The 258,341-nt window shown below is 42.0% G+C and overlaps 1 protein-coding gene across 2 annotated transcripts; it reads left to right on the forward strand.

The window, feature by feature from the left end:
- Nucleotides 1–262: 262 nt before the first annotated feature.
- LOC142198100 (glypican-5-like) lies at nt 263–185,826 on the forward strand. 2 transcript variants are annotated; one of them, XM_075268930.1, is made up of 9 exons: nt 263–754; nt 26,121–26,282; nt 53,216–53,910; nt 69,462–69,586; nt 69,930–69,989; nt 73,857–73,982; nt 103,814–103,934; nt 153,643–153,787; nt 183,194–185,826. In XM_075268930.1, the coding sequence occupies exons 1-9, from the start codon at nt 604–606 to the stop codon at nt 183,400–183,402; spliced, it is 1,794 nt and encodes a 597-aa protein (XP_075125031.1). In that variant the 5' UTR covers nt 263–603; the 3' UTR covers nt 183,403–185,826. The 2 variants fall into 2 exon arrangements, with proteins under 2 accessions (XP_075125031.1, XP_075125032.1); XM_075268931.1 differs by lacking the exon at nt 69,930–69,989.
- Nucleotides 185,827–258,341: the final 72,515 nt, after the last annotated feature.

Raw genomic sequence — 258,341 nt, forward strand, 5'->3', positions numbered from 1 at the left:
CCTTTGTAAACCGCTTGAATCACTTTCCCTGGATCCAGTGTTTTGGTCATGCTGTAATAAGCCGGCTGACATATGCGATGTATATCTTACAGCATGATGTGGACAGAGAGCCAAGATGTGAGCGGCAGTAATGTGAGGCTAGCTGATGGGTGACAGCGGAGAGGGCTGCTTGGAAAGTGGGGAGTTAAATGGCCAGGAGTGAATGGGGGATGAGGAGAGAGGGAGGTAGGGAGGGGCTGAGGATCAGCATGCTGGAGGGAGGCATGAAGTGAGACAGAAGTACAGAAGTGAGGGAGGGAGCTGTCCTGCAGGCTGAGACTCTACATAGACACAGAATGAAGCTGCCAGCCAAATAAATAGAAGATTGGACTACACACAGCCATTACAAAGGTGTCATCCACTGCACAGACACACAAGTCCTGACACTTGGGAGCCAAGACAGCTGTCATATTGTGTCCTGGCAAAATGTTATGCCTGGTACAATGAGGGCATGGGGCATTGCCTAGGTGTGTAGTCATTGGTCTTCCAAACCTTGGCAGATAGATGCGGTATATAGGTAAATAGAGGTTGGTGCACTCGCTGTGTACCCCTCTACTTGGTGAAATGCCCATGTTGCTTCTGCCCCTCCTCCTGCTCCTCAGTTTGGTGCCATCTATGCCAACCGAGCGCCCCCCAAGTTGTCATGAGGTGCGTGCAGCGTTCCAGCTTCAGCAGGTCGGGAGAGGTCGGCTGGTGCCAGAGGTACCAATTGAGGGTGAGTGAACATTATTCCTATTCATCGCCGGTTTATTGCGTTCTATATAAAGCCACCTTGCATATATAATGTCACTTAACTCAATAGGCTGCTGGCACTGGAGGAAGAGGAGTAATGTCGCGGAGAAGAATTGATGATAAATCATTGTAGTTACTGCAGTCCTACATGAAACCACAGGGTATAATGTGTGCTAAATGGCGCAGTCAGCTCTGCTGGACCCAACAAACACAGCACTGCTACATCTGTCATTATTTAGGTGTCAGTTCTGCAATATTATTACTGCTGTCTTTTCATTCCTTCCCATTTATATGTTGTGTGTCGATACATAGATACATGTGAAGACATATGGCTACATTGTATATAATGCCCTACAGGAAAAAAGCTAAAATTTGAGTCAGCTGTCATGTGATAAAATGAGGGGTTTGTACTCTGTACAGAAAGTTCATATGCATGTAATAGAGCACTTGAGATGTTCAGAACTGGTGCCATCCCATGTGGTTATCTTCAGTAATAGGATTACACGGGGATTTCTTGTGAGCAGTTTATGCCATCAGATTATATGGTGGCTGCAGAACAAGCATCTGTATATATGTGAGAATACACGCCAGGGGTCTGATGTAAAAGTATACACCACAAACTTGTTATATATATATATATATATATATATATATATATATATATATATATATATATATATATATGGGATCTGTTATCTGAGTATGTTGTGTATGGGATCTGGTATCGGGATCTGTTATGTATGTTATATATGGTTTATTGTACCTGTTATATATGGTATCTGGTATATGATACATATTGTGTCTGTTATCCTGGTATCATAATTTGTTATATATGGTATATGTTACATCTGCTATCTTTATCTGTAATATATTGTATGTGTTGTGTGGTACCTTAATCTGGTTGATATGGTATCTGTTACCTGGTTTAACCTATCTTAAAAAGTTAATTCCTACGTATAGGATAGGAGATAACTTGTAGATTGATGGGGGTCCAATTGCTCAGACCCCCACCAGTGAGAACAGGGGACTTTTGTTACCCATTGTGAATGAAGTTGTGTTTGGGCTGGTGAGCGTACCACTCCATTAACGTCAATGAGAATGCCAGGAATAGCCGAAGTACAGCGCTCAGCTATCTCCGGTATAGCCATTGTTTTGAAAGGAGCGAAGTACGCTCTGCCCAATCTTCACTCCATTCAGAGCAGGGACTGAAGTCCCCCATTCTCCTGATTGGTGAGGGCTGAGAGGTCGGACCCCATTGATCTGCAAGTTATCCCCTATCCATAGATTATTAAGATGGGAAGACCCCTTTTATATATTGTATATGGTGTTTGCTAATATGGTTTCTTAGGGTATGGCGGAAAGTGAAGAGGAATTTGAATCAGCCTGTTTTATATGTTATCTGATATCTGAATCTGTTCTATATGATATGTGTCATATTCTATTCTATTTTATGGGGATCTCTACCCCTTTTCTTAGTTATATCTCTTTCTGGAAAGGCCAGCTGAAAGCCAATATGTTTGCAATTTCAGCAAGCACCCCCATGGGAGCCTTTCTAGAATCACTAAAACAATTTTATAGACTTTTTAGGATGAATTCACACATAGCACCAATTTCTATCACTGTCCCATTAATCTAAATGGGGCTTGAAGAAACCCATGTGTTTGCCACCAAAACAACCCCTATGCAGTTGAATGAAACTGACTTTCAGCCACAGAAATGTCTGCAACAAATCTGCTGTGTGTAAATGTATCCTTATAAATTTGACAGATGAGGACCTATAGTTCCTCTTGGCAATAAATTCTTCCACCAATTTGCTTACTCCAAGAACATTCATGAAAAAGGTTAAACCCATCTCACAGATTTATGGGACTCGCTAGGTTATGCCATCATTTTGTGTAATGGAAATAATCCTTTAGGCTAAGTCCCCACATAGCGAGTCACAGCGAAAAAGTGCTGCGGGAAAAACACATTGTGGTTTTTCCTGCAGCGTTTTTTACATAAGGTCCGCAGAGATTTCTCCCATGCTTTCTGCTTCAATTATACCTATAGGGAAACCGTCAGCCTTTCTGTAGGTATAATTGACATGCTAAGATCTCAAAAAAAGTGACTGTTTTGGAAATCGCAGCATTTCTGCTACATGTATTTTTCTGCAATATGTGGATAGGATTTGCTACCTTTGCATTGATTGTAAAATTCCACAGTTTACGCCACGTGGGGCCCCAGTCTTAAGGAGGTCCTTTCAAGTTCTCTAACATTGGTTGTGTTATACATGGCTGGAAAGCTGGCTTGAAGAGATGTTGATGCTGTTGGTTTTGGTACCAATATCACTACACTGACTGAGGGGCCGGCCTTACAGCTCAGCGTCATCACTGGGTGGTGAGATGGCACTCACATTGTATAGCCTTGTACTGTCATGGGGGACATTCCATACTGTCCACTGGTGACACTGAGCTTTATGGCCGGCCCCTGTAAGGCTCCGTTATCATGGAGTAACGCGCCGCTCATTTAGACACGTATACACGTGTCAGAGTGCAGTGCTTCAAAACAGATCCCATTGATTTCAATGGGTGCCGGCTTAAGTGTGCTACACATTGAAATCAATGGGAGGCTTTGTAACCCATTGATTTCAATGTGTTACCTGTGTAAGCTGGCACCCATTGCAATCAATTGGATCTGTTTTGAAGCGCCACGCTCTGACACGTGTCTAAATGGCGGCGCGTTACTCCGTGGGAACGGAGCCTAATAGTGCAGTGATATCAGAGCCAAAACTAACAGTACCCATATCTCTGCAACTAGGACAGATACCGACAATGCAGACAGTTCGGCTTTCTAGGCATATATACATGAAAGATCCTCTTTGAATGAGTTTTGCAGTGTTTATTTGGGTGCAAGATATAAAAATGCCAAATTGTGCACTTTATATTCCACACCAGTTTAGCTATGACTTCCTTCCCTCCACTCGTCTGTCTTCGTATATGCTGAAGTGACATTTCTTGTGACATGTCAGATGATGTAAGTTGGCTGTTAGCCCAATTATAGTGACTTCACCTCTGTGACAAAATAGATGGTCACTGCAGTCACCTGACATGATGTCACCAAGGTAAAATGGGGCCGATTAGTTAGTGTGGTCTAAGTCCAAATCTTAATGCAAAGATATTAAAATTCCATAAAATCCCTTGAATAAAGTTCCTATCAATAATTAATAAATGTGTATATTCAACATACAGTATATATTTCAATCTTAGATTCCAGTTATTACGCTTCGTCCACACATGTAGATTTGCATAGGCTGAATCATTAGTGTATTTTTCATAGAATCCACAGCAGAAATCCCGGGCCGAAACCTCAAATTTCTGCCAAGGATGTGTCAGTTGATATTGTTTCAGTGGAGCTAATCTGTGGAATCCACCAAAATAATGCACATGCTGTGGGATTTTAAAATCTGTGTCACGTTCATTATTCTGTGGGTAGATTTTGCCTTGTCGTGCAAAATATACGAAAACTTATTTCTTTTTCATAAGTCAATAATGCAGGTGAAGGGGCAAACTTACTAATATACGTTACTGAAGAAAATGTATGCGGCTGTATTTAACTAATACTCCTGCCTTTACTTCTTATCTGAGTAATTCTGCTTCATATTTCATACTCAAGCAGTATCTGTTTACAATGCAGTCTATGGAGAAATACGGGAGGAGGCACGTCTGAATGGAACGAGCTCATTCCATTTAGGCGTGCTTCCTCCCTTATTTTTACATGGAAAGTTGAAATAAAGGTTGGATCGTTTTAACTGAACGCTTTTTGTGGTGAGTGCCCAGTTTTTCACTATTTTTCTATAGACTACATTTACATTTTTCATACTGTAGAGCACCACCAAAGGGCAGCATAAATGTAACCTACAGTCCAAGGATTACTTATATTCCTGTCTAAACCTATACAGTAGTGCCACCTCTTTTTTGTTATTTTCCCGTTATCTGTAAGAATTTAGGTTTGCCTAAAATCTTGACTGAATCCTTACTATGAGAACATGGCCTTAAGGGGAGGACAGTAAAGTAGCCATCCAATAAATATGGCCACAATTTAGTATGTACTTAGATCTCAGTGAATATGCCACCTACATACTGTAGATTGTTATCTGGATGTGTATATGTAAGCTCTCCAACTTCAGGGGAATGAATCAATTATGTCTGGAAGAAACCTTGCAGCTATGTTCTATGATAATAACTGTGGAGTCATAAATGATATCATATTCTCATCTAAACTGGACGGCTAAATGAAAATGGTTATAAGATGTGGGCTATATGTACAATGGTGAGAGAAAATTGTGTTTGGTTCTGTGAGATGAGATTGATGGAATGAAGAATGGTTATTACTGACATAAGAGTCGGGGGAAGACTGTGTCCAGTCCATGCGCTGGCTGTATTTTGTGGACTGACCAGGCGCATGTGAATGGACTTTCTGCATTAGGCTCCCTTCCCACGGAGCAACATACCGCTCATTTAGACACGTAAACACGTGTCAGAGCGAGGCGCTTCAAAACAGATCCCATTGACTTCAATGGGTGCCGGCTTACGCGCGCTACCCATTGAACTCAATGGGAGGCTTTATAACCCATTGATTTCAATGTGTAGTGAGCCTCGCTCTGAAACATGTTTCCGTGTCTAAATGAGCGGCGCGTTACTCCGTGGGAATGGAGTCTTATAGTGAGTTACGATACTGTGAGCTCCTGAATAGCTGGTGTGTTACTCGCATACAGACTATGTGTCACTGGTGGACACGCCTGTGTGAATAAGGCATTAGGAGTAAAGATGAGCGAGTACTGTTCGGATCAGCTGATCCGAACAGCACGCTCGCATAGAAATGAATGGATGTAGCCAGCACGCGGGGGGTTAAGCAGCCGGCCGCCGTCAAAGCGGAAGTACCAGGTGCATCCATTCATTTCTATGGAGCGTGCTGTTTGGATCGGCTGGTGGTAATCTGCATTACTGGCATAGCTGTGAGATACACTCGGGTTCATTGGCTGTTAGGGTGCATGCTCTGTATATCAACCAGTATATAGAAAATTATCAAATTAAAATATTTCACTCTGCATTCACTTAGTGGAATGTTAGCAGTCAATAAATTTGTTGATGCTCCTTAAAACTGAGCATAGTCACTGCACAAATGTACAATACTGTACTTAATATCTCTTGATATTCACTTGAATGGGACTGAGCTGCAGTCAGGCCATGTGACCAATGAACTGCTGCTTCAACAAGCGGATCCAGGGGGCCTGGGAAAAGCCATCAATGTAAAAGTCCTGGAAAATCCCTTTAGGCTGGGTCCCCACAGGCCGGAAACGCCACGATTTGCCCGTGGTGGAAACGCCACTGGAAAAATTGCGGCGTTTTACAGTATCTGCAAAGTGGATGGGATTCATGCAAATCTCATGCTTACTTTATGTTTCAAACCGCAGTGCGGACACGCTGTGATTTCCAAAACCGTTGCGGTTTAGGAAATCGCAGCATGTCAATTATATCTACGGAAATGCTTTCCCGTAGATATAATGGTAGCAGAAAGTCAGCGGAGGAAAATTCTGTGAACTTTCTGTTCAAAGCACTTCGGGAAGAACCATGATGCGTTCCCACCACGTTTTTTCCTGCAACGCTTTAGCGCCGCGTATCGTCCCGTGGGGCCTTAGCCCTTTAATTGCATCTGTATGACCCTATCAGATGACTACATGAGTACGATTTACGATTAATATAGATCTGTGCTTATTCATTAACATTACTGGATAAGACCATCCTTCAGAGCTGAACTCCACCAAAGCTGTTGGACCATGGCAGGGTGACATGGCAGTAGTTACTAGTATTCCTGTCTTTGTGCTCCTTTCATATTGAGCTTACAGTGGCTTTCCGTACCATGTAGGGGGTGACATGTCTTTCCCTTTTACACAGAACACATTAGTATTTTTCCATTTTATCCTATGACATTTATATACGAGAGAGGTTTTCATTTTCTACTTTACAAGTGGCTGTGGACATAAATGAATCTGGCAAACATTCAAAGTGACTTGTATTCACTAGGAGGTCTGAATCAGCAGGGTGGATGAACAATATAAAGACTTTGCATAGAATGCTTTGCACAGGTGGGAAACATTGTTTTAAGCTGCGTGATACATGGTTATCCTTGGCATAGCTGTGGACAAAGTTCTGTTTAGCATGCCCACACATACAGTTTACGAAGACATACACTCACACATACACACACAAATATATACAGACATACAAACATACAGTATACACAGACATACACACACACATATACACACACAAATATATACAGACACTAGCTGTTACCCGCGACTTCGTCTGCGGTGATTGTAGAAGTGGGTATATACAGGCGTGGGTAAGGTTTTCGTACTGTGTATAAGGGATGGGATATGAAATGTAACTTTGTATCTTGTTGTTGCTATAATTCAGAGAATACGTGAGACTTTTTTGTTGAAGTTAATTTGTATTTGAGCTGCTATACGGTGTTGTGAGAAACTTTACATAGTGACTTTGGGACAGAAGTATTTGAAGTTAACCCTTTCCCGCCAAGGGCATTTTTTGATTTTCGTTTTTGACTCCCCTCCTTCTAAACCCCATAACTTTTTTATTTCTCCGCTCCCAGAGCCATATGAGGTCTTAATTTTTCCTGGGACAAATATTTCTTCATGATGCCACCATTATTTATTCTATATAATGTACTGGGAAGCAGGGAAAAAATTCTGAATGGGGTGGATTTGAAGAAAAAATGCAGTTCTGCGACTTTCTTACGGGCTTTGGTTTTACAGCGTTCACTGTGCAACCAAAATGACATGTCCCCTGTATTCTGTGTTTCGTTACGACTCCGGGGATACCAAATTTATATGGTTTTATTTACATTTTGACCCCTTAAAAAAATCCAAAACTGTGTTAAAAAATTATTTTTTAAAAAGTCGCCATATTCTGACAGCCGTAACTTTTTTATATGTCCGTGTACGGGGATGTATAGGGCGTCTTTTTTTGCAGGACCGGGTGTACTTTGTAGTTCTACCATTTTTGGGAAATGTTATTGCTTTGATCACTTTTTATTCAATTTTTTATCAGAATCAAAACAGTGAAAAAATGGCGGTTTGGCACTTTTGACCATTTTTCCCGCTACGGCGTTTACCGAACAGGAAAAATATTTGTATAGCTTTGTAGAGCGGGCGATTTCGGACGTGGGGATACCTAACATGTATGTGTTTCACAGTATTTAACTACTTTTATATGTGTTCTAGGGAAACGGGGGTGATTTGAATTTTTAATCCTTTTTATTTATTTTTTTTATATTTTTTTTTTACTTTTTGTAAACTTTTTTTTTTGCATTTATTAGACCTCCTAGGGGTATTGACATGGGTGGGCGGTGTCGCGGATTGTCAGAGCGGTGGGGGTCGGCAAACATGGCTGCTCCGGAGCGTTAAAGAGAGCCTCCTGGAGTATCGTTAAGGTGAGGGGCAAAGTGGTAAAGTACACTCACCGGCCACTTTATTAGGTACACCTGTCCAACTGCTCGCTAACACTTAATTTCTAATCAGCCAATCACATGGCGGCAACTCCGTGCATTTAGGCATGTAGACATGGTCAAGACAATCTCCTGCAGTTCAAACCGAGCATCAGTATGGGGAAGAAAGGTGATTTGAGTGCCTTTGAACGTGGCATGGTTGTTGGTGCCAGAAGGGCTGGTCTGAGTATTTCAGAAACTGCTGATCTACTGGGATTTTCACGCACAACCATCTCTAGGGTTTACAGAGAATGGTCCGAAAAAGAAAAAACATCCAGTGAGCGGCAGTTCTGTGGGCGGAAATGCGTTGTTGATGCCAGAGGTCAGAGGAGAATGGCCAGACTGGTTCGAGCTGATAGAAAGGCAACAGTGACTCAAATAGCCACCCGTTACAACCAAGGTAGCCAGAAGAGCATCTCTGAACGCACAGTACGTTGAACTTTGAGGCTACAGATGGGCTACAGCAGCAGAAGACCACACCGGGTGCCACTCCTTTCAGCTAAGAACAGGAAACTGAGGCTACAATTTGCACAAGCTCATAGAAATTGGACAATTGAAGATTGGAAAAACGTTGCCTGGTCTGATGAGTCTCGATTTCTGCTGCGACATTCGGATGGTAGGGTCAGAATTTGGCATCAACAACATGAAAGCATGGATCCATCCTGCCTTGTATCGGTAACGGTTCAGGCTGGTGGTGGTGGTGTCATGGTGTGGGGAATATTTTCTTGGCACTCTTTGGGCCCCTTGGTACCAATTGAGCATCGTTGCAACGCCAAAGCCTACCTGAGTATTGTTGCTGACCATGTCCATCCCTTTATGACCACAATGTACCCAACATCTGATGGCTACTTTCAGCAGGATAATGCGCCATGTCATAAAGCTGGAATCATCTCAGACTGGTTTCTTGAACATGACAATGAGTTCACTGTACTCCAATGGCCTCCACAGTCACCAGATCTCAATCCAATACAGCATCTTTGGGATGTGGTGGAACGGGAGATTCGCATCATGGATGTGCAGCCGACAAATCTGCGGCAACTGTGTGATGCCATCATGTCAATATGGACCAAAATCTCTGAGGAATGCTTCCAGCACCTTGTTGAATCTATGCCACAAAGAATTGAGGCAGTTCTGAAGGCAAAAGGGGGTCCAACCCGTTACTAGCATGGTGTACCTAATAAAGTGGCCGGTGAGTGTATATGTATATGAGATTGTGTGGGGTTAGGGGCTAGGCTGTAGAGGGCAATAGGAATTTTGTGGCTTGCTATGGTCCAAAGTGTGTGAGATTGCAGAGATGGTGGTGTGAGTTTGGGTTTTGTGGGGTTCCTGGCACAAACGTATGTGTGCTATTGTGACAAAAAGTAGCCTATTGCGCAATCGGGTGTATTAACTATGTTTGTGGAAAATTTCAGCCAAATCGGTGGAGCGGTTTTTCCGTGATTGAGGAACAAACATCCGAACATCCAAACTCACAAACCCACAAACTTTCACATTTATAATATTAATAGGATACAGTATATGCAGATATACACAGAGATACGGTATACAAAAACATAAACACATATACAGCATACACACACACATACAGTATATACAGACGTACACAAACATACTCATACCTCCCAACTTTCAAAGAACAGAAAGAGAGACAAAATGTGTGGCACGCACACCAAACCATGGCAAATTTAGCTCCACTCACTTTACATTGACTCTGCCCATTCTCATTAATTTTTCTTGTGCCCTCACACAGTATAATCATCCTGCAGTTACCAGTAAATTATATGTCCCCCCTCCATTTCTCCCCTAGTTTCATATCCCCCTTCATCTGGCCCCAGTTTCATATCCCCTTTCACCTCCCCCAGTTTCATATCCCCCCTTCATGTGCTCCCAGTTTCATCTCCCCCTCATTCTCCCCCCCAGTTTCATGTCCCCCCTTCATCTGCCCCCAGTTTCATGTCCCCCCCTCCATCTCTACACCCAGTTTCATGTCCCTCCATCTCTGCTCCCAGTTTCATGATCCCCTCCAACTCTCCCCCAGTTTCATGCCCCCCCTCCATCTCTGCCCCTACTTTCACATCGTTCTCCCCCTTCATCTACCCCTAGGTCCCACTTCATTATGTTCCCCCTCAATTTGCCCTCAATGCTTAACATAAAAGAAAACACTGATACTCACCTTTCCTCGCTCCCCCGTATTTCTGTCTGCTCTCTCACTCACGGAGTTGTAGGCACAATGTGAATGATGTCATCACATCGCGCCTACATCTCCAGGAGCCGGAGCTCAGCGGTGAAGCAGGAGCTAAGCTGTGACAGCTCCTACTTCATTCACTTGTGTATTTAACTCACCTGCGTCCGGGACATACCTCACGCCGACCAGGACTGTGGGACAGGCCCCTAAATCTGGGAAAGTCTCGCAGAATTCAGGACTGTTTTGAGGTATGTATACTGTATACACAAACATATACCCACAAATATACAGACATATCCACACTAAACATCATACCTGTTTTGCTGCTATAATATATTTTAGTAGGTTGCAGGTTGCTTTGTGGAAATTGAATAAGCAGACTAGTTGCTGTTGATGGAAATTATGGGAACTTTCTTAAACATGAATATTGTCTCTATTTAGTAATCTGCGTGCACTAGGGTGCACTGTTCTAAATTTCCTCAATCGTAAAGAGGTTTTCTTGGATAAAAAAATATATAAATTAGGGCGGGAGGTGAATTTTCTGTGACTATTGCACAAGATAAAATTAGTTTGACAATTCAAACCTCAACTTGTCCTGTATTATTGTTCTCACCGGTTATTTATTTTAGGTAGACAGTGCCAAAACCATCCCAAGCAAATAGAAGCAAGCCAAGTAAATGGCAGCGATAATACAGCTGCAGGTTTACGAGACAGTAAACACGGTGCAGACGTTAGAAATGTGATTGTATTTAGTAAAGGTGCCAGTGTTTTGTGTGTTGTGTGTCCTTTACTTGCTGCGTGTTTTATCAGTACAGAATACAAGTGGGAACGACTGTTTATTTTGGCTGTTACACTAAAGTCTGCTCAGCATGTGGATCTGTAGGCGTAATACTGAGGTTGTAAATAAATACACAATGCGATCACATCACACTTACATTTTCTTGACAAAGGTTGCACAACTACTGCTTTCACTTGTGATTGTGTAACACACGGCTGAAGGCTAACTTTTAGTAAAAATATGTTTACAAAGCTTAACTAGAGTAAAGAGGATTTCAGGCGGCATACAAATAGCTGCAAATGTCTTAAAAGTCTTCAAAAATAATGAAAAAAGCTTATGTACCCAGATCCCAGCCCAAAAGGGGTCAAGTGGAGATAAGTTTAATTTTTAACGACATTTGAAGGCCATTGCTTACCATTTCTATGCCGGTGGAAAACTCCTTTAATTCACTAGTATTGTTAGGGATCTATTTTTATTACAATTTAGACACCTGAAAAACCCTACTACTTTTCTAACATTTTCTTTATATGTAAAGTGCAATGAACATCGGATGACAATAGTAAATTAGATCCTTAAAGAGGACCTTTCACCATTTTGGGCACATGCGGTTTAATACACTGCTAGAAAGCCGACAGTGCGCTGAATTCAGAATCGGCTTTCCCGTTCTGTGCCCCAGGTGAAGAGCTATCAGTGCCGTTACTGTAGCTCTTCACTGTCAGGAGGGTGTTTCTTACAGTCAGGCAGGAACGCCCTTCCTCACAGCAGCATCTATTGCGCTGTACAGTGAGAGGTAGCGTTGCTTACCGCCCAGCGATGACACTGAGCAGTGAGGAACGCCCCCCAGTACTCGTCTATGGACTCAGTTTTATAGTGACGGGCACCCAATGGAAACCATTATAGTCCATGGGGTCCACCAAGCTCTGTCTGTAATCAATGTTTTAGCAGTCTTCCTAGATTGAACCTTGCATATATAATATTCCCAGGAGGTCACCCCAAAACTAACTTTTCTATGTTTTATGCACTGACTGATAAAACTTTCCCGCACTGTATCCACATCAGTTGGAGCATGCACATTGTGGTGTTGAAGTTGAGGACAGTACACCTTTTTTCACTTTGTGTGCAAAATGAAGCAAAGTTTATTGTCCTCAGCTCAACGACACTATGAGCGTTCTCTGGGCAAATTAAAACTATTTAATAAAGGAAGAACAGACAGGAACGAGGTTACCATAAGGGTGAGCTTACATATAGGCAAGAAAACTGTCAGATTGGAAATGATATCTGAAGATCACACTTATACAATATGTAACATGTCCAACAGTAAGGAGCCATAAAGAGATGGATGAACCTCACAAGATTCGATCTATGTGAGGTACACCAACATCATGACACAGTGACACAAGCATCATGATATCAGCATGGCCCATGTGGCTACTGAATCCCAATCATGGGATTTAACGATCGCCTAACGCCTGTGAAGTCACTCAGAAGTTGGAAGACGACCAAAGATAACCATGATGGAGCCCTGAAACCTTGAGGGAGCCTAGAAGGGATGAGTATCAGTGTTTAATATTTTTCTACACCTCCCCTGTGCCTCTTCTTATTATACCATGGGGTGTAAAGAAACCCCAAAGTATAATGTTGAGTCATGGATGGCAAACTCAAAAAATCGCAGGTTTGTCAAACCCAAGATTTTTTGAAAACTTGTAACAAGTTAGGAACTGGTTTGCACACCTCTAATGCCATTTATGTCCCATTATAGTACCAATATATATGCAGTTTCTACCGATACCACCCATTTGCTCTAGGCCATTCTCTACATAGAGTAGTATTGAGAGGTGCTGATGAATGGTTGGTAATTACAGCTCAAAGATCCCAATATGGCCCTAATGTCTAATCTAGAGTCAATATGAAGCAAAGATAAATAAGAAGGCTGCCAGAAACTTCAGTTTATCAAGTCCATCTGCATATTCTTAGGCTTATTGAGGCTATGTAAATGTTTTTCTTACCCCTGGATTATGACATTAATATGTGTAAATATATTCTGTATTATATAAATAGATTTTTCATATGCAAAAGCTGAAGACATGCCAGCCTCCTTGATTTATCTTGTTTCCCTCCAGCCATATTCATAAGACTGGGCAAAGGCCCATTTGCTTATCAGCTAGATCAATAAATACTGGCCAGTCTAGGAGCCAAGAAAAGGGCATTAAAAGTGATCCTTCTTGTAGAAAAGTCTTAGGAGGTCCTTTGGACCTTAGTTCTTAAGGCCACTTTATAGAAAAACTGTCCAAACCTGTTGATTTTGGTAGGAACAGTCATCTTTCTTATATGTATGGGGGGAATCCTGACTTGACAGATCTTTTTGGAGAATAAAAAAACTTATGCAAGATGAATATTTTGTTCTCTCATAATATAATGCCATTATTTAGTTTAATACACATATTATAAAAAAATCTAAGTTTTTGTGTCTTTTTCTACAAGAACTTTTGTAATGTTACAGAATACCTGCTTCCTGATATCTTTTGCTCACTTGTCAGCTATTCAGAGTAGACTGGGACAGTGTCAGCAGAGTATGGAGGACTGAATCACAGCTCTATTGTACTGCTCGTAGCCCATATTTGTCTGCATGAAGCTCCACTGCTACACTGGTCTTTAGGGTTGTCATTAGTGTTAAGCGAATAGTATTCGAATACCTCCGCTCCCATAGGAATGAATGGGAGCGCACGATTGCGTAGGGGTTAAGCGCCGGCCGCCGGCGCCTGCAGCCCATTCATTCCTATGGAGCGAGGTATTCGAAACTAGAGTTTCAAATACTATTCGCTCATCTCTAGTTGTCACATATATTAGACAGAAGCAGGTTGGAAGTTTGATGAATATCAGTTGAACAAATGATCATCTGGTGGACAATTATTTCACAAAACATAAAGGTCAATACAAATGTTCAGATTGGCCATACATGTTCAGTGATACTAGTCAAAGGGTGAACTGTCTTTCTTCTTCTTTTAAGAAATTACATATGCACCCAACTTTTTTGCAGACAATGATATTAGTTGGCGGTTATACCTTAGTGCAGTGATGGCGAACCTTTTAGAGACCAAGTACTCAAACCTCAACCCCAAACCCACTAATTTATCACAAAGTGCCAACAATTTAACCTTAATAAGATAAGATAATTCTTTAATAGTCCCACAGTGGGGAAATTTCAGTATGTTACAGCAGCATAGTAATACAGATACAGGATAATACACAGTAATATATTACGGAAGCAGACACACATATGTTGAGAAGAGAAGATCTACTAAGAGTCCATAACAGCTAAGGAACAGAAGAAGAAAGAAGACTTCATAATTAGAGATGAGCGAGTAGTACTCGATCGAGTAGGTATTCGATCGAATACTACGGTATTCGAAATACTCATACTCGATCGAGTACCACTCACTGTTTGAATGTAAAAGTTCGATGCAGAACCAGCATTGATTGGGCGAATGTTATACAGTCGGCCAATCAATGCTGGTTCTTCTCCTACCTTTAGAAGTTTTTTCCGTGCAGCTTCCCCGCGGCGTCTTCCGGCTCTTCATTCACTCTGCCAGGCATCGGGCCTGGGCAGAGCCGACTGCGCATGTCCGCTTGTAGTGCTGGCATGCGCAGTCGGCTCTGCCCAGGCCTGATGCCTGGCAGAGTGAATGAAGAGCCGGAAGACGCCGCGGGGACACTGCAAGGAGAAGACTGCACGGAGGATCCAGCCCGACCCTCACTTGTGGACTTGGTAAGTATAATTTGATCGAATGTTGCCTACCCCTGAAACGAGCATTTTCCCCCCATAGACTATAATAGGGTTCGATATTCAATTCGAGTAGTCGAATATTGAGGGGCTACTCGAAACGAATATCGGACCTCAGACATTTTACTGTTCGTTCATCTCTATTCATAATCATTAGTTTTATGTGCGGAGTGATCTTCGCTTGGACTGATGTAGATTATACAGCCTGATCGCGGTTGGAAGGAAAGACTTGTGATAGCGCTCCTTCTCACACTTGGGGTGAAGCAGTTGGTCACTTACAGTGCTGCCAAGTCCCATCAAGGTCCCATACATGGGGTGGGATTTATTCTCCCGCATGGAGCTCACCACGGACAGTATCCTTCTGTCACCCACCACCTGTACTGGGTCCAGGGAGCTCACCAGGACAGAGCTGGCCCTCCTGATCAGCCTGTCAAGTCTGTTTCTGTCCCTGGTTAATATACTGCTCCCCCAGCAGGCCACACCGAAAAAGATGGCTGAAGTAACCACAGAGTTGAAAAAGGCCCTAAGAAGTGGCCCCTAGACTCCAAAGGCCCTCAGCCTCCTGAGCAGGTAGAGTCTGCTGTGGCCCTTTCTGTGCAGCGCCTCCAGGTGATCAGCCCAGTCTAGTTTATTATTGAGGAGCACACCCAGATACTTATAGTTCCTGACTATCTCAATGCATGTTCCTTGGATCTCCACCGGGGTCGGAGCACTTCTCCGTTTACTAAAGTTCACCACCATCTCCTTGGTCTTCCCAGCATTAATGTGTGAATCCACAATTATTAAGGACCTGCAAAATACAGTCGTGTGAATGGGGCATTACAATATTGCAAACAACTTTGTACTGCAACTGTACTGGAACTTTTGAACAATTAATGTTCACTATTTACATCACACAGATCTGTTTTATATTGACCACGTAATATTGTTGACCTGTAATAATATCATATGTCTGCTATAAAAATAGATACTGTGTGATATAAATAGTGAAGGACTCCCACACAGTATAATCTGCTCCACAGTGGCTCCCACACAGTCCAATCTGCTTCACAGTGTCCCTCACACAGTACAATCTGCTCCACAGTGGCTCTTACACAGTACAATCTGCTCCACAGTGGCTCTTACACAGTAGAATCTTTTCCACAGACGGGTGCCCACAGAGAGGGCTCTGAGTGCCACCTCTGGCACCCATGCCATAGCTTCGCCATCACGGCCTTAGAATATTTTACCTGACAAGATGTACTAGATGTATATTTCTGGTCCATTAGAGAAAGTGCTTAATATACATAGAAATAATTGTGATCTTCCTACCAGTGGCTGTATTTATGAGTTATCCTCTCCCGTCTGGCCCTCAGTTGTGTCATGTGACCAACAATAAGACCCTCAAATGGACACTGAGCCTCATATGTGCACAGGAAGTCTGTTTGTCTAGTCATTCCTATGAGACTCACATCATGTCTACCTTATGAGAAAATAGAGAAACTGATAAGCAGTAGTGTGAACCTACTCACCTACATCACCAGTAAGAAGACTACATGTGTATGGGCACCTTTAGGAGCCTGCACATCTGCCATAAAGCACACATCCCGCTGAACTGTAAATGCAGATAGCACAATGTGTGTTAAAAACTGAAGCCCTCCGGTGCAGTTCTACAAACTAAAAATGCAAAATTAGTGACCATATTTAATAAAAAGACAAAGAAGCACCCTGGGACAGATTTACTAATCCGGTGTAATATTCAAAACATTTATGAAATTTATGAAAGTGACTCGTGTTGGATGATAAATTTGGTGCATCTGTAAAAACTTTTGGTAAGTTTATACAACCTGTTACTTGGCTTACTTTGGGCTAGAATTTTAGAACAACTTTGAAGCAATGTTGGTGCACCTTTCACTGCGCTTTTCTCTTCACATTTTTTGCCCTTCTTTGGCGGAAACCCGGCAGTCCCCATTATAGTCTATGGAGCATGTGGGTTTCTGCAGGTAACCGCTTTTTTAAGTAGTTTAGGCTTCCATTAAGGGGGCCCCCAAATGGAAACCTGAGCACAGTTGTGAACCTTGTGGAAAACACATAATAAAATAGTCCAAATTATGTCAGTAGTAATATGTATAATTTTATAGACTCAATTTATGTTCAAATACATCTTCATTCTTTATAGAGATGGACTAGACATATAATCTGTACAGAGTATTCTTTCTCACTATCTCCCGCTCCCAGTAGAATTTGTGATATCATCACTATGGCCAATTTTCTGGGAAAGTAGCCTTGCATGTACTGTATACAAGGATAAGGCTTAGTTAGGAAATGGGAGCTTATGGAGGGAAGCCAAGCCTGATCCTGTGGCCTGGATTGACAGCTATATCATGTAGGGTATTTATTAGCTTTCTTCTGTATACATTACTTATTAACAAGCCTGACATATAAGAATGCCATAAACAAAGCGCAGTTTCCCAATATATCAGATTGCTATCCTGATACTATGGCTTGTCTTCATCTCCTAAAACAGCCATCCAGAAAATTTATCTTCACGTATAATGCTAACTCTCCAGCAATATTCCAGCAGTGTAATCTGTTTCATCCCAGCTCAGCGACATTTATGCATTTTCATTATAGGCAGCTACGTTATATGATTCTTGTCTGAGCATCAGTCTAGAGCTTATTTTTTATGTACTGTAAATAAGAAGTTTTTCCTTCCTCTGTGGCTGGCTACCTGTGAACTACAGGGTTAGATCAGCACCATTCTCTTGTTCCTGAATGAATAAAGTCCTGCATAAGGCATTTATACTGTATTTGACCTATATGAGAGCAGTAAGTGAAATGATTGTGTATATAGTAAATCAATATAATTGGCTTCAGAATTAGAAGACATCCCTGATTCATATTATCTATCTCTATCTGTGAGTGCTGTGTGCAGATTATTCTGTGTATTTTATGAGATGCAGCTTCACTCTACTCTCCCTGGCCGCTACTTGATATATTTGTCTTTGTGCACTCTCACAAGCATGAGAAAGAGGAGAACAATGTGAATTTGCATAACATAGGGACACACAGAAGATTGTATAAATCAGCACAGTTTTTAGACACAAAAAAATTTAAGTTTCGCATCACTGCCTTGTTTCACGTATGATAAGACAAGTGCATTGTGATGAAACAATCTGGTCCTGTGTCCTGCTACCCAGTTTGGTTTTGACACTGCCCGGGTTTTGGCTTCCCTTTCCTTCTGATGTCTTGTCACAGGAAGAGACACTAGAAAGGAAAGAGTAGAAGGAACCAGACTGGGTTTGGTAAGGGTATAATGTTAGGACCTCTATTGTTGGCATTTTTCAATGTACTTTTATTAAAGAGTTTCCCACGAACAAAACCTTATCTAAATTTGTAGGTGATTTGTACAAGTGAAACATTTTTGCAAATAATAATTACAATTTTTTACAACTTTTATTAAGACTTTCTCTAGCCATCATAGTGGTCATAGACAGTCTTTTGTCTTCATAGATTGACAATGAATATGACCATGAATGGAGGAATGTTCTATGATATGGACCGTGATTTCCTTATTGTGGCCGGGTTACCTTCTCATACATGTAGTATCCCTGCCTGATAACCCGACCACAATAAGGAAATCATGGCTGAGTTTCTGACAAGTCCCAGACCATAGAAAGTTCCTGCATTCTTGTTCTTATCCACTGGCAGCCTATAAAAACTAAAGACTAAAGTCACCACTAATATGGTCAGAGAAAAGCTTTAAAACTCTACAAAATGTTTAATTGATTATATTTCCAAAAAAGTTCCACTTTTAATTGTCTTCAAATTTAAATATTGTTATGTTCAAGGGAAAACGGCTTTAGGCTAAGGCCCCACGTGTCGGGCTGTAGGAAAAAGCGCTGCGGGAAAAACCACAGTGGCAACGCATGCCATTTTTTCCCGCAGCACTTTTCACAGAAAGTCCATAGAGGTTTCCCCTGTAGACTTTCTATTTTCATTATAGCTTTAGGGAAACATTTTGGAAAAGCTGCTTTTTTTGTTGCAGATTTTGTTGTGGTTTTTTGAGCTAAAGCTAGAAATGGATTAAGCAGAAAGGAGAAGTATAAGAGTTTCTTTTATATTTTCAATTCCTTCTGCAGCCACTACTAGATTTGGCTCAAAAAATGAAACAAAATCTGTAATTTGTTCTATACTTTGTTCTATACTTGCCCAATTTTAATAGAGGATTTTTTGTGTAGCGTGACAAGCCCTTAAAGGGATTCTATCATTAGAATCCCTTTTTCAGATAATATCACATTGGAATAGCCTTAAGAAAGGATATTCGTCTCCTACCTTTATATTTCTGCTCCACGCCGCTGTTCCATTGATATTCCTGTTCTTTCCTGGTATGCAAATGAGTCTCCAGACAGCAAAACAGCTGTCTGGAGACAAACAGCACAGTGGCGTCCCCAGTGCTGCCTGAAGACTTTCCAGCGACGCCCCCATCTTATACTGCCACGCCTCTCCACTATGTCTTTTGTGTAGTCTTCTTCCGGAGAGCCTGCGTTTGGAATCTAAATTCCACGCATGCGCAGTTGGCTCTGCCATCAGGCTGCATGTTCGGCCATTTTACTGTGGCCACTTACACGAGCGTACTTTTCTTGTAAGCGGCCACAGTAAAATGGCCAAATAGACATGTGCATTTGCGGAATTTAGATTCCAAACACAGGCTCGCCGGAAGAAGACTACACAAAGGACGCGGCGGAGAGGTGCGGCTGTAGAAGATGGAGGGCGTCGCTGGAGAGTCTTCAGGCAGCACAGAGGAAACGCAACTGTGCTGTTTGGAGACTCATTTGCATACTGGGAAAAACTGGTATATCAAGGGAACGGTGGCATGGAGCAGAAATATAAAGGTAGAGGACGAATAGCCTTTCTTAAGGCTATTTCAACGTGATATTATCTGAAAAAGGGATTGTAACTATAGAATCCCTTTAAAATAAAGGTGTCATAGACAATGCATGAATTACTTATACAGTATGTAAATTAGGCATTGCGCATATAAAGTAACACATGAAGAAATCGGCCCTGATCCACAGGTCTGTTCTGCAGTAGTAGTAATGGTGGCCACAAGGCAGATGAGAAAAATAGTCGGCGTCTAAGATGCAGTCATGTGGAGATGGACTTTCCTTCATAACATTTGTCTTGTATATAATCAGATGGAAGGTATGCAGAGCCACGGATGTGCGCTGTCTCCTGTAGATGGAAATGCTCACAGGCTCTTCTATCAGCACATTTCTGAGAGCCAAGACTACGGCTTCCTTCATTCTCAGTCTGTCAAAAATACAACAGAGAAGGAGACAAAGTGCACATAACATGAGCACAAAAAATCCAAATTACAAAGTCTTGCTGTGTTTAGGACAAAGTTGAGGGTCCCAGAAAATAACTTCCACCGATAAGTAAATGGAAACATCGTGGGGTTAATGCGCACTCTGATGCAACTGACACATGTTACATATTAGTTACAACACATTAGTGCTGTCACCCATACACCTATGTCCAATGGACAACATCAGGGGAAAATGACAGGGCTGTTTCCATTCACTGACAGGAAGTGGGGTCCTAGAAAGTGATGAAGATTTCAGAATGCAAGGTATTTAAGGTTTTACCTACAGTAGCATCAATAGGGCCACAAATACACCAATGGACCCCACCAATCCCACCGACCTGCAGTCAACTGCAATCTGACTATCTGATCCTCCAGGAGTCTCAGGTGTGTAGGGAAATCAAGAGGATTAAAGCAGACAAAGCTTGAGGACCTGATGGTATAAGCGCAAAAGTTCTTAAAATGTGCAGTGACCAGCTAGGTGGTATTATTATGCACATGTACAATATGAGTCTAAAGCTGGGAGTAGTACCTCAACTTTGGAAAACATCTTGTGTGGTACCAGTCCCAAAGAAACCCAACCCGATCGGCTACAATGACTACCGATCTGTAGCACTGACATCCCACCTGATGAACGTCCTAGAGAGACTGGTCCTGACACACCTACGCCCCCTAGTGAGCTCCACTCTGGACCCCCTCCAGTTTGCCTATCGGCTGGGCATTGGGGTAGATGACGCCATCATCCACCTTCTTCATAGAGCTCTCTCTCACCTAGAGAAACTCGGGAACACTGTGAGAATAGTGTTTTTTGACTTCTCCAGTGCTTTCAACACCATTCAGCCAGGGCTACTGAGGGAGAAGCTGAACCTTGGTGGTGTGGACCATCACCTATCCAACTGGATTCTAGACTACCTGACAAATCGCCCTCAGTATGTGTACAGTTCTTGCCCCATTTTTCTTCACACTGTACACTGCTGACTTTAGGTACCACTCATCTAGCTGTTACTTACAGAAGTACTCCGCTGACTCTGCTATAGTAGGCCTTATCACTGATGGCGACGATAGGGAATACAGAGACTTAAATCGGGATTTTGTTGAATGGTGCCAGCAGAACCACCTCAGGATTAATGCTGGGAAGACCAAGGAGATGGTGGTGGACTTTTGTAAACGGAGAGGTGCTTCGACCCCGGTGGAGATCCAAGGGACATGTATTGAGATAGTCAGGACCTATAAGTATCTGGGTGTGCTCCTCAACAATAAACTAGACTGGGCTGATCACCTGGAGGCCCTGCACAGAAAGGGCCACAGCAGACTCTACCTGCTTAGGAGGCTGAGGGCCTTCGGAGTCCAGGGGACACTTCTTAGGGCCTTCTTCAACTCTGTGGTTGCTTCAGCCATCTTTTTCGGTGTGGCCTGCTGGGGGAGCAGTATATTAACCAGGGACAGAAATAGACTTGACAGGCTGATCAGAAGGGCCAGCTCTGTCCTGGGGAGCCCCTGGTCCCAGTACAGGTGGTGGGTGACAGAAGGATACTGTCCGTGGTGACCTCCATGCGGGAGAACAAATCCCACCCCATGTATGAGACCTTGATGGGACTTGACAGCACTGTAAGTGACCATCTGCTTCACCCCAAGTGTGAGAAGGAGCGCTATCGCAAGTCCTTCCTTCCAACCGCAATAATGTCTTTTTCATTGACTTAGCCATCAAAGAGCTTATTTTTTGCAGGACAAGATGTATTTTTAGTGCACCGTTTGGCACCATTTTGGAGTACATGTATACAGGGTTTTTTGGTGGGGGATTGAAAAAAGACAAAATCATCCAATGTTTTTAGGTCTTGTTTGTTCAACGTCCACTGGTATAAATAATACAATAATTTTGTTCTTTGAGTCAGTACCATTACTTTGTAGACTTGTTTATTGCAGGATGAGATGTATTTTTTAATGGTACCATTTTGGGGTAAATAACGTTAGTACCATTCTATTGTATAATTTCTTTTTGCTCTTCAGTACAGGGTTTTTACCCCACATTATAATGTACAAACATTAGCAGTACATCAAATCTAGTGCTGGTGTTTCACATTAATATAAGGCACACAATAGCATAATATAATAACATGGGTGGAGGAATTTACTTTTTAGGATAGGACTTAAATATCTAATCGATAGGGGCTGACAGTCGGCCCCCATGAGGATCAGCTGTTCAAGGCTGCTTCTGATGCCTGTACTATACACAGCATGGAACCAGAAGCAGTTGGCTCTGGTCTCTGTATATTGGTTGGGCACTGGTACAGCAACTCAGTGGGAACTGAACGTTGGTATTAGCACCCCTTTAATACTTGTAAGGAATAGTACAGTGGTGTTTCAACACTCCTACAAGCTGTAGAGACACAGGTTGGGGGTCACTGATCTAACCCATGTAGCATATCAGGGAACTAGTAATGCTTGTTAACCTTTCCAGGACCGGTGACTTTGATACAATAAATCTCCCAATGAATTGGATATTTTGCTATACGCTTCTGTTGCTGCTGCTGTGCTTTGTCAGTCATTGGAGGACACAGCTCTTGATCCTCCATGTGTCCTGCATGTCACAGACACTGCTGCTCCGGTGTCACTTTTCTGGCTCCAGTCTGAAAATAAACACAAGTTGGTCCCAGACATTAACCTTCTGGGAATGTTTTAGAGATGGGGGTTAATCAGTATTGCTGATGATAATGTGAATATGGAAATCTTGTTCTTTGGATGACAACAATATATTATATTACCATATAACCTCGCAAAACTTCATAGTCAAGGTATGGGGTAGGGGGCATAAAGTCATGTGACTGCTCAAAACTAAAGCTACTATCTATTCATTGCAAAGGACAAGCAAATAATCAAAACGGCAGGTCAGAACGAGGAATCCACTGGACGGAGTAACCCTGCCAAGTGCATTCCCCATAGAATCCTATATTTAACAATTCCATTTGCAGACCGATTGCTCTATACATAGTCGGAATAATCCCCTTTTGGGATGGGAAGGCAAAAATAGTTATCTGTGGTATTTCATGTGCCATGGTCTTTTACAATGATGTGAAGTCCTGATGCAAAGTCCTCTGTCCAACTTTCCAGTAGAATACTTAGAATTTTTTCTCCAGTTTGATGACTATATATGCTCATTTGCTGTCTTACAGAATAGTTGGCCCTTCGCAGTAGTCATTTTTCTTAGTTTTTAGTGATGTAATGCTTTTTAGTATTTGCAGCTGCTTTCAGCTGTGTTGTAAATTCTCTATCAGAATATTTTCTTTTCAGCTGTAGATAGTGAAGTTATAAAATATATACATTAAAGAGGACCTGTCCCCTTTCCAGACATACATATTTTACTAAATACTTGTATTTTCCCATGATATAATAAATTCCGGAGATCCTTTTGTTAGTACTGTGTCGCTAGATTCACACCAGTGTTCGGGTTTCCGTCGTTTGGGTCCACATGGGGTCCATGTCTGCTTAAAAAGTGGTTACATTTGGAAACACAAAGAATGGGACCCAATTCGTTTTTTAGGGTCCGTGCACATAGAGTTAAGGCGAGTGTATTTTAGCATAATACACATGTATAGAATACATGTGTAAAAATAACACCCCCATTGACTTCAATGAAATCTTTTACACGTGTAAAAGATTTCATTGAAGTCAATGGGAGTGTTATTTTTACACGTGTATTCTATACACGTGTATTATGCTAGAATGCGCTCGCATTAACTCTTATCTTATACTAAAACCTTCTCCTTGCAGGACTTTTTGCTCCGCTGATTTTTTAGCGGATTTTGTGGTTGACTCTAATATTTAGCGTGAATGCAGCCTGTACTGTGCAGTTCATCCTAAAAATTTATGAATACTGACATCTGGGTGTCACTAGCTGGGGACATGTCCCTACACCCAATTGTCAGTTTATTCTTGTGTCTGCAAAAAAATCGGTTTCACAGTGGAGAGGCTGCATATGGACACTGGTGGTTTTCTTTATAAACCCATTGAAATTAATGGGTTTTTAAACTGACCACCGGCAAGCCGTCCCTGAGTAGTTTTGCCTGGCTTTTCGACGGACTCACAAAAGGCGAACAGCGGCGCTACTGTGAAGGCCCCCTTACAAAGGTACTAGAGAGTTTAGTACCCTTGAACACGCTTCACAATGTGTGGGTATGTAGCAGAGTGTAGGGACTTGTGTCCTGCTGTAAATGGTCCCTGCTCATGACTTTCCTATGTCCATAGACCTATACAGTGCTTTGTACATTTTCTGGAGCCCAATGGGATTGAGCATGATAACATTGCATAGCATTATCACTATCATAATAGGGCCCTTATTTTATATAAGTAACATCTATGGCGTTTCTTGTGATTTTTTTGCCCTCGTTTTTGCAAAGTGGTAGCAGTTTTTACTTTACTCCAAAAAAAGGGACAGAAACCGTAATATAATATAATATAGACAGGAATTGCAGTAATTTGACCGGTTGTACATAAAACTAGTGTAAATGCTAATGCTGTTTTAGACACCTATTACACCTTGTTAATTCCTTGTCAAAGTGTGACTTTGCTGAATTGTAATATATCAGTTTTTGACACAAAATACTGGTCAGGCATAAGAGGTGGAATAAAGAAGAGAAAGAGTCTAACATTCAAGTTGCAATATATCTATTAGTGTGCACTTAGTGATATACAGTATGTGGCACATCTTTAGCCTAACTCTTCTAGGTTTTGGCTACAGTATCTTTATTTATGATAATATTAGTCATTTGCTCCACTATCATATATTCTTTCTTCTTATGCTGTGATATAGGGATCAGAAACTTTTGGCACTTCAGCTGTTGTGAAACTACAGCTCCTAGTATAAGCATGCTCCATTCACTTCTATGGAAGATCCGAGAACATCCAAGCACATGTGCATGCTAGGAGTTATGGTTTTACAACAGCTGGAGTGCCAGAGGTTGCTGACCCCTGCTGTGATGTCACAGCGCACACAGTCATCTTGTTGTTTGTAAGTCGTATGATCTCATAGTGTGCATGATCCCTGTACTGTAATGTCATTGAGTGGATTATCCCAATAAAGTGACATGAATTTGTGTGTGTATTATCCCTGTACTGTGACATTATTGTGTGAAATATCTCTGTAATGTTACATTGCTATTTATTATCCCAATACTGTGACATCACTGTGTGCATTATCCTTGTACTGTGACATTATTGTTTGCATTATCTCTGTACTGTGACATCACTGTTTATTATCCCTGTACTGTGACATCACTGTGTATATTATCCCTGTACTGTGACATCACTGTGTATATTATCCCTGTACTGTGACGTCACTGTTTATTATCCTTGTACTGTGACGTCACTGTTTATTATCCCTGTACTGAGATGTGTGTACATTATCCCAAAACTGTAATATCACAATGTGCATTATCCTAATACTGTGACATCACAGTGTGTATTGTTGCTTTACAGTAACATCACTGTGTCTAATACCTGAACTGTAAACTTACTATCCGCACTATTCCTGTGTATAGGAGACAATAACTGTAGACTTTTCAATATCTGAATTTACTGCTTAAGCTGTTTGCGGTAAGGTGCGGCTTCATCCCAAGTTTTGCTATGGGGCCTAGGTTACTTTTTACGTCCCTGATTGTCGCTTTGGAACAACTCGCAGTACTGTTTGTGACACTGGTTTCTTTTGTCCTTGTATTTGCAGAGTCTGACCTACAGATCTGTGAACCGAAGGCTCCAACATGTTGTACCAGGAAAATGGAGGAAAGTTACCAGTATGCAGTGAGGAGAAAACTGTCTCATAATATTCAAGCCTTGAACTTCGAGCTCAAATTTATGATTATTGCACATACATCTGCCTTCCAAGGTGAGAGCTTAGCACACGATAATTTATCATTCTGAAGAAGAGATTCAGCCATGACACTAAACTGAGAATGGATTGTTTATGTGTTAGGTTGAAAATGCAGTGAAGTCTAGATAGCATGTTATAGAGACGGGGGAGGTAAGTACCAGTAGAACATGTCATTTACTTACTTACACCTCTGCTTGTAGAGTCAAGTAGAGTCAAGTAAGCAGTTCTTCTCAGGCTAGGTTCACACTTGCATCAGGCTCTCTGTCATTCGGGTGTGCCAAGGGACGCAAACTACAGAGAGCCCGTCTGCTAAAACAGCAGTTACACGTGGATACCTATGGACCCCATAGACTATAATGGGGTCCACCAGTTGTCCATTTGGTTTCTACCATTCAGGAATTTTCTCTCTGCCAATTTCTGACGGAATCTGTAGTGGGGTCTTCAGCACCGAAGAGAACCTAGCCTCAGTGACTGACAGCTCTTTGTACTTGACTCCTAAGCCCAGAATGAGCTGATATTAAAATGAATATATGACTGTGCTCCAAATGTCTCATATTTTTAAAGGGCAATCCCAGGAAATATTTGTAGCTTTATTTTCCTTTCTAATCGGCCACTACCTATTGGATTATTGCAATAGGTAAGAGATGATATTATACTCACCTCTCTATCTTACTCACCCTCAGGCCCTTCTTTGGCTCAGGCAATGCCACACATTATGTCCAGATGATTAACCGTGTCAAGACATCACATCCTGATACATATGATGTCCTGATCACATACAGTAGCAGGTGTAATATGAGTGCACAGTCCCGGTGCTGGTAATCAATTAGTATGTAGGGGAATTATACTATATGGCTGCACTGTACGGTATAGGAGTCACTATGAGGCATTATACTGTGTGGAGGTACTAAGGGGACATTATACTATGTGGAGGCACTAAGGGGACATAATACTCTTGGGGGCAAAGTGGGAACCACAAGATGGTATTATACTCTGTAGAATCACTAAGGTGGCAATATATTCTTTTTTTTTTTTTTCAATCTCATTTTATTAACATTTTCAAAAAGTTTTTTTTACAGAAAATAAAACATAAAAAGGAGGCTGCAGTGGTATGAACATTTTGAGCCTATAAGATCAAACAAGGTGGTAATATACTCTTTGGGGTACTAAAGGGGCATTATATTATGTGGAGGTACTGAGGGACCACAAGTGAGGTACAAGAGGGACCACAAGTGGACATTATAGTATGCCGGAACATTATTCTGTGTAGGGCACTAAGGAGGCTATATGCGGACCGCTAAGGGTAATGGGACCGCTAAGGGAGCATTATACTGTGTACAATTCTGTGTAAAATATAGAAGGGTGCAATATAGGGGACCTGGCATTTTACCAGGTTAAGTAGCACAGCATACTGCTCTGTTTTGTCTAAATTTTTTGACCTGCATATAGGAAGTGTTATCTGTTAATAGGGGCATGACTTGTAATTAGGGAACATGAGCTGAAAAATTCCAGATTGCTTGATGTGCCACTGGACATTTTCTCCCTAAAAATGTAGTATTCTGGGAAGCCCTGCCCACTGTAAGCCTCCCCCTTTTAAAATCACAACCACCACCCATGAAGACAATTTACTAATATTGGCAACTATGCCATATATCAATTTGCTCAACTTCTCCTGCTCTATAACATGTGCAGATTTACCGGGAAATGAGTGGGCAATTGGGTTTAGTTGTCTCATAGATAGATAGATAGATAGATAGATAGATAGATAGATAGATAGATGATAGATAGATAGATAGATAGATAGATAGATAGATAGATGATAGATAGATAGATAGATAGATAGATGATAGATAGATAGATAGATAGATGATAGATAGATAGATAGATAGATAGATAGATGATAGGTAGATAGATAGATAGATAGATAGATAGATAGAGTATGTATACATATCATTTATCCATTGAGGTTCATCTTTTTGGGGCAATATCATGATACCTTCAATCATTCCTTAATTCTATGTTGATGACTTTACTGTAGTACTTTATTACAGGCAGCTACATAATAAAAACCATACTGTAACAGCACATACTGGGGCAGAAAACAATTATTCTAACACTACGCTTTAGCTGATTTTTCATTTTGTCATAATTTTCCTTTAAATTAAAAAAAAAAAAAAGTCTAGAATCTTTTGTAAAACCACAGAAAACACATCATTATATCACAATGAATTATAATGTATACCAGACTAAGCCAGGAGCATTGCTAGTAAACCCATTAGAAGGCTTGGAGAGGGGCCCCAGTGTACCATAACCGCCTTCATCCGCAGGAACAGAACTGTATATAGAAAGCTCAGGATTCTTTCAGGCTCCCTTGTGTATTTTTCACTATTGTCTCAATTTCCCAGTGATCTGCCTTTAATTTTCCAGTGCTCCTTCCATTTACCCTTTCCATAATTCACTGAGATCAATAAAGGGATTGTCCCATCAGGAAGCACCCTGTCCATATGTCCTATTAGGACATATGGAATCATTTAGGATCCCCCTCCATGAACCAGGGCAGAGAGTCACTATAAAATTCTCAGATTATAGGACGACCTCTGTAACTGCACATCACCTTTGTATGGTAGTGGCCGCTGGTTCTCATATCAGCTACTCTTCTGCTCCCATGGACCTGGCTCGACTGCACCTGGATCTTACACTGTTACTGATGTCTGACGGAAACCCCATGACATTGATTTATTTCTAAGAAGTACTGTATAGTAACCAAAAGTCTGGATGTATTATTCATATCTACATATACCATACATTTTGGTGGGATTTCTATGTGGGTCACATCAGGCCATTTTTGTTTTCACAGTGGTTGTTCATCTCACCTCCATCTATAGAAATAACATGCATATACTGCTGTGTTTAACATGCGTTTTATAGCAGGTTGGGGGTCCCACAACTTAAATGCTATATGTTATTACTGTGGAGGGCGATGGGCTGAGTGGTAGGCAGACACGTCTTCGCTGCCTACTGTACATCTACCTCTATATTACCCATTGTTCACATTGACCTCACTCTTATAAGCATTTTTAAAAAGTTTGGATCCCTTTATATTCCTGGTCGTCCACATTTTCTGATCACCCCTTCCTCCAAATCACAATACACAAAGACTACTCTTCTTTGTGCTGGCCACTTCACTATAAATCCCATATCCATATCCCCTCTTCTGTCCCAGGCACTCCTCTCCTGTTATACAGAAATGTGCACATTTTTTGCAAAGAGGGACAGCAGGACTCCATTTCTAGTATCAATCTTGTGATGTGACTCCACCTGGAGCCTTAAAATAACTGAGTGCATGCTCTAGGCCCAGGCGGCATCTAAAGGGTTTATCTGATCAGACACAAGTAATAGAAATGTAGTGGGCTCCGGGATCCTTGCTAATTGTAGGTCTCCTGGTATCTAAACCTGATGCTAGGCTATCTCTTGTCTTGACCCCAATGCACGTCAAATGGGTTTTCTAGGAGTTAAAGGGGCTCTATCATCAGATTTACGGGTTATGAGCTGAATATATGCCTGAATAGCCTTTAAAAAGGCTATTCAGGTGCTGCTATTAGTTTGTAAAAAGACCCCCCGTTTTTGTTCATTACCTTGGTAATTGATATGTAAATTACCTTGATCGTGTACGGTGGGCATTTTGTGCACCCCTTAGCGTCATAGCTTCTGCACACCCCCTGCTGCCTCCAAGACCTCCTCCTCCTGCTTATTCACGGCGATTTCTATTGAAAGCACGCGCATGCGCTCCCTCTGGTGCACTACTGTGCGTGCTCCAGCACCATTTTCCCATAGAGAACATTGCAAGCTGAAGCATGCGCAATAGCACGCTGGAGGGAGTGCTATTGGGTATGTGCGTGCTTTCAATAGAAACCGCGGTGAATAAGCAGGAGGAGGAGGGCTTATCAAGCTCATTTACATATTGATTACCAAGGTAATTAACAAAAATGGGGGGGTCTTTTTACAAATTAATAGCAGCACCTGAATAGCCTTTTTAAAGTGATGATGCAGCAGCACTCAGTCTCTGCAAATAGCTGGCCACTGCGGGTCCTAGTAGTCACCCCCAGGATCTGATAATGATGACCCTATCCCTTTAAAACACCTTTCAAAGACATTTCAGTAGCAGAGGCAACTTTCAAGAACACCTGCAGTAACAACCATAATGTTGTTTTCATAGCTGAATTGTCCCAGCAAAACACTCATCATTTTTGGAATGTTGCACATTACTATGGCCTTGTCAGGAGATCCCCCGCATGTCTCAACCACATATAAGCTTCTTAGAAGTGTAGGAGGCGCCTCAGTCTTGTTAAGAATTTGTTTCACATATTTAATTTTCCCAAAAGCTTCCCCTCACTAAAAATTGCATTGAGCTTCTGGCATGTAACAACTGGATAGTTCTCTTGTCATCGCGTTTAGGCACAGAGCATGCACCAAATAAGTCAGGCTTGTTAAATTATTAATTTCAGCTTCAGTAAAGATATTTTCCACTTCGTTGCCCTCCCTGATACATTCTGCTCAGGGTCATAGCTAAATAGGGTTTAGTGGTAGGGATTCTATCATTGAGAAAACTCATTTTTAACTAAGCATATATTTGCATAGTCTTTAGAAAGGCTATTCCACACATACCTTTTGTTTGTAAATCCTCCCAGCCATTTTTTAATTAGCTCGCTTTTATTGATATGCTAATTAGCCTCCAGTGTGCACCCGGAAGTCTCAGTGAGCACTGTCTGCTGTGTGTACATAGTGTGAGATGAATGCAGGGAGGCTGATGAGTCAGAAGCAGCAGCCTCCCTCTGTGAATACAGATCACACAAGCAGTGCTCAGAGAGAATCACAGACACTTCTGGGTGCACGCTGGAGGATAATTAGCATATCAATAAAAGTAGCTGGGAGGATTAACAAATTAAAGGCATGTGTGGAATATCCTTTCTAAAGGCTATGCAAATATATGCTTAGTTAAAAATGTGTTTTCTCAGTGATAGAATCTAGAGATGAGCGAACAGTGTTCTATCGAACACATGTTCGATCGGATATCAGGGTGTTCGCCATGTTCGAATCGAATCGAACACCACGTGGTAAAGTGCGCCAAAATTCGATTCCCCTCCCACCTTCCCTGGCGCCTTTTTTGCACCAATAACAGCGCAGGGGAGGTGGGACAGGAACTACGACACTGGGGGCATTGAAAAAAATTGGAAAAAGTCATTGGCTGCCGAAATCAGGTGACCTCCATTTTAGACGAATAGTGGATTTCAAATCCGGGTCATATGAGAATGTGAACTTTGTGACTATGAGACAGGGATAGCTGTACAGGCAGGGATAGCTAGGGATAACCTTTATTTAGGGGGGAATGTTATTAAAAATAACTTTTTGGGGCTCTATCGGGTGTGTAATTGTGATTTTTGTGAGATAAACTTTTTCCCATAGGGATGCATTGGCCAGCGCTGATTGGCCGAATTCCGTACTCTGGCCAATCAGTGCTGGCCAATGCATTCTATTAGCTTGATGAAGCAGAGTGTGCACAAGGGTTCAAGCGCACCCTCGGCTCTGATGTAGCAGAGCCGAGGCTGCACAAGGGTTCAAGCGCACCCTCGGCTCTGATGTAGGAGAGCCGAGGGTGCACTTGAACCCTTGTGCACCCTCAGCTCTGCTACATCAGAGCCGAGGGTGCGCTTGAACCCTTGTGCACACTCTGCTTCATCAAGCTAATAGAATGCATTGGCCAGCGCTGATTGGCCAATGTATTCTATTAGCCTGATGAAGTAGAGCTGAATGTGTGTGCTAAGCACACACATTCAGCTCTACTTCATCGGGCTAATAGAATGCATTGGCCAGCGCTGATTGGCCAGAGTACGGAACTCGACCAATCAGCGCTGGCTCTGCTGGAGGAGGCGGAGTCTAAGATCGCTCCACACCAGTCTCCATTCAGGTCCGACCTTAGACTCCGCCTCCTCCGGCAGAGCCAGCGCTGATTGGCCGAAGGCTGGCCAATGCATTCCTATGCGAATGCAGAGACTTAGCAGTGCTGAGTCAGTTTTGCTCAACTACACATCTGATGCACACTCGGCACTGCTACATCAGATGTAGCAATCTGATGTAGCAGAGCCGAGGGTGCACTAGAACCCCTGTGCAAACTCAGTTCACGCTAATAGAATGCATTGGCCAGCGCTGATTGGCCAATGCATTCTATTAGCCCGATGAAGTAGAGCTGAATGTGTGTGCTAAGCACACACATTCAGCACTGCTTCATCACGCCAATACAATGCATTAGCCAGTGCTGATTGGCCAGAGTACGGAATTCGGCCAATCAGCGCTGGCTCTGCTGGAGGAGGCGGAGTCTAAGGTCGGACCTGAATGGAGACTGGTGTGGAGCGATCTTAGACTCCGCCTCCTCCAGCAGAGCCAGCGCTGATTGGTCGAGTTCCGTACTCTGGCCAATCAGCGCTGGCCAATGCATTCTATTAGCCCGATGAAGTAGAGCTGAATGTGTGTGCTTAGCACACACATTCAGCTCTACTTCATCAGGCTAATAGAATACATTGGCCAATCAGCGCTGGCCAATGCATTCTATTAGCTTGATGAAGCAGAGTGTGCACAAGGGTTCAAGCGCACCCTCGGCTCTGATGTAGCAGAGCCGAGGCTGCACAAGGGTTCAAGTGCACCCTCGGCTCTCCTACATCAGAGCCGAGGGTGCGCTTGAACCCTTGTGCAGCCTCGGCTCTGCTACATCAGAGCCGAGGGTGCGCTTGAACCCTTGTGCACACTCTGCTTCATCAAGCTAATAGAATGCATTGGCCAGCACTGATTGGCCAGAGTACGGAATTCGGCCAATCAGCGCTGGCCAATGCATTCTATTAGCCCGATGAAGTAGAGCTGAATGTGTGTGCTAAGCACACACATTCAGCACTGCTTCATCACGCCAATACAATGCATTAGCCAGTGCTGATTGGCCAGAGTACGGAATTCGGCCAATCAGCGCTGGCTCTGCTGGAGGAGGCGGAGTCTAAGATCGCTCCACACCAGTCTCCATTCAGGTCCGACCTTAGACTCCGCCTCCTCCAGCAGAGCCAGCGCTGATTGGCCGAATTCCGTACTCTGGTCAATCAGCACTGGCTAATGCATTGTATTGGCTTGATGAAGCAGTGCTGAATGTGTGTGCTTAGCACACACATTCAGCTCTACTTCATCGGGCTAATAGAATGCATTGGCCAGCGCTGATTGGCCGAATTCCGTACTCTGGCCAATCAGCACTGGCTAATGCATTGTATTGGCTTGATGAAGCAGTGCTGAATGTGTGTGCTTAGCACACACATTCAGCTCTACTTCATCGGGCTAATAGAATGCATTGGCCAATCAGCGCTGGCCAATGCATTCTATTAGCGTGAACTGAGTTTGCACAGGGGTTCTAGTGCACCCTCGGCTCTGCTACATCAGATTGCTACATCTGATGTAGCAGTGCCGAGTGTGCATCAGATGTGTAGTTGAGCAAAACTGACTCAGCACTGCTAAGTCTGCATTCGCATAGGAATGCATTGGCCAGCCTTCGGCCAATCAGCGCTGGCTCTGCCGGAGGAGGCGGAGTCTAAGGTCGGACCTGAATGGAGACTGGTGTGGAGCTATCTTAGACTCCGCCTCCTCCAGCAGAGCCAGCGCTGATTGGTCGAGTTCCGTACTCTGGCCAATCAGCACTGGCCAATGCATTTCTATGGGGAAAAGTTAGCTTGCGAAAATCGCAAACTGACAGGGATTTCCATGAAATAAAGTGACTTTTATGCCCCCAGACATGCTTCCCCTGCTGTCCCAGTGTCATTCCAGGGTGTTGGTATCATTTCCTGGGGTGTCATAGTGGACTTGGTGACCCTCCAGACACGAATTTGGGTTTCCCCCTTAACGAGTTTATGTTCCCCATAGACTATAATGGGGTTCGAAACCCATTCGAACACTCGAACAGTGAGCGGCTGTTCGAATCGAATTTCGAACCTCGAACATTTTAGTGTTCGCTCATCTCTAATAGAATCCCTTTGAAGAAACTCAAACTAGGTTTGGTTTATATGGACTCTGTACCCTGAGATTGGGATGTTGACAATATTGTCATTATTACGGTATAACACCCACTCACCTGTAAATCTTCTTCTCCAATGACTTTGGCATTGAGTTACAATGTAACAGCAAACAAAGAAGAGACTATAACAAATGAATAGGTTTTCTCTCTCCAATGTAGGGTCTTTCGGGTGGCTACAAAGGTGAACTAAGCAACTCCTTGCAGGATATCAATATAATAAATAACAATAATTAGACACTTCTAAACAGAGAACTAGAATGCCCCCCACCCATAATTGTATATGGAGCAGATTGATCCCAAAGTCACTGCTCCCCCAGGACTGTGCTGATTTCCCGGGGCACATGTCTTTCTCTCCAACATTCTATTTTCCCCTCAGGTTAAATATTTTGTATGACCAGGTTATTCCCATACCTTTCCTGCCCTCTCCCCTGTTGTGTTACTGTACATGGCAGAAATACTGTATATATTGTAATCATTATGTGACTGATGTGATTTAGATTTCTCTGTTCTTTTAATTAAGTTAATTGCCAAAACCAAATTATTTAGACTTCTATTACTGAAAGTATTCTCACTTTGCAGTATATTTTTCCACACTTGCCTAAAACGTTTTCAAAGTACTGTATACAACACCCTTAGGAATATGTCCTGATCTAAGTGTATTCAGGAAGCAAAGCTGATTTTATACCATAATTAATAAGGCCTTGTTCACATCTCTGATAGGATTTCCATTTATCTGATCCATTATAGGAACAGAAAAACAGAAATCCCAGTGAGGACAGATTAAGTTGGTGTACATTGATTATAATGGAGTCCATTGGGTATTCCTTCTGTGGTCCGTGTTTTTACCAGATAAGGAAGCCCGGCCTGCAGAACCCTTTTGGCTGCCATCTTAGAAGAAATATGTGATGGACGGTGCTAGCAAAACCTCCAAGGTGAATGTAGCCTAACCTAGAAACGCACTGGTATCTGAGCAGAATAACGGCTCGCAACCCTTGAGTAACCAATAATAATTAAGTAGGTATTAAAGGTGCAGTTAGATTTTAGGTTGGTTATTCTTCACCACCTTCCAAGAGCTACAGCATAGCTGTATGAGGGCAGGACGAGTTTTATTTTTTAATGGCACCCTTTAATGTACAACGTAATACTTTGCAAAACTTTTACAAAATAATTTGTGTGATGGAACGGAAAAAAACATGTCTATGGCTAAGGCCCCACTCAGCAGAAATGCAGCTTTTTTGTTGGAGATTTTGCTGCGGTTTTTTGAGCCAAAGCCAGAAGTGGATTGAGCAGAAGATAGAAGTATAAGAACTTCTTATATATGTCCCATTCCTTTTGTGACCATTGTTGGCTTTGACTCAAAAAACTGCAACAAAATCTGCAACAAAAAAAGCTGCGTGTCTGCAACGTGGGGCTTTAGCCTATCATTGTTTCTGGTACCAATTCACAGAGGTTGATCAAGGGATTATCTTCAGGTTATCATCAATCCCGGTTGCTGTCGAGTCAATTGTATAGCACAGGGCACTCATTGTCCACGGAGATGGCTCGACTCCTTATTCTGTGCCATATTTCTGCTGTTAGTGTAGAGCAGATGTCACCATGGGGTTAAATAACATCAGCCTAGGACTACAAGACATTGAATCGTGTGATCTTACATTACCATTACTACAGCTTTTATATCATAAAGGTAAAGAGAAGTTGTGGTCTCCTTTAATTCATAAGAGCCATGAACAGATGTTATCCAGAAAAAGTCAGCAAAAAGATAACTGTTGAGCAAAGTAATATATTTTAACCGTAAAACTTACGTAAAAGCGCTGAGGCTAATTTAGTGACTTGACATGTAGATAAAATAAACCAAGTGTCACCTAAATTCTCCTACATTTCCCTCCTTATCATTAATCTTAATAAAAATGTTTAGTAATAGACAAAAAGAAAAGCTTACTCAATAACATACAGTACCATATTTCCAGCAGCGTATAATGCCACCATACTTCTCTTACCTGATGTACACCTGTTTAGGGCTCATGTTGATAGCTACAGCCATACCTTTAAAGCCCCACTATGGAGGTACATATTGTTCTCTAGCTCTGTAGTTAAGGGCATACTAATGTCAAGTGAATGGTGCAGTCACTTACGGGATATATTACTCACATTAGTTTGCTGCTAAGTCCTTGGTTTATATGTAAGTCTAAAAGAGCATAACATCCAGACTCATAGACTTAGGGCCCCTTCACACAGAGGATACTCTGGCTGATTTTGAACATGTAAACGTTCCGAATAAGCAGCGTTTAAAGCAGGTCCCATTGCTTTCTATGGGAGCCGGCATACGCACGCTCCCCATAGAAATGAATGGGAAAAAGCAGCCCATTCATTTCTATGGTCAGCACACGTATGCCGGCTCCCATAGAAAGCAATGGGACCTGCTTTAAACGCTGCTGATTCGGAACGTTTACACGTTCAAAATCAGCCAGAGTATCCTCTGTGTGAAGGGGCCCTTAGGTCCATTTTGTGTGTGAATTTGCAACAAGTTTGGTAGCAAAATACAGTGAATACATCCACTGAGTAACTACACTGTTCACTTTACATTACTGGGGTTTTAACAATTACCTCTTCTTCCAAACCCTGTAAATCCAGTTAGCTGCATTCAACCAAGTGAACCATCCTAAAGTGTTTATATCCAGCGCTACAATGTTCTCCTTTACTTTTCTCAGACGTCTGTAGACAGCCTCCATGTCTTATATTATCCTCTATCCACTGGCTGCGCACTGCAGTCTTATGCTGGCTATACACATAAGACAGCTGTGTGTTGAATGACCATTTGGCCTACAGCTGACTCTTTGGATTCCCCCGTATACATGTATACATGATTCAGCCAGAAGTCCATGTATACTGAATGGGAGAGGGAAATGAGCTGCTTTTAGACATCTCTAGCAGTGCCCTATTTCACTAAGCACAAAAGGAGTGAAATCTACGCCATTTGGGGAGAATTGGGAGGACCCCATACACATGACATTTTTGTATAAATCTGTAGTTCATCTAATGTGTATGGCCACATATTTCAGATTGGTGGGATGTCATTGTGTCTCCAAAAAACATTTGTAAAAAGACCTTTCTTTTTCATTGTATCACACGGCAATCTTTTTGGGCCTACGCCTTTTCACCAGTGGCATCTGCCCTACTCAAGTGTTACACTGTGGGTTTACTGAGGCGCACTTGGAATGGTTGTACTTGACAACTCCTGAAGCTCACAAAAATAGAAGTGACTTCCTGGCCTCCTAGAAGAATGAGCAAATCTTGGGCACATTATGTGCTGGTAACAGCACACAAATGGGGTCTGGTCTGCACATTTGCATGCCCATACCACAAAATGGAGCATAAGCCAAAAGGGATGTTATACATTTGAAAGGGAGTCGTGGCCTCCACAAATTATCATGGTGCATGAGGCCTGATTTCTCCTGCGCAGGTATTCTAAAATGTTGATAAATCTGGATATGGTCGTTCTTGTTGGTATTTATAAAATCTTAACAACCATCACATAGTAACCAGAGTGTCTGGCATTGGTTGGAGATGGTTTTACAAATTTAATTGCCCGATTACAGAGATAATGGTGTTGGGGTAATAATTTTGATTTTTTTTTTTTCTTCAGAAAAGACTTCATAAGAACTAAGACCATGATCACCCCTAGATGTAGTGCATATGGACCACAAAAATCATTTTAGGCCCAATGCAAATGTCCATAGTTGTTTCTAGTATATTGTCCACAATTGCAGATAGTGTATGGACCCATTCATTTCTATGGTCCCATATATGTGTCCCTAATTTTTAGTTTCTACAGCCTGGGCACTGATCAATATCTTCCAATTATGGAGCAGGCCCAATTCTTGTCTATATTTATGGCACAGACTCATACATTTAAGAGGAGGGGATCATACAAGTCTTTTTGCAGATCTGTATTTGTGGATGACATACTGATACAATGCAGACAGCACAAACCACTATGGTCATGTGCATGTAGCTTTAGCCTGGAACATTGCCCATAGATTATAGCTAGTGACTGGGCATCTCAACAGTAGGAGATAATGTGATAAGTTTAAGGTCCATTTACACTGCCTGATGTTGGGATAATGGGCGCCAATCGGTGATATAACGTGTCGATCACCACTAGCTTTCTTCAACCATTTACATAGGCCAATACAAAGCACACTGGTCCTCCTTTTTGTTATATTGGTTACTGGCAGCATATTCATGTTTACAGACGACAAACACGCTTTGTTCTATTGTTGGAAGACAAACTAAACCAATCCGGATCTCTTCCTATGATCCCTATATTTCAGCTGCGTAAACTGGGATTTACTTTGGGATCCCTTCTAATAAATTAGAAGTGACCACAAAAAATATATATACTGTATGTATTACACCATGGGAAGCTGTCTAGTGTGTTCCACACTTATTAAAATCAGTAGCCCCCAGTTATGTATATAATGATTTTTGGCTTGTGCTCCAGACCCGGTAAGGATGTCTTTTGGCTTTAGAATCTAAATAATCAAGACTGGACATATCTGGAATGGAATAAAGATCTAGCTGGAGACGAGGCTAATGTAATCAGGGTATCTCAGCGGTGTCATCATCCGTGTATGCTTTGGCAGCCATGAAAAGCATGCTCTTAATTGATGGTCGCTCACCTTTGCCTCGCCATGTTTGCATGGGATTCTCCTGTGTCTATACGAGCAGATGTTGCATCCCACAGGGTAATAGAAGGTTTGGTTGTAGAAACATGTAGCCAGTTTCTAATTTCATCCAGTGGACTGCTTTTTATGATAGAACTGCCAAGAATTTCCCTGTGTAAGTGAGAAACTGCTGACAGGCCTCTGAAGAGCTCATTGTTGCAGGGGTGAGGTTTCAGGATCCATAATCATTACAAGATGTTGGAGGGAATAAGGCCAAGACTTGGAGAACAGAACAGCTCAGCCGTTCCTACATGTTCCCGAAATAGACTAATTATTGTAAAAGGTAACAATTAGTGTTTCCTTTAAACAGTTAATCAGAGGTTACTTGTTACATAGTAATGTCTGCAGGGCGGCCATATTGTACCGGGGAGATGCATGTAGCTGACTCAGCAGAAATCAGGCCTGGACATTTTGGATGTGGAGTAATAAAACTGGACCTAATTATTAATAGTTCAGATTGTGCATGAATTATTGTGAGCGTAAAGGGTTTTTTTGAGTTCATTCTATTGATGGTCTATCTTTAAATCAGTGCGGGTGTACTATATACTTCTGTATACATCTGACTAGTTGTTTGTGTTATTTCTGATGGGATATCAATCACAGACAGTAAAGTTTCCTTATCATGTTCAGATTTCTATTTAGCTGCATCATGCCCTGTATTTGTTGTGTTTTCCTCGTTTTTTTACAGTACAGTATATTACGTTCTTTTGTTTTTTTCCAGCAATTTGTTTGCTATGGTACAGTTATTCCTGACAGAAAGACATATACAGAAATGATTTAGTAGTAGTAATAAAGGATAAGGGGATTACTCCTTCTTATACATACCCCCTACATGTAAAATGTGTTGCAGCCATAATGGGGCTATCAGCAGAAAAACTGATAGGACACCATGTATGAAGGCTTAGGGGGTGTTCACACTACCGTCGGTGTCCGACAGGTAGTGTCCGCTGCTAATGTCCGTTCAAAATCTTGTGTGGACATTAGCAGTGGACACTAGCTGTGTCCGTTACATTTTGTATTGATTTAAATGGACATCAGGTGCGTTCTTTTACAGTCCATGCCTGTCCTTAACTGTCCGTTCCCAAAGATGTCCGACTTTTCAAGCGGACAGCAAAACCCGACATGTAGGTTTTTGCTGTCTGCTTGAAAAGTTGGACATTTTTGGGAATGGACAGTTAAGGACAGACACGGACTGTAAAAGAACACACCTGATGTCCATTTAAATCAATATAAAATGTCACGGACACAGCTAGTGTCCGCACAAGATTTTGAACGGACATTAGCGGCGGACACTACCTGTCGGACACTAGGTTCACGCTAGGGCAGGCTTTCTGTTATTTGGGTCCAGGGAACAGCTAACAGCTAAAAAAGTGATTACAAGTGGACACTGGTGGACCCTATTGACTACAATGGGGTCTGCAAGATGTCTTCTGTTTTCATACTGAAAGCAGTGAAAAGAAAAGTCCTCTGTGTAGGACGTTTTACTTCCCTGATTTTTGGCGTTTTTTGCGGCAAAATCTCCAATGGAGACTCCGGCACAGATGTGAACCCAGCCTTATAGACCCTACATACAGTCCTATGAAAAAGTTTGGGCACCCCTATTAATCTTAATCATTTTTAGTTCTAAATATTTTGGTGTTTGCAACAGCCATTTCAGTTTGATATATCTAATAACTGATGGACACAGTAATATTTCAGGATTGAAATGAGGTTTATTGTACTAACAGAAAATGTGCAATATGCATTAAACCAAAATTTGACCGGTGCAAAAGTATGGGCACCTCAACAGAAAAGTGACATTAATATTTAGTAGATCCTCCTTTTGCAAAGATAACAGCCTCTAGTCGCTTCCTGTAGCTTTTAATCAGTTCCTGGATCCTGGATAAAGGTATTTTGGACAAACAATTCAAGTTCAGTTAAGTTAGATGGTCGCCGAGCATGGACAGCCCGCTTCAAATCATCCCACAGATGTTCAATGATATTCAGGTCTGGGGACTGGGATGGCCATTCCAGAACATTGTAATTGTTCCTCTGCATGAATGCCTGAGGATTTGGAGCAGTGTTTTGGATCATTGTCTTGCTGAAATATCCATCCCCAGCGTAACTTCAACTTCGTCACTGATTCTTGAACATTATTCTCAAGAATCTGCTGATACTGAGTGGAATCCATGCGACTCTCAACTTTAACAAGATTCCCGATGCCGGCATTGGCCACACAGCCCCAAAGCATGATGGAACCTCCACCAAATTTTACAGTGGGTAGCATGTGTTTTTCTTGGAATGCTGTTTCTTTTTGGACGCCATGCATAACGCCTTTTTTTTATAACCAAACAACTCAATTTTTGTTTCCAAAATGAAGCTGCCTTGTCCAAATGTGCTTTTTCATACCTCAGGCAACTCTATTTGTGGCGTACGTGCAGAAACGGCTTCTTTCTCATCACTCTCCCATACAGCTTCTATTTGTGCAAAGTGCGCTGTATAGTTGACCGATGCACAGCGACACCATCTGCAGCAAGATGATGCTGCAGCTCTTTGGAGGTGGTCTGTGGATTGTCCTTGACTGTTCTCACCATTCTTCTTCTCTGTCTTTCTGATATTTTTCTTGGCCTGCCACTTCTGGGCTTAACAAGAACTGTCCCTGTGCTCTTCCATTTCCTTACTATGTTCCTCACAGTGGAAACTGACAGGTTAAATCTCTGAGACAACTTTTTGTATCCTTCCCCTGAACAACTATGTTGAACAATCTTTGTTTTCAGATCATTTGAGAGTTGTTTTGAGTAGCCCATGATGCCACTCTTCAGAGGAGATTCAAATAGGAGATCAACTTGCAATTGGCCACCTTAAATACCTTTTCTTATGATTGGATACATCTGGCTATGAAGTTCAAAGCTCACTGAGGTTACAAAACCAATTTTGTGCTTCAGTAAGTCAGTAAAAAGTAGTTAGGGGAATTCAAATCAATAAAATGATAAGGGTGCCCATACTTTTGCACCGGTCAAATTTTGGTTTAATGCATATTGCACATTTTCTGTTAGTACAATAAACCTCATTTCAATCCTGAAATATTACTGTGTCCATCAGTTATTAGATATATCAAACTGAAATGGCTGTTGCAAACACCAAAATATTTAGAACTAAAAATGATTAAGATTAATAGGGGTGCCCAAACTTTTTCATAGGACTGTATGTCTAAACTTTTCATGAAAGCTCAGGTACCCTATAAAGTGCACTTTCCCTTTCAAATAGAATTGCTAGAGATGCTAAAATGTAATTTTACCAGGCTACATGTCATAAGGGAAGTACAGTAACTATGAACACAACGATAAAGTAGAAACTATAGGACACTTTATTATAAGTATATTGCTGACTCACTCTTATTAAGGTACAGATCATACACATTAAATTCATATTGGGGCAATATACGGATCGATCAATGTAATGTCATATTGTTTGTATAACAATTGTTGGCAGATCGCTAACCTTATTATATAGACATAGTGTAAGAGGAAAAAATCCAGAATTAAACTTTTCAGGGCCCAGGACTTGAGGAACATTGGACAGAAGCCTATCTCCTCTGTGGATATATGAACATAACTCAAAACTAAAGAGTCCTTTTTTTGCTCAAGCAAAACAACTATTTTACAGACATTCATGTGAATAAAGGGGAATGCTGATAAAAATATACACAACAGAACTATTTTATGCAATACCTTGTTCCCTGGGTGGAAGTTCATCTAAAGGGATGTCTGTATGTTCTATTAGGATGTATGGGCATATCATATGTCACCAGGTTAGGGGTCCCTTCTTTATTCTAAGCTAAGAATCACTTTGTATGATCAGCTCCTTCTCTGCTAGACCCTGCATGACTATTCATTACGCAGATGTCACTGATGTCAATAACTGTGTAGTGCTACATTTACCTTGCAACAATCGGCTCTGCAGTGCACCGGCATCCAGTCGCGGCTAGCCATTTTTTGGACCGGATTCTGAGACCGCTTCCGCCTCAAATTCCGGTCCAAAAAAAAAACACTGTGTGAACCCAGCTATACATTATTTTGCACTTCTGAGTTTTCCTATCAGTAAATCTTCCAGTCTTCAGCATTCTAGAAATATCTGTCTATTCTGCAACTCGCCAGCAGTTTCACTCACTGTGGTTCTAGCCTGCTGAGATTATTTGTAACTACAATAGGAAACATATTAATGGACTCTTTCACTAGACTGAAAAATACTTGTACATGCCGTTTCAGCATAAGAAGAGATAACATGGACGAGGGTCTATGACCTGGGACCTCCCTGATCCCCTTTATTGAACATTGTAGTTTTTAGTAGCTCAGCATCTGTTATACAGGGATAATATAGAGAAGCCATTGATTGGATGACCCTCGGGATCAATCCCAGTTATAAAGACTCTATTCTGATCATGAATAGATGAAGTTAGTAGGAGCCTATTCTGTTAATAGCCGGTAATTTTACATCTTACTGTTGTGGAGGTAGTGTTAACTACACATAGTTATTACTGTTATATTTTACAGCTGCGGTATTATTTATTTTCTGTAATTGCAATTCTGCTTCTTTATTAGGCTGGGTTCACTCTAGCATCGGTGTCCGACAGCTAGTGTCCGCAGCTAATGTCCGTGCGAGATTTTAGCTGCGGATACTAGCTGTGTCCGTTTACAATTTGAATTATTTTAAATGGGATATCATGTAGTGTCCTTTACTGTCCGTGTGTGTCCTTAAGTGTCCGTTTACAAAAATGTCCGATTTTTCAAGCGAATGGCTAAATCCTACATGTACTACAGACATTAGCTGCGGACACTAGCTGTCGGACACCGACGATAGTGTGAACCCAGCCTTACCAATAATAATGAGGATTAAAGAGTAACTAAACTTTCAGACAACTTTTGATTTTCTAGCAGTATTTGTGTTATTAATACATTTTCTAATACACTTTATTAACTAATTTTGTCTCCTTTCTGTGAAATCCTGCATTTTTACCTCTTTTCCTTGATTCTTAATTGAGAGTTGTGCCCTGCTGCCTGAGATATAGCTAATTGAAGTGACCTTCCCCCACCCTCATTGAGGGGACAGTTCTCAATAGAGAAGCAAGGGAAAGTGAAAAAATGCAAGATTTCACAGAAAGGAGACAAAATATGTTAATAAAGTATATTATAAAATGTATTAATGACACAAATTCTGCCAAAAAAATCAAAAGTTGTTCGAAAGTTTAGTTAAGTTTTAAGTGGATCTCAAGGATCCCCTCTTAATACCATTTATGTATGTATTACCATTTCATATCATCATTCCACTTTTTCTTTACTGGACGGTGTCTAATGCAATTTAAAGTGACCTTGCACTTATGCTTAGCAGCCATTTTGAAAAAGTAGAACTGCAGTGAAAATAATTGAGGACAAACTAGCAACCAAAGCTTCTAGTGAGATTTCAGAGTTTTACAGGCAACAAACAGGCAATGGTGCTAATCTGTCACTTGTTATAGCTGTGTCTTAAGCAGCAGAGCTAAAAAGTGTACTTCGAATTATAAAACCACTTTTCATAAATGAATAGTACAGGTGACTATAAGAAACTTTATAATATATCTTACTAGCCTCTGCCTACGACTTTGTCTGCCTGTTGTTGGCGTCGATGATCCGCCTATATTTAGTAAATTGCTGCCGTCGATGGTTCGCCTGCTCCAGCGTTTTGCTGTCCTGCTGCTGAACTTGTTGCTCGCAGCATGCCTGTGATTGTTCCGGCACCTCAGCAGCTCGCTAGGATGCCATATAATGAGCGTGTTGTTGGCATCAATGATCTGCCTGCTCCAGCATTTTGGCAGCTCTCAAGCTGCCACTGAACTTTTTCCTCGCACTGTGCCTGTGATTGTTACGATATCTCAGCAGCTCATTGGGATGCCATATAATGAGTGTATTGTTGGTGTCGATGATCTGCCTGCTCCAGCATTTTGGCTGCTTTAAAAGTTGCTTGACACCTAGCTTGCTCAATCCTCCTCAACTCCACTTGAGAAGAACTCTGTTGACTTCTGGCTACCTTCATAGCTCTCGGTTTGTTTGTTTTTTTTTTTGTTTTTTTGTTTGTTTTTTTCCGATTTTGCAACAAATTAGATTTTCTTTTACCCAACATGTTTAAAATTGGCAAACTGCCGATTTGGATTAAAGGGGTTTTCTCATCTCAGTGTTCCAACACGCTGCCTAGAGGACACAGAACACTTATTCAGATCAGATAATATGTAGATGCTTGGAAAGAATGGACTCAGTGTTATCTGTGTGTTTTTCATAGAGAGATAACAGACCTGGCTTTATCAGCAAAACTGCAATTAGCTGAGATAAGCTGCTGGCAACAGCAGTTTAATATGGTATATAAAACTGAATTAAATATATATATATAATATGGTATATGAACATAAATTAAAAACATTCATGAAGCCATGTCATTTATCAGGATAAAAAGTAGCCTCTGTGTTAATCGAGGTTACAAACTATCTATTTGGCAAATTTCCTCCAAATCCGTTCAGCCGTTTTTGCGTGATCAAATAACAAACACACAAACAACCAAACTTTCACATTTATAATATTAGTAGGATTAAACACATATGTTTCCTTCTCTGTATATTAAGCTGCGCTACTTCTCTTTTCCTACTTTCAGGCTCATATCTACATAATATCTGTACCCGTCCTTGGCCTCAGATACAAAACAAGGGACAATGTACAATGAAACTTGGAATTCCTGTTCTTCTGGTCCATTAAACGAAAAAATGGCCCATTTACTTATACACAGTGATGGATCCCAAGAAACCCCATTGAATATAATAGTAATAATAATAATATAATGGAATATATAGTGTCCATTTTTTTTTACACGGCTGGAGAAAACAGTTGGCCTTGCAGGACTTTTTTATTTGGTTGGGATTTCTGGCGGACTCTGTGCTGAAGACTCTGCCAAAGTTGCGAATGTAGTCTCACCGACCTGAACTTATAATATTCAGCCTATAGCTATAGCAGCATATTATACTGACTGATCCACTTAGAATACACATAAAGTGACATGTTGTATATCGATCTCAGCTCTTTAGAAAAAGAATTCTCATATATTTTCTATGCAGAAAAATCAATGTTGTAAATTATTTTCTATGGAAGCATATACATTGTAATGAGATCCTCGATGTCTTCGTAGTGGGCCAATTGTTTCTTTATATGAGGAATAGTAATAGTAGTCACGGAGAAGGCATTTAATCATCTGTATCAAAGAAAAACATTCCATTAGTTTCTATGGATTTGTCTCTGTGTGATAAGTGCGCTGTTTCGTTTTTCCTTGTTTATGGTATTTTTACTGGAATGGACTCTTTACGCTCACATTGCTCTGTCTTGGCGGACGCCAGATTTTGTGTCGATTTTCTGTAATATTTGTAAACTACACCCCAGGGGGATCTTTCTCTCGTCTTGGTCACCACCTGTTTTGACATGAAGCCAGTAATAACCAAATTATTTTGGGATACCCGTAATGAGGTGAGGTACAGTTTTACGATACAATCTCATATCAATCCTACAGTGAAATAATTAGACTTGGGTATTGCAGACCCCTTCAGACTTGGCAATTGCAATAACTTGGTCTTGTTATCTCCTATACAGAACTCCGTTCAGCTGAATCTTGAGAATTATGAAATGGTTGACCTGTCTGAGAATACAAAACATACTTTAACCCATCATCTTTAAATTATGAGCAAAGGCCAAGCTGTCACACATGGCTGGAGATATACTGATGGCATGAAGTGAATGTTGAATAGTAGAAGGATTCAGAACAATACAGTGGTTATTATCCTAGCAGTCATTGAGGCTTGCATAGATTGCAATAACAGATGCAGCATTGCTTACTGACAAAAGACATGTTTTACGTAAAAATATTCACTCGGATTCATATTTTCAAATGTCTTTAAACAATTCTATGCAAAGTACCACTCCTCATATGAGTAGGATTAAGGGTTTATCCACACGATTGAGTAGGGCCGTAGGGTGCAGAGGGTGCAGTCACACCAGGGCCCAGGAGTCTTAGGGGGCCCATAAGCACTGGTATCAGTATTGAGATTACAGCTTCCATCTGGCCCATAAGCCAAGGAGACCCACACATTACCCTAACCACTCTAAGGTTAATTAAACTCCTTAGCACCCATAACCATCACTATCAAGAATTCGCTGTAGGGATGAAGTAGGGAGCCCCGGACAAAAGATTGCACCCAGGCCCACAAGACTAGTTACGTCACTACGACGAAGTGTGCATCTGAATTGGAGGCCTAGTTTATGTACCCCTGTATTTCAATATGCATTCATGTCTGTGAGCTTCCGGATCCATTCCATTTCAATAACAGGAGCAGAAAAGGACCTGCTCTACATTCATCTGTGGAACTGAATGGATCCAGAAGCCCCATAACTGTGAATGCATTACAGAATGCACTCAGATGTCATACAGCCACGTTCTATGATAAACTCGGCCTCCAAGTCTGATGCGCAATTGGTCGTGTGCATGGGCATAGTTATGTCCAATCCTGGTTCATGACTTTGTAGGAGTTAATGCAGAACTCACACCCTATAATTAATGATGTACCTTTAAGATGGTTTGTACAGTACTTGTTTTGCACTGTTATGCATATCTAAAGGAGTTTTCCTCAGACCACTTTTGCTTTCCAGGTCATATGACATCACATTCATTGGTCTCATGGCCTGATTGTAGCTCAGTCCCATTTAAGTGAATCGCTTGAGTTCGACCCAAATATTACAAATTGTTCGGTTTTTAACTAATCCGAACAAATGCAGATTTGTGTTAGACCACATGTTTGAGCAAGAAATACAGAAGGCATGTGTTACTCAGACTCTGATGTTCTAGCCAGACATCCGCCAGTAAACAGTGACAGGTGGACTCCTTACAGTGCTGCTGTCATATACAGTATATAAGATGTTGCATCATCACAAGCTAGTTGGAGATAGATAAGGCTCTGTGATTCATCGCACTGAATCAATAAGAGCACAGTTCTGAAATGATTGCAAGCAATAGTTAAAATATAAGAATTCAGTGAGATTCAATTACACAGGCAGATTAGTGATAGATATAAATAAATGCATAGGATTGAGGGCATAGCTGTGCTGCTGTTTGAGCTTGAGACATCTGAATTTCTGCTCTAATACAGAAATACAAACAGGAGGGGGTAACCATTTTATTGTTAATAATTTAATTATGTCTGTCTGTTGTGCAATAGAGCAGTTTCATCTGTATACACCATCTTTTAAGCATACCTTTTACTTTCAAAACAATACTGTTAAAGAGCGTCCACACTACCGTCGGTGTCCGACAGCTAGTGTCCGATGCTAATGTCCGCGCAAAATCTTGCATGGACATTAGCATCGGACACTAGCTGTGTCCGTGACATTTTGCATTGATTTAAATGGACATCAGGTGCGTTCTTCTACTTTTCGTGTCTGTCCTTTACTGTCCGTTCACAAAGATGTCCGATTTTTCAAGCGGACAGCAAAAACCTACATGTGTTCCTCCTCAACATGTAATTTGCCATGCTGTCTTTCCATACTGTCAACCATATCAACATCTCAGCAGCTTCTGAGAGAAACATTCATCATAGCTCAAGACTTCCTCTTCTTCCTGTTTTTGATGAGTTGGATGAGAATTGCCATTGGGTTTTTTTAATGTAGAGATGGAAGACAGGGGTGTTGGTGTAGATAGTAGTGGCAGGGGGTGTGCTACTAGTGGCAGTGCTGTTAGGAGAACTAGGGGGAAAATTGTTAGGAATTGTAAGCATACAGGGATCCCATTGTCATGATGAGTCAGAAAACAATGGGGAAGATGATGACATTACTGAATCCAATGATGATTCTATTATAGATAAGACCTAGGGGTCAGGGTGACATTATAGGAAGAGGGAGGTGGCAGTTCCAATAGTAAGAATTCCACCCAATGTGCAGCCTCAACATCCAAAAGACCTGCCTGGAGTAGATCTAAGGCAAGCTCAGGTGGTTGGGGCATGGGCAGACATATTTCCACTGCTGCTAGTTTTGGGAATTTTTTTGGTACATTACCAAATGACAAATCGACAACAAAGTGCAAGATCTGCAAACAAATAATTAGCCATGGGCCTGCAGGCACACTTGAAGGAATGAGATCTATCTGTACTCAAATGAAATGGCATCGCCAGCATATTTGGCAAAATGGTATTGCCAGTGCTACCAAGTGAGCAGACCATTCTATTCCTTCTCTCCATGATCATCTATGCAGGCAGGCGACATCATTCTGCACCTAGCACATGGCCATAGTCATTATCATTCATTATTATCCTTCTCTTCCTCCATGTCAAAGTCAGTCATCATCCATAAAGGAATGTGCGTCCAGTAAACAGGAATCTGCACCCAGTCATCTGATTGGTCTGCAACTTTAACTCCCTCATGGCCTAGTTATTGGCGGTGCAGTTGCAGGGTTATCAAGAGTCAGACCACCACCAAACTGATCGTAATGGCCTGTAATAAGAAAAGGCAAGCTAACTGGTTGCACATTTAATTAAAATGTTGCCCACTTATATGCAATCTCAGACTCCAGGAATCTCAATGCTTCCTTAACATGAAGTTTTCATCATTTTCTCATTTCAGTTCTTTGGCGCGGGGGGGTTGCACTCTACATTTTTGCATTAAAATTCCCCACTTTGCTGATTGTGACAAGTTGGGAGTATGAATTATTTTTGACAATGGCAGTAGCATCATAATATTCTTCTTAACTGAATTGATGGTCATTTCTTCTTTGTGAAAGAAATGTTGTATACTGAGCAGAATTAGAAGACACTGCACAGTGTTACAGACAGGGCTAGGCTATAATCTGGATGACTTTGTCCTGGAGAAGAGAAATATCAGCATTTCTTGCAAATGTCAATTATGTGTTTTGGTCTCTTTGATACTAGAGGTCATTTACTGACTCCCTAATATATGGTTATTCAATACAATTAGAGTTGCAAAACTGATGTAATGATCTGCCTGTTTAGGAAGGAGCAACGCTATCGAAAACATATATATGTCAAATCAGTTGAAGACAGGATTTCTGGAACTCTCACAGGTACAGCTTAGTACAGCTACAACCTTTGTACCCCCTATAGCTAATGCCAAACATCAATAGTGATCACAACCATGTTTCAGAAGTAATTGATCAATATTGTTGCTTGGGCTAGTAGCCATAACTCCCTTACGCTAAGTTCATAACTGCGTTCGGGTTTCCGTATTGACCACCACCAGTAGTTGGGACCCACATTTACCACCTGTGAATATGTTAAAAAGGGTTTGTTGTTTTGGACAATCGCTACTTGTTAAAAGGGTCAAATGGCAATAAACTGATAAGAAAGTGTCCTCATGCTGAAGCCCCTCCGTGATAATCTGTGATTTATGGAAAATCTGGCAGCAAGTGTTCGGTTTATGCAGCATCACCGCAGGGATAAAGGGTTATTGCCATCTTGGCAGCGATTTGCTCCCAGGAGGACCGAATGTTATTACAAACTAGATTATATGCAGTTTACATCACAATACAGATACAGTCTCCACAAACTGGTCAAGCCCTTTAGGCATTACATAGGACCTATTACATAATGACAGGACAGATCCTCCGGAGTGAAAGGCACATTTGCAACTGCTTTCCATTGGCCAAAAAATGAGAATCCTGAAAAGAGGAATTTCCTCTATTAACTCAGAATGCCCTAATGGGTCTATGAAAATAGATTTTTCTAAACTTGACAACTCCTTTAATATATAGGATTTAATAATGATCCAAAACCATATTTTTTTTGGATATCACAACTGAAATCAGAAATCCTATATTGCATCCTGCTCATACATCGTCCTCTCCCAGACCCCATCATTTCAGGATGCGATTGTAGCAGGAGGATTACGACTGTCAGACTATATAACAAGAAAATGATTTAGTACTGTAAGATCTGACATCATGTGACATGGTGTATCCGCAACTTCCAAAGGATCCTAGCAATTTCAGGGCTTAGAGCCAGCACACCATATAGCAATGGTAAATCCAAACATCTGTAGCCTCTGTTTGGCAATGAGAGTAAAGGATCTTCTGCCGGAATCCTGTAAGTGCTCATTGGGGAGATAGGGCTGCCAGCCGCCATTATAGTAATACCTCTCATCAGCATCTATTTCATGTCTAAATTCCACTCGTGGCTCTGGTGAAACATCTGATCTGTAATTCGGATGCAGAAGGTTTTGAAGATGTTTCTGTAAGGTCAGCAGACAAGGAATGTGTCTGACAAACCAATCTATAACATTGTCTTACGTCATCCATTTAGAGGGCACAGACATAAACGCGGACACTGTAACCATGCTCATTTACATCAGCAATGGATGGAGGTTTTACCAACATTTCTTGTGTTTTGAAGCCTAAAGGGATCGTCCAAGACTTTAACATTGCAAAGGGTAGGAAACTGTGTAAAATAAGAAATAGGTAAAAATGTGTTTTGTCAGTGTGCTGTGTTTTTCACAGCTAGCACACTAACCTGTTCATCTCTATGGCCCCATACCCTTGCCCTCATATTATCGCGGGCCCCATTATATGGCAGTGAGCCCAGGGCAGAACTCAGGACAGGTTTTGTACCTGTCCATTTTGTAGCTCACTAGATGAAGTGATTGGGTTTGTGGAGCCTTGTGCCATCCATGTAGTTTTATCACCGACTAGGCACATGCATGCAGTTGTGTGTATATAGCCTTAGCTTCAGTGCCCCCTCTCCTCTCCCCGCAGCCATGGTCCCTATTATAAATTTATGTGATAAAGTGATGACGTCACATGCTACCATTGCAGCCAGTCATTGCCCTCGATGGTCATGTGTGCATGTACAGCACTAGAGATGGGCGACTTGTACTGTGCCAGGTTCGATTTAAGTATTCCAAATTGTGCGCTTTTTACAAAAATGAACAAATGGAGGTTCGTCTTGGGAAACAAAAATAGCTGCCGAAGTATACTCTGGGGTCTCTTCAGAGTATCCAAAGTATAATAGGTGGAGATCCAGGGGAGATGACAAAATAATTAAAAAAAATCATGCTCACCTTCCATTACCTCTTTTGGGCCTCCTTGTGACATCTGGTGCTCTTCTGTGATGTCATGTGTCCTCCCCAGTTACAAGCCTCGATGGTGACCCCGAGTACATGATGTAGCAGGAGAGCGCCAGACACCACTGGGAAGACAGAGCACTGGAGGGCACTGGGAGGTCCAAAAGAGGTAACAGAAGTTGAATATGATATTATTATTTTTTTGCACCTCCCTTGGGCCTCCACCTGTTATACTCTGAGGTCTGAAGAGTAATGTCCATTTCACTTTGACATAACTTTGGCTGTGTTTGCCTTAGAAAGATAGAAATCGGATAGATAGCATTCACATAGGCCTGAGAGAGTTATACACTATTTTTTAAGCCATTTTAAGGTGATGTTTGTACAAAACGTGTTCAACCCAAATCAAATCTTGGGCCCGAACCCCAAACCAATCGTGAGAGGTTCACCCATCTCTATACAACACTTCACTGCTGTGGACAGTGCCTGGCTGGAGTAATGATGTGAAGAATTACAGTTACATCATTGCTGCCAGAACATTGGGGTCTGGAGTGGCGGCACTAGAGCAAAGTGTGAATATAGGCTATTTCTTTATTTTATACGATTTCCTACACTCAAACCCCCCTCAAAAATAGATTTGGACCATGCAAGGCGGGGGTTCCGATATTAGAAGACAGGTCCACTGTGGTTAGGCTTGCAAGATATACAGTAGGAGGTCAAATTGCCAATACAACTGGGTTTCTAGAATTTAGTTAAAAAAGGAGTTATAAATTCATGAAATCTGTTTGGTTTCCAGATTGGGTTGTTTGTTAGTATAAGTATACCATCAAGTTATAAGAAAAGATGCTCCAGAATTGTTATATTATATTATAGAGAATACAGCTGTCTATTGAATGGACATGTCAGAAAGGTGACAGGTCATCTTTAAGTCTCTTAAGATGTTTAATGAGACCTAATAATATGAGTAACAGTTTGTACCTGTATGGCTTCCATTTAATAACTCTTGCTTATGGCTTTCTCTTTCAGAGACATTCACTTATCTGATTGACTTGGCCACAAACAACACACTTTCTTTGTTTGACGGCAAGTATCGGCCAATGTCTCAAGAGGCACACGAGTCAGTAAAGGAGCTGTTTACTGACCTTTCACTTAATATTATGGGAGCCGACATGCCCTTGGAGGATGCATTCTCTCGTTTTTGGGATGCTCTATTTCCCCTGGTCTACAACCACCTTATTAACCCAGGGGTAGCGTCATTGTCAGGGGAGTACTTGGACTGCCTGCGTTTGACAAGACAGGATATGAATCCTTTTGGCAACTATTCAATTGAAATGCTTGCCCATTTTTCTGAATCTTTGTGGGCCAGCCGAATGATGAAACAAGCATTAAGCTTGGCTGAACAAGTTATCAACAGTACCGAGTATGCCGGCTTGACCCGGGAGTGCACACGTTCATTGGTGAGAATGCAGTACTGTCCTCACTGCCAGGGATTGACTCTTATCCGACCTTGTGTTGGCTACTGTCTGAATGTTATGAGAGGATGTTTGGCCAGCCTAGCAAGCCTAGATGGCCCCTGGAGAGAGTTCATTAACTTGGTGGAGCACCTTGCCGATCAAATGTCAGGATCACATGATCTGGAGCAGTCTTTATTAGGAATTCGGGAGGTGGTCGACAAGTCGATTCATTACGCTGTGTCACAAGGCTCCTACCTCTCAAGGATGGTAAGTCCGGAGCAATGAATTGTATTTGTGACAGCCTTATCAATATTATTTATATTGTATATATTTTGCATCCTCTTTATAAATATTAATAACATTAATACAAATAGATTTGGTCATAATTCAAGGGCATAGATAGGATCGAATATCAAAAGTTAAATCGCACCTAAACTTTCTAACAACATATGAATTTTCTGGCAGCATTTGTGACATTAATAAATGTTGTAATATTCTTTATTAACGGGTTTTGGCCTCTTTCCATGAAAGCCTTTGCTGAAATCCACTTCCTTCTGTCTGCTTTGTCTTGTTTGTCTCACTGGCTTCTCACTGGAGTATGGGTGTATGGGCTCTCATAAAGCGGGCAAACTGAAGGTCACTTCATATTTTGGCCATTATAAAATGTAGAACATTGCTTTGGTATCATATGAAAGATGAGATTGCAGTTTTATCAGAATTTTTTGCAGAGATATCATCAGTTAAAAACACAGTCAGGATTGACATATACAGCTGCAGGGCTGATCTAAAACCCAACTATGTTATGTAACGGGTGATATTTCTGGAAATAATACAGATAAAGCAGAGAATCTCCTCTTTCATATGGTCCCAAAAGCACTCTTCTTATTATTATTTATTGATTTGCTTACTTATATAGCACCATCATATTCTGCACCATTTTACAGATATTGTCAACACTGTCCTATATAGGGAATGTATATTGTGAGTCCTATCAGTATGTCTTTGTAGGGTGGGAGGAAATCCATGCAAACACGGGAGAACATACAAACTCCTTGTAGATATTGTCCTTGGCTGGATTTTAACCTAGGACTCCAGCACTGCAAGGCTGCAGTACTAACCACCAAGCCATTGGGCTGCCCATACTGTTCTATGTTTTATAACGCCCAAGATATAACTAAACAACAAGACTTAGGCTAGGTTCACGCCTTTCAGTAAACAAAAACAATGTAGGGTACATTAAAATATAACTTTTATTAAATATAATTTAAAAGTCAATAAAAAGCAACTTGGATTGCCAAGTGTGACTAATAAAGTAAGGGAGCTATAGAGTGGTTGCTAGAGAAAACAGTGTGGTGTAAGGTAAACTTTAGGTGTAGAGTAGACCCACCCGGGCTAATAGAATAAATGCACACTATAGCCTTGATATTTTGTGGATCAACCCTGTAAAGGGATATTAGAAATCCCAGACACAGCGTACCAACATACAGCCCAATTGTTAGGGCAAACACACACACATGAAACTAGCTGGGATAAGTAAAAGACCGATCAGGACCAACCAGGACCCTAGCTAACCACTGACTTGAGGGCCCACATTACTTCCCCAGCACTAAGTCTAACAACCACACGTAAAAATTCATACAAGTCACATTGGTGACTCAGTCGCACTCACAACAGTCCCAAAGGTTCGGGCTGTATGTTGGTACGGTGTGTCTGGGATTTATAATATCCATTTACAGGGTTGATCCACAAAATATCAAGGCTATAGTGTGCATTTATTCTATTAGCCCGGGTGGGTCTACTCTACACCTAAAGTTTACCTTACACCACACTGTTTTCTCTAGCAACCACTCTATAGCTCCCTTACTTTACTAGTCACACTTGACAATCCAAGTTGCTTTTTATTGACTTTTAAATTATATTTAAACTAAGTTATATTTTAATGTACCCTACATTATTTTTGTTTATTGATCACAATTAGGTACATTTACCTGTTCATATTCCCAGTTTGTTTTGTATAGGTTCACACCTTTGCCTGATCTCTACTCGAGAATTCTGTTCCCCATTCTGCTTTAAAAATTCAGAGAGAAAAGTCCTGCTAGGATTTTTCGGTTGTATACCCGACAGACCCCATTATAATCTATGGGGTCCACAGGTTTCTACTGGGATTTTTACGCAGATTAAGCTTCAATTTGTGGGAAAACCAAGCAGACTCCACAAATGGAAACCTAATTGCAGGTGTGAACCTAGCGTCAACATGCCACACTATTATTATTATTATTATTATTATTATTATTATTATTATTATTAATAGAGCACCATTAATTCCATGGTACTGGACATTATTATATTAATTCCATGGTGCTGTACATTATTACATTAAAGGGGTTGTCCCATAACAAGGATCCTATCTATACTGCTAGTTTATGTGGATGTAGGACTTTTTCTAAATACATTGCTTTATCAAAACATCTTTGTTTGGCTGCTATCTTAATTTATTCACTTCATTGTTTACATGCGTTTCTATGACCAGGGCCCTGACCACAGGCTTATCTGCTCAGTCCCCAAGTTATGTAGCGGCCTGCTGTCAGGGGGAAGGGAGGGGTTGAGTGCTGGGAGCAGCTCTGAGCTGTGTATGTCTCTGCCACAGACAAGTAACAGAGCTTCTCAGATAGGGGAGGGGGGAGGTGAGTGCTCTGGTATTTCTGAGCTGTTTTATCTCCTGCTCTTCCACTTATCAGTCAGTTTAATTGAATTTGGCTGATAAGGGCTGAGATAGGGAGTTCCACTGTATGTATTACAAACTGACTCAAATCCAGCTCTGCTACATCATCATCAGCTTAATACTGTGTTAATTCATTTACAACCAATCCCTCATTACTGACTGCAAACATAGCAGATAGTAGAGCAAGTGAAACCCCACCCACCAATGTACCGAGAAAACCAGGAAGTGAAGAGAGCACACAGCCTGCAGGTTGGTGAACAAGCGTGATGGGAATACACCTTTAATTCCAGGGTGCTGTATATTATTACATTAATTCCATGGTGCTGTACATTATTATATTAATTCCAGGGTGCTGTACATTATTACATTAATTCCATGGTTTCTGTATATTATTATATTAATTCCATGGTGCTGTATATAATTATATTAATATCCAGGGTGCTGTATATTATTGCATTAATTCCATGTTGCTGTACATTATATTAATTCCATGGTGCTGTAAGGCTATTCAGGCACCGTAAAAGTTATATTAAACTACCCCCCCCCCTGTTTTAAAATAATAACCTAAAAAAGAATGTGCTCTACTTACCGAACGTGCACGCTGGGCGGGCATTCAGGGTGTGTCTTCTTCTTCATCCACGCCTCTTCTTCCTCCGACGTCCTCCGGTCCCGTCCTCTGGCGCTCGCGAGCGGACACTGATATAATGGGCGCATGCGCAGTAGCAGTAATAGAAGCCGCATGCTACTGCGCATGTGCCCAGGCTATTTTTTTATATCAGTGTCCGTTTGCAAGCGCCGGAGGAGGACGGGACCCGAAGACATCGGAGGAAGAAGAGGCGTGGACGAAGATGAAGACACACCCTGAATGCCCGCACAGCGTGCACGATCCGTAAGTAGAGCACATTCTTTTTTAGGGTTTTATTTTAAAACGGGGGGGGGGGGAGTAGTTTAATATAACATTTACGGTGCCTGAATAGCCTTTTTAAAGGCTATTCACGCATATGTGGGGCTCATCAGCATGATTTTGCTGATAGAGCCCCTTTAATTCCAGGGTGCTGTATATTATTACATTAATTCCATGTTGCTGTACATTATATTAATTCCATGGTGCTGTACATTATATTAATTCCAGGATGCTGTATATTTGAGGTTCTACTTATGATACACAAAATAAGTACAATACTAACAATGACTAACTGGTACAGTGAGATAGAGGACCCTGCCCACAAGGGCTTACTTGCACCAAAAAATACACCAAATTTTGTTTGAAGTTATACTAAACTGTCTAAAAGTACCCCAGATTTATCAAGCAGTATCAGGAACATTCATAACTCCTAACTCAGCAGTACAATGCTATGTACTAACCAGGGCTAGAACCCCAAAACAGCTGTCTGCAGGAGTCTGATTTAGCTATTATGCTAAGTCATGTATCAAGGGTTGGACATTGATTTACAGGATATATACTTTTTCTTTTTGAAGGAGAGCTCATTTGCATACTGTCATTTTACCCAAGGCCAGTTGCATGGCATACATCAGTTGTATCTCCATAATAAAAACAAGTATCCCAAAAAATGTGGCACATTCCATCACATATCACAGGATGAAACTCCACGTGGCAGCACATGGAGTCCAATTCAGCTCCGTACTATGTACAACCTCATGCACGGGGCCTTAGGCTATGTTTTACATAATGTAGTTATACAGAGTCTGCTCATTTACACATAGGAATAGTAAATCTCATTATGGAAACAAGAGAAATAATTGATGATAATTACATGCGCCGGATCTGATCATCCTATTAAAGTAATTTACAATCTAATCACCTTATTAGCATGTAAACCGTGTTCACAGCAAGTGAGATTATAGCAGGCTTTTCTTACTTACCCTAGGAACAGTATTACATACACAATATTTGTCTTCTGAAGGTCACTGACTCCCCAGCCATGCATACCTTTCATTATCAATGTAGCGCAGCCCAAAATGTTTATGGGCTGTCTCTACTTTTTCTCCACTGTGTTGGACTTGTATATTTTCTTCCTTCGTTCTTTCTCGTGCTGTGATGTTTGAGATGTGTTGTGTGTTTCCTATCAATCAGATGTTTCTGACCTGCTGCCCCCATCAGACTCTGCAGCTGCATCCCCCTCCTTCTCCTCTTGTATTTACACTAGATGGATTTATTGGTAAAAGAAGATTTATGAACTAAAGAGTTTATGAACATCTAAAGGGAACATTTCTCCAGAAAATAACGTATTTTAATTTAAATTAAGTTGTAATATTAAGCATATTTTAAGAATTACACACACATATATATACAGTCCTATGAAAAAGTTTGGGCACCCCTATTAATCTTAATCATTTTTAGTTCTAAATATTTTGGTATTTGCAACAGCCATTTCAGTTTGATATATCTAATAACTGATGGACACAGTAATATTTCAGGATTGAAATGAGGTTTATTGTACTAACAGAAAATGTGCAATATGCATTAAACCAAAATTTGACCGGTGCAAAAGTATGGGCACCTCAACAGAAAAGTGACATTAATATTTAGTAGATCCTCCTTTTGCAAAGATAACAGCCTCTAGTCGCTTCCTGTAGATTTTAATCAGTTCCTGGATCCTGGATGAAGGGATTTTGGACAAACAATTCAAGTTCAGTTAAGTTAGATGGTCGCCGAGCATGGACAGCCCGCTTCAAATCATCCCACAGATGTTCAATGATATTCAGGTCTGGGGACTGGGATGGCCATTGCAGAACATTGTAATTGTTCCTCTGCATGAATGCCTGAGGATTTGGAGCGGTGTTTTGGATCATTGTCTTGCTGAAATATCCATCCCCGGCGTAACTTCAACTTCGTCACTGATTCTTGAACATTATTCTCAAGAATCTGCTGATACTGAGTGGAATCCATGCAACCCTCAACTTTAACAAGATTCCCGATGCCGGCATTGGCCACACAGCCCCAAAGCATGATGGAACCTCCACCAAATTTTACAGTGGGTAGCATGTGTTTTTCTTGGAATGCTGTTTCTTTTTGGACGCCATGCATAACGCCTTTTTTTATAACCAAACAACTCAATTTTTGTTTCCAAAATGAAGCTGCCTTGTCCAAATGTGCTTTTTCATACCTCAGGCAACTCTATTTGTGGCGTACGTGCAGAAACGGCTTCTTTCTCATCACTCTCCCATACAGCTTCTATTTGTGCAAAGTGCGCTGTATAGTTGACCGATGCACAGTGACACCATCTGCAGCAAGATGATGCTGCAGCTCTTTGGAGGTGGTCTGTGGATTGTCCTTGACTGTTCTCACCATTCTTCTTCTCTGCCTTTCTGATATTTTTCTTGGCCTGCCACTTCTGGGCTTAACAAGAACTGTCCCTGTGGTCTTCCATTTCCTTACTATGTTCCTCACAGTGGAAACTGACAGGTTAAATCTCTGAGACAACGTTTTGTATCCTTCCCCTGAACAACTATGTTGAACAATCTTTGTTTTCAGATCATTTGAGAGCGGGCTGTCCATGTTCGGCGACCATCAAACTTAACTGAACTTGAATTGTTTTGTAGAAAGAAATGGTCCAAAATACCTTCATCCAGGATCCAGGAACTGATTAAAAGCTACAGGAAGCGACTAGAGGCTGTTATCTTTGCAAAAGGAGGATGTACTAAATATTAATGTCACTTTTCTGTTGAGGTGCCCATATTTTTGCACCGGTCAAATTTTGGTTTAATGCATATTGCGCATTTTCTGTTAGTACAATAAACCTCATTTCAATCCTGAAATATTACTGTGTCCATCAGTTATTAGATATATCAAACTGAAATGGCTGTTGCAAACAGCAAAATATTTAGAACTAAAAATGATTAAGATTAATAGGGGTGCCCAAACTTTTTCATAGGACTGTATATATATATATATATATATATATATATATATATATATATATATATATATATATATGATAAATATAAAATTATGCCAGTATCTACTCTGTCTACTAGTAAGTATTTGGACATCGGTGATAGAATAGAAACACAACATTTCTTCCTATACAATAGTTGGTAGAACCCAGCAGATGCTTCCTTACGGATGGTATTGAGCGACACAATACTCTCGGATGCCTGGTGAAACTTCTGGTGTATGTGAGACATTGGTTGGGAGGTCAGTACTCGTCGGTCTCTATCTCCCAGTTTCGGGGGTCTGCCGACTCGGGGCACATTATGACAATCACCGTTTACCTTCCACTTTGTAATCACATAGGCCACTGTCGATTTTGGGTAATTCATTTCACTTGCTAGGTCCCTTAAGGATCGACCATATCTGTGGTACCCCACAATTACCCCTTTCTCGAAATTGGACAACTCTGCACTTCGTGGCATCTTGCATGTGACTAATGCCAATGCACTAATGCCAATACTGTTTCCTATTTAACGGCAGGAGGCGTGACGTACATCACGACCGCAGATATCTTCATTTACATGGGTGTCCAAATACTTATTGGTAGACAGTGGATAGTTTAAAAAGTATCCTGCCATAAGACAATAGATAACATCTCAATAGATAATCCATCCACTACTAAAAAAAGATGATGTCTAGAAAACTCTTCCATAGACCTCAATGAGTCGGCTCCAGTCTATTGCTGCCTGTGGCTATGACTGTGCTGTAAAACATATGACCAAAATGCAGTTAACAGAGCAAAGGATATGCTCAGACAAGATGGCCACCTCATTCATTAGATACAGAAAAGTGAACAAAATATCTGCATATGAGAAAAATACAGAGTGTATTTCAATGTATACAGTATAGATTGCTGTGGTTGGATAAACAATGTTTTCTGCTAATTTTAGGACCCCATTGATTTTATATTAAAAGGTGCTCAGAACTCTGATGCTGATGGTCTGTCTTTAGGATATGCCAACTAAATCAGATTAGCATGGATCTGTCTCCCACAGATAAGCTACCTAAGAGCCCAAGGAGATCTGGTGAGTCTCACATCCCCGTCTTTGTTTACCAGACACATGGTCATACATTTTCTCGGATGTGTCTGAATTGCATCTCAATCCCTGTAGTGCTCAAAGCTGCAGTACCAAGGAAAGATACATCCAAATGTACCACCTGAAGGGGATTCTATACCACTGCAGCTACTTCAGTGTACTGGTTAATGGGGGTGTCAGGAGGATTCGCACACGTCAGAAATAGATGGACTATTTTAAGAATAGGTCACCTACATCAAAATCCCCCCAAAACCATTTGGGCTGAAGCCACAGATTGCCAAAAAGCTGGGATTTTGTTGCTGTAGTTTTTTCATGGGAAATATAAAGGAAACTTTTATACTTCTTCCAAATCCAGTCCTATGGTTGGCTCAAAAAACTGCAGTAAAATCAGCAACAAAAACCTCTTTTTGCAATGTTTGGCCTCTAATGGTCTGTCCTAGGTATAAACCATCGAATAAATGCCCTGGACAACCCCTATAGAAGTATTTGACAGGCAGGTCAATTAAAAAAATAACTAAATTTGAAAGTCACCTCCATGAATCAATGTGAGCTCACTCATATCATTTATTATGCATTCATGCCATCTTGTCTCTCACTTCCATTGGCTAGCAGATATATCACTAACTGTACCAGTGGTGTAACTAGGAATGGCGGGGCCCCATGGCAAACTTTTGACATGCCCCCCCCCCCCCCCACTTCCCGACCAACGCCAAAGACCTCTACCAACCCCCCCCCCCCCCCCCCCGCATTGCTGCGCACACTATTATATCCCATAGTGGCCCCTGCACACAGCATTATGTCTCATAGTGGACCCTGCACACAGTATTATGCCCCATAGTGGCCCCTACACACACTATTATGCCCCATAGTGGCCCCTGCACACAGAATTACACTCCGTTGTGGACACCCATGAACAATTAGAGTATAATAATCAGAGACGCAGGGGGGATAAAAACATTTTTTTAAAAAACACTGTTACTTACCTATCCCTGCTCTCCCCTGCACTCCCCTTGCCATGTAAAAAAGGGAAGTGTCCTAAATTATTCATTCATCATAATCGAGATAAAATGTTCAATTGTTATTCTGATTTTGCTCATAATCGCCCTGCCGTGCCTCCTGTTTCAGTTTCTACACCAGTGAGACGATTCGCTTAGAAAAAATGAAGCGAAACCCCCGAACTATAACCTGTAACAAACTTTTTAGCACACTGTAACACGCGCCTTTTATTCTCATTCCTTTGCCTATACTGTAGACTGCTATACCTTAATGTTAGCTATTACTGCTTTGTGCGTTGTTTGCGGCCGCTTCTAAGAGATTTGAGATGATTTCAGCATTTCTTGGAATATTTGTCATATTCTTGACCTTCTTTCTCAGTAGTGATTTGTATTTTGGGTATGTTAACAAGCTTACCCCTTCCATTTTGTCACAAAGCATTTGGTTGTTTCGGAAACAAGGACACAAAGGCTACCATAATATTTGCGTTTATGAAAAGTCTTCATTCTTTGTATAGAAATGTCTCTGTGACACTCGTCACACTCTGTCTGGTAGAACAAATACATCTCCCATAGTCCATTGAGGAGTCAAGCTGACCTCAGCAACCGTGACAGCTTTTCTGAAGGCTGAGCTGGCCGGTTGGTGCCAATACTTCACTCATTTCCCAAACCTTGAAACATCTGCTGGCTTCAATGCTCAATCGCTTTATTATTCTGACTGCTAAGACTACTGGCGTCTGAGGGGAATGCTGGACACCCTCACTTGTGAAGTTGCCGATATGGGCACTTATCTGTATTTACTAAGAGAGAAGGAACCGTGGTAATACTTTAGCACAGTCTGTTCATCTTGGATAAGGTCCTGGAGTTGGATTATTACATTCTTATGTAAGCCTTGGTCTACAGCAGATACATGTCTCCAAGATTACTGGCCCAATGATAAGCTTATCAGTTGGGCAATGGATTCAATGAATAGAGATTTTGTCAGTGTATATAGGCTTGTGACAACATTCAATATACATATTCTGTGAGGTCTTTTCTGGATGTCTTGCTGACTAAATTTGCCCAAAATATTAATATATAATACACTAATACTGAGGTGTCTAACAATGGAGGAAACTGTCTAATATATCCCAGGCAAGTTGCGCCACGCTCACTATTCCACATATACTATTTTTTAATAAGTTTTCTTCAAAGGATGTTAGGAATTACATATATTTTCAGTATACTTAAGGTAAGTTCACACTGCGTTTTTTGGTCAGGATTTTGAGGCCGTATCTACATCAAAATCCTGACTAAAAAGACGGCTCCCATTGATTTCGGCTCCCAAAAAAAAGAAGCGACATGCTCATTCTTTCAGGCGGATTCGCCTCGCGACATCCACCTGAAGACACTCCCTCCCGACTAGGCGCATTCATTTGGGCCTAGTCTGGAACAGAGTGCATGACTGGATGCCAGTGCACTGCACCGACATCCAGGCACAGCTACCCGTATTTTGGACCGCCTCAGGTTCCGGTCCAAAAAACCCAGTGTGAACTTACCCTTACAGTGTAAAAAAAACTCTTTTCAGAGCATCAGACAACTCCCTAGTCCATGACCAGTCCTCTGGACAAATGATGTCACGTCCATTGACATCCAGTATAACAGAATGTGTTTTATGTATTTTTCCTATAGCATCCTGACCCATTTACTGACATCAAAGAGAGATCTTGTAAATGGTTAGGGATTAAAACAGAAGGGGCAAGAAATGTTGTAGTTGTGCCAAAAAAATGGAGTTCCTCTCACTCACATCCGTAGGCCTCAATTGGCTGTCTTCATCACATAACATAGTGACGCATCATCACATACAGCTAATAAACAAGGACTGGCATCACTAAGGAAGACATATTGCAATTTGCTGCATTTTACCGTTTTAGAATAAAACCTTATAAATATCTTCTAGAGTTCTTTGACATTTTATGCTGCAAATTGATTTTTGAGTGAACCCAAAAGCTCCTCTGCTGCTTAAAGGGAACCTGCCAGGTGTCTTCTCATCCTACGGCACTGACCTCCAGGGATAACTTCACCTGACATGTTTTTCGGTGTCTGAATGTGAAGCTTCACTTATATTTTATGTTGATGGTATAACTAGTAAAATTCTACACGTTCTTTTTAAGGAGGTTTTTGTTTCTTCCATTTCCCATTGCAGTAAGGAATATGATTTCTGTGGTTTTTGCAGGTGCTACTTTGATGTTACCGCAGGGACTCGTGACTAAGGCTCCCATAATGTTGAAACAGAAAACCATAAGACTCAAATGATATCTGCTGTATTCATTCCGAAAAAAATAACATTGCACTTTTTTCTTATGTCAGTGACAGAAATAACTTTATAAATCAGGTGAATTATATACCAAGGTCTAATTTCATCACTTTAGGAACACCCTGTACAATTTTGCTCCCACTCTTCTGCTCCATTTATGCTCAGTTACAGCAGGCTTTTAAGGTTTTTGGTCTAACTTCTAAGGTTATTTCTGCAGGGTATTATATAGGGAGAGAAGCTGAGCTCAGTGATATATAGGTTTATATGATATAGGGAGAGAAGCTGAGCTCTGTGATATATACAGTAGGTTTATATGATAAAGGAGAGAAGCTGAGCTCTGTGAGATATAGGGTTATATGATATAGGGAGAGAAGCTGAGCTCTTTGATATATATAGGTATATATGATATAGGGAGAAAAGCTGAGCTCTGTGATATATAGGTTTATATGATAGAGGAGAGAAGTTGAGCTCTGTGATATATAGGTTTATATGATATAGGGAGAAAAGCTGAGCTCTGTGATATATAGGTTTATATGATTGGCAAATGGTTTCTAAGTAAGGTAACTACTGACTTTTAGGAAAGTCCTGATTACTCCACCCCCACAAAGTGATCAACAGCCTTTTTTCACCTCCATGTCACAGCTAATGTAGGGTTTGCTAAGCAGTTCTCTAGAGAGATGGTACAACTAGCAGCCCAGATCTTAAGGGGGTATTCCAATCTCAAGAATCCTATCTATACTGCTGCTTATGTAAATTTAAGAATTTTCCTAAATACATTGTTTTAGCAATGCTGCTTTGTTTGCCTGCTATATGAAATAATTCCCCCCCCATTGTTTATACATCATGGAGCCAGTACTGTCTGATAAGACAGGACAGATGATGTCAGTCACTGCTCTCTGGGCTCGCTGAGTACTCTCACTGTTATCTACAGCGCTCCCTGCAGGACAATCAGGTCAGGTAATTGCAGTTTGCTGATAAAGGCTTGGACAGTGACCAATAGCAAGTATTTGAGGAGTTATAAAGCCGGTCAAGAAGAGACATTTTATTTCTTCTAAATCTCACCCCAAAATAAATCAGCTTGAGCACCTGCACATATTATTATTGTTTATTTATATAGCACCATTACCGTAATTCCTTGGTGCTTTACATAATATTAATTCCATGGTGCTTTACATTTGGGGGTACACAAAATATACAAGCAAATATAATACTAACAATGACCGACTGGCACAGTGGGATGGAGGGCCCTGCATGCAAGGGCTTGCAGTCTATGAGGGATAGTGACAGAAGGTGAGGGTAGAGACTGTTCAGATGGTGGTGTGGTGACACTAGTGTTATTGGAGGTTGTAGGCCTTCCTGAATAGGAGAGTCTTCAGGGCCTTCTTGAAGCCTGTGATTGTGAGGGTCAGTCTTATGTGTCTTGGTAATGAGTTCCAGAGTGTGGGGGATGCACAAGAGAAATCTTGTAGATGGTTGTGTGAAGAGCGGATAAGTAGGAGGAGGTCTTTGGAGGATCTGAGGTTACATGTGGGCAGGTGGCGTGAGATTAGGTCGGAGATATATGGAGGGGACAGGTTGTGGATGGCTTTGTATGTCAGCGTTAGCAACTTGAACTCTATTCGCTGGGCTATGGGCATGGGGGGAGAGGTGTATTAAGCAGCACAGTTTAAAGTGGACTGGAGGGGGAGTGAGATTTTTCACTGGGAGGCCATGGAGAAGGGTGTTGCAGTAATCTTAACGGGAGATTATGAGGGCATAGACTAGCATCTTTGTAGTTTTAGGGGTGAGAAAGGAACGGATACTTATACCGCTCTTGAGACACCTCTAAATATTCCAGGCAAATTTTAAACTATGTCTCTGCTAGGTCTCGTGTCCAAGGACCTCTGGTGTGCAAAGCAACAACATACAGAGGAACAGAGATTACATAGAATGTCTCCCTTTACAATCAGAGCAGTAGAAGAAGGTTGCTGATGCAGGAAGCTGCCTCCCATTTAGAGAGTATGAGTTCTGAGACATTATTTCAATAAATGGTCCAAGATCTACTGCCATAGAGTCCCAATAAGACCTCGGCATCAGATAGCCACTCTGATGTCCATACTTCATATCAGGGATGCACAAGATTTTTTGTTCAGAAGGCCACATTGTTGGTCACTTTTGGGACTTCAGGAGGTCCCCTGCTTCTCTATTTTATACTTCAGTTTTTCCATCAAACTCAGCACATTTTAAGACAGTGGGCAGAGTGGGGTGGGCTGGAGTAGGTACACTTCGGCCCTTCATTGATACTATAACTCAAACCCTCACCAGTCAGGTATTTATTCTCTATCCTATTTCATGACATAACCTCCATCATGACATAACCTCCACCGCAGCAAAATATGGATCAGGCCATATTCCTATCCGGTTTTGTGGCTGTTCCTCCACGCTCCTATTCATTGAATGTACATAACCTCCATCTTTTGGCAGCTACCAGGGATGTAGCTATAGGGTTTACAGAGGGGCCCTGGAGAGTGAAGGGGCCCCAAGGCCTTTCTTCAATGTAAGAAGACAGCAGTATTATAGCTAGCACATGGTAAGTGGAGGCCTGATTACAGGTTTTGCATTGGGTCCAGAAGTTCTAACTAAATATGTCTGTGTCCAAATGCATAGGTAGCCGCAGATTATGTACCAACCCTTTACCCTCTCGTACCAACCAGAGCATTTTTTTTAGTGCAAGTACATGGAATAAGATACCATGTGTGAAACTTACCCGAGTTTCCAACCTCTACAAATTCTATCAATTTAAGGATGTTATTAGATAATATATTCACCAACAATGTAGATGTGGCTACAGTTGTGTGATAATTCTGATACTGTGTTCATACCTAATATACACACTGTAAGATCTGGTTGGGATACATAATGGTGGAGTTCATTGTCCTTTGATTTCATTTTATTGGATAGTTAAACTAAAAATACTTTGGGATTTCAATGTAAAAACCCTAATAAAATTACCAGTCTGCAAAGCACATCTTTAATCTATTTTTGGCCATCCTAGAGAGATGTAAGACATTGAAAATACGGCATAGCAGGCATATAAAAGAACAAAGGCTTAGGCTATGTTCATATGGAGTCTCTGATGTAGACTTAGGGAACAGTCGTGCTCCATGCAGTAATATATTTTCTGTCAAAACAACCTAAACCTTGAATGAACTGAACAAACTCCTCATAGATTGTAAGCTCTTGTGCGCAGGGCCCTCAGTCCCATTGTGTGAAGTGACTATTTCTTTGTAATGTATTTTTTTGTCAGTGCTTGAACCCTACAAATTGTACAGTGCTGCGGAATATGTTGGTGCTATATAAATAAAAAAATTTATTATTATTGTTAATCGCCAATCTTGGTGACTGAAATATGACCGATCTGGCCCTGCATCACGGTTTCCTTTTAGGACAGGGGCCCACATAGTCTAAACATTGCAATTTTGCCACTGGCTATTCAGGAAATGCTGTGATCAAAAAAAGTTGCTTGTTTGTAAACTGTAGCATGTCAATTATACATATGGAAAAGCTGGTATTTTTCATGTAGGTATAATAGAGGGAAACTCTGTGAAAAGCGCTATGGAATAAAACGTCATGTGTTTCGGCTGCGTTTTTTCAGCAGTGGTTTTTGGCCTTAGCCTTAGGGAGCCTTCACACGGAGTTTACGCTCCGCTCATTCTGAACGTAAAACTCGTTCCGAATGAGCGGTGTTAAAACAGATACCATTGATTTCTATGGGTGCCGGCATACGCGCGTATCACATTGAAAGCAATAGGTAAAAAAGCCTCCCATTGATTTCAATGGGTAGCGCGCGCATGCCGGCACCCATAGAAGTCAATGGGATCTGAGTTTTACGAGTTTTACATTCAGAATGAGCAGAGCGTAAACTCCGTGTGAAGGCTCCCTCAAAGTGGAAACTACAATGCATATGTGAACAAATCCTTAGATTATAGTATTTACAATGTTAAGCGCCAAAGGATTCTGTTTATAGGAAAATGAAATATATTGATCTTTTGTATCAGACAAGGCTTTAGTATGTTCAGAATGGCATAAGACATAGTAGATTTCTGAGATTCTTAACAAAGTATACTGTAAATGCATTTTGGGTGAAATCACTCTTTTTTAAACACTGTCTACCAATAAGTATTTGGACACCTGTGGTCAGAGCGGCAATTACATCCTCAACCCTCCGGGGCTTTCCACAAGTCCTTGTATGGCGGCTAATAGTATTTTATTCCATTCGGCTTGGAGAGGACAGGTAAGTTCTTTCACCGATTTTGGCTACTGCACCCCTTAGTTCAGCCATCCAACTCATCCCAGAGGTACTCAATAGAGTTCAAGTCTGGGCTCTGGGCAGGCTAGTTAAGTCGGTTAATATGATTGTCACGGTACCAAGCCATGGTAGACCTCGCTACATGAAAGCTGGCATTGTCATCCTGGAAGTAACATTGGTCCAACCCATAGAACCGCCATAATGTAGGAAGCACACTTTTATCTAAAATAGTGAGATAGACATCGGGTTGAGTTCACCATACACTGGGATCAAGGGTCCCAGTCCATACCAGGAGAAATACCCCCAGACCATAACTCCATCTCCGCAGAACTTTACTGGGTGTCCAAATACTTATTGGTAGACAGTATACAGCTTATAACTAATATGTATGCCCATCATTAATGCTAAGAAAGATCGACAGATCACATTATCTTGTGGCCAATATGCATGTTGATGTCTAGTTGTGAACAGCAAAATACTCTTGTCTGATATTGTTTCCTTATGTAGTATTTATTATGCCTCATGTAGGTAGAAAAGGTGTGTGGTGAACTACAAGAAAGTCCTCTCAAACCGTCTGAGGAGAAGACCATGAAAGAGGAAATTGTGGCAGTACCTCCGGTCACAAAACTCCACTCTCTAGGAAACTTGAGAAGGTATTCTGAAAGCCATCATAAGACTAGGACAATGTTTCTCATGTCCTTCAAGAATACAGTATAACTCAAGATCATTTGTGTTCATTGCATGTTAGGTCACGTCTACATCTCTGTTCTTGAACTTCACCCTCATGAATGGTTCTCCTGATCCATAGATTCTGCTGTGCATGATCTCCAAACCTTTATTTTCTTCCAACTCCATATGCTTTTGCCACTGCATGAAGGATGAGATAAATACACTTTTTCATTTGATTAACTTTTTCCTTTGTTTCTCCTGCTCTTTGCCTGCTACACTGCTTCCCTTCTTTCGGGTGTGCTCTTTATTCCACCTTGAACTGTCCAGGTCTCTGCCTCTGAAAGCTTCGAAGAATGACAAGCCACGCAGTTTGAAAAGAAACTCTCGGTAAGACATTCCCCATGGGTTGGCTGCTTGCTTTCCATCTTTCCAACCCCCCTTGGCCCTGTTGGTTGCTCCTCGTGGAATGTTTGTGCTCCTCAGCCTCCTGCTGGACAATAACATTATGTTTGGCTGCTTCTTGTCTCAGTGTAGGCCCCGGCTGATTCAGCTGGCCTGTATTAACATGTGAAATGCATTTATCTCCAGTAGACAGGTACATATTTTCTTCTAGGGCTGACTGAGAATTAGTTTTAGGCAACAGTATGAATAGTTTCACATTACAGTCATGTAAATGTATACAGCAAATCTTACAGTGGTCATTTTGTATGAATGTGTCTGCCAGTACGCCAACATGAAAATAATTTGTGACATTAATACACCATACATCAGCAGTTCATTGGTTATAGTGAAAGAAACTTTGTTCTGTGAACTTCCCAAGCAACACATTGCTGGTCCCACCCTGTTATCTTAAGCTCTGTTCACATCTGCGTTGGAGCATTCCTTGCAGATTCTGTGATATTTGCTAAAAAAAGTAACACCACACACTACGCTATTTTTTCTGGTAAAATGACAGACACCATGGCAGAACCTGACAAACTCCATTAGAAGTCCATTGATGTCTGTCATGTAATGGATCGGCGCAGCTTGAATTCCATTACACTCCTATGATGGAACAGATAAACATAATTCCTAATATAGATGTCAACTCAGTCTTAAGCCCCTTGTACGTGACTGTGTGCTAGATCAGTTTGCTATTTGGGTTTTTCCCGGATATTTGTGGGCCTGTGCATATGACTGTGAATTACACAAACCCATAAGTCCACGCAGCAAAATATGGAGCAGGTTCTATTCCTGTCCGATTTTGTGGCCATTCCTCCAATGAATGAATGGAGCCGTGAAAAAATGGCTGGTGTACAGGCGGCACAGTCATGTAAAACCCACCTTAGGCTAAGGCCCCACGTTGCGGACACATAGTTTTTTTTGTTGCAGATTTTGTTGTGATTTTTTGAGCCAAAGCCAATAATAGCTACAAATGGAATCGGAAATATATAGAAAGCGCTTATACTTCTAACTTTTGCTCAATCTAGTTTTGGCTTTGGCTCAAAAAACCGCAACATAATCTGCAACAAAAAAAAGCTGTGTTTCCGCAATGTGGGGCCCCAGCCTTATAAGGATTTTGGTACATGTACTGCAGATTGACAAGTCATTCTGGAAGAAGTAGTTTCACAACAGTTGTACAGTTGCAGGTTGGAAATCCTGCTTATATAGGAACTCTACTGAATACAAGATTGCAGGAAATGAAAATATAGTAAATGGACCATGTCCACAAGTGAATGAATACTGCACTGGCTATAGGGCTTTAAGCTGGGATATGGTTTGGAGACTGAATTAATTTGGGGGTCTAGTCTAAGGTCTTTTTATTTTGTTTGTCTGGTCTGGGGTTTGATATTTTTTGGGTCTTGTTTAGAGTCTGAATTTATTTTATGGTCTGTATTAATTTTGTGGTCAGGTCTTGGGTTTACTTTAGGGGGAGGGGTCTGAATTAGTTCGGAAGTCTTGGCTCCAGTGGTGATGCCCTGCTGATCCCTTGTGATCTTTGATGACTTGCCATACACCCATGTGACCTGTACAGCCAATCACTAGCTTCAGTGGTGATGCTAGCATGTACAGTGCAAGACCATGGACAGTGATTGGCCTCATTTGTGACATGTATATACGGCATGTCATCACTCCAAGCAAGTAAGTAAAGTTCACCGCAGTATCAGCCCTGGAGTGGCAAGAGATTTAATAAGAGAAAAATGTTCATTTTTTCTGTTTTTAAAACATTTCCTGCAGAAAGTTTCATTTTTAGAAGTCTCGGACAACCCATTTAATATAAGGGTGTGCTCTAGATATGAATTAATATAGGTGCCTGGTTGGTGTACTGAATTAGTTTTGGGGTCTGTTCAGGGTGTGATTTTTAGGAGACTGGTCTGGAAACTATTTCATTCATTTACATTGTGGTCTGGAATTTTTCATAAGGCCAGGTAATAAATTATTACTATATTTAGAGTGCATATAAGTCTAAAATATGGAAGATTTACAGATCTCTGCAATATACTTTTTGTTTAGGTTCCACTGGTTTTGGCTTGAAAATAATACTGACAAAAATACTGACCAACTACTGTTGTGCAGATTGTACTGAATGTTCATGGTGATACTTGAAAGGGAGAGAAAGTTATGGCCTATTGCTAGGATCTGCCATCACCTTATGATCATAGGGGTCCAACTGGTGGGTCATCAAAAGGAATAGGCCAGACAATGTACATAGAAATATAAGACTGGATTGGAGCTGTGTTGCTGTCACTACAGTGCCATAGGTCAGTCCTCTGGAAGGTTATGCAGGGACGTGTCTATAGGGGGTGCAGAGGTAGCAATTGCTAACAGGCCTTGCAATCTCAGGGGACCCAAAGGCCAGTCTACTATATAATGAGACACCGGTATTGTAGGTAGCACATGGTAAGTGGAGGCCCCATTGTTGGTTTTGCATTGGAGCTTGAAGTTACACCTGTGATGTTATGGTATATCCTAGCAATATAACATAACATCAGGAGATGTGACTACCCCTTTAATTTGATGTTACCTTTAATCCATATTTAGTATTTCTTTCCAGAATTTAGGACTCTGAGCATGGTATTCTGCCTGTTTGGTCTTAGGGTAATCCTGCCTTTGAATGGCCAGCATACGACCAATGTGAATTGGGGTGTGCTGACTCTCTCCCAACATCTGGTGGATTTCAACATGCCCAATATTTTGTTCTTAGGGAAGAATAGGAGGATACTTCCCATTTCTCAGCTTGAGAACATGTGTATGTGGGGTCGGGAGTTGCAGTCAACCCAATAAGTGTTTGCCCTAATATGTTTGGCCTCCATCAGGCTACTATCTCTTTGCATAGATAGCTGTGTATAGAAAAACGTAGAGAGTGAATTATATCTAGACTCATGTGTATCACGTCAGATGACAATGACGTGAAATATAGATTTAAAATTCCCAACTCAGAGGCCCTGAATGTATATTTATTAATATACACCAACTCAGTCTACAGCCACAGTCTGCCATGTATAATATATATACTAATATAATATAATATGCTTACAGAGCTTATATATATATAATGACAGAAATATAGGAGTTATCCCATATCGATAGTTCCTGATGGAGATAGCATAGTCAGCTTGAAAGCTGTAGCCTAGTGCTGCCCTCTGCTGGAAATAAGCATTAAGGAATGGGACGCAGATTGTGTGGTCACTGTATTTTTGGGATTTTGTTTGCTGCTGCTGTCCTCTGTACTAATGGAGCTATAACATATCAGTAACTGTGAATGTCTATGGCCTCCTGTCACTTCCTAACTGAATTATTTCAATAACGCTTCTCGCTTTCCTGCACAGTCACAAATTCTTAAAATCATACATCTCTGTCGTGTATATGACTGTATTATGGCCTTGTATGACCTCTGCATTGTATGGAGCCATAATACTCAGTGTGATCCCGACACTGTACAATTATGTCTCCAATTTTCTGCAGAGGCGTATTGAAGGTTTTTTCTTGGATCCAATACCCCATCTGATGCGGTATTCTAAGGACGTAGTACCAAACTGCAGGGATGCTCTGAGGCTCTGTGCACACCTACAGCCGTACTGTTTTTAGCATTTAGCTTTTTACTTTTATGTATTTGCTGAGATTCATCCCTCTCCAAAAAAAAAATCCAAGTATGTAAAAGAAAGAACGTACACTAGATTGTGTAGGTTAACACGCTATAGGCATGATGTGTGCTGTGTCCTTATATTCCTGGCCTTATAGCTGCCCTGTTTGATCAGTCTCTCTGTGTTCTAGGGAATTCATCAAGTACATGAAGCCTTTAAAAACATTTTACACCACAATGACAGATCGTTTGTGTGATGGAGACCTGGCAGTAAGAGATGGCTCAACGTGCTGGAATGGAACAGATGTGGTGGAAAGGTAAGACTATGTCATCCTACCAATGTTATACAGCTTGACGCTTGGGTTTCCGTTCTTCGGGTACGCCTGGGGACCTGAAAAACGGAATCCCGATTCCCTTATAAAGCAGTTACCTGTGGAAACCCACAAACCCCATAGACTATAATAAGGTCTGCTGGGTTTCCGACAGAAAAATGTGCTTGTAGGACTTTTCTCGTTATATTTTTGAAGCGGAATGGGGGACGTAATCCCCAAACGGGATGCAAGTGCAGATGTGAACGCAGCTTGAGTGAAATTTTGGAAACAGTTGACTTAGTGGGTCACATTTATTAAGCTATCTTTGCCTTTTTTTGACCCAAATTGTGCCTTTTGTACCCTGCGTTTCATTTATTAAGAATTTACACCTTTTATAAGATGTTATGTTGCCCTGCATGACTTAAATGGAGATCCTTTTCATGCCGTATTTATGACTTGCACCTTGTTAAAAAGGGGCAAAAAAAGGCACAAATGGACTTCAGTAGTTGGGCGGCGTACAAGAGCCTGTCGGCTCAGATTGCATTAAAAAGGGGCAATTGTACAGTTTATTATTTTTTTTTTAGCAAAAAGGGACAGTTGTTCCTTTTTGAACAAAATAGGGGCAAAGTGCTCATGTCTTATAAAGGCGCATCTAAACTATCACAACATTTAATAAGGAGGTGCGCCTACATCAGAAATGGGTCACAGTAAAGCTAGTGTAAAAATAGGCGCAGGTGCATAAAATATGTCCAAAAAAGTGACAGATGATAAATACATTAAAAAGGAACTGTAGATGGGATAGATAGAATTTCCCTGCCTGATCCCACATCCAAGCTTGTAGTTATAATCATTCAAATGGCCAAGAACAAGATGGTTGGTGTGGATGCAATTCTCAAGTGCTTGTACCGGATATACTGCAAGGATATGTTCACATCTGTGCTTGGTGAGCACTCGGGGATTCTGTTCCCCATTCTGCTTTAAAAATGCGGGCAGAAACCCAGCAGACCCCATTATAGTCTTTGGGGTCCGTGAATAATTGCTTTTTAAGCGGATTAGGTTTCTGTTTCTTGGTCCCCAAGTGGACCCGAGGAACGGAAATCTGTATGCAGGTGTAAACCTAGCATAAGTAGCACACTGAGGTCCCCACAGTGCTGGTCTTACGAGATGTGCTTAAAGGTAATGTTGAGCTATTGAGTACATTTCTTGTTCATTCTTTTCCTAAATGCAAAATGCAACTTTCTCATCAGTGTTCATTAAAAAATGCCCTGCGTTTTTATTATTTTTGCTATTTGTTCTAGTATGTGCAAGTCTTTAGCGTGAAAGATCACATGGACTATATCAGAGGGTACAAATGGAGGAGAGCAGAGTCTTTAGGAGAAGATTTCACACAGACTGTATCAGAGTGAGAGAGGGAGGAAAGCAGAGAGTGCTAAAGGGGAAGGGTATACAGCAATGAAACTATGTTAGTACATGAGAGCTAGCATCCTATAAGCTATTGACAGCTATCGCTATATGGACGGAGGGGAGGCTGTCAATCATTGTTAGGACCACCCACTGAACTGAATTACTCCTTCTAAGCATAGGAAAAAACTAAAAATAAATGGATAAATTACAGGTTATACTGAATCTTTCTGCATAAAATTATATATTAATCTGCTGGCAGTTTCTGACTAATGTGTAAGAAAAACAAGCTCATGTATATTGTATCTCTGTGCTAAACTGTATCAAGCATCCTTCACACGACTCTATTTTTGATTGACAATAGTGGATCAAAGTGTGGACACTTGCATTACTTTGGGCCCATACACACAGCCATAGTTTTATGTAGCTGTATGTCCAGGCCGTAGTGAGAGCCGCAAAATATGAAGTAGGTCATACACCTGTCCATATTTGAGACTCATTCCATTCATTTTAATGTAGGGATTAGTGACACGCACGTATGACATACAGACACCACTCCATGAGTCATCCATGTCGTACACAGACCTGTACACTGAGGCTAAGTTTAAAGTCTCGCTGTGTTATATAATACCAACATAGTGAATGAGAGATTAATTAATGTGCACACATTGCGGGAAAAACTCAATTTTAGCTGAGGAATTGTGAGCATTTGAGCTTTTTGAGCCAAAGCCAAGATGGCTATAAAAGGAAATGTCTAGGAAGCCCATATACTTCTACCTTCTGCTCAATACACTCCTGGATTTGGCTCAAAAAAACCACAGCAAAATCTGCAACAAAAAAAGCTGAGTTTCCACAATGTGAGGCCTAAGGCCAGTTGCAGACAACCGTGCTGCATACGGCCTGCCATGATTTAAAAGCATGGGTGCACACGGGTGACAAAGAGATGTCCCCATGTGCTACCCATTCTTCCACGGCTCCTTTCATTAAATGAATAGGATCCACGGAAGCATGGGCTGCAAAATAGGACAGGAATGGGACCTGTCCTATATCATGTGGCCGAGACTGTCGGCCCTCACACGAGACCGTGTTTGTACAGGCCCATAGAAAAGAATGGGTCAGTGTGCTTTCCGTGAAATACACAGATAGTACACTGACCATGGTCATCTGCATCTGACCTAAGGCTAAGGCCCCGCAGTGTTTTTAACAGAAAATCCACATCATTTTTCTCGGCGGACTTTCTCCTTCTATTATACCTATGCAAAAAACACCAGCATTTCTGTAGGTATAATTGACATGCTGAGAGTCACAAAAAAAGCAAGCATTTTCTAAATTGCAACATTTCCGCAGCAGATTTTTTTTCTGCATTGTGTGGATGGGATTAGACAGAAACCCATCCACTTTGCAGTTAATGTAAAATGGCACTTTTTTTGCAGCAACGTTTCCACCACGGCCAAGACGCTGCACGTTTAAAACATGGGCCCCCGCCATAAACAGGTTTTTTTTGAACAGCATCATTCTATTTCAGTCTATGGGTTGTTTCCGGTATTGCAGCTTGGCCTCATTGAAGATAAGTTGCAATATGATAAAAGCAACAGTTAAGAGATGGCGCAGTTCTTGAAAACAAAGTTGAGCCCTTTTTTAGATCACAATCAGTACACCCTCTCTTTGTTCATTGCTGTCGTGTATACTGTATATTATATTTGCTTGCCTGTTATAATTTGTATATAAAGCTAAATTCCTTACTTCATTTAACATATTAAGTGCTGATTGAAGTCTAAGTACTTCCACCTTCCTTGTTACAGAGTCTTTCATCAGAACGGCATATACAATTCATTCTGTCAGGAATGCTATAGGCCACATGTGAGAACAAAGGACGGCTTAACTTTATAGTTCGGAGGTTCTCATAAGCAGGCAGATGTCATCTGTTATATTTTTATTTGCAACCCAAAGTAATGCCTGATGCCACATGGCTGTAAGCTGTATGGATACTGGAGCTATACAGTAGTGTGTTTCCAGAGTGCCTGCTATTCAGGGTCTGGGTCTCAGGATATACAATGAGACGTCTTAACTAGAGATGAGCTAGTATTATTCGAAACGGCCGTTTAGAATAACACGCACCCATAGGAAAGAATGGAACTGGCCAGCACGCAGACTTTGCCGGTGGCCGGCCGCTTAACCCCCTGCGTCCATTCATTCCTATGGGTGCGTGCTATTCGAAACGGCCGTTTCGAATAGTACTCGCTCATCTCTAGTCTTAACCTTAATTCTGTTGATGGATTTCTATTACAAGCTAGCGGTTTCCTCCCCTATATATTTTGTTATTGGGCTACTGTTCCTTTACCAGTACAGTAATATTATAGGCCATAAATTATTGTGAACACAAGAAGCTCTCCATAGTGCAAAAACATACCCAGCCTAGTATATAGTATATGTAAGTATGGTATATTCACCAGAGAGCGTTTTGCAATATTCCTTCAGATATGTCTATTATAATCCTGACTTGCATAATAGAACAAAGAGCTGAGGCATCAGTGCGAACAGGGCACATGATTACTATATGATGCTAGTCTTTTTAACACATCATATCATAAATGTATCTAGCACCCAGCTCATCTCTCCAGCGACCCTGATGTCAGGTATAGCTATGGTGGACGTCAGGTGTCGGGAGGTCAGATATTGCTCTCATGTTTACCCGCTGCCCGCAAGTCAAGAATTCCTGCCAAAAAGGTTGTTTGTATTAGTCTGTCTAGAGCTGTGCACATGATGTGCGGAGACAGGAATGTTTCATGCAAGGTTTTAATTTTATACATCAGGACTTGAAAGTGTAACAAAGTAGAAGAGAAATAAAAACATGTATCCTAAATACTGATGAAAGGGAATGTATTTATGTAGTTCTAAATGGGTAATACATATGGATATATTGTGTTATTGTTAGTATGGTCTACATATGTACATATCAGAAGCCATCATTGCAGTATGACGCCATGGGAGGGTGATTGATAAAATATGCAGAATAAAGGATACTAAGAAGAAATATGATTTATGGACTTCCATGTGTGTGCCAAATGCCATCCAGAATGAGTGGTCTTGTCTGGATGTCCATGACACAGACCATACTCATCACAAGGGTGTTATGTTTGCCCATCTTATGTCCGCCAAGACCATAAAGGGCACAGTCTTTCAAGTCTAAGAACTCAGTTTAGATGGTCAATGCTTCTTATGACATCACCCCTGTCCACGTCTGTGATGTCATCATCTGTGACATCAACATCTGTTTTAAGGAGATACGTTAGCCAAATAACCATCACCAAATGACATGTTTTAGGACAATTGTTCCTTGTATTGTGGGTTTATTTAATTAAAATTTAGCACTGGGGTTAATAAAAATCAGTAACCCAGAATAATAGCTTCAACAGCAGCAAGGGATGAGTCGACCCTAGTAGTATCATCAACAGAGGCCCTGGGAAATATTGTAAAAAACAGTTGCTTGAGATTCACAAAGTTTCACGTCCTTACTGGCCGATACTATATGAACATGGTGCCCTGATATTTTACATAATGTTACATAACTAAAAGGGTTTGGCCACTGTGACCTAACAAAACTCCACTAACTGCACTTATATAATGCACCACCAACTGTATCACACCAATGGTGACCCAAACTGGACATGTTCCAGATATTATCTTTACAACTTTCCTACATGTATTCCATGTGGGTGAACCGATGCATAAAGATGATATTCCCTACCATCTCCCATAAGGACCTATATACTGCAACGATGTCACTACTTCTGAGAACATGTGTAGCATATCCTCCCCCATCTCAATGCCCTATAGGATGGAGGGTGAAGGATCTTAGAAAGAATTTGTAAGACACTTAATTTAGGGGCTCTAATATGTCTGACAGGGGCCCTTATAGGTAGTATTACAGCATATTATAACGGTATAGCCAGGATCATCCCTGAAGGTTCATATAAAATGACACATATAACCGGAAAAGCTGGCATTGTTGTTCTATGTGAGATAAAACCGTACATAATGCGTCCTCCAGGCCCGGCTTATTTAGCGCAAATGAGCATTGCTGTAGTGAATTGAGTTGTTGAATAAAGTGCAGTATTGTTTGATTTTTCATGGGGATCCCATTAACATGCTCATGAACCACATCACTGTCCCTTACAACACAACGTTGTGTTCCTGTGGTTGCCATGGCATCCAGATTCTTGGCCTACTAACAGTTCAAGCAGGACTTGTTTCCCATCTCGGCCGCATTGTTGTGCAAATTGAAGCAACAGTCATTTAAATGCAAAAGCTTGAGAAAAAGGGCAATCATGGCCGAGGAGCACGCTAGGGAACGGCGGGGATAATGGTGGGAGGATGTGCGCTTATTGGGAGAGAAAAACACGCTCAGGAAAATTCCTATACATTAAAGGACAATTCTGTCACTCTTTTGTATGCAGGAAAGAAACATAAGAAGTGTTATATGGCGGTGTAATATATTACTGTGTCAGCATGATAAGCAAGGCGTCATGTATAAAATATGACCTGAATACAGTTCATAGCAGGATCCTGGGGAGAATATCTCTATATAAGGATGGAGCCAATACATGCCACGTGCAGACGCTCATAAAATATAGAATTCAGTCACCAGTTTCTATAAGCATCCATGTGTGCTCAGACCTGGACTTACCATTATACCATTATCACCGAGCGACAGCTATGATGGTGCCGGTATATCAAGCTGAGCATCACCTCGCCAGGGGAAGGATTTCTAGAGAGGGAGGGGGTTCACTAGGGGGTAGGTCCACCATTATAATGGACCATTATAATGGTCTTCTTATTGTCCCCATAGAGTATGTTGTCCCCTAAGTGTCCCCACAAAGTATACTGTCCCCTAAGAGCCCCATTCATGATACCCTCCTCAGTGACTCCCACACAGTATAATGATCCCCACATGGTATAATGTCCCTATTGGTGCACCAATTTACAACTCCCGCATCCTATGTCTGACTGAATGCAGTATAATGTCTCCTCAGTGACTCCCAAATAATATAATGTTCCCCACATAGTATAATATCCCGTTTTGTGCATCAGCTCACAATTTAAGCATCCTATACCTGACTGAATAAAGATTTTGCAGTTATGGTGAGTGCTGCTGTTTTCTATTCTATTACCCGTGTTTCTCAGAAGGATCTTATATTATTTTTTCCTCCAAAAGATGGGTTAGGGCTTATTTAAAGAGGATGTCTTATTTTTTTTTCATGAAGAACAATCCACTCACCAGACCCCATTACACCCAAAATAATTAGAACTGGCACATGCCAATGGTGGATGGGCTCGCACACACAAATCTGCCAGATCTGTATCAAGGCACGTCACTATCAGGTCCCTTTCCATAGTAGCATTGGGGCCAAGTGTAGCAGTTGTCTCCCTGTGGAGACAGCCTCAATGTTCAGACTCAGGACTGGAGAGATTTCAGCGTGGACTACCTGATCTGTGTGTGAGAGCCCTGGAACTACTGGTAGCCAACCTTTATTGTTATCAAGAACTGTCTCACTAGTGCCATCTTGTACAGTCTGCTATCCTTGATGTAGGGTCTACTGTATCTGTCCTGCTGTATTCTATTTACTTTTTGATATGTATAGCTACCTGGACATTATTTTGAATGAACTGTAACTAGGGCTTATTTTTGGAGCAGGTCTTATTTTCAGGGGAAATATGGTATTTACTTTGGTGAAGGGAAAAAGACTGATTAATGGAGAAAGAAACATATTTCTTATGATGAGCTATATTACAGTTTCTTGTATTCGATTGTACTGTTGATTCATGCAAAGTTTGTAGCTAGCGAACTTTTAGTCCTGTTTTTGCTTCTGAATGGCCAAGAGAGCTCAGGGGTAATAAATACTGTATGGATTGTACACTTTTCATGTCTCTGATTGGAATAGTACAGGGCTGTTTACTTACAGAGAAGTCAATACCGATGACATTGGTGAGGGATTATTTCCTGGCAGTGGGGTTCTGGTGGTCCCCCCAAGGATTTTTTGTAAAAATTAGCCCTAAAAATGCATTCTATATTCATTTTGAGCCGCTTTAGACCCAGGAGGGCTCTACAAAAAAAAAAAAATTATAACAATAAATACCAGATTGTGGTTTTATTTAAGTATTTCACATTGATTCACTCTTTGCTTTCTTATGGTGCTGGTTAAGGGGTCGCGCTTCTAACCGACCTGCGTTTTTCGGTTAGGTCCAGACCGCAGGGCCCCGCTGGCTCGCCCGGACCATTTTTTGTGGGCTTCTTTAAGTATTTCACACTGACGCAATAATTTCAGAGTGAGAAATTTCAATATAACAGATTTCAATGTCTCTTTTACTCTTTGTTTGCTTATGGGCTGGTTGAGCTTAAAGGGGCTCTATCAGCAAAATTATGCTGATAGAGCCCCACATATGCCTGAATAGCCTTTAAAAAGGCTATTCAGACACCGGTAAAGTTATATTAAACTACCCCCCCCCCCCATTTTAAAATAAAACCCTAAAACAGAATATGTTCAACTTACCGAATGTGCACGGGGGGCGGGCATTCAGGGTCCGACGTCTTCTTCAGCCAGGCCTCCTCTTCCAGCGATGTCCTCGGGTCCCATCTAACTAGCGAACTTACATTGATAAAAAATGGCGTGGGTGCATGCGCAGTAGCATGCTGCTTCTGCTACTGCGCATGTGCCCGCGCCATTTTTTATCAATGTCAGTTCGCGAGTTAGACGTGACCCGAAGACATTGCTGGAAGAGGAGGTGTGGCTGAAGATGACGTTGATTTGCAGTAGTGGTCTATATACAGAATGCCGCAGCTGGTGAAGGAGGTCTGAGGAGAGGTCAGTAAAGTTTTTTTTATGTTCATGGCCCCTTCAGCGTGTCAACATGACAAAAACAGAGTCAGCCTTTTGCGTTACATATGTGTCTTCTTAAGTGCGCACATGCACGGCCCTTCATATCATGTATAAGAAGATGTGATTCATCAGACAAGACCACTTTCTGCCATTGTTCCATGGTCCAGTTCTAGAAACCCATTGCTGGTGTTGTAAGTGGAAAGGGATCACTCTGACCAGTCTGTACAAGGCCAAACTGCACTGCATATTCTGACACCTGTTATCATACACTGTGCTCACTTTTGTGCTGTGATTTTGCTCAGAGTAAAAAGGAATAGACAGATGGATATAAATTTATTACCTTCTGTTTGTAACATTCATCATCGTGGAAGCTAAAAATAACCCCAAAAATATTCTTCAACAACATAAATTACAGGAAATTTAAGACCAAGACTGTTTGTCCTCTGAAAAATAATGTGGGAGAAAGAAACGGAAAAGACTAATCTATTAAATGTCCTCCCCTGTACTGGTGACACGACTAGAGATCATGTAAGCTCTTCTTATAGCACTAAAATAGATAAGCCTCTGGATCCTGATGGTATTCACTCCCACGTTCTGAAAGAAATAAATGTGATAGACAGATCCCTATATGCAATATTTAAGGACTCTATGTAGACAGGCTGTGTCCCACAAGAGTGACACATATCAAATGTGGTGCCCATATATATGAAGGGGGTCAAAAAGTGATCCTGGAAACTATAGGCCGGTAAGTCTAACCTCAATGGTCGGTAAAATATTTGATGTTTGCTAGATGCTTGACAAGGCATGGCAGATTTTGGGAACCCCTGGACCGCCAACATTGATAATGTTGCACCCAACCAACCTGCCCCAAAACCCCTAAGGAGCGTCATACCCTTTACCCACCTACCACAAACCCAAGATTAACAATAAGTAACGGCCTAACGTGGCGACCACCCACCCCACCCATGAAAGAACACCATGACACAGGGATGGATTTTAATCGGCCACAGCAGCCGTATTTATTAACAAACTACAAAAACGGATAAATAACTTCTCAAATATTTATCATAATAAATAGCACAAAAGGGTTCAAGTCCTAGGAGTTAAGACAACAACATGAATGGGCCTGGCGCTACGATGAGCACATCAATTATGTATGTATATATAAGATATATTATCTATATATACTTACCGCCAGCCGCGACCACCGGCTCGGCGGCACCAAGTAACGATGACCCCTGCTTCACCTGCCAGTTCACAGGGCTAAAACCCTGTAACCGTTCACCGAGCGCCAGGCCAAGTAAACACAACACCGGCTGTTTGAGGTGGAGCCTATTACTGACTCCACCCCTTTTGCTTCATTTACCCCCAAACTCCCAAGGACTCCACCCGCCAAGGCCACCGTGACAATCTAGAAATGAAAACAGAAACAAAAGAAAAACATACAAAGACAAAACAACCAGATATAGGGAGGGAGGGAGAGACAACCTTTACACTTGCCGCGCAGCCCACGAGTGCCGTTACTTGGCTGCGCGGACTAATTGAAAGCAGCTCCGCTAAGCCCCGCCCACCCAACGGCTCCCGCCGAAGATGGCTATTGGCTCCCCTACTGCCCACCCCTCGTCATGCGTCGCTACGCCGGACGAGCCGTGGCTACGCTTGCCCTTGACAAGGCATGGCAGATTTTGGGAACCCCTGGACCGCCAACATTGATAATGTTGCACCCAACCAACCTGCCCCAAAACTCCTAAGGAGCGTCATACCCTTTACCCACCTACCACAAACCCAAGATTAACAATAAGTAACGGCCTAACGTGGCGACCACCCACCCCACCCATGAAAGAACACCATGACACAGGGATGGATTTTAATCGGCCACAGCAGCCGTATTTATTAACAAACTACAAAAACGGATAAATAACTTCTCAAATATTTATCATAATAAATAGCACAAAAGGGTTCAAGTCCTAGGAGTTAAGACAACAACATGAATGGGCCTGGCGCTACGATGAGCACATCAATTATGTATGTATATATAAGATATATTATCTATATATACTTACCGCCAGCCGCGACCACCGGCTCGGCGGCACCAAGTAACGATGACCCCTGCTTCACCTGCCAGTTCACAGGGCTAAAACCCTGTAACCGTTCACCGAGCGCCAGGCCAAGTAAACACAACACCGGTTGTTTGAGGTGGAGCCTATTACTGACTCCACCCCTTTTGCTTCATTTACCCCCCAAACTCCCAAGGACTCCACCCGCCACAGCGAACACGCCTTAACACCTTAAGCGTGAGAGACCCGCCAAACTTCAAGGGCCCTCTCTATCCCCTCCTGAATACCCAATGCCCAAATATCAATGCCTACCGCATTCAAATGCACCCTGTCCCGCAACCAAAACTCCCCCACTCCCGGTTCCAACTCCGTATGCCGCACAGAGACCCCCCCATTCCTCGACACAAATCCCGAAACCGCCCGGTTAACCTTAATGCGGGCCTTATTGATCCGCTCAACCGACCGAGCCGCGCGCCAAACCTTCCTCGGAACAATATCAGACCAAACAACTACAATCCCTGGGAACAAAGTCCACAAACGCAACAAGTCGTATTGGATGTCTCGAACAAGATCACGAAACGGGCGGACCCCCATGTCATTGCCGCCAACATGCAAAACAACAATATCAGGGGGGCGATCCAACCTGGCATACCTGTGGAATTCGGGCAATACTCTCTTCCACAACATCCCCCGCAACCCAATTCACCGAACCATCGGAATGTCGCAACAGCGGGCCGGAGGCTCCCGCCGGCAACAACAACGAGTAAACCGACCAGCAATGTACAGGACAAACGCAGGAACCGCAAACCGCCCCCAAGTGCACCCACTTCCCAACACCCGACTGGTCCGTCTTCGACCGACGCAACCTAACTGCCAAACAGCCCTCCACCAAGTCAACGTCCCCGCACAACAAACCGCCCGGGGTCGAACAAGACGGAGAGACAAGCTCCCCCACCCTAAAGGCCCCAAAAAACGCCAATGAAAATGCAAAACGGAACAACGCCGCCTCATACTCGGAACTACAATAGCTGCCCACCTGAGCACAGAGCCGCCCCAACAACAAAAAGGTAATCGGGCGCCTGACGTCCACGCTAACCTTGCCTCTTCGGAAACCCTTCAGAGCCCGAACGACCAGGAAGTGTTTCGTCACATCCACATAACCCCTAATCTTCAAACCAAAAGAGACAGCCGACACCACACCGTTAACCCTAGATACCGACCAACCATCCTCCTCCCACCTATGCAGCAGCAACAACAACACACCCACCCTATCCAAGTCACTAAGTGCAGGACCCAGAACCTCCAACCCCCGCTCCCAAATCCCCCAAGCAGCTATATACTTAGCTCAGGTGGAAGGAGCCAACGACGCTCTGATCAATCGCCCAGCTTCTCTGAGACCAGCTCCCACAAGTCCGGAAGACACGGGATCCCGTCCGCCGCAGCCCCTGGCGCAAGGGACCGAAACCGCTCCCACTGGAAACGAGACAAAGCAGTGGCAATGTCATTCTTGACACCGGGCACATGCACTGCAACCACCCATGCATTCAAACACAAACAACGAAGCACCAAACGCTGCAACAATCTAACCACAGGCGGGGAGGAAGCAGAAGTTTGTTAATGGCTGACACCACCGACATGTTATCACAATGGAACCTGACCTTCCTATCGCGAAAGGCCTCACCCCAAATAGAAACAGCAACCACAATTGGAAAAAGCTCCAATAAGGTCAAATTCTTTGTCAAGCCTAACTCCCGCCAAGCCAGGGGCCAAGGAGCGGCGCACCACTGCCCACCGTAAAAGGCCCCAAAGCCCTGTCCTCCCGCTGCATCCGTAAAAAGCTCGCAATCAAAAACATCCACCACAGCCGACTGCATAAGGGAGCGACCATTATACTGCTCTAGAAACGATTGCCACACCAACAGATCATCCCTCTGAGCTCTCCCCAACCGAACAAAATGACGAGGATTAGACAATCCCTTCGTGGCACCTGCCAGTCGGCGGTTAAAAACCCGGCCCATCGGCATCACGCGACAGGCAAAGTTCAATTTGCCCAACAAAGACTGTAAGTCGCGAAGCATAATCTTCCTACGACGGCCAGCCAGCCTCACCACGTGCCGCAAATCTGCAATCTTGGACTCAGGCAATCTGAACTCCATTGCCACCGTGTCCAATTCAATGCCCAAGAAGCTCAATCTAGTGCGCGGACCCTCAGTCTTGTCTGGAGCAAGAGGCACCCCAAACCTACCCACGACCCATTTCGTGGTAGCTAGCAAGGCAGCACACACATCCGTGTCCGCCGGACCTATACACAAAAAATCGAGATAATGAATCACAGATTCACTACCCGAGACTTCCCTAATCACATGCTCCAAGAAAGTGCTGAAGGCCTCAAAATACGCGCAGGAGATAGAGCAACCCATGGGCAGGCACCTATCAACGTAAAACCCTCCCTCCCAAAAACAAGCCAACAAACGAACACTCTCCGGGTGAACCGGCAAGAGGCGAAAAGCCGCCTCGACATCGGTCTTAGCCAACAGCGCCCCGGGACCGCACCGCCGGACCCAATAAACTGCCGCGTCAAAGGACGTGTACACCACTGAGCAGAGTTCAGGAGCGATGCCGTCGTTGACCGACGCGCCCTTCGGGTACGACAAATGATGTATAAGCCGAAACTGGTTCGGCTCCTTTTTGGGTACCACACCCAACGGCGACACTACCAAGTCCTCGAAAGGCGGGGAAGCAAAGGGGCCAGCCATCCTCCCAAGCGCGACTTCCTTGCGCAACTTGGCGGATACGACCTCCCTATGTTCCATTGCCGATCTAAGATTCTTGGTGGAAAAAGGGACAACATGGGGCGGGGGGGGGATCCTGAACCCATCCCGAAAACCCTCTAACAAAAAACGCGCCCTATCCCCATCAGCATATCTACTTAGATATGGCAGCATTGCCTCCAGCCTCACCGGAGTCACCCCCTTGTCCACTGCCGGGCAAAGCCTTGCCCTTTTGTTTCCGCAAACATCGGGTAGCCCCGTGAGAGGACCCACCGCAGAAGGAACAGGAGTGCTTGAATTTACACGTAAGGCCGAACTTGCAACGCCCTTCATTAAATTGCCAGCACAACCCAAATTTATGTTGGGCCTGTTCCCCGAATCCGGACACACCGAAACCACTCCCACCTTGGCCGGTTCCACCGGCCGACCCTGGAAAGGAGTGACCGAACTTGGATGGGGCCATAACCCGCAGCCACAGACCTATATCCTTCTGGTCCCATCTAATACTAGGACGTACCGCTTTCCGCTGGCGAAACTGCTCATCATACCTGAGCCAAGACTGTCCGCCATAGGTCCGATAAGCCTCACTGATAGAATCGACATAACAAAAGAGCGCCGAACAGTTGCCCGGCGCCTTCTCACCCACCACACTGGCTAAAATGTAAAAGGCCTGGACCCAATTACTAAAAGTTTGAGGAATCAAGCGCCACCGGCGCTTCTCTTCATCTTCCTTCTTGCTTTCCACCTTTTTCCCCTTATCCAGATTAAATTTGGCCAGAGGAAGCAACGAAAAGATTTCGACGTATTCGTCTTTCCAAATCTTTTCTTTAACTTCCTTTTTTAAATGCGCACCCAAAGGACCCTCAAAGCAAACATACACCTCCCCATGAGCCCTGTCATCCAAACGCACAGAATCCACCTTCTCCTTTTCCGTTTGCACGGACACCGCCACCCCCTGTTGACCGTCAATAACCGGAGCCCCAGACGACTGCACCGACACCCCAGAAGGGACCCACGCCGTAACTGGGGAAACCGCAACACCCGACCCCAGGGAACCCAAAGCATTCACCACGGGGGGGCAAACTACGCCCTCTACTGGGTACCCAGACACACTGCGCTCACAGCATGCCAACAAGTCCCTAACGCTACCCAAAAGTTCCCTAATCTCACTACCACCCGAACCCCCCACTAGCTGCCCCGACTCAACCCCACTAACTCCCTGTGACATAAGAATTGGGGGAAACGGACAAGACAAAGAAGGGTACTCACCAGACTGCGCGGGTGCTGTGTTCCCACCAGTCGCAGCTCCTGAATCCGGATGACCTGGATCACTGAAGAGAAGAAGGCTGGCATCTGGAGAAGGCTGGGGATCGCTACGCTGGCAGCTGCAGCAGGAATGGCTCGACTGGGGCTGTAGATGTGCACCTGCGTGAAGACCACTGGAAACCGCATGCACCTCCGACCGGGGTTGCGAAGCTGGAATGGGAGGGCGGACACCATCCCGACCACCACTGGAGCCGTCTGAAGACGCCGCTGGCCACGGTACCTCCTGGGAAGGCGAAACGTGAAGAACAGGCCCACTTCCCGCCGGAGCATAACAGGAAGAGGCTGCATCCATGAGGTGAGTAGAGGACAGCAGACTGGGGGTGTGTGCCATGGCAACAGGGCCTGCAGCAGTGGCTCTCACCTCCGTGCAGGCCAAGAGGCTGTGCGGATTCCTCCCAGGCCTGGACCTGCGCCCCTGAGCAGTGGAGCGAGGAGCCCGACCTGGAGGGGCCCTAGAGGGACTCCTGCGCCTCCTGGCCTGAGGTGATCCGGTCTCCGGGCTCAATCTGGCAGGCGGGCGGGTGCGGCGCGCCGGCCGAGCAGGTGGTTCAGGAGCCGGGGGAAGGGGGGCCTGTGAGGGGAGTGAAGCGGCAGCCGGGCTCAGTAGCGCCGCGATCTGCTCCTGCAGCCATGCCTCCCCCCTGATGTCGGCAGCAGCGCTGAGCTGCTCCAAGAGGTGAGCTTTGGAGGCCATGGCGGAGACGAGCAGCGGAGAGTGGGAGCGACAACCTTTACACTTGCCGCGCAGCCCACGAGTGCCGTTACTTGGCTGCGCGGATTAATTGAAAGCAGCTCCGCTAAGCCCCGCCCACCCAACGGCTCCCGCCGAAGATGGCTATTGGCTCCCCTACTGCCCGCCCCTCGTCATGCGTCGCTACGCCGGACGAGCCGTGGCTACGCTTGCCCTATCCGGGTGTATCGTAATAAAAATAACCTTGTAACACCATATCAGCATGGGTTTATGAGGAATCACTCCTGTAAGACTAATGAAGAGGTCAGTTCTAGACTGCACATGGGTAATGCGGTATATGTAATATATCTTTTCAAAGGCTTTTGATACTGCACCACATAAAAGGTTGGTATGCAAAAGGAGAATGTTGGGACTGGGGGAAACATATGCATTTGGGTTAGTAAGTGGCTCACTGATAGGAAACAGAGGGTACTTGTTAATGGTAAATATTCAGACTGGGTCACAGTCACCAGTGGGGGCCACAAGGGTCAGTATTGGGTCCTCTCCTGGTTAATATCTTTATTAATGACCTGGTAGAGGGTTTACAGAGCAGGGTGTCCATATTTGCAGATAATACTAAACTCTACAGTACAGTGGCGGATCCAGGGTTTCACTTTTATGTTGACTCCGCCCATTCTCATTCATTTTTCATGTGATTCCACACAGTATAATCCTCCTACAGTCACCCGGAAATTATATGCCCCCCCCCTCCATCTCTCCCCATTTTCATATACACCCTTCATCTACCCCTAGTTTCATGTCCCCCCCTCTATCTCTGTCCCCAGTTTCATGCCATTCTCCCCCTTTATCTGCCCACAGTTTCATGTCCCCCCCCCGTCTCTGCCCCAGTGTCATGCCGTTCTCCCCCCTTCATCTGCCCCAGTGTCATGCCGTTCTCCCTCCGTTCATCTGCCCCAGCGTCATACTGTTCTCACACACACTCACCTTCCCTCGTTCCCTCGCAGCTCTCTCCCTCATACACATATTGTAGGCGTGATGTGACATCATCACATCGCGACTACAAATGCCAGAGCTCAGCGTTAAAACAGGAGCTGAGCTGTGACACCTCCTGCTTTAAACGCCTATGTATTCAGCTCATCGGCGTCCGTAGGAAATCGGGACATGCTGACCCAGGGCCGGCTCCAGGTTTTTATGGGCCCTTGGGCGACAGAGCCTCAGTGGGCCCCCTTGTAGAGGAGGCGGGGGAGTCGAGACACTGTGCGTCGCAGATGAAGCGAGTGACGTCATGCAGGAGTGTGGCGTCACCAACGCCATACCTCCCAATTTTTAATGAGTAGAAAGAGGGGTAAAATGTGCGGCGCGCTCTGCGTGCCGCGGCAAATTTGGCTCCACCCACTTTTATGTTGATTCCACCCATTCTCATTCATTTATCATGTGCTCCCACACAGTATAATTCTCCTACAGTCACCCGTAAATTATATGCCCCCCCTCCATCTCTCCCCCAGTTTCATATACACCCTTCCTCTGTCCCCAGTTTCATGTCCCCCCCTCCATCTCTGTCCCCAGTTTCATCACGTTCTCCCCCTTCATCTGCCCACAGTTTAATGTCCCCCGTCTCTGCCCCTGTGTCATGCTGTTCCCCCCTCCCCTTCATTTGCCCCCCAGTTTCATGGGCCCCCTTCATTATGTTCCACCTTAATATTTAATACAAAACAAACACTTACACTCACCTTCTATCACTCACCTTCCATCGTTCCCCCGACGCTCCTCTCTCCTCTCTCCCACTCCAGTCATATACGCGATTAAAGCAGGAGCTGTGACCTCAGCTCCTGCTTAGCTACGGCCCGGCTTGCATGTGTAGGTGCGATGTGATAACGTCATCGCGCCTACACACGCAAGCCGGGCCGGAGCTTTAAAGCAGGAGCTGAGGTCACAGCTCCTGCTTTAATCGCGTACAGTGGCGTAACTAGGAATGGCGGGGCCCCGTGGCGAACTTTTGACATGGGCCCCCCCCCCTTCCTGACTGACACCGAAGATCTCGACCGACTACCCCCCCCACACACACACACACGCCGCATTCCTGCACGCTCAATTATGTCCCATAGTGGCTCCTGCACACAGTATTACACCCCATTGTGGCCCCTGCACACGGGATTATGCCCGATAATGAACACCCACGAACAATTATTATACTCTGGGGTATTTTCAGACCCCAGAGTATAATAATCGGAGACCGAGGGGAGATACAGACATAAAAAAAAGTTACTTACCTGTCTCCGGCTCCGCTGCAGTCTTTGGTTGTGTTGGCCATCTTTAATAACACACTGATGTCACATGACATTTCATACCCTCCCTCCATCTGCCCCCAGTTTCATGCACCCCTCATCTCTACCCACATTTTCATGTCCTCTCCTCCATCTCTGCCCCTAGGTTACTGTTGCTCCTCACCACACATACACATTCACACACACTTACACACAGACAGACACTCTCCATCCTGCATCTCCCTTCCCCCTCCCCTTCATTACCTCGCAGCACACCTCTCCTTCTCTTTCCAGGACTGTACAGGCTATAGACACGCCCACCCACTCATGTGACGGATGACGTCACACAAGGTCCTTTCAGCTTTCCCCCGCTCTTAGCACAGCTAAAACAGTTTGTCTGTGATAAGAGCGGGGGTAGCAGAGGTAGCTGTCGCCTGGCCCCTGATGTCCCGGGCCCTGTGGCAGCTGCCTCTGCTGCTATGGCAGTAGTTACACCACTGATCGCGTATGTATTCCAGCTCATCGGCGGACGGACGCCGATGAGCTGAAATCGTGACAGGCAAGTGCCGGGGGGCCCCCAGAGGCTCTGTGGACCCCGGCACTTGCCCGACTGCCGAGCTGACCGGGACCATTTTGTTAGGGCCGGGCCGCGGGGCCCCGGGCGGTTGCCCGGCTCGCCCGGCCCTGGATCCGCCCCTGCTACAGTAATAAAAACTGAGGAGGATAGTAGAATATTACAGAGGGATCTAAGGAAGCTGGAAGAACGGATGGAGACTTGGAATGAAGTTTAATGTTGACAAATGTAAGGTCAATGTAATAAAATGTATGATTATATATTTAATAGTAAATTATGAGTAAGACTGCCAATGAAAAAGACTTAGGGATTTTGGTGGACAGTAAGCTTACCTTTAGTGACCAGTGCCAGGCAGCTGCTGCCAAGGCAAATAAAATTATGGGATGCATCAAAAGAGGTCTAGATTCTCATGACAAGGACATAGTTATGTCTCTATACAAATCACTGGTACAGCCACACTTAGACTATTGTGCGCAATTTTGGGCCCCAGTATACAAGATGGACATAAGTGAACAGGAAGGAACAATACAAAGATCTCTCTCATGATCTTTTAACTCCTAGACCTGTGACAGTGACAAGGGGACATCCTCTATTCCTGGAGAAGAGAACACTTCCCCAGCAACCTAGACAGATTTTTTACTGTAAGAGTAGTGAGGCTATGAAATCCAAAGCTACAGGAGGTGGTAATGGTGGATTCATTGTGCAAGTTCAAGAAGGGCCGGGGTGACTTTAAAACCCGTAACTTTCGAGGCTACAGGTTTTGGGCTTTTGGTGAATACAAGTTGATCCAGGGCTTTATACCGATTTCTAGTCAAGAAGGATTGTTTCCCCCTGATATAGGGTCAATTGGCTTCAGCCTCATGAAGTTTTTTGCCTTCCTCTGGAACAAAATAGTAGAATTATAGGTTGGTCTTGATGGAGCTGCGTCTTCATTCAACACTGTGTACTATGTTACTATGGCTGCTTTCTGTCATGGATCCTTTTTTGAATTATATGCACAGTCTCTGTAGCTGGAAAGGCTAAAGGATTCTGAGGCCATCACTACCAGGATGCAGGAGCAGTTCAGTCAGAGTCTGCAGTAATGGGCAAAATAAAGTGCTGCCAGGTCTGCCATGGATCCAGTAGATGGCACTGCCTCCTGTGACTCTTAGGGAAGGTTCACACTGAGTTTTTTGGCAGTGGATTTTTATGCGGAATCCACTTCATAATCCGCCTGCCAAAACGACTCCCATTGACTTCAATGAGAACCGCTCGCTTGTTTTTTCTTCTACCTAGTAGCAGAGATGCCCTATCTGTAGTGGATTCCGATACGCGAGACTCCCTCTCAATTAAGCCCATTCTTTCGGACCTAATCTGGAGCAAAATCCCTCGACGGGATGCCGATGCACTGCACCGCACGCGGTATGTTCACACGCAGAATCCATTTTCTGCCGTGTGAACATACCCTTAGTATGAGGCACCATGTTAAACCAATCAGATTAGAGGCAAGCTTAATCTTCTAGAGGCAGAGATATCAGAGACTGGTATAGGCGTTAGGAGTCTCTTATCTCCTGTCTCTGACCGTGCAGGAGAGGTGATGACGCCCCGGCATGATGACAGGTTGACTGGTGAGATCCAGGTTGAAAAAATTTGGGAAGTCTTACTCTATAGGAATGTTATAGGACATGTTGTGATCCTGATGTAGCTCATATTGTGGGGGACACCCCTTACTCGCTGGAGCTAACTCACTGCAATGTACCATACATTAGCAGCACTGTAAATGGGATTTCTACAAATCCCATCCTCATGCTGCAACTGAACCCACAGAACAAAGTAGCCAGTGCTGTGGGTTTTAATCCTGCAATATGTCAATTATCGCTGTGTGATATTTACAGCCGTGACTTTCAGGGAACCATGCTGCTGAATTTCACTGCCGGAAATAATATAATGTATCCATCCTGGGTGTTAACAAACTGTATAAATGGAAGCAGTGCCACGTATTATACACAGCGATTCCCATGATAAATCCTGTCTGAGGTCAGTAATTGTTAGCATGGCCGAGTGTTTTCACTCACAATTACAGATTACTGTAAATTACAAAAAGAAATCATTTTGCGATATTTACATTGTAACCCCACCCAAAGAAAGCTATTTTATTAAATTGACATGTATAACAATCTCATCCCTGCCACACCCTCCTTCAGAGCCTGGAGTCCAGGGTTTTCACTTCCTGCAGTTCCCAAATATTTCCAGCAGAGGGCACTCACATCACAAATTTTAGAAAGACATTTCTCTGCTATGGTAAATGACAATTTCTATTACAGCACATACAGCATGTACAGACAGAAGGGAGTGATGAACAACGCCTGTTACTAGCCCACATCCATTTACAGAGTACACATCTACTATGTAACCACTTACAGTCCTCACACTTGTGCCCATCTGCAAGCCACACTATGCCCATCTAAGTAAAATAACTGTACAGCGTGTAATGGCACCCCATCAACATGACGCTGTACAAAGATACCATGTCCATATACACACTGCATTGCATTTACTGTGGACAATTCAGCAACCACATAGCCCATAGAGAAGCATAAAGAGGAAAACTCTATACCGCGAACATTGCATTGCATTTTGAACAGAAGGCAGCAAACCCTAAAAATGACAGGAATAAAAATAATTTTTTAGAAACATTTTATCACAGCATATTTGATCAAAAGAAGCCATTAAAAACATAGTAAAAACAGCTTTTGCATACTCTTTTATGGCCAGTCTGTCTTGTACTACAAAAAGATGTGGAAGCAATTTTATATCTCTGCATAAGGACCCAAAGACACAGTCATATACCGTATGAGCTCATAGATTTACTCCACTGGCACCCACAGACATGATAGCACAGCACCAAATCTCTACAATCCCATCTGTACAGATGCATTTTGAAGTGTTCACTTCTTCTTTCCATAGAACATATATCAGAACATATCCATAGGACCCCATTCTCCAGATGGAATCTCTTTCAGGCTGGTATACTGTATGTCGGTATATCCTATAGACCCATGCATGCCCACATCCATGTAAATTTAGCCTTAGAAGGGCCCACTGCAGAGACATCCAGTGATCTGTTTTAATTTGTGGTGGAACATGGCAGAAGGTGTTCAGTGCCCCCTAGGAGATGCTTTACATGGTATCCATTGTAGAGGAGATATATTTGTGTCCTCTGTCTCCTCTGGTTAATAGATAAGGGTTCTGAATGAGTGACCTCCATTATTTCAGAATTCTCATGCACAATTTATAAATAGGGTATTCATAAAATGTGCAGGAAAACTTCTGAAAACAACTACAGTCATCTTACCCTTGGTTCACATCTGTGTTTGGTAATCCGTTCGGGGAGTCCGCATGGGGACCCCCCACATGGACTACCGAACGCGTTTGCAAGCGGTGTGCAGTGAAAGCACACGGATCACCATAGACTATAATGGGGTCCGTGTGCTTGCCGCGTGATGCCCGCACGAGTCATGGGGACAGGAAAGTAGATTGTGAACTACTTTCCTGTCCGCATGTTCCCTGCAGAGATCTAGCGGCAAGCACACGGACCCCATTATAGTCTATGGTGATCCGTGTGCTTTCACTGCACACCGCTTGCAAATGCGTTCGGTAGTCCATTCGGGGGGGTCCCCATGTGGACTCCCCCTGAACGGATTACCGACACAGATGTGAACGAGGCCTTCAAAAAAAAGTTTGCTCTAGCTCAGGAAGACGGCAACCCTGTATGTTTATGGCCGCCTCCCTATACAGACCTTAAAGGGCTTGTCTAAGACTATGATATTTACCTCCACATCCTCTTTGTAGGTCAGAGAAAACACATCCAGTGGTCACATGGCTGTAGTTCAGTCCCATTCAAATGAATAGGACCTGGGGCATAGCTATAGGGGATACCTCTATGGTCGCTCTGATACAACATATACCAATAATCTAAATAACACAAGATACATAGGGGTGCCATTATAGATTTTACATTATGGCCCAGAAGCTTCAAGTTACGCCTCTGATTATGGGGCTGGGCTGCAGTACCAAGAACAGCCATTATACAGTGTATGGCGCTTTGCTTGGTAAGTAGTGCAAAAGGCGCAAGCAATAAATATCATAATCCTTATAACACCTTGAAAACAGGACTAGGATGTTATCCAAAGCAGACACTCTTCTGCAGCTGTTTCAGGGTAAGAGGCACGGCTTTCTTTTTTTGGAAAGAGAGCTAATTTGAATACCTTTTTCCCAGAGGAGCATTGCATGGCCTACATGGTGCCCTCCCTAAGGAGAAATGATGCTTTCGTGTTGCTCTTATTCACAACATTGTAATAAGACGATTAATAATGGGGTTAGAGGCCATTTTTCTTCTATATGACTGTTAACCCCTAACTCCCAGGGCTTATTTCTGCTGGTTCAGTGGCATTAAGGACAAACATCAAGTCCTGTGGGTTCAAGTGACACAGCGGGCCTGTAAGTGTGTTGCTATTTTGGATGAGTGCTGCGTTCAGCAGAAACCGAGCGGCTGATCGAGGTAAATTAGTGCACATTAAGAAACTGCTTCTCGCCAATCAATAAATATGCTCTTGAAACATAGACAGTGCATTGCTACAGAAGCAACGTCTGGAGGGAGGGAGGTAGCGAGGGCTAGGAGAACGCTGGATACAGTCTTTGCCGCTCACGTCTTAATGACGGAATGACCTGCCTCTGACAATTAGTGCATGGATGATGAATGCTCCCTCAAGGTTGCCTAAAAGATGTGACCACTGCATACTGTACTGCTGGTGTTATCACTGAGCCGTGAGCTACGACTGACACGTTACAACCAGTGATGGATCTGGCCAGGCCTAAAAGAGCAAAGTGACTGGCCTGGAAAATAGGGAAATGAAGGGCTTTGCTGGGTAAAGCTGTAAATTGTAAGCTCTGCAGGAAAAAATCGTGTCAGCACTATCACGGAGCTTGCAGGTTTCATACAGAGACGTTGCGAAGCGGTCGCACCCTTTGCAGTAGTATAAATGGCACATGATGATTTGGGCCCAAGAGGCTTCAAGTTCTGCCTTTGATTTTATAGCAAAAAAAATGACATCAAAGCTGCTCTAGTAAAACATATTTATTACACCCAATGAATCCGATGTCTGTATCCAGATTCAGTAATTGCTTATGCGCCGCAGCAGAATTGCCGAGGAAATAGACATATTCTTATCTAGAAATACACATATATAAATATACACTTCTCAGCATCGAAAATCCAACACCAAGCAGGAAAAGACTTGGAATTATGGGAATCACAGGATCGATGGACTTGTTCATGATATGCAAATGATAAAAAATTAAAATGCGCCCACCAATTTATTCAATATGGTTTGTCTGAAGAATGTTATGCCATATTGAATGCACTGGGGCACACAAATTATCAAGATGGCGTTCAATGACGTCCTAGATGTGTCAGATGGGAATCAAGTCCAAGGATGTTACAGCCCATGATAGCAAGTTGAAGCCATGCGGACTACTCGGTAGCACAAGCAACATGCGGCCAAATTAATGTAATGTGGAGCTGTTATTATACCTGAAAAGACTATAGAGGCATCAGGAAACCATACATTATGCCAACCCACAGCATTATCCAAGGAGTAGGTGTGCCCACATGGCCTCCTCATAAATCACTGACTTTCATTACAGACAAAACAAGATAGACGTCCATAATGGCTGTGCACAATGAGACAAGACGTGAGGTCAATGGAACACCTTTAGTTGGATGACAGTCTCATATCCCAGTGACATGTAAACACCTTCTCACAGTTTATGTCCACGCTGTTTGTCACCCAAGCCTTGGGATGTGACGTCCAATTTCACTTGCATTACAGAATGGATCACTACACGCCATTCTTCCAATTTGACAATCCATCCATGCAGAGGTTCAACGAACAGGAGGCATTACTCACATACCGCACCACTTCATCCTATTGTTGATGTTTCATGTGACAAAAAAATCTAGGTTTTCAATCTGGCTTTTACACCCCTCCGACATGCCACAGATTGGAGATCGGTGCTTGAAAATGTGAAGATTTACAGATCTTAGTGACACCTTCTGTTTCCGTTATTTGCATAACCTTACGATTACCAGAGACTTATTGTCAAAGGAAACCTGACACCAACGTGGAATTAGGACATTCAGCAGTACCCAGAACCACCGCTACTAAGTGTGTTGAGCTAGTATCACTGCTCCCAATATATTAAAAAATTTCAAGATCTGCACATTTCAGGAAACCCTGATTTGATGGGTCCTAACAGTATGACCCCTGCCGATCTAAAATGGATGGCCAATGTCCAAGAAAGTTCATCAGTCTTTGGGCCAGGGCCCCACATAGCGTAAATACCATTGCAAAAACTATTGCGTTTTACAGTCCTTGCAAAGTAGATGGGATTCTACTGAATTTCATCCACACATTGCAGAGAAATATGCACAATGCAAATTCTGCGATTTTCAAAACCATTGCATTTTTGGAAATCGCAGTATATCAATTATACCTACGGAAAGGCAAGCGGTTTTCGTATAGGTATAATTTAGGCAGAAAGTCCGCAGAGGAAACCTCTGCAGACTTTCTGTGGAACGCAGTGCGGGAATAATCACAATACGTTTCGTCCACGGTTTTTCTCCGAGCACTTTATCACTGCAGATCACAACGTGGGGCCTTAGCTGCAAAGTGATATCTCTATGTAAGAGTAAGAACACCATTAAAATCTCTGTGTTTCCACCTGAACTTGCGTACCCTGTGGCCGGTGTTGGAACACCCTCGATTGTTTCGGGGCAGACTTCTGCCCCTTCACTCTCTGGCAGTGCAGGTTTGGCAACGAGCCCGGAAGGTGTCTTCTTATTCTGATGTCCCTGCGGAGACCCCGTTGTGGGATAATCCTGGGTTGCCTGATCTCCATGGTTTGCCTGATGCCCGGTCCTGGTCGCGCTATGGTGTGACCTCTCTAGCAGATCTGTATGAGCAAGGTAATTTTGTTACTTTTGATTCTTTAGCTTCCTCACGTGAGATCCCTCGCCATCAGTTTTTCCGCTTCCTCCAAATACGACATGCCCTCTCCTCCATATTCCCTGATCAGCCGTGTGCCATTTCTGAATATCCGCTTATTGGTGTGCTGCGCTCCCAGGGTCCGAGGGGCCTGATCTCTGCTCTTTATGAGCACCTGATTTACGCCAAGGTGTCCCTGACTGTGGCCCCAGCCCTGGCGCGCTGGCGCACCAATATTCCAGGGCTGACGGATGAGACGTTTCAGGACGTTTTGGAATCCTCCTTGTACGTTTCACCCTCGGCTAATAATAAGCTGATTCAAGTATTTATTTTACATCAATGTTATTTGACACCGGCCCGTCTATTTAAGATGGGTTGTCTATCTGGCCCGAACTGCCCCAGGTGTCCGGGTCCCCATGCGGATTTCTGGCACATGGTGTGGAGCTGTCCAGTTGTGCAGGCCTTCTGGAGAGGGGTGGTGGATCTTCTGACCGATGTTTTAGGCCGTCCTGTCCCGCTCTCTCCTGAGATCTGTTTATTTGGTGTGCTTGATGAGGAGTCGTGGCAACATCATATCCAGATTTTCCTTTGGGAGGGTCTGTTTTATGCTAGGAAAGCCATTGCCCTTAGGTGGATGTCCCCGCGGTCTCCGTCAGTATCCCAATGGCGGAAACTGGTCAATTCAGTCCTCCCGTTTAACCAAATTATATATAAGGGCAGGCGTTGCCCCCAGAAATTCACCAAGGTCTGGGGAGCGTGGTGTGCTTCTTCTGTTACTCAATACACTGCCCCCTCCATGCGCTCGGCGTTGGCTGCCTTCACGCCTTGAGGTGTATGACTGTTGGTGCCGAGTTGTCCAGTTCATGATTGTGTCACCATGTGCATGTATTGGGTGTGGGCTGGGGTGGGATGGCGCTGCGGCAGATCTTTGTTTGTTTGTTGTTAGTTTTTCTTTGTATTTTCTTTTGTGAACTTATTTGACTGTATTTTCCTGATTGCATCATTTGTTCTGTTGCATCTCCTTCAATAAAACAAGTAAAAATAAAAAAATCTCTGTGTTTGAAACCAGCTTAAAAAGATTTTGCTGATTAAGATGCTCCATACACAGAAACATCTTTTTACTCCCAGCCATGCTACAGATATGCCGAGGAAGGTCTAAATAGAACGAAATATCCATCTCTGTCAGCTCATCCGTCTCTTGTGTAGTTCTATGGAGTTCTGAGCTACTAGATTTCAGTTCTAAACAGAACAGCGTCGTATTCTATGCAGAGGAGATGATGCACGGGGGAATGAACATGCAACAAGGGGCGGTGAACGGCGATGACGATGCTGTGCTCGGAGCACAGGGGGAGCGCCCCCTGCGCTCTCTGAGCATAATTTGCTTATGAAAGTCAACAGTTTTTCACCGAAACAGTGGAGAGCACAAGAGGAAGAAAGACATTACTTAAATGTGATTTTCAAATGATAGAATCCCTTTAATGTTGCTGTATTTATAATTAATCTTAGTTCGCTCATTTCCCTATTACACACACATATACTGGAGTCATTTCATATGAAGCCTATTTGTATGTGTGGTTTTGGAATGATGGCCTAAAAAAGCAGTTACATTAAAAAATAAAATAAAAATTGATATATTGCCCTTGTAACTTATTCATGAACCAGAAAGTTTGGGATTTGGGACAAGAACAGCTACACTGTAGGTCCTTCCCATGGAGGAGTGTGTAGGATGCCCTCTTTTCCAACATATACCTTTAATGGAAGCCTGTGATGTATGCCATTGTATAGGGATACTGTGCTATACATCACCTATAGATTCACGGATAATATGTTTTCTTAGGGCTTGTTCACACGGAGTAAATGCGGCACGCAATGTGCCGCATGTACGGGACGTTTGTGCCGCGATTTTGACGGTGCATGTTTGCGGTCGCATTAGCGCCGTGTACACGCGCGTTAACGCGGCGCTAACGTGACCACAAACATGCACCGTCAAAATCGCGGCACAAACGTACGGGACATTGCGTGCCGCGTTTACTCCGTGTGAACAAGCCCTTATTGTATAACCCTGAAAATTGAATAATGCATTAGCTACTCTTTCCCATACAGGGATAAATATTACCAGCGGGTGTGACTGCCCACACCAAGGGAAACATTTAGTGCATGCTGAATGGAATTAAAAGTGTGAACACAGTCTTACTACCATTGTGGCGGTGGTTTATGGGTGCCCTCTGGATAACCGGAGAAAAGCATGCTCCACCTTGTCTGAACACTTAGCTGGCATTGAGTTTTTTGCAGACACAGCACATGAGAGGTGCTTAGTCAGTGGTAGAAAGCAGCAGGCAGAGGTTATAGCCGGGTACAGAACTCAGCACACGGGGGCTGGGAAAAATACCATGTATAAGCAAAGATGGATTACTCACAGGGCAACCTAGGCTTATAAGGTAATATATGTAAGGAGAGAGGTTCTTGGAGTGAACGTCAAGTCTAATGACTTGGAGCAAGATAACCTTCTGCTCACCTTTTTGTAAGTGGGTTAATTCATTGGAATCCACCTATAAAAAGAAACATTTTTCTGTAACGATCACCATTGGCTGTATTAGGTGATACAAAAGCTGTCTTGTGTCCAGTTAGGTATCCCTGTCCCCTCTCGAAGCATGCAGTCTCACTGACACAAAGCCAAGGCAGCTGCATCCTGGGATTTTTTGTGGCTAAAGAGATTTCAGTAATTTTAGTAATAAATGACCCAGGAATATATCCTATATACTCAGTGGCGTAACTAGGAATGGTGGGGACCCGTGGCGAACTTTTGACATGGGCTCCCCCGACCGACACCGACGCCGAAGACCTCGACCGACCCCCTCCTACGCATTTCTGCACGTTCTACTATGCTCCATAGTGGCCCCTGCACACAGTATTATCCCCCATAGTGGCCCCTGCACACAGTATTATCCCCCATAGTGGCCCCTGCACACAGTATTATCCCCCATAGTGGCCCCTGCAAACAGTATTATCCCCCATAGTGGCCCCTGCACACAGTATTATCCCCCATAGTTGCCCCCTGCACACAGTATTATGTCCCACTGTGGACACCCATAAACAATTATATTATACTATTTTCAGACCCCAGAGTATAATAATCGGAGACCCCGGGGAATAAAAACATAAAAAATTACTGTTACTTACCTGTCCCCCGGCTCCTACGCGGTTTTCTCCGCTGCCTTCTCCGCTGCTGTCCATGTTCAATGACGTCGGACGTCACATGACCCGGGACGCAGGCCGGGTTCATGTGACGTCAGAGATGTCAGAAAGGACGTCAGGAAGGAGGCCTGGCAGGATCGTGGAGAGGTAAGTAACATGTTTTTTATGTTTCTTACCTCTCCAGGGCCGCCGATCATTATACTCAGGGGTCCGAAAAGACCCCCGAGTATAATGATAGCAGCACTAGCGGCTGTCACCGGGCCCCTAATGTCCCGTGCCCTGTGGCAGCTGCCTCCGCTGCTATGGCGGTAGTTACGCCACTGTATATACTCTTATATTGTAGATAGAGGAGAAAGAGCAGCTGCTGAAAACAAAGGAAATGCTTTCCTGCATCTCACACACAAATGTCACATCAGAGCGGGAGAAAAATGGTCAGTACCTGCAACAGACCTCCAACTACAGGCGCAGCACTTTACATATGTGTGCATGTATGATGAAAATCCACGTGTAATTACATCTCGAGATAATGTTAGCAGACAATAAGTTCCTGTCTACAAGGGCCAGGCACCACCAGGATGTCCATTTACCGTACTTGCGCTTACCTCCAGATGACCTCATATATATGACATTTACTATGGCCTTAATCATTATACATTTACCTCTGAAACAAAGGTGACGTGCTGTATAGACTATAGGAAAAGGATAAACTGCTGGCAGACTTGGTCTTCACTTTACATTATTACATGCTGCTATTATTTGTTTTCTTTTTTACCTGTTACTTTATATACTTGTATATACTTATATAAGGATGAGAGTGGTATTTACCAAGCGGATACCTTCATGGGCTACACAAATAGTGATTTGCAGCATACTCCCTCGTAATCCCTATGGTCAGGTAGTCAGGAATGTAGCATTGATCCTATGGATTTTGTCACTATTGTCAATAGTACATTATAATGAGATTCATTTGATTTGGTTATTCTGAGTGCCTGGTCACTTAGCAAGGGTGGAAATAGTCCCTGCTCGGCAAGTGAGAAAGAGTATAGTGACTGGTAACCAATGAGACATTGGTAGCCCCCGCTAGTGGACACAGAATATCAATATCAGTCCTGGGGGTCTGACACCTAGCACTCCCATTAATCATGTGTTCATAGCAGCTTATATACAGAGAATAGAGCAAGAAGAACATAGCACAGTTGTCTGTGCAACGGCTGGTAAATGCAGTACCATGTCTGGCCACTACACAGAGAACAGCACTGTCTGCTTCCTGCACCATTCTCTCAGAATAGAGAGGGTCAGATGTAAGACCCCCATTGATGAAATATTGATGACTTATTCTAAAAATAGATCATCAATAGTTTTAGCCTGGAAAAGCCCTGTAGCCCATGCAGTATAAAGTCACATGAGGGTGGGTAATATAATGCACTTACTTTTTTTGCTCCTTTATATATTTATGTCAATGAAGTCATATCAGTACATTGGTCATCTTTGCTGTCATTACATTGGCCGTTTTGTTTGGTCAGTATTCTAGCGTGTTTATATGACATATCAATAGATAATATATATTAAGAATGCATGCTCAGCCAATAAATACTTATTTATCTGGTCTCAATATTTTTATATCAGGATTACATCTTTCTTTGTCTTTCCCATAGTTACACCAACCTTGTGGTTTCCAGTGATTTTAAAGATCAAGTAAATAATCCAGAAGTTATAGTCCGAGGGTCCAATGTCGTCATCAGCCAAATAATCAAGAAGATGCGGCTCTTCATCCAGGTAAGGGAAACAGTCAGTGCCAGGTAGATAAAGCCTGGTATGTCGTCTATACCTCTATACTGGCATCTCGTCCTTGTTGGTTTAGGCTTGCTGACTTAATAATAATAATAATAATAATAATAATACATTTTATTTATATAGCGCCAACATATTCCGCAGCGCTGTACAATTTGTAGGGTTCAAGTACAGACAGAAAGATACATTACAAAGAAAGTCATTTCACACAATGGGACTGAGGGCCCTGCTCACAAGAGCTTACAATCTATGACTTCTCTTCCTTCTCTTCATCCACCAGTACAATAAGGAGTGGTAGCATCAAGGGTGGAGGAGTTACATGAGCAGGCATCTTTTCTAAAAATTACTAGTATTCCAAATAATACCCCATCAGCAGCCTCCCTGCAGTAATACCGGCTAGGCTAGAGGTTTTCCAATCTTTTGGCATTCATAGCTGTGTCCTCCCCTCTCGATCCACAGTGATCGCCATTTCTGAACAGTCTAGGAAGGCCCTGAGAAGAAGGACTTGACTTGGATGTGCTCTTATAGGCAACACAGACGATCCATACTAAATACATCTGTTTTGAACTTGACTAAACTCCCAGTCATCTTGTGAGGACTACTACTCCCATTTTCTCAAAACCAAGAATCCAATCTCTATTGAAAGGGCATTAATTAAAATACTACAGTGTTCATCTCTGAAGTTCTTACTCCTTGTGATAGACAACATTAGACCATGTAACGTGGGTATAGCTGGACATGCACATTAGATAGCTATCGGCCGAATGTATGTTAGGCCTGTGGCTAGAGATGTGCTCTTCCCTGCTTTTTCTCTTGGCTGGCCATGTCCAGATACGAGTGTCATGAGATGATTAGCTTTTCAAGACAATGTTATTTCATATGCTACACATGTCTATGTATTGTTGTACTGGGTTGTATTGTGAACTGCAGCCCTTTTAGAGTATATGCATGTGATTAGGATTTACATATAGAAAATGTCCATTGATATGCACTGAAACCTTTGCAGAAAATCTGCAGCAACTGGCATGTATTTTGGTGCAGATTATAAAGCTATTTTTGTGGGTATTTCTATCCATGAATAATATAAAAAACACGAAAACTTGGTGATCTTTAGTAGTTGATACCTTTTTAACAACGAACATTTTCCTTTTATCCATGAATAAGAGAGATACACCGATATTACATCATTTCTGGTGATGTAATCTTCTTTACCATCTTGATTGTTCATACAGCACATTTTATATTGTCTCTGGTACCATCTCCACCTCCATTTTCCAGCACCCTATGGTAAAAGGGCTGTAAAAATGGGACAGGGGCAGCTCTGAGAATGGTAATGAGGACACCTAAAAGCATAGCACCATACACAGTGATAAACACAGATGAAATGGTGGCATTTTCTGTTCCTAACATTACATATTTTCTCCTTCCTATTATTGTATGTACAGATTTTGATGTGGCTTTGCTTGTGAATCTATACCATGTCTGTATATTGTGCACATCTTTCAGCAGTCTGTAGGCAAAAACTACATGAAATCCTTGCCTGTAAAAAAAGCAATAAATCGACATTCTGCAGATTTCAGAATCTGCACTATAGGTTTATTACTGTGCCAAAAAAATCTGCAGCATGTGAGAGAAATAGAATTTCTCATTGACTCATTACTAATGGACTACAGTGCAGATTTTCTGTATAGAAGTCTTCACAATAGTAGATAAGAGTCATTGGGGGTCCGATCACTGGGTCCCCCAGCAATGAGGAGAATGGAAGGCTAAAAGCCCCCTATGCTGCCTCCACCAGTGTGTTTGCATGAACTGCGCTCCATTCACTTCTATTGGGCTGCTAGATTTTGCATTCCCTCAGCCCCGTAGCAGTGAGTCAAAGGTACTTAGGCTTCATTGACATGGAGGAGACATGGGGAGACTTTCAGTCCCCTGTTCTTCTAATGGCTAGGGGGCCTAGCAGTCAAATCCCTAGCAAAATGACACTTATTACCTATCCTGTGGATAGGGGATATGTCTTAAATGGGACAGACCCTTTAATAGTGGACACATCTGAATTTCTTCTAACCCTCAGCTGAGCATCCATGTAATCTGAATGGGGAGAGAAAAAAGTCACTACCCAACACCCCTAGTAGCAGATTATAGCCAAAAGGATTTGACGAAATCAGACAACTCACCTGAAATGTTGGTGTAAAGCCAGAACAGCACTGCAGACATTAGAAAGTAAGGAAGTTTCCGCTTCCAATGTGTATGGCCAGTTTAAGATGTAATATTCCATTACTGTTGGTGGTATTGGCAGCTCTCAATCTGGCCTGCTGCTGAAATCGTTCCTCGCTCCGTGCCCGTGATTGTTCCGAGATCTCAGCAGCTGGGACGCCATATAATGAGTGTGTTGTTTTGCGTTGATGATCCACCAGCTCCGGCGTTTCGGCTGCTCTAAGACACCTAGCTTGCTCAATTATTATCAGCTTGCTCAATTCTCCTGAGTTCCACTTGAGGAGAAGTCTGTTGACTTCAGGCTACCTTCATAGCATGTTTAAAGTTGGGAAACTGCCAATTTGGATTAAAGGAGTTTTCCCATCTCAGTGTCTCAGTACGCTGCCTAGAGGACACAGAACACTTATGCAGATCAGATAATATGCAGATGCTTGTACAGAATGGACTCAGTGTTATCTGTGTGTTTACATAGAGAGATAACAGACCAGGCTTTATCAGCAACCTGCAATTAGCTAATTGTTGTGCAGGCAAGAGCAGTTTAATATAGTATATGAACATAAATTCATAACAGTCGTGAAGCTATGTCATTTACTGGGATAAAAAGTAGCCTATGTGTTAATCGAGGTTACAAACTAGCTTTGTGCCAAATGTCATCCAAATCAGTTTGGCCGTTTTTGTGTGATCGAGTAACAAACATCCAAACATGCAAACTGTCACATTTATAATATTAGTAGGATTACCAACGCAAGCTCTCCTTGTGCATTAAGTAACTGTATTACAGTTGTTTATACTGTAGTACCTACTAAAGTAAAAAAAAAAAAGCTAAAGAAGTGATACTTACTGACAGAAATAGCAATAGGGGAAGACACTATGTGATTCAGGTGACCCTAGCCTAGCTACCTGTGGGGCTGGGTTCTGGTGACAGACATCTTTTAAAGTGTAGCTATAGTTTGGAAATCTCCTAAATCTTATATCCTAGAGTTGTATTTTGTCTCCAAGCCAAATAACTCGTAGTAAAGAGTGACTTCTACAACAGATGTGATTTAGCAGCAGGTCTACAGACTGCAGATTGTCCTGTAACAGTCTATATTCTACAACCCATAAACACATTATAGACCATTGTAAAGACAGACCATAGTTTATCAAGAGGTTTCAGAGGATCCATTTATCTAGATGTAGTATCTTCAAGGATTTGTACATAATACAATTTCCCAACACTGTATTTGAATATGTAAATTGTAATATAAGTGTTCCACTTCTTCTTGCCCCAGCTTGCTTCAGGGTTAGGTCATATATATGCTGTTTTGCTACCAGGTGTCAGCAATGTAATAACCAGATCATTATTTTACACTGTCTGTAGGCGTAGCCAGCATGTAACCGATGCCTTACACTAGAAGATGCCAAACTTTTCAGCATGGGAATTTTTTTTATGTGGTGACACAGTTAGGTAATATGTTGGGAACCAATGACAGGTACATAAGGCAAGCCCAGAATACTGATAAAATTTCATTACATGGCTCTTTTCAGATGTCCTAGTAACAAGATAATATTATAGCCACAGTTACTTATTCATTGTATGTGCTACAGCGTCTTCTCATTATAGTCTGTCTTACTATTTCTCTTGGTCCTACTCTGTGCTAAATAAGAGATCTGCCATATAATATAAGATACTTGAGAGCGTGGGCACCACACCAGCTAAGGCTCTGTCTATATCACATTTATGTAATGTGGACATCTGTGATATGTTTGATGTATACAATCCTGTATGTGGCAAATGTGTCCATGGGGTTCCATGTATCTAATGGAGGACAAATGACTTGTAGTTGTGTAGTAATCTTAACTTGGGCAGAGAGAAAATCCAAGAGACAAGTGAAAGAAGAGTTTGCAATATGGTATAGCAGAGCAAAGCTTGAACTGATCATTAAGAATAAGTCTGTCTTGAATCAACAGTGAAGCTTGACTTGAAGGTCTAACTGAGTAAAACTTGCCAAGTGATGTATTAGTGAAACGGTAACAACTGGAGACCTAACTAAGAATTAACTAATTCTTAAACTAGGCAGTGTCTAGTTCTAGTTTGCCAAAATCAGCAGAAATAAATCCCTGAACGGAGGAACATGCTTGCTGCTTTTTAAAGGGCCAACGTGCACCAGTAATCCATACTCAGCCAATCCAGGCAGCCCTCCTCTATAGTCAACTCTGTCCACTGCATGGTGACTGAGCAATATAGGTTCTTGGGAGGGTTTGTCTACTGTGTTTTACAAGTGTACAGACCCTGGCATGTTTTCTAACTCCATTACCAATAGCTGACTTAGCTCTGCTGATCTTCTGTGATTAACCCCAGATTGTTTAGGACCTTTGACCCTGTGCTGCCCATCCTGACCTTCTGCCTGTTTATATACTCTGAACAAACTCTACCAACCCATACCATACTCTATCTGCCCATACCTGACCTCTCTACTTCCTGATCCTTCAATGCTTTGTAGCAGTGTTTTTTAACCACAACGCTACAATAGGTATCTGTGCACCGAAGTCCATATGGAGATTAAAGGATGAAAACCAGGCGGCTACTTTGCAACTCGCCTTTTATAATAATACTGAACTGTTTTGTTTAATAAAATTCCAACCGAAACCCAACCCTAAGTGAGCTGTTTTCCTATAAAAATTATTAATGGTTAATAATTTCCTGTCCCCGGATAATCCCTTCAATAATAAACTAAGAAATTCATATGTTTCTAACACCAAAACAGCAACACCTCATCCAATGGTGAAAAATGTGTGCCTATCCAATAGAATTGTCATATGTCACATTGATAAGTGTTGTGGTGGCAGCAGGGGGCTTCCTGCAGTACTAGCGACTGTGGCGACTGAGAGCCTGAGGACCCGTCTCACGTGTTCATTAATTCCTTGGGAAGGATTAGATAGAATACTGATTAATTCCTTGGTGTTTTCCTTCCTAACACTCTAAATAGCACCGGCCGTTTGATCATAATTTATATAAGTATCTTCTGAAACATCAAAGCCTCCAAACTACCAGTAAGTTTCCCAGTTGGTTTTCGCTCTGCTCATACGTTCCCAATGTATATGAATTTCTACCATTTTCCGTCCTGTATTGATTCAGCCAGCTCTAATTTATAGCACTTTACGGGGTCGCTGCAATAAACATCTGTACTAAATCCTGGCGCTGTACGGCTTCCATCTATAAAGGATGATCCTGTCCTACGATGAGACTGTAAGATCTTTGAGGCAGCAGGTTTTAGTGCAGATGTTCATAAGCTGCACTGGATTGAGTTATACTTGGAAATGTGTTCATTAATTGTTCGCCTGCATCTGAAGCTTGCTAAGTGGCGTCCTTTGAAGTGACACAGATGTACTGGTGCGGGGATGCGACAAACTATTTCCAACCAACAGCAGTTTGACATACTGTCATCACATATGGAATTTTTTTTTGGTTGGAAAAAAAAAATCGCCATCGTCTAGTTAGTTATAACTTATATTATATGTTATTTTTTTGTAAGCAGCTCATATGATATAATCATAGAGAGAAGATCCTGGCTCCATGACAACATCTGCCATGCAGTGCCTTGAAGCAGTGGGTGTTGTATCTTCCGTAATATGATTTCTCAATACTTTTATAGAGCGCTACAAAACAAACATCTATTAAATCAACCATGATGACCGTGATACAGACTGCAGGTGGGCACGCTGGCATCAGTTTAGAAGAGATGCCAATTACACATCATGGAAAACATAGTAGGAAACGGCATTCAGACAATTACAAACATGCATGCAATATAAGTTTGTAGCTGAATAATATCTAAACTCAAGTAGACAGGTTCGTCATACAAATTTGCAACCTAGGCTGTCAGTAACAGGCCAAGCTCATCTATCAGTACAGACGCTACAGCGATGCCTCCGGTCTGTGCGAGTCGCTACATTGGCTGCCTATTCCTTATAGAATAAAATATAAAGTTATCACCCTCATCCACAAGGTTCTCCATAATGCTGCACCTCCATACATTTCCTCCCTCATCTCTGTCTACCGCCCAACCCGTGTTCTCCGTTCACTCAATGACCTAACACTTACATCCTCTATTATCAGAACCTCCCACGCTCGTATACAAGACTTCTCCCGAGTTGCACCACTTCTCTGGAATGCTCTACCTCGGACAATCAGATTAACTCCCAATTTCTACAGTTTCAAGCATAAACTAAAGACACATCTTTTCAGACAGGCCTATCACAATTTCTAATGTAAACCCTTCCATACTATAATTAGAATCCCCAAAATTTAACCTTAGTCTGTCCCCGCTCCCACATTACCCCACATGACATGATGCCATTTCAGGCCAACTTTATATGTCCAAGCTCCATCCACATGTTAAAGGACACGACTGGTGACGGCTCATAAAGTTTTATGTTTGTGTAATGACAGTCACCTCTATTACAGCATTGTCTGACCTCCGTATAAGCAGTGCCGCCCCTGCTACCTCTTGTGTCACCTCCTCTACCTCATAGATTGTAAGCTCTTGCGAGCAGGGCCCTCAGTCCCATTTTGTGAAATAACTTTCTTTGTAATGTATCTTTCTGTCTGTATTTGAACCCTACAAATTGTACAGTGCTACGGAATATGTTGGCGCTATATAAATAAAATGTATTATTATTATATTATTGTAAAAGAAGTCCATTGTGTTATCGGGGTCCTTTCCTGTAAGCTATACAAGCTGTATTCTGACTCCCAGGTGACCTGTAGTACAAATCCCTCTTTTATGATATAGTAATATACACTGTGACTCCTACAAAGCCTTAGTAAGATTATACTGGCTGAAGTCTATACGCCCCACCCTTCGCTGTATGAATGCTGAAATTATAACAGGAACTCACGACCCGCCTTCCATTATAATCCTTTGTGTTGCATATTACTTACTTTCACCTTTTGGCGGTAAGAGCAGACTTGCATTGTCAATGTGTGTGTAGGTGGAGAGCTGGAGTCAGTATACAGTAAGAAGTGTTCAGAAGGTATAACTAGTCCGGATTTGCGCTTTTTCATTTCAACAATGGAGAATAATACTTCTGTGTCATCACGTAAAATGTGCCCAGATTCCCAGAGTGTAAATGTTTTCGTGAATTTCCCTACACGGTTCAGCATTTTCTTTTATTCATGCTGCGGTAAAGGGAATTATATTTAATGCAATCTAAAGCTCTCATATTGAAAATTACAGCTCCATACTATAGTGTGAATACTGCTGAGGCCCTGGAGTATTGCCAGTTTTCCATAATATAATATACTTTAGCTGCCAATAAAGAAATTGGAAATGGTCATGTATATAGAGATGTGTCATCCTAATGGTGCCATGACCCGGGTGACTCAGCCATAGAGAGTCCAGTCTTTATTAGCCCAGCAATCTAGTGATCCAGTGAAGCTGACCCTACACCAGTCAAATGCTTGTTCAGCCAACAGGTATTCCACCCGATTCCACCATATACATACAAGCTGTGCTGGTCCATGAGTGCATGTGAGCGGGGAGAAGGCAGTAAGCCAGTGCCAGACTCCTCTGCTGGAAACTTGTCTTTTCTTAGAACAAAATGATCAGGCATATTAAAATCCAAGTTTGATCCAACTTTCATCCAATATATGAATACAGAGACTTAAATCGGGATTTTGTTGAACAGTGCCAGTGGACCTCAGGATTAACGCTGGGAAGACCAAGGAGATGGTGGTGGACTTTAGTAAAAGGAGAAGTGCTCTGACCCCGGTGGAGATCCAAGGGTCATGCATTGAGATAGTCAAGACCTATAAGTACCTGAGTATGCTCCACAATAATAAGCTGGACATAGCTGATCACCTGGAGGCGCTGCACAGAAAGGGTCACAGCAGACTCTACCTGCTCAGGAGGCTGAGGGCCTTTGGAGTCCAGGGGCCTTTTTCAACTCTGTGGTAGCATCAGCCATCTTCTTCAGAGTGGCCTGCTGGGGGAGTAGTATACCAGCCAGGGACAGAAACAGACTTGACAGGCTGATCAGAAGGGCCAGCTCTGTCCTGGGGAGCTCCCTGGACCCAGTATAGGTGGTGGGTGACAGAAGGATACTGTCCATGGTGAGCTCCTTGCTGGAGAATAAATCCCATCCCATGTATGAGACCGTGACAGCACTTGGCAGCATTGTAAGTGACCGACTGCTTCACCCCAAGTGTGAGAAGGAGCGCTATTGGATATCCTTCCTCCCAACTGCAGTCAGGCTGTATAATCTACATCAGACCAAGGGAAAATCACTCCACACTGAGAACTAAATGATCCTGACGTCTTCTTTCTTTTTTCCTCCTTAGCTGCTATGGATTCCTAGTATTTTTCTCAGCTCATATGTGTCTCCTTCTGTATTATATTACTGCTAATATCCTGTATCTGTATTACTATGCTGCTGTAACACAGTGGGACTATTAAAGGATTATTTTATATGCCATTGGGGGAAAAGTCCCAATACACATTAGGTGGTTAATCTTGTCAGACTCAGTGGGTTTGACTGACAATAATCGACAATGTATGGCCACCTTTAGGTGCAGTAGCCATCCAATAACTAATGCCCACTGCTCAATCACAGTGGTGATGTATCCAATCTTCAATAATATTCTACTTGATCGCAGTGATGCTGTATCCACTATTCAATAATGATCTCCTCGATTAGAGTGGTGCTGTATCCAGTCCCCAGTAATAATATGCTAAATCACAGTGATGCTGTATTCAGTCCTCAATAATCTAGTGCTTCATGACGATAGAGTTGGCTGGTGAAAAATCTGTTGTTCACAATTTGAGGATTCAGAGGGTGCACAGAGAGTTGAATACAATGGTAAAGCAGGTAGCCATCTGTTCCCTGCTTCACCATTCAGCCTCTGTCTCTGTTGCCCTTACTATATTATGCCACAAGCAACACAGACTGGACTTCAGGGGAATATTCTTTTTTGTGCATTTTACTGTGGGGGCCACAAGAAGGGGACATTATAGTGTAGGGTTACAATGAACAGGGATTATTTATACTGTGTGGGAGCCACAATGAGGGGGCATTGTACTGTGAGGGGTTCACAAAGGTGCATAATGTCCACAAAACTGTACTTTGTGCAAGCCACAAGGGGGGCATTATAATGTGTGATTGGCACAATGAGGACTTTATACTTTGTGTAGGCGCCACAAAGGGAACATTATACTTTGCATGAGTATTATGCTGTGTGGGGGAGACAATATACTGTATGTGGCACTAAGGGGCCATTATACCAGGTCAGGGCCATATAAGAGACATTATATTGTGTAGGATCACTAAGGACCAAGGGAGATGCAGACAGGCTAGAAGCATGACTTATTATACATACAGTACATTTACAGAATCCGATTTTGTCCTCTGGAAGTGGAGGTATACATTACTATTGCCCCTAGCAGTACAGTATAATGGCCATCTATACAGTAGCAATACACATGATCAATAGTTTATGGATAAGAAGACAATTCATTGCATTCTGCTGACAGATTCACGGGGCAGCAGCTCGAAATCTGAATTATTCTCTGTGGTTGTATTGTAACATTGTTACTGCATGCAAAATGAACGTTGCTGACAATTAAAATAATTTATTTTTATTTTATTTTGTTCAGTTATTTTTACATGTTTATAATCTTACTTTTTGGCACCATCTTGAGAACTCTTTGGTATTTACTGCTATCCATTACATTATATTTTTTTACCTTAATAGCTTCCAGGAAACCCTTGCATTTACCATCTGAAGCTTCCTTTTATCAATTTCGTAAGTTCAAGTGTATAGAGGCAGTGTTAATCCTCCCGTGCTTCATTCCATTTTGGGGTGGGATAGGGAGGTGAGAGGTGGGGATGGTATATATACACTAGGGATCCTTCAGCAGAGTGTGTGCACAGTAGAGCCTTAACAATACCGCACTAACAAGCCTCACAAATAAACACACATGACATTTTATCATTTCATACTCGTCCAAGTTCCAGCAGCTGTGGTTTGTACAGACACCTGTGTCTCTGTACAGGGGTCAGGCATGTCTAACACACCAAGCTAAAATGCCTTTGTGTACAAAGCCTAAAAATCAGATTTTCCTGTAAGTCATTAGTTCCATGAGTAAGCATTAGTGGTTTATACAGCTGTATGCAAAAGTTTGTGCACCCCTTGTCAAATTACACTTTAACTTGATTTTCTTGGAAATGGCGTTTCAGCAACATTTGAAGAAAAATACCGTCATTAAAGGGTTGGACAGGAATCTTCTTATATGGCCTATCCTTAGCATAGGGCATAAATATCTGTTCAGTGGGGTGCAACATCCAGCCCCACAAGGATCAGCTGTTCAGGGCCGCTTCCAAAGCCCATACTATTCACAGCACGGAGTTGGAAGCAGATACCGTAATTCCAATCCCTGTATAGTGACTGGGTGTCTGTACTGCACTTCAGCTCCCATTGAAATCAATAAGAGCTGCAGTACTGCCGCGAAGACACTGTACAGGGGATTGGGCCAACTGCTTCTCCATGCCGTGTATAGTAGCTGATCCTTACCAAGGCATCTGCCCCTCACAAATCAGATATTTGTGGCCTAACCTAAGGATAGGCCATTTTAAAAAAATTCCTGGCCAACTTAAGCTTGTCCTGCAATTTTTACTGCTCTATCTGACAGTATAATATGATAGAAATAGAGAAGCTGAGCTCTGCAATATATAGGGTTATATGATCTCGTATGTATGGAACTTGCAGTCTATCGTACAACGGCAGATGTTGGACCAACTAAACAATTTCAGCCTTCAACCAAGAGCTCCTGTGTATTACCAGCTTTAGGCTAGCATGTTTGATGTTATGTAAAACCCATAGTTTTAGGCTATGTTCAAAGTTGCATTATTTAAAGGGGCTCTATCATTGGGAAAAGTCATTTTTAACTAATCACAACCTTGCATAGCCTTTAGAAAGACTATTCCACACCTACCTTTAGTATGTAAATTGCCTCAGTGGTTTCTGAATAAGTCTGTTTTTATTCATATGCTAATTAGACTGGTGCACGATACGTTGTGCACCCCTTTGATATTCTTTCCTATGGGAGGCTGCTGATGATGATGACTCAGCTTCCTGTTTGCAGACACATAGGAGATAATAGGAGAGACAAGTGCTGCTGGGAACTTCCTGTGCTGGCTGGAAGCTCATTAGCATATGAATATAAACAGACTTATTCAGAAACCACTGAGGCAATCTACATACTAAAGGTAGGTGTGGAATAGACTTTCTAAAGGCTATGCAAAGATGTGATTAGTTAAAAATGACTTTTCCCAATGATAGAGCCCCTTTAATCTGTTGTTCAAATTCATCCTAGGAAGGGCCACACGGTGGCTCAGTGGTTAGCACTGCAGCACTGGAGTCCTCGGTTCAAATCCCACCAAGGGCAAAAAACCATCTGCAAGGAGTTTGTATGTTCTCCCTGTGTTTGCATGGATTTCCATCCCATATTCTGAAAAAACATACTGATAGGGAAAAATGTACATTGTGAGCTCTATGTGGGGCTCGCAATCTACATTAAAAAAAAAATTGTCCTAGGATCAGAGCAAGAAACTGAAAAGTTCACAGCTTTACAGAAGCAGCTTCCACTTTATCATTCATTCTAATGTTAAAGAAAGAAATTTCTTCCATCTGTCTGGTTGGCGATGGCATTAAACATTAGATAGAGCCCTGTCCACAGTTGAGTCCTATAGGTTAATCTTCCATTTGAAGAATGAACAAACATGATGGAAGTTTCTATCTTTAAAGCTGAAGCCCCATATAGTGTAAATCCTGCAGTTTGACTCTGACGGAAACACGACGGTAAAAACCACAGAGTTTTACAGTCCCTGCAAGTGGATGGGATTCTAGTAAATTTCATTCACACATTGCAGAAAAATACCCGCAGCGGATATGCTGCAATTTCCAAAACCATTTTTGGAAATTGCAGCATGCCATATATACCGACAAAAATGCTGAAAGTTTCCATATAGTGAACACAACAGAGGCAAATATGAAAACAAACCTGACGAAGCCCACCTGAGCGCGGGTGAATCGCGCCTCGGGCTTGAACGGTATAGGTATGTGTGGCAGATAGCTATGTACCGTATGTTCATTTTTTGGTGATGGTGATGTTCCTTGCTCAATTATGTGTATGGGATTATTGCTGTGGTGAGGTCTACTCTTCACCATAACAGACCTTTGATTTATTTGCATGGGAACCTTATCCTTAATATATTGCCTGAAATTCCTTATTGACCTTCCACCATCCTATGTACTGTGCTGGTATTCTGGTACTTGTAGTTTTACCTACCCCCATTGTAATAATTATTGTTATATCATTGTTTTGGTTTATGTTTCACACTTTTAGTGGATATTAATAAAGATTTATTAAGTTTGATTAATTCAGTGTGTGCTTGATTTTTCTTTTGGGGTTTAATAAAGTTTCCATATAGGTGTAATAGAAGCAGAAAGTCCGCGGAGGAAAAATCTGCAGACTTTCTGTGAGAAGCACTGCAGGAAAAAAGCTTTTTTTGTTGCAGATTTTGCTGAGATTTTTTTGAGCCAAAGCCAAGAATGGCTACAAAAGAAATGGGAAATATATCGGAAGCTCTTATACTGCTAGCTTCTGCTTTATCCACTCCTGGCTTTGGCTCATAAACCCACAGCAAAAAAAACCCTGTGTTTCTGGAAGGCTTCAGCCTAAAGGAGTCATGCTATGGAGCATATTTATTCACGTTCCACAGCATAAATTGTTGATTGGTGGGGGCTCTGTCTGCTGAAACCCCCACCAAACCTGAGAACTGAGTATAGATTTGCCCCTGGGCTGGACAGGACACATCCCTGTTCCCATTTACTTCAATGGGAATGCTTGAGATAGCATAAATCTCTGGAGCTCCCATTGAAGTGAAGTTGGTTGAGGGTTGCCTTCTGTCCAAAAGGGGCACACCTACATTATCCCTGACTGCATTTCCAAATAGGATGAAAAAAACCTCGTTCTCATGATCGGTGGAGATCAGATTCCTATTGATCAGTTATTTATCCTCTATCCTTTGTGCCATAACCAGTTTAACATTACAGTGAATGATGCAAACAGAAGTGATTGTAGGATGGATTACAGCAACAGACTAAATGACACAAGTGTGAACGTAGCCTTAGCCTGAAAATAAACCATTAACGTTCAATGTGACTTTACATTTAAGCCATTCACTAACCCAGTGTCAATACATGAAATCCAATAAGCCTCTCATATACATAGAGGTCTGTTAACTCTTTTAATGCCTGAAAATTGAGATGTGTTCTTTACTTTGGAATTAGATAGCAAACAAATTAAATATATATATATATATATATATATATATATATATATATATATATATATGAAATAGCATGGAATAAACCACACCACTCTTATGTAAATCTACCTGTGTGTGCTGCCTTTTTCTTGGAAATATATACATATATGTATATATAGATATGTGTGTGCATATATATATATAATGTATATAATATAGAACTCTTTGGGTTCATGTATTAGTAACATGCCTAGTTACCACCGTGAGTCCAGGCATTATAATGTTTCCTATTCATGTTTTATGGCTTCATGTACGGCACGACACCTACTCCATTTTCTCTACCTCTTTATTTAAAGTGACGGATCTCTGCCTGCACTTCATTAGTGCTGGATCTGTACATAGACATGAATGGTCCCCTGCTCATTCCTCTCCTAGGGATCTGCGCTCCCTCTAATCTGCTCGGCATATATTTCTAGACCCTCCTCATAACTTACTGTACTCTGCATAACTACTCTTTATAATTCAGGGTGTGTGACTGTCTCAGCTCTGCATATCTCATTATATTACTGCCTGTATAGTCTCTCTGGAGTAAGAGATTGTATCTACAGTTTCTGCCCTACGGTTATATAACACATCGCACTGTTATTTCTGTTTTCCCAGAATTGGACAATTTTACATGAAGTTGCATTATGAACCTATAACTGAACTCGTGCTAGGAAATTCCATATTTGACAATTGCCATATATACAGTCCATCCATAATTGGAATGACTTCCTTTACGGCAAGACCGATCTAATAATAGAAAAAGGGGGGGTGAGGAAAAATCAAATATCCGGCAGACTCGGGTTGTTTGTGGTATTCTGCTTACAGATGTACAGAATGACGTTGGAGAATTTGTTTACCCTGGTAGTAAAGAAAGTACTTTGCTAAGTGAAATGTGTCAAGTAATTGATCCAATCCTACTCAGCCCGCCATATGTATGCTCATGCAAAAAAAGCTGGAAATCACTGTGACCGCGCACTGGACTCCTATGGAAGGTGCAGGAATATCAGTCAGTAGGTTGCAAATTAGTATCTCAGCCAACTCTGTGTGAGAGAAACTCCATAATTCCCCTCCACACTGTATAATTTCCTGTAGTGAGCCCCCTACACGGTATATTGTTTCATAAAGGCCCTACAAACAGTATATTGTCCTATAGTGGCCTCTCCACACAAAATTATGTTCCATAGCATCCCCTTCACACAGTATAATGTCCCAAGGTGGCCCCTCCACACAGTATAATGTCCCATAGCGGCCATCCACACAGTATAATGTCCCAAGGTGGCCCCTCCACACAGTATAATGTCCCAGAGCGGCCTCTCTACACAGTATAATGTCCCATAGCGGCCCTCCACAGGGTATAATGTCCAATTGCAGCCCTTCATACAGTATTATGTCCCATTGTGATCCATTTACACAACATAATATCCCATAGTGTCCCATCCATGTAGTATAATGTCTCATAGTGGCCCCTCCACACAATATAATGTATAAATCTATTGGATTTTAACATCCTAAGAACTTCCATGCAATCCAGAACAAGGTGTATGAGCAGCCTTACAACCGCCACTGTCATTTGTTTCTGATTTGATCAGCGTCCACAATTTTTCACCACTGAAAATATTCACATATTGGTTGTTAAAGTGTATTGTTCCATCATAGGCAGCCCCTGTAGTTTAAAGTAATATATTTTGGTGCAGGTAGAGTATAGTGAATAATGAAGAGGGTATTGTAGCGCTGACATATATTTCTAGTGCAGGTATGTGCTCAGGGGCACTTCTGTTCCTTTTCTGTTACATACTTCATCATCATCCATGACTTCTGTTTCTAGGTATGCAGGGTGCACATGAGGTAACATACCACAAAGCAAAAAAGATTAAGAAGATAAAGGAGAGTGTTATAGATTTTTTTTTACATAAATATTTGAATATTTACATTGCATAGGGAAACCAATAGAAGAAATGTTATATTTTGTTTGTGCCATCACAGCTGTTACTGACAATGAGAAGACAATTTCACCTTAAAGAAAAGCTCCAGTAAAAATATTTACCACTTCCATATGAAGGTAAACCTGTGCGTAGTGTAATATTATTGAATAACTTACTGACAGCTTTATTGTGAAGTTATGTGCTCCCCACCACAGCATTTATATACCCTCTGCTTCTCTATGAACAGGGGGACAAACTTACAAGGCAAGCCTATTACACTCTCAGTGCTCCAGGGGGAACACAAAACTTCACAATAAGTTATTCATTACATTAAACACAGGCTTATGTTCAGATGGGACAAAAAAAAAATAAATATTGGGTAGTATACTGTTTGGAGGGCAATATATTGTGTGGAGGCCAATAAAAGGAACAGAATACTTTATAGGTGCCAATAAAGGGGGCATTACATTGTATGGAGGCCAAAAAAGGGGGCAGTTTACTGAATGGGGAGAATATATACTGTATAGTGGGCAATATATTCTGTTGGGATCATTAAAAGTGGCAATATGACTTTTGGGGGACATTATATTGAGGTACAATACTCCCCCTTCCCCCACCAATACATCTTACATCTTCATCAAACCCCTGTCGGGAAAAATCATTTGGGGGCAAAGGATTGCATTATACATGGAGGTAAAATAGGTGGTCTTTTACATAGGTTTTATTATGTACCATGTAATACCTAATACAGTACCTGAAAGGATGGTGCATGAGAGTATTGCTGCATCATACACTGCCCCCTCAGGCTGTACTAGACATTACACAGTGGATTATATTTTTTCCTTTACACTTTCAGTTATAACATATTTTGTCCTGTATCAAAAAATGGTCATTAACATTGAGGCTTTTCATGTACAATTTAATTCAAGGCCCAGTTTATACTAATTTTGGAATTTTACGTGGCTGAGACGCTATATCCCTGTAGGCCATGACAGACAGCCAAGGCCTGATGGGCAGAATACATTAGGACATTACTTGTAAGGCTGGCATAGAGCATATATGTAGGTTAATGCTTTATTTAGGGCCTATTGTACTTTCTTAGTATTGTTCATATATTGTCTAAGGACATGCCATAAATGAAGGCTTTTTTTTTTTTTTTGCTTGAGTCATGTTGACCTATATAATATAGCTCAGTCAGGCTTACCGAATCTGTTCAACGCAGAGAATTAACTGTATTTTACAAATTGCTTTTCCGTGTCAGTGTAACCCATGAATATAGTAATGAAGAAAGCAGACCTTAAATGCCTCGAAAAGAAGTGACACGAGGAAATTGCATATATCACAGCACAGAGCTGCAACTTATATAACTAGTCACTGGTGAACAGAATTTACAGATGTTTATGTCCCAATTGTCAGGTCTCCTTCAGGATATCCTGTGGTGGGTAGCATGGTGTATATATTGGTGTATATAGCTTGGTGTGTCTTCTGTGGTTTCAGCCCATTTAGCCTATTTAGTGTCTTCAGATACAAACCACAAATAAGTATGTTATTATGATATATATATATATATATATATATATATATATATATTTAATTGTTTATTTTTTGACGTTTCATAAATCTTTAGTCCCTGTGCCAGTCGAGCCCTTTAGTAAAACTGGCATACGTTACTGCAGTCTTAATAAATTTGCCCTAACGTATACATCAATTATTTGACTCAGATGTAATATTGACATAGTTCATCTTGTATCTACAGAAACAATGTTTACTTATCATTTTAACTCCCAGATTTGGTGATTTTACAAGCTGTGGAAGATTCTAGTAACCTCTGCCTGTGTAACTACTGAGTGAATTGTCGTTCAGATATATATGTATATATATATATATATATATATATATATATATATATATGACTTTGTCAGATGTTGCCAAAGTTTTTTTCAGGAATTTTTCTATCTTTTTTAGACACTTGGCCACTTACCGTACATACTCGAGTATAAGCCAACCCGAATATAAGCTGAAGCCTCTAGTTTTACCACAAAAAAACTGGGAAAACTTATTGACTCGAGTATAAGCCGAGGGGGGGAAATGCAGCAGCTACTGGAAAATTTCAAAATTTAAAATGGTCAGAGTTTTTGGGTGCAATAGTTGCTGGGTATTTACTTTAATTTTTTATTATATATTGTTAAAGCTTCTTTTTTTTCACTATTTTATGGGAGATTCTACTGTATACATTACTATTGCAGCTGGTCATAGACCCCCCCCAAAAAAAAAATAAAAAAAAAATGTTTTTTGTTTTTTTTTGCCTGACTCGAGTATAAGCAGAGGGGGGCTTTTTCAGCACAAAAACTGCTGAAAAATTCAGCTTAGGCTGCATTCACACAGAGTAACGCCAGGCGTCATTTGTGTGTAATTTGTGTGTCTTTTACGGCCGTCATAAAACGTTTACATAGAGTTCTATAGGAAAAGACGGCCGTCATTTACGGCCGTCATTTACGGCCGTCATTGTAATGACGGCCGTAAATGACGGCAGTAAATTACGGACGTCTTTTCCTATAGAACTCTATGTAAACGTTTTATGACGGCCGTAAAAGACACACAAATTACACACAAATGACGCCTGGCGTTACTCTGTGTGAATGCAGCCTTATACTCGAGTATATATGGTATATTGATTGACTAGCTGTAGCAGACATAGCATGGATCTACATAAGTGCTGCAGTGAATTGGTTCTGCTTGATTCTATTGATTGTGGAGTACAGGGGAAACCCACCCAATCTGGCGTATTTCAAGAAAAATCCAGAGAATTTCCTTTAGGCTAAGGCCCCATATTGTGGAAATACAGCTTTTTTGTTGCTGAATTGATTGTGGTTTTTTTGAGCCAAAATGAAGAATGGTTATAGAAGGAATGGAAAATATATAGGAGGTACTTACATTTCTACCTTCTAATCAATCCACTCCTGGTTTGGCTCAAAAAAACCACAACAAAATCTGCAACAAAAAAGCTGTGTTTTTGCAACGTGGGGCCTTAGCCTTAAACAGTGCTCTAGCATTCTATGTTCCAGCCAACCCCAAAACCAAAAAGTCTATTGAGGTGTCACCCACAAATATTAGTCTACACCCCACTGAATCACCCTGCAGCCTTCCTCTTGATATCTCCATTAGTTTTCAGTTGCATATTTTTTTTTCCAATTCCGTAATTCCATTTAATACTTGGAACCTGCAGACTATATATTTTGCTTTCATTAGACTGTGGTACTTGCTGCCAAGTGATATTCATACCAGACTCAATCTATCAATTTAAAAGCATGGTATCAATAGTTATGGCCATCCTATTATAATGGAGCGAATTGTTAAGGGAACTGATCTGGTTGCTATATTTAGAGCCAGGAAGGATTTGTTCCCTCTGTACCTGCTCCCAGACAGAACACAGAACAGTTCACTGCTGAGGATCATTCAGACACAATGATAATTGATCCCAGAGCCTGAGCATCACTGCTTTTCAGATGAATGATACTGACAACCATGTTAGCCCTCTCTAGGGCTGGGTCAAGTGCTAGCAATAAGATACAGCTGCTTCGGGCATAACTAGAACAGTAGGAGTGAGTCAGCACCACACTTTATCGAACAAGAAGCGTTGATTAAAATTTCCATTAAGTGCTTACTATTATCATATGAAATATTCTCCTTGGAGCTATCAGATCTCTTAAAGTCATAACCTTTTGTGATGCTGGTTTTCAAGACGTTTTAACAATGTGTGAATGAGTCTAAAGGACCTGTCCCCAAGTCTGTGGGATGGAGTATGTAGTAGGTCCAAACCACCGACTCCTCCATTTTTCCAACTCTTACTCCTTCTCAAATGGCAGACATCCATGGCCAGTCATAAGCAGTAAAGATTCTCTAACGGTAGGTTCACACTAGCGTTTGGGTTTCCATCCTTCGGGACCACATGGGGATTCAAAAAATAGAGACCCTGTCCACGTGCGGAAACCCACAGACTCCATGGACTATTATAGAGTCCGCCAGGTTTCCGCCGTGTTTTATACTGAAATCAACAGAGAGAAAAGTTCTCCTTGTAGGACTTTTCTCCCTGCCGTTTTTAAGTGGAATTTGGCACAGAGTCTTGAATGCCAGTGTGAACCTAGTGTGACTTAAAAAGCCAGTGAATATGTAACAAGCTCTGCATCTATTGTAATTATACAGTAATCTCTACATTAATCTAACTATACAATATTAATAATTATATACTAGAATCTAAAATAATCATTTTATTTTGAATCGACTGAGTCGAAAATTTTTCCAACTCTATCCAAAATCAGTCTTGAATCCAATTCTTACTCTTCTGCTCTGACTTATATTCAGAGACCGGCCTGACCTTTCTCCTTCACTGTTTCTCAGTAGTAAATGTGATGTCAAATGGCAGGCCCATCCTAAAGGAGCACTAAACATAGAAAATGCACAAAAAGTGTAACTAAATATATTATTCAGCTTTTCCTCCATTAATCTTTACGTTTTCTTTGATCCTACATTATTTCATATTACAATTAAAACTGAGAAATATATAACATAATCTTCTGTATATATCCCAGGAGCTCAGTCATGTCCTCCTAGTTATTATCCTGTGTTTAGGAGTAGGAGCCTCCCTGCTGTAACCTGTCTACAAAATGACAGAAAGATAACTGTAAGCCCCATCACCTTGGCTAAGTCATGCCCCCTAGAGCAGTGGTTCTTAACCGGGGTTCGATCGAACCCTAGGCCTTATGCACGGTTAATTTTGTGTACCAGTAAAAAAAAACATATACCTATGTCTTGGATTTGGAAAAAAAAAAAAATCATATTTGATTTATCACTAAAGAAGGGTTTGGTGAATGTGCCTATGAGACTGGTGGGTTCGGTACCTCAAACAAGGTTAAGAACCACTGCCCTGGGGCCACACGGTGGCTCAGTGGTTAGCACTAGAGATGAGCGAACACTAAAATGTTCGAGGTTCGAAATTCGATTCGAACAGCCGCTCACTGTTCGAGTGTTCGAATGGGTTTCGAACCCCATTATAGTCTATGGGGAACATAAACTCGTTAAGGGGGAAACCCAAATTCGTGTCTGGAGGGTCACCAAGTCCACTATGACACCCCAGGAAATGATACCAACACCCTGGAATGACACTGGGACAGCAGGGGAAGCATGTCTGGGGGCATAAAAGTCACTTTATTTCATGGAAATCCCTGTCAGTTTGCGATTTTCGCAAGCTAACTTTTCCCCATAGAAATGCATTGGCCAGTGCTGATTGGCCAGAGTACGGAACTCGACCAATCAGCGCTGGCTCTGCTGGAGGAGGCGGAGTCTAAGATAGCTCCACACCAGTCTCCATTCAGGTCCGACCTTAGACTCCGCCTCCTCCGGCAGAGCCAGCGCTGATTGGCCGAAGGCTGGCCAATGCATTCCTATGCGAATGCAGACTTAGCAGTGCTGAGTCAGTTTTGCTCAACTACACATCTGATGCACACTCGGCACTGCTACATCAGATGTAGCAATCTGATGTAGCAGAGCCGAGGGTGCACTAGAACCCCTGTGCAAACTCAGTTCACGCTAATAGAATGCATTGGCCAGCGCTGATTGGCCAATGCATTCTATTAGCCCGATGAAGTAGAGCTGAATGTGTGTGCTAAGCACACACATTCAGCACTGCTTCATCAAGCCAATACAATGCATTAGCCAGTGCTGATTGGCCAGAGTACGGAATTCGGCCAATCAGCGCTGGCCAATGCATTCTATTAGCCCGATGAAGTAGAGCTGAATGTGTGTGCTAAGCACACACATTCAGCACTGCTTCATCAAGCCAATACAATGCATTAGCCAGTGCTGATTGGCCAGAGTACGGAATTCGGCCAATCAGCGCTGGCTCTGCTGGAGGAGGCGGAGTCTAAGATCGCTCCACACCAGTCTCCATTCAGGTCCGACCTTAGACTCCGCCTCCTCCGGCAGAGCCAGCGCTGATTGGCCGAAGGCTGGCCAATGCATTCCTATGCGAATGCAGACTTAGCAGTGCTGAGTCAGTTTTGCTCAACTACACATCTGATGCACACTCGGCACTGCTACATCAGATGTAGCAATCTGATGTAGCAGAGCCGAGGGTGCACTAGAACCCCTGTGCAAACTCAGTTCACGCTAATAGAATGCATTGGCCAGCGCTGATTGGCCAATGCATTCTATTAGCCCGATGAAGTAGAGCTGAATGTGTGTGCTAAGCACACACATTCAGCACTGCTTCATCAAGCCAATACAATGCATTAGCCAGTGCTGATTGGCCAGAGTACGGAATTCGGCCAATCAGCGCTGGCTCTGCCGGAGGAGGCGGAGTCTAAGGTCGGACCTGAATGGAGACTGGTGTGGAGCGATCTTAGACTCCGCCTCCTCCAGCAGAGCCAGCGCTGATTGGTCGAGTTCCGTACTCTGGCCAATCAGCGCTGGCCAATGCATTCTATTAGCCCGATGAAGTAGAGCTGAATGTGTGTGCTAAGCACACACATTCAGCACTGCTTCATCAAGCCAATACAATGCATTAGCCAGTGCTGATTGGCCAGAGTACGGAATTCGGCCAATCAGCGCTGGCCAATGCATTCTATTAGCCCGATGAAGTAGAGCTGAATGTGTGTGCTAAGCACACACATTCAGCACTGCTTCATCAAGCCAATACAATGCATTAGCCAGTGCTGATTGGCCAGAGTACGGAATTCGGCCAATCAGCGCTGGCTCTGCTGGAGGAGGCGGAGTCTAAGATCGCTCCACACCAGTCTCCATTCAGGTCCGACCTTAGACTCCGCCTCCTCCGGCAGAGCCAGCGCTGATTGGCCGAAGGCTGGCCAATGCATTCCTATGCGAATGCAGACTTAGCAGTGCTGAGTCAGTTTTGCTCAACTACACATCTGATGCACACTCGGCACTGCTACATCAGATGTAGCAATCTGATGTAGCAGAGCCGAGGGTGCACTAGAACCCCTGTGCAAACTCAGTTCACGCTAATAGAATGCATTGGCCAGCGCTGATTGGCCAATGCATTCTATTAGCCCGATGAAGTAGAGCTGAATGTGTGTGCTAAGCACACACATTCAGCACTGCTTCATCAAGCCAATACAATGCATTAGCCAGTGCTGATTGGCCAGAGTACGGAATTCGGCCAATCAGCGCTGGCCAATGCATTCTATTAGCCCGATGAAGTAGAGCTGAATGTGTGTGCTAAGCACACACATTCAGCACTGCTTCATCAAGCCAATACAATGCATTAGCCAGTGCTGATTGGCCAGAGTACGGAATTCGGCCAATCAGCGCTGGCTCTGCCGGAGGAGGCGGAGTCTAAGGTCGGACCTGAATGGAGACTGGTGTGGAGCGATCTTAGACTCCGCCTCCTCCAGCAGAGCCAGCGCTGATTGGTCGAGTTCCGTACTCTGGCCAATCAGCGCTGGCCAATGCATTCTATTAGCCCGATGAAGTAGAGCTGAATGTGTGTGCTTAGCACACACATTCAGCTCTACTTCATCAGGCTAATAGAATACATTGGCCAATCAGCGCTGGCCAATGCATTCTATTAGCTTGATGAAGCAGAGTGTGCACAAGGGTTCAAGCGCACCCTCGGCTCTGATGTAGCAGAGCTGAGGGTGCACAAGGGTTCAAGTGCACCCTCGGCTCTCCTACATCAGAGCCGAGGGTGCGCTTGAACCCTTGTGCAGCCTCGGCTCTGCTACATCAGAGCCGAGGGTGCGCTTGAACCCTTGTGCACACTCTGCTTCATCAAGCTAATAGAATGCATTGGCCAGCACTGATTGGCCAGAGTACGGAATTCGGCCAATCAGCGCTGGCCAATGCATCCCTATGGGAAAAAGTTTATCTCACAAAAATCACAATTACACACCCGATAGAGCCCCAAAAAGTTATTTTTAATAACATTCCCCCCTAAATAAAGGTTATCCCTAGCTATCCCTGCCTGTACAGCTATCCCTGTCTCATAGTCACAAAGTTCACATTCTCATATGACCCGGATTTGAAATCCACTATTCGTCTAAAATGGAGGTCACCTGATTTCGGCAGCCAATGACTTTTTCCAATTTTTTTCAATGCCCCCAGTGTCGTAGTTCCTGTCCCACCTCCCCTGCGCTGTTATTGGTGCAAAAAAGGCGCCAGGGAAGGTGGGAGGGGAATCGAATTTTGGCGCACTTTACCACGTGGTGTTCGATTCGATTCGAACATGGCGAACACCCTGATATCCGATCGAACATGTGTTCGATAGAACACTGTTCGCTCATCTCTAGTTAGCACTGCAGCCTTGCAGCTCTGGAGTCCTGGTGTTCAAATCCCACCACAGGCATAAAACCATCTGCAAGGAGTTTGTATGTTCTCCCCGTGTTTGCATGGATTTCCATCCCATATTCCAAAGACATACTGATAGGGAAAAATGTACATTGTGAGCTCTATGTGGGGCTCACAATCCACATTAAAAAAAAAAAAAAAAAAAAAAAAAAAGAACCACTGCCCTAGAAGATGGAGCAAATCAAAAGAGGATTAACCCCTGTGTTCCCGGCAGGATTTGTAGAAGACTGTTTCTTCAGGAACATTTAGAAAATCTTGCAGATCGACAACAGAGTGGGCAAGGTTATTTCTTGTATACCATTAACATTTACTTGTAGGTTTAGTGTTCTTCTTCTGCTTTATAATGTAAGAGAAGCTTTATAATGTAACACTTGCATTGTATGTAATAGGAAATCAGACAAATGAGACCACGTCCCTTTAACCGGGACCCACCTCTCAGTCTGTTTGTAGCTGATATGAAAGATGCCAGGTTCACACTGGCATTGCATCTCCGTTGTTTAGGTCTGTCGGGGGACTGCTATAATAGTCCAGCGGACCCTGTTGACTATAATGGGGTCTGTCAGGTGACCTTCCTTTTAAAACTAAAGCAGCAGAGGAAAAGCTCCGTTCAGGCCTTTTTTTTTGGTGGACACTCCTACAGAGACTCCAACGCAGATGTGAATATAGCCTTAGGATGGCTATATCTATATAAGATACCTGTCAGTCAAAAGCTTGATCATCTGAAAGCTCTTTTCTAATCCCCATACACATGTACGTTTGGCTTGGCTAAGTATACATATGTTGAAATGATAGGGTGGAGAATCCTTTTAAGACTTTGCTGGTAGTGGCCTATCTCTGTGAGAACAAAAAGCATCAGCCATGCCGAACTCTAAATCTTCCGTCAGAGTTGGGAGGCCCCACGCACATTGGTCTAACCAACTGGTTTCTAATCTAAAGTACATCTAATGTGTATGCCCCCCCTTATACTGTTGTTCTCTTCTATTGCTTCGTCATGTATTCATTATCCATATAATATGAACCTTTCTTTGCAATTACCATGCTATTATGCATTAATAATACATTGCTAGTATTACTTCCTTGTCAGATCCCTGTCCCATTATTATGATATTCGATCTGACTGATGCATAACATTGCTCTATGCAACATTTGTAAAACTGCACATTCCGATTGTGCTTCAGCAATCCTGATATACTGAGTGATCAAAAGTATCCAGACACCCCCAAAAACATACGTTTTTCATATTAGGTGCATTGTGCCGCCTACTGCCAGGTACTCCATATCAGCGACCTCAGTAGACATTAGACATCATGAGAGAGCAGAATGGGGCGCTCCGCAGAACTCACGGACTTCGAATGGTACCATGCCTGAGGAAGAGACCTAGAAGTCTCATTTTTGTTAGCCATTAAAAAGGTATCAACTACTGAAGTCTCAATCTTTATGGGTCTCTTAAGTCACCCATCAATAGAGAACTAGCAGACAGGTTTTTTGTTAGGTATTGAAAGATTAAAAGCAGAAGCCCCAAGATATATTTTTGACCCCTCTTAACCCCCCAAAATATATATAATTGAAATAGAAACATTGTCATATAGATATATAGATTCTTGTTTTTCCCTTATAGATCAACACACGTTTTTATTAGGCTGAACTTATTGGACCTTTCAACTTTACAATATTAAAAGCTGTGGTATTATTCAAGGGTGTAGCACTGAGATGAATAGACGCACCTGCCATGGGGCTTCTGTAGCTTTATTCATTTGTAGATGTGATACTTAGATAAATACACTTGTACCTTGTGTCCTCACATTCCTGATCTGTATATTAGAGTCATGCTGCACCCTGGGCTGTAAGTCACACCTGTGCCTGCCTTCAGGGCATAGTGCCCACCATAGGTGAATCCTGAAATTCCACTGTAGATTGGGATTACAGCACCCTGTAATTGTCTATAATTGTATCATTAGTGGTGGGGGCATTTGGCCGGTGGATTGTCACACCGGGTTTAGCTGGAAGTCATAAACTGTATTTTCACAGCCGTGCTGAGATTCCATCTGTTCTCATGCAGCCAGCGATGGGCACAGACATGTTTCAGATTCCTCTCACTCTTTGCTCTCAGGTGAAAGGGTGTTTTGGAATTACTTGTATTTTATTCTAATAATGGACAGAAAATCTTCGTCGCTACTTGTTGGGCTCTATTGTTGGTGCCTCATGCATGACTGATTTTCAATCATTTCTGGCCGCCTCAGTGTTTGTTTCATGTACATAACAGCTGCCTTGAAAATCGGATTGCAGCGCCAGAAAGAGATCTCTGGCAAGAGAGCTGCGTTATTACACACCTCGCCCTGAATTCAGGGTTGAGCAGGCTGCTGAATTTGCATATATATTCATGTGTGAGATGTCTCTACAGAATATTGTGATACATTGCTCGTATTGTGGAGTCATTACAGCTTGTTTGTGGCATAAGAGCAGTTCAGAAGGCCGCCGCGGCTCTCCGCCCTGGTGTAGAGGCCCATTTGTAACACAAAGCAATTTTAACTTTTGTTCCATAATAACAAGATGCATTCTTAGAGTATATCCGCCTCCTAAAACTAGCCCTCTTTTATACAGTTATTACAAATTTTAGTTATCCGAATATTAGGTATCTTTATCTGAGAAGACCAGGTGACAGCCATCATAGCAGTCAGTACAACTCTCTCAGCTTGGCTCTGCTGAGTGTGCATGTGTACACTCGGAGTGCCCCATAGGGGAATAGTTTAATCCCCCAGTGGGCATCATATCAACCAAGCGATGAATCTGTATATTATTATTTAAGAAACTACCCAGGTATTTTTAGATTTTTTTTATGTAGGTTGTGAACCCATATAAGGATCACAATGTACATTTTTTTTTCCTATCAGTATGTCTTTGTAGAATGGGAGGAAATCCACACAAACACGGAGAGAACATACAAACTCCTTGCAGATGTTGTTCCTGGTGGGATTCGGACTCAGGACTCCAGCGCTGCAAGGCTGCAGTGCAAACCACTGATCCACCATGCTGCCCCATATTTTCAGATATTGTAGACACACTGGGCAGCTGAGATGGCAGCCAACCATATCCTTCCTCCCTGGGCCCCATCTTCTCAATCACACTGCAAGGGCCCGAGACCCCGATCATCTTATAGAATCTTTCTCCCACCTGAAGCCTCCTTCTGCTCTCCAGCTGACAGAGACAAGAGGGCCCTAGTTCAAGGCAACACCCAGGCAGTAGACTACTGACGGGACCCCAGGACAGAAACAATGAGTGGCAAGGACTAGGCAGGAAGGTTCTACTGAATAATGAATTTATATTGTCGATGTTTTAGGAATTTGCACATGAGTGTCAGGTAAGATTTGCATGTAGTTGTATAATGGACCCAAAGAATGAATTTTACTGGTGAGCCTTAGGCAACACAACTTGACACCAGATGGGTTTATTTATGAAACCTTTGCACTGGGCCCACCAGTGTGTTAAAATGGCCCCTGGAAACTGGCATGTACGCCAACAAATCCAAACTGGAAATGTCCATTTACAGTTATTGCCATACTTATCAGCTTATATAAGTGGACCATTAGTTAAGTTGTCCAACTAATTTTGATAACCTACCTAAAGGTGCAATCACTAGGCTCTCTCTAGTGGCCCCCTTTTAAATGAATGTGACATGCCCAGCTTTACCATTCAAAACTGGGTCACAACACCCCAGATCTGCAGGGATCTCGGCAGCAGGATACGTACCGATCAGAAAGTTACCCCTAAGATAACTAGACAACCCCTTTAGGTAGTAGGCAACACAAATACAACCATAATACAACTCTTATGTGCCAGGAAATTGGCCACAATATTCATCCTACTGGACTCACTAAAGTTATAAGGGCCCTCATTTATGTATGCAAAATATTGTATAGTCGGAATAATCCAGCATGAACTAATTTATGGCTAGGATGATGCAACGATTAATCTCATTGGTTAAACCCTCCCTGTGAAGGTCTACAAGCTCCTCCCTATTGACTCATTCAGAAATATGTAAACGCCTTAGACTAAATTCTATCAATTTAAACATTCCCGAATATGACTGTACCAGGCAGTAAAAACTAATTGGCATAATTACCCTGAATAAGATAATATATAACAGCCTGACATGGATTATAATAGACAGATGTTCCTTCTATTCCTGTTCACCTAAATTTTAGTGCACATATAACCGAGCCGTAAATGTATTTACTAGTGATGTCTGCTCACCATTACGCCTGATTGTCTCCGCATTGTTACCTTGTACAATCCTCTCCAGCAGCATCCTAAGGAGAAAAAAAAATCATTTCCTGTAAATAGGTTACATTGTAACAAGGCAGTGGCAGCTGTAAAAAGCTTCATAATTTCATTGAGGAGTCAATGCGATTATGGCTCTTTATGCATGGAACAAGTCAAGCTCCATATTGCACAGACAGATTACTTGTGACATGTCATCTCTTAGAAACTAATAGATCGCAAGCTGCTGGGACACAGATCTACATATTATTATGAATTGTGGCATTCTGCATATCCATTTGCTTTCCATGCCGGAGATAGAATTTGCCAAGCCTGGCTATGTATTTATATGCAAGATAAAAATAATCTGCTCACTGCTGTGCGCATTGATTGAGGAGATATGAAGAAGCAAACAATTCAGTGGACATGGTGTGAGCTCATCTGCCACGCATACAGCTGGAGACTGATGCCATTCCTTGGCTTGCCTCATTGCTTACAGTGTCCTGACCCTGTCGACCTCAAATGCATGAATATAACAAGACACAAAGGAAAAAACAGCCAGTGGTTAACACCTAGAATGGATTCAACTAAGGAGGAAAACACGATTTGCCAGGAATGCAGACAGCTATATATATATATATATATATATATATATATATATATATATATATAATTTATTTGGAACTATATGTTCAGAAGATCATCTTCCTGAGTCAGTGGTAATCTAGGACAATTGCTATTGAAACAGGAATATTTTTTTATGCTAGAATAAGATTTATTTATTAAGAAATTTGCCAAATCTTCTTGTTTATCCAAAACAAGGGCATACATGCCATACTGCTAGCAGTTGCTATGGGGCCCATGAGAAGGAGGGGGCCCAGATCCGGATAGACCTATCCTCGCCACAGATGCACTGTGTGAAGAAATAGGAGAAATGGCCATAGGGTCATGCCCCCAATCTGTCCTACAAATAATGGGATGGGGGTTGGGGATAATAACAAGTATTAGGCACTTCTATCCAGGGATGATAGGGTGTTGAGGCATGAACCAGCAAAGAAGGGGAAACTTATTTTTATTTTGCTCTGGGGCGTTCTCTGCTCTGTGAAATTCTTTCCAAAAATACCTATTAGTATAAGATCATTGTGTTCTTTTTTTGGGTTTTGCTTAAGGGATGCAATATCTGTATTGTAATACATTACATTACCTTGGGTTATATGCCAAAAAATATTACAATACTTATTATTGAAGATGTGCCATTAAAACTATTCTGCTGTGTTATTAAAAACCACCATTGTAGAAAGGAGAGCTGGTTATTTTCTGCTGCGTCGCCGGATAAGCTATGCCTGCCTGTACGTATTGTACGTATTCACAGAGTCTGCCAATCAGTAGATCATGACTAGCGTACTGTATAGACTTAACTTCTCAAAGACATTCTTTTGGCATGCTGAATCTTAGCGTGCTGAAATTCTTTGTTCCTCAGGTAAATAAGATGCCTGAAGAAGTGTCTGGCATCAGCCAATTCTCCTCTCATCATTGAGAAGACATGCATGCTTGACGCAACAGTGAATGAGGTAGTTGGAAGGAATAGCTGTCGGGCAAACAAGTGTTTGGCTGACAAGTTATTGAACACAAGCTTGCCAACTCTTCTGGAAGCTCAAGGAGATCCTGAAAAATTCACTATGAACTGCATTTCCCATTTTCCCAGTCATCCCAATCTAAATGTTGGCAGATGTGATTGAACTAGTATGGACACCTTAAAGGGGTTGGCCACTTTCAGAGCAATATTGACAAACATATGTACAATAAAAAGATATACAATTTTCCAATATACTTTCTGTATCAATTGCTCATGGTTTTCTCTAACCATGAACTGTAAATCACATGACCATGGTCAGAGTTTTATCCTCTAGAAGTAACAGACTTAATGGCAGCAAGCCGAAATCTAGAAACCCGTGAGGAATTGATACAGAAAGTATATTGGAAAATTGTATATCTTTTTATTGTACATTTGTTTGTCAATATTGGGCTGAAAGTGGCCAACCCCTTTAAGGCTGAGTTCACATGTAGTATTTTGGTCAGGATTTTAAGGCCGTATCCGCCTCAAAACCCTGGCCAAAAAGACGGCTCCCTTTGAAATCAATGGGAGCCGGTTAGTTTTTTTTTCTGGGAGCCTTTTGTTCCGGATCCCCAATAAAAGAATGGACATGCTCATTCTTCAGGCCGATTCGCCTCGCAAATCCTCCTAAAGACACTCCCTCTTCCCGACTAGACCCATTGATTGGGCCTAATCCGGAGTGGAGTGCGTGACTGGATGCCGGTGCAGTGCACCAGCATCCAGTCGCAGCTACCCGCTTTTTGGTCCGGAAACTGAAGCGGCGTCCACCTCAGTTTCTGGACCAAAAAACCCTGTGTTCACTCAGCCTAAGGGTAGTTTATAGTATACACATATTTTTCTATAAAAAATATTCCACAAAGGGTGTGAGACTGACCTGGGTATCATCATCAGTGACATATTCAGTCATTTACAAGATCTCTTACTAGACATTGCCATACTTGGACCATACTTGCCAACATTAGCATCCTGCCATCTGGGAGATCTGTGTGTAAAGCTATGTGGTGTTAAAATTTTCAGGGCGACCACAGCCCTTTTGGCAAGATTATGCCCCATTTTGTAGAAGTGTCTGCCTTTTGTGACATGGGCACACAATGTGCCAACCACACTACGTTTACATATAAAATAAGAAATTCCAGTGGTTGCAGTTTTGACAGGTATTCCAAGACTCCAAGAGATCATCCATTTTTCATTTCAGGAGTGTTGGTAAGTATGATTTGGATAGGCAGGTTTGGAATCCTAAATACCAACTAAATAATGAATTGATGGCAGTTTATTGGCCCCAAACTTAGTGACAGGTTAACATTAATAAAGAGAATGTGGGGGAGTAACTATGACGGGTGGGGACCACTTTGAAATATTGAATAGGATCACTTCCTGATCATGGAGGTCTAGCTACTCGGAACACAAGGCACTTAGGGTGAAGGGGCCACAGTGCTAACTAGGGGTCAAAGTCTGTTGCCTCCGTGTCTTCTATCACCAGATGGTTCTTCCATCAATCAAAATGTTACGGTATATCTTAGCAGTATACCGTAACCATCTATGAGGGGAATTCTACTTTAAGTACTGTTGGGCAATATCTTTACTCATATTCAACCCTGGGATCAAAAGACTGTGAGCTATGGCTGCAGGATCCTTTGTTGTGAGTGCTTTCAGCTTCTACATCAAGGCATGTCCATCAATTTGATAAAGATGACTGGGGGACAATACGCTTTGATGTAATGACTGTATAAGTTCAGCTTTGTCCCAAAAATACTTGAGTTCTGATTCATATTCTTCATATTCCCACAAATTATTCAGAGCTCTGTCAGTGTTTTATCTGATAGAAAACCTATTATCATCCCACATCGGTATGCTAAGTGTTCTGATGTTCAGCAATCTATCTGCACATCAATCTTATCGCTGCGCAGCATCTCCTGGTCAGTATGACCTCAATTCATCTCACTGACGCGCACGTTCCATTACATTTTGCCGCTGTTATATTAGTTTATATTAAAAATTGATGGGAACTGTTTTTCTCTTTCCTTGGGAGGAGGTTTGTGTCAGGATCTCAAACATTTGTGTCCATGTGTCAGCTATGTACTGTTATGTCAGTCCAGGTAGCTGCAACGGGGCTAAGGGATAGCAGTAGGGAATCTCGCCCTGCACTACTCCCACTAGCTATCCCGGTCCCTGCCTCACGGGTGTGGGTCGGCTGTACTCAGGCTAAGCCTGACCCCGACGGCTCCTCTCTCACTGATACCGTAGGCCTAGAGGGAAGTGGGAGAAGGAATGCCCTATAAGATCTCTAGGGACTGGAGACTAAAGGGGGTCACCCCTAACGAACAAGTGAAGCTGCTACTGACAGGGACTGACAAGGGTGTGCGCTGACTAACAACACAAGCAGCACACAGGAAAAATGTGGGAAAGGATTCCCCCAAACCAATATGGGAAGGAACCTTACACTAGGAAACAAACACAGGGAAACTGAGTAGAAATCAAAGGATAAGGCAATTCACTCACACAGTCAATTATACACAGAGGGAGGATTGGTGAACACAGAAGGGAAAACACACAAACCAACTCGTTCACCCAAACCTCCCAAAAATCAACCACGGAACTTCCTCTATCCCAGAACACCACCTACTCCTCCTGCTAAGGCCTAGCTCTGTAAAAGCGACACTCAGCACAGAACCATGGGAGGCATGGGTTTAAATACAGAGTAGAGACCACTCCTCCCAGGTGCAAATGGGAGGACAGACTAATCAACCAGGAGATAAAGCTGCCTACCATCAGTGCGCACGTGCAAGTCAGAAGGTGTGCACCAATACCCACGACAGGACAACCCCGCAGCGCCAGGATGCCACCCCAGACACTGCGCAGCCAAAAACTCCCCAGGTAAGAAAAATAGAAAGTAAAGAACCTAAATACTCCTAACATGTACACACTCATGACAGTCTCTGCCGCTCGCGTATGTATGGCTTTTACTATGACGTACATCACTGTCAGCTGCAGCAGATGTAAACTGTCTCTATGAAACTGACCAGAATGAAAACCAAGGCAAAATATGGCTAATTATTCCCATTAGAGGCCTTCAGAGGAGCGCGCATCTGGCAGAACCCGAGATATCAGCACAAATGTGATTCGATTGAAAAAGGAAAGCAGGAGTCAAATATACAATATAAAGGGATGGAGATGGCACCTGGAGTGGTATATACGGTATAACATGAGTCATTTACCTAGTGACCAGGCTCCTTCGTAGTGCTCTGGTCTTCATCTCAAGGCAGGACCAGTCAATCTTTATGTAAGGGTCAAGTGCTGGATGGTGAGCACATGTGAAAATGGTGCTCTTGGAGTTTTGGCCAAGTGCGAGTATACTGAAGAGCTTACTTGTATATGTATTAAAAGTTGTCCAGGATCTGAAGACCTTTCCACTGTATGAAGCTTCCGGGTCAGAGTAGTGTAGCAGGGGTGTATGGAACTGCAGCCCCACTCCTACTCACTTGAACAAGAGCAAGGTTGCTTTTACCCATATACTTAGTATATGGCTTAAGGTTTGGCAGCTGATCAGTTTGGGTGTCGGATAGGTCATCAGTATATATCAAAAATCTTAAGACCGCCTTTTTAAGGCTAGGACACACAGGTCTTGTTCAATGTGGGATCTCCGCAGTGGACCCACAAATTAGCGATGAGGGTGTTTCCACTTACCTCTTTGGAGCAACGAGGGCTCATTTTCGTATTGACAAAAAACAACGGAGACACCGATTCACAATCGGAAGACACTGTTTGATTTAGGTGAGCCTAACTCTAAGCCGTGGCTTGAAATGCTGGGTTCTGGTGACAGACTCCCTTTAAGTATTAGGTTGTGAGTCCTTTGCATATGATACTATATGACTACAGTGGCCTAGGGAGGTAGAGAGTTAACACCTAGACGAGGACAGAAGATTGCAGGTCTGTCTTGCTTAATAGAATATTACAAGGCAGAAGCTTTATAGATGGTTTTGTACTACTGTTTGTTCTGTCTACTTTGCCATCATAGTGGAGGTGGACACAGTAAAAATGAGGGTATCAACATGCCAAGGTGATGGACAGCTGGGCATAAAGTGCCTGATGGATTTTAGTGGCGTTTCATCTTGGTTTAGTGGAGTCTTCTTGGATAAATGGTGGTTGCTGTTTGGTGTAGTGTGTCGCTCTCTGCACTTAAGGATATACCTTTACATTGCCGTATAGAAACTGACTATCTGTAAGTGTGACTCATTGAAAGCTGGACATATATTAAGGTGATCAGAGGCAGGAAGACATAAACCTCTGGCTAAAAAGGGGGATTACCATTAGCAATGCATGAATCAGTCTTGAATAAAATGCGCTATTTCTAGGGCAGTCATAAATCATTATTATATCATATGTATCGGGTCATTACTATGCACAGACAAGACCTAGTGATAAAATATGATAAAACATCGGAACACTGCCATGTTTAGTAAGGAAAAGATAGTTGATTCCTTCATGTATATATGATGTCGGGCTTCCCAAGTAAATGAATGTTTGCGTATACAATGTATGTGCCCTATAAATCCATCAGTCAGGTACTTCATAGCCTATAATCCAGAATGGATGGAAATCCATGAATCACCTGCTGGTCAGGAAATGTGTGTCAATGACGGCAAACATTTGTGCAGGAAGAAAGAATAGAATAGAGATATTAAGTAACAGGAACCATAAAATTCAATGGACGGCTAAAATTTGACCTGTTTGAGGCTTCAAGGAAGAATGTTTACTGGAAGACGATTTTGTCATCATATTCCAGTTAACATCATATTCAGGATATACCCATTTAGGGGGTGTTCACACTTCCGCCCATGTCTGCCCACTTGGTCTCTGTCCTATTCCCCAGGAAAACTACATAGGGGATGTCTTCAAATTAATGGACTTTAAAATTGACCGTCGGGCCATCAAATGATAGCAGAGAGTTACGCCATGTCTTATTTTCTCACCGTTCATTCTATCCTAGTCTTGTGTCTTTGTCTGTGTTCAAAAATAAATAAATAGCCTGAACTCTATGAGGGATCTATGAGACTAGGATAGAATGAACGGTGAGAAAGTAAGACATGGTGTAACTATCTGCTAATGCCCAATCTAAGGCCCAGCACCTACCATGTTCTGTTTATGTAGAAGAGGAGCTTTGTGCCCCCTTAGGCAGCAGTAACAGGTGTGATTGGTTCCTCCCATCTGTAGCTACGTCCCTGGAAATATTCATAAATCCATCAAGTCCAAAGAAGCTCCAAAACTGTAGCTGTCTCTAAATGTACATGTAACATTCAGTGCTACAGCAAGATAAAAAGATGTTCCAAAAACAAAAGATAAAAAACAGAATAATACAGGCTAACAAATAAAACATTGACAGATATAACCTCGGCTCACATTCCTTATGCTAAAAATGAGAGGTCATGGGCTCAAACCCAAGCAGAACTTGGCTGCTTTGTAGCCAATATTTAATTAGAAACTCCTGACATTTTTAATAAGTATTGGCGACAGTCACGTGGGCAATGCTGTATCACTCATATGTCTCTCGTTATGCTTATGATGATAACGCAGAAACTATGAGAACATTGCTGGTATAATCTGCCTTAGGGTGCATAGTGCAGCGAGTGTGCAGGGGCAGGGGTGATGCTAAGCCCAAGAGTGTCTTCTGCTTTCTGCAATGAAACCATTTTTTTTTAACCGGACACAAAGTCGGACATGCAGGACTTTGTGTCCGATTAAAAAAAAGGTTAAAAAAAAAAAAAAAGGTTTCGCTGTGGAGTGCAGAAGACGCTCACGGGCGCTCACCGGCGGACACTGAATGCTGGGTTTCTGTCTCCTGACGGCAGAAGACGGAAACCTCAAAACGGAGATCGGGCATTGGTGTGAACCCGCTGTATGGGCGGAGCAGTAAAAACACAATAAATATGTGGCGTAGTTGTAGAAAGCATGAACCTTGTCATATACTTTATTAAACAAAGTGTCAGTTTCTTCAATTATTTGTAGAGATCTAACCTGATTTCACCTGAATTTTCCAGAAGTTTTGTGGGTGCCTGAACATGAAACTTTTGAGGTTCGTCCCTGGCAAACCGAAAATGAAGCTGTTATTTTTTTTCAGGTGGAGGCCCAGGGGAGGTGTTAAAGAAAATAATAATCATACTCATCTTCGCTTTTCTGGGCCTCCTTTTGGTATCCGATTCTTTCCCTGGGTCCTCTTCTGGCCTTTTTGGCGACATCATGCATCCCAGGGTCACCACTGAGGTCTGCGATTGGGCCTCAGCAATCACATGGGAATCGGTTTAACTTACTGCTTTTAGTTTTGTATTTGAAAACTTCAATAATAAAAAAAAATCTAATTAAAAAAAACAACTCTGCCCCAGTTCCAACTTTTGTCCACTATTTTTATAATATAGGGCACCTTGAGGGCCTGTGCCCATGATGTAACGCGGCATCATGTCATTCTGACACGTAAATTTGTGTCAGAGTCAGCGCTTCAAAACAGAATCCCATTGACTTCAATGGGTTCCGTCTTACGCGCGTTACACATTGAAATCAATGGGATGCTTTTTAACCCATTGATTTCAATGTGTTACGCGCCTTAAATGGAACCCGCTCTTGTGAGGCATGCTCTTGTGCGCATGCGCAGTACGCTCCTGTAGTTCTCAGTAGAACTATAGGAGCGAGCGTCCTCCCAAAAATGCTTGCCGGCCGGCATACGCATTCAGCTCTGCTTGTCTCACTGGCAGAGCTGACTGCTCAGGCATCGGAGTTTGGACCAAGACGGAAGATGACGAAAGAAGAGGCAGTTGCAGCTGAAGATGGAGGTGTCACTGGAGAGAGTTCTCTGGCACCAATATTTCTACCGAATGGCAGACCGGAGGTGACTGTTAAAGGTAGGAGACAAATAGCCTTTCTTAAGGCTATTCTGACGTGGTAACTACAAAAAAACACCTTACTTTAATGGTAGAATCCGTTTAAGCAGTCTTATTATTCACTTATGCATTTTCCAGCTTATTCCCCAGTGCTGGGGGTTGGGGCTCACTATGTAAAATTTCTAGACTCACACAGATACAGTAGAGGTAGTTTCAGCATGTTTTTGGAGTGTAGAAAGAAGCCGGAGTGTCTGTAGGAAACCTGCACAAAACACAAGGAGCAAATACAAGCCCCATGTAGACGTTGCCCTTGAAAAATACATCCTATATTTTAGAAACATGTCACTGACCCTAAAAACAACAAAATAAACCCAAAATGCTGTGTAGACATTCTCATAATTTCGTATAGACTTATTTGCAAATATCTGGCTGCAACTTTCGAGCCCCCTAAAAAATGCAGAAACAGTTTCCGGAAATCCATGTGTTTGGCGTCTAAACAACCACTTGCAAATTAATGGAGATGATTTGCAATTGAAGAAATTTATGCAGCGAATTTTAAGTGTGTGAATATTCTCTTAGAGTTATCTGCGAGTGTATAACCTACATGTAATATTATTCTTATTGGATTGAATATCTGCTCGGCTGTCTGGCAGCTGCATCTGTGAATATGGTGACCCCCATTGTAGTGCTGTGCTTTATGGATAATCCATTTCTACATCGATGTTAAGACCGAGGACAGTTCTCAAAACATATTTCTGCTAATAAAATTCAGCTGTTAAATAAACAAGACCTTATTCTCACAAGAATTACCCAGAGTCTGACGCTGTGAGACTTCTAACATGAGAAAACTGTGTCACAGCAATTTAGTAAGAAAAACAAGGAAAATAGAACAGAAAATGTTGGTGCTACAAGAGAGGAGTAATGGCGTCCGCCCCTGACAAGGACTTCATGACTAATCATATTGTACACTACTAACAATATTTATCACTGCTTGTTTTCTAACAACATCTGTTCAGCTGGAACTGATCCTTACGAAATAGGAAGAAACATGTCCATCTGTTTACTCAGCCCCTTCCAGCACCACCACATACATACCTTGCAAATGTGGGGGCAAAGTTCTTAACCTGTAATGTGATTTATGCTGCCCTAAGTGTGCACCAGGTATGATGGAGGGAGATAAGCTGAGCTATGTGATATATAGGTTTATATGATTTGGAGTAGCAGTAAAAAGCAGGGCTCCTAGGAGAGACGGAGAGTCCTGATTACCCCGCCCACATACAGTGATTGACAGCGGTCCATGTGTCAGTGTGTATAAGCAGAAGGCTGTCAATCACTGTGTGTGGGCGGAGTAATCAGGACTCTCACTGTCCCTACTAGGAGTCCTGTCAGGAGTGCTCAAAATCTTCTTATAAATCTATATATGACAGGGCTCATATTCTGGTCTAAGGGAAACAGATATCAGTTGATAGGTTTGCTTAGGGGCAACACGGTGGCTCAGTGGTTAGCACTGCAGCCTTGCAGCGCTGGAGTCCTGGGTTTCAATCCCGCCAGAACAACATCTGCAAGGAGTTTGTATATTCTCCCCGTGTTTGTGTGGATTTCCTCCCATTCTACAAAGACATACTGATAGGAAAAAAAAAACATTGTGAGCCCTATATGGGGTTCACAATCTACATAAAAAAAAGTTTGCTTCAAGCAGAACTGTAGCGGCTGGCGGCAAAGATTCAGTTTGCTTCCTGGGGCTGGTAACTAAATACCATCTTCAAGACATAGGGAATTGTTGTTACACCTTAGTATCCAGAACATGACCTCCCAGCCAACTTCCTTCCAATGGTTCGGGCATTAATATTTAGGCTACATGTACACAACCAAATGTGCACAACAGGGAGAGAGGACCATTTCATAGTAGAATGCATTCAGATATCATCCAAGAGGCTTCCATTCACCATTGATTCACTGGGGGGAAGATTCCATTCCAATGTAACGGAGCAGGATAAGACCTCCCCTATAATCATCACATCCTAATGGCACATTAGACCCCCTCCCCCCCCCCATTACACACTCAGCCATTTGCATGATGCTTTACAGTACAGATGTCCATGAGAATTGGTTATGCAGTTGGTCTCTACTCTTGCTAAAACAAGGAGATCCGGTTCCAAGGACCACCTCTATGACGTCTGTTTCCCTATGGGGTATATAGACTGGAATGTCCTAATAGCACAGCATAGTTTATGCTAAATCTGCCTAGTTATATAGCCAAGGACTATATGACTATATAGCTAGGTAGATTTGCAATTCAGAAGCTTGGGAAAGCTGGTTAACAATTTCCGTGGAAGCTGCCCTAGTCAATATGAAGGGCCATTACAGACACTATTTCAGATCCGACTGAAGTTTCCCTTAGAGGAAATGCTCTACAGCAGTCAGCAATATAGTGGAAGTGGAGGAGACAGGTTTCCCTGTGCTCCTTATTCTGAAAAACTATGGAGTGAGCAACGCTGTAATATATCTATTCCCAGCTCAGAGTTTAATGTGCATTAATTTAAAAAGGGGAAATGAAGATTACCAGCAAGGTTCCACTAGCTAAGCAGGTGTGCCGCTGTCCCCTGGTGGGCCGAACCGTCTGGGGTCTCTTTCTTGAACAGATGTTGCTGGATCAGCACTAACCCATTGTTTATCAGAACATCTGGTGAATTAATATCTCGCTCTGCTCTCATGGTGTGAGTTGCTTTATTTCACGTCCATGGTTTGTCATACTAGAAATTCCGATAATGATCATAAACAGATACGTTCTCTCTTGTCAGTCTCATAATATTGTATTCACTGAAGCTAGCATTGCTGTAGACCTTTCATTCCACCCTTTACTTGGTTCTAGACCCAGTCTTATTAGTGGTCAACATAGGTGGAGTTTAGGTCAAGCAGAGGAAATTCCAGGCTTCTGCAGGACAGGATGAGGTTTTAATAGTGGTACAGGCTTCCAGCTCAAGTCATGAGATTGCAAAATTATTCTGTAGAAGGTCAAATGGAAGACATCCCCCGGAAATCTTACTACAGCAAGTATGCAGTGCAACTGTTACTAAACTAAATCTTGGTTATTGTAGATGAACTTTTCGAAGCAGCCCTTTCAATAATTTCATTTTTAAAGATTTTTCTATGATCTCAGAGGTTCTATTTAATCTGTCTGAAGAAATGCATTGGATTATTTGGAATAGCTGTAAAATTGCCAGTATTCATTAACATTTGCTGAAAGTAAATCTTCCTAACTTGGGAAAACCGAACCGACCATTCTTTCCACCAACACAATGCACCTTAGACCTCTGTTATAACCACTGCTTCTGACCCCAGTCACCTATCCTAAATAGTTTGTTCTAGAAGACCTAAGTCAATGCAGAGCGATTCTAGAGGAACTAAGTCAATGACACAGCGATTGGTTGCAACAAAATAATCAGACCAAGGCATTACAAGGTGGTGGCAAAGAATTAATAAAAAACAACAAGCTCATACAATACTCCAGGGATAAGACAGAAGAATGGTCAAGACAGAATTGGTCAAACGTCAAGTATTATAAATGGCGCCAATGGTGGGATTACAAAATAGAAGCTGTATTTTGTGTGGCCAGGACAGTGGTCACTCCCACCAATCAAATGATTCTGATCATGACCTATCCTAGAGAGTAGCAGTGCATGTATGTAGCCACTGTTTTATTCACTGTTGTGGAATTTCTGGGACTGGGGTCTCCAATAGTTCCACAGTGAATGAAACCCTTTTGGGGCTCTTTCCCCTCAGCAGTACAGAGCAAGGGTTTGTTTTTGGTTTTTTTTACAAAAAAATTTAATATTCTGAACTGAAAATCTAAGAGGCATAAAAACAAGTGAACGAAGGCTAAGTCAGCCACCGCTCACATGGCTATTAAAGTAGCCATAGTGCCTTGTAGGTGAATTAAGCACATATACAGTGGGGCAAAAAAGTATTTAGTCAGTCACCAATAGTGCAAGTTCCACCACTTAAAAAGATGAGAGGCGTCTGTAATTTACATCATAGGTAGACCTCAACTATGAGAGACAAAATGTGAAAACAAATCCAGAAAATCACATTGTCTGATTTTGTAAGAATTTATTTGCAAATTATGATGGAAAATAAGTATTTGGTCAGTAACAAAATTTCATCTCAATACTTTGTTATATATCCTTTGTTGGCAATGACAGAGGTCAAACGTTTTCTGTAAGTCTTCACAAGGTTGGCACACACTGTTGTTGGTATGTTGGCCCATTCCTCCATGCAGATCTACTCTAGAGCAGTGATGTTTTGGGACTGTCGCTTGGCAACACGGACTTTCAACTCCCTCCAAAGGTTTTCTATAGGGTTGAGATCTGGAGACTGGCTAGGCCACTCCAGGACCTTGAAATGCTTCTTAGAAAGCCACTCCTTCGTTGCCCTGGCGGTGTGCTTTGGATCATTGTCATGTTGAAAGACCCAGCCACGTTTCATCTTCAATGCCCTTGCTGATGGAAGGAGGTTTGCACTCAAAATCTCACGATACATGGCCCCATTCATTCTTTCATGTACCCGGATCAGTCGTCCTGGCCCCTTTGCAGAGAAACAGCCCCAAAGCATGATGTTTCCACCCCCATGCTTTACAGTAGGTATGGTGTTTGATGGATGCAACTCAGTATTCTTTTTCCTCCAAACACGAAAAGTTGTGTTTCTACCAAACAGTTCCAGTTTGGTTTCATCAGACCATAGGACATTCTCCCAATACTCTTCTGGATCATCCAAATGCTCTCTAGCAAACTTCAGATGGGCCCGGACATGTACTGGCTTAAGCAGTGGGACACGTCTGGCACTGCAGGATCTGAGTCCCTGGTGGCGTAGTGTGTTACTGATGGTAGGCTTTGTTACATTGGTCCCAGCTCTCTGCAGTTCATTCACTAGGTCCCCCCGCATGGTTCTGGGATTTTTGCTCACGGTTCTTGTGATCATTTTGACCCCACGGGGTGAGATTTTGCGTGGAGCCCCAGATCGAGGGAGATTATCAGTGGTCTTGTATGTCTTCCATTTTCTAATTATTGCTCCCACAGTTGATTTCTTCAATCCAAGCTGGTTGCCTATTGCAGATTCAGTCTTCCCAGCCTGGTGCAGGGCTACAATTTTGTTTCTGGTGTCCTTTGACAGCTCTTTGGTCTTCACCATAGTGGAGTTTGGAGTCTGACTGTTTGAGGGTGTGCACAGGTGTCTTTTTATACTGATAACAAGTTTAAACAGGTGCCATTACTACAGGTAATGAGTGGAGGAAAGAGGAGACTCTTAAAGAAGAAGTTACAGGTCTGTGAGAGCCAGAAATCTTGATTGTTTGTAGGTGACCAAATACTTATTTTCCACCATAATTTGAAAAAAAAATTCTTACAAAATCAGACAATGTGATTTTCTGGATTTGTTTTCTCATTTTGTCTCTCATAGTTGAGGTCTACCTATGATGTAAATTACAGATGCCTCTCATCTTTTTAAGTGGTGGAACTTGCACTATTGGTGACTGACTAAATACTTTTTTGCCCCACTGTACAGTCATACCTGTGCTGTATAATTTAATGCTAACAATGCTCCAAATCCTGCCTCAACACCCTGTGACTCCTATACCAGTGTTACTGAATGGAGTAGTCACATTGCGACCTTCAAGGTGCTGTCATTGTGTCTTCTAGTTGCAAAAAAATATGGGCTCTGTGGCCAAAGTTGTCATGTAGCCCTTATCTTATTCTTTATATAAATCAGGTGCCTGGATCATCAGGAACATGGATTCCCAGTCCAAAGACAATCTATCATTGCGTCTCTCCGCCCATCCCTGCCCTACTCCTCTCACACTGAACATAAGCTCACATTATTGGCAGCATTCAGCGCCAGGGGTGCGGGACAGAGCTAGCAGGGGAGATACAGTGATGGATGGTGCTCGGGCTGGGAATCCACACCCCCAGGTCTCTGGGTAGATTACTTGCATAAAACATAAAAAGCAGAATTTACAGCATTGTGGGCATCACATTATAAAGTACAGGTATGACTGTGCTTGTGTTGAAGTCACCTACCATATCTGCTTTAATAGCCATGTGGGAGCTGGCAGATATCCTTTATCTTGCACATTCATTATGAAGAATTTTAGAAGTAGCGTCTATATCGGTATACTCTGTTTTCTGTATGGATCAGTTGCCTTTAAACTACAAAATGCATAGTAATTGGGCAATCAAATTAACAAACGGTACTGCAGAAGTAATATATCAAGAGCTGCAATCTCTAGCTCAACCTCAGCAGTTTTACAGGCCAAAAAACAGCCAGACAGATCCAAACAGCCAGCAAGATCTGACAGCCTTGTCTTGCCATAAATACTGCCACGAAAAGAGAGAGAAGGGATGCTCGCGACAACAAGGTCTAGGCTTTCCATGTATTTTCTTTAGGGATAATGTCAGCTCATCATCTGGGCTCCTTTTGTTCATGTATGGTGTTAGAGTAGAGCTGTCACTTTGTTACATCTCAGGCACTTGATCCTGAGGTGAAATGATCCTTGGTAACTGGGTATTGAGATACAAATAATTATTCTAAGAGCTTGGTAGAGAATTAACATTCATTGGAGCGAGACAACGGTACTTCCTCCTGCAGATGAAAAGGTAATTGTATTGATGCTGAGCGGCTGACTTGGCCTTGTGTTGGCTGGCAATTTAGGGAAGGTTACAGGTTATAGAACACAAGATACGTAGCTTGCCGGAATGGTGCCCTTCAAGAGCTGCTGGGCTGAGACGCCTTGGAAAAACCTGCTTTTACTTGAGAGCAACCTTCAAGCTGCAGCCATCATGAGACTGTGGCAACCAGATTAAGTCTATTAGGAGAGAAGTGACCTTTTGGATTAATATATTTTGTATAGGCTTTTTACTCCAGGCAAAAAGAATAAATACAGCAAGAAGGGTGAGAGCGTTTGAAGAAGGCAACGTCAACCATGTGAGAAAGGGCCGAGGCTAGACCGGCGTGTACAAGATGGATCAGGAGCATTAACGCTTTCATTAATCAGATGAGCTGTGCGACACTCCAGCACCGCAGGAAACTCCTCTACAATTCTCCAGCGCTGCTCTTAAAATTGTAGGCTCTATTCAAGGACATTAACCATCTTTGTATCTCCATGGATTAGCATGTTTTGCAGTTTTCTTTATATGAAGAGGCTGAGGCCTGGGGGGTGAAGATAGAATCTTAGAGCACATATGCTTGTTCCTCGCGCAGGAAAGATTCACACTGCGGAATTTCCTTTAAAATGACAAAACATCGACTGATCTATCAGACTTCCTCATCTTCTCAAGTAGAGATGTTTCCTTGATCACAGCAGGGGGCATCGGGTTAATTATTTTTAGATTTTGTTTTAGGGTTTTATATGATTTTTAGAATAACGCTGATAAATGTGTGATAAAACCTATTGCCTGCTTTCTTTTTGTACCTGTCCTCTTCCACTTCCCTATTGCCTACTGCCATGGTTCTTTGGTCACTTTTGGAAGAGTGTGATACGCTCTATGGCCGAAATATAGGGGATAACCCTTCCAATTATTGAGTTAAAGGGTTTACATAATATGCATTGTATACTGGGACATGAAATGAAGTAGTCAATGTCTATAGATGAACCATTCATGAAGTATTGTCCATATCAATACTAGATGAAAAATATTGTGAGAAGGAAGTGTCCTTGCAGTAACAAAAGCGCAGCCACAAGTGGGTCATATAGCCCATGAACTGCTGCACCTGACCTGTTCTCTCCTAAGCTGCCACCCAGACACCAATGAGCGAATCAACTGAAGACACCCACTAGCAATGAAGGACACTTGGACACTCACTCCGCACTGAAGTTCTGTTTACTAAGGTGGATGTCAAAAATGCAACAAATACAGCCAATGGAATATGGAACACAGGTGAAAAGTAACAGTAGAACATGAGGCCTAGTTCGCAAGATGACAGACTAGTGTTGAGCTCTCAACTTCATTGTTGTATGAGGTGTACCCCTCACTACTGGAGAACCTACTCTCCTACTCATGAGTGACTTTAGGGTACATTGGTTCTGTCAGGGTCTGGGGCTGCTAGGTGGGTAGCATAGACACACAAGTCCAGAATAACAGTCCAAAAATATATTGTTTTATTATTCACTCCAACAGGAAAAGAGTGCAGCAACAAAAAAAAAACAATACAAAAATGAATACCTTCCCGGCTAGGCTCTAACTGAACATAAGGTGCAGGTTACCTCACCTATAATAGCAAGTTCAACAGTAAGTTGAAAACAGAGCCAGGACACAGCTCCAATAGCACAACCTTCTTGTTGACCTTTCAGCCAAGCTCTAACCAAGGTCTGCTACTGGAGCTGACCTCTTAAGCCTCACTGATAAGGACAACTCTCAGCAGCTGGCACGCTGCAAAAACATCCACAATGTGTGGACTGGAGGGAGGTGGAGTAACAGGTCCCACTACCAACCTACCTGCCATTCCTCAAAAATCCAGCCCAATACTGAGCGTTTACCAAAATGCTCAGCAGACAAAAGTTATCTGCTGAGAACAATCACTCCTGGACTTTTCTCATCTCGCCCACCTGAACGGTCTGGGTGAGATGTACACCCCCTCCATTATCGTACCAGCCAACGGCTTACAGTTCAGAAACCAATTGGTGGATTTACTCTTCAAGCTATCCAACAAGTTTCAAAGCATATCACATTTCAAGCTAACCTCTTTGCCAACAAGTAGTTTCACCCTGATCTCGACGTTGCTCCATTCACCAAGAGCAAGGGAATGGGCCCTTAAATATGGAGCCATTCCTCCTGGGGTTTCAAGATTGGGGTCAATGGGTTTCTACATGGGGGTGTGAAATGTAACTCCAGGCATGACTGGGGAAAATCCAAGGCTACTGAACGATCCACTGCCTCTCTATGTATTTAGATATTACTCTGTATAGTTCATTTACACAAACAGTAAACTACAGGACATTGTACTTCTGCAATCTCTTCTCCCCAAAACAGATTGGTGAGGAAGGACCCCTCCTGGCACTCCGACAGGACTGAGATGATGCCTTTGTATATTTCAGAATTTTTCTGCCTCTTCTTGTAATGTATCACTGACAGTTCTATAGTATGTAAGGCAGAAATACAGCAACTGCATCTGTGAGAGAAATTCTCAACCTTTCTAGTGTGAATGAAAGAAGCTAAGATATAAGGGGAACACTGGAGCGCTGTCATCCAGGAGTCTACATACAGTCCTATGAAAAAGTTTGGGCCCCCCTATTAATCTTAATCATTTTTAGTTCTAAATATTTTGGTGTTTGCAACAGCCATTTCAGTTTGATATATCTAATAACTGATGGACACAGTAATATTTCAGGATTGAAATGAGGTTTATTGTACTAACAGAAAATGTGCAATATGCATTAAACCAAAATTTGACCGCTGCAAAAGTATGGGCACCTCAACAGAAAAGTGACATTAATATTTAGTAGATCCTCCTTTTGCCTCTAGTCACTTCCTGTAGCTTTTAATCAGTTCCTGGATCCTGGATGAAGGTATTTTGGACCATTCCTCTTTACAAAACAATTCAAGTTCAGTTAAGTTTGATGGTTGCCGAGCATGGACAGCCCGCTTCAAATGATCTGGTAATATAAAGCAAGCAAATGGGATACAAAAATATAGGGCTCCACTTTCTATTTAATCAAAAAGACATATACAGGAGTAAAAGATCTCCCTATAGAAAGCAATATGGTGGACATATATTTGTAGCTTGTAGCAGTCATCCTCATGAGACCCACATATGATGCTGCATCTACTAGTATCATGCGGGGTAATTGTTTTTATGGGTGGTGGTTGCAGTCGTCCTTTACTTCCCTGGCGTGGGATGGGTTCTGAATAAAGGACGCCAGTTGTATTGGGTATTGTTGGAGCATAATAATGCACTGTTGCTTTGACGAACAGCTCTCCCCCTTGTGCTGTGTGATCTAACCTCTGACTAATCTTTCTCTGTGTTGGTCATGTACAAATTGCTAGTCATTTGATGGGAAATCTATTGCCCACATCCATGAGACTGACATTTAATGCTCAATTCACCATATCTCTGGGCTACATAGACAAGACCAAAAATGTAATCATATGAAAGCCGCAGAAGCACGTTTGGTCCTCACATATGAGATGATTTTATAACAATGGCGTCCATGCGGATTTTACCTACTGACTGACGCTAGGTTCACACTAGCGTTCGGCTCTCTGTTCTTAGCTTTCCATCTTCTGCATGCAGAAGACGGAAACCTGTCAGACCGGGTCTGGCTGTGAGCGGTGGTGAGCGTTTTATGCTCACCGCTGCGAAACCAGTTTTTTAAAATTGGACACAGAATACTGCATGTCCGACTCTGTGTCCGATTTTAAAAAAACGGTTTCACGGCGGAGGGCATAAAACGCTCACCGCCACTCACGGCCGGACATCTTTCAAACCCATTCAAATGAATGGCTATGAAAGAGTCCTGCAGGTTTCCATCTCCTGCCTCTGTTTTGTGCAGGAAACGGAAACCTGCAGAATGGAGACCGGGCGCAGTTGTGAACGAGCCCTAACAAAAAAAAAATAATAATCTGAGAAATAGACTAAAGAAAAACAGGACGTATTTGGTCATTATATGGATTACAGATTTTGCCACCATTTTGTATACTTAGTATATAAGATCTTGAATTACCATCAGTGAATAGAAATCTTATTCTATTCAATAGAAACCTGTCCTGGTCATGTCCGACACAGGTAAAGGGCTTAGTAAGTTATCAGTGTTCTCTCTTTTAACAACCATGTAGAGCTGGCTGATCAGAACTGGCAGAAATTCTATAACCTGCATTGCGTAGAGCTCCACTTGAAAAGTAAATTACTAGGAGTGTCTTCACACGCTGCAGATTTTGTAGCAGATATTTCTGCTCCTGACAATTAGTGCCATTCATCTGAATGGGGATGATTCGACAGCAGGGACATGGATTTCTGCAAGCCTTGGAGGGAGTTCACATCTGCATTGTTTAAGCCATTCTTACGGTCTGTCGCAGGATCAGAAGAACGGATTAAACAATATAAATGGTCAGTCATCGGATCCCAAGGGACGCCCTTGACTATAACGGGGTCCATCGGGCATACAGTATCTATTTTCTCCCTGATATCTCTAGATGAAGTGGTCAGGGTTGCAGGACATTTTATATGCACAATTTCACACGGACTCTGCGCTGATGCAGATGTGAACGTGGACTTATGCACATAAATAAAACTGATTTTCAATTGCAAAAATAAAATCCGTAACAAAATCTGCAGTGTGTGACTGCGCCTCAGGACCAAGAAACTGCTATGAACTATGTAATAGTTTCTTTGATGTAATATTAACTTGGAGCAGGGGAAACATGAAGCATTTACACCTAAAATCATAAAGTCACCCAGAAATATATGTCTCCGAGCCGCCATCTTCTTTCAAGCTGCCACAAACTCCGCCATGCCATTGCTTATTTATATGGCTTTCTGAAGACTGAGTGACTACCTGTATGAAAGCTTTAGAGGTTTTCATTCAGCTTTCTTATAAGCAGACAGAATTTTTAGCAACTTAGCTCCTGGACATTTATTTATAAAGGAATTTTATTTTTATTTGAAACTTTTGACAAAGTTATACCTTCAGAGAAAGTGAACTTTATTGCGGTATCGAAATGTGAATTTACAAGGATCCATTGGGCAGTCTGGCTCTCCTATAATAAACCCTGCATGCCTCCTCCTTGGTGTCATTCAATGTCAGCGCTGTGCTATCCCATTGTATGTGACCCTGAATGTTAGAGCCTTAAAACCGAGGGGGATCAATATTTCTGAAAGTCTTAAGACCTCTTTAAATCTACATGGGGTGAATACATCCATAGCACAACCCACACAATTATGTGGGCCCCTGAGATGGGGGGGCCCACAGCAGTAGATTGCGTTATCTTTTTAAAAAGAAAAAAATTGGTGGATTATGTAAACAGGTATTGAAGGATATTTTACTCATCTCTGCTCCTGTCCAGACCCAATGAAGAGGATGGTTGAGTAAAATATTGGCTTCTAACTATTGGGATAATCCAATAGGTTATGACATAACATGCCACTTATTGGGGGAGGGGGGGCAAATATTATGTGTGGTTCCAAAAAAGGAGTCAATATTATGTGTGATTTTTAAGAGGGGGTGGGGCATAAAAGAGCGCAATATAATGTGTGGAAGCCAAAACAAGGGGGCACTATTATGTGTGGGGGCCAAAATAGGGGGCAATATTATAGTGGGGGCAAAAAAGGGACAATATACTATATGGGAGCCAGTAAAGAGGGAACTATATGGTGGGGGCTGATAAAGGCGGCCATATACTGTATGGAATTCCGAAAGCAGATTTGGGACAATTGGCAATTCTGAGCATCCTATTGTAGTTTATATCCTTGTCCGAATAATAATAAAGCATCAGTGTGTTACGGTAGGAATATGGACAATGATATGCAGCCGTATTATGGATATCTAAAGCCAGCTTTACCCAGGATACAGGCGGATACATTAAACTAAAGATTTGCAAAATGTTCAGCCAGCTCCTGCTTTGTATTCCGCGTCTCAACAACTGGACAGCGACCAGACAATGTGGTCAGCAAATCATCTGTGCAATGGAGGCTTTATTGGAGAGCGACTATTCCATGGTGATATTACAAGCTCTTAGAGATAGGGACGTAGTCCAAATGTGTTTATACTCCCAAACGCTCTTCCTGTTGCTATTTTGGTGATTAAGTAAATTGGGTTGTTATAATAATAGGAAAATACATCGTCCTTCAACACATAAGTATCTGATAACTAAAAATAGTCGGGTGCTTGACACTTGTCGCTGCCTGCTTGCTTACTAAATAGCGGCCTTTTGGCTCAGGAGCAAGGGTCAGCCGATACATTGTACAGTCCGCATGGAAAAGTCATACAGGTAATCTATAATATAAGATTATAGCTTTTATGTACAATCATAGGATTTGGGATTATTGTAACTGTCATGAAATCCTATAACCTCAATAATATTCAATGAGTGATACCTTTACTTTTATGTTTTTAGATGGGCAGTGAAAAAAGGATCAAGGCAGAGCGCTGGCGGATTACCGAAGGTAGCGGAGGATACAGCAGATCAGAAGCCGAGGACACAAGTGGTGACTGTGATGATGAGGATGGTTGTCAAGGATCTGGTGACAAATCAGACCCAGGTATGAAGCATACAGCGTGCATTGTCATGTTACAATTAGCAATCTAATCATCTTAAGGTCTTATATAGAAATGAAGATTTGCCGCCATTTTTTAGAATAAAGACTATAGTAGTTACTTACACTGAATGGCGCAATATTACAACTCCTGGGCAATGTAAAAGTTGCCATAATACTGCCAGGATCGGATTTAGGAAATAATAAGGGTGTTCACAATGAGGAAAATATAGAAGATAAGACAACCCCCAACTTTACCAGGTAAAATATAGAGTTTAGGATATACTCACTGTATAAGACTCCCCCTCTTCTGTGGGGGGGGGGGGGGCTCTTCTTAATGCATACTTACCCCTTAGCATACTCTTTATTGCTTTTTTATTTAGTTTTCAGTCTGGAACCATCTTTTCTGTAAAGGAGGGTTCACACTACCGCCGCTGTCCGCCCCAGGGCTTCCGTCCTAAACCCCAGAGAAACTGGGCAAGTGACGGCTTGCCGAGGGGCTGCTTTACAACCCATTCACTTGAATGGGTTGTAAAGCAAACTGCCGGTGTCCGTATGCGGCCTCTCCGCCTGGAAACCGTTTTTTTTGCTCAGACAATCTGGCGAGGCCAGATTTACCATAGTTATACTATTTTGGGGAATGTCTATCACATTTTATTTATATCATAGGCGAAACAGTGAAAAGGAACAGCAGTTTTGCACTTTTGAATTTGACATTCACCATACAGACCGGGCATTTTCGATCACAGGGTTACCTAATGTGTATAATGTGTTTCACAGTAATCTTCTACTTTTATATGTATTCTAGGGAAAGAAGGGGATTTAGAACTTTAGATTTTTTTTTACTTTTTATATGTTTTTTAAAGTTTTTCTTTTTAACGATTTTATTAGCCCCCATCTAGGGGGCTTGAAACTGCAATCATTTGTGTATTGTGTAAGTGTATTGCAGTCTATGGGAGATTCTCTGCATTACTATGACCAGCCGCAATAGTAATATTGCTATAACAGCCTTCATTAGGTGCGGCCCCAGGGGGCTATTTTTACACTTTTTAGTATTAATGCCCATGATCAGAGTGCACTCTGATCACGGGCATTAGCTTTGGAGATCCAGTTACTATGGCTGCCAATATGTTTACATACCCAGCGATGTTGCGATCCCGCTCCTCCACTCCTCTCCCCCACTGTATACCCGGCCTATAACACGACCCCCAACTTTTGAGAAGATTTTTAAGAGTTAAAAAGTCATCTTATATGCTGGAAAATACGATACTATAATTATTTCAACCAAAAATTGTCTGCCATATAATCTATTTGCTTTTGAGCTTTGTCACCTGTAGATTCATCAGCGTGTTGGCTGCTGTACATCAGTCTGACTATGTAGTCTGCTCCACCTCCTCATAGCTGATAGCATGTAGTCAGGGGTGGCTCTTAACAAAAAAAAATCAAATCCAGTTGTATTAATATATCACTTGCCGCTTCATTACTGATGAAAACAAAAGGTTATGTCACATGAGGCCTCAACCTTAAAGAGCTTTTTCTCTTTTGTAATTCCATAGTACAAGCAAACCTATGAAAGTTTGTAATATATCTTTATAGAAAAATGCTTCTTTCTTCACCTATCAGACTCCTTTGATCGATGTGAATAAAGTGCACAGTTACTTGTAGCTGCAGCTCTCATCCATCTTCTCATCCTTCATCCCAGTCCTTTCTCCATAGACTTCTATGAACTGCAGCCTTCTTTACAGAAGATGGATTTGAGCAATGAATTAAGAAGCTTAGGAGGGTGGAAGGAGGAAAGGAGCCTGTTCAGTAAAGAAAGAAGCATTTTTCTCTAAGTCATGAGCATAAATCTTTATTTTCAGTATTTTGAACCAGCAGAAACAGACGGACGCAATGGTTAGTGCCCAATACTGGGTGCAAACATTTCACTTTGTCTCAGACCCTTTCATGTCATCTTTATGGGATCAGAACTATAAATGAAGACATAGCTGAACAGGCTTGTGACACTTCCTTTAAATAAGAAAATGAAAATGCACTGACCGTAACACAACGTTTTCTGTTGTAACTTGACCTTAATTCTGTGCCCCGGGGATTGAGGAAATGATTTACAATATCTAGATCTAAACACCGACTTTCATATACAGCGCTTGAAAATTGTTCTTCAAGACTTACGCCATAAAGGAGGAAATGTGGAGAGCAAGCTGGCGGGTTTGCTGAGCCTGGGCGTCCAGTCCACAAACACAGTGAAGGATGTGTGTACACTGGGAGGGAATTGTGAATGATTTCATTGTGTGCCCCAGAGCTGCGCTCTTGTTCATTCATTTATATGATCCATAGACAAGGCCTTCTTGTTTCTTTGCCATTGTTCTTTTTGTATAACTACAGAACCCCTCATTTTGGCCGAGGACCCTTGCTTTCTTCAGAAAAAAATTAGCTCCGATCTATTTGACATGGTTGTCAAGTCACGCTCTCTGGCTCACAATTTGGCTTTGTTAGGATTTTACACATTTTCTAATCAAAGGCTCGGAAGACTCATGTCCCATTGCACAGGGAGAAGCAATGTGACTACCAAAAGATAGGAGACTGTGGCCGTGCCTTAATCTTCCAGGGTATCAAAAGAAAGAAAAGAAGTGTACTTAGACTGTCCTACTGCTATGGCAACATTGTATGCAACCTCTGCTAAAGGTGGGGCTACAGATCCCAGATATCACCATATAGTCAGGGCATTGATCAGATCAGCCATAACTTACATGAGCTAGACACAAGTACTAAATCTCTTACAAGGCCAAGTACCCCACTAGTGAATGTGTCCAATCTTATCTTAGCTCAGATTGTTTAAGGACTCCAGTTTGTCATGAACCCATTTTAATACAGTATTGTGATATACTGCCAAAACTCTTGACTGGCTGCAGCTCACAGCGCAACCTCTAGGTGTCCATGAATAGCTGTACATAGCATAGCAGACTGTGAAAGAATATTGTAAAATCGCATTGTCTTGAAAAGCTGGTTATCTCGTGACTCATATATCACATATATATCCAGCCAAGAGGGAGGATACTTTTATATATACAGTTTATAATACTAGTGGCTTCTTATGTGACAGGGGGTGTTTGGGTCCCTACTGGGTGTTTTCACAGTGTTTAGAATTTAATAATAACTACATACGGTACTGGTGCCATCAGATCTTTCACTTAAAGGTGTTATGTCATTAAGGACACTTATTCCCTATCCACAGGGGGTCTGGCCAACACCAGGTCCCCGTCAATCAGGGGCCACCAGGTCCCCGGCTATCAGGAGAACAGGGGACCAAAAGTCCCCCTAAAGCCGCCTTGTGAATGGATCATTTTTTCTTGTTCCTCCTGAAACTATGTTTATAAATTGACAGCTAGCCACAATCTGATACCATAACCCTTGATACACAGTCTCTGATCACAGATGAATCAGAGTTGGAAAATCTGGTCCATACAGCCATCAAAATTCTCAGCCTAATCACATTCAAGAGATTGCGAATCATTGCATCGCAGTAATTTATGATACTAAGAGCACCTGCCTATGGCTTTACTCTGCTGTACTGTATATAGTATAGGACCGTAGAGTTGTCAGGATGTAGAGACTCCATGTGATACGAGATGTTCTCATCTCCTGAGTGGATTTGGGCTGGAAAATCCTGCCAATGTACAAACCGGAGTTTAGACCTGGCTCTCCCTCTGTGTCTGGGGCATTAAGAGTATATAGGAACACTTACCGTACTTAATTGGTAACACTGAAATATCAATTTCTTCAGAAATTTCTGAAAGGAATAAAAGAGGAACTGCATACTGCAGAGTTTTATAAAACAATGAAAACAATGCTGCAGAATTATTATTTCCCATGGAATAAAAATATTTAGAGGTGAGAGGTCCTCTTTAATAATAGACAACCCCTTTGAGAACAGGACACTCCCTGTTGTGTGGTGCACAAGACCTTCTTTAGCATAGGTCCCCTAACATAGAAGGGTCTCTCAGGTCCCAGATGCCTTCTAAATACTGTATACCCAGGGGTGAACCTTCCTTTTTCGCCACCCGAGGTGGCGACAGAAAGTCCCCCCCCCCCCCAGGAGGAGGGGGCGGTGGGAAGGGGGCAGGGCAAAGTGAGGGGCGGGGCTTAGCGGCGTTCGCAGGCAGAGAGCAGGCAGGGAGAGGACCTGCTCTCTGCCTGAGCGTGAGGGGAGGCCGCTGGAGCAGCGCTGCTCCAGCGGCCTCCCCAATCCACCGCTCGGTGCTAAGCCAGTCCAGGACAGCAGGTAAGCAAAAATGCAGCACTCCCTGGGGCCCTGGCATAGCGCCGCCTGAAGCGATCGCTTCAGGTCACCTCATGGGAGGTGCGGCGCTGTGTATACTTAATAAACCTACTGGAAATCTAATCCGCACAAAAAAAAATTATAAAAAAATGGTTACCTTAGGAAACCCGTGGACTCCTTAGACTATAATGGGGTCCGTGTGGTTTCCGCACACAAAAATTGGAGAGAAAAGTGCTGATTACAGCACTTTTCACTCCATATTTTTCATGTGGAGAAGGAAAACGGAATCCCCAGACGCAGATGTGAACCGGACCGTATTCAGATTGCTATGTTCTATGGGAAGCGTATATGTAGAGTGAGATAAGGTTATCATTCCAAGTACTTAAACAATATTACCCTATAGCAGTCTGTCACCAGAACCCAACCTATCAACTCCGCAGATAGATAGGTTAGGGTTACCTGAACCAAACCATGTTTTCCTCTTGTGAATCTTTGCCTCTGTTACTGAGAAAATCCCTGTTTTTGTCAATATGCAAATGAGCTATTTGGAACGATGGGGTATTCCCACTTAACTCTTTGAAGCAATGGCAACTTCCTTGTGTCTCCAAATAGCTTATTTGCATATTGACAGAAAAGAGATATTTCAGCAATGGAGAGAATGATTCACAAGGGGAAAATTCTGTTTGGCTCAAGTGACCCAAAACAACAGAGGTGTAACTAGAAACTCCTGGGCCACTGTGCAAAGTCCGTAACAGGGCCCTCACCTAGTCAGATCAATGTATAATACTGGGGCCTTAATACAGGTAGTCCTCGACTTAAGACATTGATCTGTTCTTACGCGGCGTCGTAAACCGAATTTCAACGTAAGTCGGAAACATGTACCATACGCCGCCGCGTAGGATACGGATCAACGTGATTTAGTGTGCAGTAGCTTGGAACCGAGGAAGACTACCATATACAGTACAGTACAGTCTTCCTCGGTTCCGAGCTGCTACACACTAAATCACGTACTGTAGCTTGCAGCTACCAACTCTCCCAGCTAGCAAAGATGACAGACTCCCCACGTTGCGAAAGCACCGCATTTTACTGTACCTGCAAAGTAGATGGGATTCTGGCTAATTCTATCCAGACATTGCAGACAAAAATCTGCAGCAGAAAGGCTGAGGAAAAAATCTGTGGTCTTTCTGTCAAAAATGCTGCGAAAAAAAATGCGAAAAAAGGTCGCTACATGGGGCCTTAACCTAAAAGGAATTTTAGTATTACATTATTTTTGGTCCTTTGAATTCTGTAGTGAAGCTTCATTATGCTGTCAGTTCTATTTATATACAGAGCTCCAAAATCTATATAAGACATAGACAGAAAACAGGGTACCTGCAGTCACCACTAGGGGAGCTTTAGAGTTTACTGCTTATTGTTATACATTGACCTCAATAATAAGACATTGGGACAGATTTACTAAGATTATCTAAGTCCTAGACAGTGCACAGTTTGATAGCTATGGCACAGTTTGAGACTGTCTAGTCTGAGTGTCTAATGCTATTTGATAAATCTGCCGTATGTTTAGACTGCTTAGTTTAACTTTACACCAATTCTTAGTTGGCTCATATTGGGAAGAAAAATAAGTCACAATTTGGGCACATTTTTGTCTTACAGTGTCACAACATAAACCACGGCCACTTTTTGATAATCCGTGCCCCATTCTCCTACAAATTGTAAGTGTGTCTGGATTGTCTAAATCACTTGGCGGATTAGACAGAATTATACCAGAACTCTGGTGCATTTTGCTTAGTAAATCTCCCCAGTATACCGTATGATCCTAAGCCCCTATTGCTCTGAGCATCCTAAGGGTTATGTCACATTGAAGTTTAATATATAGTTTTGGTGGAAAAAATTTCCTACCGCTTTATTTTGATTTCTACTCATTCATGAACAAGATGTCCAGCGGGCAGCCTTATGTACTGATCCACTGTTGCCTCTATATACATATCTATAGATGAGGTTGTCAAGCACTGATAAGACCATCTACTGGGCTGGAAACTAGGATAGTAAGACGGTAGCTGTCATTCTGCAGGATCATGTGTGCAGGACTCTTCTCTCTGCATATTTTATATGGGTTGGTGGACATAAACCCCAAACAGAGTACAGGCGCAGGTGTGAACCTAACCTTATACTGGTTATACTGGAACATTTCCCCCAAAACTACATATCAATCAGTCTGGATTCACACGGCCATAATACATCCTCATTATATAGTTCTGCCTCAAATCCGTCTTGGCCACAGGTCTAACAATCTATAGATTAGACCCACAGACGGGATAGGGTTTACTTCTCTAATAGATTGTGTAACATGGGTTAATATGACAGCCTAACATACATTCTGCAGAAACAAAATTCTAAAAATTGTGTTCAGCCATTTCGGGCAAAGCTGTACAATATCCAGGATGTCTTTACCTCCGTTCACCTAGGCATATTTGGCATTGAAGATTCCAGGAAAGCGTGACAACTTGAGTGTCAGCTGCAATGTCAATGATATTGGTTGTCATTCAGATTCCCCAACAAGTTATGTCACTAGAAAGTGGCAGAACAGACTTTGTACAACTTGACAGACGAGGACAACTCAAGGGCTCGTATTCAGGTGATGTTTTTGATTTTAGAGGGAAATGTTCTTTAAGGAATCACAGCGTGAGATAGTTGATGGAGTCTTGATGAGTGAAGTTCTATGAAGCAAAGACTGGATTAAAATGATGTCCCATCACTGCAGGTGTGGAGACAATAAATAGCTCAGGCACTGAATCGATAACATTACAGTGATAGATGAGAGCTTAATAAGATAACGTTCATTAGCCGCCTCTCCAGAGAAGCTCTCTGAGCACTTTAGCAGCAGGCCTCTCGACAAGGAGGAGGTCCTCGGGCTGGTGTCACTTTCATTAGCTGCTGTCATCATCTCTCGCAGCCATCCGATTGCTGTTGTTAAGCAAAACTCGCAACCAGCTGCTCAAGGACCATTTCTTTATAGGATGCAATTGGCACTCATAATTCAAGGGCATCTATAGTAAAGGAACCTTCTGCATATCAGTGCCCTGGCACAAATGGCATTGACACATCACAGTCCGTAATCTGTCCATAAATATTATGGAATTGTATATCTAAAATGCTCATATGTGCCCCTGTTTTAATAGAGTAGTAAGATAACGTAATGTTATAACAGGCTGGAATTTTTTGTCTATGTAACATTTGTATCACAGACTCCTTTGATGATTGTATCATATTTGCCAGAAAGCAGCACCACATACATTCTTACTTCTTCTCACAAAATGATAGATGACAATCCCAATGGACCCCATTATAGTGTAGTAAGTAGATCAGGTGCCATTTGTATCCATCAAGTGAAGGATAATTGTTGTTTTTTGTATCCTTTTAAGAAGAAAAAAAGAAAAAAACAGAAATGGCAATGAAATGTGAACTGACAAAGTGCTTAATCTACTTATTATTCCGCATAATCAAGACGATCTGACACCGTACTACTGTATATTGGCCCATTTATTGTGGAAACAGGTCTGCTTTACTGTGAGGTCAAACGGCACTAAAAATACTGCCATGAGTGTTATAGAGCCAAACAATACAACGGACTCATCGTGAAGAGTTATGGTAAGTGGGCTGTATTCACAAGGCGAGGGCCTCATTCCTCCACCTCCAGACCATCACCAATGAATGACAGCTCAAATTATTGTCAGCCGTGCTATATCCTAACAGCCCAATTTCCCAGATATATACTTCCCAATAAGCTGGGGCTAGTATAAATTCCTATGACCATGGTGAAGATGAGTATAAGGGGTCATTCACACGGAGTAACGCCGGGCGTGTATCACAGCCATACACGCCGGCGTTACGGCAGACTGCCGAACACTTCCCCATTCACTTCAATGGGAGCGCTCGTAAACGCCGCTGTTACGAGCGCTCCCATTGAAGTGAATGGGGAAGTGTTCAGCAGTCTGCCGTAACGCCGTCATGTACGGCTGTGATACACGCCCTGCGTTACTCCGTGTGAATGCCCCCTAAGCCTCCACATTTCCTTCCCTGTTCTCCCTATTCAGCAGTGGTTAAGCGTTAGATTCACCCCTACTTAGCCTTTTCTCTTTCACCCCCATATAAATTACTCTATAGGGGCACACTAGAAGATTTGGATTCTATATAGTCAAAGCCTCAGTCATAAGATATATTCATTTAAAACTGCAATTCCCGGAGCCCTGATGGTGAGTGCCGGTATTTTAGAAAATATCAGGGCCCCAGGAACTGCATATGTCTTATGATTGTAGCTTTGACCATCTACAATTTGCAGTCTCCTGATGTGCCCCTATGGAGTATTAGATTTGGGGATGAAACGCATTCAGTAGGGTGATAGGAGTGAATAATCCAAGCTAAAGCCTAGCCACATCTGAATAGTCAGTACAGGGTGCTAGGAGAGAAATATGGAGGCTTATACTCACCTTCACCCTGGACTCTAGTCATTTATACTAGCTCCAGTTTATTGGGAACTATAGTTGTTCTAAAAAGTTTACATACCCCAGCAGATTTTTGGGGGTTTTGGCCCTTTTTCATAGAATATGAATGATAACACAAAAGCATTTTCTCCACTCATGGTTAGTGGTTGGGTGAAGCCATTTATTGTCAAACTTCGTTTTTTCTCTTTTTAAATCATATTGATTTTGGCCTGATAACATGCCCAGAAGGTGACACAGTTGTCCCCGGAGCTACGGGAAACGGTAGCTGAACTGTATAAAAGAGGAAAGGGATACAAAAAGATATCCAAGGAATTGATAATGCCGGTCAGCAGTGATCAAACTGTGACGAACAAATGGAAACTCACGGGCTCTGTAATAACCAAACCACGCTCAGGTAGACCAACCAAAATTTCAGCCACAACTTCCCAGAAAATTGTTCAGGATGCAAAGAAAAACCCAGACGTAACATCAGCGGAAATCCAGGACTCTCTGAAACTATTGGTGTGGCTGTTTCAAGATGCACAATAAGGAGGCACTTGAAGAAAATTTTGCTGCATGGTCGAGTTACCAGAAGAAAGCCATTACTGTGCAAATGCTGCAAAGAATCTCACCTTCAATATGCTAAACAGGGTTGAAGGAGAAGACAGAGTTTCAGTCAAGCAAACAAATAGAGGGCGCTCCCTTTAACATCATGCCGACCTTCTCAGAAGCTTTTGTTTGCAATGATGTTGGGATTTTACCAGGTACAGTCTCTTAGCCAAGGACAGCTGTTTCGATGTTCTTGCATCTCATCAGCTTGGCGCATCATGGAAGATAGACTTGCACATTCTCAGTGATCGCCCTCTATTGGTGTGCATTCTTGAGGCACTGGCTTCCTAATTACATCATGGAAGTCAGATTTGCATATTCTTCCCATATGCTAAACAGCACAGAGATAAAAATCAATCTTCTTGGCCACAACCATAAACGATACATATGGACAGATGTCAACAAGGCCTATGATGAAAGGAACACCATTCGTACTTTAAAGCATGGAGGTGGATCACTGATGATGTGGGGATGTGTTAACGTCAAAGGCACAAGAAACTTGGTCAAAGTTAAAGGAAAGATGAATGCAGCACATTATCAGCAAATACTGGAGGCAAATTTGCAGTCATCAGCCAGGAAGCTGCACATGGGACTTACTTGGACGTGGCAACATGAGAACGATCCAAAACACAAGGCCAAGTCGACCTGTCATTGGCTACAGCAGAAGAAAGTGAAGGTTCTGGAGTGGCCATCTCAGTCTCCTGACCTCAATGTCATTGAGCCACTCTGGGGAGATCTCAAACGTGCAGTATATGCAAGACAGCCCAGGAATTTACAGGAACAAGAATGGGCAGCTTTACCGTCTGAGAAAATAAAGACCCTCATTCACAACTACCGCAAAAGACTTCCAGCTGTCATTGATGTTAGACGGAGCAATACACGCTATTAAGTACTGAGGTATGGGAAGTTTTGAACAGGGTCATTTTGATGTTTTTTGTTGCCATTATGAGTTAAAAAGAGAAAACACAGAAGTTTGACAAGAAATGGCTTCACCCAACCTCTAACTATGAATGGAGAAAAAAAATTTGTGTTATCATTCATATTCTCTGAAAAAAGGCCAAAAAACTAAATCTGCCGGGGTATGTAGTAAACATTTTAGCACAACTGTATATATCTGGGCTGTATATATACAGTCTGGCTGACAATTTGAGCTAGAATAATATTTCCTTAAATCTGGCTGAATTTATCTATTAAATAATGACCCTGAATAAAGGATTGATTATTCCTCATGAGTATTTACCTGCCTTGTGGGACCGTGGTTTATACTTTAATACATCATTAATAAAAGATACATTTCAATAATTTTTCTGAGTTCCCACAACATTCATTGATATATGGAACTGAACCTTCTTGTATACATGGCGGCCATTAGTCATTGGTGTGGGGCACTCTTCTCATAAATCATGGACCCATACTGTAGCTAGTCCAATCCTGAGAAGATTTGTGCTATAATCTATAAATTATAGTAAATCTATCAGGCCGCAGGAGATCGCACCCGCTCATTGTAAGTCCTGTTCACTTTTTTGAAAAAGTTGCACCAAAATTTGCAACTTTTGACACCAGAAACTACCATATGTATATGACTGTACATGAGAGAAATGGGAAACAGTAGCAGCTTTGTTGCTTCTATATAGCAAGCGAAACGTCCTCTATAATGCCCCAACTCAGTGCTGGTTATTATTGTCATCATTTTAATAGTGCCCAAGTAACAGGAAATGTCACATTGTCCCATTAGAGTAAAAGCACAACTCCCAAATAGTACGTAAAGTTTCCAATAAAAGCAGCCAAAGTACTTTGCTAATAGTCCCTGCAACTTCACTTATTAAAGACTATGTCACAATAATACCCTACAAATAGACAAATAACAAGAACAGGGCGGATACTGATGTAACACAGCACTCCAATGACTTTTCATTGCTTTTTTGTTGTCTCCTGTGATAAGGTAGTTTAACCAGTTGTTGAAGTTTGGGTTAACTCTGCTACATCTGTATATTAGCAACTATCATAGCATCATAATTGCCATAGTACCTGCATACAAATAGGTACAGTGCTGTCCTACAAACACACCACAATGCCCACATAGCAGCAAATACAGAGTCACAATAACCACAATACCAACATAATATTAAAATTAGATTAACAAACTCTGAAAAAGAATTTCTTTTGATGCAATGTGTGCACAGCTTAGAGCAAATACAGTACCAGAAAAAGACAGGGTCTCCATAGTCTGCAATGGGAAATTCCAGATCTTCATAACCAAGTGACCTGGGGACTGAAACAGTCAACACTTGTGAAATTCCCAGGTCTTACTCAACTCTTTTATTATAGAAAACTATACGAGCCAATTATTCATACATTAATTCCTTTCTTTGCATGTTCTTTTTATATACACCCATCGTATGCTTGTGCTCCCCCTCCCCTGATTTTCCAGCTCTCTTCTGAGAAGGTGTTCTACAAGATTTTGGAGAGTGTCTGGGGGATGTTTTGCCCATTCTTTCAGAAGAACATTTATGAGGTCAGATATTCATGAAGGACTAAAGGCCCTGGCTCACCATCTCCCTTCTACTTCATTCCAAGAGTGTTCAATGGGGTTGAGGTCAGGGCTCTGTGTGGGACAGTCAAGTTCTTCCACACCAAACTCGCCCAACCATGCCTTTATGGACCTTGCCTTGCAACGCGGCACAGTCATGTTGTTCCAAAAAAGAGTCTTCTCCAAAGTATTCTCACAAAGTTAAAATAATTCAAGTGTCCATAATGCATTGGCATCTTGAAGCATTAATAACTAAGGGCCAACACATTCACCTGAAAAACAACCCCATAGCATTATCTCTCCCCTGCCAAACTTTACAGTTGGCACAATACAGTCAGGCAGGTAACATTCCTGGAATTTACCAAACCGAGACTTGTCCATCAGACTGCCACATAGAGAAATGTGATTCATCACTTCACAGAATGTTCCGCTGCTCCATATTCCAGTGGTGGCCTTGTGCCTTACACCACTCCATCTGACACTAGGCATTAGGTCTGGTGGGTCTGGTGACTGTATACACTACTGGTCTTGGCAATTGGCGATCCAGCTCAATAAGTTTACAAAAGATTTAAGCATATGTTGGAAAAAAAATGCTGCAATGTAAGAACGCTTTAAAAGATCGAAGTGTTACCTCCATGCTGAGTTTCTTCAAAATTTGTGCGCAAGTGCACCTAGAAGAACCGATGCAAGGCAATGGGCGGTTTTGTAACTGGTAAAAATAAACTATTAATACTTGTGTTTTTTTTTTTTTTTTTAAAGCATTCTGACTCTGCAGCTGGATGAAATGTGTGTACAGTACTGTAATATAGATTACATATATATATATATATATATATATATATATATATATACAGTACACATATTGTATACAATTATTTTAGGTATACTGTAATCTTGTAGGCATCAAATCACATTTATTATTATCTTACATTCACATTCAGATGTTGACCCCATTGACTCTTATATCATACAATTTAATACAGTTATAATATAAACCCTCTTTCCATGAGAAGTACAGCAGAAGAGCTGAGCCCACATATGAGTGCAGTCACGTGTCTGGATGTGTCCAGTATGACACAATTGGAGGCGCTCATAAGTGTTTATTAAGGCTCCTAATTCCATTTCACGACTCCCCATCCCCAGGAGTATGAGAAGGAGCTGCGAGCATTGAGGCTCCTGGTGACCTTCGATCAATATCCTTCTCTTATGATCATGTGACTGCGTATTATCGGCCTAATGAGGTCTGAGATACGCACTTTGCGTCTGTCTCAGCTCATACATTGTGGCCTAGATATGTATACCACCAGACTTTATCTTAATCATGATTTTTCTATATAAATAGTGGAAAATGTTTTTAATTTTTCAATTTGGACTCCTAGAAATGCTGCTCTTCGTCGACAATCCCGAGGTTATTCTATTATTACTATAAAGACTGCTTGTATCAAATATGTCATTTATATTAACTAAATATTATTCCAATTTCTATGCCAAATTCGGAGGAGGAGGTGAATTCAGTTTCCTCCATTTGCTACATCATCATTGAATTACTGATATTTTATGAGGGGGATTGTATTGTTAGGCAGTGAATGGGTTTCCCATTTATCCTGGACAATCCCTTTAATGGCTTTTATAGTTGTAATGACCCAGATTTCAGATTATATAATTGCAGATCATGTCCCCAATTTCTGCACGAGATTTTGCTTTTTGGAAGGTTTTAGGCCAACATCAGCCAGTCTCAGTTTGATTTTATGCTGGAACAAAGTTGGGAATGCAGGCAGCTAATCTACAGACTGAATATCATTTGACTTTCTCCAAAGTGATATTGTACCATAAAAGACAACAACAAATGAATGGGTCTTAAAGGGATTCTACCATTAAAAACTTTTCTTTTGTAGATAAGACGTTGGAATAGCCTTTAGAAAGGCTATTCGTCTCTTACCTTTAGATTTGATCTCCGCCGTGCCGTTCCTTAGAAATACCAGTTTTTACCGGTATGCAAATGAGTTATCTCGCAGTGATGGGGGCGGGCCCCAGCGCTGGAAATGCGATGGAGGCGTCCCCACTGCTGCTCGAAAACAGGCTCCAGAGATGCCTCTATCTTCGGCTGGATCCTCCCCTTCCTTCTTCGTCTTTCTTCAGTGTCACCTCCGATGCCTGCGCAGTTGGTTCTGCCAGTGAGACACTAGTAGAGCCGACTGTGCATGTGCGTCGGAATTATGGCTGCGGGCATGCGCAGTCGGCTCTACTAGTGTCTCACTGGCAGAGCCAACTGTGCAGGCGTCGGATTTGACGCCGTAGAAAGACGAAGAAAGAAGGGGAGGATCCAGCAGAAGATAGAGGCGTCGCTGGAGCCTGTTTTCGAGCAGCAGTAGGGACGCCCCCATTGCATTTCCAGCGTTGGGGCCTGCCCCCATTGCTGCAAGATAATTTGCATACCGGTAAAAACTGGTATTTGTAAGGAACGGCGTGGCGGAGATCACATCTAAAGTTAAGAGACGAATAGCCTTTCTAAAAGCTATTCCGACATCTTATCTACAAAAAAAAAAAAGTTTTAATGGTAGAATCCCTTTAAAGCTGACCGGGGCGGACAGCGGCGGTAATGTGAACCCAGACTAAAAGTGGACATTTTGGTGCTCCTGATATTGTGGCCATACTAGTATCAGGCTATTTTCTGCAGACCATCAGTGCTTATTTGTGACACATTGTCGGCCAATGACAAATATTTAGCAAATTTATGACATTGTCCCCTCTATAAGGTGTATATGCTGCAATATGCAACATGTGGAAACCACTAAGTCAACGCCTATGGGTAGAGTGCAAGCTGCCTTGTGCACAACACTGGCATGAGATCTAAAGTGTGACTCATACCACTGCCATGGTCACTAGGTAGAATGGAAATGTATAGTCACATCATCTACTTGGCAACACAGTGCCTTGCTTCAGAATGTGCCAACTATGAAATGCCACGTTTTACAGACCCAGAATAAGTTAGACAGCCTTATCTTGTAGTTGTCCAAGGTAGGGAAAATGCTTCTTTCTGCTCTAATCACACAGTTTTCCTGCTCCATCTCCCTCTAATAAACTGACTTTCACTCTGAAAATCACCGCTCTATCCATTTCAAGACAGACTGCAGGTCTCATTGCTCATGTCTAAAGTAGTCTATGGATAGAAGTGGAGGGAAGAATGTCAAAGTACATTATTCACATCAGTACAGCCAGTACGTCTCTATATATGTCCTGCATAGTCCTGGGGCTGTTGCTCAGTAAGGGTACATTCACACGGAGTAACGTGACCTGGCACGTATACGCCGTGTGAGATTTTGAGCCCCGTATACGCTCCCATTGATTTCAATGGGAGCCTGGATCGTATACACCGCGTTATTTTGCGGCCGTGATTTTGTAAAATCAATGGGAGTGTATACGGCGCTCAAAATCTCACACGGCGTATACATGGCAGGTCACGTGGCACATTACACCGTGTGAATGCACCCTAAGAGAGAGAGACACTTATATAACAGATACTCCTCGACTTACTGTGTGCAGTGTAAAGCAGCTAGTCTCCATCCACCAGCTCAGGGTGAACTGCAAACTACAGAAAGAATGAGCAGAGGGAAAAACTGTTGAAACTGCAGGGTTTATGTCAAATAATAACCATAATTAGAGTTATTCCCCATGTCCATACACTGTACTATTGATTTATGTAAAGTTTTTAAAGGATAAGTAAACTTTAAAACTTTTCAATGTATCTTCCTTGGTCAGGGTATGTGAGCTGGGACCCCCAGTGGTTAATAGAATAAAGGGATATCTCTGGGTTTAATGGTGGATTTAGGAAGACATTTTTCTCCTGACATGGGGCAATTGGTATAAACCACATGTTTTTTTTTTTAGCCTTCCCCTGGATCAGCACTGTAGGACTTGATGGATGTGTGTTGTCATCCAACCTCATCTACTATGTAACTATAATATGCAGATCACACTCCCAACATTATCTATGGATGCCAAATCAACATTGGCTTGGAGATAGACGACGGGAACGTTGCTCAGAACCAGTCCCCTTCATTCTGTCATTCGGAGAAGTTCCCAATTTGTTCACCCCAAGCAATGAAAAATCTTTTATATGAAAGAGTAAAAAAACTGAAATTACAATTATTTGTTTTAGGTGCTTATTACATAGCAGCTCTTATTCTCATAAAGATTGTGCATAGAAGAAAGGGTGATTTATAGGTAAATTCATGCAAGGTTGACCTTGATTTTGGTACATGTTAGCCCAATGTGTTTTGCCTCTCCCTACTTTGGTTTTTCCATTACCTGGATACTAGTGTTACTATGGACAGGGGTAACTGTAGCCAGCATCATTGGGGATGGACTATGGCCTAAGGTGAAGTGGGGCCATCCATAGGCCATTAATATCTGGCACATGTCTGGCAAATGTTGTATGCACAAGGTTATCAGCTCTTATGTGTCGTGTCTGGCACAAGTACAGAAAGAAAAAAGGAATAAATCATTATCACTTTCATATATTCCTTGGATCTGGTCCGTGCTCCCACACTGTGCCAATTATGCAGAATTAGCAGTATAGAGAAGTAGAATTAAAATTCAGGCTCATGAAGCTTTTGTCCCAGTTAACAGCTAATAATAAATGACATAAAGATAATGTGAATCAGATGCCCTTGGCCCTCTGGTTAAACAAAGAAAAAAAAATCACTTTTTATTAAAAACCTAATGAAAAATGCTAACAGATCAGAGTAAGGATGATATAGCAACCAAGGAAAGATTTTACCTGTACCTTCAACAGGGATTTGAGTTGAGACTTCTGATACAATGTCCTTCCTAGTGTGTCTTTTGGTCCTATATATATATATATATATATATATATATATATATATATATATATATATATATATATATATATATATCACACCAGGGAGGTCAGCTGACTAATCAAGGCCTGATGACAGTCTGAGTGTGGAGACTAGAAGGGTGGCACCACACCGACAGAGCTGACCTGTCCAGACCGGACCTCCAAAGCAGGTACTGTGCCACCCGTTGCTATTGCCAAGGTGGGAGACTGGTAGCCAGTCTCCTGTATAGTCAGGGAAAAGTTTCCTTACGTTTAAGTTAGTTTCTCAGCCGAGAAGGATTTTGTTTTGTTTATTCTGTGGCTTTGCAAAGGCAGTGTATGCATTACATGTGAATAAAGCCTGAACTCGTGTGCAATCCAGTGTCTGTGTCCCTGTTTCCTGCACTGCTACAAGCATCTACCTGAGCGATTCCCCACAATATATTTACATACACTCAAGTGTACATTTCCATAGGACATCCAGTCAGATCCCAACAAATATCACTGGTTATAACGGAGTCCATGATTTTTGCATCTGCACTAAAGGCTTCTAAAGGAGGCCTAACACAGATATCAGAATTATGTCATAGTAGAGTGATGTCATAGTGTATGCTGTGATGTCAGAGCAGACAAATAATAATTCTGGCTATGATTCCATATGACAGAAGTATTTCCTGAGCTGCCTGCTGCTCAGCTGAACTAAACCCTCTGCATCATGATGATTAGAGATGAGCAAACAGTAAAATATTCGATATTCGCTCTGTGATAATGTGAGCTCTAGCCATGCAAGGGGTCTGCTGTCCCATAAAGAAGGATGGAGACAACCATTTTATATTTTTATATGCCACAACAGTAATGGCTAGTTCACACGGGGAAAGAGGGGGCGGACTTTGGTGTGGAATCCACGTCGTAAATCGTCCCCTCACAATGGTGGTCTATGTAGACCGTTAGTGTTCTTTTTCCTGCTAGCATGTTGCCGCTAGCGGATAAAAGAAACAAGCTGCCCTTTCTTCAGGCAGATTCCGCGGCTGAATCAGCCACGGTGTCAGCCTCGTGACAGCACCCTCTGGACTAGGCACATTCATTTGGGCCTAATCCGGAGTGGAAAGCCGCGACGGAATGTCGTGCACAGCACCGGCATCATGTCATGGCAGCCGTGACGGAATATGCACACGCGTAGTTGCGTGTGAACTAACCCTAATAGTAGTCATAATTCAATAATAAAGCAATACATTATGTCAGACCAGACAGTAATGTCATAGTACATTGATAATAGACACTGTAAAGTCAGTATAAAGGATTATTTCATGCAATGTACTGCACACAGTGATGTCACAGAATGGAAATAATATTACTACAGTCAATATATAGAGTGGTCATGATATATGAATAATGCACACAGTAGTGTCACATTATAGAGATAATGAACACAATGATGTCACAGGAATGGGATAATGTTGCAGCACAAGTACAATAAATATGGTGATAAAAGGGATGAGTTCACAGTGTAGACTGAAATGCTTCTGCGTGACAAAGGCAGCTATTGTGCCCCTTCCAAAAAAAGGGACCAGAGGGAACTGCAGCCTCTGCACCCCATACTTCCCCCTTGGTGTGCAAGCTTTTCAATGGCATGTTCATGACTGTACAATCCATCTCTGGGTTATAACTTCTAATAATACCTACTAAATAAAATAGTAGCATTTTGGTCACATGGATGGGCTTGATTTGGTCAGGGGTCCATTTATTTGCTTTTCTTTCTATCTGTATTGGAGACCATCTTCACCCACACCAATGTTGATAGGCATCAATAACTCATAGGCATCTGTTACATGTATTCAGACATAAATGACGTGTTCTGCACTGACCAGCTCAGTGTCAGCTGGTTTCAGCCCTTTTGGAGCATGTTTGGGTGGAAAACACATATGTAAAATCCCTTTTCCTGCCAAATGAAGGAATGCTCATGATGTGACATCAGTGGTCCCACTCCGGCATGAGTCTATGGGGTTTATTATGAGATGGGTGTTTGATGATCAGTATTTTCTCTCTAAATATGCAGAATGCAGAGTCCAATCAAATCCCCTGTCAATAACTGTCATGTGTGATAGAGCTGCTGTTCTGCCTGACTGGATGTAGACAGTGGTCTGGAAAGCTGGCGATGTGCGCTGAATATTTGCTAAACTAAAGGCAATTACAGGTTGGCAGTGACAGACACACTGCGTAATAAAGAGATGCTGGCCTCTGTACATCAGGCAGTGGGATCCAGAAAACTCCCTTTTATTTAACTCCTCAGCTTCTGTGTTGCCTTATGGTTTCTTTAAAATAATCTTTAAAATGCCGCTAGGCTTCAGCTTTTCTTTAACACCAAGAAACCGAGGTTCCAGCTATCCTTTAGAAAAATTTCTTACATTTATATAAATAACCTCGGTTTCTTGGTGTTAAAGGAAAGCTGTAATGGGGTTACCCAGAGTATAAAAAGAAAACATCGATAGAAGTCGTCGTCCAAGCATTGTGACATTAATCATATCCACATATTAAATGCTGTTTAGATCAAGAAAAAAAAATCATAAATGTTAAATAGGCTACACCACAATACCACATTCTACCAAGTAATGTAAGAGTATAACAAGTAGATATAATAGAACAGTCTTTATTCCAAATAGAATAAAAACGCAGACACAGAAAAGTTTAAAAAACAGAAGAAGAAGCCCAATATTAATGGGGCACTAAGCCCCAAATCGACAAATTGACATCTACATAGCAAGAGATGATAAATGTTGATGAAATCACAGACTTAATAGAATTCTGCTTTATTAAGTAAAAACCATAAATTGCCTAGGTCAATGGGATTAATATAATAATTCAAAAGCGAATCCGTAAATATATCATAAATAATACTGACCTATGCTAGGCAGAAGATACAGGGTTCAGGCGAGCGTCCACCCTAATGCACGGTTCGGCTTAATCCACAGACGGGTGTGGGACTGGTATGAAGGTCATATAAGAGGTCTTTGTGCAGCCCAGGAAAGATGGTCCATATGACCGCTGCATTACCCGGACCACTATCAGCTCAGCTCAACTGAACTCCATGCATCATAATGTCTGTGATAATGTGAGTTCTAGCCATGCAGAGGGTCTGCTGTCCAATAAAGATGCTTTGAGTATTGGACCGTAGACTCACTGATTTACAAGGGGATTCAGGGAACTCTAATCTATCTATTTGGGGTGGGGGTTCTGGTGACAAATAACCATGCCAGTTTGACTCTGTCAAGTGTGCATGTTTATGGTGAAGTTGGCAAAAAAACCTCATTCAATCTTATATGGAATCCCTTCTATGGCCAACCATTTTTAGGGACCTCAGTTTGCACAATGGAGAGTTGGACATGTGTGCCACCGCTCCATTTATTTTAATGGGAACAGCTACTGCACTTCAATAGTTCCCATTATTATGAATATCACAGGATACCCCCATAAGCTATGGTCCACTGCTTTTTTCCTACGATTCTCTGAATGTCATTGCTGCAAAAATGCCCCATTTTTTTTCCATATGTCTTCTGTATTTCCAACGTAAAATGCCGCAGGCTGAAAACTGGAAGAGCAGGTCACTTTACGCTGTGGCTTTCAGCACAGCATATGGACAAGGTTTAGTTACATCTCATTCACTAAACTGTACATCATAGTGGGTTAGCTGCCGTGAATGAAAGCGTTGGCACACAAGATATTTGTATATGTGGCATGTCATACACCCGGATCCATCTATCAGGCTGTAAGATACTGACACTATTCTCCATTCCAGAGAATGTCTTTCCCCTGCTCAGTGTACAATGGCAGAATGCTATACAAAACGTTAGCCGATGCTTGGCATTGTGTATGGTGATCTCACGCTTGTGTGCAGCTGATCATGAAGCTCAGCTTTTGATGCTGCCAGAGACAATTTGGGATTTGGGAATGAGTGTTTCAATTGCGGTCAGACAAATTTTATGTGCTATGCATTTTATTACTTGGCTATCTTTTGTGAGATTTTGTGACCTACTGCGTCCTAACTGCACTTATACAAATCTGACAAACGCTTTTTGCTGCTAATGTTTGTCTATGGAGATGGAATGGCTCTATGTTTGATTTTCTGTACGTGTGAATATGGATGTGAATGAAATCTTGCAGTGTATTCAATCGAAATTACATGAACCTGGGGCATAGCTAAGGAGACTGGCAGGGCATGTCCCTCAGGGGCTGGATGCCAACAAGACTCTCTGCCTTGGCCAAGATATTTGAAGTGCTTAAATTTAAGGGTTGTTTCGACCTATACATAAAATAATGGATGGCATAGTCATCTGATATCTGTGACTATGGATGTAACAGCCAAGACAGCAGACACAGCAACTGATATGGGGCCCAATAACTATGGAGGCCTATTTCCATTGAGACCCAAGTTTCAAGTAGTGATAAGGAGTAATGATATCTGTGTATATTATCCCTGTACTGTGACATCACTGTGTGCTTATTGCCATATGGTGACATCATTATGCATATTATCCCAGTATTGTGACATCACTGTGCAATCCCTGTACTGTGACATCACACTTGGTAACGTATCCCTGTATTGTGACATCATTGTGTGTATTATCCCTGTACTGTGACATCACTGTGTGTATTATCCCTGTACTGTGACATCACTGTATTATCCCTGTACTGTGACATCACTGTGTGTATTATCCCTGTACTGTGACATCACTGTATGTATTATCCCTGTACTGTGACATCACTGTGTGCACTATCCCTGTACTGTGACATCACTGTGTATATTATCCCTGTACTGTGACATCACTGTGTGTATTATCCCTGTACTGTGACATCACTGTATTATCCCTGTACTGTGACATCACTGTATGTATTATCCCTGTACTGTGACATCACTGTGTGCACTATCCCTGTACTGTGACATCACTGTATGTATTATCCCTGTACCGTGACATCACTGTGTGCACTATCCCTGTACTGTGACATCACTGTGTGTATTATCCCCTGTACTGTGACATCACTGTGTGCACTATCCCTGTACTGTGACATCACTGTGTGTATTATCCCTGTACCGTGACATCACTGTGTGCACTATCCCTGTACTGTGACATCACTGTGTGTATTATCCCCTGTACTGTGACATCACTGTGTGCACTATCCCTGTACTGTGACATCACTGTATGTATTATCCCTGTACCGTGACATCACTGTGTGCACTATCCCTGTACTGTGACATCACTGTGTGTATTATCCCCTGTACTGTGACATCACTGTGTGCACTATCCCTGTACTGTGACATCACTGTGTGTATTATCCCCTGTACTGTGACATCACTGTGTGCACTATCCCTGTACTGTGACATCACTGTATGTATTATCCCTGTACCGTGACATCACTGTGTGCACTATCCCTGTACTGTGACATCACTGTGTGCACTATCCCTGTACTGTGACATCACTGTGGGTATTATCTCTATACTGTGACATCACTGTGTGTATTATCCCTGTACTGTGACATCACTGTGTGTATTATCCCCTGTACTGTGACATCACTGTATTATCCCTGTACTGTGACATCACTTTGTGTATTATCCCTGTACTGTGACATCACTGTATGTATTATCCCTGTACTGTGACATCACTGTGTGCACTATCCCTGTACTGTGACATCACTGTGTGTATTATCCCTGTACTGTGACCTCACTGTGGGCATTATCCCTGTACTGTGACATCACTGTGTGTATTATCCCTGTACTGTGACATCACTGTATTATCCCTGTACTGTGACATCACTGTATGTATTATCCCTGTACTGTGACATCACTGTGTGCACTATCCCTGTACTGTGACATCACTGTATGTATTATCCCTGTACCGTGACATCACTGTGTGCACTATCCCTGTACTGTGACATCACTGTGAGCATTATCCATCACTGTGTGCAGTATTCCTGTATTGTGACAACACTACGTGGGTTATTCCTGTGTGTAAAGTGGACCAAAATAATGTTTGAACTTGGTCATGCTGCAGTAGGCCATGTTGGACTGGGGTGATTGGGCCTACCAGTGAAATTCACTCTGGGGATTCACCATATGACTACATGTAAATATTACTTTTATTTGCAGATTCCTAAAATACCTATGATTGTTTCTGACCTGTCAGGGGCCCACTGGGGGACTCACCTGTTCACCTTTGGGCTAGTACAAGCCTGGATGTGGGGCCCCATTACAAGTTTGGATATGGGACTCCATGTTTTCATGTTATGCCCCTGTCTGTCAGAATAATGGTGTTGGAGTTGCTTATACACGTTACAACAATATGAAAGTCAAAAAGACCTAAAACCTGTAGTTATCTTGAGAATCCTGTGATGTACATGTCCAGGCTTACACTTCTGCCAGTCTTCACTCTGCATATAGTATCTCATGGTATGCATGGATGACATAAGAAATCAAACAGGGAATACTATGTGATGCTTCAGTGTAATGGCGATAATCCCCTCTGACATTGACAAGGTTTGCCTATCTGTCATCAGATGTCACCTTGATAAAATAGTAGTGAACTTCAAAACGTCTACCAAAGCTTTTCCATATTTACATAAGTCTTCTACTTTTCCCAGATAAGTTCGTCTTCATCGGAGCTCATGTAATCCCTTTCATTCACTGTCCGGTTACACTGTTTGCTTCAGTAGTCCAGGGACTTTCACGCGCCGTGATGCTTGTTGGCTCTGAGACATGAGATTTGGCTGGCAGAAGAGTAGCAGAAAGTATTCTTGGAAGAGATTATGTCACTCCAGGGCAGATGTGAGCTACATTGTAGCAGACTCTGTGTGTGGCATGTGGGCAGCACAGCACACAATATGTTCTGTTATTTCTACTAAGCCCCTCGCTTTAGGATGCGTGGGTGGACTTTCACTTTAAAAGACTAAAATACTGAAAATCTGTCCCCCTCCTTTCCCCTTCCACGACATGCCCAGTCCATCTGCCGCCATCATTTAAGTTGTTAGGAACTGAATAATGTGGTTCTGGTATTTTCTCTTCCTTCTGTCCGTATATTGTGTTTATTAATAAGCACTGGGCTGTGGATATAGCTGGCACATCGTGGGATTTCCCGACATCGAACCAAATATTTCTGAAGTGTCTCAGCAGTAAAATAAAGCAGTCAATGGAAATCTGAATTAACCTCTTCTCTATTGCTGTACGGCTATTACAGTGCCCTTAGTTTACACCCAAGTTTTACCAAACTACCAAATGGCAAATCTGTTTAGTTATAAAGTGCACAGTACTTTGTATTGTCACCCAGCTTTTCCAGACATTAAAATGTCTGAAAGGCCAATCTGCGTCCTAATACGTCAGTAAGTCTAAATAACCGGTCTGGCTGAATTCATCACAAAACCAGGCAGAGTTGGGACCGGAACCTGGATAAGTTTGCTAACAACCAGTGTAGGAGCTATTATCTTGGCGAAGAAACAGCTAAAATGTAGCTCTGTGAGGAGTAGAAGTGGCAGTGGCACCCACAATCCAATATCAGAAAGAATAGGAAATTTGCAGAGGGTCATGTATCTCTTATTTCCAACATTTAGGCATGGGGAGAAAATTTATGGGCAACTACATGTTTATCCTTCCAGTAGCATATGCTTGTCTCAAACATTAAGCCATACACAACTAAATACACACAGACTGTACAGTGAAACTGCAAATGGATAATTATGATTATCCTTTGTGGGATGGGGAAAAGGGGGAATATTCAGCCACCAGCAGCAATAACAATGGTAAGAGAATTCTCTGAAATGTGTATTTATTCCACTTAACTTTCCTTGGATGCCGGGTATCGCACGGAACTGTCCCCTTCGGCTTGGAGCTGTGGATATGTAGATCAATCGTAAAAAATAGAACCAGCGTAGCCCCGTTCGGAAAGTTAAAACTCTTCTTTATTTAATCCATGGAAAATCTTTGCACACCCATGTTACAATAGTAGAAATTGCGCCAGACTGACGCGTTTCGGATAAGGTTTCCGGATAAGGTTTCCTTTCTCAAAGTCTTTGCACACCCATGTTACAATAGTAGAAACTGCGCCAGACTGACGCGTTTCGGATAAGGTTTCCTTTCTCAAAGTCTGGTACCAGACTTTGAGAAAGGAAACCTTATCCGGAAACCTTATCCGAAACGCGTCAGTCTGGCGCCGTTTCTACTATTGTAACATGGGTGTGCAAAGATTTTCCATGGATTAAATAAAGAAGAGTATTAACTTTCCGAACGGGGCTACGCTGGTTCTATTTTTTACGATAGATCATTATGATTATGCCCCTTCTGGACATCAGTATATTTGCACTCCCACCATTCTTGTTACATGGGCATGATATGTGCTGCCCACTGCCCTTTTTCAGACGTGACTGACGCATAAAGTGTCCTAGTCACATATAAAATGACTACTAGCCCTTAGGCTCAGGAGATTTCCCTGCTCTTCCAAGAGTCCAGAAACTTTCCCCTTTTTTGGGAGCCTCCTAGACATCATGGGAGAGTTGGCAAGTATGCTGTTGGACCTAATTGAACCTAGTTTTTACTCTACAACTTTCTGAGAACAAAATACAAAATAAACACATGCATGCACCTGCTCAAAATTTTTGATTAGCCCCTTTTTCAGTGCCCTCTATGATAGTAAAGGTCACAATCGTTCCATGAGAGTGAGAGCTACAATTTCCAGACTAAAGGCAGCTCAAAGTCCCCAATAGAAGACAATCTTAGCCTCTTTGTACCATCTATAGAGCCTCTCGTATCAGTCAGAAACCCCTGAGTACCTGAGTAGTTTGAGGCACTGCCAATAAACCATGTCTCAAGAAGATAACCTTGTCAAAATGGGAAGGGAAGTCTCGTTCTCCAGACCTTTAAAGACTGTCTCACACTCTGGAGGACTAGTTGTGACATGTAGTTCATCTGAATGGGCAATGTCATACTATTGTATATTTAGGCCATTGGTAGGAAAGTAAGAAGTTACACCTCCTCTATTAGTAAGAGATGTCAGCCGCTAACATAGAGTGACTCCAACACTAGGGGACTTGGCTCAGTAATGTGTATCGCTGGGGTAACATTAACATAAAGAGATTGTTGTTCTGGCAGAAATTCGGTGATTATATATATCCATGATGTGTATTTGGAGTTCTCTGGAGTAAAAAAGACAGAAAAAAAGTTTTAAAAAACTGATCTATTACAACATATATGTGTCTTTATAGATGGTTAACAGATCAATGAGATGGTATACTGTTAGGTTTAATGTAATATATTACTTTCATGTGACATGAACTTTGATATGCAAACATTTTGTAACAGTTTCTTAAAAAAAAACACATACTTTTTACAGAAAAAGTGTCTCCTGCTTTTCTTTTTTCCTGCAATAGTCGTAGAGTTGGGGTCTTGTTACATGAGTATACACCCACCTGTTCTCTGCTGTCAGTAAACTGACCTAGAGTAGTGACCTCCAGCACAAGTTTGCCTTACCCCCAGCTGATCGCTGTGAGGTCATTGCAGATGACCTGTAATCTTGACACCAGTTGACTAACCCAATGACATCACATGGCCAAAATAACTGAATAGGGTTATTGTCTACCTACCGTAACTAAAAATACTAGGTGATTATTAAGACCAGATTCACACAGTACAGTTGTTGATACAGATAAATATTACAAACTTTCCCTTTATATGGCTTTAGATAAAACAATTTCCAAACTTCCCTATGTGACTATGGCCTACAGTGCATTTTCTGCTAGAAAAATAATCCCCTGCAAATATAAGCCTTGCCTTCTTCTGTCTGCAAGTTAAAGGGGTTTTGATGGGACATACAGAGTAATGCCTTGTCCTTAGGAGAGGTCATCATTATGTGATCGCTGGTGGTCTGACACCCATGACCCCCACCAATCTGCTAATTCAAGAGGACGCAGCGTCTAGGTAAGTGCTGTAACCTCTTCACTGAGTGCCAAGCATAGCATCATACATACCAACAGCTGGACTGCAGGGGTCCTGGGTGTCAGACCCTCACCAGTCACATAATGATGAATTGTCCTTAGGGTGGGACATCAATATGTAAGTCACAGAAAACCCCTTTACTATTGGGATTTAGATGCACATATTTTAACAGTTTGGTCCATATAAGAGAGTCTGATGTTTCTTAAGAGCCCAAGACGACTGGTGAAACTAGTGAAAGCAACAGATGATGCCATAAAGGTTTCTGCAGCAGGGAGTGACAATGATGGAGCGGTACATGCTGGTGTCTGTCACCGCACCGACACTTTCTCTGGAATTTATTCCTAATTACCCTTAATGGCAGTCTGAAAGGTTTCCATGTCTCTTCCCGGATTTCAGAATGCAAATGTTATCCCCAAGATGCATCGTGCATTGTAATTGCACCCGGGCTCTGCAGCCATTACTACAATAAATACATACTTACTTGACTAATATGCCTTTTCATTATGTTTTTGCCTTTAAGTGAGATGCATTAACACACCATTCAACAGTCTCATAATCTACACAGTCTAAAGAGGTAGGAGGTAATGTTTCATTATCATTCCCAGAGTGGGCTTTACGTGAACGTTCAAAGGGAATTGTGCTGCGGCAAGTTATTTTAAGATAATTGTCCAATAACACTTATTAGAAAGGCTCTTCTTAACCACTGTCAGGTTATCACGTACTAAACACTAGGACAGGATCCTACACTATCCTAGTGGGAGATGTCAAAATCTTGCTTTCAAGTTAAGTGCAATGCAAAATTGCATGTCACCTACACCATATATTATAGGAGATTTTATATGGATTGGATTTTATATTGTGGCATTACATTACAAGGGCCCATTCCCAGGGATGTTCACAGCCACTTGGCTAGTAGGAAAAATCCTTGGCCAGTACATTTTATTAAACCAGGTCAACTTCACTAGGGATATATTGAGGTGTTAGAGACTCATGGCTTTTACTACTTAGGGTCCCAGATTGATGTCAGTCGCCCTTGGTTTTCAGGTTACAGGACTGGGAACACTAAATCTAAAAGTAAATGATAAAAGTGATGAGGAGACAGTCTTAGACATGTACTATGTGTCAGTCAGGACTCCTCCTCCAGCCAGTTGTCTAAGACTTTGTCACAGGACGATGAGAAGGAAGGAAGACATTGCTGTTTTCCTCCTAAGAAACAAAGGAGTTGTCCAAGATTTTAAAATATAAAGGGTCTGCTTCTTGTCCAGAGACAACACCATCCTTGTCCATGAACTTTGGGCAGCATCTCTAGTTAAGTGAAATACATGGTCTGCAATACTAGATGCAGCCCATGGAGTCAAGCTGTCCTGGATTCAGCGAGACATTCTCAGATTTCAGGTGCGGTCCCTCTGTCCTGGACATTGGGAGGTATGTCCTGGTTTAACTCTAGTGAGTCCTCTGGACGCAGATGCAGTGGAGTACAATGGTGGAGCAGGGAGCCATCATCTCCCTACTTCACCACTCAACCCCTGTATGTGCTGCTGGCAGCTTGGGAGCAGAAAGGGATGATGATGGGATGATGATGTGCTGTGAAGCCGCCAGTAGCAGCGGCAGTAGTGCACTGTGAGAGAGTAAGCAAGGTGAGTATGGTAAGACCCTGGTATCCAAACCTACTCACGGATACTGGCAACCGCGGATAGCCTCAAACACTACTCTGTACATTGCACTGAAGGCAAGGAGGGGGTACATTATTAAGATAGACTCTTTTTCTTTAGTAGTGAAAATCCCTTCAAACAGAACATCTTACTTGATTTTTTTGTTATTTCACCGTGGCCAATTGGATTTTCAGGCCATTAACCCCTAAACATTAAATGCCCCACAGTTCCCATATGTCCCATTGGGTAACCTATTTATCTATGTAGTTTAATATTCTTCATCAGCCCACAAACTGAAATTTCTATAAACTAGGTATTAATCATTATTTTTCTGTATAGGACAATGTATTATCATGTTATATATATACTGTATAATGTTTGATATACTGCTACTTAATGGGGGTTCACTATTGGCACCCCAACCAATCGACTGTTAATAGATGCCTCAGTCCATGTAACTGCCTACCATCTACCTAGTATGGCCAGTGTTCATATGCACTAGAATGGGATGAATCTGCCATACTCTGCACCATCACTACAATGTAGACCCGGGGTGCCCAATACGTCGATCGCCATCTACTGGTAGATCGCAAAGGACGTATGGGTCGATCGCGGGATGCAGGTGCCAGTGTCCAGAGATAACTCTCACCCTGCGCTGTGAAGAAGCAGACAGCGGGGATCCCTGGGCAGCCACAGAACGCCGCTGTCTCCTGCTGTCACGATCCGCCTGGCCCCACCCACATACCCAGCACCGCCCACAGGCCCGCCCCGGCCCCGCCCTAGTAGATCTTTTGCTTTGGTCAGCTAATAAAGTAGCTCACACGCTGAAAAAGTGTGAGCACCCCTGATGTAAACAATGTGTGGACAGATGGATTAAGGTAAACATGGAAGAGACCAAACTGCTGTGGTCCATTCAAGGGTGCCGAGAGTCAAACTTCCACCAATCTGCTATTGGTGGCCTGTTAACTATCGTCTTTCAGTATCCTGATCCCAAAATCCACTTTAATATGATTACAAAAGTTGATCATTTCCTTTAATTATTTTCCTTTAGACACAAAGAGACGAAGAGTGGAAAGCGGCGTGGTCAACCGAACGATGAAAGATCCCGTCCACCTAAACCCAAGTGCCACCAAGACACCACCTAAAGAAAGGAATTCCTCCAATGCCAGCAGCAGATCACAAGGCTCCTTGGCTTTTATTGTGGCTGCCTTATTCTTTATGTGTCCGTACATATCACAGGTTTGCAGTGCTACGTTTTAAGAATCTGCTCAAGAAAATCCTTTGAAGCCTTATTCAAGTGAAATAAAATAGCAGCTTTTTTTTAGGACAAACAGGAAGAGACGGCATAAACCGAGCGCTCAATGACCTTGGATGAGTCACCCCACTGTTGAAATGGGATGACAGGCTGGCAAGCTAGACGTATGTCTCGGGAACTGTAAGGATCGAGGTGACAGATAATAAACAACTCTCACACCTCAAGCAACATGAAAACAAACTCTCAGTTATTAAGCGGATTGGTTTCACAAATGTGATTTACGACGTGGAAGTGAAACTTGGACAAAGTCACAGTGGATGAACGCTCACAGTCCAATACCTAATCTAATAATGTAGAGAAACCTGCCTTGTTAATAAACGGACAGGGTAGAACTGGAATGATACATTTCTATGCTGTGTGTGTCAGACATATGAGTTTCTATGCACTTTAGAAGCCATTAAGCTTCACATATTACAGATACCTCTAGAATTCTCCTTCTTTGATATTTGTCACTTTTCCTTCACTTTTAATACCAGCAATTGCCTGTGTACGTCATTCAATGTGTTACTGTATATCAGTTGCCTTCTTTTTATTTCTGTATGGAACTAACATGTATGGCTTTGTCTAGATTTCCAGTTTATGTAGGCAGTATAGTATCAACCAAACGTAGGGCAAAAGTGCACCCTGAAGATCAGCAGAAGAATGGTGAGGTCTTAACGTTCATAATAAAGTGGATTAGTTGGACTCCGAATCGAAGTGGATTCATAATAAGGTGGGTTAGGCCATAGTTCTCCATCGAAAATCTGGTGTCTTCCCTCCCGCGTCCCAGAGATGAGTCAAAAGACATGGTAAATTAATGTACAGCAGGCATGTGCAAGAGAATCAGAATCATAGATGACTTGGGTTCAGTTCTGAAAAATTTGTTTTGCCCATAGATAACTGTGAGAGGTTTCCATTTATGTGTGATAGCTGCTTGGTTATAAGGGGGAAGACCACTACTACTTCATTCGTGGATTGGTCATTGACATTCCTTCATTTAATATCTTACACCAGGTTCATGCCTGCTCTTGGCTTTCCAGTCTTAGGGGGGTCTGAAAAAATGGAAACCCAATCTGCTTAAAAAGCGGTAACCTACAGACCTCATAGACTATAGTGGGATACGCCAAGATTCCGTCCGGGTCTCCGCATTTTACAAGTAGAATGGGGGATGGAATCCCCAAATGAAAACCGAACACTGGTGTGAATCCAACCTTAATACCATAAAATCTTGTGTAAATATAGTGGAACCTTTTCTCTGGCTCAGATGGATTGGTGGAAATCGAGGCAATGCATTGGGGGAAAAGATGAGTTTTTTGTAGCAAATTTTGCTGCAATTTTTTGAGCTAAACCCAGGAGTGGCTTCAAAAGGAATGGGGAAATATAAAGCAAAGACTCTAAATCCATTCTTTCAAAAAGCCAGAATTTTCAACAAAAAATTATTTTCTGCAACGTCTTAAAGATCTATCACCACTACTAATGTCTGTTTTAGGATAAACTCTAATTCTTCAAGAAATAACAATTAGGAATGTTAGTTCTCTTATAACCATGCATTGTGTTATTTTTTTCCTGGAAATTTATTAATAGATTAACAACTGGGTGTTACCATTACCTTTGTCAAAGGGGTGGTCTGATGTTGGGCACACTGATTGGACACAGAATGTGCAGGTACCACCCAGTTGTTCCTATAGTGATATATTGTCAGGAGGAATAACAGAGGAACGGCACAACACAGTTATAAGGAAAGATGCTCTAGAATTGTTATTTCATGAGGAATACAAAATTATACATGTCGAGGCATGGGAACGATCCTCTTTAACACATCGACTATACCTTCAAGGAGTACTGTGATTTCCATACGATGTATAGGTAATCCATATTCAGCAGTGATATAACATAAGAGTATTCCATATGAAAGTTAGAATCCCACATACAGTTTCTGATGTCGTTTTCTGAGCCAAAGCCAGAAGTGGATCCAGTATACTGGAGGAAAAAGTCCTTTCCTGCCTACTCTTGGCCTTGGCTTGAAAAACTGCATCTCAAGCATGTGTGATTCCAGCCATAATGGAAATCGGTGCTAAATTTTCCCCCAAAAAAAGCAATACATCATTTTCCTGTTCATTCTACCAGAACAATATGTGGTTGCTTCACTGGTTTGCAAAATAGGGAATTCATTTTCTATTACAAAAATATGACTTATAGTTTATTGATATTAGTAATTCTGCAGCATTTTTATGGTCAAACTCCATTTTATGTCAAATACACAGCAATCCCTGCATGTGTCCCCAATATTTCATATTGTACATAGGGCCCCCTGCAGCCCCAACAGACTACATTCTGTCTTCTACCTGAAATCTCATTATCATCTCAGTAATAAAATATTCCGGTTCTTACACTTGAGTACAAATAAGGCCACAATTTTAGTAATTTTAGAAATGAAATACATTGTGTTCTGGAGCCTGGACAGGGAGTACTGTGACCTGCCTTGTTATATAGATGGAGTTATCCGTTATTTTCCTTTGATGCTCAGAATTAGTTGTATGGAACATTATGGAATCTGTGAAATCTTCTGTCCCTTATGCTCGCAGTTCCTGTGGCGAAGGGGGAATTTACATTTATTGCACATGACATTGCCTACCAAGATGTGTGCTCCTGTACATAGGAGGCAAATATAGGTGCTAGGGCACACATTGATCTCCAAGCCTTTTGTTTGTTCAAATCCAGAGAAGAGAAGTCCTCCAGACAGATTTTGATGAGACTAGTTGACTACTTGTTGAACTTTACTATACCCAATTAGTTGTCCTTTAGGAAGACAAGTTGCCTCCAAAAGTGTCTGACTGCAGAATACTTTTCACTCCGTATTGAAAATACAAGCCCATGCGGCCATTACATCCAGTTACACCCATCTATCCCAGAAAACCTGAATATATGGGTTAATAAATTCACCCTAATATTACGACACCAGTACAGAAATTTATAATACTGAATCTTTAATGTGATGACAATCTATTACCACATTAATGAAGAAAGATTAGGGTTGAGCAATCGGGATCAGAAAAGGTCGGATCCCGATCGAGCAAATTTCACGATCGGGATCGGCTGGAAAATGATCAGAAATCGGATTTTGAAATCTCAAGATCAGCTCAACCCTACTGTATATATAATATACAATTAGGGTTGAGCGATCAGATTTGGGAAAGATTGGATCCCGATCGGCGATAGAGTAAATTTCACATTTGGGATCGGCTGGAAAATGGTCGGAAATCGGATTTTAAAATTGATACTGAAATCTCAAGATCGGCTCAACCCTAAGAAAGATACAAGGACGGCTGTACAGTATAATATAACAACTATCAGTAGAGGTCCTGGAGACTGCACCAAAAGCTATTATTGGCCTGATTGCACATTAGATCTATGTTGGCTGGGCTTGTGAATCTCAATCTGACCATCTGATCTGTATAGCATCCACCTAACTCTTCCCTCATGACAGATGTTGGGGAGATAAGGATGGAGTAGTTGGGTTTCTTGGAGAATAAAGCCACTTCCAGATATGTCCTGTCTCCTATTCGGTACACAAGCACTGCTTAGCTGAGTGTGTATAGTGGGGTCAGGGGAGATAGATATATCTTGTGTATAGCTGACTTTAGTGTAGGCTCACGCAGATCTATTTGTGTCAGTAAAACCTGCAGATGCAAATGGATGAGATTTCTACATATGGACCAACCTTACTCTAGTTGCACCCCAGCCATACCCCAGTATGACTATATCAATGGCCGCATTATCATCTGTACATACTCCTATTGCATGTAACATAACAAAGACCAAGACTCCACTTTATCTGTCTCATCTGTGTTTTATTATCTCACAACTCAGCATTTTTATTGTTTTAGCTCAATGTATAGTGTCCTAAAATAGAAACCAATCTCCATAAATATGTCCCAGTATACTGCCTATAAGTAGGAACAGAACATGAAGCCTTACAATGACAAGACACATGGCGAGCAATGCAGATGGGGAACACTAAGAGATAGTTATTTTCACTTTACATTAGGCCATGCTCCCTCAGGAGCTATTCACACAGTACACTAAAATCACTGAAGCCAGACTAAGCACTGATGCCTCCGACTTTATGGAGTTCTCTAGGATATCTGGCAGTGAATTTGAAGAAAAGCTGGAATTAAACCAGTATAAAGAACTCTTCCATTTCCTCCTCCGGGGTCTTCTAGAGTTAGACAGGCACTAGCAGACTACAGCAGGGAAGGTTCACTGCTAAAAGTAGTAAGTTTTGTTCCATTAAAGTTTATGAGACTACTTTACAATTCATGACATGCATTATTAAACCGTTCCCATAATATATCTTGTTAAGGGTTAGAAGGGTCCATTGTCAGGTTAAAAATGATGGGTTTATGAAGCGTACTATTGTACTTGTAGGTAAGCAGGTTGTGATCTTCACTCCTTGGGTGTCAAAACTTAAAGGGGTGTTTTAACACATGGGCAGACCTAAATAACAACTCATTCTTTCCATTTGGTTAGGAATCCAATGGAGAGACTCTTGTTTGGGTCCTGTCTTCCTAATCTTTGACCTGCACAGTTGTGTGTCCGCCACTCAGTGACTACATAGTGAAGTTCTGTCCCAATGGAGCATCAATGTTTAGCCAATGACTGGCTGTAGCGCTCGTGCACAGACATAATGTCACCAGGACCGCACTCGTTCACTTCTTACCCCTTTATATTGTGAAAAGTAATGTCATTTAGCAATGATGTGCACTGTAAGTCGATACCTTGAGTTTTATAGATCTAATAATATGCACTCTTTGAAAAAAGTGCGGCACATGTATTGTGATTAGATTTGGCATCTAATACTCTTCCCAAATCTAAGCAGCCCTAATAATCTGTATTGTACTTCTAATATAGTAACAGATTGATTTATTTGAGTTATTTATTTAGAGGGTCACTAACTTTTCTACAGACTTTGCGTAAATCAATAGTACAGTGTGTGTGTGTGTACATGAGAAGTAACACTATGGCCATTATCTAACTTCATTTCTGCATTTTTGGCAGTTTGTCCCATTCCCAGAATACAATACAGAAGTATATAGAAGTCTATGGAGGGGGACCAAGTGGGCAAGAGCACACTAAGAGGAGAAACACACCGATGCAGAGTTTGCAGTAGCTAATATGAAGCTTCTATTGCCCCACAAGTGCTTTAGTCAATCAGTATAGCTCAGTACTTCTCTTTGTCCTGCATTACCTTGCTGATGATTCTGAGAGAGTAAGAGAGAGTTAGATGAACAGATTCTCCAGTACTTTCTGTGGGATGTCTACGGCAAACACCATAGCAGTTATTTTCTATGTAACAGCTCAGGAGGAAAGGAAACTTATAGTGGAGAAAGAAGCATTTTTTCCTGATTAGATATAATACTTATATTTATTTACACTATTGAGTTATGAAAAAGTTAGTGATCATTTAATTCCTCATTCCTTGTAATCCTTAAGAGTTCAGTGGGCAGCATCACTGAATGACTGACTGCCTCTCCTGTATCCACATGAAAACAGAGATGGCTGTCAGTCATGGAGAAGACCCATCTGCTGGACACCGAAGCATAGAAGAGCAAAAATTTCATGGAGTTTCCTGGGCCAATAAAAGGGTTAAAGGCAGGTAATTGTTAAAAGTAACAAATGCAATAATACTCACTCCTCCTACCCCCTCCTTTCCATGGTTAGCCTTCTTGGTTGCCTCCTCAGGTCTCCCTTTTCCAGCATTGACCTGACTAGCCCCTCACCTGACTGCTGCAGCCCACTACAGACATGAATGACTACCACGTGTGACCACTGAGACCAGTGATTGACTGCAGCAGCCAAGTAAAGGGACATTCATGTCATCAGTGGAGCGCTGGAAAGGGAGACCGTAGAAGACGAGCAGAGACAAATCAAATCAAATAGGCTTTATTGGCACGTCCGAATGGATATTTGGCATTGCCAAAGCTAGTAAAGTGGGGGAAGGGGGAGTTGGAGTCGAGGGGGAGAGTATGGGGTATAACAGTCCGTGGAGTCTCATCTTCCTCTTAGTTGGTGACAGCTGTATGGGGGGGGGGTGATTTAGGGTATAACAGTCCATGGAGTCTCATGTTCCTCTTAGTTGGTGACCGCTATATGGGGAGGTGGCACCCCACCTCCCCATATAGTGGGTGGTTTGGGGTATAACAGTCCGTGGGGTCTCATCTTCCTCTTGTTTGGTGACAGCTGGACAGTTTGGTGACAGCTGGATCCACTGCTGTAGCAGAAGGAGGAAGAAGGGGTGAGTATCGCTCCAGTTGTTATTTTAATTATTTGTCTTTAATTTTTTTTCACCCAGAAATAAATAAAATAGAAGTTATACTGAATTGTCTTCTTATCATACTAACATATCATACTATCATACATATACTGAATTGTCTTCTATCTGCTCAGCTCCTCCTGCCTACAGATAACACAGTATATTCAGTGTGACAAAATGTTTCAATGAAGGCAGTCATTTTGTGGCATTAGGTAATGCTTGAGAGCCATCAATACAACCTATTGATTTACAAGTAAAAATTACATAAAAGAGATACAAATGAGAATACACAAGGAAGTGATCCTCTGTGGGCTATGAAGGGAAGGCGTGCTTCAATACCTTGAGACACATTGTAGCTCTCCATCATTTTCTATAGACAGTAATGTATATAAGCTTGTTGCTTAGTTGGTTCCACTATTCAGTCCTATTTTTAAGACAGAGCATATAACCCACAAGGAATGTTCATGTACAAAATATCATCCTTGGATGTCTTGTAGACATTGTTCTGCACGTGTCAGGCAGCTGCTCTTAAAGCCCCTTTAAACTTAGGTGTTCGGCCGTGACATAGGACTGAACAAAGACGACAACCCTGACTACCCTGACTACCCACTACACTGAATACTGTCAGTGATTATAAGTTGAAGGGACGAATGAGACCCCACAATGACTATCAAGCTGCAAAGAGGGAATAAGTATTCGAAAAAGATAAAAAAAAGGAGAGCAATGACATGACCTGCTTTTACTTTTTCAGTCCTCTCCTTCTAAAGCCTCATTACAATGTCTACTTTTAGCCCTGCTAGACCTAAAAATTATTCATTTTCCAGTGCTCCCCGTGTACACCTAAATAATTTACACCTTCTTTTCATGTAAGTATTCTGTTACAATATAGACACATTAATCTGAACAGAAGAGTTGGTATCTCTACATCACTGTATTTAATAACATGATTGACAGCGGCCTTGCAATATGCTGGCTAAAAAACCTTAATATATCCATAGATTTCAATAGAACAGTACCCCCTTGTGGTCATAACATCATAAAAAAATCAGTTGTTTAGTTTTATTATGTAGTAATGTTTAAATAAAGACTCTTTAAAAATAAGATTATATTTGTGTTATTTATTGTAGACAACACATTGCAAGTTGAGTATGAATACAAGAAGTAACAATACAAGGACCGCTCTAATGATCTTTTTACTGCTAGGATTATGGCGGTGACAAGGGGGCATCCTTTAGGCCTAGAGGAGAGAACCAGCCGGCCTCATGAATGAGACTCTTTACTATAAGAGCAGCGAGGCTATGATGAAGGTAGATTCACTGTATATGTTCAAGAAGGGCCCGGACTCCTTTCTTGAAAGGAAAAATATTACAGATTATGGGTTTATTAGGCTTTTGATGAAGACAAGCTGGTCCAAGATTTAGCACCGATTGACAGACGTGGGAGTCAGGAAGGAATTTTTTTCCCCTGATATGGGACAATTGGCATAAGCCTTAGGGTTTTTTTTGCCTTCCTTTGGATCGATATTGTAGTTAGAAGTTGGAGTTGATGGAGCTGTATCTTCATTCATCCTCATCTACTTTGTCAGTATGTTACATCTCCATCATGGATACCCTTATTCATTGTATCACAAAAGCAAACAAAGGGCTTTAAAGCCCTGATAGATCATTCACATGGTGGAAACCAATGGCCCCCCAATGGGTCGTGTCGTTTTAGGGTCTGATGTGTTGTCCATAAATTTGCCATGATTCAATTAATAGTATTTATTTGCAGAGTTGGACAACCACTTAGAAGTCAGGCCTGGTTCACATCTGCGTTTGGTATTCCATTCGGGGAGTCTGTTTGGGGACCCTCCAAACAGAATACCGAATGCATTGACAAGTAGTGAGCAAGTACTTCAAGAACTACTTTCCTCTCCACATGACTCGTGCAGACACCGTGCATAAAACACAGGGACCCCATTATAGTCTATGGGGTCTTTGTACTTTCATTGCTCACCGCTTGTCAATGCGTTCGGTATTTCGTTTGGAGGGTTCCCAAGCAGACTCCCCAAACAGAATACTGAATGCAGATGTGAACCAGGCCTTAGGGCTACACAAGTTTCCATCTTTGGTTGTGATCACCGTGTTGCCCTACCACTCCTTTATTAATGTAAGTGAAGAAAGTAACATTGTAACCGAAGGGATGTTGTGCAATAAATAAAGCACTGTTGGATTTTTTTGGCAGACATTGCAGCACACTCGAGATCGCCATTTGATTCCATTAACTTACATTGAAGTGTCACAGGGAGACAACAATCTTTGGTCACATTCCAAAGTCGCCATGTAGCTCTCGCCTTACTTTTTTATATGAACTATCCTTCTCATCATATTAAAAAAAACCAATAGCAAAAAAATAAAAGCCTTAGAAGATTTTAGGATTCTTACATATGTGTGTCGTGATAATTGAAACTGACAACTGTGTAAACAGCCTCGGATCCCACACACTTCTTAATATTCAGATTACTTTGTCACTTATCACTTGTCACATTTCTTCTGCCAGTTTTTATGTTCCATCGTATTATTAAAAGAAATTTCATTAAAACGAGATTTTTTTTCTGACTAAACATACACTGCTATGTTAAGAAACTCAGCAAGGATGTGGAAGACGCCACAATTGAATTTCTGAAGCTGATGTTCACTGACTCAGTATGGGAGCATTTGTGGACAAAATATGATGAAGATTCCCAATGATAATGATTTCAAGAGGTGTGATGGTGGAGGTTTATGTATAGACTACTAGCAGTACCCGCGACTTCGTCCGTGGAACCCTGACCCCCTGCCTGACCCACCTGGAGTGGTGCGCAGGCTTGTTCCTTTGCCTTGTGTCCACAGCGGGCCCTTCCTACACCTGCGCCCGCCACCCACCTTTCTCCCAACCCGCTCCCCCATTTGCTCACTCATTCCTCCTACCCCATGCCCCTTTGCCACCCAGGCACATGCCCCCTCCCCCCAACCCCATGCCCCCTTCCCCCCGTGTTACCTACCCTGTGCCCCCTTTTTCCCCCCACCCCATGCCCCCTTCCCCATCAGGACGTTCCGGACCTCTGAGAGACGCCATATTCTTGTGGCCGGCGGCCGGCCGATAGCTCCGCCCACATAGAGAAGCAGCACCCAACCAGGTGAGCTGCTGATGGGTCTGGGATGACGTCATCTCAGGTCCTACAGCGTCCTAGGTCCTGCAGCGAATTCAACAGTGAAAAGCACCGGTCGCGGGTGTATGTGCACAATTTCAGACAAATCTGTTCACCCGTGTAGGTGTGATTGAGGAACAAACATCCAAACATCCAAACCCACAAACATCCAAACACACATACTTTCACCTTTATAATATTAGTAGGATCTTGGCAACAGAAACACTGGTGATGGTATAATAACCCCTCGTTCACATCTGTGTTTGGTATTCCATTCAGAGGGGTCTGACACATGTAAAAGTGTCTTGTTAAAGTTTACTAAAGGGTTGCATAAGGGTAAGTTCATATGGTGGATTTTGTGGAGGACCCTGCTTCAGTACCGCAACATTATCCACTTGGACTGCCCTTGTGCCCCCAGTCATAGGTCCCTTAATTCAATCCATTATAGAGTACTTCTCTACCACTACAAGTAGAATAGAGCAATGATTCCCACTATTCCCACTATTTCCCCTGAAAAACTGGATATACAGTAAGACAGCTTACCAGCAGTCAGTTTAATTACCCTTTCATTTCAATGGATTTTTAAAGCAAACCGCCAGTGTCTGTGTGCAGCCATTTTTTTTTTTTGCACGGACACAAAAAAAAACGGTTTCACTGCAGAGAGGCTGCATACGGACACCGGCAGTTTGCTTTAAAAACCCATTGAAATTAAAGGGTATTTAAACTGACTGCCAGCAAGCTGTCCCATAACCAGGTTTTCTGGGGATTTAGGCGGAAACCCAAAGGGCAGACAGTGACGCATTACTTGTTTCAGGAATTCCCATATTATATCATACACATCACACACCTTTCTAATCCTATTCTTTTGTTTCTGTTTTTGGGCTTCACCCCTACAATGTTATGCGTTAGCACCTCACCACATGCACATAGTAGTGATCCTGCTTCTCAGCTCCCAAGAACAACATGGCCACAAGGAGTAGCCAAAGAATGTATTACTAAATAGAATAAAGGGCTTTCCACTTTCAGTTAACCACTTTTTAAGTACCTTTTAAGATCTTGTATTCCTAATAATCCCAGTAAGTCTCCACTCTATGAGCTGAAGCCAAGAATATCCGAGCCGTCCTAGTCTACATCCATGCTAAACAACAGCCTTACTTACATTAAACCTATATGGCCGCTTCTAATTGTAAGCCAAGAACAGACAGCAGAAGAATGAAGTTCCTTTCTTATAAGTATTGATTCCCATACTTGTAAGAATACATACTGTAACTATAACCTGGGTATAAGGTAGTTAAAATGGTGTAAATGAATTGTTAAAGGGTTGTCGAGGATTTTGGGCTCCAACTCTCTGCACAACCTCTGATCAGCTGTTTATAGGGACATGAGGTCTGCAACTTTTTTACTGTTTACATGGGTCCATCCAACTGTGTGTCATGTACATAGTAGGTGCAGAGAAGGAGATTGAAGTTTTACCTCAAGTAGATGATGTAACGGTGTCTACAATGCTTTCTGATCAGAGGGGGTACAAGAATAGGACACCCAGGCTGGGAAACCCTTCTTAGGAGGCAGATGACACTGTGTCTGTACTGCTTCTTGATTTTTCAGATTGCAGTGGCCAAAATATATTAGATGGCAATTGTTCACATGATCTGATATATGGTTATGACTTTATCAGCGGCTTTGTACTCATAGATGAGGTCTCTAGCTCAAGTCGCTAGTCTACTGCATAGGTGTGTCCTGATGCATATGAAATGGGGATGTATAGATAGGAACCGAGCATACCCAGCCTCGCAGATAGATAGGTTTGTCTCACATCCTTGGAGAAATAACAACACCATTGTTGCTCCAAGGAGTTCATTTGCGCATTAACAAAATCAGGGGGACCCTAACCTATCTATCTGCAGCGATGGGTTAATAAGCTGGGTCCGAGGAAAGATTCCCTTTAAAGAAAAATTGGTCCCAGGTCAGATTGACTTTAGCTTAAGATCCAAGAAATTCTACTCAAAGTGTCTCAGCAGTCAGGACTGTAGGACGAAGTTTCCTGCACAACCCTCCTCATCTCTGCTCAATACGTGATAAAGCTTATAGGCAGGTTGGAATACATTGCAAGTTTTTTTCCAGCCATAAATTCTTAGCAGAGCAGTTTAGTAGGGTCTTCTGTCCCCTCTATTTCAGTATTAACAGGGGGCCTTATGATGTAATAAGGTCTGTCCTGTGACAGGTCTCCATTATGTATCTGAATTCCGAGATGCAAGAAATGTTCAGATATGATCTCTCTCGTAGTCTTTTTGCTGATACAGTCAGTGCAGACATAGTTCTAGCTGTCATGTAACCAGATGACAGTCCGTTTCTGAGGGATTTAAGGAAAAATAGAGATAACCCTGTCGAGCTGGCATCTGACTGCGGGAGATTTATGGTTTACAGAAAGGCCAGCGCCTATCTACATGTAATCTATGTATGAGGGAAATAAAGATATCATAAGCAACTGTGAAGGCAGCCGCTGACTCTATGATGTGTCTGCTGCTAATATATTCCCTTAAAGGGGTTGTCTATGAGTTGATATGGATGACCTATCGTTGATCAGTGATCATGGTGGTGCCAGGTGTTGGCCCCCAGTGATCTGATATCGATGGCCTATCTTTAATCAATGATCGGTGGGGGTTTCAGGTGTCTATTGATGACCTATCCTATGGATATTAACTCTTGGATGATCTCTTTAAACCATGCCTATGAAACACAATGGCGAACAGAGCATGCAGTATCATGTGGACTCTGCTGTTATTCCATTGCACTAACTGTATAATGGTAGTGTTATTATAAATATTGCATATCTGTGCGGGCTACAGGTTATCTTTGTAGGGGTGCTGTTTGTTTATGGAATGTTACAGACATATTTTGTTGTAAACAGGAGCTCTTCATTTTCTCATGCAGAGGCTGAATTCTTTCTGAGGTTACTATCACTTTAAGTGGTATATACTGTAGGTTTGAGTAGGGGGTAATTTGCTGATCAGTGGTGGCTGGGGCCAGTGGTGAACCTAGCCTCTCTGCTGCCTGAAGCGGATGATCAAAAGACGCCGCCCACTCCGGAGTGCTGCCTGAGGCCGCTGCCTCACCTCATTAGAGGTGCGTTGCTGGCTGGGGCACAGCTATAGGGGGTACAAAGGTAGCAGTCACTACTGGGCCCTGGACCCTGAAGAGGTCTTTCTTCGACATAACGTACTAAAATTCTCAAATGCACAAGGTAATTAGGGGCCCCATTGCAGATTTTGCATTGGAGCTCAAGCAGCATCAGGTTATGCATCTGATGGGGGTCCAACCACAGGGACCCCACCAATCACAAGAACTGAAGTGTTTTACAATCCCATTTGTGGCAAGTGCTCCATTCAACTCAAGATAGTCAAATGCTGTTCTTCATGATCAGTGGAGGTCCTACCCTTGAATAGGGGTAATTCTTGTTACTGGATGACCCCTTTAAGAAGGTGCAGAACAAGACGCACACCTCTCTATTAGATTCTGGCCTGTTGCAGACTGTAATTCTAATAGATCACACATGGGAGAAGGCAGATTGAGTAGTGACTACTGTACGACTGTACTATACATGATATTAGCAGGGTAAGTGGAGTCACTATAAAGAAGAGCTGCTGCAGGGGAGTCTATAGGGCAAAGGACATATCATACAGTGTCACCTATTAGTACATAATAGAAATCCCCCAACTGATGTCTTTACTGGAGTTTAGCTTTAAGCAATGTCTGGTTACCTAATAAGTCATTTTTCTTTTTCTATAGATGTGTTTATTTGTTTTTTGGCCTGAGGATAAAGTTCTTCCATTTGCATGTTCTCAATCCTCGGTCTCAGCAGAGACATAACCGGTGCCCTATTTCCAGTCCATTTGTGTTCCTTGTCAGCAGCTGCCATGTGGGCGTCTCTGGTGACAACAGTCATATTAATTAGTCTTTCTGCCCAAGTCAGCAATGCCAATCATTATGAACACATAGTACCAATACCAACCTCTATCCCCACACAGAACATACGGATCATCCGAGCAGCACATGGCTGAGCTCTATTGCCATCAGCCACCTCTCCTCACCCGAACCTTGCCAACCAAACCAAGGAAAAAACAGGCAAAATGTCAAGTCACAAAGAGAGGAAAGCAGAAATCAGAACAAAAAAATGAGAGTGCAGGAGCAGGCTGAGTGTGAACTGAGTCCTGGGTATTATAGATCAAGCACCCCCTACTAACCACTATAGCTATGATGTTCTAGTGTTGAGTTAGTATTTGCCCTAATGCTTCCTTGTGTAACTATATATATCAAGTTAGCCTTAATAAATTGTCTCATCTGCTCGCTTTCTGCTATTTCAGTGTCTCCTTATTTTTTATCATATGCAGAAGTCACATGTGGCATTGACTAAGAAAAGACATGAAATTAAATTAACTATATTTCCGAACATGTGAAGATCTTGGCACTAGACGGCTCTTGAATAGATTTGTAGATATAACAGATGTGCGTCATCATTTACAGTGAAACCTGTAAGAAGAACACCTTTCAAAGGAGCCCCAAAGAGATCTTAATGTACCTCAAATAGTCTTCTTATTGATGATATCTTGTTGTGTCATTGTATTTTGGATACAGGAATTCTTAGGAATTTAGGCTGAAGCCCACATTGTGAAAATGCAATGTTTTTGGTGCAGATTTTCCAGTGTTTTCTTTTGTTTGTTTTTTTCAGCTAAAACCTGGAGCAGTTTGAGCAGGAGGTTAAAGTATAAGAACTTCCTAAATATTTCCCATTCCTTTTATGGCCATTCTTGGCTTTGGCTTAAAAAATCTCACCAAAATCTACAATAAAAAAGCTGGGTTTCGTAGATCTTCAGCCTTAAGGTATAAAAATATATAAAGAAACATAAAAGTTTCAATAAGAGCACAGAAGGTTTATCAAATAATGTAAATATATCACAATTACAAAACCTCAAGGATGTAATACCAGGGATTTGGGTACAAGACATAATAAGACATAATAAGAGCGAAAGAGAAGAAGACTTGGGTCAAGGAAGAGGTGAGAGGGGGAGTGGTGGCGAGGAGGTAACAATGCTTCCCCCATGGGGTAGAGGGCCCACCGACTGGCACGGTGGGCCCTCTACCCCAGGCATGTCAAACTCAGGGTACCCCGAGGGCCACATGAGTAACAAGAGGTTGTTGCAGGGGCCGCACACAGCAGCTAATGTCACACACGTACTTTAACAGCAGTCATGAAAACAAGATATGAAGTAGTAATATGTAACAGCAACATATATATTTAACAAAAATACAGCAATTAAAAACTAAACATTTATTTAATATGTCAAAAACTTTGGTCACAAAATGGCTCACCTGTACAAACTTTTCAGTGAGGTGCACGATCCGCTGCCTTCGGGACTCCAAGGCCACGATAAAATTAATCCCAATTCAAATGAAAGATGGATCTGCAACACTCCTCTTCGTTAATAAAACTTCATCTTTAATTCCATTTTACAGGACAATACAAAAACTCCATACAAAAGATAGAAAAAACAAATACAAAAAAGACGCAATAAAAACCGCTGTCAGTATACCATCGCTGACGCGTTTCAAGACCGTCTTGGTCTCTTACTCATAGCTGTCAGCAGACCACAAACAGCTATGAGTAAGAGACCAAGACGGTCTTGAAACGCGTCAGCGATGGTATACTGACAGCGGTTTTTATTGCGTCTTTTTTGTATTTGTTTTTTCTATCTTTTGTATGGAGTTTTTGTATTGTCCTGTAAAATGGAATTAAAGATGAAGTTTTATTAACGAAGAGGAGTGTTGCAGATCCATCTTTCATTTGAATTGGGATTAAACATTTATTTGCTATCATTTTCACATACAGGAGGGCCACTCACTTGCTTGGACTTTGCCTGTACGGCAGTGGGTCCCTTCTTCCTCAGCACGGTCACAGTATCCCAGTCACTCTCAGCCATGACTCTTCCTCCGCTCACAACAAAACTGACTTAGGTGCATCAGCAGCCACGTGAACCGCAGATGTACAAAACTCACGATCAGCACTTCCGGGTTGTCATTCATTGGCCCATATCCCTGCATATGACCTGCTTATGTGATCAGCAGCCGACGAAAGTACACACGCCATGGATTGACACAGAGCTAGTTGGTCGGCTGCTGATCACATAAGCAGGTCATATGCAGGGATATGGGCCAATGAATGAAGAGCCAGAAGTGCTGATCGTGAGTTTTGTACATCTGCGGCCCGCACAAAAGTCTCAAACTTTGTCTCTAAAGTTTAGAGACAAAGTTTGAGACTTTTGTGCGGGCTGCAGATATGCCTGTAAAGGGCCGCATGTTTCACATGCCTGCTCTACCCCACTGTGCCAGTCGGTCACTGTTAGTATTATATCTACCTGTATATTTTGTGTATTGTATGTAACCCCAAATGTAAAGCACCATGGAATTAATGGTGCTATAATAATAATAATAATACATTTTATTTATATAGCGTCAACATATTCCGCAGCGCTGTACCATTTGTAGGGTTCAAATACAGACATACGTAACAAAGAACGTCATTTCACACAATGGGACTGAGGGCTGAGGTGCTATATAAATAAACAATAATAATAATAAAAAAATGCCGTTCTTAACATGTTAACAAAAAGTTAAAGTGTAATTAAACTTCTGGGGAACTTTTCTCTGGCAGTATTTGTGATATTGATAAATTTTATAACATATTTATTAAGAAATTTTGTCTCCTTTCTGTGAAATCCTGCATCTTTTTATTCTTCCCCTTGTTTCTGTACTGAGATCAGTTTCTGCCTCTCACCCAAAAATTGTGTCTGGAGCAGGGGGCTGTGTAAAATGTAGAGTGGAGGGAGGGCCACTACAAACAGTTATATCTCCGGCAAATCAGAAGAGATTCTAACACTAAGGCCTCATTCACATCTGCGTTTGGTAATATGTTTGGGGACTCCCCCTGAACGGACTACTGAACACATCTGCAAGCGCTGTGCAAGGAAAGCACACGGACCCCATAGACTATAATGGGATCCATGTGCTTGCCACCAGATTTCCGCAGGGAATATGCAGACAAGAAAGTACTTCACAATCTACTTTCCTGTCCGCATGATTCGTGCGGGCAGCACGTGGCAAGCACATAGACCCCACTATGGGGTCCGTGTGCTTTCACTGCACAGCGCTTGCAAATGCGTTTGGTAGTCCGTTCAGGTGGTCCCCATGCAGACTCCCAGAACAGATTACCAAACGCAGATGTGAACCAAGGGTAAGACTACAGTGCTATATAAATTATCTCCAGGAATATCATTGGTTGAAAACACAGTCAGGATTGGGATATTTACATCATATATACAGTATTATGCAGCTGCATATAAGTATCCTAATCCAGACTCTATCTATGGAAATAATACAGCTATCACTGCAGTCTTAAGGATATAAATTCTGCCAGAGAATCAAAAGTTGTCTAAAAGTTTAGTTCTGCTTTAAGTGAGAAATTGAAGAAGAAAACAAAAAGACACAAAGGAAAAAGTGGGAAGAGAGAGTAACTACAAGGAGATAGGAATTTGATTGGAACGGTAGATAAGATGTTTTTTCATGGCATCTTAAGTTTCAGGAACTTCATGGCGGTGCTCGATCTAGGAAGACAATTCTTCCAGTCTATATACCTGAGTCATTTTTTCCAGCCATTTTTTAATGGGTGAAGGCAGGGCCGGCGTCAGCGCACGGCATAGTCTGGCAAGTGCCGAGGCCCACAGAGCCTCTGGGGGCCCCCCGGCACTTGCCTGTCACGATTTCAGCTCATCGGCGTCCGTCCGCCGATGAGCTGGAATACATACGCGATTAAAGCAGGAGCTGTGAGTTCAGCTCCTACTTTAAAGCTCCGGCCCGGCTTGCGTGTGTAGGCGCGATGACGTCATCACGCCTACACACGCAAGCCGGGCCGCAGCTAAGCAGGAGCTGAACTCACAGCTCCTGCTTTAATCGCGTATGTGACTGGAGAGAGGAGCGTCGGGGGATCGATGGAAGGTGAGTGATGGAAGGTGAGTATAAGTGTTTGTTTTGTATTAAATATAAAGGTGGAACATAATGAAGGGGGCCAAAGGAAGGGTGTATATGAAACTGGGGGAGAGATGGAGGGGGGGCATATAATTTACGGGTGACTGTAGGAGGATTGTACTGTGTGGGAGCACATGATAAATGAACATTTTGCTCCTCTTTCTTCTCTTTAAAAGATTGGGAGGTATGGCGTTGGTGACGCCACACTCCTGCATGACATCACTCGCTTCATCTGCGACGCACAGTGTCTCGACTCCCCCGCCTCCTCTACAAGGGGGCCCACTGAGGCTCTGTCGCCCAAGGGCCCATAAAAACCTGGAGCCGGCCCTGGGTGAAGGAGTTTCTTGCCACAAATATGCTTTGTTGGTTGGTTGGTTCTTACTTTGCAGCATTTTTCCACACCAGCTTAAAACATTTGTCCAATACTGTAAAGCAGCACCTAGGCCAGTGATGGTGCACCTATAATCCTTGTGACACGCCGATACAGGTGACACACCAAGACATTTTGAGTGACACGCATCGGCAGCTATTTATTGTGTTATTGCAATAAGCAGGGGTTATATACTGTGTGATGGGTCAGAAAAAGGGGGTCATTTACCATGTGATGGGCCAGAAATTCATATAATATACCGTATATACTCGAGTATAAGCCGACCCGAATATAAGCCGAAGCCCCTAATGTTACCACAAAAAACTGGGAAAACATTGACTCGAGTATAAGCCGAGGGGGGGGAAATGCAGCAGCTACTGGAAAATTTCAAAAATTAAAATGGTCGGAGTTTTTGGGTGCAGTAGTTGCTGGGTGCTGGGGAAGGGGAGGGGGTGTTTTGGTTGTCTGTCTGCCCCTTCCCTGAGGACTGTTTTTTTTTTTTTCCCCCACTTGGAATTCAGCCTGGACGTATATAGGGTATCTGCAGTGCTCCTATTAACTCTTTCCGACGAAACAGGAGCACTGCAGATCCCTTATATACAGTAGACTGGGCACTTTCAGACATAGGGATACCTAATGTGTTTGTCATTTTCATTTCATTTCATTTTCAGTTATTTTTCTACTTTTGTATGTATTCTAGGGAAAGGAGGGATTTAGAACTTTTATTTATTGTTATTTTATGGGAGATTCTATATATTAATATTGCAGCTGGTCATAGACACCCCCCCCCCCCCTAAAAAAAAAAAAAATTGTCTTGCTGACAAACTGTGCTGAAAAATTCGGCTTATACGCAAGTATATACGGTAAATAAATAAATAAATAATATAACTCTTTGTTTTTTTACTAGAGTTACAAATATCACAAAATTATGGATATTTCTAGATGTGACACGCCACCCAATTTAAGCTAGGGTTTTTGGGTTTTTTTTTTTTACAAATTTTGACACACCAAGCTTTAAAGGTTAGTCATCACTGACCTAGGCAGTACTAGTAATACTCATATATATAAAATATGAGCTATATAAAGCACCACCTAGGCAGTACATATAGTAGTCTATATGGCACAGACAGCAAATGAGACAAACTCATTAAAATCCACATATGTAACAAGCGAGGTTTTTGAAAGGATTCTTGCTGTGGATTTATCCATGAATGGATTTTACCCTTTGCAATGTCAAGAAAGAAATTCAAAACACATCCCCTTCTTGTAAAACTCCATACGCTTGTATAGTTCTGTACTGTGCGGCATGTTTTTTTGCAAATTCAGCAGTGGAAATATGCAGCCAAAAATATACATATACGAGAATATTATGTATAATACATATATATATATATATATATATATATATATATATATATATATATATATATCCTACTAATATTATAAATGTGAAAGTTTGTGTGTTTGGATGTTTGTGAGTTTGGATGTTTGTTCCTCAATCACGCTAAACCGCCTGGACGGATTTGCGTGCAATTTTCCACAAACATAGTTTTCCCTCAGGATTGAGTCACAGGCTACTTTTGGTGCCACATGGCTTCCTAGCAGGAGACTCATAAAAGCAGGACTCCTAGCCCCAGCTATAGACTCACACACACTGCCTGGCATTTCCTGCCTCAGTCTCCTCAGGAGTAGCCCTCACTCTACTCACTCACATTTACATATAGCTTTCCACTATGCATACACAATACAACACATCACATTGTAATTACATGTATCTCCTATCACTGCTATATACAGTACCTGATACATATATACTCCTGTACACAGGCTGTATATACTATATAATTACATGTATCTCCTATCACTGCTATATACAGTACCTGATACATATATACTCCTGTACACAGGCTGTATATACTATATATTACATGTATCTCCTATCACTGCTATATACAGTACCTGATACATATATACTCCTGTACACAGGCTGTATATACTATATATTACATGTATCTCCTATCACTGCTATATACAGTACCTGATACATATATACTCCTGTACACAGACTGTATATACTATATAATTACATGTATCTCCTATCACTGCTATATACAGTGCCTGATACATATATACTCCTGTACACAGGCTGTATATACTATATATTACATGTATTACCTATCACTGCTATATACAGTGCCTGATACATATATACTCCTGTACACAGGCTGTATATACTATATAATTACATGTATCTGCTATCACTGCTATATACAGTACCTGATACATATATACTCCTGTACACAGGCTGTGTATACTATATAATTACATGTATCTCCTATCACTGCTATATACAGTACCTGATACATATATACTCCTGTACACAGGCTGTATATACTATATAATTACATGTGTCTCCTATCACTGCTATATACAGTACCTGATACATATATACCCCTGTACACAGACTGTATATACTATATAATTACATGTATCTCCTATCACTGCTATATACAGTGCCTGATACATATATACTCCTGTACACAGGCTGTATATACTATATATTACATGTATTACCTATCACTGCTATATACAGTACCTGATACATATATACTCCTGTACACAGGCTGTATATACTATATAATTACATGTATCTCCTATCACTGCTATATACAGTACCTGATACATATATACTCCTGTACACAGGCTGTATATACTATATATTACATGTATCTCCTATCACTGCTATATACAGTACCTGATACATATATACTCCTGTACACAGACTGTATATACTATATAATTACATGTGTCTCCTATCACTGCTATATACAGTACCTGATACATATATACCCCTGTACACAGACTGTATATACTATATAATTACATGTATCTCCTATCACTGCTATATACAGTGCCTGATACATATATACTCCTGTACACAGGCTGTATATACTATATATTACATGTATTACCTATCACTGCTATATACAGTACCTGATACATATATACTCCTGTACACAGGCTGTATATACTATATAATTACATGTATCTCCTATCACTGCTATATACAGTACCTGATACATATATACTCCTGTACACAGGCTGTATATACTATATATTACATGTATCTCCTATCACTGCTATATACAGTACCTGATACATATATACTCCTGTACACAGGCTGTATATACTATATATTACATGTATTACCTATCAATGCTATATACAGTACCTGATACATATATACTACTGTACACAGGCTGTATATACTATATATTACATGTATCTCCTATCACTGCTATATACAGTACCTGATACATATATACTCCTGTACACAGGCTGTATATACTATATAATTACATGTATCTCCTATCACTGCTATATACAGTACCTGATACATATATACTCCTGTACACAGGCTGTATGACACATCACATTGTCTGTATCACTACATACACAATATAACACATCAAATCACATTTGCTAGCCCACCAAACTTTTTAAAGCACTTTTACAGTTTCACACGTCTGTGTCCGCCCAATTCTCAAATCACCGCAGACGAAGTCGCGGGTAAAAGCTAGTATATATATATATATATATATATTTATATATATATATTGTGTGGCACTTTCTTTCATTTTGTATTCTAGTAATATAACAGGTAGACATCAGTAAGATGGATATCTGTATGCAAGGTATATAATGCATGCTCTAACAAGAGCTTTAATTTGGAATTCCCCATGTCACTGAGGTTTCCTACCACCATGACAGTATAAGTGAAGCAAGAGCAAGAAATGTGATCTCTTCTAAAATTTTAGCACGGTCCCTTGTAGTAGCAGCTAAGAAATAGCTGTCATAGAGGTTTAATGCTAGTGACTACAGATGAGCAAATAGTATTCAATCAAGTATGTATTCGATAGAATACTACGGTATTCAAAATACTCGTTCTCGTTCAAATACTACTCACTATTCACAGTAATGATTCGATTCAGAACCAGTGTTGATTGGCTGAATGCTATATAGCATTCGGCCAATCAACGCTGGTTCTGAAGTAGGCTCATCTGTGAGGAGGCGAAGTCTAAGATCGGACTACAGTAGTCTCCATTGTGGTCCGATCTTAGACTCCACCTCCTCACAGACGAGCCTCCAGCAGAACCAGGGTTGATTGGCTGAATGCTGTACACTGTATAGCATTCGGCCAATCAACACTGGTCAATGCATTCCTATGAGAAAAAGTCACCTCCCGCTTAACCGCAAGCTGACAGCTCTCCCGACTAGCAAAGACGAGCCTGTTGCAGAACCAGTGTTGATTTGCTGAATGCTATACAGTGTATAGCATTTGGCCAATAAATGCTGGTTCTGCAGGACGAGTAAGGGTCAGTTCACATTAGCACTTGCTTCCCGTCTGGAAAGAGTCCGCAGGAGGACTCCCCGAATGGAATATCAGCGCAACTACAAGCGCTGTGCAGTTAAAGCGCATGGACCCCATAGACTATAATGGGGTCCGTGCACTTTAACTGCACAGCGCTCCTCCTAAACACTCTCCTCCTGCTACTCGTGGACTTGGTGACTCTCCTTTAGCCAAATAGTGGTTTCCCCTGAAACGAGCATTTTTTCCCATAGACTATAATGGGATTCAATATTCGATCAAATAGTCGAATATTGAGCCTCTACTGGAAAACAATATCGAATCTCAAATATTTCACTACTCGCTCATCTCTACTAGTGACAAATTGTCAGGGCCTCTTGGGCTCCTTCTGCCATACACCACGTCCCCGTACACAGAATATAAAAAGGTTACAGTTACTTCTTGCAAATTTTGGGATTTTTTTAACCCCTTCCCGCCGATGGCATTTTTTGATTTTCGTTTTTTGTTTTTGACTCCCCTCCTTCTAAACCCCATAACTTTTTTATTTCTCCGCTCCCAGAGTCATATGAGGTCTTAATTTTTGCGGGACAATTTTTTCTTCATGATGCCACCATTAATTATTCTATATAATGTACTGGGAAGCAGGAAAAAAATTCAGAATGGGGTGGATTTGAAGAAAAAATGCATTTCTGCGACTTTCTTACGGGCTTTGGTTTTACGGCGTTCACTGTGCAGCCAAAATGACATGTCCCCTATATTCTGTGTTTCGGTACGGTTCCAGGGATAATTTATATGGTTTTATTTACATTTTGACCCCTAAAAAAAATTCCAAAACGGTGTTAAAAAATTTTTTTTCTAAAAGTCGCCATATTCCGACGGCCGTAACTTTTTTATACGTCCGTGTATGGGGATGCATAGGGCGTCTTTTTTTGCGGGGCCGGGTGTACTTTTTAGTTCTACCATTTTCGGGAAATGTTATTGCTTTGATCACTTTTTATTCAATTTTTTATCAGAATTAAAACAGTGAAAAAACGGCGGTTTGGCACTTTTGACTATTTTTCCTGCTACGGCGTTTACTGAACAGGAAAAATATTTTTATAGATTTGTAGAGCGGGCGATTTCGGACGCGGGGATACCTAACATGTATATGTTTCACAGTTTTTAACTACTTTTATATTTGTTCTAGGGAAAGGGGGGTGATTTGAACTTTTAATACTTTTTACATTTTTTTATATTTTTTTTTACTTTTTTTTTTATTTTTTTTTTGCATTTATTAGACCCCCTAGGGGTGTTGAACCCCAGAGGGTCTGATCACTAATGCAATGCATTACAATGCTAATGCATTGCAATGCATTGCAAAAAAGCATCATCTCTTTTGCAGGCTGTATACACCAGCCTGCAAAAGAGAGAATTTGCAGACCGGCTGGGAGCCTTTAACAAGGCTCCCGGCTGTCACTGCAACATGACGTCGGCCCTGGAGCATGCTCCAGGAGCCGGCGATCCTTGCCAAAATGGCGGCACCCATGCGCCGCCGGGAAAATGGCGCCTCCGGCGCCTTTGACAGCAGCGCCGGAGGGGTTAATGCCTCCGATCGGTCCGGGGACCAATCGGAGGCATTAGAGCCGGTTGTCTACTGCTTAAAGCAGTAGACACCCGGCGGCTATGACGGCCGCCCGGCTCCCGGGCGGTCGCCATAGTTACAGACCCGACACGCGCCGTACTATTACGGCGCATGTCGAGAAGGGGTTAATGATTTAATATGTAAATAAATCTATATAAATTTGGTATCCCAAGGAATAGTACCGACCCATAGAGTGCAGGTAACGTCACTTTGGCTACATAATGAATGCCAACGATGCCCATAAGAAAGTCACACAATGCAATTTTTCTCCAATTCCACCCCATTCTGAATTTTTTTTCAGTACATTGTATGAAGTATTAAATTGTATTAATATGAAGCCCTCATATCGTTCTGTGAATTAAAAAATAAAAAAATGATAGGGTTTGGAAGGCGGGGAGTCAAAAATGAAAACTGAAAAATGCTGTGGCAGGAAGGGGTTAAAACACCTTTCACTAGGGGTATAAAACAATGATAATAATATTATACACATAAAGTGCTCATAGTTTTCCCTGCAAGTGCAGTAGCCATAAGTTATTGATCACAACCTGCTGCTAATATAGGACATAAAATAACCCCATTATTTTGTACAGAATTGGAATATTTTATGTATTTGTTGCTCTTCCCCGCACCCAAGCATATGCCCCTAGCAAAGAACTATTGCAGCAATGCCACTTAAACTACCCCGATAGTAGCAATAGGTTGCAATAAGACTCAGTATAACACCACAGGATGTATTTCTACTTTCGGCAGATAAAGGGTTACACATGAACCATTTTGGCTTATTTTGCAGTTGTGGCTCTAAACATCTTGTCAGGGTCCCTGGAGATGCTGGAGCTATATGCGGTATCAGGTGAGGAGAGGGGAGCTGATGAAATACTTAATGAGGGTGTTTGTCACCTTGGCAAGGACTCCAGCCAGAAATGCAGGGTGATGAGCAGAAGTCAGATGTGACAAGTACAGCGCCATACGTTACCAGTAATCTGTGTGATTTATCTATAGCCGCTGCTTTCATACATCTCTGATGGATTTGTACCATTGACGCGTGCAATCTGTCATTCCTCAGCAAAGACACTTCTGCTATGTTATTGTCACAGATACTTACAGGTACAGATTACAGCGACTGAGAATTCTCCACTGCCTTCAAGACGTGAAGAACTTTTTCAAAGCCTTGCAGAAACAATGAATGGCCTTGATATTCTGCTGCACAACCAATGAGCTCTTTCCATAAGGGAAAGGACTATACGGAAAAGCTATTCTATGGATGTTACTTACGTAAATAGTGTGACCTGAAAACCTCCCCACACATACTCATTGTTCCCGTCAAGGCTCCATAGGTCACAATGAATATTGTTTGCCTGTAACAGACTCTGTAAACTAACCACACGTGATGCTTTACTTAAAGGGGATCTGTCATCAAATCTGAAAGGCTCAATGATGTAAATCACCTGATGGGGCTGTCAGCCTGAGCATTTTGGTGTCCTGTTTAGCCATTCCAAAGATATAAGCCCTTGTAGTGATTATGCAATTTAGTGTCTACTAGTCAAGTGGGTGGTAACACTGTGATTGCTCTGGGGTGGGATCTATGTGCTGCATCAAGCAGTGTCACTGCCCACTTGACTAGTATACCCTAATATGCATCAACACTAAAAGGGCTTATATCTTTGGAATGGCTCAACGGATTTGATAAGAAAAATACGAACATGCTCAGGGTGACAGCGCCTATCAGAGAATAAAAGAGATGTGTCATTATTACCGCACATTTATAGCTGTAATAATGAAACCCAAAAATACTGGCAATATTACGTTTTTTCCAATTCACATCATTTTTTAGTTTCTCAGTATATTACATAGAACATTAGATAGCGCCATTAAAAAAATACAAATTGTCCTATGAAAAAAAAACAAGCCCTTGTATGACCAAAAATAAAAATAGTATGGCTATTGAAAGGCAGGAGAGCAAAAAACAAAAATGAAAAAACTAAAATTACCTGCAGTAGGAAATTATAAGGGCTGTCTCATACAATAATTTTATTTTTTACACTTACTTTATGTTGTGCATACTGCTGATGTAGAATCGGAGAGAAGACTTCAGGTTTCTGCACATGCTCAGAGATGTCCTCCTTTGTCCTATATCAGAGTAGTGCTAGTGATGACCAGAATAAATTGTCCATTTTAGTGATATTTTTATAAAAGTTTCCTTTCGAGTCAGTATTTAGTACAAAAGTGTCCCGTATATATTTCACTATCTATCTCCAATGGCGCCATCCAATGACTGGGCCTAGTGATGAGCTTGGTTTGTTGCACACATAGTACACCATGATGCCACCAGTTACACCGTTTAGTAGTATAGTAGCGCCAATAAGCTGACGTCTGCCATGTTAGTGGCCATGCAAGTAGATAGCAATGCTTCTAACGTAATACTAGACACATGAATCGCGCAGCTGCTGGTGGTAGAGCTTAGAGAAGTCTGGGACACTAGACTCCGGAGTAATACATATTACTTACAGACATCACACCTATAAACACTGCAGGGAGCTGAGATATATACAGACAAAATGTGAAGTGAGCCCCTCGGGGAGATTGTCACCTTGTTAAAAGAGATCTCACATGAGACTCCTCGTACCCACAGGGTTTTCTTCCTGAAATGTACTCAGACATTGCTTCGGGCCGGGATTTATGGAAAGCAGACGCTGGCCTACAGTAAGATAGAGAGGCTGAGTAATAGGAGTACTCATTTTGTATACAATTACTGCATTTTCCTGGAAAAAAACAGAACAAGGACCTGTCCCACATACCTACATGGAGCTTCAAATTTTTGAAAACGTGATCATTTATTGTGGGTTTATTTTATAAGGATGTGAAAGTTTCAGTCATTATATAGGCCATTACAAAAGTGAGGGGTAAATACAGATTGGAGAAAGTTTTTTGCAGAATGAAATATCCACATGTCACATATGCTGAATTAAATTCCATCGGAATCGGACGAGGCCCACTAGAAGTGGACAATGAGCAAAATGGGCCCCATGGTAAGAAGAAAATGGTCCAGTAGTATATGCAGAATATGACCAAAGCACTCTGAATATATGCAGAAAGGGTAGTACAGTTTTTGTAGCAAATTTGATTAGATTTGAGAATATCTTGATAGGTGATTAAAGGGGTTGGCCACTTTCAGACCAATATTGAAAAACAAATGTACTATAAAAAGTTGTACAAATTTCCAATATACTTTCTGTATCAATTCCTCACGGTTTTCTCTGACCATGGACCGTAAATCACATGACCATGGTCAGAGTTTTATCCACTAGAAGTCACAGAATGCATGACAGCAAGCCGAAATCTAGAATTCCGTGAGAAACTGATACAGAAAGTATATTGGAAAATTGTATATCTTTTTATTGTACATATGTTTGTCACTATTGGTCTGAAAGTAGCCAACCACTTTAAACGAGTTTAGTAGATTAATATAGACACGACATATCAAAGCAACAAATCCTGGACGTTTCGGTCCCTCAGGACCTTTATCAGTTGGCTATGTATATGCTGATTAGAAGGTCCAAACAATGGGACCCCCTCTGGGTTTTGGTTCTTTTTTTTTAATGTATATTGTGAGCCCCATATAGGCTCACAGAGCACAATATAGGGCTCACAATGTACATTTTTCCCTATCAGTATATCTTTGGAGAATGGGAGGAAATCCATGCAAACACGGGGAGAACATACAAACTCCTTGCAGATGTTGTTCCTGACAGGATTCGAAACCAGGACTCCAGCGCTGCAAGCCTAACCACTGAGCCACCGTGTTGCTGGGTTTTGGTTCTTGTCACTACACCCTCCTTAAAAAAAAGAACAGCCAGGAGCTTGTTGATCCTCCAGCTCATCCATGTACTCTAAAATTATGGCATTTAAAAGAATTTGTGAGTTTTTGATCTTATTTGAACAAATATTTAGCAACTTTTTGCATTTTTTACACCACTCTTTCACATTTGAAAAGTGGGTGGCATAAATGAGCGTTGTTAAAGGGGTTGTCCAGAAAAACTGTTTTGTTTTTTTCTGGAGGTGGGGGAAGATGAAAAATAAAAAGAACCACACCATACTCACCTGTTTCCGAGCCATTGTCTGGTTCCACAGCACTTCCGAACCTTTGTGGTCTACAGAAAGGGCCCAGGACATCACCCACATACCTCACCTGTGATCTCCGGGGTCCTTTTCCTTAGACCTCTGATTGGCTTCAGTGGTCACGTGTGGCATGGACTTCTGCCGGAACAAGACCCGGGGCACCATGGTACCAGACAGGTACAGCAACCAGAGTGCCAGGAACAGGTGGGTATGTTTTTTTTGTTTGTTATTATTATTATTATTATTATTATTATTATTATTATTCACCTTCCCTGTTGTCCTTTTTTTCCAGACATCCCCTATAAGTCTGTCGAACTATCTTATTTTATTTTTATGGTAAAGTTGGAAGGGACCTCAAGGGCCATCGAGTCCAACCCCCTGCGAGTGCAGGTTTTCCTAAATCATCCCAGCTATATGTTTATCCAGATTCCGCTTGAAGATTTCCATTGATGGAGCACCCACCACCTCCCGTGGCAGCCTATTCCACTCTCTCACTACCCTCACTGTCAGAAAGTTTTTCCTAATGTCTAATCTGTATCTCTTTCCCTTTAGTTTCATCCCATTGCTTCTTGTACTTCCTTGTGCTAATGAGAATAGGGGAGATCTGTACTCTACATCTACCAACCATAATTTTATTAAAAAGTTACAAAATTTGTCACAATCTCACAGCAACCTTGACTGTAGCAAACCTCACTTTAAAAATTCCCTTCATGATAAAGCTGCCCCTTAGACTATTTAGAGTAGTCTGAAACACACCAGATTTACTACAGTGGCCGATGCTGGATAATAATTGTGGTGCATGTGCTACACAACCTACTAGTTGACTTACTTTGTACCAGAATTTTTCAGCATTCCATACACTTCTATGCAGCTTCCGAAGCTGCAATCTCCAGAAACTCAATAGAAATGAATGGAGCTTCTGTGATGAAGTGCACTGGTGCTTCAGTCACAGGGAGGATTCAGGGGGACCTTCTGTTCCCCGACCTCCTGATGGCTGCTAGCAGTTGGAACCCCAATCATCCTGTGAATAGGGGGATAGGTGTCTGTAGTGCTACAACCCCTATAAGTCACACCCCAGAGCAGTCTTTCCTATATATAAGCACCACCATTGAATTCCATAATGTCTATGCATATAGGCCAGTATAACAAATGAATAAGGGCCACATTAAATATCTCCTAATTTTTTGTTTTCCTCTTCTACGAGACTTTGTTGATACGCCGTAAGAAGACAAACAGATGCTTTCTACACCCAAGGCCCACTAATGTCTTAATGTCTTGTGGTTTGTACGTGATTAAGTGCACAGAGGAGACATTATTGGTGCAGACAGAGCACAACGTGTCCCGGTAATGGGGTAAATGTATGACAAAGGGCAGAGAGTGCATCATCAGGTATGATGTTTTTGCGGTATGATTTGTGCTTACCACAGGACCTTGTATAATGTCTACATTAGACATGGAAACCACAGACAGATGTGACACATCTGAACTGCACAAGCCTGAAATAGTCTGATAAATAATCACTCAAGGGAAGGATAGCCAGAAAGCGGAAGGGAGTCAGGACAGCTGTGAGCAGTGGCCGCAGTGCTCATATACAGGCTCTGCTTTCAGACATAGTCTAATAATACTCGTACTCTGCAAAGTTTATAGGACATATAAAAGAAACTGGCACAGACTGGGAATGACTGTGGGTAACCTATAAATATAGGGTGCAGGGCTAGTCACACTGTAATTGTCAATAAAGAAGATCACATAACTGCACAAGCTTCTACATTCTGGTTTAACCCTTCATATTGCTTCCAAGTAAACCTTTGGAGGCTTAAAAAGAACTTTTACAACGTATGGTGCTATTCGAAAAAGCATCAGATTAGTGTATATGTTCCCTGAAGGATTTTATGCTGAGGACCCATGTCCGCTTTTATTGCGTCGTAATCTTTGTTGTGATCACTGTACACACAGGACATATTATCAATAGATTAGAAATAGATCCCCGTGAAGTCGTTGGGTCAGCGCCAAATAAGGAGGAGCTTCTTGTTCCACATTCTGTATGTCTTATTTTATTTCAACTAAGGACTGCATATGTTTTGATGCTATTGTGTTGTATGTGTATAGGATCTGTTACTGCAGTAGAACCTATGGTCACATGATCATTATGTGCATGTTCTTAGGCAAGTGAGAGTGAATGTTTGGATACCAATATTGAAGATATGCTTTGGGGTAGCTGCTCTTTTGCATTGTCATTGAGATTAGAAGTGAAGTTCTGTGGCTTGAGATGAAGGTGTATTGTTGAAGGCATTGAAGGTTCCTCTGCATCATTTCAGAACCGTACTTACTATGTCACTCAAGACAAAAGTGCATGCAAATAAATGGTTAAGACCCATAGAAGCAGTGTGGCCTTAGAGGACTGAGGCAGGTGGAGAGAGGAGTCTCCCTGCTGACAACTGACAAATCACTACCATGATAGTATTAGTAGTAAGGGTAGTCGTAAGAACTGTCATACTGAGTGCTAGCTGGTGGGTCAGTAAGCTGAAGCCATTGCTATGTAGTAGTAGGGTTCAGAACTTAGAGCCTTAAAGGGGTATTCCCACATTGCATACTCACCAGTCTTCACTGCTGTAAAATCTTCTTTCTTCCTGGTTTCTTGCGTCATTTGGTGGGCGGGGTTTCACATGCAACCTGCTGTTTAGCCCCGCCCCAAATTAGCATGTAGCTCCGCCCACCACATAGCGTGATCCTATGGGCTGAAGGGCCTGTGATGTCATCAAAGGTCCTCAAACAACACTATATGCACAATATTGGACTATGAAGTACAGGCAGGAGCAACTCCATTCTGTGTTACATACAGAGACTGCCTGTCTCTGCCATAATGAACACAATTGTATTAGCTAGCCTGATAACTGGGAGAACAGAAGACGAGTTCAGAAATGAAAGCATCTTCCCTCCTCTATCTGAGATCAGGAAGCTAGGTCACATGGTCCAGACACAGGAATAGCTAGAAACACAGGCTGGCTCCCTGCACTTAGCCCCTCCTCCCTCCCCCTGAGAACAGCAGATACATCACTTGACTTTTGAGCAGATAAGTCAAGGGCTGTGTCAACAATGAATTGAATAAAGTAAGATAGTGGACAAACAAAGCAGTTTTGCTGAAGCAATGTATTTAGGAAAAGTCTTACATCCACATTAACAAGCAGTATAGATAGGATGTGATGGGACAACCCCTTTAAGAAAACCTGACAAAAGCAATGGAGCCAAACGGCTATGGATTTCAGTGGCCCAGTATAGGGATTGTATTGTTGCTAGCACAACGTATTAAAAGACTCATTTGTGAAAATGCAAAAAGCTGCCCTGATCTTGAGAGACAGATCCAAGTAAGGCTGAGGCCCCATTTTGCAGAAATGCATCTTTTTTTGTTGCAGATTTTGGTGCATTTTTTTGAGCCAAAGCTAAGAAAGGGTGCAAAAGGAATTCATAATAAAAAGGAAGCTCTTACACTTCTACCTTCTATACTCAAACCGCTCTTTTCTTTGGCTCAAAATACTGCAACAAAAAAAGCAGCGTTTCCGCAACCTGGGGCCTTAGCCTAAAGAACATAAGAAACATTACACGTGTTTTTTTAGACAAAAAGTTGAGTAACTTGGTAAATACTGTAATTTGCTGATTTTACAACTTTTGTATTTTTTTCCCCGCACATTCACACATACAACTTTTCCAAATTCTGCAGGTTATCCTGAGAAACAGTCAGCAGCCTATCTCATTTATTCTATCAGCTGTGAATTAGCAGCTTTGTGAAACTGTCTCCGAACTCCCACAAAACACTGCGTTTTAGTAAAAGAAAATCTTCAGACTTCAGAATGCAGTAGGTTTAACCAAGAATGGAGATGAGAACCTGATGTAATGTGAACTAAGATAAGACTAGGTTCACGCCTGAGCTGTTATTTCTCTTGTATCACATGACACCCAATGGACCTTATTACCTATATTGAAGTTGGTTGGTTTTCCGTTGCAGTGTCTGTAATATTACTGGACCATGTTGTCCAGCTTTGATGGAATCTGCACTATATGTGGCAGTGATTTATGGGGCACTATAGGAGTCAGCGTTATATTTAGCAGACACAGCATGTGACAGCATCTTATTCTGGGGCACCGTATGTGGCACTGTTATATCCAGAAGTCACAGCACATGATTCTCTTATATTCAGAGGACATATCTGTACATACACAGATACAGACTGGCGACTTGTTTATGGAGTTTTATTTCTACTACACTATTAAGTATAAAAGGTGGCTGGACCATTGTATCCAACCAGCGCTTCTACCTTTTGTGTCACCTCTATTTCTATAAGATTATAAGATCCTGTGAGATGATTCCCGTTGCTGGAATTACTGATTATTCTGTAATATGTGATTTGTCGGTATGTGCACCCTCTGAATTGCACATGGAATAAGTGTGTGCCATATAAATAAACATTACTATATTTACTATGATTCTATGATTATTGTACCTACTGGCCATACTGGTAGCTGTAGACACTTATGGAGCAAAGTTTAACCGGACAGCAATATTTTATTCTTGAACCTAGTACTGTGGTGTGTATTAAATGAGCTTGGTTCTGGTACTATATATATTGTGAGAAGGTGACAGGCAGAGTTCTGGAATCACGGCATATCTCCGCCATATTTATGTGTGGTCCAGAGCAGGTCTTGAATAGGCTTCAGCCCTGCAGCTTGCCTGCCCGCATCCTCCACCACATGGAGGATGCGGGTAGGCATAATAGTACAACTCCTTTAATTAGTAGGGCCCTAACATGGCAACTTGTAATAACATAACAATATGTGTATTAATAGGAAATCTTGAAAATCTGACACCACGTTTACAGTATACAGATCTCAGTCTTTGTACTGTATTATTACAGGACACATAGATAGACCCCACTCATGTGAAGCAATATGAACTGGAAAATCCAGACCATACATCACCAAGATTTTCTGGTTCAACCTAGTGAGGAGACCAGGATTGTACTGTATATGGCACAGACAGTGAAGCCATGGGCAGGCAAGGACTCACAGCATCACAGATCACTATGATGCAAGGAGTCCTGGTCTACTAGCTGGGTTTGGGCCAGAAAATCCAGCTAATGTACAGATGGGATTTCCTGATCCGGATTGCTCTGTGTGTATGAAACCTTAAAATCTAGATAGAAAGTACATAACAAGTTTGCACAGGCCACTGTCAAAAACAAGGAGCAGACTCAGAGTCAGTCTTATTTGACCAATGTAAAATCAGAAACTCCTGTAGCTCAAAGGAAGCAAATCACCACAAACGTATTCCAACATCTTATGAAAAGTCATAGTTGAACAGAGGTGAAAAGAAAACTGACATGATGATAGACAGACAGATATATCAAAGAATAGATAGATAGATAGATAGATAGATAGATATGGAATAGATAGATATGGAATAGATAGATAGATAGATAGATAGATAGATAGATAGATAGATAGATAGATAGATAGATAGGGTCCAGGTTGTGTGAAGAGCAGCACCATGTAAAAACCTTCCTAGAACGAGTGCAAAGCCAAAGGGAACTGGCATGTAATCCCGCATAAACCAAACATAGTAGAAACAGATAGCCAATATGGTGAAAGAAGCAAAATGTGGGTTTATTCCAACTGCAACGTTTTGGTCCTAAATACACAGCTTGAGAAAGGTCTATATTTAGATAGATAGATAGATAGATAGATAGATAGATAGATAGATAGATAGATACAGTCCTATGAAAAAGTTTGGGCACCCCTATTAATCTTAATCATTTTTAGTTCTAAATATTTTGGTGTTTGCAACAGCCATTTCAGTTTGATATATCTAATACCTGATGGACACAGAAATATTTCAGGATGGAAATGAGGTTTATTGTACTAACAGAAAATGTGCAATATGCATTAAACCAAAATTTGACCGGTGCAAAAGTATGGGCACCTCAACAGAAAAGTGACATTAATATTTAGTAGATCCTCCTTTTGCAAAGATAACAGCCTCTAGTCGCTTCCTGTAGCTTTTAATCAGTTCCTGGATCCTGGATAAAGGTATTTTGGACAAACAATTCAAGTTCAGTTAAGTTAGATGGTCGCCGAGCATGGACAGCCCGCTTCAGATCATCCCACAGATGTTCAATGATTTTCAGGTCTGGGGACTGGGATGGCCATTCCAGAACATTGTAATTGTTCCTCTGCATGAATGCCTGAGGATTTGGAGCGGTGTTTTGGATCATTGTCTTGCTGAAATATCCATCCCCGGCGTAACTTCAACTTCGTCACTGATTCTTGAACATTATTCTCAAGAATCTGCTGATACTGAGTGGAATCCATGCGACTCTCAACTTTAACAAGATTCCCGATGCCGGCATTGGCCACACAGCCCCAAAGCATGATGGAACCTCCACCAAATTTTACAGTGGGTAGCAAGTGTTTTTCTTGGAATGCTGTTTCTTTTTGGACGCCATGCATAACGCCTTTTTTTTATAACCAAACAACTCAATTTTTGTTTCCAAAATGAAGCTGCCTTGTCCAAATGTGCTTTTTCATACCTCAGGCAACTCTATTTGTGGCGTACGTGCAGAAACGGCTTCTTTCTCATCACTCTCCCATACAGCTTCTATTTGTGCAAAGTGCGCTGTATAGTTGACCGATGCACAGTGACACCATCTGCAGCAAGATGATGCTGCAGCTCTTTGGAGGTGGTCTGTGGATTGTCCTTGACTGTTCTCACCATTCTTCTTCTCTGTCTTTCTGATATTTTTCTTGGCCTGCCACTTCTGGGCTTAACAAGAACTGTCCCTGTGGTCTTCCATTTCCTTACTATGTTCCTCACAGTGGAAACTGACAGGTTAAATCTCTGAGACAACTTTTTGTATCCTTCCCCTGAACAACTATGTTGAACAATCTTTGTTTTCAGATCATTTGAGAGTTGTTTTGAGTAGCCCATGATGCCACTCTTCAGAGGAGATTCAAATAGGAGATCAACTTGCAATTGGCCACCTTAAATACCTTTTCTTATGATTGGATACATCTGGCTATGAAGTTCAAAGCTCACTGAGGTTACAAAACCAATTTTGTGCTTCAGTAAGTCAGTAAAAAGTAGTTAGGGGAATTCAAATCAATAAAATGATAAGGGTGCCCATACTTTTGCACCGGTCAAATTTTGGTTTAATGCATATTGCACATTTTCTGTTAGTACAATAAACCTCATTTCAATCCTGAAATATTACTGTGTCCATCAGTTATTAGATATATCAAACTGAAATGGCTGTTGCAAACACCAAAATATTTAGAACAAAAAATGATTAAGATTAATAGGGGTGCCCAAACTTTTTCATAGGACTGTAGATAGATGATAGATATCACATTGCGCCCAATAGATATACTGTATTTGCTTGCATGTATGTTTATGGATGGAAGGTCTCTTAGTGAATTGTTGATAGCACATCCCATCACATGGTTCAGTACCAGTATGTTTACATCCTTAAACACTCGATATTTAGCAAATACTTTTTACATGGTACAGTTCCTTTAAATATCCCTAACCTCTCCTCCGCTGCAAACAAGATGACAGCCGATTGCTTTTAAATTTCATCAACATCTTATATAAAATTTATCAGCCATAGAAAAAGCTTCCACAAGTTTCCACATGGACGTAGTTTAAATATACAAATGGAAAGATGGAAAATACACAGAAGGGTGAAACCACTTCTCTAGGCCGAGTCCTGAAATGAAAGCACACAGCCTGTGTTTTCCAAGCCGGGAACCAATGAAATATTTAAGGTATGAGAGAACGGCACTTACTTAATTCATTTTTTCTTGAGAACCCTGTAATTTCCTGGTAATTATTGTTTTTAAAGGGTGGCATACAGAAATAGATGGGCGAGCTGAATACAAATTGTCTTTTTTAAAGATTGAGGGTTTCTTAAATTCCATAGATTTCAGCAACAGTGTCTGCCAAGGAAAAGGGTTGACTTGGTAAAATTAGAAATAGCTGTTGAAGCTTTAAATTACAGAGAGGCTCCAGAGACGACTTGTTCCATGCGAGAAGGGTAGGCCAGCCTTGAGGAGAACATCCACTATGTAATTCATACGTTCATAAAAGATGATATGTTATTTTCAATGTGGCACATGGACTGGCATCTTATACAGGATGTGGCTTTACATTGTCTGAACCTGCAGTACAGTCTGGACAGGCCCGAGTGTTGGCGTTGTGTCTTAACTGTTGAAATCACAGCTTTCTTAAGAAACGACAATTACACGAGAGCTAGAAAAACATTCTGGAATCGTGGAGACATTTCGAAACATCAATTTTCTTAAATGCAGTCATTTCCCAGACAGATGTTCATCTCATTTCAACACGAGATTGATAAGTAGCTCCAACTCATAATAAAGGAGAATATGGCTATAGCCAAACGTCCATTGTACATGTAAGTAATGTATCCGCTCTTAGGCCGCAATCTTGTCATTGCCTTCCATCACTGTCAACTGGTTTCTTCCAAAACCTTAGTCTTGTACCAACAGTAGTCAGTGAGCAGAGTGGAGAAGGCATAACAAGAAGTGGATTACCCTTAGTGCGTTTTAAGGGCACAATGCCCTTACATCCTGAGACAGAAGGGTGGAGGACTTTTGCTTCTTATTAGGATTGAGCCGATCTTGAGATTTCAAGATCGTTTTTAAAATCTGATTTTCGATCATTTTCCAGCCAATCGCGATCGTGAAATTTGCTCAATCGCCAAATGGGATCCGATCTTTCCCAATCCCGATCGCTCAACCCTAATTATTATGTTATAATTATTAAGGTTGAGCCGATCTTGAGATTTCAGGTTCGTTTTTAAAATCCAATTTTCGATCATTTTCCAGCCGATCCCAATCGTGAAATATGCTCGATCGCTGATCAGGATCCAGTCTTTCCTGATCCTGATCGCTCAACCCTACTTCTTATCCTTTATTAGCAATGTAGCCTTCCAGCACTGGAATCTGATCAAAGACAACTTCTACAAGGGGTTGGTATGTTCTCCCTGTGTTTGCGTACGTTTCCTCCGGGTACTCCGGTTTCCTCCCACACTCCAAAGATATAATGATAGGGAATGTAGATTGTGAGCCCTATATGGGACAGCGGCTGACAACGGTTGTAAAGCGCTGTGAATATGATGGTGCTATACAAATAAGCAAAATAATTTATGTGACTAGTTCCATGCATCCTTTTGCCATGTAGCCATGTTGTACTCTATATCCTGTGAATATTCCTTATGAACTAAAAGATTTTTTTATGAAGATTAAATAAAGGCGAAATTTTATATTATCACCGTTGGCTGATGCTGGATTTTTCACTATCCTTTTTCCATGTATATGTATATAAAATTACTTTTGGGTGACATTACAGGGTACTATTGGCAACCAAGCCAGAGGTATCAGAATACCCCAACAGCACTTTTGCCCAATGATATGAATTAACTGATTGATCCAGCCACATGTATCTTTAAAGGGGTTGTCCCATCGCAAGGATCCTATCTATACTGCTTGTTAATGTGGATGTAAGACTTTTCCTAAATACACTGCTTCAGCAAAACTGCTTTGTTTGTCCACTAGCTTACTTTATTCAATTCATTGTTAACACAGCCCTTGACTTATCTGCTCAAAAGTTAAGTGATGTAGCTGCCTGCTCTCAGGGGGGAGGGAGGAGGGGCTAAGTGCACAGGAGCGAGCCTGTGTTTCTAGCTATTCCTGTGTCTGCACCACATGTGACCTAGCTTCCTGATCTCAGATAGGGGAGAGGAGCTGCTTTCATTTCTGAACTCGTCTACTGTTCTCCCAGTTATCAGGCTAGCTAATTCAATTGTTTTCATTATGGCAGAGACAGGCAGTCTCTGTATGTAACACAGAATGGAGTTGCTCCTGCCTGTACTTCATAGTCCAAAATTGTGCATATAGTGTTTAAGGACCTTTGATGACATCACAGGCCCTTCAATCGCCCCATAGGATCATGCTATGCGGTGGGCGGAGCTAAACAGCAGGTTGCATGTGAAACCCCGCCCACCATATGATGCAAGAAACCAGGAAGAAAGAAGATTTTACAGCAGTGAAGACTGGTGAGTATGCGACATGGGAATACCCCTTTAACTTTATGGTTGTATTGAACAGCATTAACAATCACTCAACCACAGTGTTTGCTGTAGAAAGCAATTAAAGGGATTCTACCACTAAAACACTTTTTTTTCTAGTTACCACGTCGGAATAGCCTTTAAAAAGGCTATTCGTCTCTTACCTGTGGAAGTGCTCTCCGCCGCGCCGTTCGTTCAAAATACCGGTTTGTACCGGTATGCTAATGAGTTCTCTCGTAGCGATGGGGGCGTCCCCATCGCAGGAGCAGCGATGGGGGCGTCCCCATTGCAGCTCGAAAACTCACCGCAGCGCCGTCTCTCTGGTCTTCGGTGTCCTCCCCTTGCTTCTTCAGCGTACTGTCGGACGCCTGCGCAGTACGCTCTGTTCGACGAAGATTGCCGAACGTACTGCTCATGCGCGAAATTGCGATCCCAGCCATAGTGCGGGCACCGAACTTTCGCGCATGCAATCTTCGCCGAACAGAGAGCATACTGCGCAGGCGTCCAACAGATGCTGTTAGGCAAGGGGAGGACACCGAAGACCGGAGAGGCGGCGCTGCGGTGAGTTTTCGAGCTGCAATGGGGACGCCCCCATCGCTGCGAGAGAACTCATTAGCATACCGGTACAAACCGGTATTTTGAACGAACGGCGCGGCGGAGAGCACTTCCACAGGTAAGAGACGAATAGCCTTTTTAAAGGCTATTCCGACGTGGTAACTAGAAAAAAAAGTGTTTTAGTGGTAGAATCCCTTTAAAGCCCAAAGGTGCCCCTTCCAATAAATCCCTAGGCAGCTGACTATTTTGCCTACCCCATCCTGGCATTGCCCAATTGTACAGGTGATTAGACAAATCTAATAGTAATGTATGCATAGTTTGTTCTTCTCGGTAGTCGTGCTTCTCTACATAATAATATGTCCAAGCTACATAAAGGCCCCCAGCTGATGTCCGCAGTAATATCCCATCTGTGCCAGTTACCACTGCAGCCAATGGCAGGCCTTAGTAGTCACCTCATCACAAATGACCTATTACGCTCCATTTATAAAGAGGTCACCGTTGAGACCTGTGATGGGCTGCAGTGGTCACCTGGCCGGATGTGGCTGCTGATATTAGCCAGGGAAAGGGGGACTGCAAACAGAAGACTGGAAATGGAGGACCTGGGATAGATGAGTAGCGACTCTTAACCTTAAAAAAATGTTAATTTCATGATGGTTTCGTGTATATGGTGAAAACCTTATGGCATTGGCATAGTAATCCTAATATGTAACAGTTGTGGGCATATGTTTTCACTTTTACAAGGTGTGAGGGTATCTGGAGACGGTTCTCCCATATCTTAGTGTACTTTATGAGACCCTGCTTTACAGAGGTGTCCTTCATCACTACATACCTGACATACTTCATTCCCAGGAAGAAATGCTGACTTGTACTTCTTGCCATCTGGAAACACACGAGTTGGCCACATCCACCTCCACAGACGGCCAATTATACAGTAACTTAGAGCTGCCCACAAGACCAGCTGCCTCAGCTATTTCCAGGCCGCTCATAGGATTCTTAGTGTTATGTTCTCCTATGGGCCAAACACAGACAGTATAGGACAGCAGAGGAGTGTGATGTGTGCGGCTCTGCACAGGAACTGCACATGCTGATGCTGGGAGACAGACTGTGACCTCAACGCTTGGGCAGAGAGCAGCAAATAATCAGGAAAGATTAACATTTGGTCTCGGTATTATCTCCAAATAAACGTGTTAATCTCAGCAATGCTGACAATCTAAAGTGGTCAAATCTTAGCACAGCATGAATGAGCACAGCGAAGCGGGTGGAAGGGCACATTGGCACACATGGCAGGAATTTGCTGTCTAATCCAGCATTTATCTTAGCAAGTGTGTTTGTTGAACAAGATAGTGATTTCACAGTACTGGCATAATGTGCACAGTGATGTAACAGTACAGGGATAATATACACAGTGATGTCACAGTACAAGGGATAATGCCCACAGTGATGTCACAGTACAGGAATAATACACACAGTGATGTCACAGTACAGGGATAATATACACAGTGATGTCACAGTGCAGGGATAATATACACAGTGATGTCATAGTACAGGGATAATGCACACAGTGATGTCACAGTACAGAGATAATACAAACAGTGATGTCACAGTACAAAGATAATACACAACAGTGATGTCACAGTACAAAGATAATACACAACAGTGATGTCACAGTACATAGATAATACAAACAGTGATGTCACAGAAAAGAAATAATGTACACCTTGTAGCCAAAGTACAGGCGCTTTTAACATATCCTTATCTGTAGAAACGTAAAGTAATCTTTAAAATGTGAAACTATAACTCCAAGCATCTCCCAACAACTGATGATTTTTAGGGTATGCTGGGAGTTGTAGTTTTCACAACAACTGGAGCGCATGAGCTTGGAGGACAATTTTTTAAAATTTTTTCTAAGGTCTAAGCAGAACTAAGAACAGGTCCTATTCCGGTTTATTTTGTGGTTCGTGCTGTCTGACCTTAGTATATGGCGCCATAGAGGCACATGGATGTGATTGAATCACACTCTGACAACACGCACACACGTTGTGTACATGTCACCTAACGAGGATAAGGTTCAGTCCACCTGCATATCTGCTCAGGTTTCATGATGATAATGGGCTGAGTATTCTGGCAGACCCCATTGCCACACCCCACTGTATAATATCATTGACAATGATTCAGGCAGTGCGGGGGGAATTACAGAGAACTTCAGCTCTGACTCACAGCCATGGTGAGAACTGATCAAACTAATATGCCAGCCATGAAATGATTTCCACTTATAAGACAGATGAAGTAAGTGTCAAAATCATTTTAGCCAGCGCAGGCCTGTCATACTCTCTCTTGAAATAATTCATAGCAGAAGTGGAAAATGGTTCAATTCCAAATACCAGAAGGTATTTCAAGTAATGACTGTAACCTGCATTGTACGTCTACGCCGCCCTTCACTTGACATGATATCTTACATCCTTACATTCCCCATACTAGAGTATGAATCTGCTGGCTGCTTAGATTGTCCCTGTCATCAGAATTTGATATCTGCCGGGGGAGACACCATTGCTCATCATAGATATAGAATGTGAGCAGCACAGTAATCATATAGATGCTTAAGAAACCCCCCCCCCCCCCCCCCCGGCCAGTATCGTCCTCCTGCGGCATTTATTTCCAGTTGTTCTACTCTATTTCAGCTCATCTGGCTGTATTATACAAGTAGGGCTGGGTTCACATGGTGCTTTTTGAGTTATTTTAGTAACGGCGTGCCTTTTAATTGCAGCACTGCACATTCTATTATCTACTATGTCAGAGGTCTCCAATGTAATGGCCATTAGTAATAGCCTAGAGATGAGCGAGTACTGTTCGAAACTCCTGTTTCGAATAGCACGCACCCATAGGAATGAATGGAAGCGGCCGGCACGCAGACTTTGCCGGCATCTTTGCTGAGGCCCTTGTTGCAGAAAAGCTGCTTTTCATATTGTTGAAGATTTTGTCGCATTTTTTTTTTGAGCCAGGAGTCAAAGCTAATGCCAGGGAGAAGTATAAGTACTTCCTATGTATGGCTAAGGTCTCATATCGCAGGCTACAGTGAAAAAGCCGTGTGGGGAAACTGCAGCGGAACCATATTGCGGTTTTTCCCCAGTGCTTTTCACTGAAAATTGCATTTCTGCTTCAATTATACCTATAGGTAAACCGCCAGAATTTCCGTAGGCATAATTGACATGCTGCAATTTCCAAAACTGTGTCAGTTTTGGAAATCGCAGCATTTTTACTACACATATGTTTCAGCAATGTGTCCATTTACCCTGCAGTGACTGTAAAATGCTGCGGTTTTTACGCTACATGAAGCCCACGTCCTATGTCCCATTCCTGTTGAAGCCACTCTTGGCTTTGGCTCAAAAAATTGAGGGAAAAAAATGGAACAAAAATGCATCTTTTCTACGACGTGGGATCTCAGCATTAATGTTTCTTCACAGTTTTCTATCTTCAAGATAATAAGATGGTTTATAATTTTTGCAGTTGTTCTTATCATCATCTTTCTCATCATTTGACGCCGCCATAATCAACAGGAAGAGAAAATTGAAGATTTAACTTTATTTGGGGTTTACGGTTTACTTAGTATTTATCTGTCCATGGAATCTCAGAAGTTTTCATCAATATTAAATTAACAAACATGTCCATGATCAGTCAACCCGTCCAGAATCATAAACATGTCCACACGTCAATATGTCCACAATAATCTGGTTATGGTTTATCTTATTTTTATGAGGCATAAATATCTCTCTGTATATTATGTGTAAATGGGATGTGCTGCCGACAAATGTAGACTACTTGGGGACAAACAAACAGTCATGGTAAATGGCAAATAAGCTATATTGTAGCTTACCATTCAGTAATGGAGAAAACCTGTCTGTGCAAATTATCTTTAGGATTTTAACATCTTGCCCGTTCAGACTTCTGCGCCATCCTCCCGCCGCATGGTCCACTTATGATCCCCTGCTCCTGGGTCTCCTGTTGTATTCTGTGTTAGCACAGCTGGGAGTTTGTTTCAATTTATCAGTCCAGCCAGTACTCTAAGTTTCCTCTGGTTCACTAAGATTTAATGTTAGTTGTTTCATGATTGACATCTCACCTTCCAATTACGTCTGGAGTACATTCCAAGCTTCCCGTATACAGCCCATTGGTCCACACATGGGTGCTTGCTATTGGTCTCTTAGCGTGTGCTAGTGTATTACTTTTTTCTCTGATATTCTGCATTCTGACCTTGGCTTTGACCTCTTGACTAATTTTCTTGATTCCGATTTTGTACCTAGTTGCCTGCCTGGTTCCGACCCCTTGGCTAGTTTGACCTTGAATTCTTCTGTTGTTATTCTTGTCTGCATTCACTGTTTTCACTTATAATAGGAAAGGACTGTCGTCCAGTTGTCAGTGACATGTCAGTAGAAGCTTATGGGCCCTGTGATGAAGCCTGTAACATATTGTTACTGGGACAGGGACATATTGTTCTGTACAGTAATAGGTATGGGACAGTACGTTGCTGGGAGGCAGGGAATCCTACCATCCTAGATAACTACTACTAGGAGTCCCACACCTGGCATGAGGTTCAGGGCGGTAAATCCAGCCAACACACGGACGTTCACAGGACTTAAAATTGCCCTAAATGTGTAAGACAAGAAGAGGCATTCATTTCTATGGTGTCTATGGTGGCACAACAGTCGCCTAATAATCCAACCTTCTTCGCATTTCTGTTGCATGTCAATGTGACATCACTCCCAAGCATGCTGGGAGTTGTAGTTTTACAACAGCTGGAGTGCTGAAGGTTGCCTACCCCTGCATTAAACTCTTGCAATTTTACTGCAATTTTTCATTGCATGACCAATGCCGCTGTGTAGCCCTTCTATTATTTCAACCGCACATGGCTTATTATAGGAGTGAAGTAAGGACATACCAGGATCAGCAGACTGTACACATCTAGAGAGTCAGGAGAGGCCACAAGGGAACAAACAAGTTAAATTAGGGAAAGAGATGTAAAACAATGGCAGCTATCATGTCATTGGGCATTGTCCAGGATCTAATAAACCAGATTAGAGCATGCCCATGGCTCTGCATTAACTCCATGTGCTTAGTGTTAGCGCCCACTGCGCCCTCACATGTGGTAAGGTGGGCTCAGTTTGCACAGATGTAGAGGTAGTAGAAGTGACCACGTCTGCTTCCTCCCCAGCACACAGACATGTCTCTCTATTTTTTGCTGATGGATAATCCCACAGAAGCAGCTGACTTCCAGGCACACTGGGGCTAGCAGCTGACTAGCAGAAGGACTGATCTCCGATAAAATGCAGACTGTCGCAGCCAGTTCACTCTGAGCATTTCACATCATTAGAAGGTTTTCAGCTGTCAGCCAGATAACATAATCACATTCAGTACTTATAACTCCTATTAACCCCTTCTGCTCTCATGTAGAGATGCCAATAAATATTAGATAAACCCTGACTGAAACTCGTATGGTCAGCAGTTGTCTTTCGCTTCTACATAGTAACGTGAAGAGGATGGGTGAAGGTTTGGTGCATGAAAGGGAACGAGATATTGAAATTCGTCGCTTTTTTCTAATCTGGCTTTATTTCCTACTTTTTATTCTGTTTCTGTACATGATTATGGACATCTTGCCTTTCTCTGTTAGCATTCGGAGAGTTGATTTACAGAAGCCATATGTAGCCTGGAGATGTTCATTTATTTCTCTAGGAAAGTGTTGTAGGCATGCTCTGTGACAAGTGCAGAGATCAATGAGCAAAGTGGAGGAGGTGGGCAGGGACCATCGCCTATTAGCAAGGGATCCTATGTTATCTACATACAGGTGTTATCTTTCATTGTAATCCTGCCTGTTAAATGAGAAGAATATGCAAATCCGCCTTCCATGATGTAATTAGGAAGACAGTTGCTGCCTCATTGTTGCAAACCAATAGAGGGCGCTCACTGGAATGTGCAAGCCTGTCTTAAGACAGGATTCCAGTGAAATAACACAATAATGGCTGCTCCCTTTAGCCTCATGCCCGACCTTCCAAGAGGCCTTTGTTTAGCAATGACGCTGGGATTATTACCAGGTTATAGTCTCTCAATCGAGGACAGCTGTTTCGATCTGGTTGGATCTCATCAGCCCGATGTAGAGAGGACTATAACCTGGTAGAGGTGAGAGGCTTAGACAGGGTTCGGGCTTAACAAGTCTCCACACACCTATATGGTGGTCTCTCCCTAAGGAGTGTTAAATGAGATGACTGTCCCTCTGTATACAAATGACTGTTTGGCAAACGACATAAATTGCATTGATTTAATGCATCAAACGTTTAGTCAGTGTGCTATACTATTGCAATTCAATGAGTGGCGCATTACTCATAGTAGAATAGACATGGACTATGATAACACCATGATAATAGGACTCTCTCCAGAGTGCGGTGCAGGGGATACGAACACACGCCAGTCTCTTGTCCTGGCAATAATATGTAACCACCCATGAGTCCAGCAATGGGCACTCCCATAAACAGCATACTGTCAGGGGACCATCCCTATGAGCCAGGGCTATCCAACCACTTAATCATTCGTATGTGAATAATAATCATAATGGTAACTCAGTCCTTTGGGATGGCTTCATAGAGTACTAAATATCTGTGTAAATGGCCACCATGTAGCTGCCTAGTGACCCTTGCTATCCCTGGATGCATCATAAACACATTCACATTAAGAACACATGAAAAGCGCTTTCTAATAATACAAAGTGTGAGAGCCTATGGATTTATCGGGTCTGAACAATGGTCTCGGTCTGTACACTAACAAACAAAATGGTAACAATGTTTTCAACTTCCAACATGAGACTATCACCATTATATGATACATAAATCTGCCTATCTCATACATACATTTGACTTACAACTATTTAGCATATGATTAGTTGTGCAGATTATTGTCATGTACCTGCACTGTTACTGTTTTCCTCCTAAAAAAAAAAAATTTTATTAACCCACCTTTGGCTTTCAACACTAACTAAAATTGTCTCGGCTGAAATCTGATCTCAGGTCTCTTCTACACATCCCCAATGTTGGTGCTTACCAGTCAACTCACAAATACAGCTTTTTCTTCAACTCTACCCCCAAGTATTTGTTTGAGTTGAGGTCTGGGGGTGCCAATTCAATACCTCCACTTCATTACCATTGAACCATTTCTTTGCTAATTTCAACATATGCTTTGGGTTGTTGTCCTACTGGAACACTAAAAGTCAACCTTTTCAAACCAATAGTATAAAGTAACTTGTCTTGTAGGATACTCATACATAGGTCAGCACTAAGACCACCATCTATCTTGGTCAATTATCCAACATCTTTGGATGATACAACCTTGTATCATCAGACTTCTTCACCTTTGCTTGTATGGACATCTGTGATCTCAATATTTATATAGTATTTGGAGGTTATTCACAAATCCGCTTTTTTGTGGACATGACATGCCCTTGATAATCACAGACAACAATCTATCCTGCTTATGCTCACATCTGTAAAAAAAAAATCAAGTTTATTCTTCTAAATTTCCCATATTTTCCTAATATTTGTGGGTCATAGAAAAACTGACAGCACACCATCCGACTTTTATGGAGCTCAGTGGTTTGCAAAATGGATCAAAATGCAGCATGTTTCTGTTTTTTATCCATTGACTTTCTACATGCCCCCATTAAAATGAATAAGTCCACAAGCAGTCTGCGATTTTCATGAATGTCACACTTCCACATGTGGATGTGTGAATAAGGGTGCGTTCACACGATGTAAAATGGAGCGCAAGCTGGCACGTATACGCGTGCCAGCATTTTGCATGCTCAAAAAGATCCCATTGATTTCAATGGGAGTTAAGGGCGCAAAATGACGCCTCAGTCAGCTTTGACCGAGGTGCCGGAAGAGTTAATGCCTCCGATCGGTCTGGACATTAGCGCTGGCTGTCTACTGTGTAAAGCAGTAGACTTCGGGTGGCTATGGCAGCCGCCTGCCTCCCAGACGGGTACACTCCCGGACATAGTTACACACCCGGCATGTGCCATACTAGTATGGCGGATGTCGGGATAGGGTTAAACTTCTTACTTCTGCTCAATCTAGTCCTGGCTTTGGCTCAAAAAACTGCAACAAAATCTGCAACAAAAAAAGCTGTGTTTCCGCAACATGGGACACCAGCCTATGGCTAAGGCCCCACGGGCCGTATCCACAGCACTAAAGCGCTGCAGGAAGAACCGCTGCGTGAACACATTGAGGATTCCCCGAACGGAATACTGAATGCAACCGCAAGCAGTGTGAAAGCACACGGAATACACAGACTATAATTGGGTCCATGTGCTTGCTGCCAGATCTCTGCAGGGATGATGCGAACAGGAAAGTAAGTTGCAATCTACTTTCCTACCCGCATGATTCGTGCGGGCAGCACGCGGCCAGCACATGGACCCCATTATAGTCTATGGGGTCTGTGTGCTTTCACTGGCACACCGCTTGCAGTTGCGTTCGGTATTCCGTTCGGGGGGATCTCCATGCGGACTCCCTGAACAGAATACTGACCGCGGATGTGAACGAGGGGTAAGACTATAGAGCAAACACTCCACTTCAACATACCAGACCAGGTCTTGGCATTTTATATATGCCCAAAGTAAAAGTGGTCTTCCGTACTGACAGATACGTTTTAGGTCCTGTTGGCAAAAGAAATGCATGAAATCAATATCATGGGAGCATCGCGGACAATTGCTCTACTAGCTTGAAGTATTTCATTTAGTCCTAGAAATCACAGTGCTTTCTACATTGCTTTTCCATTACCATTAGCCTGAAGAGCTCTTCAGTACTGCAGATTAATTTCCAAAGCCATAGCAATAAACAAACAGCATTAAACGGTGGATAATACTAGTCACACACACAGGCTTAATGTTCACGTCCATACAAAAGCTCATTTTTCAGATAACACAATTGTACTGTACATACAGTATCTATTTGCAAGTAGCGCAACAGTTGAAATTGATATAAGCCGCCGCGTAGCGCCATCCTTAAAGGGGTTGTATGAGGTTAGAAAAGCATAGCAGATTTTTTGCAGGAATAGCTCCATGTCTGATACAGCAGCTCGGCCCAATTCACTTAATTGGCGAAAAACCGGAAATGCTGGTGATTTCCCTATAGATTTAATAAGGAAAGTAAATCCACTGAGAAAAATTCAGCAAAAAACACAATGAAAAACGCTGTGTTTTATTCTTCAGTATTTTTCGAGACGTGGGGCCTTAGCCTAAAGAGCAGTTCCTACTAAAAATAACAATTTATATCTTAGATTTCAGCCATAGTTCCACAATTCGCATGCATGAGGCCTAAATGATTTTAATGTTTTTTTCCAGTATACATGCTTAAAAATATCACACTGGTATGAGATAAACTGACCTGTAATTCACCCAACGCTAACAATTATTTTGATGTATTGGCTGAATAAAGAGAAACTGTTCATATCTAAATATAGAATGCCAAGCAGTGCCACGGGGCACATAAAAGAAGATCTAAAAACAAGTTGTCTGCCAAAAAGAAAGCGTGCCCATCAAACAACATCTAATCATACATGGCAGCTCTTGCCAACCCATAGAAAGTGTTTAGATAAATGGAGATATTCTGATGACTGAGCATTGTTGTCTGCTCTCACGAAATACAGTTTCAGCATTTTATATGATTTTTAGAAATGTCCTCACTTGATATTCTATAAGTATTAAATAAGTTGTGGCCCAACCTTTGTCACCTCCATTGATGGTGGAAACAATGTTCTCCTGACTCTCTTACAGGCCAGGAGGATGGCAGAGGTCAGAGAGGAAGGTGTCTACAGATATGGCCATCTCTCAATTCTATGTGGGGTAAGGGAAGGAACAAACCAGTCGCATAATGAAAGACTCACAGGCCCTGGTGCAAAGGCTCAGCTTGGGCCCCCTATGCAACTTATGCTGACAACATCAGGAACATGTCATCCAAACATTATGGCAGCATTTACGTTACTTTTCTATCTGGAACCAGACTGCCATAAAGACTTGCTGACAATATAAAGCTTCCCATCCTTTTTCTCCCCCATCATGTTGCCCTCATGCCCTCTGTTGTGCCACATCCTCCCCCAAAGAATCCCTCACTGACTATATGGTGCTGACCAACTGCTATTTTTTTTCCTCTGAAAGGGTTAATATTCTCCTTTTTAAAGGGTTAATATTCTCCTTTTTAAAGGGTTAATTTTCTCCTTTCTGACAGTGGAAGTCTGTGTATCATAAATCTTCTCACTCCAGCTCACCAGAGGGAATATATTTAGGATGGACATTCTTTGCGCCATCAGTGGAAATCAGAAGGGAGATTAAATACGTTTTTTTGAAGCCTGAGCGTTTTCCGGCTTCAATGCAAGTCAATGTGAGCCGGTTTTTCCTGCCCGCGGTTTTTTGGTCAAGCGGAACCTGAAGCATTTTTGGCAAAAACCTGATCAGGAAACACCAGGCGGTTTGTTAAAATATAATTCATGACCACATCCCAAGAGGAAACGGATCAGGAAACTCCTTGAAAAACGCCTCAAAAAACGCTTCAAATGGCAAAAAAATCCTTAGAAAACTCCTCACGTGTTTTCCGGTCCAGTTTTGACAATGACAAAACCCTGACCAAAAAACTCTGTGTGAACTTACCTTCAGGCTTCAAAAAAGAATGAACATCTCGCTTCTTTTTTGCCGCTAGCGGAAAAAAACGCTACCGGAAAAGACTCAGAAGCATTTCGTATACTTGAATGGTGAGGCGTTTTTTGGTTCAGGGTTTGGAGGCAGATTTCTGCCAAAACCGTAAACAAAATACTCCGTGTGAACTTAACCTAATAGGCACAGAGTTACTATACCCCGGTGCCACCACTATACAGTGGATGGGGCTGCAGTTCTACACCTGTTACTTAAATAGCAGTAGACCGCTTACAGCCCCATCTGAAGCAGTAGCTACCAGCACCAGAAGGCAGCCGGATCAACAAAAATGTGTGTATGTGGGAGGTTTTTGGACCCCACTGATCCCCACCTGGGAGCTTGAAAAAACTCTTGAACAACTCACTTTCTAATAATATTAAAATGTTGTATGACATAGAAAAAATGTTAATGCATGGGTTACATAAAAGAACAATACTTACGCTCCAATGAAGCCTGGGTCCCCCATTGGCCTCCACACAGGATTTTCCTAGGCAGTCAATGGCTAGGGCAAGTTACCAATGCTAAAGCTGTCATTTCCTGGGTGTTGAGAGGGACCAGGAGTGCAGGACCCATACAGCACCAGAATGTGAATGGCCGAGGATTCTAAGATAAATATTGCAATATTTTTGTAACCCATTTTGAAATATATATAAAAAAAATTCTCCACACCGAAACCTGTTTCACTACCTTCTTAGAGTTAAAGATAGACAAAATATTAACGGAAAAAAATGGAACCCGTCAGATATATATCAATCAGTTTCCTCCGTGACATAGTTCAGTTACACAGAGCAAATGTGGAGCATGCAGCTGTCAGGGAAAGACGTATACTGTCAGTGGGTAAAATGTTCAGACAAAAAGACACATTGTAGAAGTGGCATAGCTTCCATATCCCGCACATGGCTGTCAGCATTACTACACACCGCATGGGATCATTTATCTTTCATAACGTGTTTCACCAAAAACACTCTACATCATTGAATACTGTATATCACCTTCATACTGCCACACACCAAATGTATTAACTAAACCTAAACAATTGAATGAAGATTCATAACATCACAAAAAGAAATATTCATTTCATAGACACATTGGTTTCAGAAAATTAAAGTGAGAAAAACATAAAAAAAAATACTTTTGTACTTTAACTTACAATATAGGGGCTCATGTATATATGAGAATTATTGCATGTTGTAAGGGTAGGTTCACACTGGGTTTTCTGGACCGGAACTTGAGGCCGCCTCAGGTTCCAGTCTAAAATACAGTAGCTGCAACTGGATGCCGCTGCAGTGTATCACATTGAAAGCAATAGGTAAAAAAAACCTCCAATTGATTTCAATGGGTAGCGCGCGTATGCCGGCACCCATAGAAATCAATGGGATCTGTTTTAACGCCGCTCATTCTGAACGAGTTTACGTTCAGAATGAGCGGAGCGTAAACTCCGTGTGAGGGCTCCCTTAGTGTTGACTAACCTGAAACATCTGGTCGGGGTTTTTTTTTTTTGCAAAAAAAGCTGTGAAAAATGCAAAATTACCCAAAATAAAACAAGGTGCACAACCAGCCTCACTAATAACATTCCTGTACTCTAACCATCTGAAGACGCTGTGAACATTGATGGGGACACTTATTTGTATTCAGACATGGCTGGAGAAATGGCGTGGATGAGCTGTTTAAAGGTATGGAACTTCGATAATTGACAACTTAGCTTATTAATTATTTTAAGGATTTTTGCACATTATTAATTCATATTGCAGATTCTTAGAAAACCTGACATAGGGGAGCACTCCACAGCTAACAACACTTTCCCTCCCCACTCAGTAAGGATCAACACTTACCAGACTGTCCCAGAAGTTTAGAAACTAAGTGAGCCATCCCATGAGTACTGATGGATGTGCACATTGGCTTTATATGGGTCCAGGGAGCAGAACAGTGAGGTGAATGCAATGCTCAATGCTCTGCTCCCTGCTCTCTCTCTTCTCCAGTTCCCCAGTGCTGAAATCACAATGCAGCCCCAAAGCAGGCCTGAAGCAGAGTGCGCGCCATTCGCTCCCTGGACATTACTGCATTTGAGGTTACTGAGGGGGGCATTAAACTCCATGTGTAACACTAAGGTAACCCATATACAGTTTGTGGGGCCTTGAGAAGGCCATTAAAAGATGTGTGGGGTACTGATGGGGGCATTATATGGTGTGTTGGGGCATCAGTGTGGTGGCCACTGAGAGGGCATTATATGGTGTGTGTGTGGGCACTTAGAGGGATATTATATGGTGTGTGAGGGCACTGAGGGGGCCATTATACTATGTGTGGGAGTATTCACTACTGTCTGCGGAGGCACTGTGGGGACTATATATGGTGTGTGTGGTGGAACAGAGGGGGTCATTACACTTTGCGTGGTGGAATCGAGGGGCCATTATACTGCCTGTGGATTAGGTTCTGGGTTGAACCCTGTAGGGACAATAAATGGACATTATATTGTGGGAGAGCATTAAACTGTGTTGTAGCTCTAAGTGGGCACTTTTCATTCTTGTTGGCTCTCGGATCTGTGCACCTAGTCAATTTTGTGACTTATATGATAAGGAATATGGCATGGGTGGTGTCCCCTCCCGCACACACTTTCTGGCAGGCCCAATACAAAAACCCACTGTGGGAGTGTGAGGTTCTTATTCATGTGAACATTGGGTTGGGTTCCTATCTCAGCACATAACAGGGTGCCGGTGCTATCCTCTAACAAAATATCTAAATGTTACAGCGCCAATTACTTTTCCTTTTATATAGAAAGCGGATACATCCCATAATATCACAATCTGAACATCGTACAGACAGTCCCAACAGCCATTCATCTTTAATCATCTGGCAGATAAATTTAGCATCTACCAGCCAGTCTTAGTAAAGATGTACAATATGACATGAATTAGTGTCTGTAAGCTGCAATAAGCCCGGCTTTGAAGTAATATATATATTTTTTTTTTCTTTCCTCCTCTAAATCCATCTTGGCCCACATTCCTCATGTGGTAATACAAAATAGGGACACGGGTCTGCATCTTGTTACACGGGCCAAATAAATGTATTTGCATGAAATCAAGCCTTATGCACCTCATGTCCTATTTGTTTGGTACTAGTTGACTTTCTCTAATCTTTGAGAACTCTGGTTATGACGGACATATGGGAATCACAGTAAGTATGCGCACCAGCCATGGTAAGCCCCACGGCAGCCACAGGCACTGGGTTTCTTCTACTGTGTCAGCTTATGAAACTTTGTGGCTTCAAAGCAATGATCTCAGACATCTGCACAGAGCTTTCCTATGGCCGTACACCACAACAGCTGCAGCATTTGCATTCTGTACAAGGGGAACAACACTATTTCCAAACCTCACATTTTCTGGGTTAAGGTATTCTCCAGCTGCTATGTTTGAAGACTCTGGGGGTTTGGTTACTGAATGTCAGTAAATTTACTGACGATACAAAATTATTCTGTCAGAATGAAATAAACTCACGACAACTTTCACAAAGTAGGATTATTTGATTACAAGTGCTTGGTCATCCCATATTGTCATTGAGATCAGTACTGGACTTATCTATCAATGTAATATACCAGGGTAATAGTTTTCTCCTACTGTACACGTATCCATCAATAATATATCTACTAGCCTCTGCCAGTGACTTCGTCTGCGGGTTGTTGGCGTCTATGATCCGCCTATATTCAGCAAATTGCTGCCATCAATGGGTTGCCTGCTCGAGCGTTTCGGCAGCTCTTAAGCTGGCCTGCTGCTGAACTTGTTCCTCACACTGTGCCTGTGATTTTTCTGGCATTTCAGCAGTTCGCTGGAACGCCATATAATGAGAGTCTTGTTGGCATTGATGATCCGCCTGCTCCGGCGTTTCAGCAGCTGTCATGCTGGCCTGCCGCTGAATTCATTCCTCGCGCTGTGTCCATCATTGTTCCGGCATCTCAGCAGCTCGCTGGGATGCCATATGATGAGCATGTTCTCCAGAGATAGGAGACCTGCACATGTTCTTACCAGTGGATGAGACTAACTGGGGCTGGACTATCTCTACCTCTATGAGATGTAAGTCATTGATGAAAGTACCAAACTTTTTTCCATGCTATTATGGAGAGAAAACCGTAAATAAGCCAAGACTGTAGTGTGTTTCAAGCTGAAACCCTACATTGCAGAAATGCATCTTTTTTGTTGTAAATTTTACTGCGTTTCTTTGAGTGGATTGAGCAGAAGGTAGAAGTATAAATGCACCCTATATACTGTCCTAAAAACGTCCATTTTCGCAAATCCCTCATGGACTGAAGTCTACGAAGATCCATGAAAAAACAATGGCATACAAATTGGACATGAGACGCAGACCACATCATCCATTTTTTTTTTATGGATGTTTTTTGTCACAGTCATATGAATAGAGCTTCAGTACTCTATGGCGGAGTAATCTAACTACAGCTAGCCCACTGTCACTCTCATAGGTCTCTACGTCTGAAATTGTGGGCAAACGGAAGAGAATGCTGGGAGTTATTATTCTGCTTGTTCCTAGATTCTCCCAAAAAGCAAATAATATAAGGTTTCAACTCAGTTCTACAAATCTGCAAATAACACTCAGTCCCGAGCCGTGAAATATGGGAAATGCGATGATTTAGCAGTTTATGAAATACATTTTAACACTCCTGACACAGTTACTAGTGATGAATATTCATAGACATTTAGCCTTAGCTCCGCTTCACATAACCATTGACTTACTTAGTAATACGTCCAGTAATTTGTAATATTTAACCCCCACACACAAAAGAGGTCAGAGAGCGGAGGTCACCGGTGGTCCTGGCCACATCACAGTCAGACTGGACAGGTCACAGGGCAAATTTTTTTTGTTTTACATGGAGCCTGGTGTCTGCTGGAAATGCCTCTATATATTTATATCTCCTAGTAATAGACAGTGACTGCTTGAGGATGAAGGTTGGCAAATTCTTGCTGCTTGTGACAGCAGCGTTGCTTCATTTTCTGCTGCCAGATCAGTTTTAGCAATACATGTCAGAAATACTGAAGTTGCATAAACTGAAATTCCTAGAATCCATGTTATCTGTAAGGCAAACCAGGGATCCTAATGGAAAGCATTACTGAGGGTACTGCGGATGATTTAGGTCTCTTATAGGATGTATCAGGGGACCCCAACCTTTGTGAAATACGACCTGTATGAAAACACACAGAGGTGATGGAGATATATACTGCAAAACATGAGGAGATACACATCATGAAGGTAACTTGAAAATCTTTGCACATAAATATTTCAGTGTGAGATTTGGCTCTTTTACACCTTGGACATGGACTGAAAAAAGGGAGAACATTATCATCATCTCTAACTAAAGTAATAATAGATTATACTGCTACAGCTAGGTGTACAGGGATTAGGGGACATGGAGCAATGGGATCCATACAGCACCTATAGACTGCCAGAAGTCATGTACTGTAGCTCTTTGAACCTTAGAATGGGGAGGGGTTCTTATGTAATTATACAAAATCAGAAAAAAAAGAAGAAAATGTGGCATAAAGCATTATATGCCACAGTGTACCTATTCTCTGTATACAGAGGTGAACTTTACGCTGTTTAAGTGTTTAATCAGTCACCATTTATTTGTAAAGCCAAGTGAACGTTTTCGGTCCTTAAGACCTTCATCAGACTCTGGTATACAGAAGGTAAGTCTAGGCCAGTCAATGGCTATGGTTAAATCTGGTCAGCCTTCTGGAAACCCTACCAAGCCCCCAAATGGATAAGACCAAAATGAGGATTTGCCTTTGGCAAATGAATGGCGCGGTTCATTTGCCAAAGGCATTTCACCACGCGAATACGTACTTTCCCATATCCTCATTTTGGCCTTATCCATTTGTGGGCTTGGTCGGGTCTCCGGAAGGCTGACCAGAGCTTATTTAACCATAGCCATTGACTGGCCTAGACTTACCTTCTGTATACCAGAGTCTGATGAAGGTCTTAAGGACCGAAAACGTTCACTTGGCTTTACAAATAAACGGTGACTGATTAAACACTTAAACAGCGTGAAGTTCATCTTTATATTCTAAGACGGGTTGGGACCCTAACTTCACCGCTTGGAACAACAGCTATATCCCTCTGTACATATTCTCTGTATACAGATCTGTGGCATCATAGAGAGGTCCATCCAAACCCCAAAGAGTGCACCTCCTAAAATCAGTCCATCTGTAGAGTGTAATGGATGATAATAATGTCGTACACACAGCTGGGAGACCGGACATAAGGGGCATCAGGCTGCAGACGAGTATTGTCAGAATGTATTCTAACTCTGGTACGAGTGGTGCCCTGCCTAGTAATGGAGCCAGCAAGAATGGGTTTGGAAAAAACTATTTGTCTCTAGGCTTTGTCACCCAGCTCTCTAGAATCCTGAATATCAAAAGTAATGTTATTTGGAAGGAAACTATTAAAGTCAATTGTTGCAGAGCAAATGTAGTGTTCTCTATGTGCAGCCTGAACAGGCTGAAATATATTGGATTATATAACAGATAGTATTTACTACCAGTTATATTCAATGTGATTTATGATGATTAAAGGGTGCAATGACCTGTGAATCACACTGGGAGTGTACAAAGGCATTTCTACTTATGTAGTTTCTATACAGTTATTATAGGGCTCTTCTACCTCACCCAGAAATAACTATAAACATAAGAGTGTATATCCCATAATCATATCAACAAGTCCCTATACAACTGTTGTCATTGTGTGACACTTAAATAATGCAGAGTTTATACCATTACAATAAATAGAGAGGCAGACAGATAGATAGAAAGATAGATGGATATTATAGATAGCTATAGATCAGAAATAGATTGATAGTTGGATATCAGAGATGGATATGATAAAGAGAGACAACTAGATACAATAGAGATAGATAGATAGATAGATAGATAGATAGATAGATAGATAGATAGATAGATATCATAGATAAGATAATTGGATATAGATAGCTGTAGATCAGAAATAGGTTGATAGTAGATGATAGCTGGCTATCAGAGATGGATAGCATAAAAAAGATTAGATACAGTATATAGACAAATAGAGAAATAGATAGATAGATAGATAGATATAGATAAATAGATACAGTAGATCACAGATAGATAGATATAATAAAGATAGATTAAGTATACAGATAGTTGGAGATCAGATATAGATTGATTGTTTAATATCAGAGGTAGATAATAGATAGTTGAATATTATACACAGATATCTGTAGATCAGAGTTAGATTGATGCCAGATATTAAAGGGGTATTCCCACGTCGCATACTCACCAGTCTTTGTTGCTGTAAAATCTTCTTTCTTCCTGCTTTGTTGCGTCATTGGTGGGCGGGGTTACATATGCAAAGCCAGCGGCGAGATGCCGCCGGCCCTGCGTGCAGGCTCATAGATGGTGAGATCAGTCTAGCCTTCACAATGCGAATACAGACCCGGCATCCGCTGTAATAGAGAGGCGGATGCCGGGGAGGGTTAGACCCCGGCACAGGTGCCTGCAACATCGCTGCGCTCCTGCCCTGCATGAAGCCAGCAGCGGCAGGAGCGATGCTGTTATTCCGCTCCTCTGCCCCCCCCTTCCCAGAATAGCAGCATCGCTCCTGCTGCTGCTGGCTTCATGCAGGGCAGGAGCATAGCGATGTTGCAGGCATCTGTGCCGGCATCTAACCCTCCTCGGCATCCGCTTCTCTATTGCCAGGTCTGTATTGGTGGCCCCTTCCCCCCAAAGGGTAAACTACACCCCCCCCTTCAGGCTTGCTCCCGTGCACTTAGCCCCTCCTCCCTCAGAGCGGCAGATACATCACTTGACTTATGACCAGATAAGTCAAGGGATGTGTAAAAAAAAAATGAATAAAGTAAGATAGTGGACAAACAAAGCAGTTTTGCTGAAGCAATGTATTTAGGAAAAGTCTTACATCCACATTAACAAGCGGTATAGATAGGATCCTTGTGATGGGACAACCCCTTTAAAGGGGCTCTATCAGCAAAATTATGCTGTATGAGCCCCACATTTAAAAAGGCTATTCAGGTACCGCTAATCTTATTTTAAACCTCCCCCCATTTTAAAATAAAAACATATATGTAAATCATACCTTAGTGTACACACTGGGCGGTCGTGCACTGTCCGACGTCATCTTCTGGCACGACTTCCTCTTTTTTCTTCTTCCAGCAACGTCCTCCGGTCCTGGCTCTTCCCTCCCTTCATCTTCTTTTCTTCCGGAATGAAGAAGTTTGCAAGTGTACTGCGCATGCGCAGTACGCTCGCGTAGTTCTAAGGGGTACTTAGAACTACAACAAAAATGGCGCCGGCGCAGTCGTGCTCCTGAGGGAGTCCTACTGCGCACGCGCGGGATTTGAACACAACCCGCCAGAAGAACGGAAGATCAAGGCAGGGAAGAGCCAGGACAGGAGGACATCGCTGGAAGAAATTTGTGGGGCTCATATGACATAATTTTGCTGATAGAGCCCCTTTCATATTGGATGTCAGATATGGATATCATAAAGTGAGACAACTAGATACAGCAGAGATGGAAGTCAGAGCTAGATATCTGTATAGATAGTAGTTAGACTATAGATAGAATATATTACATTCATATTTGACAGCTAGATGGCTAGAATATAGATAACATAGAGATGATAGAGCTATGACATAGAGAGGGAGACTACTACAGATAGCCGGGTAACATGGATGGATGGCTATAAGGAGAGACATGCTGATTCTTCAGTCTTTACATTCGCTCCTTCCATTCAGTTCTCTTCATTTTGCTTTATCTTGAAGCACCAAGGACAATACACTATAAGCACACACATCTCCATATACACTGTATATTACACAGGTACGTGTGAGCTCCAGGACACTACACTATAAACACACACATCTCCATATACTATACTGTATAGTATACAGGTACGTGTGAGCTCCAGGACACTACACTATAAGCACACACATCTCCATATACACTGTATATTACACAGGTACGTGTGAGCTCCAGGACAATACACTATAAGCACACACATCTCCATATACACTGTATATTATACAGGTACGTGTGAGCTCCAGGACACTACACTATAAGCACACACATCTCCATATACTATACTGTATATTATACAGGTACGTGTGAGCTCCAGGACACTACACTATAAGCACACACATCTCCATATACACTGTATATTACACAGGTACGTGTGAGCTCCAGGCCACTACACTATAAGCACACACATCTCCATATACTATACTGTATAGTATACAGGTACGTGTGAGCTCCAGGACACTACACTATAAGCACACACATCTCCATATACACTGTATATTATACAGGTACGTGTGAGCTCCAGGACACTACACTATAAGCACACACATCTCCATATACTATACTGTATAGTATACAGGTACGTGTGAGCTCCAGGACACTACACTATAAGCACACACATCTCCATATACACTGTATATTATACAGGTACGTGTGAGCTCCAGGACACTACACTATAAGCACACACATCTCCATATACTATACTGTATAGTATACAGGTACGTGTGAGCTCCAGGACACTACACTATAAGCACACACATCTCCATATACACTGTATATTACACAGGTACGTGTGAGCTCCAGGACACTACACTATAAGCACACACATCTCCATATACTATACTGTATAGTATACAGGTACGTGTGAGCTCCAGGACACTACACTATAAGCACACACATCTCCATATACACTGTATATTACACAGGTACGTGTGAGCTCCAGGACACTACACTATAAGCACACACATCTCCATATACTATACTGTATAGTATACAGGTACGTGTGAGCTCCAGGACACTACACTATAAGCACACACATCTCCATATACACTGTATATTACACAGGTACGTGTGAGCTCCAGGACACTACACTATAAGCACACACATCTCCATATACTATACTGTATATTATACAGGTACGTGTGAGCTCCAGGACACTACACTATAAGCACACACATCTCCATATACTATACTGTATAGTATACAGGTACGTGTGAGCTCCAGGACACTACACTATAAGCACACACATCTCCATATACACTGTATATTATACAGGTACGTGTGAGCTCCAGGACACTACACTATAAGCACACACATCTCCATATACTATACTGTATAGTATACAGGTACGTGTGAGCTCCAGGACACTACACTATAAGCACACACATCTCCATATACACTGTATATTATACAGGTACGTGTGAGCTCCAGGACACTACACTATAAGCACACACATCTCCATATACACTGTATATTATACAGGTATGTGTGAGCTCCAGGACACTACACTATAAGCACACACATCTCCATATACACTGTATATTATACAGGTACGTGTGAGCTCCAGGACACTACACTATAAGCACACACATCTCCATATACACTGTATATTACACAGGTACGTGTGAGCTCCAGGACACTACACTATAAGCACACACATCTCCATATACACTGTATATTATACAGGTATGTGTGAGCTCCAGGACACTACACTATAAGCACACACATCTCCATATACACTGTATATTACACAGGTACGTGTGAGCTCCAGGACACTACACTATAAGCACACACATCTCCATATACACTGTATATTATACAGGTACGTGTGAGCTCCAGGACAATACACTAGAAGCACACACATCTCCATATACTATACTGTATAGTATACAGGTACGTGTGAGCTCCAGGACAATACACTATAAGCACACACATCTCCATATACACTGTATATTACACAGGTACGTGTGAGCTCCAGGACACTACACTATAAGCACACACATCTCCATATACACTGTATATTATACAGGTACGTGTGAGCTCCAGGACACTACACTATAAGCACACACATCTCCATATACACTGTATATTATACAGGTACGTGTGAGCTCCAGGACACTACACTATAAGCACACACATCTCCATATACACTGTATATTATACAGGTACGTGTGAGCTCCAGGGCAATACACTATAAGCACACACATCTCCATATACACTGTATATTACACAGGTACGTGTGAGCTCCAGGACACTACACTATAACCATACACATCTCCATATACACTGTGTATTATACAGGTACGTGTGAGCTCCAGGACACTACACTATAAGCACACACATCTCCATATACTATACTGTATATTATACAGGTACGTGTGAGCTCCAGGACACTACACTATAAGCACACACATCTCCATATACACTGTATATTATACAGGTATGTGTGAGCTCCAGGACACTACACTATAAGCACACACATCTCCATATACTCTGTATATTACACAGGTACGTGTGAACTCCAGGACACTACACTATAAGCACACACATCTCCATATACACTGTATATTATACAGGTACGTGTGAGCTCCAGGACAATACACTATAAACACACACATCTCCATATACTATACTGTATAGTATACAGGTACGTGTGAGCTCCAGGACAATACACTATAAGCACACACATCTCCATATACACTGTATATTACACAGGTACGTGTGAGCTCCAGGACACTACACTATAAGCACACACATCTCCATATACACTGTATATTATACAGGTACGTGTGAGCTCCAGGACACTACACTATAAGCACACACATCTCCATATACACTGTATATTATACAGGTACGTGTGAGCTCCAGGACACTACACTATAACCATACACATCTCCATATACACTGTGTATTATACAGGTACGTGTGAGCTCCAGGACACTACACTATAAGCACACACATCTCCATATACACTGTATATTATACAGGTACGTGTGAGCTCCAGGACACTACACTATAACCATACACATCTCCATATACACTGTGTATTATACAGGTACGTGTGAGCTCCAGGACACTACACTATAAGCACACACATCTCCATATACACTGTACATTACACAGGTACGTGTGAGCTCCAGGCCACTACACTATAAGCACACACATCTCCATATACTATACTGTATATTATACAGGTACGTGTGAGCTCCAGGACACTACACTATAAGCACACACATCTCCATATACACTGTATATTACACAGGTACGTGTGAGCTCCAGGACACTACACTATAAGCACACACATCTCCATATACACTGTATATTACACAGGTACGTGTGAGCTCCAGGACACTACACTATAAGCACACACATCTCCATATACACTGTATATTATACAGGTACGTGTGAGCTCCAGGACAATACACTATAAGCACACACATCTCCATATACACTGTATATTATACAGGTACGTGTGAGCTCCAGGACAATACACTATAAGCACACACATCTCCATATACACTGTATATTACACAGGTACGTGTGAGGTCCAGGACACTACACTATAAGCACACACATCTCCATATACACTGTATATTATACAGGTACGTGTGAGCTCCAGGACAATACACTATAAGCACACACATCTCCATATACACTGTATATTATACAGGTACGTGTGAGCTCCAGGACAATACACTATAAGCACACACATCTCCATATACACTGTATATTACACAGGTACGTGTGAGCTCCAGGACACTACACTATAACGATACACATCTCCATATACACTGTGTATTATACAGGTACGTGTGAGCTCCAGGACACTACACTATAAGCACACACATCTCCATATACTATACTGTATATTATACAGGTACGTGTGAGCTCCAGGACACTACACTATAAGCACACACATCTCCATATACACTGTATATTACACAGGTACGTGTGAGCTCCAGGACACTACACTATAAGCACACACATCTCCATATACTATACTGTATATTATACAGGTACGTGTGAGCTCCAGGACACTACACTATAAGCACACACATCTCCATATACTATACTGTATATTACACAGGTACGTGTGAGCTCCAGGCCACTACACTATAACTACACACATCTCCATATACACTGTATATTATACAGGTACGTGTGAGCCCCAGGACACTACACTATAAGCACACACATCTCCATATACACTGTATATTACACAGGTACGTGTGAGCTCCAGGACACTACACTATAAGCATACACATCTCCATATACTATACTGTATATTATACAGGTACGTGTGAGCTCCAGGACACTACACTATAACCACACACATCTCCATATACACTGTATATTACACAGGTACGTGTGAGCTCCAGGACACTACACTATAAGCACACACATCTCCATATACACTGTATATTATACAGGTACGTGTGAGCTCCAGGACAATACACTATAAGCACACACATCTCCATATACACTGTATATTACACAGGTACGTGTGAGCTCCAGGACACTACACTATAACCATACACATCTCCATATACACTGTGTATTATACAGGTACGTGTGAGCTCCAGGACACTACACTATAAGCACACACATCTCCATATACTATACTGTATATTATACAGGTACGTGTGAGCTCCAGGACACTACACTATAAGCACACACATCTCCATATACACTGTATATTACACAGGTACGTGTGAGCTCCAGGCCACTACACTATAACTACACACATCTCCATATACACTGTATATTATACAGGTACGTGTGAGCTCCAGGACACTACACTATAAGCACACACATCTCCATATACACTGTATATTACACAGGTACGTGTGAGCTCCAGGACACTACACTATAAGCATACACATCTCCATATACTATACTGTATATTATACAGGTACGTGTGAGCTCCAGGACACTACACTATAAGCACACACATCTCCATATACACTGTATATTACACAGGTACGTGTGAGCTCCAGGCCACTACACTATAACCACACACATCTCCATATACATAGTATATTATACAGGTACGTGTGAGCTCCAGGACACTACACTATAAGCACACACATCTCCATATACACTGTATATTATACAGGTACGTGTGAGCTCCAGGACACTACACTATAAGCACACACATCTCCATATACTATACTGTATATTATACAGGTACGTGTGAGCTCCAGGACACTACACTATAACCACACACATCTCCATATACACTGTATATTACACAGGTACGTGTGAGCTCCAGGCCACTACACTATAAGCACACACATCTCCATATACACTGTATATTATACAGGTATGTGTGAGCTCCAGGCCACTACACTATAAGCACACACATCTCCATATACACAGTATATTATACAGGTACGTGTGAGCTCCAGGCCACTACACTATAAGCACACACATCTCCATATACACTGTATATTACACAGGTACGTGTGAGCTCCAGGACAATACACTATAAGCACACACATCTCCATATACTATACTGTATATTATACAGGTACGTGTGAGCTCCAGGACACTACACTATAAGCACACACATCTCCATATACTATACTGTATATTATACAGGTACGTGTGAGCTCCAGGCCACTACACTATAAGCACACACATCTCCATATACACTGTATAGTATACAGGTACGTGTGAGCTCCAGGCCACTACACTATAAGCACACACATCTCTATATACACTGTATATTACACAGGTATGTGTGAGCTCCAGGACACTACACTATAAGCATACACATCTCCATATACTATACTGTATATTATACAGGTACGTGTGAGCTCCAGGACACTACACTATAAGCACACACATCTCCATATACTATACTGTATATTATACAGGTACGTGTGAGCTCCAGGACACTACACTATAAGCACACACATCTCCATATACTATACTGTATATTATACAGGTACGTGTGAGCTCCAGGACACTACACTATAAGCACACACATCTCCATATACTATACTGTATAGTATACAGGTACGTGTGAGCTCCAGGACACTACACTATAAGCACACACATCTCCATATACACTGTATATTACACAGGTACGTGTGAGCTCCAGGACACTACACTATAAGCACACACATCTCCATATACTATACTGTATAGTATACAGGTACGTGTGAGCTCCAGGACACTACACTATAAGCACACACATCTCCATATACACTGTATATTACACAGGTACGTGTGAGCTCCAGGACAATACACTATAAGCACACACATCTCCATATACTATACTGTATATTATACAGGTACGTGTGAGCTCCAGGACACTACACTATAAGCACACACATCTCCATATACTATACTGTATATTATACAGGTACGTGTGAGCTCCAGGCCACTACACTATAAGCACACACATCTCCATATACACTGTATAGTATACAGGTACGTGTGAGCTCCAGGACAATACACTATAACTACACACATCTCCATATACACTGTATATTATACAGGTACGTGTGAGCTCCAGGACACTACACTATAAGCACACACATCTCCATATACACTGTATATTACACAGGTACGTGTGAGCTCCAGGACACTACACTATAAGCATACACATCTTCATATACTATACTGTATATTATACAGGTACGTGTGAGCTCCAGGACACTACACTATAAGCACACACATCTCCATATACACTGTATATTACACAGGTACGTGTGAGCTCCAGGCCACTACACTATAACCACACACATCTCCATATACACTGTATATTATACAGGTACGTGTGAGCTCCAGGACACTACACTATAAGCACACACATCTCCATATACACTGTATATTATACAGGTATGTGTGAGCTCCAGGACACTACACTATAAGCACACACATCTCCATATACTATACTGTATATTACACAGGTACGTGTGAGCTCCAGGACACTACACTATAAGCACACACATCTCCATATACACTGTATATTATACAGGTACGTGTGAGCTCCAGGACAATACACTATAAGCACACACATCTCCATATACACTGTATATTATACAGGTACGTGTGAGCTCCAGGACAATACACTATAAGCACACACATCTCCATATACACTGTATATTACACAGGTACGTGTGAGCTCCAGGACACTACACTATAACCATACACATCTCCATATACACCGTGTATTATACAGGTACGTGTGAGCTCCAGGACACTACACTATAAGCACACACATCTCCATATACTATACTGTATATTATACAGGTACGTGTGAGCTCCAGGACACTACACTATAAGCACACACATCTCCATATACACTGTATATTACACAGGTACGTGTGAGCTCCAGGCCACTACACTATAACTACACAGATCTCCATATACACTGTATATTATACAGGTACGTGTGAGCTCCAGGACACTACACTATAAGCACACACATCTCCATATACACTGTATATTACACAGGTACGTGTGAGCTCCAGGACACTACACTATAAGCATACACATCTCCATATACTATACTGTATATTATACAGGTACGTGTGAGCTCCAGGACACTACACTATAAGCACACACATCTCCATATACACTGTATATTACACAGGTACGTGTGAGCTCCAGGCCACTACACTATAACCACACACATCTCCATATACATAGTATATTATACAGGTACGTGTGAGCTCCAGGACACTACACTATAAGCACACACATCTCCATATACACTGTATATTATACAGGTACGTGTGAGCTCCAGGACACTACACTATAAGCACACACATCTCCATATACTATACTGTATATTATACAGGTACGTGTGAGCTCCAGGACACTACACTATAACTACACACATCTCCATATACACTGTATATTACACAGGTACGTGTGAGCTCCAGGCCACTACACTATAAGCACACACATCTCCATATACACTGTATATTATACAGGTACGTGTGAGCTCCAGGCCACTACACTATAAGCACACACATCTCCATATACACAGTATATTGTACAGGTACGTGTGAGCTCCAGGCCACTACACTATAAGCACACACATCTCCATATACACTGTATATTACACAGGTACGTGTGAGCTCCAGGACAATACACTATAAGCACACACATCTCCATATACTATACTGTATATTATACAGGTACGTGTGAGCTCCAGAACACTACACTATAAGCACACACATCTCCATATACTATACTGTATATTATACAGGTACGTGTGAGCTCCAGGCCACTACACTATAAGCACACACATCTCCATATACACTGTATAGTATACAGGTACGTGTGAGCTCCAGGCCACTACACTATAAGCACACACATCTCTATATACACTGTATATTACACAGGTATGTGTGAGCTCCAGGACACTACACTATAAGCATACACATCTCCATATACTATACTGTATATTATACAGGTACGTGTGAGCTCCAGGACACTACACTATAAGCACACACATCTCCATATACTATACTGTATATTATACAGGTACGTGTGAGCTCCAGGACACTACACTATAAGCACACACATCTCCATATACTATACTGTATAGTATACAGGTACGTGTGAGCTCCAGGACACTACACTATAAGCACACACATCTCCATATACACTGTATATTACACAGGTACGTGTGAGCTCCAGGACACTACAATATAAGCACACACATCTCCATATACTATACTGTATAGTATACAGGTACGTGTGAGCTCCAGGACACTACACTATAACCACACACATCTCCATATACACTGTATATTATACAGGTACGTGTGAGCTCCAGGACACTACACTATAAGCACACACATCTCCATATACACTGTATATTATACAGGTATGTGTGAGCTCCAGGACACTACACTATAAGCACACACATCTCCATATACTATACTGTATATTACACAGGTACGTGTGAGCTCCAGGACACTACACTATAAGCACACACATCTCCATATACACTGTATATTATACAGGTACGTGTGAGCTCCAGGACAATACACTATAAGCACACACATCTCCATATACACTGTATATTATACAGGTACGTGTGAGCTCCAGGACAATACACTATAAGCACACACATCTCCATATACACTGTATATTACACAGGTACGTGTGAGCTCCAGGACACTACACTATAACCATACACATCTCCATATACACCGTGTATTATACAGGTACGTGTGAGCTCCAGGACACTACACTATAAGCACACACATCTCCATATACTATACTGTATATTATACAGGTACGTGTGAGCTCCAGGACACTACACTATAAGCACACACATCTCCATATACTATACTGTATAGTATACAGGTACGTGTGAGCTCCAGGACACTACACTATAACTACACACATCTCCATATACACTGTATATTATACAGGTACGTGTGAGCTCCAGGACACTACACTATAACTACACACATCTCCATATACACTGTATATTATACAGGTACGTGTGAGCTCCAGGACACTACACTATAAGCACACACATCTCCATATACACTGTATATTATACAGGTACGTGTGAGCTCCAGGACACTACACTATAAGCACACACATCTCCATATACACTGTATATTACACAGGTACGTGTGAGCTCCAGGACACTACACTATAAGCATACACATCTCCATATACTATACTGTATATTATACAGGTACGTGTGAGCTCCAGGACACTACACTATAAGCACACACATCTCCATATACACTGTATATTACACAGGTACGTGTGAGCTCCAGGCCACTACACTATAACCACACACATCTCCATATACATAGTATATTATACAGGTACGTGTGAGCTCCAGGACACTACACTATAAGCACACACATCTCCATATACACTGTATATTATACAGGTACGTGTGAGCTCCAGGACACTACACTATAAGCACACACATCTCCATATACTATACTGTATATTATACAGGTACGTGTGATCTCCAGGACACTACACTATAACCACACACATCTCCATATACACTGTATATTACACAGGTACGTGTGAGCTCCAGGCCACTACACTATAAGCACACACATCTCCATATACACTGTATATTATACAGGTACGTGTGAGCTCCAGGCCACTACACTATAAGCACACACATCTCCATATACACTGTATATTACACAGGTACGTGTGAGCTCCAGGACAATACACTATAAGCACACACATCTCCATATACTATACTGTATATTATACAGGTACGTGTGAGCTCCAGGACACTACACTATAAGCACACACATCTCCATATACTATACTGTATATTATACAGGTACGTGTGAGCTCCAGGCCACTACACTATAAGCACACACATCTCCATATACACTGTATAGTATACAGGTACGTGTGAGCTCCAGGCCACTACACTATAAGCACACACATCTCTATATACACTGTATATTACACAGGTATGTGTGAGCTCCAGGACACTACACTATAAGCATACACATCTCCATATACTATACTGTATATTATACAGGTACGTGTGAGCTCCAGGACACTACACTATAAGCACACACATCTCCATATACTATACTGTATATTATACAGGTACGTGTGAGCTCCAGGACACTACACTATAAGCACACACATCTCCATATACTATACTGTATAGTATACAGGTACGTGTGAGCTCCAGGACACTACACTATAAGCACACACATCTCCATATACACTGTATATTACACAGGTACGTGTGAGCTCCAGGACACTACACTATAAGCACACACATCTCCATATACTATACTGTATAGTATACAGGTACGTGTGAGCTCCAGGACACTACACTATAAGCACACACATCTCCATATACACTGTATATTACACAGGTACGTGTGAGCTCCAGGACAATACACTATAAGCACACACATCTCCATATACTATACTGTATATTATACAGGTACGTGTGAGCTCCAGGACACTACACTATAAGCACACACATCTCCATATACTATACTGTATATTATACAGGTACGTGTGAGCTCCAGGACACTACACTATAAGCACACACATCTCCATATACTATACTGTATAGTATACAGGTACGTGTGAGCTCCAGGACACTACACTATAAGCACACACATCTCCATATACACTGTATATTACACAGGTACGTGTGAGCTCCAGGACACTACACTATAAGCACACACATCTCCATATACACTGTATATTATACAGGTATGTGTGAGCTCCAGGACACTACACTATAAGCACACACATCTCCATATACTATACTGTATATTACACAGGTACGTGTGAGCTCCAGGACACTACACTATAAGCACACACATCTCCATATACACTGTATATTATACAGGTACGTGTGAGCTCCAGGACAATACACTATAAGCACACACATCTCCATATACACTGTATATTATACAGGTACGTGTGAGCTCCAGGACAATACACTATAAGCACACACATCTCCATATACACTGTATATTACACAGGTACGTGTGAGCTCCAGGACACTACACTATAACCATACACATCTCCATATACACCGTGTATTATACAGGTACGTGTGAGCTCCAGGACACTACACTATAAGCACACACATCTCCATATACTATACTGTATATTATACAGGTACGTGTGAGCTCCAGGACACTACACTATAAGCACACACATCTCCATATACTATACTGTATAGTATACAGGTACGTGTGAGCTCCAGGACACTACACTATAACTACACACATCTCCATATACACTGTATATTATACAGGTACGTGTGAGCTCCAGGACACTACACTATAACTACACACATCTCCATATACACTGTATATTATACAGGTACGTGTGAGCTCCAGGACACTACACTATAAGCACACACATCTCCATATACACTGTATATTATACAGGTACGTGTGAGCTCCAGGACACTACACTATAAGCACACACATCTCCATATACACTGTATATTACACAGGTACGTGTGAGCTCCAGGACACTACACTATAAGCATACACATCTCCATATACTATACTGTATATTATACAGGTACGTGTGAGCTCCAGGACACTACACTATAAGCACACACATCTCCATATACACTGTATATTACACAGGTACGTGTGAGCTCCAGGCCACTACACTATAACCACACACATCTCCATATACATAGTATATTATACAGGTACGTGTGAGCTCCAGGACACTACACTATAAGCACACACATCTCCATATACACTGTATATTATACAGGTACGTGTGAGCTCCAGGACACTACACTATAAGCACACACATCTCCATATACTATACTGTATATTATACAGGTACGTGTGATCTCCAGGACACTACACTATAACCACACACATCTCCATATACACTGTATATTACACAGGTACGTGTGAGCTCCAGGCCACTACACTATAAGCACACACATCTCCATATACACTGTATATTATACAGGTACGTGTGAGCTCCAGGCCACTACACTATAAGCACACACATCTCCATATACACTGTATATTACACAGGTACGTGTGAGCTCCAGGACAATACACTATAAGCACACACATCTCCATATACTATACTGTATATTATACAGGTACGTGTGAGCTCCAGGACACTACACTATAAGCACACACATCTCCATATACTATACTGTATATTATACAGGTACGTGTGAGCTCCAGGCCACTACACTATAAGCACACACATCTCCATATACACTGTATAGTATACAGGTACGTGTGAGCTCCAGGCCACTACACTATAAGCACACACATCTCTATATACACTGTATATTACACAGGTATGTGTGAGCTCCAGGACACTACACTATAAGCATACACATCTCCATATACTATACTGTATATTATACAGGTACGTGTGAGCTCCAGGACACTACACTATAAGCACACACATCTCCATATACTATACTGTATATTATACAGGTACGTGTGAGCTCCAGGACACTACACTATAAGCACACACATCTCCATATACTATACTGTATAGTATACAGGTACGTGTGAGCTCCAGGACACTACACTATAAGCACACACATCTCCATATACACTGTATATTACACAGGTACGTGTGAGCTCCAGGACACTACACTATAAGCACACACATCTCCATATACTATACTGTATAGTATACAGGTACGTGTGAGCTCCAGGACACTACACTATAAGCACACACATCTCCATATACACTGTATATTACACAGGTACGTGTGAGCTCCAGGACAATACACTATAAGCACACACATCTCCATATACTATACTGTATATTATACAGGTACGTGTGAGCTCCAGGACACTACACTATAAGCACACACATCTCCATATACTATACTGTATATTATACAGGTACGTGTGAGCTCCAGGCCACTACACTATAAGCACACACATCTCCATATACACTGTATAGTATACAGGTACGTGTGAGCTCCAGGACAATACACTATAACTACACACATCTCCATATACACTGTATATTATACAGGTACGTGTGAGCTCCAGGACACTACACTATAAGCACACACATCTCCATATACACTGTATATTACACAGGTACGTGTGAGCTCCAGGACACTACACTATAAGCATACACATCTTCATATACTATACTGTATATTATACAGGTACGTGTGAGCTCCAGGACACTACACTATAAGCACACACATCTCCATATACACTGTATATTACACAGGTACGTGTGAGCTCCAGGCCACTACACTATAACCACACACATCTCCATATACACTGTATATTATACAGGTACGTGTGAGCTCCAGGACACTACACTATAAGCACACACATCTCCATATACACTGTATATTATACAGGTATGTGTGAGCTCCAGGACACTACACTATAAGCACACACATCTCCATATACTATACTGTATATTACACAGGTACGTGTGAGCTCCAGGACACTACACTATAAGCACACACATCTCCATATACACTGTATATTATACAGGTACGTGTGAGCTCCAGGACAATACACTATAAGCACACACATCTCTATATACATAGTATATTATACAGGTACGTGTGAGCTCCAGGACACTACACTATAAGCACACACATCTCCATATACACTGTATATTATACAGGTATGTGTGAGCTCCAGGACACTACACTATAAGCACACACATCTCCATATACTATACTGTATATTACACAGGTACGTGTGAGCTCCAGGACACTACACTATAAGCACACACATCTCCATATACACTGTATATTATACAGGTACGTGTGAGCTCCAGGACAATACACTATAAGCACACACATCTCTATATACATAGTATATTATACAGGTACGTGTGAGCTCCAGGCCATTACACTATAAGCACACACATCTCCATATACACTGTATATTACACAGGTACGTGTGAGCTCCAGGACACTACACTATAAGCACACACATCTCCATATACTATACTGTATATTATACAGGTACGTGTGAGCTCCAGGACACTACACTATAAGCACACACATCTCCATATACACTGTATATTACACAGGTACGTGTGAGCTCCAGGCCACTACACTATAAGCACACACATCTCCATATACACTGTATATTATACAGGTACGTGTGAGCTCCAGGCCACTACACTATAAGCACACACATCTCCATATACACTGTATATTACACAGGTACGTGTGAGCTCCAGGACACTACACTATAAGCACACACATCTCCATATACACCGTGTATTATACAGGTACGTGTGAGCTCCAGGACACTACACTATAAGCACACACATCTCCATATACTATACTGTATATTATACAGGTACGTGTGAGCTCCAGGACACTACACTATAAGCACACACATCTCCATATACACTGTATATTACACAGGTACGTGTGAGCTCCAGGCCACTACACTATAACTACACACATCTCCATATACACTGTATATTATACAGGTACGTGTGAGCTCCAGGACACTACACTATAAGCACACACATCTCCATATACACTGTATATTATACAGGTACGTGTGAGCTCCAGGACAATACACTATAAGCACACACATCTCCATATACACTGTATATTACACAGGTACGTGTGAGCTCCAGGACACTACACTATAAGCACACACATCTCCATATACACCGTGTATTATACAGGTACGTGTGAGCTCCAGGACACTACACTATAAGCACACACATCTCCATATACTATACTGTATATTATACAGGTACGTGTGAGCTCCAGGACACTACACTATAAGCACACACATCTCCATATACACTGTATATTACACAGGTACGTGTGAGCTCCAGGCCACTACACTATAACTACACACATCTCCATATACACTGTATATTATACAGGTACGTGTGAGCTCCAGGACACTACACTATAAGCACACACATCTCCATATACACTGTATATTACACAGGTACGTGTGAGCTCCAGGACACTACACTATAAGCATACACATCTCCATATACTATACTGTATATTATACAGGTACGTGTGAGCTCCAGGACACTACACTATAAGCACACACATCTCCATATACACTGTATATTATACAGGTACGTGTGAGCTCCAGGACAATACACTATAAGCACACACATCTCCATATACACTGTATATTACACAGGTACGTGTGAGCTCCAGGACACTACACTATAAGCACACACATCTCCATATACTATACTGTATAGTATACAGGTACGTGTGAGCTCCAGGACACTACACTATAAGCACACACATCTCTATATACACTGTATATTACACAGGTACGTGTGAGCTCCAGGACACTACACTATAAGCATACACATCTCCATATACTATACTGTATATTATACAGGTACATGTGAGCTCCAGGACACTACACTATAAGCACACACATCTCCATATACTATACTGTATATTATACAGGTACGTGTGAGCTCCAGGACACTACACTATAAGCACACACATCTCCATATACACTGTATAGTATACAGGTACGTGTGAGCTCCAGGCCACTACACTATAAGCACACACATCTCCATATACACTGTATATTATACAGGTACGTGTGAGCTCCAGGACAATACACTATAAGCACACACATCTCCATATACACTGTATATTACACAGGTACGTGTGAGCTCCAGGACACTACACTATAAGCACACACATCTCCATATACTATACTGTATAGTATACAGGTACGTGTGAGCTCCAGGACACTACACTATAAGCACACACATCTCTATATACACTGTATATTACACAGGTACGTGTGAGCTCCAGGACACTACACTATAAGCATACACATCTCCATATACTATACTGTATATTATACAGGTACATGTGAGCTCCAGGACACTACACTATAAGCACACACATCTCCATATACTATACTGTATATTATACAGGTACGTGTGAGCTCCAGGACACTACACTATAAGCACACACATCTCCATATACTATACTGTATATTATACAGGTACGTGTGAGCTCCAGGACACTACACTATAAGCACACACATCTCCATATACTATACTGTATATTATACAGGTACGTGTGAGCTCCAGGACACTACACTATAAGCACACACATCTCCATATACACTGTATAGTATACAGGTACGTGTGAGCTCCAGGCC

This window comes from Leptodactylus fuscus, chromosome 3 (genome assembly GCF_031893055.1).
Source record: "Leptodactylus fuscus isolate aLepFus1 chromosome 3, aLepFus1.hap2, whole genome shotgun sequence".
NCBI lineage: Eukaryota > Metazoa > Chordata > Amphibia > Anura > Leptodactylidae > Leptodactylus > Leptodactylus fuscus.

Coding starts and splice junctions, on each gene's coding strand:
- LOC142198100 (XM_075268930.1), top strand. CDS start 604: ATGCCCATGTTGCTTCTGCCCCTCCTCCTGCTCCTCAGTTTGGTGCCA. Junction 53,911..69,461: donor GCTCCTACCTCTCAAGGATG/GTAAGTCCGGAG, acceptor TGCCTCATGTAG/GTAGAAAAGGTGTGTGGTGA. Junction 73,983..103,813: donor GGAACAGATGTGGTGGAAAG/GTAAGACTATGT, acceptor TCTTTCCCATAG/TTACACCAACCTTGTGGTTT.